This window comes from Hemiscyllium ocellatum, chromosome 28 (genome assembly GCF_020745735.1).
Source record: "Hemiscyllium ocellatum isolate sHemOce1 chromosome 28, sHemOce1.pat.X.cur, whole genome shotgun sequence".
NCBI lineage: Eukaryota > Metazoa > Chordata > Chondrichthyes > Orectolobiformes > Hemiscylliidae > Hemiscyllium > Hemiscyllium ocellatum.
In genome coordinates this window covers 7,239,377-7,483,169 of record NC_083428.1, presented here as the reverse complement: position 1 = coordinate 7,483,169, position 243,793 = coordinate 7,239,377, and the positions used below count along the sequence as shown (strand labels likewise).

The 243,793-nt window shown below is 44.6% G+C and overlaps 1 protein-coding gene across 3 annotated transcripts; it reads left to right on the top strand.

Annotated features, from left to right (window-relative positions):
• Positions 1 to 2,067: 2,067 nt before the first annotated feature.
• Positions 2,068 to 219,882, top strand: LOC132828793 (rho guanine nucleotide exchange factor 18-like). 3 transcript variants are annotated; one of them, XM_060845888.1, is made up of 32 exons: positions 2,068 to 2,087; positions 71,339 to 71,472; positions 75,739 to 76,208; positions 99,128 to 99,323; positions 108,155 to 108,245; positions 109,278 to 109,335; positions 112,450 to 112,491; positions 113,777 to 113,800; positions 116,581 to 116,661; positions 117,858 to 117,960; positions 127,006 to 127,156; positions 174,404 to 174,471; positions 183,143 to 183,197; positions 187,534 to 187,678; positions 188,305 to 188,420; positions 188,928 to 189,068; positions 190,480 to 190,733; positions 193,621 to 193,746; positions 193,921 to 194,038; positions 195,290 to 195,544; positions 197,977 to 198,053; positions 198,550 to 198,728; positions 199,813 to 199,892; positions 201,360 to 201,536; positions 202,925 to 203,065; positions 203,214 to 203,347; positions 203,679 to 203,735; positions 204,697 to 204,744; positions 205,293 to 205,763; positions 209,571 to 209,967; positions 212,060 to 212,164; positions 214,163 to 219,882. In XM_060845888.1, exons 2-32 carry the CDS (start codon positions 71,443 to 71,445, stop codon positions 214,327 to 214,329), a joined length of 4,557 nt encoding a protein of 1,518 aa, XP_060701871.1. In that variant the 5' UTR covers positions 2,068 to 2,087; positions 71,339 to 71,442; the 3' UTR covers positions 214,330 to 219,882. The 3 variants fall into 3 exon arrangements, with proteins under 3 accessions (XP_060701871.1, XP_060701872.1, XP_060701873.1); XM_060845889.1 differs by lacking the exon at positions 113,777 to 113,800; XM_060845890.1 differs by lacking the exons at positions 2,068 to 2,087; positions 71,339 to 71,472 and adding an exon at positions 75,477 to 75,550.
• The last annotated feature ends 23,911 nt before the right edge of the window (positions 219,883 to 243,793 follow it).

Here is a 243,793-nt window from a genome sequence, read left to right as displayed (position 1 = left end):
TAGAAACAGCTGAACCAACATAAAACATCGTGGAAATTTAAAAACGTGAGTGAGTCACAGACTAGAACTAAGTTTCTGTAATCTTTAATGCTAATTCAAGATCTGAGAATCCATATCAGCCCTGAAGTACATTAGTGCCAAGCTGTGACATTCAGAAATTCCTATCCTTTAAAGTTTTCTTTAAGTTTTTAAAAGATCTTAAAGGAATTGTACAGGTACCAGAGTGGACGGATTTAGAACCCCTTCCTCATGATTAAACGTAATTTACTGGAAACTGACCAGAGTGCAACAAGGAAACTGAGAAAAGTTTCAATATTGTTTTCTCAAGTAATTTTATTGATGGTTTTAAATTGGATTGCTCGCAGATTGGACACTTGTTAAAATGTTTACTTTTCAGGGTAGACCAATTTTAGTTCGTATTAAGGTTAGTTTGATTGGCTGACAGCTGGTGTATAGTTTAGATTAATGCCAACAGCGGGGGTTAGATTGCAGTCACTGGCTGAGGTAGACTGGGCACCTGCTTTCCAACTGTGCCCCTCAGAGTGACAGATACTGCCTTAAAACAGAGGTCTGGGAGTGAGCCCGGGCAGAGCCTCAGCAGGAGGACAAGGAGCCAGGCTGGGGGAGTGGGGGTCAGCGTTTGGACTAGGAACTTGTGAAGAAATAGGGATTGTCATAGCTAGAATCACAGAACCCCAGCAATGCTGACAGAGGCCATTTGGCCCATCCACACCAAGACAATTTTCTCGAATGGAAAACAATGTTTCAGTTTTGCTACACTGCCCGATGGACTGTTCTGTGGAAGGTTTGGTATTTACAGTGATACAATTATTTACAATTATACAAATGGGTTTTAGTGGGAATAGCAAGTGAGTTTGGGGCTCACTATTAGCCCACCCCTTGCCTCCATCCCATGTTTCCATTGATGCCAATGAACTTTGAAGTGACAATTTGGAATCCCCCCATCCCCCTCCCCTCCATCCCCACCTGGGAAATTATTCTCTCCCTACCATTGAAATTAACCCCCTCCCCACCCTTGTGGTCATTCACCTCTAACCCCCACCCTGTAGGCACTCACCCCCACCACATTCCCCAAACTCCATGGAAATTCAGCTCTCCCTCCTTTGGAAATAAGCCCTTAGTCCAACCCCATAGATATTCACCCGCCACATCCCTGTAGGGATTCATCCTCCTCTTGGATACTCTTCCACCCTCAGGGAATTCTTATCCCCAACCCCCAACTCCCCTCCTGTTCACCCACACCGTTGATGGAAGTCTAGTGCCTTGGCAGAACTCTGGTGCCACCTGTGTGCCACAGTCTCCCTCACTGTGTGTGGTGTGGACCCATTGCCTGAGCTCAGTGCCCCTCTGCTCCCACTGCCTGTTCTGGGAACTGGGTTGGGGGGAGGGCAATTTTGGGGGAAGCAATCAGTGCATCACATTGTGCATCACATCAAGTTGGACATTTTCCCCCCTTCCCCCTCCTTCATGTAGCTATGTCCCGGTGTAATTGTCCTGATCACTGACACAAAGACCCCGTCTTCAAACCCCTGGAGAGGGAAGGCATCCCCATCCAGGAGGAGTGCTGAACTCAGTGGGTGGTGCAGTAGGCCCGAAGAGGGGCTGAATGGCCTCCCCTGTTCCTATTCTGTGTTTCTATTGTGCAAGCCCATTTCTAAGTTGAAGGTGGTAAGGCAAGAAGCTAGACGGAGCTCAGGAAGTTGAGTAGGGGATTGGTCCTGGAGATCCCAGGCCAGGCTCTTGTTGCTGGTGACCAGCCTTAGGCCACTGATGGTCCTACAATGTTCACAGCTGTCAGCGTCCTGTCGGAAATACTAAAGGTGAGAGCTCTAGTGGAAACCCGCATTGCTTCTCTCTCAGTCACAGGCCTTGCCTCCTACTAGCTTCTGTGTGAGAGTCTGTTGTAAACTAAAAGGGAAAAAAAAATCGATGAACCACAAGTTTCCTCTAACTTCTGTTCAGCAAGTCACGTGAGGACGCTCAAGTCTTTCCTGTCGTTAATCAAAGCTCTCATTTATCAGTTGATGGTGCTGGAGAGAGGGACAGACTGCGCTCTAATATCGCAGGTATGTTCAGTCTGAATACTCAGCTCTCTCGTGGTTCGTATTTGAGACAAATGCTGCCCCCAGAACCTCTGTGTGTGTGTGTTTGTGTGTGTGAACATATGCAGCAGCCAGAAAGGTGGAGGGGATGCCTTCATCTCTGAGTTCTGGCCTTCAGTATCCCCTCAAAGTATCGTGAACTTTAACCCAATCCTTGAGTGATTTCCTGAATGTCTTCATCTATGTGTCTTTAAAGGTCATCAGAAACTGATGAAAAGTAATTGAATCATCAATATCGTCTGATGATATTTGGCATCGTCTGTGTTTAATTTCCCAGGAGACCATATTAATGTGGAGCATTTATCCTACGTCTTGATGAGACAGTTTCTCAGGGCGAAGTCCAGGAGGGAGGTCCTTGGGGTGGGGGGAGACTGGGTGTGTGTAACAGGGTGGGGTAGGGAGTATTGGGGTCTATGGGGTGAGCCCAGGTGACATCACAAAACTTAATGTTTTTGCTTCTTTGTTGAAGTGATGATTCATTTCTGGTCACTGCTGGGTTCCTGTGGTTATATCGACATTCCTCTCCCAACGGGCTGTCCAATCCCCTCTGTCCAAACAGCGGGATACTGAAACAGAATAAACTCAGAGAGCGTGACAGTATTTGGAATGCAAAGTCAGCTTTCTAGAGGCCCTTTTGAATCATACAGATAAGCAAAAAGAGTTGCGTGCTGAATGAGCGGCTGAGAATACTGGGTCTACTCAGGAGCTGAGGTGAGTGAGAGGTGATCTCAGTGAAATTCCAGACGAAGCTGGACAGGGTAGATGCTGGGCCAATGTTCCTGGCTGGTTAGGGGTCATAGTCTTACTGACATGAGAAATTAGTTCATTCAAAGGGATTGTGAAACAAATGCAGAAATTGCTGGAGAAACTCAGCAGGTCTGGCAGCTTTTGTGAGAGAGAGAGAGAGAGACACACAGTAAACGCTTCAAGTCCGGTATGACTGTTCTTTGAACCCTCAGAGATGTGGTGAAGAAAAGTCATACTGAACGCAGGATGTTGATTCTGTCTCTCTCCACAGATGCTGCCAGACCTGCTGAGTTTCTCCAGCATTCTCTGGGTTTATTTCAGATTTGCAGTATCTGCAATATTTTGCTTTTTTTAAATGCGCGTGAATCTTTGGAATTCTTTGTCCCAAGAATCTGTGAGTTTCTCCATCAGTGAATAGAAGTCCTGGTTACATGTAGTTTTAGTCTCTCAGGGAAATGAGGGAGTGAGCAGGAGAGTGGAGTTGAGGAGCAGCCATGAAAGTACTGAATAGTGGAGCAGGCTCGATGGGCTGAATGGCCAACTCCTGTTTCATGTGTTTTCCTTTCAGTCCTGTGAATCTAGTAGTTGGGTTTTGATGCATTCGTTTCAAAAATTGCTGGACAAAACCGTAAACAAATACCCAAAATGGTTCAGGTGATGAGACCTGTGCTCCAAGCTTAAGGCAGGAAATCTAAGACAAAAGCTTCCCTGGAGATATGAAAATGAAACAGATTTTAAAAAAAGGAGGCTTATGACAAATGCAAGTTTCTGAATTCAGTAGAAGACTGAGCTGTAAAAAGTGCGGAAGGAGATCTACAACCCAGAATAGAAGCAAGTCAACAGAAACGAGAACCCAAAAGTATTTTTGAAAAACTTAAATAGTAAAAGGTTGGTTAAAGGAAGGGTGGGGTCAGTGAGGCACTAAAATGGGGATCTTTCTACAGTGAAGGTACTAAATAAATACATTGCATCTGTTTTCACAAGAGGAAGCTGTGAATATGACAGTGAGGACAGAGGAGGTGGTAACATTGGGCAAGATCAAAATGGATATTGAAGGGGCCGGCACAACTGAAAGCAGAAATATGTTCTCGGGTGCTGAAGGAAGAGGGTGAACATTGCAAAGGTTCTGTCCACAGCTTTGCAAATTGCTCGAGATGTGTGCGGGTCACCGGAGGATATACATGTCACCTCCTGGTTTAGTAAAGAGAGGGATAAGGCAGCAAAGAGAGGCCAGGTAGCTTCACCCCAGTGGCAGGGAAATGGTCCATTGACAATCCGGTCAATATCACCAGTTACTTGGGAATGTCTGAGCTCCTTAATGAAAATCAGCATGAGGCTAATAACAGGAAAATCCTGTCTGACAATGTTGATGTGAGTTTTTCAATGAAGAAACAGAGAAAGGTTTAACAAGAGTAGAGAGGTTGTGGGTATTTTTGTTTATTCAGCAGTCACTGGCTGGGCTAGAATTAATTGCCTGGTCCCTCGTTGTCCCTTGAGAAGGTGGTCAAAAAAATGTGGTGCTGGAAAAGCACAGCTGGTCAGGCAGCACCTGAGGAGCTGGAGAGTTGACGTTTTGAGCATAAGTTCTTCATCATGATATTTCTGATGAAGAGCCTATGCCTGAAATATCGATTCTCTTGCTCCTTGGATGCTGCCTGACCTGGACTTTTCCAGCTCCACACTTTTTGATTCTGATCTCCAGCATCTGCAGTCCTCACCTTTTCCCTCGAAGGTGGGGGTGAGCTGCCTTCTTGAACCGCTGTAGTCCACCTGCTGTGGGTTGACCCACAATGCCTTAGGGAGGGAATTCCAGCATTTTGACCCAGCAACAGAGAAGGAACAGCAATATTATTTCCAAGTCCTTGTAGGCAGTGCATTCCGGACCCCAACACCCTCTGAGTGAATAAGCTTGGAGGGGAACTTGAAGGTGGTGGTGTTCCCATGTTACTGCTGTTCTTGTCCTTTTAAGATGGAAGTGGTCGTGGGTTTGGAAGATACTGTCTGGGGATCTTTGGTGAATTTCTGCAGTGCATCTTGTAGATAGTACACACTGCTGCTACTGAGCATTTGGTGGTGGCGAGAGTGAATGATTGTGGATGTGGGGCCAATCAAGTGGGGGCTGCTTTGTGTGTTGTTGGGGCTGCACCCATCCAGCAAGGCATCACATTCCTGACTTGTGCCTTGTAGGTGCTGGGCTGGCTCTAAGGAGTCAGGACGTCAGTTACTTGATGCAGTATTCTTAGCCTCTGACTTGCCCTTGCAGCCACTGTATACAGGGGGTTGGTTAGTTCCATTGGCTGCACAGCTGGTTTGCAATGCTAACAGCATGGGTTCAATTCCCACACCAGCTGAGGTTATTATGGAGATCCCTCCTTCACTGCCCCTCCCCTCACCTGAGATGGGGTGACCCTCAGGTTCAACCACCACCGGTTAACATCATCAGTTAAACCAGTTAAACTTAACAACACCAGCCATCTCTTTTTGATGAGAGAATTTCGTGGTGTTCCCTCGGCATCTTTAGCTACATAGTAATGATGTGGTTGTTAAAGTCTGTAGATGACATAAAATACCAAAAGATAATAAAAACAATTGGAAGCCAGAGCACAGAGCAAGTCCTTCAGATGAGGGGAAATTTCTTCAAATATAAGATTGTTAGCCTTTGGAATTCCCTTCCCCAGACACCTGTGGGTTCTCAGTCATTAAATATTTTCAACATTGAGTGAGTTTTTATAAAGAGGGGAGCTTGTAGGGGACAGGTGGGAAAGTGGGGTTAAGGCCACAGTTGGATCAGAGTTTACTGAGCAGAGGCTGAGCCTTTCTACTCCTTTCCCTGTTTCTGCTGTTCTTAAACAGAGTTCAGCATAGGCAGCCTGGCGAAATGGGCAGGCAAATGGAAGATACACTTAATACAGAGCTGTATGAAGTGAGTCACTAGTAGGAAATATGAGGAAAATGATATTAAATGGTACAATTTTAATTGGGGGCAGTTAAACACAGATGGGTTTAAAGTTAGAGGATGTGTTGAGAAGCCTGTTTTTTAAAAAAAATTAATGGGTCTAGAGGTTCAAAGCAAAGAGGTTATGTCGCATTTTTATAAAACACAGTCAGGCCCCAGCTACAGTCCTATGCTCAGTTTTAGTCATCATCCCTCAGGCTGGATGGCAAGGCTGCGGAGACAGAGAATCCCTGGTATGTTCCCGGGGATAGATGGAGAGTCTGGAGAAACTGAGCATGTTCTCCTTACAGCAGAGAAGCCAAAGATGGGATATGATAGAAATGTTCAAAGTCCTGAAGAATTTTGATCAATTAAATAATGAAAAATTGTTGTCAATGGTTCTTAACCTCTCCCCTACCTGAGACATTGTGATCTTCAGATTAAACCACCACCAGCCCTCCCTGGAATGAGACAGCTGTCCTCTGGTCCACTGGGACTATGAGACTTTATCTTTCCCAGGTAGTCTCTGTGGCTACTCTGTGGTGACCTTCCCTGTGGTGTATGAGTCTGTTATTTGTCAAATTATCATCATGTACTGGCTAGTTCTGCACATCAATCAGGTAATTATTTGTAATGAGGACCATTGTTTTCTTGACTTTATAAATAGGGGTGCTGGGGTCTGGTTGCCGAGACCATCATTTGCTGGTGCTGTTAGCATTTCACTTTCATCTCTGACTTCATGCAGATGCCGGCCAGTCTATTTGTGGCCGATTGTTTTGTGTGAACTTAAGAACTTTTCTCATTTGGAGAAATCGTCAGCCAGACTGGCATTCCAGTTCGTGAACGCTTGAAAATTTGTCATCGAGGGAATGGGGAAATGTTTGAGCCACATTGTGTCAGAGCTGCCCTCCCACTTCACCACTGAAGGCTGGGTTGGGGGTAGACTCTGAGCTCTTCAGTGTCCAGCCTCTGGCTGCAAGTAATTGTGTTTCAAGCATGAATTCTGATGCCTCGTCCTAACCACACGTTCCAGTAACCAGTCTCTGGTTAACCTTGGATTGACACATGCCACAAGTGACCAGTGCCTCTGGCGAGGGCCCAGTTTAATGCAGCGTTGTCTCAAAGGCTCATTTTGGATTTACCTGTCACCGGAGTGGATACCGGTCCATTCCCAAATTCCAAAATTTCCCATCTGGTGAAACTTGTGTTTCTCAAGTACACCAGGAACTGCCCCAAACCCCAAGGAAATTCCTGTTGTACAAGCTAATGGTTCAGAAGGGGTTAATGTTCGTGTCACTTGGCTCCACCCATTGTGCTGATGTCAAACACAGTCTATGGGTGGAGACCAGGAATTCTACAGGAGCTTTCAGAGGGAGCAGCTGGGGTTGGACCAGTTCCTTAAGCATCCAGTCACGACATCTGACCAAATGTACATACAATAAACCACCTGGTTATCTAAGAACAGAGCCTCATCTATGATGATGCATCCTCTACCACTAACTATGAGTTGGCCTCAAGTTAAGGCAAAGGGTGATTGGTGGCATGAACTATCTCAACAACTCTCACCCTGTAGCTCAACCTGGTGTCGGTGGTGAAGACCCCACAAGCAGAATAATGACTGTTCAGTAAGCTCTCACCTCATTGACCTTCTGAATGTTGATGTGAGTTTTATTTTGAGTATTAGAGGCTGTGGTGATGGGTTTCAGTCACAAAGACTCCTAGTGGTGATACACCTTTTTAAAGGTCATCTGTTGTCAGGAACCTGTGCTTTGTTCTTTAACAGAATAGAGCCTGCAGCCCTGAACTACTCTTTCCAACCCCCATCCCATCTCTCTCTTGAATTAGTGGGTGCTACAGAAATGTTGACCATCACCAATAGTTTGGGCAGAACTTGCCTATCGCACAGTTTGCGTCCCTCAGTGAGGTGGCTTGACATCTCCAGCCTGAACTCTACGTTGGTCTCCTCTTGAGATGTCTTTGCCAGCTCTGGAGTGATGACTGAATGTAGGAAAATGTCAGTAAGCTGAGAGCTGGGGTGATATATTATGAATGATTCAGTCATATGTAAGCGAAATACATCATTGGTGTTGTAAAATCTCATGACCACCACCAGATGGAGCAGTTTAGCGGTGAAGAGAGGCTGGACAGGCTCGGGTTGTTTTCTTTGGACGAGAGGAGATTGAGGGAGTGCAGATAGAGATGTATAAGATTATGAGGAGCATTGGCAGGGTGGAGAGGCAGCTGTTCCCCTTAGTTGAAGGGTCAGTAACTATGGGGCATAATTTTAAAGTGAAAGGCAGGAGGTTTAGAGGGGATTTGAGGAAAAACATGTTCACCCAGAGGCTGGTGAGAATCCAGAATGTGCTGACTGAGAGGCAGGAAATTTCCCAACCTTCAAAAAGTACATGGATGAGCGCTCGAAATGTCATACCATTCAGGGCTATGGGCCTAGTGTGGGTAAGTGGGACTAATGTAGATACTAGTGTGTATTTGGCAGCAGACTTGATGGGCTGAAGGGTCTCATCCATACTGTATGATTCAAATGACTGGGAGATGGTTCCATGAAGAAGCCTCATGTCATGTGTGGTCAAATCTAATCAGAAGCACCTTATTTTTACCTTCTCTGGAATCCTGCCAGTCCACTGCCCTTTTTCAAAAGACTACGTTGGCTCAGGTTGAAAGGTGGAAGTTAACAGGAAATTCGACGTTTCGGGCCAGAGCCCTTGAAACGTCGAATTTCCTATTCCTTGGATGCTGCCTAACCTGCTGTGCTTTAACCAGCAACACATTTTCAGCTCTGATCTCCAGCATCTGCAGACCTCACTTTTTACAGGTGGACGTTAACAGCCATTAGTAAAATATAAACAACTAACCAGCCCGACAGTGTCGCTGAACCACAGACTGACTCATTTCACTAATACAGTTGCCGTGTTGGGAAATGGGGTGAGACTGTGAGAGTCTGGGAACAGCTTTACTCACTTTGTTTGAAGGTTGAAAAGCAGCTCTCTGCTAAAATAGCAACCCATCCGCCAGCCCTAACCCGCCAGTGACCATCAACAAACAACAACATCTCAGGGTTTTAGGATCAACATTTCATCTGCCTCTTCCTTGTAAAAAGGAAAGACTTGCACCCATCACAATTTAGGATGTTCCAAAACACTTCACAGATAATTAATTAATTTTTAAAGTGTGGTGGCAGTTGCAGTGTAGGTGATGTAACAGATTCCATGTGCACAGCAAGTCATCGTAAATAGGTTGTTTCACTTTAGGTATCACTGCCCCTCCCCCAGCGTGGCACTCCTTCAGCACTGACCCTCCGACAGTGCGGCGCTCCCTCTGCACTGACCCTCCGACAGTGCGGCGCTCCCTCTGCACTGACCCTCCGACAGTGCGGCGCTCCCTCTGCACTGACCCTCCGACAGAGCGGCGCTCCCTCTGCACTGACCCTCCGACAGTGCGGCGCTCCCTCTGCACTGACCCTCCGACAGTGCGGCACTCCCTCTGCACTGACCCTCCAACAGAGCGGCGCTCCCTCTGCACTGACCCTCCGACAGTGCGGCGCTCCCTCTGCACTGACCCTCCGACAGTGCGGCGCTCCCTCTGCACTGACCCTCCGACAGTGCGGCACTCCCTCTGCACTGACCCTCCGACAGTGCGGCGCTCCCCCTGCACTGACCCTCTGACAGTACGGCACTCCTTCAGCACTGACCCTCCGACAGTGCGGTGCTCCCTCGGCACCGACCCTCCGACAGTGCGGCCCTCCCTCGGCGCCGACCCTCCGACAGTGCGGCGCTCCCTCTGCACTGACCCTCCGACAGTGCGGCACTCCCTCTGCACTGACCCTCCGACAGTGCGGCGCTCCCCCTGCACTGACCCTCTGACAGTACGGCACTCCTTCAGCACTGACCCTCCGACAGTGCGGTGCTCCCTCGGCACCGACCCTCCGACAGTGCGGCCCTCCCTCGGCGCCGACCCTCTGACAGTACGGCACTCCTTCAGCACTGACCCTCCGACAGTGCGGTGCTCCCTCGGCACCGACCCTCCGACAGTGCGGCCCTCCCTCGGCGCCGACCCTCCGACAGTGCGGCGCTCCCTCGGCGCCGACCCTCTGCACTTGCCCGTTCTCTCAATACTGACCCGCTGACAGTGTCCTCTCCCTCAGCGCTCAGCTGCTGACAGTGTCCACCCCCTCAGTGCTGACCCTCTGACAGTACTCACTCCCTCAGTGCCCACTCCCTCAGTGCTGACCCTCTGACAGTACCCACTACCTCAGGGCCCACTCCCTCAGTGCTGACCCTCTGACAGTATCCACTCCCTCAGTGCCCAGTCCCTCAGTGCTGACCCTCTGACAGTACCCACTCCCTCAGGGCCCACTCCCTCAGTGCTGACCCTCTGACAGTACCCACTCCCTCAGGGCCCACTCCCTCAGTGCTGACCCTCTGACAGTACCCACTCCCTCAGTGCCCAGTCCCTCAGTGCTGACCCTCTGGCAGTACCCACTCCCTCAGTGCCCACTCCCTCAGTGCTGACCCTCTGATAGTATGAGTTTTACAGGGATGTGTTAGTTTGATTGCATTCTCACATGTCTGGATTACGTCGAATTATAAGATTCTCCAAAGATGGATGACCAGCTGCTGGGTACCAGGCTGATGAGGGGTTTGATATATTCAATAATTGTGAATATTTAAGCTCTCATTAATCTCGGTGTGAAATGGGATCTGTGGCCTGCCACTTCAGTGAATCAAAGTTAATCATCGCTAAGTAACCAGAGTGGAGATAGGAATCACTTCAGAGTGATTTGTTGATAATTTGGGGTGTATTTTCTGTGCTGAATTAAGACTGTCCAGCCCTGAATGAGAGGATTAGCAGTGAGACCAATAATAGCTTTGTGAGCTAGTCTGAGGCACACCTCCATCCGCCATGACCAGGGCCTCCAAGCGCTCCGTTTTTCCTCTCCAGACGTCCCCAACAGTCCCCTTCCACCGACACACTCATTCGTTTGGCCGAACTGGTCCTCACGCTTAACAATTTCTCCTTTGAATCCTCCCACTTCCTCCAGACCAAAGGGGTAGCCATGGGAACACGTATGGGCCCCAGCTATGCCTGTCTCTTTGTTGGCTACGTAGAACAGTTGATCTTCCGTAATTACACCGGCACCACCCCCCACCTCTTCCTCCGCTGCATTGATGACTGCATTGGCGCCACCTCGTGCTCCCGCGAGGAGATTGAGCAATTCATCAACTTCACCAACACATTCCACCCTGACCTTAAATTTACCTGGACCATCTCTGACACCTCCCTCCCCTTCCTGGACCTTTCCATCTCCATTAATGACGACCGACTTGACACTGACATTTTTTACAAACCCACCGACTCCCACAGCTACCTGGATTACACCTCTTCCCACCCTACCTCTTGCAAAAATGCCATCCCGTATTCCCAATTCCTCTGCTTCCACCATATCTGCTCCCAGGAGGACCAGTTCCACCACAGAACACACCAGATGGTCTCCTTCTTTAGAGACCGCAATTTCCCTTCCCACGTGGTTAAAGATGCCCTCCAATGCATCTCGTCCACATCCCGCACCTCCGCCCTCAGACCCCACCCCTCCAACCGTAACAAGGACAGAACGCCCCTGGTGCTCACTTCCACCCTACCAACCTTCGCATAAACCAAATCATCCGCCGACATTTCCGCCATCTCCAAAAAGACCCCACCCCCAGGGATATATTTCCCTCCCCACCCCTTTCCGCCTTCCGCAAAGACCGTTCCCTCCATGACTACCTGGTCAGGTCCACGCCCCCCCTACAACCCACCCTCCCAGCCTGGCACCTTCCCCTGCCACCACAGGAACTGTAAAACCTGCGCTCACACCTCCTCCCTCACCTCCATCCAAGGCCCTAAAGGAGCCTTCCACATCCATCAAAGTTTTACCTGCACATCCACTAATGTCATTTATTGTATCCATTGCTCCCGATGCGGTCTCCTCTACATTGGGGAGACTGGGCGCCTCCTAGCAGAGCGCTTTAGGGAACATCTCCGGGACACCCGCACCAATCAACCACACCACCCCGTGGCCCAACATTTCAACTCCCCCTCCCACTCTGCCGAGGACATGAAGGTCCTGGGCCTCCTTCACTGCCGCTCCCTCACCACCAGATGCCTGGAGGAAGAACGCCTCATCTTCCGCCTCGGAACACTTCAACCCCAGGGCATCAATGTGGACTTCAACAGTTTCCTCATTTCCCCTTCCCCCACCTCATCCTAGCTCCAAACTTCCAGCTCAGCACTGCCCCCATGACTTGTCCGGACTTGTCCTACCTGCCTATCTCCTTTTCCACCTATCCACTCCACCCTCTCCTCCCTGACCTATCACCTTCATCTCCTCCCCCACTCCCCCATTGTACTCTATGCTACTCTCTCCCCACCCCCACCCTCCTCTAGCTTATCTCTCCACGCTTCAGGCTCACTGCCTTTATTCCTGATGAAGGGCTTTTGCCCGAAACGTCGATTTCGCTGCACTTTGGATGCTGCCTGAACTGCTGTGCTCTTCCAGCACCACTAATCCAGAATGAGGCAGTTCTACTCCAGGCTGGGATCATCACAAACCTGACCCTGGCCTGTACCCAGTTAGCTTACATCAGTGAGTCGTTAGGATGGGAGGTGTCCAATTTTCTGACAAAGACATGATTGTAAAGTGTGAATTGTAATTCCCCTTACATTCTATTTTGTTCCAAATCCATATAACATTTTATAAATTCCCACTTTGGAAATAGAACCAGCCTGACTCAAGATTGGGATACAGATAGACTCTAACCTCACACCGTTAATGCATTGTCAGAGCTAAGATGTCACTTCTACAAAAATAAAACCTTCAGTTATCTCAAGAATGTGATTTGAAAGAAGTTCTGGGTTTTACATATTAATGAACCGAAACCTGCAAACCATTCTAAAAGATGAAAGACTTAACAGTGATCTAGATTTGTTCAATATATCATATCAGTTACATGACACTGTGATCTTTTGCTATAAATTCTGTGTCTTATGATTCTGCTCCATAGCTACCTGATGAAGGAACAGCGCTCCAAAAGCTAGTGCTTCCAAATAAACCTGTTGGACTATAAGCTGGTGTTGTGTGATATTAGACAGTTCAAGCCCATTGTGTCTATAGTTTCAAACTCAGCACCAGGAGAATGCGAGGGATTCAGATGAGGTTTATTTGATCAGCTTCAGGGCTGAGGTTTTACACAGTGACAGGAGGAAACACATTGCCACAAACAGTGATTAGGATTGGAATACACTCCCTCCCTGATATTGTGACGGACACAGATTCAAATTTGGGGGTCACACTGAAGTTGGATAAATACTCGGAGATAAAATCGACAAACGGGTGGTGGGTGATGATGGGACTGACCGGATTTCTCTTGGAACGAACTGGTACAGACTCGACAGGCTGAATGGCCTCGTTCTGTTGCTGCACTGTGCTATTTGAAAGGACTCACATCACATTGTTAAAATGCTTGATAGAAGCTGTCAGGAGTTAAAACAAAATGGGAGTGGGACAAGGCATTTGTAACCAGAAGATGAGCCAATGTCCATGGTTCTCTCTTCAGTTTCTTCACATGTGGCCAAGTGCCTGACTGTGAGTGTGGCCGTGTCTCTATCTAATTCCTGGCTTTTTTTAGTCAGAGGAAGTACACTTGCTGATAATGCTCCACTAATAGCTTGTGGGTTAAAGTCACACCCCAGAACTTGACACCCCACATGAAGCATTAACAATCCACTTTAGGGATAGACCTGCTGTCTGTTGAACTTTCCCAGTGCTTTATCTTTTTAACTTTTGTTATTTTGTCAGCTATGGCTCCCTCACCTCCTGGTGCACCACCAAGCGAGCCAGAGGAATTGCCTTTTTCAATAAACTGATAGGATTTCGCAAAGTGAAAATCAGCAGTGGATCTTGAAGCATATATCCCTAAAGGTAGCAGGACAGGTAGATAAACTGGTTTGGAAGGTTTCGGCTATGCTTTTCTTTATTAACTAAGCCCTGTTTTACAAGTATGGGAAGCCAATGGCATTGTGGTAATGTCATTGGACTAGTATCTCAGTGGTCAAGGCTATTGGCCATGGGGACAAGGGTTCAAAATCAATCACGGCAATTGGTGGGAATCAAATTCAGGGAATAACATTTGGGACTGAAAGCTGGTCTCAGTGATAGGGACCACAAAACTATCACTGATGGTGTAAAAAGCCACCTTGGAAATCTGTCCTTACCTGCCCTGGCCCACATGTGACTCCATACCCAAAGCAATTTGGCTGACCTTTAATTACCGTAAAGAGACATTCAGCTCAAGGGCAATTAAGGATGGATACCAAATATTTGCCTTTGCCAGTAATGCCCATCTCCCATGAAAGAATAGAGAAATGAAAAGTGTTCTGCTGAAACGGTGTAAACCACTCGTTTGACTGTGTATTCTGTACAGCTCGAGCCAGGAGAGGGATAATCACATTCGAGAGGGTACAGAGGTGATTGCCAGGAATGACGTTTATTAATTATGAGAATGGATGGGATGGGGTGGGTTGTTTCCTTTGGGATTGGAAGACCCTCTTTTCCAGCAGTACAGAAGTCAGCCACCAGGGGCATAAAGTTAAATATCACACAACACAAGGTTATAGTCCAACACGATTATTTGGAAGCACTAGCTTTCAGAGCGCTGCTCCTTCATTGGGTGGTCCTTCATCACAACCATCTGATGAAGGAGCAGTGGTCCGAAAGCTAGTGCTTCCAAATAAACCTGTTGGACTATAACCTGGTGTTGTGTGATTTTTAACTTTGTACAACCCAGTCCAACACCGGCCTCTCCGAATCATCAGGGGCATAGATTTTAAAGTGGATCAAAGTTTTACAGAGAGTTGAGAAGAATGTTTGGTAATCCTAGTCTGAAAGGATGTTTGAAGCAGAAAGTGCATTAAAAACACATTTGGATGTACATTTGATGTGTCATAACCTACAGTTGGTTTAGCGCAGAGCTGAAAATTAGACTGACATGTCCATTTACAGCTGGGATAGGCATGATGAAACAACAGTCTCCTCCTATGAGAGATGTACCCTGCAACTGAGGGATCAGTTCCAATCAAATCTCACATGGGTCTTCCTGCTGTGTCATACTGAGGTCTATGTCGTAAGTAACCATTTTGCACAGTTTCACATGGAGTTCAAGATCTCCGAACAGCATCAAGAAACCAGCAGGGTTCTCTCTTGGGAGGTGTGTTGGGTCTGTCCCTCTGTAATCAGCATCAGCACAGGCCCTGGTTATTATTGGCCTAATTTCCATGATTCTGCTTTTCAAAGCCAGTCATGTTGTGATTTGACCCTGGACCTGGGGTCAATACGGAGCCGAGGAAATAAGGGAGAGCTCAGCACTTTGCATTCTTCGCTGGGTGTGACTCTACCCCCGTGTCCCCTTCCTACCCTCCCCCCGACCCAGTCTCCGTCACCCTTCCCCCAACCCCCCAACCCTGTCCCCGACCCAGTCTCCATCACCTCCCCCCACCCCCCCAACCCTGTCCCCGACCCAGTCTCCATCGCCCTCCCCCCACCCCCCAACCCTGTCCCAAACCCAGTTTCCGTCACCCTCCCACCACCCACCAACCCTCCTCCCGACCCAGTCTCCATCACCCTTCCCCCACCCCCCCAACCCTGTCCCCGACCCAGTCTCCATCACCCTTCCCCCCCCCCCCAACCCTGTCCCCGACCCAGTCTCCATCACCTCCCTCACCCAACCAACCCTGTCCCTGACCCAGTCTCCATCACCCTTCCCCCCCCCCCCCAACCCTGTCCCCGACCCAGTCTCCATCACCTCCCTCACCCAACCAACCCTGTCCCTGACCCAGTCTCCATCACCTCCCCCCACCCAACCAACCCTGTCCCCGCCCCAGTCTCCATCGCCCTCCCCCCACCCAACCAACCCTGTCCCCGACCCAGTCTCCATCACCTCCCTCACCCAACCAACCCTGTCCCAGACCCAGTCTCCATCGCCCTCCCCCCACCCCCCAACCCTGTCCACGGCCCAGTCTCCATCACCTCCCCCCCACCCAACCAACCCTGTCCCCGCCCCAGTCTCCATCACCTCCACCCCCCACACCCATGACCCCCAGTCCATGCTGATCTTCCAAGGTTTGGTTAGTCGAGATATTTTCTGACTTCAGTGTGTCTGGGCTCAGGAGTGAGAATTCTATCTCCTGGCCCCTATCCAGTGTATCTGTGTTGAGAGTTCTTGAAAAGATTTGTAGCTGGGATTGTGGATGAGCTCTTATAATGGTAAGGTCCTGGGGAGTGTTGCTAAACAGAGAGACCTTGGAGTGCAGGTTCATAGATCCTTGAAAGTGGAGTCGCAGGTAGATAGGATAGTGAAGAAGCCGTTTGGTATGCTTTCCTTTATTGATCAGAGTATTGAGTACAGGAGTTGGGAGGTCATGTTGCAGCTGTACAGGACATTGGTTAGGTCACTGTTGGAATATTGCGTGCAATTCTGGTCTCCTTCCTATCGGAAAGATGTTGTGAAACTTGAAAGAGTTCAGAAAAGACTTACAAGGATGTTGTCAGGGTTGGAGGATTTGAGCTACAGGGAGAGGCTGAACAGGCTGGGTCTGTTTTCCCTGGAGTGTCGGAGGCTGAGGTGTGACCTTATAGAGGTTTACAAAATTATGAGGGTAATTATGCAAAGTCTTTTCCCTGCGGTTGGGAAGTCCAGAACTAGAGGGCATAGGTTTAAGGCGAGAGGGGAAAGATATAAAAGAGACCCAAGGGCAACCTTTTCACACAGAGGGTGGTATGTGTATAGAATGAGCTGCCAGAGGATGTGGTGGAGGCTGGTACAATTGCAACATTTAAGAGGCATTTGGATGGGTATATGAATAGGAAGGGTTTGGAGGGATATGGGTCGGGCGCTGGCAGGTGGGACTAGATTGGGTTGGGATATCTGGTCGGCATGGATGGATTGGACTGTACATCTCTATGACTCTATGACTCAATGACATTGACCTAACCAAGAGTACCATTATTACATTGTTGGACAAAGCAGTTACTAGGTCACCTGACGACGGCAGCAGCATATTAAAATTATGGGTCCTATGCCTCATTACTCACTTTACATTCAATGGACAAATACACAGACAAATCAACAACACATTAATGGGGTCCCCGATATCAGATTGGTAGCAGAAGCAGTAATGCACTGCTTATAATGAACAGTTCTCCCCACCATCCAACCCAAACTCTGGAGCTGGTATGTAGGTGATACTTTTGTCATCATTTAATGTACACAACTGGAAGAAACCCATCAGCATATCAATAACACCCTCACTGGAATGAAGTTCACTAAAGAAGAGGAAAACAACACCCCTTCCTGGGTCTATCAGTAAAATGCACATCTACTGGGGAACACCTGACCAGTATGCATAGGAAGAATACCTACCAACCAGATCCTGAACTACAACAGCAACCCAGACATGGAGCCTCATTAGGCCATCACTCAAATGAACAAGGACATACTGCAGCAACTGAGAACTCCAGAGGGCAGAACCGGAACACCGATTCAAAGGATTTAAACAAAACGGGTACCCCAAGAGCACTATCCTCCGGTACTTAATTAACAAACCTAAAGTAGAAAACACGACAAGACCAGACACGATAGCGACCGTACTGTACATCAAGGACATATCAGAAATGACCATCCGATCACTCACCCCTTGGGAATTTTAATGGCCCAGAAACCAGCTCCTCCCAAAGTTTAAAGACCTATGTCCAGCAGGATGAATGTTACCTACAAGATACCCTGCAAGGACTGTGAAAAAAACGCTACATAGGACAAACAGGAAGAAAGCTGACCATATGAGTGCACAAACATCAGCTCACCACTGGCAGACACGACCAGTACTCTCTCATTTCCAACCAAACAGACAACAAAAGACACAAATTCAACTGGGACAATGTAACCATCCAAGCACAGGGAACACAGAGACACGCCAGAGAATTCCTTGAAGCCTGGTATTCCAACCGGAACTCAATCAATAGACACATTGAACTGGATCCCGTATTCCATCCACTCAGATACAGAACCGGAAATAGCAACAAACAGAGACATTTCAATACCAGGTAGGACAGATCACTAACACCGTATCAAAGATGCGCTGTCAATATTACCGAGCAAGGCAACAAAATGTTTGCAGAAAAACACACCAGCTTGGCAACTTCACTCTGTGTAAATTGTAAGACATTAGATGCAGGTGCAGAAGGAAGCTATTTGGCCCATCCACCCTACTCTCCCTGCAATAAGATCACAGCTGAGTTTTGACATGAGCCTTCACATTTCTGTACTATCCCCATATCCTTGTATTTTTGTCCTTAAAGTTCTGTCACACCTACTGCATCTCAGGGAAAGGTTTGAAACCAGCCTGGCCTTTCTGAGGGTCCCCAGAACTTTGGGAAGAGTGATTGGAATTTCCCTGTTTCCCAGTGTGAAGTGTGAGAGCACAAGCTGTTCAGTTGTCTTACAATGATTTGCTGTCATCCTTTAACTTCACGGGGTCATGAGTTAATATTGTCACTCTCTGGTCACCCGCTCAGCAATATTTCTTTATCTCCAGACTCACTGATCCCAATCCCTCCCTCCTCCCACTCCCTGTAGACTTGAGCTCATCTGAAACTCTACCAGCTGTATCCTATTCCTATCACAAACAAATCCCTGGTCACTCCCCTTCCCTGGTTTCACCCCGACCTATGTGGATCGTCAGTCTACACTGGCTCAATTTTAAAATTGCCACTGTTTATGACCTGAACACTCCTTCCCCCTGCCCTCTGTAATTTCCTGCAGCTCTCCAACCCTCAGGGAGCTCTGTGTTCCTTTAATTCTTGCCTCTGGTGAATCCCGACTCCCTTCAGCTGCCTAGGACTTGAATTGGCTCCTTACTGTCCTCCACCCTCCTCTCTCCCTTTCAGAAGCTCCCTCATACAACCTTGCTGATTGAAGTTTTGTTCACCTATCTTGATTTCTCCTTTTTTTGGCTCAGTGACAAATTTTGTTTGTGGAGAGACTTAGGAAATTCCTATGTTAAGGGGGCTACATAAATGCGGGTTGTTATTGGTGCAATGCCATCTGTGGACACTGGATGTCACTGCTGCTCTTACACAGCAGACTTGAGGACATCGATTTGAAACATAAGTCGTCCTGAGTGGTTTAGTCTGCTCCTGTCATGAAGCAGTGTCTCTGTCTCTCTGTCCCCCCACTGACTGCAGGGCCAGTATTGCTGTTTTACTGCTGTAATTAGATTTTTAATCATTTAATCAGCAATGGAGAGGGGAGTCAACCATGATTTAGTTAATCGGTGGAGCAGATTTGATGGGCTGAATGGCTCTTTGCAGGATCTTGTATAGAGAATAGATGCTGAATTTACCTTGCAACTAAAGTCACTTGCTGTCAAAACTACTTTGTACAAAGCAGTTTAAGCAGTTTCTGACAAATGAGGGTGGGCTGTATCCATGCCCCTGACCTGATGATGAAGACCTTTTGCCCGAAGCATTGATTTTCCTGCTCCTCGGATGATGCCTGACCTGCTGTGCTTTTCCAGCGTCACTCTAATCTTGACTCTAATCTCCAGCATCTGCATTACCCACTTCCCCCAAATCCATGACCCTCGTTGGATGGTGCAGCTAGGTGGATTGGCCGTGGGAAACGTAGGGTTATGTGGATGGGGTGCTCTTCAAAGGATCGGTGCGGTCTTGATGGGCCGAATGGCAGCCTTCTGCATGAAGGGATTCTATGATTGCTTTGCTGTCCCTCACTCTGAGACTCCCTTGACCAGTTGAACCATCTCACCAACTCTGTCACACTCACTGCTTCTTGGTGGAAACCAGTTTGCTTTTTCTGAGGAAGAGAACGTGGAACTTCCCCCGTTTCCCGGTCAACATTCCCCTGTTTCCCCAGGCTCAGGGGATCTTGAACACAGGGTTACACTTTCTGAATGAACAGTCAGTTGTGTAAGGCCCAGATAAAGGGAACTTTCTTCACTCAAACAGCAGTGAACCTTGGTATTGCACATCCCTGGAGAGCTGTGATGCTTAACTCCTGATTCTGCTCAAGGTAGAGATTGGTAGATCTTTTGGATACGTAGGAAATTTAAAGAATAACAGGATAGTACAGGAATGTGGAAGCTCAGGTAAACACTCAGCTCAGGGTGGCATGGTGGCTTAGTGGTTAGCACTGCTGTCTCACAACGCCGGGGACCTGGGTTCGATTCCAGCCTTGGGCGACTGTCTGTGTGAAGTTGGCACATTTCCTCTGGGTGCTCCGGTTTCCTCCCACAGTCACAAAGATGTGCAGGTTGTTAGCCTGGATTAGCCAGGCTAAAGTGCCCAAGGAAGCGCAGGCTAGTTGGGTTAACCATAGAAAATGTGGGTTTATGGGGGCCTGGGTTTGGTTGGGATGCTCTTTGAAAGGTCAGTGCAGTCTAGATGGGCCGAATGGCCTCTTTCCGCACTGTAGCAATTCTATGAACTTATTGCATGGCAGAGCAGGCTTAATGGGCTGAATAGCCTCCTTCAGCACCTGTATCTAATGTCAATGTGTACTCATCCCTCAAAACTATGCCTGTATCCTTTTGAGGTTTAGAAGAGGCAGCGTTGACTTGATTGAAAGGTACAACATCCTGAGGGGCCTTGACCAGATGGCTGTGGAAAGGATGTTTCCTCTTGTGGAATAATCTAGAACGAGGGGTCAGAGTTTAAAAATAAGGGCTCTCTTGTTTAAGACTGAGATGAGACAAAAAAAATTTCTCACCACGGGTTGTGAGGCTTTGGAATTCCCCTTCTGAAAAGCAATGGGTGCAGAATATTCAAATATTTTTAAGGCAGAAGTTGTAGATTCTTGATGACCAATGAGGGGGAATTTCTTCAGCCAGGGGCTGGGGAATCTGTGGAAATCATTGCGACAGAAGGCTGTGGAGGCCAGATTATTGAGTGTATTTAAGATAGAGATAGATTGTTCTTGATTAGTAAGGGGATCAAGGGTAATAGGGAGAGGGCAGGAGAATGGGGTTGAGAAGCATATCAGCCATGATTGAATGTCAGAGAAGATCTGATGGGCTGAATGGCCTAATCCTGCTCCTAAACCTTGTGGTCCAAGGGGATGAAAGGTTATCAGGAGTATGCAGGAATGTAGAGTTGAGGATAAAATCACAGTTGCCATGTTTGTATTGGATGGCAGAGCTGAAAATGCGTTGCTGGTTAAAGCACAGCAGGTTAGGCAGCATCCAAGGAATAGGAAATTCGACGTTTCGGGCCAGAGCCCTTCATCAGGAATCAATGGCAGAACCAACTTGAAGGGCCGATTGGCATAATCTAATTCGTTGTTCATCTGTTTATACCACGGGCTGGGTAACTGCCCCTGTAGCTGCTCATGGGGCCTGGCAAAAGGGTAAACTGTCACGCCCTTTTGATTCCATCAGAAAGTACTGTGGCCTTTTAATACCAGAAAGCAGTAACACAGCTGAGTACAACTTTGGGAGCTCACCATTTGCACTCGATGTTCCATTTGATCAAACAACTCATGCCCCCAGGGCAGGTTTGGGGATTCACAGAAATAAGGACCATGTTACAGCAAAGCCATGAGAAATATTGTTGAGGGATTGTAAAAAACCATATCTTTTCATTTTTCTGTATTTTTGATTGTAGACTGAAATGTGAAAAGGACTAATTAAAAAAAAATAGAGATTGTGGAAAGGATACTCATTGTGTGTATTGTTTACACTGCTGTTTGTTCAGGCATTTGGTTGGGATTATTGCAGACAGAGTCGAGAATGTGGTGCTGGAAAAGCACAGCATGTCTGGCAGCATCCGAAGAGCAGCAGAGTCAACATTTCGGGCATTAGCCCTTCATCAGGAATGAGGCTTATGGGGAGCCAAGAGATAAATGGGAAGGGGGTGGGGTTGGGGGAAGGTAGCTGAAAATGTGATAAGTAGATGAAGGTAGGGGAGAAGGTGATAGGTCTGAGAGTAGGGTGGAGCGGATAGATGGGAAAGACAAGGGACAGGTCAAGAGGGCAGTGCCAATTTGAGGATTAAGACTGGGATAAGGTGGGGGGAGGGGGAGCTCTGGAACAAGGGGATGTGAATGAAGGGATTCAGCTAGCAGCAAGTAACTATTTGGTGTGTGGACCAGTGACTGGTTGACAATGACAAAGGCTGCCTGCTCCTGAGTTGCTGAACAGCTTGTGGAGGTGATTGATATGGTCAGAAACCCTTAGTCCTCCTGAAGGGAAGGTGGTGTCTTTCTCTATATGTTTTTAAAAACAACCTAAAACCTGAAGAAAGCCGATTTATTTTCCGTCACCAGTTGTAAGTCACCACTGATAAGTCATAAATTTTACATGTTGTGAACCAATCGCTCCTACAAGCAAGTGAAAGTACCTGGAGAAGAGAAATCATGGAGCAGCAAATCCTACAAACCAAGAGGAACACCTGGTGTGAGCTGTAAAAGTGTTGCTGGAAAAGCACAGCAGGTCAGGCAGCATCCAAGGAACAGGAGATTCAATGTTTCGGGCATAAGCCCTTCTTCAGGAATCTTCCTGAAAGAAGGGCTTATGCCCGAAACGTCAAATCTCCTGTTCCTTGGATGCTGCCTGACCTGCTGCGCTTTTCCAGCAACACATTTTCAGCTCTGATCTCCAGCATCTTCAGACCTCACTTTCTCCTCGAACACCTGGTGTGAACCCTGATAACTGGGACCATTGAACTGTCTTCCCCGCCACCCATAACACCAATTTTTTTTTTGGAAAAAAAAACAAACATGCTGGAAAACAGAAATTGCTGGAAAATCTCAGCAGGTCTGGAAACATCTGTGGACAGAAAGCAGAGTTAATGTTTCAGGTAACTCTTGTTCAGAACAGATTTGGTTTTGTGTGTCTCTGCAAGAGAGAGTTTTATGAAGGGGTTAGAATTTTAACAAGTAGAGTTGTATGTCAGCATTTCATAATTATTTACCTGTGGCTAAAATTTGTTATAAAAAGTAATTCTTGGAAAGTACAGAAACCTGGCCTGTGCTTTGGGTCTAAAAGATAAATGAATTGGGGAATTTTATTTCTCTGATAAGTTCTGGGAAAACCAGAGTTTGTGTTCCAGCATGCTATCCCAATGAGGCACAGCAAGGCATTTTTTATTTTTTAAAATATATTTATTTATTAATTATAAAGGTATTGGTTGTGGTGTTAAAGGTTTATTGTTGGAAAGAGACATTTTTCACTGAAGCTTCTCATGAGCAATTGTCTAAAGCTTGGCATTCTTGCATTTGTCCTGAGGCATGCAAGACAAACAAAACTTCAACAATGTGCCTCAATTTTTTTCGAAATATTTAGGTTTTGAGTCACCAGGCAACTGACTAAAGGTCTGATGACCTGAAAGTGAAGAATTATTCTAATTGGGCAATGAGGATTTACTCACCTTCTAATTGGCTACAGGAAGGCAGGGTGGACATATCTGTTGACCAATGGCAAGAGTGAGTGAGAGAGGCAGCTGAGGGGTCATGTGATAATCTCCAGGACAACTAAAGTTGGCAACCAAATTAAAGCAAAATACTCTGGACTTTGGAAATCTGAAGCAAACACAGAAATTACTGGAGAAATTCAGCAGGTCTGGCCAGCATCTGCGGAGAGAGAAACAGAGTTAATGTTTCAAGTCCGGTCTGACTCTTTCTCAGAACGTGGTCTGTGCGGGACAACAACTTCTGAAACCAGGACCATTGGTTCTCAGATCTGGAAAATCAATTATTATCATTCTTTGGTAGAGGATTCCCTGATTTCAATGAAAAGAAGGATGGTTATTTATCAGACAACATCACCAGTATAGAGACCAGGCAATGTTTTAAGTCATCAGAAGCATCAGTTTGCAAAGAAATTTACAGACTGTCGCTGTGTTTTCTTGGATCTTACGATTAGTTTAGAATTTAATGTAAAGAACTGTTGCAATCTGGTTACTTGTGTCCTGACTGCAATGAATATCAGTGCAACAAACATAGGCACTTCAGTCACATTTAGTCAGGCAAAATCCTCTCACTATCTGGTCTCACAGACTGTAACAGTCTGGTGATTAGTGGCGTCATAAATGTAGCTAAAAGCAAAATACTGTGGATGCTGGTGATCTGAGATAAAACCTCAGCAGGTCTGGCAGCATCAACAGAGAGAGTAACCGAGTTGGGGTCTTGAGTCCAATGTGACAAGTCTTATCTCCTCAGAGCTGAAGAGAGGTGGAAATGTGATGGGTTGCTCTACGCTGTTGAGAAAGATGGGGTGGGTTAGATAGAACAAAGGAAGCAGGGGAGATGAAGGGAATGGAGAGATTAAGCATCAAAGGTATTGTGGAACATGTTTGATCAAGTCACCTGGGGCCTGTCACTCTCTCAGGTGCAGGATTTCTTTCATCAGAATTCGTGACTCTTTTTTTCCACAGAAGTGAAAGTTTTTGTCTGATTTATCCTCTCCCAGCTCTTTCTGTACTAACCAGAAGAGCAACCTATAGTAAGTAGAAGATGAATTTAATGTGGGCTTTGCCTCCAGATGAGAATGTGGCAATGTTTACGATATCCCTCACAGCATCCGAAACTGGGTGTGGAAATTGTGGTATTGAAGAATCCAACAGAGGTTCATTACAGCTAGCTATTATTTACAAATTATTAGGTTCACAAGCACATCAGTGTCTGGGCTAATATTCTGTTGCACAGTGCAGCATGCTCCTCTCCTAATAGACTGCCAGGCTTCAAGTGATCAGAGGTAAGAGGGGAGTCTGAGACCTTATGTCCTCTGGTCACATGCAATGATACAGTGATGTCATAAGAATGTCTCTCAAAGGCATAATGACATTGACATTGTGTGTCTCTTAAAGTTGTACTGACTGTCACAAACAACACCATAGAGTTGGACGCTACCTCTTCAGGTCCCCTGACCCCCTACTCACCCCAGTGCTACTCTTCACATACTAGTTAATGAAAAGGAAAGAATTGTATTTTCAATAGCACCTTAAGAAGTCCCAAAACACTTTACAGTCAATGATATGTTTCACTGATGTAAATATAGGAAACTGAGGAGCCAATGTATACACAGCATGATTGTACTAGCAGCAATTTGGGAATGAATATTGTCTGGGAGACCAGGAAGAACTCTGTTATTTTTCTTCAAAATAGTGCAATGGACATCTGGGACCTTAGTTCCATGTCTCACCCCAACATTTCTGACTGTTCAGTAGTGGGTATGTCAGCTCCAATTAGGTGTTTAAAACTCTCAAGTTGGGGGCATGAATGGGCGGCACAGACACTCAGATGACTGATTGAGTACCTGGATGTTTGGGCTTAGCAAGTAGCTCCCCGATTGGCTGAATGGGTGATGCCACCTCAGGTCTTGCTGTCTCAGATGTGAGAGCTCTTCCCAAGCAGGCAGCTGATGCAACAACACCTGAGATAGGACCAGGTCCAGCAGAGATCATGCCATCAGAAATCCCAGCACTTTCACAATAGGCAGCAACATCACATTCTTACAGCCCCACTTTGTATCTAACCCTGTGCAGAGAGATTTTGATGGAACAGTGCAGAGGACGTCTTACCCTGTAGCTCACCCTATGCTGTACCTCTCCTGGGAATGTTGGATGAGGACAGTGTAGAGGAAGCTTCACACTGTATCTAACCCTGTGCCTTCCCTGTCCTAGCAATATCAGGCTTGATGCTCAAAATGGAAAGTGTTGCGTTTCCATTGATATTTAACAACAATCACTCTCTACTCTTTCTGCCTGAATATCATTCACCCTCCCTGTTTCTCTTTACTCCCCACTCTCTGTCCCTCTCTCACACTCTCTCTCTCTAACCTTCACACTTAGTTACAGCTCTACCCACTTTCCCTATATAGTCTTCCACTTCCTTTTCTTTCTGCTTGCCCTTGAGTTTCCCCAATTTCTGCTCTCTCTCTCACTCACAATCTGTCTAAATCTCCAATTATCTTTCCTTCCCTTCCCCTCTCTCTGTTTGTCACCTACTTCCATTGTTCCTGCTGTGTCTCCCCTTCACTGCTTCCCCAATGGATCTCCTTTCAACCTCTGTTCCTGTGTATTCTTGCTCTCCCAATTTATCTCCTTATTATTTTTTCTCACTTCCTCTCTTTTTCTCTCCTTCCACTTTTCTCTCCATCTTTCTCTTTGCTCTATCCATTCATCTGCTCTGTCACCTTCTTTCAAACCTTTGTTTTCTCTTTATTCTCTCTCTTTTTTTCCATTTGCTTCTTCCTCTCTGTTTGCTCTCTCTGTTTCTCTTTATTACCCCCCATTCTCCTCCCCCTGTGTTTCCCCTACCTTCCTCCCGTTCTCTCCCCCCCCCCCCCCCCCCCACCTTCTCTGTTTGCTCTCTCTCCTCTTGCTCCAACCCCTGGCAGCTGTCTCTCTCTTTCTCTCTCTCTCTCTCTCTCTTTCTTTCTCTCTGTTTTTCCCTTGCAGCCAGCACTGACTCAAAGAGCACAGAGTGAAACCACAGCCTTTCTCCCTGCAGTCTCTGATGTTGGCACGCAGCTCGAATCTGACAGCAGACTGCTCCTTCCAGCTCCCCCCCCACCCCCCCCCCCCCCCCCCCCCGCCCCTCTCAGTACTGAGTCTGTCGACACTTTGGATATCGGGTCTGTTTTTAGTTCACTCTGCCTCTCTGTGCATGAGCCTTCACACTCCCATTATTCCTGGGGCTTGTTGGAAAATAAATTTCAACTTGCTAAATGGCTGACTCTCCGCTAAATAACTCCTGGCCCTCTTTCTCAAAGTTCTGGATGAAGCGATGGTCATTTAAGAAAGGTACTGCTTTAATATTTAAGCTCTCTGAAAATTGTGCCTTTTTTTGTTATTTCTCATACATTCTGTGTTCAGCGGTTTGGTTCCAACTGCATTGCCTCTTGTTGGTCTCAGCTCTGAGGGTGTGATTCTGACAGTAATTCCTGTCCTTCTGCTCTGGTTTCAGAGTTTGGGATGTTTATCTTCACTAATCCAGAAGGGAAAGAATCTGTTAAAAATATCAGCAATACTTGGAAATGAGCATATGGGTCATACCGGTCCTCTGTTTGGGCTGGACAAGACAGAATGTCTCTTTTACCAGTTTTGTTGGTCTTTGCTTCAGGATTGAGTATTTGTTCTGTGTGCTGGGACCTCAGTTTCCTCTTGAATGGGACATCTGACAGTCCTGTGGAGATTGAGACAAGTTTCCAATGGGTTTGTATCAGGAACTGAGTTTGCAGCCATTTCACAGAATCCGGGACAGAAGCTGACATGTTTTCTTTCCCAGTTTAGGGGACTTCTTGCTGTTTGTTTTGTGTGAGAGCCATCCTGGTACATAATATTGTGATCATTGATTTCTGTGTATGTGGCTGAGGGTTGTGGGTGTGTGCCTTTGTGCCTGTTTGTGTGTCTCTTTGTGAGCTTGTCTGTCTGTGTACCCTTGTGTACGTGGCCACATCAGTGCACACAGATTGTGTCTGATTTTTACAATTTTGTCTGGAGAGGTCCTGTGAGTACATAGGTCGCATTTCTGAGTGTGTGTTTGTGTAAAAATGTGTGCATAGAGTTTCTGAGCTTATGTAAAAGTCTGTGTACAGAGATTGAGTGTGTGTACAGAGTTTGAGTATATGTGTGTGTGTGTGTGTGTGTCACATATTTGACCACAACAGGATGCAAGTTCATTTCTGGAAAGATAAGTCCTAGTTCCAGCTCCTATCTGGGACAACATCCAACCGTTCTTACCACAATCAGGGTTTTATGATCTAACCATTAACCGGCCTGCTTGCCCTTCTTTTATCTTGCCTAATTCAGTGAAAGGGGGAGGTGTAGACAGGACTCTCTATCTCCTGTGCCATTTGAATCCTTGACCTTGACCTTGGGCTGTTGTCACAAAGTCATCAGGTCATCAGTCTGACCTCCAGGTTAGCAGGCTGTGACTCCAATGGGTTCTGTCCACACACCTATGCACATTATGTGGGTGCACACTGTGATGTGATATCGAGGGAGTGCTGCACTGTCGCTGGTGCCCCATTTTGGTTGAGATGTTTGCATGTCTGTGAGTCTGTCAGCTCCCTGTGTTGGACATGAGAGAGCTCACAGTCACTGTAGCAATAACATGCATTGAATTCTTCCTCCACCTTTTCCTTGGAGCTGTGTTTCTCACATGCTAACCATGTGACCGCACTATAGAAAACAAAATCTAATGGGACGTGGAAAGATTTTAATGAAAAATCCTGAGTGGTTAGGAGGTGAATGTCGTTTGTTTCTGAGTTATTGTAAATATTTATCCTGCAAGCGATATTATTTCCCTCATTGCTATTTGCAGGAACATACTGTGTGCTAATTGTTATGGCTCCTGTGGTAGAAGTGATTGTGCTTTGAAAGTCTTTTATTACATGTTCTGGGATGCTCTGAGCCTGTGAAATGTATCCCTCTGACTTCCATGTGCTCCCACAGTCCATGTTTCTTAGCAGAGAATTTTCTTGAGCGCAGCACTACCCTGAGTAATTCTCTGCATGAAAACCATGCTTTTTTAAAATTAATTTTAGGATTGAGGGCATCACTGGCATTTATTGCCCATCCCTAATCGCTCAGAGGGAATTCAGAATCAACCACATTGCTGTGGGACTGGAGCCACATGTAGGCCAGACCAGGTAAGGATGGCAGTTTCCATCCCTGAAGGACATTAGTTTTTCTGACAATCGACAATGGCTTCATGGTCATCAGTAAATCCTTAATTCCAGATTCAATATTGAATTCAAATCCCACTAACTGACAGGGTGAGATTTGAACCTGGATCTTGAGAACATTAGTTGAGTTTCTGGATTAATAATCCAATGATTAATGCCACTGGACCATTACCTCCCCAACAGTGGTGCTTTGTGTGAATGTAGGAGCAGGAATAGCTCATTCAGCCCCTCGGGTCAGCCCTAACCTTCTAGAAGATCACAGCTGGTTTGACTGTACCCTCCAATCCACCTTCCCACCAGCCCCCAATAACCTGACTACTCCCCCTCCCCTCTCACCCACCTTGCTTATCAAGAATTGTTCTACTCCTGCCTTAAAAATATCAAGGCCTCTGCTTCAGGAAGGGATTTCTGAAGATTCGCCACCTCTGCAGGAAATATTTCGCCTTGTTCTGTTTTAAATGCATGACCCTTGGTTTTTAAATCATTCTGCCCCCTGCGCCCCCGTTCTAAGTTCTCCCATAAGAGGAAATATCCTCTCCACCTCGCTCGTGTTTAGACAGAATTTTACATGATTCAATCAAATCACCTCTTATTCCCCTATAAAGAGTGCCTTTCACTGAGTGGATGGTCCTCCTGGTGCAGTTCCTTCTTATTTTGGTGTTTCTCCCATGGAATAAGTGGTAGAGCCCAGAGCCCTGGGTCACGGAGCTGCTTGGAGTGACCGTCACAATAATCACTCATTTCTCCAGATCTCCTCAGTAAAGGCACAGTCCATTAAGAGATGGACAACAGCTTCTTCCATATCACATCCTCCTTAAGAAACAGATGTGGACGGGATAAGACCCTGGGTGTAAAGGAAAGATCTGGTGGGGAGGCCCTTTCTCACCACCCGCCAAGGTCCTCCATGGTGCTGAGTTCTTGCCATGAGGCATTCCTCCATATTACTTTGGACGAGATCAATTGTTTCCCTTTCCCACAAGGTCTCCGAGATGTTACATGCTGACCATTGCTTGATGGGTGTGGTCAAAGATGCATTTCTGTGTCAATTTCTCCACAAGGGACATGGTCCAAGTAGCTGGATGTTCTAGGGCAATGGGACCAGACCCATCCCCAGAGCGAGGGAGACACTCAGCATGTGGTGACACCTGGTGGTTATCACACAGGTCTACACACAGCTACATGTAAAGGATAAGGCTGACTTTCAGTATGTTTCTCCTGCTATATGTATCAAGGTTTGTACACCATGTCCCTGTGACTATGGTCTACTAGTTACTCCCAGATACCTTTGAAGGTGGCCCAGGTGATTCCATGGCCCAGGGGAGTTAAGAATGGATCATGTACAGCAACACCAAGATAGCCTCATACTTGACATCAGTTTCTTAAAGTGTCAGCATTGCTAAGGGTGGCCATTTTCTCCTCCTTGCTTTTAACGTGCCTTGGGCCCTCCAAACCTTACCCCGGCACCTACTGGTAATCTGTCTTAACGGTGGAGGGAGTAAAGTACCAGTCGGCCCAGTTCTCAAGGATCGTGGCCTCACTCTTGCCTCGAATTATCTCAGCTCGCAAGGCCATTTTGAACTGGTCATAGATGTTCATGAGTCTGTGCACTGACAGTGGGTCCAAGGTGTAGATTGGCTGTGTACAGGGACGTTTTGATCCGGGTACCTCCACTGCAGGACCATCAGCACTCTCCCACTCGCATTCTTCCTGATGGACTCGGACAACTTTTCCATGTGACACATGGACAGGTGAAGGGGTCTCCTGATTGTGTGGGGAAGCCTTCTGATTCCTCCTCATTGGCTGACGTTGGGTTCCTGATGACTGTGTGGTGCAGTTGGATTCAATTGCGGATTCCAGCTGCATCCTCCAGTTTGGAGAGCATGGTCCTCATGTCAAAGACTTTCTCCTGGTGGGGGCTGATGAGGAAGGCATTCCTTCCCCTCCCCTACATCCAGAATGAGGGCAACAGCCTCCCTGAGTAGCTGGAGAGTGTTAAAAATGTTGCAGTTGGATACTGCACAGGTCAGGTCAGGATAAATTCAAAGCAGACGTGACCCACCTGACAATGACCTGGGCAGCTTTAGTAAAACAATACTACTCCTGAATTACATTTCTTCCTTTTGCCTTTGACCCAGAATCTAGGCGAGCTACCATCCTGCTTGTAGGAGTGAGGGAACTCAGAAAGGCTGGGGGCTCTCTGTCTCTGAGACCATCCTGAGTGTGGGACTGGGTCAAGGGATCAGGTTGAACCATCACCCACCGCAGGGGAGTCGAACAGCATTTTTAATCCCCTCCCCACCCCAATCCCATCGGATCCAAGTGCTGCCTGGAATTGATCTGTGACACAATGAAAAATTTACCAGGACCCACATTCCTCAGATTGCAATCTAATTCCTGAAAGATTTCACATATTTGAATGCAGCATGTAGTGGTGTGTGATCAATCAGCTCTATCTTCTCTATACTTCCTCTAGCCCACTCCATTCCCTCATGAAAAGTAACCAGATGCTCAGAACTGCTGTGTCCCAGACCCGAGCAAGACTCCAGTCAGGAGCATTGTCTCACATCATTCATCCTCATAACTCTGTGTCCCGCTACTTGCACATAGAATAATAACATCATAAAACATAATTCAGTGCCTCACAAAGCCTTGTAGCCAATGAAAGGTTTTAAAATGTAATCGCGGTAGTAATGTGGGAATTTGCATGCAGCAAGCTCCTACAGTAATGTGATTAGTTTAAAATGAGGTTGATCGGGGAATAAATATTGGTCCAGACACGAGAGAGAATTCCCATGCTGCTCTTCAAAAGAATAGCAGGTGGTGTTTCACATGCACCTGCAGCCAGTTTACTGTCACACCTGAAAGTTGGTCACTCCAACAGTGCAGCACTCCTTCAGTACAGGGCTAGGATGGGGGAGGGGGGGGAGTGGAGTTGAGGGGGGAGGTGGTCATCTGGATTGTGTGCTCAAATCTCCAACGTGGGACTTGAACTGAAAATCTCTTAATTCCAAGACAAGAGTGGACCCTCAGAGTCCATTAACTAGAAAATAAAACGCAGACAACTCTGTCTCACTCATTCACTCACTCACTCACTGTACTGTTAATCCAGAGACCCCATGTACATTTCTGGGACCTGGGTTCAAACCCTGCCATGGCAGATGGTGGTATTTGAATTCAATAAAAATCAGGAATTAAGGTGATGATGATGACCATGAATCGATTGTTTGAAAAACCCACCTAGTTCACTAGTGTCCTTTAGGAAACGAAATCTGCCATCCTTATTTGGTCTGACCTACATGTGACTCCAGACCCACAGCAATGTGGTTGACTCTGATCTATTCCCTGGGCAATTAGGGATGGGCAGTGATGCCCTCATCCTGTGAATGAATAAAGAAAAAGACCCAGATATGTGCATAAATGAACAAACACACATGCATGAACATGTGCACACACAAATGCACACACAAACACCTCCATATATGCACCTATGTACACAAACATGCACACATGCACACACACGCACACACGTTTCTGCATGCACACACGGACGCACATGCTAACACAAACACATTTGCACAGATACACGCACAAACTTTGTGTTGTTCCCATTAACAGAATCTGTGAAAATGTCTGCACTGGAGAAACAATTCATGAATCCTAGATCCTCAGAAAAGGACGAACATCGATTCATGACAGGATAAAACAACTTCAAATACATTTTTAGAACAATCTCACATGGTCCATTCCTCATCAATCTGTTCAGCACCAGATAAAGGGCAAACAAAATGATCTGAAATAATTAAACAAGGAGAGAGAAATCAGAAACATATTTAAAACATCAGAGCAGAGGACAGGTTAGGATGTGTGGTGCCAATAAACATTTTTTATATAATGCACAAGGAGTTGTTTAGTTCAGTTACCCAGTCAATCAGAGGGTGGAACAGAAAGTGGCTGAATCTAGCTGGGGATGAAGAGCTTATGCTCGAAACATTGATTCTCCTGCTCCTCAGATGCTGCCTGACTGGCTGTGCTTTTCCAGCACCACACCCTAAATATACCACATTGTAATGTCTAGAAGAAGAATTAGAAAAATGTTAGAGGAGGAGTCTTAAAGATTAAATAATTTTTCTTCTTTTAAGGATGTGGGTGTCAGTGGCGAGGTCAGCATTTGGTGCCGATCCCCTGTGGCCCTGGAACTGAACGGCTTATTCAGCCCTTTCAGTGGGTAGTTACTGGTAAACCATGTTGCTGTGGGTCTGCCAGACGGGGTAAAGGACAGCAGATTTCCTTCCTTGGATGGGATTAGTGAACCAGATGGGAATTTTAATAAACAGAAACAATACAGTGACTCATAGTTACCAAGACTAGCTTTCAATTTTTGATTTTATGCATTGAATTGAAATCCCACGAGCTGCCCCAGTGCGGTTTAAACCCATAGCCTTCAAGTGTTAGCCAAACCCTTAGGGATTACTAATAACATTGTCACGATGATGCTGTTTACCCATAGTGTTGTCGTAATTAGAGAGAGAAGCAGGCACTGAAGACTTTATGGTGGAAGAATATTGAGGAAAGGGGTTAAGACAGTTGTGGGAGTAGTGTGTAGACCCCCTTGGTATTAGCTTTGATGTGCTAGATTGATGTGAAAGGGAGACACAAATCCAATTTCCGCTGATGACACAATGATAAGCAGCTCTGTAAACAGCCCAGGTGAAAGCACAAAATATCAAAAAGATACTAAATGATTAAGAGAATGGATATAGTTGTAATAAATATGGATTCATCACTTTACACCTAAAAAGGACAGAACAGGAGACTTTGCAAATGGTAAAAAGCTGGAAACATTGGAGGTTGAAGGTGGACGAGGCTCGTGTTATGTAGATCATTAAAATGTCTCGAACAAATAGAGAATAATCAGAAGGTCTATTGGAATAGTGTTTTTTTTAAACCGAGAGGAAGGAGAGTTTATGGTGCGATGGGTTGCTTTTCATTTCTGAGTTAAAAGATCAGGCTGCAAGTCGTACTCCAGGATTTGCCGGCCAATGATGGGGAAGCCAAAGAGCTCAAGAATCACATTGTGAATCTTTCCAATCTAAGCCGATGGCAGATACTCGGAGCGGGAGAGGTACCTGGCCAGTTATCCCTGGTCAGGAAACAAAACTGGAGCCTCCTCCATCACTGGCCATAGCTCCTGGCCAAAACATGTATGTAATATACATATACATTGGCAACAGCAACTGCTTGAGGCTAGTTGACCAGATAGCTGTTGTGGTTGGGTGGGGTTAGTGCCATAAGTATGAAGTTTGATCCTTGTCTTGATCGTGGTGCCTCCACGCTGTACCTGCAGTGGAGATCATGGCACTGTGGGTAGGACGTGCTTTCGGAATGAGAAGTGAAAAAAAAGACGAGAGTACAAAGAAACTGGCGTTCTCCTACAGCTGGAGACTGCACCTGGAGATGTGTGCATCACCTTGAGAAGGAACATAGTGGCCTCTGGGTGGCATAGTCATCCAGCAATTAGCACTGCTGCCTCAAAGTATGGTGGACCTGAGTTCAATTCCACCCTTGGGCAACTGTCTGTGTGGAATTTGTACATTTTCTCCCTGTGTTGGTTTCCCCCACCATCCAAAGATGCACAGGTTAGGTAGATTAGGTGGATTATCCATGGGAAATGCAGGGATACATGGGTTGGGTGGGGGGGGGGTGGTGGAATGCTGTTTGGAGGGTTGATGTGGACTCAATGGGCAGAATGGCCTGCTTCCACACTGTAGAGATTCTGTGAGTACACCAGAGTGTTTTCAGAATGACGATGTCCCTTGGAGTCTAGAACCATGAGACACTGTCTCAGGATATAGGGTAGACCATTTAGGACAGAGATGAGGAAACCTTTAGTCACTCAGAGGACCGTGAACTTGTGGAATTCTCTCCCACAGAAAGTTGCAGAGGCCCAAGTCACTGAAAATATTCAATAAAGCGGTAGATAAACTTTTAGGTTTAAAAGGTAGCAAAGCATATGGAGGGGAAATGGGGACATGGCATTGAGATAGAGGATTGGTCATGACCAGAATGAATAGCAGATCAGGTCAAGGGCACGAATGGCCTATGTCTGCGCATGGTTTCTAGGTTTCTGTACCTGGACTCCAAGGATTAAGTAGTGAAGAAACATTATGCAATCTGGGTTTTTATTCCTGGAGTTTAGAATTTTTTTTTCCAAAACGTTAAGGGGACCAAATAGAATGGATCAAAAGAAACAATTTTCACTGGATTCAGGTCTAAAACTTAGAACCAGATATTTCAGGAATGAAATTAAGGCACTCATGTTCAGATAAAGGCTGGAGAAAGTTGGGGATTATCTTTCATAAAAGGCAATTGATGATAAATCAGTTATTCGTTTTCAAACTGAGTGGGAGAGATTGTTTATGAGCCAATGATATTAAAAAATGTGGGATAAAATGGGAGTTAGACCATAGATCAGGCCTGGTCTGAATGTGCAACAGCCTGCTTCTGCTTCTAGAAGCTTCTCACATCTCTGACACTACTACACAGTGTTCAAACGAATAATGAGTTTCCCATGTGTTATACAGGTATCAATCAACTTCACCAAATCTTTATTATGTAATGTCATGAAGTGATTTAACTAAAGTCTTGAGGAAGAGAATTGACAGAGTTGATCCCAGGATATGAATTTGAATAGAAAACAGTGCATAGCCATCTTAAACTGACAATTAACTTGGAGTTTAGGTGGAGCAAATAAAGAGAAACTATTTCCTATTGCTGGAAAATTTGAATTGCTGTAGATTTAAAAAACATGGTGGAAGACTGAGAGGCAATATAAAGGGGTGTGGAGGATCTGGGACATTGATTGTTTGTCTCCAAAACTGAACAGACACATTAACAGAAAACAGTCCAGAGAAATTAGAAAAGAATAAGGGATTGGGCTGAATTGCTCTTGGGAAAAGTCAGAAGTCACACAACACCAGGTTATAGTCCAACAGGTTTATTTGAAAACACAAGCTTTTGGAGCAGAGCCCCTTTGTCCTGATGAAGGAGCAGTGCTCCGAAAGCTTGTGATTTCAAATAAACCTGTTGGATTAGAACCCGGTGTTGTGTGACCTCTGACTTCTCCCAAGAATGAGGGTGAGGTTGTGTAGGATTGTTGTGAGGAGAAAGTGAGGACTGCAGATGCTGGAGATCAAAGCTGAAAATGTGTTGCTGGAAAAGCACAGCAGGTCAGGCAGCATCCAAGGAGCAGGAGAATCGACGTTTCAGGGATTCCTGAAGAAGGGCTTATGCCCGAAACGTCGATTCTCCTGTTCCTTGGATGCTGCCTGACCTGCTGTGCTTTTCCAGCAACACATTTTCAGCTAGGATTGTTGTGAGCATTCCAGACCGGGACCAGTGCACTCAGATTGCACAGCAGTAAATTCAGAAAGTTCTAACACAGCCTCACCAGACTCAAAACATTGACTCTGCTTCTTTCTCTGCACAGATGCTGCCAGACCTGCTGAGTTTCTCCAGCAATTTCTGTTTATTGTGTCAGAAGAACAGCTAATTAAGTGATTGTGGGGTGATCTATGAGTGGGTGAAGGTGGGTTCTGAAAGCAACCACATCATGATAGTGGGGGTAGGGGTGGGAGTGGACAGAGGGGTGGGTGGGTTGGTTGGTAATAGACATGGAAGGAGGTGTTCAGGATCAGATTTTTGCTGCTGTTAAGTTTCTCTGGTCTTGCAGAATAATTCTCTTATGCCCTGCATTGTATAACTAGTACCATGAGCCACTAAAAATCTCGAGCTTAATTGTGAACATGTCTGCACAGCATTCTTGTAAACCGGGCTAATGAGTTGTAAACATTTTGAATTGTAGAATCCCTACGGTGTGCAAACAAAGAACAAAGAAAATTTACAGCCCAGGAACAGGCCCTTCGGCCCTCCAAGCCTGAGCTGATCCAAATGTACTGTCTAAACCTGTCGGTCAATTCCTAAGCATCTGTATCCCTCTGCTCCTCACCTACTCCTGCATCTGTCCAGACGCATCTTAAATGAATCTACCATGCCTGCCTCAACCACCTCTGCTGGCAACGCGTTCCAGACACCCACCACCCTCTGTGTGAAGTACTTGCCTCGTGTATCCCCCTTAAACTTTCCACCTCTCACCTTGAAAGTGTGACCTCTCGTTATTGAATCCTTCACCCCGGGAAAAAGCTTGTCTCAATCCACCCTGCCTATACCCTTCATGATTTTATAAACCTCAATCACGTCCCCCTCAATCTCCTTTTTTCTAATGAAAACAAACCTAACCTACTCAACCTCTCTTCATAGCTAGCACCTTCCATACCAGGCAACATCCTCGTAAACCTTCTCTGCACCCTCTCCAAAGCGTCCACATCCTTTTGGTAATGTGGCGACCAGAACTGTACACAGTATTCTAAATGCAGCCGAACCAATGTCTTGTACAATGTTAACTTGACTTGCCAGCTCTTATACTCAGTACCCCTTCCAATGAAGGCAAGCATACTATATGCCTTCTTGACCACTCTATCCACCTGTGCAGCGACCTTCAGGGTACAATGGCCCGACACTCCCAGATCTCTCTGCTCATCAACTTTTCCCAAGGGTCTCCCATTCACTGTATAATTCACTCTAGAACTAGTCTAGAGTGTCTAGACTAAATGTGTCTAGACACTCTAGACACCTCGCATTTAGTCCGGATTGAAATCCATCTGCCACTTTTCTGCCCAACTCTCCAGTTTATCTATGTCCTCTTGTATTCTTTGACAGTCCCCTATACTTTCTGCTACTCCACCAACCTTCTTGTCATTTGCAAACTTGCTGATCATATTAACAGTGCCCCCTTCCAGATCATTTATATATATTGCAAACAATTGTGGCCCCAACACTGACCCCTGTGGAACACCACTGATCACCTTTCTCCATTTCGAGAAACTCCCTTCAACCACTACTCTCTGTCTCCTGTTGCTCAACCAGTTCTTTATCCACCTAGCTTGAACACCCTGCACATCATTTGACTTCACTTTCTCCATTAGTCTACCATGGAGAACCTTGTCAAATGCCTTACTAAACTGCATGTATATGACATCAACAGCCCTTCCTTCATCTATCAACTTGGTCACTTCCTTGAAGAACTCTATTAAGTTGGTAAGGCATGATCTCCCCCACACAAAACCATGTTTCCTATCACTGATAAGTCCATTATTTTCTAAATATAAATAGATCCTATCCCTCAGTAACTTCTCCAGCAACTTTCCCACCACCACCATCAGGCTCACTGGTCTGTAGTTACCCAGAATATCCCTACTACCCTTCTTGTACAGGGGACAACATGAGCAAACCTCCAGTCCTCCGGCACCTCACCTGTATTTAAGGATGCCACAAAGATATCTGTCAGGGCCCTAGCTATTTCCTCTCTTGCCTCCCTCAGCAACCTGGAATAGATCCCATCTGGTCCTGGGGATTTGTCCACCTTAATAACCTCTAGCCTACCCAACACATCTTCCCTACTTATGTCAACATGATCCAGTCTAATCAAACTTCTAGCTCTAATTTCAACATTCATTATGTTCCTCTCCTCAGTGAGTACTGATGCAAAGTAATCATTCAGAATCTCACTCATTCACTCAGGTTCAACACACAGCCTTCCTTCATCATCCTTTAGTGGACCAATCCTTTCTCTAGTTACCCACTTGCTTCTTATATAAGAATAAAATGCTTTGGGATTCTCCTTAATTCTCACTAAAGCTATTTCATGACCCCTTTTAGCCCGCTTGATTCCTTGTTTAAGACTTATCCTATCCTTCCAATATTCTACTATTCCAATAAACAGGTCCTTTGGCCCAACAAGTCCACACTAACCCTCCGTAAAGTAATCCACCCAGAACCTATTACTCTATATTTACCCCTATGAAACTATGAGAAATTTAGCGTGATCAATTAACCTAACTTGCACATCTTTGGATTATGGGAGGAAACCCGAGTACCTGGAGGAAACCCACTCAGACACAGGATGTGCAAACTCCACCCAGATAATTGCCCAATGCTGGGATTGAACCTGCATCCCTGGTGCTATCAGGTAGCAGTGCTAACCACTGACCCATTATGCTGCCCCACATTTTGAAATGTTTGATTAGCTTCTCTGATTGTCTATTAGTTACAGACCTGGAAATCCACCACAACTGATTCAAAGGGGTCGCCAGTAATTGGGTGAATTTTGCTGAATTATCTGATGGCAGCTGCTTTGAGTTTCACCTCAACCTGAGACATGGGGAGGGAAGATTCCATTAGGTGGTCAATATAGAGACATATGAACTCAGGACATTAAATGAAGATAATGTCCAGCTCCATTACTGATCCAGTCTGACAAGAATGGCTGTTACCTTCACTGAATGAATTTGGAAAAATACCAGCCTGCATGGGTTCAATGGGCCAGGTGCCATCCTACTGTGCAGGGTTGGCTGGTATCCAGAGAGGATTGCGATCTGACTCAGCCATGGTTTAAACTTCACTGGCCTGGAGGTCATTGACAGGTCGACAATGTCTCTGGACTTTTTTTTAAAGTTCTGATGAGGTGAAGAAATGGGGTATGTGCTTGCTCACTCCCTTAAACCCCTTTTGGGGTTTATTACAACTGGTGCATATTGGCATACAGCTGTCAGGGTCACCACATGGCAAAAACATGATCATCTCCATTTGTGTTTGAGAGGTATCAGTGAGTGCTTGATGGTGAACTGGACCTTGACTAGACATCCCAGGCCATTTAGCATCTTCTTTATCTTTCCACTCCTTCCCTGAGCCTCCCACTGACCTCCAGCAGTGCATGGGGTCAGGAGGGTAGCTTCCACCTCCCAGAGATGCTAGGCCCCTTTTCATAGGGCTCCAAACCCAAACTCATGTCCAGATAGTGCCTTTGCAATCGGACCTAATGAGCTGACACAGCTTAGGGTTGGGCTGGGGAACTGAAAGCCATCTGGGTGTTCGCTTCCTGACCCTGCACTGAAATCCCAGTTCCAGGACTTTGCAAGATCACAGACTGATTAGACAATTTAATAAGAGAAGGTAGAAAATTGAATGGGAAGAAAAGACAGGAAGAAAACATCTCTAACAAGCTGTCCAGTACAGATAGTTTGGATGTAGGAGTTTATAGGTGAGAAACAGAGGAGGCCGTGAGGCTGAATTTATGAAAGGATGACTGAATGGAAATGCCAGAAGCTGCCCTCTGATTAGACAGACAGGGAGAGAGAGAGAGAGAGAGAGAGAGAGGTGGGGGAGGGGTGGGGAGAGAGATAGAAAGGGAGAGAGAGAAATGGGGGCCTGGGTGTGGAGACGGAGAGAGGGAGAGAGAGAGAGAGACAGAGGGGGAGAAGAGAGAGAGAGAGAGAGAGCGAGAGAGAGGTGAGGGCTGGGTGGAGAGAGAGATAGAGAGGGAGAGAAAGAGATGACCAGCGATGGGGTTAACCTGAAGGTCACTGTGTCTCAGATAAGGTTGAGAAGGTAGCCTTCATAGTGACATCAGTTGGTACAGGAACAGAACTCAAAAGCAAGTTTGTTTCCTGTTGGGATGAGACCAGAGGCTCCCATAGGATCTGTGCTAGGCTGTTAATTATTCACATTATTTATTCACGACTTGGATAATGGGATAGAAACAAACTGAAAAATGTGTTGCTGGAAAAACGCAGCAGGTCAGGCAGCATCCAAGGAGCAGAAGAATCGATGTTTCGGGCAAAAGCCCTTCTTCGGGATTCCTGAAGAAGGGCTTATGCCCGAAACATTGATCCTCCTGCTCCTTGGATGCTGCCTGACCTGCTGCGCTTTTCCAGCAACACATTTTTCAGCTCTGATCTCCAGCATCTGCAGACCTCACTTACTCCTAATGGGATAGAAAGTCACGTATCCAAATTTTCTGATGACACAAAGTTAGATGATCGCATAAAATTGCAAAGGGCTATTGGATAGACTAAGTGAAAGGTCAAAACTGTGGCAGATGGAGTTCAATGTAAGTAAATGTGAGGTTAGCCATTTTGGACCAGGAAAGGATCGGTCAGGGTACTTTCTAGATAGTATCAAGTTAAACATAGTGGATGTCCAAAGAGACTCTGAGGTTTTGGTGCACAGATCTTTAAATTACCGTGAAGAGATACAGAAAATACTCAAGAAAGATAATGGAATGCTGGCCTCTTGACTAGAAGACAGCAGTACAAGGATACAGAAGTTATGCTGCAGTTATATAAAACCCTCATTACATCCTATTTGGAGCATTGTGTGCAGATCTTAGCACTTTGGAAGGATATTTTGGACCTGTAAGGATTTTAATGTAGGTTTACAAGAATGATAGCTGGACTTTAGGGGTTAAGTTAAGAGGAAAGATTATATAAATTAGATCTGTTTTCTCTGGACTTTAGAAGTTTTAAGGAGTGATCTGATTGAAATCTTCAAGATATTAACATGAAAAGACAGGGTAGATAAACTATTTGCAATGGTTGGGGATTCTAGATCTAGGGGCATAGTCTGAGAATGAGGGCTAGAACATTCAGGAGAGATGTTAGGAAGCACTTCTACACACAAAGAGTGGGAGATGTTTGGAACTCTCTTCCACAAATGGCAGTGGATTCTGGATCTGTTGTTAATTTTAAATTTGAGAGAATGTTTTTGTTCAGCAAAGGCAAAAAAGAGATATGGACCAAAGGCAGGTATATGGGGTCAGGCTACAGATCGGGCCATGATCCCATTGAATAGTGGAGCAGGCTTGAGGAGTTGAATAGTCTATTCCTTTCCTATGATCCTAAGAGATTGTTGGGTCAATGAGTTTTTGGTTGAGCACTAGATCTGAGTTTGACACCCCCTGGCCACTTTGCTCCTCTTTACTCTGGCCTGATAATCCAGCCATCCAGCTGATGGAGCGAAGCAATGCTTCCCAATGAATGTGCTGCCTGAGACTATGGTGAAAGTGGGTTGAGTTCAAGCATTTAAATGGGAATTAGAATGATGTGTGAAAGTGGGAGAATGCTGTTGAGGGAAATTGTTCATTTGGAGAGTCAGCACAGACATGTAGGCTGAATGGCTTCCTCCTGTGCCCTAACAATTATGAGATACTGTGAAATAATACCTAGCATGGTTTCAAACCAATGACATTCCCGCGAAGGAGATCTGCATGGCCCCAAAATAAGTAGGGTTCATTTTAAAGTGCAATTGTATATTCATCAGGAAAAGCAAGCCCACAGACACTGAAGAACTTATGAGAAAATTTTGACATCAGTGAAAATCCACCCTGTCTTATTGATTTGACCGATATTGAGTAACTTTGCATTAGCATTGTGCTGAAAAAGCCTTCAGTCAGGAAAACAACACCCCAGTATGAGTCAGTGCTTTGGGACGAGGAACAGAGAAAATTGGCTGTGATTATGGGAAGGTGGGGATCTTCGAAATATTAAAGCTAGGATGATTGGTGCACAACTATCTTAAACTTAGAAATATATTTCTTGGGAGCGTGATGAGGTTATAAACTTTACAGCTACTTCAGAAGCAGTTAAATGCTTTGAATGGGCAGCAAGAACTATTTTCATTTTGCTTTAGTGGGTGATTAGGAACTGGGAGTTGGTTAGCTCAGTTGGCTGGAAGGTTGGTCTGTAAGACAGTGTGGTGCCAACACTGTAGCTTCAATTGCTGCACTGGCTGAGGTCACCAGCCTTCTCGACCTCTCCCTTAACTGAGCTGCAGTGACCTTCCTGTTACACCATCACCACCAGCCATCTCTCTCTAATGATAAGACTATGGTGATATTATCCTAAATAGGAGAAAGTGAGGACCACAGATGCTGGAGATCGGAGTCGAAGAATGTGGTGCTGGAAAATCACAGCAGATCAGCTGTGTCCGAAGAGCAGGAAATTGGTGTTTCAGGCACAAGCCTTTCATCAGGAATGTGGGGAGAGCAAGGGGGCTGAGAGATAAATGGGAGGGGAATGGGGGGGTAAGGGTGGCTAGGAAGGTGATGAAGGTGGGGGGTGATGGTGATAGATGGGAAGGAAGATAGTTATGTATGACAGTTCAGGAGGGCGTTGCCGAGTTTGAGGGTTGGATCTGGGATAAAGTAGGAGGAGGAGAGATGAAGAAACTGGTGAAATCGACATTGATTCCGTGTGGTCTGAGGGTTCCAAGTTGTAAGATATTTACCTTAACTAGGGATTACTGAATGTTACAACACTGCATGAGATTATTCAAATCTTCATGCTGGTTCTGGCTCTTTGAAACGGCTATCAATTAGCTCCACTTCTTCGTTACCCAGTCTTTCAACATTATAGTGATTGTAACAAGATCAGCCAAGTGGACCTCTTTTGAATCTGAGTTCCCTGGTTGTGGCTGTTAATCTGGTCCAGTCAGGGAGCCCTGGCTGACAGATATAAACAGGGGTGTCAGAGGTTCTCCTCACTCTGAGAGCTGCCTCTGAGAAAGTCGGACCAGTGTCAAGGGCTCTCCCCATGCAAATAAAGTATGACGTGGTGACAGAATACTAGTGTTTGTGGAGTTATTTCAAACATACTCCTTCCAATTTCTTAACCAATTCCCTTTAGAGATTTGTGATTAAATTTGTTTTCAAAATGCTTTCCTGCAGTGAGCTCCAGTCATGGCAATGATAGTGTCAAACTCATCTCCCCATCTGGGTCTTTTGTCAATTACCTTAAATCTGTGTCCTTTGGTTACCAACCCCATCACTGAAAATAGTTTTCCCAATTTACACCATTGGAATTCCTCAGCACTTGAATGGTTTCTCTTCTGAGTCATTATTCCCATCCACTGGACTGATCCCACAGCAATAAAAGTATACATTACAAAACGTTGTAAAAGGTGTATTTTTCTTTTGCTCAGATGGCCATGAATCTGTGGAATTCTCTCCCCAGGACAGCAATAGAGGGTGGGTTACTGAACATGTTCAACACTGAGTTATACAGATCTTTCAGCAGCAAAGGGCTCAAATGTTATGAAGGGCAGACAGGAAAGTGGAGTTAAAGTCACAGTCAGGTCAATCAAGATCTTATTGATGGTGGAACAAACCCCAGAGGCCAAATCACCTCCTTCTGCTCTTATTTATTTTGTTCTTGTAATAAAACAAAGAATTAACAGCAGATTGTCAGTTGGGCTGGTAGTGCCTGTGGAGAGAGAAACAGAGTCAACATTTCAAGACCAGTATAACTCATCTCTGGTAGCTCTGTAGAAACTTCTAAGTTGCTTCAGCACATTCTATTTTTATTTCAGATCTCCGGCATCTGCATTGTTTTGCTTTTATTCCTGTGCTGTTGTATTTGGTGGCCATCTCGCCCACATGATGGGACACTAGTTGAGTTCTTATAAAATGCTGCTTGGTTTCTGCCCTAATAAAACTGAACCTGTCTGTTAAATGGCAAAAGGGTTTTGTTAACATCAAATGGATCACAATTCAACTTGATGTAATTTGTTCATCAGTTTGGACAACTTGATTGAAGAAAATGGCATGAGTTTGTATCTAACAGGATGTTTTACCTGATGCCCCAAAGCTTATGGTAGTTCCCATAACATTAGAAATTGGGCATGGAAACTGTGTTATTGGGGTGTCCAACAAACATTTACTACAATGAATGTTTATACACAAGCATGACATTCATCAGGACCGTAAGTTTCAGGCTGATAATAAGCTACAAGTTTACACTAGAGGAGATGCATCTAGTAGACTATCATGCTTCAAGTGATCCCAGGTAAGTTGGAGTATGTGATCTTTCTACCCTCAGGTCATGTGCTATGGTGCAGTGATGGTATAGTGAGTGTAGCTATTGAAGGTGTGCAGATATATTGACTGTGAGGAATAGTACAAGAGAAGGCATGATGAAGGTCAATGCCGCAAGAAAGTACCATAACATACCATAGTATATGACTATAATACAAACAGACAATCCTTCGTTTGATCCCTGGCCTCAGCTGAATTATTTCCCATGTGGGATGATTAAAATCTTGCTTATATTTAGTTAGTCAGCAGTCTGCAGTTCTCACTGATTCAAAAGATGATAAAACCATAGTTTCAAGTTAATAAACATGTAATCTTTGAGTATTTATGATTGAGGAATGTTAGGATAATGATAGAAAATGAAAAATCTTTTGCTATTGAAAGTACTGGGCACTTATTCCCTCCAACATCAAAGATTCAGAAGTGAACTGATTGAGATATTTAGCATTTAATAGGTTAATATTTAATACTTTATTTAAATTAAAATGTAGGGGATCATTATAGAATACATATACAAATATTCATGATTTGGAGGTGCTGGTGTTGGACTGGGGTGAACAAAGTCAAAAATCACACAACACCAGGTTATAGTCCAACAGGTTTAATTGGAAACACTAGCTTTAGAAGTGCTGCTTCTTCATCGGGTGGTTATCTAATGAAGGAGCAGCGCTCTGAAAGCTAGCGCTTCCAAATAAACTTGTTGGACTATTAACTGGTGTTGTATGATTTTTAACTTTGCACATCCTTCCTGTAATGCAGTGACCAGAAATCTCAATACTCCGAGAGATCTAATTAGTGTTTCATACAGATCTGGCATAACTTCTAAGATAAAACAATGACGGTGGTTGCTGGAAATCTGAAACTGAAACAGAAATTGCTGGAGAACTCAGCAGGTCTGGCAGCATCTGTGGAGAGTGAAACAGGGTTACTGTTTTGAGTTCAGTATGACTCTTCATCAGAACGGCATTCAGAAGAAGGATCACTGGACTCAAAGTGTTAACTCTGTTGCCTCTTCACAAATGCTGCCAGACCTACTGAGTTTCTCCAGCAATTTCTGTTTCATACCTAGCATTACATCCTTGACTTTACACTTTGGACATTGACTAATACAAGAAAGTATTTAGAATGTTGTCTCAATCACTTTATCTCCATGTCCTGTTAGGATCAGACATCTCTGGATATCCACTTTAAGTCCCTCTGAACCTCTGCATTTCTTGATAACCTAGAATTTATTATATCAATGTTGACTTGTCAACCAATCAGCATCCTTTTACCCTGCAGTATAAATTGTTATCATCTTTTGAAATTTGGCTTTCTTGCATTGGTTATGATGACTGGAGACAGATGGAAAACTGTGGCAACAAGAATTTCTGTTCAGTAAAAATAAATCCAATGTAGGCAAGAAAGAAATGGACGGAATGGTCTACTCTCTCATTCTATGAATCCACTCAATCTTTTGTTGTGTTTAGGATTATATTAAAGTATCTGGACTGGTTCCATCTTTGGTATGGATTGTGAACTTTTGATGATATATTTGCGAGTTGTAAATTATGAAAAGGGAAAAAAAAAATCAGCCCCTATCAAGGACAGGGTTGAGTTTCAGTAAATCTTTCCAAGACATTAAACATTGTTTGGGAGAAGTGCAGGAACACTTTGTAGGATATAATTGGAGGTTTGTCTTAGCACTGTTTAATGACTACATAAATAATTACATTTAAGGATTAACAGTGAGAGAGCGAGACTTGGCTGGCGGTTGTTTGGTTCATTAGGTCAGGAATGCTCCAAGAGCAATTTAGTGAAAGCAGTACATTGGAGTAACAAACGCTTGTGTTTATATAGCATCTTGCATGTAATGAGGCAATTCGTGGTGCTGTACAAGAATTATCCAACAGCATGTTATCCCAAGGCCATTTAAGGAGATGTTCGACCAAATGGACCAAAGCTTGGTCAAAGAAATAGGAGCTCCTTGGAGGTGGAGAGAGATGTAGAGAGGCAGAGGGGTTAAGGGAGGGGCAGGTAGGAACTGGAGCAAGAAAAGACCACTTGGCCCATTCAAGCAGATCATGGCTAATCACCTAACTTTATGCCATTTTTTCTCCACTATCCCTATATCTCTTGATGTCTTCAGTCTCCAGAAAGGTATCTATCTTTTCCTTGAAGCTGCTCATTGATGGAACTTTCGCAACACACTGGGGTGGAGAATTCCAAAAATTGAAGATGTTCCCAAAGTCTCAGTCTGAAATAGTTTAGGACCCAGGCAGCTAAAGGCACTACCGCTTGAGGTCATGATCAAATAGCACGGTCTCTTTCCAAACATTAACTACCAAAGGAAGGAGTGACACTCGGCCATTTGGCCTCTTCAGCGGACTCTTCAATAAGGTCATGGCTAATTTGCAACAAGGACTCCATTTACACACCTGAATCCCTTAGAAGGGGGTTTCACATAGTCTGGGTCGGGGCCCCCTATGGACTCGGGGCTGAAATGTTGGCTTCCTCAGCTCTGAGGCAGCGATGTCCACCCTGGGGCAATGATTGAGTTAGAACAACTATACTCCTGCTCGAACACCAGCTTCCCCACCCTTCTGAACATCATTATTGCTGCCGTCCCCCATTCCCACATATTCTAACAGGCCCCCACTCTCATTCCCCCGTCTCTCACACTCCCCCCATTCTCATATCCCCTTCCCTGCCCCTCCCCCACTCTTATGTCCTCCCACTCTCACACTGCCCCATTCTCATTGCCCCCCAACTCTCTCACTCCCCAACTCCCCTCTCCCATGCTCACAGCCCCCTACTCTCACACTCACCCCATTTCACATATCCCCATTCTCATTTCCCCCCTGTCTCACCCCCCCACTCTCACACACCCCTACTGTCACACCCTCTGCTCTCTCACCACCTCCTCCCTCACCACCCCTCCCACTCTCACATCCACCCACTCTCACTGCACCTCCCCGACTCTCGCATGCCCCTGCTCTCCCACCACCTCCTTCCAGACCACCCCTTCTGCTCTCACATCCCTCCCATTCTCACTGTCCCACTCTCACACCGCCCCCAATCCCCCACTCCCCCCCCCCACAATTCCCACTGGGAACTTGTGACAATTTCCAAGCCTCAGCTCAAGGGTCAGGGCAGGGAAAACGTTTGGAACCTGCTCCCTGTGAGTCCCAACGTTGACTGGTCCTGCCGTCCTGAACATACTCTGTGACAGAGTATTCACTGCTCTCTGGGCGAGAGAGCACCACAGCTTTATAACCTTCTGAGCAGAGAGATTGCTCCTCATCCCAGTTTGAAAAGGCCGATCTGCTAACCTAAGATGATGGCTGTAACTTCAAGCCTGTCCAGCCTCTTCGTATTCACCCTGTCCAGGCCTCCAAGATTACTCAATGAGATCATCCCTTGTTTTCCCAGTCTCTAGAGAATCGAGGCCCAGTCTTCTCGATTACATCACCAGTCCAGTCCTTGCATTTTCAATAAGGGTGGAACATGAATTTGATCATACATTTTTGATGATGTGGCATTTATTTCAGTCTTATAGCAACAACAGTTTTCTCTTCTGTTAAGCCTTTAACAGAAGGAAATGTTTATGGGGACTCATGCTATCCAATTGAGTTGAGCAGCAAACCACAGATGGAGATACTGGGGCAGGTGACCAAAGCATGGTCAAATCGTTAGGTTTAAAGGAGCATCTTAAAAGTTAGGAGAGGGCTACTGAATGGCCTGGACAGAGTGGATGTTGGGAAGATGTTACCATTGGTAGAAAAGACGCAGAACTGAGGCCACAGCCCTAGAGTAAAGGGAAGACCTTTTAGAATGGAGATAAGGAGAAACTCCTTCAGCCTGAGAGTGGGGAATCTTTGGAATTCATGGCCACAGAAGGCTGTGGAGACCAGGTCACTGAGTTAGTTTTATTCATTCACAGGATGATGGTGTCACTCTCTAGGTAGCATTTATTGCCCATCCCTAATTGCCCAGAGGGCAGTTGAGAGTCAACCACATTGCTGTGGGTCTGGAGTCACATGTAGGCCATACCAGCTAAGGATGGCAGATTCCTTTCCTCAAGGACATTAGTGAACCAGATGGGTTTTTACAGCAATTGATAATGATTATTAGGCTCTTAATTTTTTTTATTGAATTCAAATTCCATCATCTGCCGTGGCAGGATTTGAACCTGGGTCCCCAGAACATTATCTGGATTAACTGTCCAACGACAGTACCACAAGGCCATCGCCTCTCCCTGAGTATACTTAAGACTGAGATAGATAGGTTCTTGAGAATCAAGGGGAGAAACAGGAGAATGGGGTTGAGAAACTTATCAGCTATTTATGAATAGCGGAGCAGACTGAATGGGCTGAATGGCCTAATTACTGCTCCTACGTCTTATGGTCTTATTGGTGAAGAGGCAGAGATTTCACGATTGGAGCATCAGCTGCTGAAAGCAGAAAGGTGGAGAAATTACAAAGAGGCGTCTGCACAAGGCCAGAACTGGAGGAGCACAGGAGCCTGAAAGAGATAGGGAGGGGGTGAGATCATTTGAAAACAAAGATGAGAAGCTAAAATTGAGACCACACCAGTGTAGGTCAGTGACCACAGGAGAGATGGATGAACAGGACTTGGAGCAGGTTAGAATGAAGGATTTTGAATGATGCCAAGTTTTGAGGGGCTGGAAAGTGGATGGCTGACCAGGAGTGTGGGAATTGTCAAGTCTTGAGGTAGCAAAGGAAAGGATGAAGACTTCAGCAGTGAAGGAGCTGTGTTGGTGGTGAATTGGAACAATGTGAGGGAGCCTTTGGGATGGGGTGGGGAGGGGCTCATCTTCGAATCAGGTGTGAGAGCAGGGTGAGGAAGTATTTGTCTCCATGTGAGACATTGGCTAGTAGAAGAAATGCAGTTGTTGACAAGGATGGGAGATAATGTCGTGGAGTTTCCCAAAGAGGAGATTCCTGGTTTGGAAAGAACAATCCACAGAATGATGCCGGCTAGCTGAGCAGGAATTTGTGACTGCTTTCACGGTGGGGCCCAGAGGACACAGCCCCTTAATGACAGGGACAATAGTACTAGTCTTCAGAGGGGAGCAACTGAAATGACTTCATGTCTCAGGACTGCGAGACATGAGGACGGTTGAGATTGTTTACTTTGGAACGAGTTTGGTGAACGTTTTCAAGATTACAAGAACAATTAATAAGGGCTCTATAGCAGTGTGTACAAGTTAAAGATTAGTTCTGGCCCTGAAATGCACCATCTAAGCTGACCATGACCCTTTCTGTGCAAGGTTAGCTCTGTATACATTACTGCAGGAACAGCACTTTAAGAACTGTTTCATTGGTTGTGAAGAGTTGGGGAACATCTGGAGCTGCAGAAAGGTGCTACCTAAAGACTGATTCTTCCTTCCTTTTATCAGCTGATGGCAGTGGGAAGTTCAGAAGGAGAGGTGATGGTCTATTGGTATTATCGCTGGTCTGCTAATCCAGAGACCCAGGTAATGTCCTGGGGACCCAAGTTTGAATCCAGACATGGTAGAATTTGAATTCAATAAAAATCTGGAATTAAGAATTTAAGTGATGACCAAGAATCCTTTGTCAGGAAAAGCCCATCTTCTCACTAATGTCCTTTAGGGAAGGAAACAGCTGGTCTGTCCTGCATGTGAGTCCAGACTGCAGCAATGTGGTCAACTCCTAAATGCCCTCTGGGCAATTAAGGTTGGGCAATAAATGTTGGTCTAGCCAGTCATGTCCTCAGCTCATACATGAGTAAAAAGAAGATGGGGGATAAAGCAGCTCATGCTCCTGCTCACCGAGTCTGACTGAATGTGGGCTAGCATCAATGACAAAGGTCAGTGGCTCTGGAACTTTTTCATCTTTGAGCCACTTTGGTTGGGCTCACGACCCTGTGGACATGCACCAATGTGACCCCACCCACGTTCCCCTTCAAACACAAATGGGGTTCTGTGGTTAGCACTGCCAGGTTCAATTTCAGCCTCTGTGTGGAGTTTGCACATTCTCCATGTGGCTGTGCGGGTTTCCTCCAGGTGCTTCAGTTTACTCCCACAGTCCAAAAAGGTGCAGGTTAGGTAGATTGGCCTTGCTAAATTGCCCGTAGTGATCAGGGTTGTGTATGTTAGCCATGGGAAATGTCGGGATAGGGTAGGGCGACATCTGTGTTGAATGCTCTTTAGAGAGTTGGTGTGGACTTATTGGGCCACAATGTAGGGACTCTAAAAGCAAAATTCCCTCGGTGTTACTGGGTTGGACAGTTGTGCTTTCTGATAAGATGCCAATTATGTGACGTCTGGTTCCAAGTTGCAGAGTTACGGCCTCATGTTGGACCCCGCGTTCAGCTAGTTCCTCTTCTTTGCTTCCTGTCCCACAAGTGTTGACAATCTGACCTCAGGGTTGTGTGGTGTGACCGTGTAATAAATCTTGCTGATGAAACGACACCATCCTCGCTGCTGCTCGTGCAGACTCGGGTTTCACACGCGGGAGCCAGGCCGGTCATGTCATGTCATGTCAAGATGGCGATCTGTGTAACCGTTTGCCAACAACCCATCAACAGCAGGGTGGGGGGAGGTGGGGTGGCAAAGAAAAACCCTGAATGAACGATTCACGAAATGAGCCAGGAGACCAAAACTGGGAATGAACTTCCACAGTGGGGATGAAAGATTTACACACGTGTACACATCCACACACACTGATTACAGATAAACTCATCATAGTCCTAACAAAGTCAGAAGTCACACGACACCAGGTTATAGTCCAACAGGTTTATTCAAAATTGCAAGATTTTGGAGCACTGCTCCTTTGTCAGGTGTAGTGGAGCAGTGCTGTGAAAGCTTGTGATTTTGAATAAATCTGCTGGACGATAACCTGGTGTCATGTGACTTTGTCCACCCCAGTTCAACAAAAGCACCTCCATGTCACAGTCCTAACAGATCATAGAGCTGCTTGGTGGTGAGAGAGAGAGATGTAGGATAGTGCTGGTTTAACCTGAGGATCACCAAACGTCAGGAGAGGTGAGAGGTTGAGAAGGAGAGTCCTTCATGGGCACCTCAGCCAGTGCGGGAATTGAACCCACGTTGTTGATGTCTCTAACCAGCCATGCCCCATGCCCCATTCATATGCTCTTCGCTGTTTATGCAATGCAATTTTTCCCAAAATTTCATATGATCTTACTCATTCTGTTTCTGCAACCGTTATGCCCCTTTGGAACAGAGACGATTGGGGGAACTGGGGGTGTGGAGGACGAGACTGTTGAGGGCATGCAAATCCCACCCCCACATCGCTGCCAGCCCTGCTCAGGACGGGTGAGGGGGAGGGTGCTGGCCTGTTCTCTCGCCCTTATTCAGTGTTGTATATCTTTGGCCATTTACTGTGCCAACAAGATGAGGCTTTTGGACCACACCCTGAGCTCTGAAGGGGGTGATATCCAGGACTGAGTTAAATTTCCAGCCTGCTGAGGGGTTAAAGATCTTTCTGTTTCTGCAAGTACCCCAAATAATCCCGAGGTTACTCAGACTGCCAGCATACCGACCTACCTCCAAATATTGTGGGATCAAACCGAACCCCACAGATTCTTTACTCAGCGAGTCGTGAGTTCATGGAATGCCCTGCCAGTAACAGTGGTGGACGCTCCCTCTTTATGGGCATTTAAACGGGCATTGGATAGGCTTATGGAGGAAAGTGGGTTAGTGTAGGTTAGGTGGGCTTGGATTGGCGCAACATCGAGGGCCGAAGGGCCTGTACTGCGCTGTATTTTTCTATGTTCTATGTTAGATGGAAACTCGTTGACAACAGACCATCGTTAGGAAAGCATGCAACTATCCCTGATGCTGGCAAAGTCACAGTATTTGTGTACTTGGAAATTCTCCTTAGTGCCATGCCAATAAGGAGACAGAGTTGAATTAGTATAGCACCTGTCACACCAATGTACTTTGCAACCAATTGAGTGCCTTTTTTGAAGTGTAGACAGTGACATAAAGCAGAAAGCTTTTTGTTCCTACATGGGAAGTGGGCATTGCTGGCTAGGCCAGCAGTTATTGCCCAGAGGGCAGTGAACCGTGTCAACACATTACTGTGGGTCTGGAGTCACATGTAGGCCAGACCAGGTAAGGATGGCAGATGTCCTTCCCTAAAGGGCATTAGCAATGCTAGATGGGTTTTTCCCACAACCAGTGATGGTGAGATGATTGCCATTATGCTGCATATCTTATAAAGTTCCAGATTTGTTGAATGAATTCCAATTTCACCATGTGGCATGGTGCGATTCAATCCCATGTCCCAAGAACGTTAGCCTGAGGTTCTGGACCCGGAGACATTACGAGGGCACTACCATCTTCCCCTGAATGCAGTTCCCAGCATGTGCGCAGCAAGATGTAGATGGTTAATGAACCGATACTCTGTGCAGTGCTGTACTCCAGTATCAAAGATCAAACTACATTTCTGACTCTCTGCCCATTGCCTCACTGTTTCCAGCTGCTCCACTCAGTGTAGCAGCCTCTGACCCTTCACCCCACCCCACCCCATGGCTGATATAGTGGGAACTAAAGTGTGATTATTCTGATCCACAATGGAGAGAGTGAATGCACTGGTTCACTTTGTTTCATGCTCTGATTATTTTGTTCTCTCTCCGAGCTGCTCTCTCCTGTACGACAGGGATTAATCTTCAATCCCTAACCTTCAGGGCCAGCCTGGAGTGTTGACAACCATTAATCGTGACAGGTTCAAACGAAAAACTTCTTCACTTTGTAACTAATTACACAGCCGGCTCTCTCTGCAGTGCACATCTGAAATTGGCCATGCTGTGTGTGTGTGTGTTTGTTAACGTTTGAAACTTAAACTGTTCGGACGCTCTGCAGCTGGCTACACATGTGTCAGAGGGAGGTGTGGAATGGAAGAGGACTTTGCCAGCTGATTAGAGTGGGCGCTGTTTCAAATCAGTTCAATTCAGTGATATATGTTAGACTTCACTCCGCGCAGAGTCAGCTCATTGAGTCAGAAAGACGAAGGGAACCATAAAAGGCAATTAGACTGGTTATTATCGCAGTTGGGGCCTGTAGACACAAGCACATTCATTAGTGTAAGGCTGCTAAATAAACCGAAAACACTGGAATCTCTTCAGCAGGTCAACTTGCATTTTCCCCAGCAGAAGCTTCCTGACCTGCTGAGTATTTATAGCATATTCCATTTTTAATCTCCGATTGCTTGTTTATCTCATGCATAGGGGGTTCAGGTATATAATTCTTTGAAATTTGTGTGACGGGTAGACAGGGGGTGGTTAAGAAGGTGTTCAGCATGCTTGCCTTCATTGCTCAGACCACTGAGTATGGGAATTGGGATGTCATGTTGAAGTTGTACAGGATGTTGGTGAGGCCACAGAAATACACTGTGCAACTCTGGTCACCTTGTGATAGGAAGGATACTATTAAACTGGAGAGGATACAGAAAAGATTTACCAGGATGTTACAGGACTAGAGGGCTTGGGTTATAAGGATAGGGTCAGACTTTATTCACTGGAATGTCGGAGGCTGAGGGGTTACCTTATAGTGGTTTATAAAATCATGAAGGGCATAGATAAGATGAATAGCAAAGGTCTTTTCCCAGGGTGGGGGAGTATTTTTAAGGTGAGTGGAAAAATATTTAAAGGGCCCTGAGGGGCAACATTTTCTTGCAGAGGGTGGTTTGTATGTGGAATAATCTGCCAGAGATGCAGGTACAGTTACAACATCTAAATAACATTTAGACAGGTACATGAAGAGGAAAAATTTAGAGGAATTTGGGCCAAATGCAGGCAAATGGAACTAGTTTAGTTTGAGAAACCTGGTTGGTGCCAATGAGTTGGGTCTGTTTCTATGCTATATGACTCTGGTATGATTCCTGATGAAGGGCTTATGCCCGAAACGTCGAATTTCCTATTCCTTGGATGCTGCCTGACCTGCTGTGCTTTAACCAGCAACACATTTTCAACTGACTCTGGTATGACCCTCCTTCAGCCACTGGGCCTGAAAACGTTATCTGTGTTTGTCTCTCTGCAGATGCTGCCAGACCTGCTGAGTTTCTCCAGCAATTTCTGTTTTTGTTTCAGATCTCCAGCATCTGCAGGTCTTCATATTTTTTTCTCCATTCACAGACACTCAGTTAGGACCCAGATCCTAATTCCTTTCACAGGGAACCTTCTTCAGAGCATGTGTGGTGCCCTGTTGTGTGAGTGGAGAGTGTTCTCCTTCAGGTTTCAGCCCTGAGAGCGGGGAAAAAAAAGACAGCTTTTCGTTTTTTTTTAAACATGCTGGACACTGTTCAAAGATGCTACTTTGATAAATGGGCAGTTTGAGTAACAGGTCTCCTCAGTGGATCTAACTTTGGAAGCTGTTGAGAGAAGTTTGGGTCTTTGAAGTTGTTTTGCTGAAGCGTCTGAGGTGACGTCAGTCAAAAGCATTCTGTATATATTTGGATCTAGGGTTGAGAGTAATGATGGAGTGATGGAAACAGAGCAGAGGAGGAGATGGTGGGAGGAAGGAGGAGTGGATATTACTCTTTGGAGGGTTCCAAAGGTGCATGTTAGAGGGATTGACTGACAACCTCAGAGTTTAGCCCTGGCTAAATTTCTCCGTGAAACCCAAACCAAACTTTCAGCAGTGGACTGTTCTGAGCTCTGGCTGATCGAGGCTTGGAAATATGTTTTAAAATGTTGAGTCACTACTTGGCAAGTGATCTCTCTCTCCTTTTTTTTTGGAACTTAATTTAAATTAACTTTAATCTAACTTACACAGGGAGGAAGTGATTGAGGGTGGGAGTGGGGAGAGGAGATTTTCAGCTTGGAGCTTAAGCAGATGCAATGAATCCTAAAAAGGCATCAAATCGACCTGTGGTCCAGATAAGGAGCAGCTCAGAGATGGATTGGGATAGACAAGAACAGAAAAACGAGAACACATAAAAATGGATCAGAAATGTTGGAGTAATGGAGAAATCAAGCATTTATCCTCTGTCCAGGCCCTCAGAATTTGGTGAGAGAGCGAGTGAAACGTGGTCCCTGGCTCCCGTGGCTGAATAACAGAATTGTTGCATATTACATTGAGGTTGGTAGAGAGATGGGTAATCCAGTGTCTCTGAGAACATGCGTTCAGATGGCAACTGGTGAAGTTCAGAAGATGTGGATTTGAAAGTTAGTCTCAATAGTGATGGCCATGAAACTGTTGGTAATTGTTCAGGCCAACCTGAAGGAGGCCATTTAGCCCATTGAATCTGTGCCAGCCTCCTGAATGAGCAACACATCTTGTGCCATTCCCCTGCCTGTCTCCTGTAACCCTGCATGCTTTTTCGTTTCAGAAAGTAAGCCATGAATGTCTTAATTAAACCTGCCTCCACCACCCACTCAGGCTGTGAGCTCTGGACTAATCCCATCCACTTGTTGCCTGTGTCTCTATTGCTTTTTTTTAATGACCTTAGATCTGTTCCCTCTTGTCTTCAATGAGTCCATGAGTGGAGATAGATTTTTATCACCTATTCTGACCAGCAGCACATCATTCCAATTAATGATTTTATTCTTACATGAGATGTGGGTGTCACTGAAATTTGTTGCCCATCCCTAACTATTCTTGGACTGAGTGTCTTGCTGAGGCCATTGCAGAGGGCAGCTCAGGGTCAGCTCCATTGCTATTGATCTGGAGTCGCATGGAGGTCTGACCAGGTGAGGATGGCAGATTTCTTTCTCTTAAGGGCATCAGCGAACCAGATGAGTTTTTGCAACAATTGACAAGAGTTCATGGCCACCATTATTGACACTAGCTTTCAAATTCAGGTATACTGATTGTATATACATTCCATCCATTCCCATCCTCAGAGCCATTGGATTGGTCATCCTGAGACTTAACCACCATCTTTCTACCAATCTCGACTTGATTTATCATCCTGCCAATAGGTTCTGCATCTATTTATAGGGACTAAGATTGAGAGTCTCGTTTACCATGTGACAGGATGTGGAGAGGCTGTGAGACTTATGGTGAAAAATGTATTGACACATGTCGCCATATGCCAGGAAGCATCAGTAAAACAGGAACCTAACTGTCAGTCTGATTCTGGACTGTGTGGTTTTTCTCACTGAGATCTTGACAACTAAAGGATTTACAAAATCTCTAAGAAATGTCATTTTCTAGAACATTTTACAATGGACTTCAGATTTTGCTACTTAAAACACATTTCCGTGGCTAAAGGGAAAAGAATAATCTAATGCCTTTTTTATTTGAATAAACAATGAGGTGCAATATTCTTTAACTGGAGATTTTAATGTCAATTTAGCAAACGGTGTTTTTAATTTTTAATTCCAGATTTTAATTTAAGTGTTTTTTTTGTATAAAATTATAAGGCATAGGAAGAAAAATATCTGTCAAAAGTCCTGGGGAAATAAGATCAAAACCAATTACTGTTTTGGACAAAGCTGTATTTTCAGCAGGGATTCAAATGCAATAAAAGCAGAAATATCTGGAGAAATTCAGCAGATCTGGCAGCACCTGTGGAGAGAGAAACAGAGTTAATGTTTTGAGTCTAGTGACCCTTCTACAGCCACTGCTTTCTCTCTTCACAGATGCTGCCAGACCTGCTGAGTTTCTTCAACAATTTTTGTTTTTGATTCAGGTTTCCAGCATCTGCAGTTCTTTATTTTATTGAAATGCATGCCATTCAGTTAAGTGATAACTTACTGGGTATCATATGTATGGAACATCACTTAAACTTCATAATCATTCCACATTTTAATAAAATAAAATAATAAATTTAATGAAGTTTACATTTGAAACAATGAGACTATTTTTATAGGAGTGTTTTCAGTCCCTTACCTGTGGCTTTGATGAAAAAAGAAAGATTTGAATTTAAAGAGCACTGTTTTCATGTTCAAGACATTCCACTTTACCACCAACACACTGCAGTTTCGGTCACCGCTGTACTGTACGAAACATAAAAGACAATTCAAAACAGCAAGATCCCACAAATAGCACCGTGATAATGACATGAAAGCAGAAAATGCCAGAGAAATTCAGCAGTGTGTGGGAAGGACAAGTTAAGTTGATATTTCAATATTTTAATATTCTTGTATGACTGTTCCCCAGAGTCTCTCTAGCACTTCCTATCTTGATTTCAGATTCTTGCTTTCATTATTGTTGTGTGAGAATAGTCAGGTAATGGATTTCTGTAATGCTGGTCAGGGGATAAATATCGGCCTGGATACTGGAGGGAACTCCCCTACACTTCTTCGGAACAGCACAGTGTGACCTTAAGCGTAGGTCTAAGACAACAGACTGGACTGGGCTTCAGTTGAACATCTTATCCCTGAGCTGGCACCTCCAATTAGTGCAGTTGGTGGTTGGTGTGTTAATATCACTTTCCTGCTTGATCCTTTGTATCTCTCCATTCCTACACAATCGATGGATACATTTAGTGATGTTAGAAACATAAAATCCTCTTTCCACATACTGTGAGGAAAGAGGTCATTTGGCCCATTGAATCAGCACCAACCCAGACCCACTCACACCCTATCTTCATAACACCACACTTACCATGGCTAACCCACTTCGCCTGCATATCTCTGTACACAATGGGCAACATAGCATGACCAGCACATCTTTGGACTGTGGGAGGAAACTGGAGCACCTGAGAAAATCCATGCAGAGAACATGCGAAGTCACCCAAGTCTAGGATCGAACCCAGGTCCCTGGCACTGTGAAGACAGAAATGCTAACCACCATGCTGCCCATGTTCAACCATGTCCTAAAAGAAGACCACAGTAAGCTCATAGAGCTGTTTGACTTCTTCATCCTCCAATCTTGTATGTTCTTACATTGCAGTTTGTTGGGATCTTGTGGTGCAGGAGTGTTGTCCATACCTCTGGGCCAGAAGACCTTGGTTTAAGTTCTACTCCAGGACTTGATGGCCGCAGAGGTTACACCAAATAGATTGAAGGATTTACACACTGATACTCAATGGTGAGTGGGAAGAGTAGAGAGCAGCAGTTTCCACCACCGTCCCCCATGCTAAAATACTACACACACACACACACACACACACACACGTTCTTGACATACAAGCTTCACCTTCACTCTGAGGTACTAACACAGTAAACATTGACCAATAGGCCGGTGTTGTCTCCACACAAGCTCCATCTGGACGTAGTTGCTGCTCGAATCACAGAATTATAGAATCATTCAGTCCAGAAGAGGTCTTTCATCCCATTGAATCTACACCAATGAAAGCTACAGTAAATCTACACTACTCCCAATTCCCACACTAGGCCCATGGTCACGAATGTTAGGCCATTTCAAGCACTCATCCACATAATTTTTTAAGATTGTGAGGTTTCCTGCCTCAACTCCCATCCTGTATCACTTCAGTCCTTTTCCCTGGAAGACTCCCCTTGTATACCTGCTGGGTAGCTTGAAACGCAGTCCAGGTTTGGCCAGCTCTGTGTGTTTGCCATCAGATTTCCCTTCTGCTGCGAGTTTCTGATAGATCTGGAATCTGTAAAAGCATTTCCCTGGTTCCTACCGTCACAGCAACAGGAACGGACTGAGCTGAAAATGTTTCCATTTGAGGAATCATTTAGTGTTCAGGAAAAATATTGTCTGAACCTTCTGGTGCTGAGGGAGGCATTAGGCTCACGTCATGTGTCAAACTCTGTCTCATGTCAGGCGCCAAGCATAACACTGTGACTGGTTACACTGCCTGTAACGGGGAAAGACTGTCTCACTCTATTGCTCCGTTGCTGTGGTAATTTGAGATTGGCAGTGATTTAATTTTCCTGCTTGAAAGAAGGGTACTCTCTGCTGCTCACCAAAGTCTTTTTAGGTAACATTTACAGCACCACAATGTTTGGAAGCTGAAGAGATGGTTCTTCAATCTCCCTTTCCTTTCTCATTATGTTTTTCACTCATTCGCAGGATATGGGCACCACTGGCTGGGCCAGCATTTATTTCCCATCCCTAATTTCTCAGAGGCCAGTTGATCACATTGCTGTAGATCTGGAGTCACATATAGATCAGACTGGGTAAGAATGGCAGGTTTCCTTCCTTAAAAGGACATGAATGGGAGAGATGGGTGTTTACAACAATTACCAGGAGCTACACGGTCGCTGTGAGGCCAGCTTTGTATTCCATACTAAATGGAAGCATTTGCCATAGTGGGATTCGGACCCTAGTCCTCAGGACATTAACCTGGGGCTCTGGGTTATTGACCTCATTCACACAGAATTCAAGAATGTGGCAAATCACCAGCACCATCTCAGAAACAATTAAGAATGGGCAACAAATTTTACTCTAGTCAGCCATGCCCCTGCACCCCCCCCCCCCCCCCCCCCCCATCTTCACAAACTCTAGAGCGAACAAAACGCAAAAAGCCTGGCGATGAATCCCTGCAGTGTGGAAGCTGGCCATTCAGCCCACACCATCCCTCCAAAGAGCATTTCACCCAGGCCCACCCTTCCCTGTACCTCCCCATGACTAAACCACCTAGCCTGCATATCCCTGAAAACTATGGGGCAATTTAGCATGGCCAATCCACCGAACCTGCACATCCCTAGAATAGGGGAGGAAACCGGAACACCCAATGGAAACCCATACAGACACGGGGAGAATGTGCAAACTCCACACAGACAGTCACTCAAGGGTGGAATTGAACCCAGGTCTTCGTGAGGCAGCAGTGTTAACTACTAGGCCACCATGCCAACTTACTTACCCCGGGACATAAATTGTGGATCCAAATACCATGAAAAGTGAACGTAAAATCCAGCTGATACTCTCACTGAGGTTCTGTGGAGTGCCGCAATATCATAAGTGCCACCTTTCCACTTAGAGATTAAACTAGTGCCCCTCTCAGTTGGGTGTGTAAGACCCCCCCCCCCCCGGTGTGCTATTTCTAAGGAAAGCAGTTTTACTTAGTATCGGCAGCAGTGGTGGCAGTTCCCAGGTCGAGGACTCCTGGCTTTGGTAGGCCTGGAATTGTCTGGAGGTGAGGCCTGGTGCTGTCTGGAGGTGGGGCCTGGTGCGGTCTGGAGATGAGGAGACAGTGAGGTCTGCAGATGCTGGAGGTCAGAGTTGAGACTGTGTTGCTGGAAAAGCACAGCAGGTCAGGCAGCATCCGAGGAGCAGGAGAATCGATACTTTGGGCATTCCTGATGAAAGGCTCTGGCCCGAAACTTCAATTTTCCTGCTCCTCAGATGCTGCCTGACCTGCTGTGTTTTTCCAGCAACACACTCAACTATGGTCTGGAGGTGAGGCCTGGTGTGGTCTGTTTGAAGGACTGGGTACATGAACAGGATGGGTTTAGAGGGATATGGGCCATATGATGGCAAATGGAATTAGATTAATGTAGAATATCTGCTCGTCATGGATGAGTTAGACTGAAGGGTCTGTCTCCATGCTGTACATCTCTATGACTCTATGATTGTAATGCTGAACTTTTTATTTCTTTACATTTTCTAATTTGTTCCCAAGGTTCTGTACCTAGATACCTTGTACCAAAAATGATGTGAAGGACTGTAATGCTGAACTTTATTTTTTTTTCTAATTTAATCCTGAGATCCTGTACCCAGGTTCTTTTGTACCTAAGATGGTGCCATAAGTGGTGTCTTTGTAAACTTTTCACTGCCCTCATTGAGTACGTGACAATAACCCTGCATTAAAATAGATTACTTGGCCATATCACAGTTCTTCGAGGAGAAAGTGAGGTCTGCAGATTCTGGAGATCAGAGCTGAAAATGTGTTGCTGGAAAAGCGCAGCAGGTCAGGCAGCATCCAAGGAACAGGAAATTCGACATTTCGGGCATATGCCCGAAACGTCGATTCTCCTGCTCCTTGGATGCTGCCTGACCTGCTGTGCTTTTCCAGCAACACATTTTCAGCCCATATCACAGTTCTGCTTATGTGAGATTTCAGTGTACAAATTAATTGACAATTGTAAGAACAGGATTGTGTTCCTTCTTACAGGAGTTTCCTCCAAGTTGGTTTCTTCTGAACAAAGTTCTTGCTTGCGTTGACATCCATATTGCATTTCTTGAGAGTGGTTGGCAGTAATTGAAAGGCTTCTTTTGTTCTCCTTTCATTTGCGTGTCCTCCTTGAGCTGGGTGAAGATGATTTGCTTCGACAGTCAGAACTCTGGCATTCCGAGCATGAGGCCAGCTCTGCAGGGTTGGTTTCACAGTTTACCACGTGTTCCGTGTGCTGAAATATTGTTTGTTACACCTCCCCCCCCCCCCCCCCCCCCCCAACCTCCTTTGTGGGGGTGTTATTGAAAACCTTCTGAACCTTATTAGGGGTTTTGTAGTATCCTCAAAAAACAGAAGCAGACTTTTCTTTTCATAGATCCATGTTATTCCAATCAGATCATTATATTCTGGGTGTTCAGTTAACATATCCTTTATGATAGATTCTAACAACCTCCTACTGCTGATGTCAGGTTAGCAAGTCGGTAATCCCCCACTATCCATTTCTTCCCATCTCTCTTAAACAATGGAGCTATGTTTTCAATCTACAGGCACCATTCCACAATCAAAGTAATTTCAAATGACGATCTGCAACTTATTCACCATCTCTGTAGGCATCACTTACAACACTCTGGGATATGAACAGTTGGTTCCTGGGATTTGTCAACTTTCAGTCCCATTGACCTGACTCAATATTGTTTTTATCAATTTTTCATTCTCAATAGTTCCTTCGATCTCTATTGTTTCTGAGAGATTTCTTGTATCTTCTCGAAGACAGATACAAAATATTTATTTAGTTTCTCTGCTATTTCCCATGATAAATTCTCCTGTCCCTGTTTTTAATGTGCCCACTGTTGTCTTCTCTAGTCTTTTTTAAATCCAATAAATTTTTTCCTTTTTAGATATCTGCGAAGACTTTTGCAATGCATTTATTACATTTCTTGCTAATTTACATTAATATTCTATTCTCCCTTTCTGAATCAATTTTTGGTTTTCATTTGCTGAATTCTAAAATGCTCCCAATTCTCAGGCTTACTGCTTTTTTGGATAACTTTAAAAACCTTGACCTTTGATCTAATGCAATCCTTCATTAACCATGCTGACTCACTATTCAGGTTAGCTTTTGTCCCTTAAAAGAAATGTATGTTCATTGTAAGCTATGTATTAATTCTTCACAATACTAGCCATTTTCTGAATAGTATCATGCTAGATACTAATGTTAATGCTAGTGTTTTAATATATTTTCCCAGATCAACACAAGCCTTCATTGTTTCTTTTGTTTAAGATTCCCTGTGTCTGCGCGGGTTTCCTCTGGGTGCTCCGGTTTCCTCCCACAGTCCAAAGATGTGCAGCTCAGGTGAATTGGCCATTCTAAATTGCCCGTAGTGCTAGGTGCATTAGTCAGAGGGAAGTGAGTCTGGGTGGGTTACTCTTCGGAGGGTCGGTGTGGACTGGTTGGGCTGAAAGGCCTGTTTCCACACTGTAGGGAACCTAATCTAATTTATAACCCTAGTTTCAGATTGAATGACATCATTTTCAAACATAATGGAAGCCTTTTTCATATTATGGTCACTGTTGCCAAAAGATTCATTTGCAATAAGATTATTTATTAACCCTTTCTCATTGCATAATACTAGATATACAATATTCTGTTCCATCATGGATTTACCAACATACTGCTCTGGTACCACGTACACATTCCAGGATTTCATCCTACACAGTATTGGCGCTCATCAGATTTACCCAGTCTATACAGGGATTGAAACCCAATGTTTGCTGCATTGTTGCTTGTATCTCTAACTTCCTAATACACACATTTACAAATCAACCCGTTCAGAAATGGTATTACTCACCTCTAGAGCAGATAGGACTTGAACTAATTCTCCTGGCTTAGAGTGAGGATGCTACCAGGTGTGCCACAAGAGCTCTAACTTCCTGATAACTTCCTAACGACCTTGCCTTACGTTACAACTATTGTTTGGTAGCCCTATAAACAACAATACCTGATGTTTGAAACAAAAATAGAAATTGCTAGAAAAGCTCAGTAGGTTTGGCAGTATCTGTGGAGAAAAATCAGAGTTAACATCTTGTGTCGAGTGACCCTGAAGACCTGCTGAGCTTTTCCAGCAATTTCTACTTTTGTTTCTAATTCACAGCATCTGCAGTTTTTTTTTGCTACTCCCTGCAGTTTATAGGCCACCAAATAGATTTTAAATCTCTTTCTTCTAGCCTAAAGATTCTTTTTCACTGATGTACTGATCCCTGATCCCGTTCTTTATCGTCAGTACCACATCAACTTCTTTGCATCTTTTTCATTTCGTTCTTAGATGTTGATTATCCTTAAACATTCATTTCTCAGTCTTGGTTGCCTTGCAGGGATGTCTCCATAATGGGACTAGATCACAAGCAGCTTGTGTGATTTCTTATGTAAAATACTGCTGTTGTGTATATCATTGGCCGTACAGTACTTTGTGAAAGATGCAGTAAGTGAAGTCTATCAGACAGACTTTCACTGCAGAAAGTGGACTTTTAAAAATTAATTAATAGTTTAAAATTAATTGATGTCCAATTTAGAAATTTCTGGACACCTTGTCCAAAGAACGGACTGTTCTGTCCAATGCTTGATGGAAGTTGATCCAACCACTAACACTGCTATATGACCTATGCTCTGAGTTGGCTCTCTGTGGTTTTTCAGCTGCTGCCAACAGGCAGTTTGAAGCAGTTCCTTGTAAAGAGATTTCAATGCAGAGCAAAATGTATCAGCCTCAAAGCTAAAGCTTTGGCTCCAAACAGATTTAATCCCAGATCGTTTTTAACCATTTCAGTTGCATTTGGAAGAAAGTAGAACAACCTTCAGGAGTGATTGATTGCTGTCGCAGTATATAGTCTCACTCAGGTGGTGTTCCTTGAAACTAAACAGCTTGTGATGCCATTCAGCTCGTTGTTATCTGTGTCATCTCTGCCCAGAATAATCCCAAACCATGTTAATGGTCCCAATGTCTCCCATTAGACTTTCAGCCCTTGAAAATTATATCCTCTGTTCAAATCCCTTCATGGCTTCACACTTCCTGACCACCGCCATTCACAAACCCCTGTGACCTCCTCCATCACTCCACCATTGCCAGACCTGTCTTCCTCTGCCTGGAGGCTCTAGTCTCAGCAAATCCTGCGATATCTCTCTACATCTCTGCCTCCCTCTCAGATTATTAGAAACTCCTTAAAACCAATTATTTGAGCGATCATGTGGTCAGTGTCCTACTATACTTTTGAGGGCAAAACATTGAATGTTTTCAGGAAGGGGGTAGATGTAGTTCTTAGGGCTACGGGAACAGGGAACTGAGCTGCATGATAAGCCATGACCGTACTGAATGACAGAACAGGCTCCAAGGGCTGAATGGCCTATTCCTGCTCCTACATTTGATATTTTTCTTTGTTGAAGTAGCTCACTGATAAATTTTGTTTGATAATGCTCTTGTGGGACACCTTGCTATGTTAAAAGAGCTGGATAAGTCCACAATAAAATTGTTGCATTAAAGAACTTCATGCACCGACAACCTGAAAAATATTTTGTTTTCATCTCCCCACTCACCTTTAGTGACAATTTTAAATTTATGCCTCTTTGTTATTAATTCTCAAATCAAGTAATCTTTGCCAGTTCAATCTATCAAAATCCTTCATCGTTTTAAAAGTCTTCACCAAATCCCCACTTCACCTTCTAGGGAAAGAGTTCCAGAGTCTCAAGCCTATCACCATTATGGCATTTTCCTGTTCTGAAATCTCTATGTTTCCTGTTTATATAAATTATTGAGAACACATCTATAAGTAATTGAAGCTGAAACCTGGGATCAGATTATCTGTTATTTAGCAATAAGGATCACCAAACAGCTTTTGTTTATTCACTTGTGAGACATGAGTAATGCTGTCTGGTCAGCACTTTATTACCTGTCCTTTGTTGCCTTTAAGATGGTGGTGGTGAGCTGCCTTCTTGAACCGCTGCAGTCCATGTGTTGTAGATAGATCCACAATGACATTAGGGAGGGAATTCCAGGATTTTGACCCAGTGACAGTGATAGTTATATTTCCGAATCAGGATGGTGCGTGGCTTGGAGGGAAACTCACAGGTGGTGGTGTCCCCATGTACCTGCTGCCCTTGTCTTTCTCGATGGAAGTCATGGTGAGTTCAAAGGTGTTGTCTAAGCATCTTTGGTGAATTTCTGCAGTGCATCTTGTAGAGAGTACACACTGCTGCTATTGAGCGTTGGTGATGGAGGGAGCGGATGCTTCTGAATTTGATGCCAATCAAGTGGGCTGCATATGTTAATGACAAAAGCATTTCTTTTCATGGGTGAGAGTGACATGAACATCAAGGCTGCATTTGACAATTAAAGTAAATTAGTATTGTCACAGAAGACCATGGAGCTGTTCTGTCATTAGAGAGAGGTGATTGGTGTGAGTTTAATCTGAGGGTCACCAGGTCTCAGGTGAGGGAGAGGTTGAGAAGGAGAGATCTTCATGGCAACCTCAGCTGTTGTAGAATTGAACATGCGCTGTTAGCCTCATTCTGAATTGCAAACCAGACATCTAATTTGACTGAGTATGCTATTAAGGAAGCATCACAAAACTGGAATGAATAGAAATCAAAGTGAAAACTCTTTGCTGATTGGGGTCATAGGTGACACAAAGGAAGATGGTTGTTAGAGGATAGTTATCTCAGCTCCAAGACAACTCTGCAAGAGATTCACCCCACAGAAAAACAGAAATTGCTGAATTCACGGGATACACGTTTTTTTTTCAGTTTTTATCCAATATCTACTCCATGCGATGAATGATCTTTAACTTACCTAATACAATGATATCACTGCTGGAAGATGAAGTTTTGCCTCAGAGACCAATGAGTATGGTTCATTATGACAGGATTATTTTAAAAACTAAAATTGAGGTTAGAGTCCTTGTGGGGCAATGATCCTCCTCCTGTTGAATAAGTGAATAAACAAAAGCTGTTTGGTGATCCTTATTGCTAAATAACAGATAGTCTGATCCCAGGTTTCAGCTTCAATTACTCATAGATATGTTCTTGATAATTTCATTAAACGGAAACAATAGAGATTTCAGACCATTATGACGATAGGCTTTGGACACTGGAGAGAAGGAGGAAGAGAGGTGACCTGCTCGAGGTATACAAGATGATGAGAGGAATGGATAGAGTCAATAGCCAGAGACTTTTCCCCAGGACAGGATTGATCGGCACGAGGGGTCATACTTTTAAGATATTAGGAGAAAGGTATAGAGGGGACGTCAGAGGAAGATACCAAAGGGCCTGTTCTGTGCTGTACATTACTGTTCTATGTTCTGTGTTCTATGTTCTGTGTTCTATGTTCTGTGTTCTGTGTTCTGTGTGCTGTGTTCTATGTTTTATGTTCTGTGTTCTATGTTCTGTGTGGGTTTCCTCCAGTTGCTTTGGTTTCCTGCCACAGTACAAAGATGTGCAGGTTCGGTGGATTGGCCATGCTAAATTGCCCCATAGTGTCCAGGGAAGCGCAGATTAAGTGGGTTGGCCATGGGAAATGCAAGGTTTCAGGAATTTGGTGGGGGAGGGGTGTGGGGGTCTGGGTGGGATGCTCCTCGAAGAGTCAGTGTGGACTTGATGGGCTGAATGGCTTGCTTCCACACTGCAGGGATTCTGTGATTTTATGAGTAAACAAACATTCTCATGTGACACATATATACATGCACCCACACATCTACCACCATCTACCCCACCATACACACACACACACACACACACACACACACACACACACACACACTCGCACATAACCACAAACACGCACACACACGTGCGATCACATGGACCCAAAGCACAGCTGCAAACTACAAAGGCAAATGCTGTCACATGTACTGGTCCATGTTCCTCACACACAGTGACTGTGCTGTTTGCTGAAAATCTAAATTTGGAAAGATTAGGCTTTTCGAAGCTTTACAGGAGTTGTTTAATAAGAATTCTATAAACATTTTAAAACAAACACAGCACTGCGGTGAACTCAAGGCACATTGCACCACCTTGGATTCTCACACCAGAACCTCAACCCTGCGGAAGTGCCCATCCTGAGCCTGCTCCTCCTCTGACAGTTTTACACAATCAGGGCAGTAGTGTTTTTGCTCCAGAGGTGTCAGGAGAGGAGGCAAGAAAGAGAAATTGTACAGGAGTTGGCTGTAGGGAGATACCTGCACAACCCCCATACCCCCTCCACTGCCCCTTCCAGAGCTGGGTGAGATTGCCCATGGGTGAGTATCTTGCCCTGCCAGAAACTAAAGCCCTTAAGTGGGCAGTTATTGGAGGGATGGATTGGGTCAAAGGGTGTCTTGTCCCTGACACCCCTCACACCGCATGACCCCTGACATGTAAGAAGAAACAAAGGACTTACCTTCCCACCACTAGATCCCTCAAGGAGGATGTCTCCAACAGTGGTCTTTATAATCCTCTGACTTGCCGACTATGTCAGATTTTCTCTTGAGTCAGATTCCCTACAGTGTGGAAACAGACCCTTCGGCCCAACAAATCCACACCGACCCTCCGAAGAATAAACCACCCAGATCCATTTCCCTCTGACTAACGCACCTAACATCATGGGCAATTTAGCGCGGCCAATTCACCTGACCTGCAAATTTTTGGATTGTGGGAGGACCCAGAGGAAACCCACACAGACACAGGGAGAATATGCAAATTCCACACAGACAGTCACCCGATGCTGGAATTGAACCCAGGTCCCTAACACTGTGAGGCAGCAGTGCTAACCACTGTGCCACCTGGCAATCCAGTTCATGAGAGATGAGGCCTGTGATAGGACAAGATACCTACCTCAGTGCTTATCAGCTCTGATTGGAGGACGATCAGTTGAGTTATCTGGCAGTGGAATCGGTTAGTTAGTCACCACCTAAACCATGCACCATCCTCACTTTTAAAAAGAAAGGGCAATCCCTTCCAAGTAATAGGACTGCACAGACCACTCAGCCCCTCCAGCCTGCTCTATATTCAGTAAGATCATGGCTGCTTTCCGACCTCACGTTTATTTCCCAGACTTAAATCCACATCCCTTCATTGCTTTAAAATCCACATACCCCCAAACATTGAAAGCTCAAGACTTATAATAGCCAGCCCGAATCTGATTTAGGTTAGCTCCTCTACATTCTTCTGTACTCAGAAGTTGTGATCTTCACTTTACTATCTCAACAATAAAATAGAAGAAAACATAGAATATATAGAACATAGAACATTACAACACAGGCCGCTCAGCCCTCGATGTTGCACCGACCTGTGAAATCAGTCTGAAGCCCATCTAACCCACACTATTTCATCTTCACCCATATGTTTATCCAATGACCATTTAAATGCCCTTAAAGCTGTTGAGTGTACCACTGTTCAGGCAGGGCATTCCATGCCCCTACTACTTTCTGAGTAAAGAAACTACCTCCAACATCTGTCCTATACCTATCACCCCTCAATTTAAAGCCATAATGTTTCATTTGGCAGCATACATTTCAAATCACAGAACAGCTGGATAAACATCAGTACAGATACAGTCAGTAACACAGGGTGCTGTGGGGAAAGGGGTTACTGAGTGACAGTGTGAGAGAACTGGATTAACATCAGTAGATATACAGTCAGTTATAGAGGGTGCTGTGGGGAAAGGGGTTACTGAGTGACAGTGTGAGAGAACTGGATTAACATCAGTAGATATACAGTCAGTTATAGAGGGTGCTGTGGGGAAAGGGGTTACTGAGTGACAGTGTGAGAGAACTGGATTAACATCAGTAGAGATACAGTCAGTTATACAGGGTGCTGTGGGGAAAGGGGTTACTGAGTGACAGTGTGAGAGAACTGGATTAACATCAGTAGAGATACAGTCAGTTATACAGGGTGCTGTGGGGAAAGGGGTTACTGAGTGACAGTGTGAGAGAACTGGATTAACATCAGTTCTCCCCGAGGAATGGTCCTGGCTAATACAATGAACAGATTCTCTTGTTAGTAACAAATTCCTATTGTAGAGGCTAATGCTTTGGAGTTAGGGGTTCAAATCTCCTGAAAGCAGGCAGTAAAATCCGAATTCTGTAAAAGCCTGGAATTAAAAGCTAGCCTAATGATAACTGTTACACTGTTCTCGATTATTGTAAAAACCCATCTTTCACTTTGAGGAAGGAAATCTGTGATCTACATGTGATTCCAAACGGGGAAAAAGTGAGGTCTGCAGATGCCGGAGATCAGAGCTGAAAATGTGTTGCTGGAAAAGCGCAGCAGGTCAGGCAGCATCCAAGAAGCGGGAGATTCGACGTTTCGAGCATATGCCTCCAAACCCACAGCAATGTGCTTGATAATTCACTGCCCTTTGAAAAGGCCCTCGCTGTTCCCATCAGATCACTCAGGGTAATTGCCACCCAGATTGATAGTGCTGTTGAGAAGGCATACGGTGTGTTAGGTTTTCATGCTGCAACTATCCAAAACGCTGGTGTGTACAGTTCTGGTCCCCATATTTTGGGAAGGATGTGGAAGCATTGGAAAATGCTGGTCTGCAGAGAAGGTCTTATGAGGAAAGGCTGACAGACTTGGGTCTGTTCACATTGGCAAGAAGAAGGCTAAGAGAGAATTTGATGGGGACATACAAGGTGATCAGAGGATTAGATAGGGTAGGTAGTGAAAGTCTTTTTCCTAGGATGATGATGTCAGCTTATATGAGGGGGCATAGCTACACATTGAGGGGTGATAGATTTAAGGCAGATGTCAGAGGCAGGTTCTTTACTCAGAGAGTGGTAAGGGTGTGGAATGCCCTACCTGCCAATGTAGTCAACTCAGCCACATCAGGGAGATTTAAACAATCCTTGGATAAGCTCATGGATGATGATGGGATAGTGTTGAGGGATGAGCTGAGAATAGTTCACGGGTCGGCGCAACACTCAGGGCCAAAGGGCCTGTTCTGCGCTGTATTGTTCTATGTTCTATGTTCTAATTAGGGATGGCAATAAATGCAGGCCCAGCCAGTAATGCCCACGTCTCGAGAATAAATTAAAAAACAACATTAAGAGAAATCAGAGCTGAAGTGCTCCTTTGTGACGCAAGTCCTAATAATTGTAATGCTCCTGGAAGTTTCTTGCTGCTGGACACCAGCTCTCAATGTCCCGGACCCTCTCCTCGCTCTTACACATTTGAACTTTTTGAGATGCAGTGACCAAAAGTGATGGTTTAATATTTGTGTAAGTGTGTGATAAGGTTGGACACTGTCTTGGAAACGCATCCAGAGTGGGGCGAAGGCAGGAAGGCGAGATTAAAAGAGAAAGTACTGGAAATAAATGGCAGGTCCAGCATCATCCGTGGAAACAGGGTTTCTGGAAGGGGGCAGGAGAGAGGTTCAGCCTTCCTTGTTTTCTGGTGAACCACCATAACCAGGACTGTGGGCGCTATCAGGGTCACTGCCTAGGGCAGTGAGGTCTCTCCCCCTGCCAGACATCAGCAGCCACCAGGAGGTGCAGCACCTCCAACACTCCCTGTTTGCTCAAACACAGGATATGAGGGGACCATTCAGCCCGTTGGCTCTGTTCTGTTCCAGCAGTTAATGAATTTTCCTTTTGAAAGCTGCAAATGAATCTATGTCTCCAACCCTTTCAAGTCTTTCAACACTTCCTGTTTGTGTGGAGTTTGCACGTTCTGCCTGTGTCCGCGTGGGTTTCCTCCGGATGCTCCGGTTTCTTCCCACACTCCAAAGATGTGCAGGTTAGGATGGCCGTGCTAAATTGCTCTTAGTGTTCAAGAATTTGCAGTCTAGGTGGATTAGCCATAGGAAATGCAGGGTTACAAGGGTAGGGTAGAGGGGTTAAGTGTGGGTGGGATGCTCTTCAGATGGTCAGTGTGGACTTGATGGGCTGAATGGCCTATTTTTACATTGTAGGGATTCTAGGGACAGGCAATGCACTTCCAGGTCATAACAACCCTTTGTGTAGATAGAATTCTACCCATCGCTGTGAGCACATATTTTATTTGCTTCATCTGTATTTTTTAATTCACTTTCCGCAGAATGCAAGCAATGCTCACAGGAGTTTCCCCGAGGGCAGGAGCGATCTCTCCCGGCTTGCGTAAACATCGATAACCGGTCCAACTCACTGAGTGAGGTGGAGGAGATGTACTTCAACAGGATGGCTGAGGGCAAGGCAAGTGTTACCTGCAGCATTCATGGGCCTCCTTACACTGGCTCAGTTTACAAAAGCCATATGTACAAGATTGGTTCACAGCTGTAAATTGCATTTATACCCTGCCATTCATGAATTTATTTTTTGAGTATAATTACTGTGAGAAATTGAGGCAGCCATGTTTTACATGGAAAGCTGTAACGTAATCGTTATCAGCCAAACCTACTTTGATGGTGTTGATTGAGGGATGAATATTGACTGGGACGCTGGCTTTTCCTCTTTAGTGATATGGGATGGTTTCTAAACTTTTGCTAGAACACTGGTGGGTTTTTAAAGTTTAATTCAGATGACAAACACTGCTCTCCCTCTGTACTGGGTAGTCATTCTGGATTTTGTGCTTGTGTTTTTGGCGTAAGAGGATTATGAGTCGATGGGAGACTGCTACCCACTGCACAGTTGACATTTCCTATTTTGGTATGTCTGCTATTTGTGGTCTATCATGCACGGAGCTCAGAGACGATAAAGAATGAGGCCACTTCTACAAAACGTCTGGTTGAGGGGCACAGGATAATAGGGTCAGGATTTAGAAACAGAATTCAGTTCCCCGGGTTAAACCTGAGAATACGACAATAGAATCAGGAGTCAGCTATAAGCCTTCAAGCCTGCTTCTGCCATTGCACACAATTATGGCTGATCCATCACCTCACCTGCCTCTCTCAACTCCACCTCTATATCCCTTACCTCACTTCAAACCAAATCTCTATCCAGCCCATCCTGTCATATACATGCTCGATGACAGAGCGTCCACAGCCAGTTGGGTAGAGAATGTCAAAGATATTCACCCCATGATGAGTGAAGGACTCTCTCCTTACCTCAATCCTAAATGGCTGACTCCTTCTTCTGAGATTGTCGCCCCTGGTCCTAGAACTCTCCAGCTGGCAGAAACTGCCTTGTGGCTTCTACCCTATTTAACTCTCTGAGAGAAAGATATGTTTCATTCTACAAGATTCTAGGGAACATTGCTCATGTAAGAAATAGGTAGACTTCTAAAAACTATAAATAACAAGAGGAATGCGGAAAGACACAGAGAGAATGTGGCATGGACTAGTCTCTATTATGTTAAATGGTGGAGTGGTCTGAATGGGCTGAATGGCCTACTCCTGCTCCCATCATCTATGCTTCTTTACAATATCTCTTCAAAGTCATACATCGTGTCCTTGTGTTGGGATTGTAAGGAACCATAATCCACACAGGATCATAAGCATCTCTCTCCACTGGGGGGAGGTGGGGAAGTGGGGAGGTTGGGGGTGGGGGGGGTGGTGGGAGATAGAGGGAGATAGAGAGAGACACTAGTGGTTACGTATACTTTGGTGGGTAACATCCTAGAGGTCTGGGGAAAGCTGAGGTGGCCAGGCCTCCATGAACAACCACAGGGGAAATTGAACCCCAACTTTTGGCTTTATTCTGGACCACACTGCAGTCATCTGACCAACTGAGCCAACGACATCCCTCTTGGCATTGAAGTTACAAAACTTAGTGGCTAATTGGGAGGCAGAGAAACACAAATGCTGTGTCGTTAAGATGTTTGAAGAGTTGGACAAATGGTAATAAAGTGAAACCCCCCCGTGTCTGCTAGAGGTGCTGGGAGCCATCTTGAAATTTCAGCCAGGCCATTTTAGGGTGATGTTAGGCAGCATGATGGGTAAAGTGGAGTTTTAAGGTTAAGGCACACCATGGCTTCAATGAATAAAAACTGAAAGAACTGTGGATGCTGTAAATCAGAAACAAAAACAGGAATTGCTGGAAAAGCTCAGCAGTTCTGGCAGCATCTATGGCGAGAAATCAGAGTTAGTGTTTCAGGTCAAGTGTGATCTTCCCTCAGAACTTCAGTGAATGTTGGGACAGGCTTGAGGGGCTGACAGATCATCTCCTGTCTCTGTGACACAAGAGGTTTTCTTTTGGTATGGGGCTTGGGGAGGGGACCGGTCTATTGTAAACTCAGTTCCTCTGTCTGGGTTGCTGTACCTGGGCGGCTGTCCAAGGAACAATCCACATTTGCAAGCAGCAAATTGTTGTGGAAAGGAAAAAGTTTTGGGAGCTGGTGTCTCAGAAACACAGTCCCAACATTGTCCAGGATCTTGGCCAGACCTCGAAGAGAACTTGAAAGATTATTTTCTTTTGCATCTAAATTTATTTAAAAATGGCACTTTTCTACAACAGAAATGACGTGTATTTATACATATATATTTTTAACATAAATAACAGAAAGAAATAATGGAATACAGCATGTTTCTTACCCCAGGGCAATTCGACAGTCATGATGTTTCCTTTGAGATGGGACACAAGATTGATAAAAAATGAAATGCAGATGTTCGTTCCTCTTCTCTGAAACATTGTAAATGGTTGACATGTGTTTAAGGCAAGTGTAAGATTGTATAATATTCTAAGACTAAGGTCAAAATTCATGGTATTAGCTGCAGATTATTAATCCAGAGAACCAGGTAATGTTCCGTGGACCTGGGTTCAAATCCTGCCAGGGCAGATGGTGGAATTTGATTTCAATAAAAATCTGGAATTAAGTGTCTAATGCTGATGATTGATTGATTTATTGTTGTCATATGTACCGGGATGCAATGAAAAGTGTTGTTTCGCGTGCTATACAGGCAGCTCCTACCATACAAAGTGCATCAGGGCAGCAGAATAGAAAACAAAATATAGTTTTAGAGCCGCAGAGAAGGTGCAGAGAGAGAGATCAGAATTAACATTTCAGAGGTCTATTCAAATGTCTGATAAATGTCTTTTAGGGAAGGAAACTGCTGTTCTTACCTGGTGTGGCCTACTTGTGACTCCAGAACCATGGCAGTGTGGTTGACTCTTAACTGGCCTCTGGGTAATTAAGGGTGAATAATAAATGCCGGCCCAGCTGACAAGCACATCCTGCACTTAAATTAAAAGCAAGGACCAGGGCACTAGGAAGTTTTGCATCGACCGAAACAGGTATAGGGGCAGTTTGTCCATCACCTCTGCCGAGAGATAGCATGTCCCAGAATGCAGCAATTTTAGTTAGTGACTAGACAGACTGGGGTTTAGATTAGATTACTTACAATGTGGAAACAGGCCCTTTGGCCCAACAAGTCCACACCGACCCACCGAAGCACATCCCACCCACACTCCTACATTTACCCCTTACCTAACACTACGGGCAATTTAGCATAGCCAATTCACCTGACCTGCACATCTTTGGACTGTGGGAGGAAACCGGAGCACCCGGAGGAAACCCACGCAGACACGGGGAGAACGTGCAAACTCCACACAAACAGTTGTCTGAGGCCGGAATTGAACCCGGGTCTCTGGCGCTGTGAGGCAGCAGTGCTAACCACTGTGCCACCGTGCCGCCCTTGTTCTCCTGTGGAGCAGAAGACACTGAGAGGGGACATGATAGAGAACGTAATCCATGATCAGGGCCATAGACAGGGTTGATAGGAAGAGACGTTTCCCTTGATGGAAGGATCAATGACCCGTGGGGTCAGAGAGTTAAGGAAAGGGTTGGAATGTCTAGAGGAGATGTGAGGAAGATTTTGTTTCTCCCCACAGGGTGGTGGGAATCTGCCTGTAAAGGTGGGAGAGGCAGAAACTCTCAACATGTTTAAGAAATATTTAGATGTGCACTTGCAATGGCAAGGCAAAGGGGCAAGTGCTGGAAATTGGGATTAGAATGGTTAGGTGCTCACTTGTGACTGGCATAGACTTGATTAGGTGCTTTTCTTGTGTTTTAGGTCTCTATGATTCTCTTCAAAACCATACTGGAGTATCAGCCTTAATGTTTGTGCTAAACCCCTGCAACTGGTGTTGAACTAACAACCTTGTGTGTATTGAAGACAACTGAGTTGCCAGCTGCTTTCCCACTTAGAAGCTTTTCATTGTTAATTTGTTTTTGTTTGACTTCCGTACACCTCACAACTTTTCTGGTCAAAGTGCTGGACGGTGGCAAGGAGGGGCTTGTTCTCAGATGCTCCTTCAACCTTTGTAGAAAGAAGCACATCCTTCATCTGCAATACTCACCCACCAGCGCACACCCAGCTCCCAACCACACCACCAGGTAGTTGTCCACATTGCTCACCTGTAATTGCAACTGACTTTGTGAAGATTAAATCCCTCAGTATCTCATTGGAGTGTTGGCTGCAAACATGCTTAACTCCCTGCCTTCTGTCTCAGGGATAAATGATTTGACTATCACATTCTCTTAGTACAAATTCTAACTTGTTTCTTCCAATAATCTCTCTGCAGGATGACCCTTTCCTGGATTATGATGACTCTGCAACAGATGCCACCAGCAGTACAGAGGATATTCCCTCCTTGGGTTCATCAGTGCAATTAAGTTCAATGACCCTCAGGGATCGTAGACTTTCCCGGTGTCCAGTAACCAGTAGTTCGGAAGATGTTACCACTGTTTCAGGTTGCCCAGGACAACTCGGCAAAGTTGGAAAAAATAATGTTGTCACTCAGCTTACAGACTGCTGTCCTACACATGAAACCATGGAAAATAAGAATCCTTCCCTGCTTCTGAAAGCCAGTGGGTGTGGTTTGACGGAGGGAGATGGAGTGGATCAGAATAACAGTGCATCTGATCTTGAGAATCTATCAGATGGTGAAGATCAGGATTCGTTACCTTTGCTAATCAGGTCCATGTCCTGCTCCAGGAGGCACAGCTGGGAAGGCCCCTTATCCCCAACAGCACTTGGAGACGTGAGGAGAAGGTATATTCATGAAATAACGGAAAACTGGTTTTAATGATAGAGATATTTTAGTTATACAGATATCTGACCTAACCCCCTCTTGGATTCTGTACCAATGTTCCCTGTAAAGCTTTAGATAGCAAGTTAGCAATGTTCTCCGGATGGCCGATATCTGACAGTGTTGTGACAGGGTAAACTGGCAGGTCTGGGGGCACGCAGTTTTTCTACTGCTGGCTAGCTCAGTTGGCTGGACAGCTGAGTTGTAATGTAGAATGATGCCAACTCAATGGATTCAATTTCTACGCCAAGTTGAGGTATCATGCAAAACTCCCTAACTCAACCTCACCCCCACCTGAGGTGTGGTAACCCTCAGGTTAAGCCACAAGTCCTCTCTCTCTAACGTTGAGAGTAGCCTGGTCTGGTTCAGACAGTGGTGACTTTGCCTTTTTACAGCTGGGGCCAGAAACTACAGGTATGTGTTCCACCTCAGAATCTGATGGCCTGTGTATCATTAACATGAGGGCGGCACCTTGGCTCAGTGGTTAGCACTGCTGCCTCACAGCGCCAGGAACTGGGGTTCAATTCCAGTCTCAGGTGATTGTATGTATGGAGTTTGCACTTGCCCCATGAATGCCTGGGTTTCCTATGGGTGCTCTGGATTCCTCCCATAGTCGAAAGATGCACAAGTTAGGTGGATTGGCCATGCTAAATTGTCCAGGGAAGTGTAATCTGGGAGGGTACCCATGAGAAATGTAGGATTACAGGGATAAGGTCGTGGGATTGGGTCCGGATGGGAATCTCTTTGGAGGGTTACTGTGGACTCAATAGGCCAAATGGCCTGTTTCCATTCTGTAGGGATTCTAACACTGGTTGATTATAAATCTGTAAACCTCTCTGATACAGCAATGGCAGGCAGTAAAAAAGGGAGAGCTTCCTCAACAGCCACCCCCATGTTAATAGACTCTACACATCGGTTCTTGTCATGAGCCAGCCCTAGGCTTTTTCTGAGAGATTACCACAAATAGTTGATCCCATGTGAACAAACTCAGTCGGTGTAACTCTGAGTCTTGATGCAAGAGTTGAGATGCTATGTTGACTTTTTAAAGCTGAATAGAGTTATTCTTTCCCAATCAACCTTGGTAACACCCAACCCTAACTAACATAGACCTATGAATGTTGGAAGATATCCCAAGGTGCTTTGCAAGGAAGTGAGCACATGTAATTTTGCCTCAGGCCAAAAAGAAAGCATTTAAATCTACTCCCTTGAGCAGATGTTGAACTATTGTTAATGAGATTAGGTAAATAATCCATAAAACCATTTGCTATAAATAGAACTATAAATTAGTAGAATACGACAACAGAATTAGGTCATTCAGCCCATAATGTCTGCTCCACCATTCGATCATGGCTGATATATTTCTCAATTTCATTCTCTTGCCTTCTCCCCGTAGCCCTTGATTCCCTTACTCATCAAGAACCTATTTATCTCAGTCTTAAATACACTCATTGAATTGACCTCTACACCTTTCTGCAGCATTGAGTTCCACAGACTCACCACCCTTTGGCTGGAGAAATTCCTCCTCATCTCAGTTCTAAACGGTCACCCCTTCACTTTGAGGTTGTGCCCTCGGGTCCTAGTCTCTTCCGCTAGTAGCAACATCTTCTGCATGTCCACTCTATCCAGGTCTCTCAGTATTCTGTAAGTTTCCATCAGGTTTTTCCTTCATCCTTCTAAACTCCATTGAGTACAGACCCAGAGTCCTCAGTCATTCCTCACATGATAATCTTTTCATTCCCAGGATTATTCTTGTGAATCTCCTCTGGATGCCTTCGATGCCAACACATCCTTCTGTAATACTGGGCCCAAAACTGCTCACTGTGTTCCAAATGCGTTCTGACTAGAGCCTTATACAGCCGCAGCAGTACATCCATTCTCTTGTAGTCTAGCCTTCTCAAAATGAATGCTAACATTGCATTTGCCTTCCTAGTTGTCGCCTGAGCCTGCATGTTAACCTTAAAAAAAATCCTGAACTAGGACTCCCAAGTCCCTTTATGTTTCAGATTTCAGAAGTCTTTCCCCATTCCTGCCAAAGTGCCTAACTTCACACTCTCCCACATTCCATCTGTCACTTATTTGGCCACTCTCCTAGCCTCTCCAAGTCTTTCTGCAGCCTCCCTGCTTCCTCAACACTTCCAATCCCTCCCCCTATTTTTGTGTCATCTGCAATCTTAGCAACAATGCCCTCAGTTCCTTCATCCAGATCGTTAATGTATAACATGAATAGCTGTGGTCCCAACGCTGACCCCTGTGGACTCCTCCAGCCACCAGCTGCCATCCTGAAAAAGACCCATTTATCCCCACATTCTGTCTCCTGCCAATCAACCATCCTCTAGCCAGGCCAGTACCTTGCCTCTATCTTAAATAGCAGCCTCCTGGGCAGCATCTTGTCAAAGACGGTCAGGAAATCCAAATAGATCATATCCGCTGACTCTCCTTTGTCTAATTTGCTCCTTACCTTCTCAAGCTATTCTAACAGATTTGTCAGGCATGACCTCCCTCTGATGAAGCTGTGCTGACTCAGCCCTATTTTACTTTCAAGTACTCTGCAATATCATTCTTAAGAACGGACTCTAAAATCTCATCAATGACCGAAGTCAGACAAACCAGCCTATAATTTCTTGATTTCTGCCTCCATCCCTTCTTAAACAGGGATGTTACATTTGTTATTTTCCAGTCCTCTGGGACCGTCCCTGAATCCAATGATTCCTGAAAGATCACCACCAATACCTCTACAATCTCCTCAGCTATCTCCTTCAGAACTCTGGGGTGTAGTCCATCTGCTCCGGGTAATTTATTCACCTTGATCTTCCCCAACACCACCCACCTTAGTGATGGTCACTCCCCTCCCCTCTGTCCCTGACTCTCTTGAAGTTCTGATATGCTGTTGATGTCTTTCAGTGTGTAAACTGATGCAAAGTACCTATTCGGTACCTCCACCATTTCTTTGTTCCCCATTGTGGGCGGCACGGTGGCACAGTGGTTAGCCCTGCTGCCTCACAGCGCCTGAGACCCGGGTTCAATTCCCGACTCAGGCGACTGACTGTGTGGAGTTTGCACATTCTCCCCGTGTCTGCGTGGGTTTCCTCCGGGTGCTCCGGTTTCCTCCCACAGTCCAAAGATGTGCGGGTCAGGTGAATTGGCCATGCTAAATTGCCCGTAGTGTTAGGAAAGGGGTAAATGCAGGGGTATGGGTGGGTTGCGCTTCGGCGGGTCGGTGTGGACTTGTTGGGCCGAAGGGCCTGTTTCCACACTGTAAGTAATCTAATCTAATTACTACTTCCTCAGCCTCATTGTAGTCCAATGTCCACTCTTGCCCCTCTCCTACCTGTAATTTATCTAAAAAAAATTCTTGAAATCCTTTTTTATAATACCAGCTTATACTCCCATTTTATCTGTTGCCCCCTTTTTGATTTTTTAGTTTTCCTCTGCTGGTTTTTAAAGACTTCCCAATCCTCTGGGTTCACACTGATCTTCACCACATTGCATGCTTTTTCTTTTGCTTTAATGCTGTCCCTGACTTCCCTTGTCAGCCCTGATTGCCTCAGCCTCCCCTTAACATGTTGCTTCTTCTTTGGGATGAATTTCTGCTGTGCTCCTGAATTACCCCCAGAACCTCCTGCCATTGCCGCATCACTGTCTTCCCTGCTAGGCTTCCTCTTCCAATCAACTCTGGCCGGCTTCTCCCTTGTATCGTTGTAGTTACCCTTGACTCAATTGTGATACCGTTACATCAGCTTCCCTTTCTCTAACTGCACAGTGAAGTCTGTGTGAAGTGTAGCCTCTGTTGTAAGGGAGGGAAACATTACAGAAGGCGATACTAAAACCAAACACTCAATGAAAGAGAAGGGGATTTAAAGGAAGACAGAGGCAGAGATATTTAGGGGAAAAAATTCAGGCTTTAGGGTCTTAACAGCTTAATCCATGGCAGGGAAAGTTCTAGAAATGACACTGAGTAAGAAGGCAGAATTAGAGAAATACAAAATCCTTTGTCTTGAAGGATTTAAGATCTGTGGAGAGAGAAACGAGTTAACGTTTCGAGTCTGGTCTGACTCTTCCTCTGAACTCATGGTGGACTCAAAATGTGCACTCTGTTTCTCTCTCCACAGTTGCTGCCAGACCTGCTGAGATTCTCCAGCACCATCTGTATCTCATTGAGAATTTTATATGTTAAGTATTGGTTGACAAGAAGCTATTGTAGATCAATGAGAACAGGAGAATGAGAACCAAGCTTTAGTACATTTCAGGATATTCAACCAGGGTTTTGTAAGACCTAAAGTTTTTGAGAGGTGGAAAGCCAGGAGATAGACACCAGAATGGTCAATTCTGGAGGTAACAAACACTTGGATGAGATTCTTTTATGTACTGGAGCAGAGTGGAGGTAGGCAGGAGGTGGTCCTGGTGCTGAGGGGAGGGGAGAATATGAGTTCAGAAGTTCCATTTAGGGCCAAATAGGAAGCTAAGGTTGTAAACAGCCTGGATCAGCCTGAGACAGAGTTCCAAGAAGGGAAAGGAATTACTGATGATGGAACAGAGTTTGTGTTGGGACACACCATCCTCTCATGTCAGCTTTGTACAATAATGAGCAATTGTATTCACAGTAAGGATGGGGACATCTTGGGAGATCAGCATTTATTGCCCATTCCCAGATGCTCCAGAGAAGATGGTGGAAATGGTGTCTGCAAAAGGTTGTATAAAGTAGGGTCAACTATTACCACAATGTAGGAGTCCTGTCCTTGAGTCAGAGTGGAGCTGTGTACAATTGCCCAGCTTAACACCACCCTCACTGTCCCTGATTAATTATTACAGGGTGAAGAGCTCCTCCTAGTTTGTTATCCCAAAGTATCTGATCAGTAAAAAGCCAAAGTCCCATTGGAGAAATGTTAGCCTGCACATGTGGGTGGCAAAAGCTAAATCAATCTTCCGATTTTGCCAAGTGACGTACCTGATATCTCCCACTTGGTATCTTTCCCACAAGTGAAGCAATGGAGGGGAAAATGATTTTTCTTTTGTAACACAAGCCAGTCTAATTGTGAAATTCTAAGCAAAGGGGGCAAGTGCAGCGTGAGGTCCCAAGTCCCAAACAGCTGAGGTAAAAAAAAAGTGTCCGGATGAAAATTAGCAAGAGATCAAGCCAGAAGATGCAAGAGGAAATGTCTTTAACAGAGATTTGTATCTCTGGCAGATCCTGGAGTCACACAGGGACTGAACAGCCAAAGGCTGTGGTTTTCTCTTCAATGTTTTCGTTTTTCTGCAATGTGGAAAATCTCTTCAGAGCTATCAAGACAAACATCTAGGTTCATTTTCAGTTTTTGGTTAAAATGCAATTGGTTTTGGAAGGTGTGAGCACCCGTTTGTCGCTGAGCAGTGATTGGCCAATCTCAGGTTGGCCTTCAGTTGGAGCAACTCAGTGCCTCTGGGGTAGTGGTTCAAGGGAGGGGCTCGATGATTGTACATCTTGGGATGGTGGGAGTTGGTGGAGAAAGGGAGGCACCCCACTTGACCCTGAGAACTTCTGCTGGGAAGCAGACACATGTACAGATTGAGTGAGCAGAAGATTGACATATATGGTGATGCCTCTGCAGTCGATTGGCAAGAGGTGAGGGAGTTTAAAATTGTAAGGTCTGCTTCGGGTTTAGGTGAAACATTCAATTCTTCAGCTTTAAGGAGTGGATATTGTTATTTCTGAGCTAATCCTTACAACACAGCTTCCTAGCCAGCTCGTCCTGAATTTGCAGGATTAAAATGTCAGCTTAATATCAGTTGTGCAAGTCAGTTGTGATTATATTCACTGGAATCCAAAAGAATGAGGGATACACCTCACAAACACTTATAAATTTCTAACATGACTAGACAGGGTAGTAGCAGAAAGGATTTTGCTGGAGGCAGGGTACCAGGGATGTACAGAACCAAGGATCGTAGTCTAAAGATACAGGGTAGACCATTTAGGACAGTAGTGTCTTCACCCAGAGAGTGGTGAGCCTGTGGAATTCATTACCAGAGGAAGAAATTGAAGCCAAAACATTGAATGATTACAGGAAGGAGTCGGATAAATAGCACTTGAGGTTAAAGGGATAAACAGATATGGGGGAACAGCAGTAAAAGATGTTGAGATGGTTGATCAGCTATGGTCATATGAAAGGCAGAGCAAGCTGGAAGGGCCAAATGGCCTAGTCATGCTCCTATTTCCTATGTTTCTATGTTTATATCTACAGCCTACTATATACACAGAAGCTGTTATTCTCTACTGTATACAGTACATAAAAACTGCAGTCCCCTATAATATACACAGAGGTTGTTATTCTCTACTGTATCCAGTACATAAAGACTGCAGTCCCCTATAGTATACACAGAGGCTGTTATTCTCTACTGTATACAGTACACAATGACTGTAGTCCCCTATAATATACACAGAAGCTGTTATTCTCTACTGTGTACTGTACACAAAGACTGCAGTGCCCCATAATATACAGAGAAGCTGTTATTCTCTACTGTATACAGTACACAATGACTGCAGTCCCCTATAATATACATTGAGGCTATTATTCTCTACTGTACACAGTACACAAAGACAGCAGTCCCCTATAATATACACAGAAGCTGTTATTCTATACTGTATACAGTACATAAAGACTGCAGACCCCTATAATATACACAGAAGCTATTATTCTCTATTGTATACAGTACATAAAGACTGCAGACCCCTATAATATACACAGAGGCTGTTATCTTCTACTGTATACAGTACACAAAGACTGTAGTCCTCTATAATATACACAGAAGCTGTTATTCTCTACTATGTACAGTACACAAAGACCACAGTCCCCTATAATATACACAGAAACTGTTATTCTCTACTGTATACAGAACATAAAGACTGCAGTCCCCTATAATATACACAGAGGCTGCTATTCACTACTGTATACTGTACACAAAGACTGCAGTCCCCTATAATATACACAGAAACTGTTATTCTCTACTGTGTACAGTACACAAAGACTGCAATCCCCTATAATATACACAGAAGCTGTTATTCTCTACTGTATACAGTACACAAAGACTGCAGTCCCCTATAATAAACACCGAAGCTAATATTCTCTACTGTATACAGTACACAAAGACTGCAGTCCAGTATAATATACACAGAAGCTATTATTCTCTACTGTATACAGTACACAAAGACTGCAGTCCCCTATAATATACACAGAAGCTGTTATTCTCTACTGTATACTGTACACAAAGACTGCAGTCCCCTATAATATACACAGAAACTGTTATTCTCTACTGTGTACAGTACACAAAGACTGCAATCCCCTATAATATACACAGAAGCTGTTATTCTCTACTGTATACAGTACACAAAGACAGCAGTCCCCTATAATAAACACCGAAGCTAATATTCTCTACTGTATACAGTACACAAAGACTGCAGTCCAGTATAATATACACAGAAGCTATTATTCTCTACTGTATACAGTACACAAAGACTGCAGTCCCCTATAATATACACAGAAGCTGTTATTCTCTACTGTATACTGTACACAAAGACTGCAGTCCCCTATAATATGCACAGAAGCTGTTATTCTCTACTGTATACAGTACACAAAGACTGCAGTCCCCTATAATATACACAGAAGCTGTTATTCTCTACTGTATACAGTACACAAAGACTGCAGTCCCCTATAATATACACAGAAGCTGTTATTCTCTACCGTAAGGAGAAAGTGAGGACTGCAGATGCTGGAGTACCAGTGTTGAAAATGTGGTGCAGGAAAAACACAGCAGGCCAGGCTGCATCCGAGGAGCAGGAGAATCGACGTTTCGGGCATAAGCCCCTCTTCAGGAATGAGGCTGATGTGCCAAGCTGGCTTACTCAAAGACTGCAGTCCCCTCTAATACACACAGAAGCTGTTATTCTCTACTGTATACTGTACAAAAAGACTACAGTACCCGATAATATACACAGAGGCTTTTATTCTCTACTGTATACAGTACACAAAGACTGCAGCCCCCTATAATATACACAGAAGCTGTCCCCGAAAAGACAGGGAGGTCAGCAGAGGAGGTAGGGTTGCCTTGTTAGTTAAGAACAAAATTAAATCTATGGCACGGAATGGCATAGCGTCAGATGATGAGGAGTCTGTGTGGGTGGAATTGAGGAACCTCCAAGGCAAAAAAACCAAAATTGGAGTTGTGTATAGACCTCCCAACAGTGGTCAGAACCAGGGACGCAACATGTACCGGGAAATAGAGAAGGCATGTCAGAAAAGCAAGGTCACATTGATCATGGGAGACTTCAATATGCAGGTAGACTGGGTAAATAATGTTGCCAGTGGATCCAAAGAAAGGGAATTCATGGAATGCTTACAGGATGGCTTTTTGGAACAGCTTGTCATGGAGCCCACAAGGGAGCAGGCTATTCTGGACCTAGTGCTTTGCAATGAACCAGACTTTATAAAAGATCTTAAAGTAAGGGAACCCTGAGGAAGCAGCGATCATAATATGGTAGAGTTCAGTCTGCAGTTTGAAAGAGAGAAGGCAAAATCGGATGTAATGGTGTTACAATTAAATAAAGGTAATTATGAGGGCATGAGAGAGGAACTGACAAAAATAGACTGGCAGCAGAGGCTAGCGGGGAAGACAGTAGAGCAAAAATGGCAGGAGTTTGTGGGTATAATTGAGGACACTGTACAGAGGTTCATCCCCAAGAAAAGAAAGATCATCCGGGGAGGGATTAGACAGCCATGGCTGACAAAGGAAGTCAGGAAATGTATTAAAGAAAAAGAGAGATCCTATAAAGTGGCCAAGAGCAGTAGGAAATCAGAAGATTGGGAAGGCTACAAAAACAAACAGAGGATAACAAAGAGAGTAATAAGAAAGGAGAGGATCAAATATGAAGGTAGGCTAGCCAGTAATATTAGAAATGATAGCAAAAGTTTATTTCAATACATAAGAAACAAACGACAGGCAAAAGTAAACATTGGGCCACTTCAAACTGATGCTGGAAGCCTAGTGATGGGAGATAAGGAAATAGCAGGAGAACTTAACAAGTACTTTGCGTCAGTTTTCACAGTGGAAGACATAGTAATATCCCAACAATTAAAGAGAGTCAGGGGGCTGAGTTGAGTATGGTTGCCATTACAAAAGAGATAGTGCTAGAAAAGCTAAAAAGTCTTAAAATTGATAAATCTCCTGGCCCCGATGGGATACATCCTAGAGTTCTGAGAGAGGTGGCTGAGGAAATAGCGGAGGCATTGGTTGAGATCTTTCAAGAGTCACTGGAGTCAGGGAAAGTCCCAGATGATTGGAAGATCGCTGTTGTAACCCCCTTGTTCAAGAAAGGATCAAGACAAAAGATGGAAAATTATAGGCCAATTAGCCTAACCTCGGTTGTTGGTAAAATTCTAGAATCCATCATTAAGGATGAGGTTTCTAAATTCTTAGAAGAGCAGAGTCTGATTAGAACAAGTCAACATGGATTTAGTAAGGGGAAGTCATGCCTGACAAACCTGTTGGAATTCTTTGAAGAGGTGACAAGTAGGTTAGACCAGGGAAACCCAGTGGATGTGGTCTATCTAGATTTCCAAAAGGCCTTTGATAAGGTGCCACACGGGAGGCTGCTGAGCAACGTGAGGGCCCATGGTGTTTGAGGTGAGCTACTGGGATGGATTGAGGATTGGGTGTCTGACAGAAGGCAGAGAGTTGGGATAAAAGGTTCTTTATCGGAATGGCAGCCGGTGACGAGCGGCGTCCCACAGGGTTCAGTGTTGGGGCCACAGCTGTTCGCATTATATATTAATGATCTGGATGAAGGGACTGGGGGCATTCTAGTGAAGTTTGCAGATGATAAGAAGTTAGGTGGACAGGCAGGTAGTACTGAGGAAGTGGGGAGGCTACAGAAGGATCTAGACAGTTTGGGAGAGTGGTCCAGGAAATGGCTGATGGAATTCAACGTGAGCAAATGCGAGGTCTTGCACTTTGGCAAAACGAATAAAAGCATAGACTACTTTCTAAACGGTGAGAAAATTCATAAAGCCAAAGTACAAAGGGGTCTGGGAGTGCTGGTCGAGGATTCTCTAAAGGTAAACATGCAGGTTGAGTCCGTGATTAAGAAAGCGAATGCAATGTTGTCACTTATCTCAAGAGGGTTGGAATATAAAAGCACCATTGTGCTACTGAGACTTTATAAAGCTCTTGTTAGGCCCCATCTGGAGTACTGTGTCCAGTTTTGGTCCCCACACCTCAGGAAGGACATACTGGCACTGGAATGTGTCCAGCGGAGATTCACACGGATGATCCCTGGAATGGTTGGTCTAACATATGAGGAACGGCTGAGGATCCTGGGATTGTATTCATTGGAGTTTAGAAGATTAAGGGGAGACTTAATAGAGATGTACAAGATAATACATGGCTTGGAAAGGGTGGACGCTAGGAAATTGTTTCCGTTAGGCGAGGAGACTAGGACCCATGGACACAGCCTTAAAATTTGAGGGGGTCAATTCAGAACAGAAATGCGGAGACATTTCTTCAGCCAGAGAGTGGTGGGCCTGTGGAATTCATTGCTGCAGCGTGCAGTGGAGGCTGGGACGCTAAATGTCTTCATGGCAGAGATTGATAAATTCTTGTTGTCTCGAGGAATTAAGGGCTACGGGGAGAATGCGGGTAAGTGGAGTTGAAATGCCCATCAGCCATGATTGAATGGCAGAGAGGACTCGATGGGCCGAATGGCCTTACTTCCACTCCTATGTCTTATGGTCTTATGGTCTTATATGCACAGAGGCTGTTATTCTCTACAGTATTAAGTACACAATGACTGCAGTCTCCTATAATATACACAGAAGCTGTTATTCTCTACTCTATACAGTACACAAAGACTGCAGTCCCCTATAATATACACAGAAGCTGTTATTCTCTACTGTATACGGTACACAAATACTGCAGTTCCCTATAACATACACAGAAGCTATTATTCTCTACTGTATGCAGCACACAAAGACTGCAGTCCCCTTTAGTATGCATTGAGACTGCTATTCTCTACCGTATACAGTAACAAAGACAGACTGCAGTCCCCTATAATATACACAGAGGATGTTATTCTCTACTGTATACAGTACACAATGACAGCAGTCCCCTATAATATACACAGAAGCTGTTATTCTCTACTGTATACCGTACACAAAGACTGCAGTCCTCTATAATATGCACGGAGGCTGCTATTCTCTACTGTATACAGTAACAAAGATTGCAGTCCCCTATAATATACACAGAGATTGTTATTCTCTACTGTATACAGTAAGAAAGACTGCAGTCCCCTATAATATACACAGAGGATGTTATTCTCTACTGTATATATTACACAATGACTGCAGGCCCCTATAATATGCATGGAGGCTGTTATTCTCTACTGTATACAGTACACAAAGACTGCAGTTCCCTATAATATACACAGAAGCTGCTATTCTCTTCTGTATACAGTCCACAAAAACTGCAGTCCCCTATAATATACACAGAAGCTGCTATTCTCTACTGTATACAGTACATAAAGACTGCAGTCCCCTATAATATACACAGAAGCTATTATTCTCTATTGTATACAGTACATAAAGACTGCAAACCCCTATAATATACACAGAGGCTGTTATCCTCTACTGTATACAGTACACAAAGACTGTAGTCCTCTATAATATACACAGAAGCTGTTATTCTCTACTATGTACAGTACACAAAGACCACAGTCCCCTATAATATACACAGAAACTGTTATTCTCTACTGTGTACAGTACACAAAGACTGCAATCCCCTATAATATACACAGAAGCTGTTATTCTCTACTGTATACAGTACATAAAGACTGCAGTCCCCTATAATATACACAGAGGCTGTTATTCTCTACTGAATACAGTACAGAAAGACTGCTGTCCCCTATAATATACACAGAAGCTGTTATTCTCTACTGTATACAGTACACAATGACTGCAGTCCCCTATAATATACACAGAGACTGTTATTCTCTACTGTATACAGAACATAAAGACTGCAGTCCCCTATAATATACACAGAGGCTGCTATTCACTACTGTATACTGTACACAAAGACTGCAGTCCCCTATAATATACACAGAAACTGTTATTCTCTACTGTGTACAGTACACAAAGACTGCAATCCCCTATAATATACACAGAAGCTGTTATTCTCTACTGTATACAGTACACAAAGACTGCAGTCCCCTATAATAAACACCGAAGCTAATATTCTCTACTGTATACAGTACACAAAGACTGCAGTCCCCTATAATATACACAGAGGTTGTTATTCTCTACTGTATACTGTACACAAAGACAGCAGTCCCCTATAATAAACACCGAAGCTAATATTCTCTACTGTATACAGTACACAAAGACTGCAGTCCAGTATAATATACACAGAAGCTGTTATTCTCTACTGTATACTGTACACAAAGACTGCAGTCCCCTATAATATGCACAGAAGCTGTTATTCTCTACTGTATACAGTACACAAAGACTGCAGTCCCCTATAATATACACAGAAGCTGTTATTCTCTACTGTATACAGTACATAAAGACTGCAGTCCCCTATAATATACACAGAGACTGTTATTCTCTACTGTATACAGTACACAAAGACTGCAGTCCCCTATAATATACACAGAAGCTGTTATTCTCTACCGTAAGGAGAAAGTGAGGACTGCAGATGCTGGAGTACCAGTGTTGAAAATGTGGTGCAGGAAAAACACAGCAGGCCAGGCTGCATCCGAGGAGCAGGAGAATCGACGTTTCGGGCATAAGCCCCTCTTCAGGAATGAGGCTGATGTGCCAAGCTGGCTTACTCAAAGACTGCAGTCCCCTCTAATACACACAGAAGCTGTTATTCTCTACTGTATACTGTACAAAAAGACTACAGTACCCGATAATATACACAGAGGCTTTTATTCTCTACTGTATACAGTACACAAAGACTGCAGCCCCCTATAATATACACAGAAGCTGTCCCCGAAAAGACAGGGAGGTCAGCAGAGGAGGTAGGGTTGCCATGTTAGTTAAGAACAAAATTAAATCTATGGCACGGAATGGCATAGCGTCAGATGATGAGGAGTCTGTGTGGGTGGAATTGAGGAACCTCCAAGGCAAAAAAACCAAAATTGGAGTTGTGTATAGACCTCCCAACAGTGGTCAGAACCAGGGACGCAACATGTACCGGGAAATAGAGAAGGCATGTCAGAAAAGCAAGGTCACATTGATCATGGGAGACTTCAATATGCAGGTAGACTGGGTAAATAATGTTGCCAGTGGATCCAAAGAAAGGGAATTCATGGAATGCTTACAGGATGGCTTTTTGGAACAGCTTGTCATGGAGCCCACAAGGGAGCAGGCTATTCTGGACCTAGTGCTTTGCAATGAACCAGACTTTATAAAAGATCTTAAAGTAAGGGAACCCTGAGGAAGCAGCGATCATAATATGGTAGAGTTCAGTCTGCAGTTTGAAAGAGAGAAGGCAAAATCGGATGTAATGGTGTTACAATTAAATAAAGGTAATTATGAGGGCATGAGAGAGGAACTGACAAAAATAGACTGGCAGCAGAGGCTAGCGGGGAAGACAGTAGAGCAAAAATGGCAGGAGTTTGTGGGTATAATTGAGGACACTGTACAGAGGTTCATCCCCAAGAAAAGAAAGATCATCCGGGGAGGGATTAGACAGCCATGGCTGACAAAGGAAGTCAGGAAATGTATTAAAGAAAAAGAGAGATCCTATAAAGTGGCCAAGAGCAGTAGGAAATCAGAAGATTGGGAAGGCTACAAAAACAAACAGAGGATAACAAAGAGAGTAATAAGAAAGGAGAGGATCAAATATGAAGGTAGGCTAGCCAGTAATATTAGAAATGATAGCAAAAGTTTATTTCAATACATAAGAAACAAACGACAGGCAAAAGTAAACATTGGGCCACTTCAAACTGATGCTGGAAGCCTAGTGATGGGAGATAAGGAAATAGCAGGAGAACTTAACAAGTACTTTGCGTCAGTTTTCACAGTGGAAGACATAGTAATATCCCAACAATTAAAGAGAGTCAGGGGGCTGAGTTGAGTATGGTTGCCATTACAAAAGAGATAGTGCTAGAAAAGCTAAAAAGTCTTAAAATTGATAAATCTCCTGGCCCCGATGGGATACATCCTAGAGTTCTGAGAGAGGTGGCTGAGGAAATAGCGGAGGCATTGGTTGAGATCTTTCAAGAGTCACTGGAGTCAGGGAAAGTCCCAGATGATTGGAAGATCGCTGTTGTAACCCCCTTGTTCAAGAAAGGATCAAGACAAAAGATGGAAAATTATAGGCCAATTAGCCTAACCTCGGTTGTTGGTAAAATTCTAGAATCCATCATTAAGGATGAGGTTTCTAAATTCTTAGAAGAGCAGAGTCTGATTAGAACAAGTCAACATGGATTTAGTAAGGGGAAGTCATGCCTGACAAACCTGTTGGAATTCTTTGAAGAGGTGACAAGTAGGTTAGACCAGGGAAACCCAGTGGATGTGGTCTATCTAGATTTCCAAAAGGCCTTTGATAAGGTGCCACACGGGAGGCTGCTGAGCAACGTGAGGGCCCATGGTGTTTGAGGTGAGCTACTGGGATGGATTGAGGATTGGGTGTCTGACAGAAGGCAGAGAGTTGGGATAAAAGGTTCTTTATCGGAATGGCAGCCGGTGACGAGCGGCGTCCCACAGGGTTCAGTGTTGGGGCCACAGCTGTTCGCATTATATATTAATGATCTGGATGAAGGGACTGGGGGCATTCTAGTGAAGTTTGCAGATGATACGAAGTTAGGTGGACAGGCAGGTAGTACTGAGGAAGTGGGGAGGCTACAGAAGGATCTAGACAGTTTGGGAGAGTGGTCCAGGAAATGGCTGATGGAATTCAACGTGAGCAAATGCGAGGTCTTGCACTTTGGCAAAACGAATAAAAGCATAGACTACTTTCTAAACGGTGAGAAAATTCATAAAGCCAAAGTACAAAGGGGTCTGGGAGTGCTGGTCGAGGATTCTCTAAAGGTAAACATGCAGGTTGAGTCCGTGATTAAGAAAGCGAATGCAATGTTGTCACTTATCTCAAGAGGGTTGGAATATAAAAGCACCATTGTGCTACTGAGACTTTATAAAGCTCTGGTTAGGCCCCATCTGGAGTACTGTGTCCAGTTTTGGTCCCCACACCTCAGGAAGGACATACTGGCACTGGAATGTGTCCAGCGGAGATTCACACGGATGATCCCTGGAATGGTTGGTCTAACATATGAGGAACGGCTGAGGATCCTGGGATTGTATTCATTGGAGTTTAGAAGATTAAGGGGAGACTTAATAGAGATGTACAAGATAATACATGGCTTGGAAAGGGTGGACGCTAGGAAATTGTTTCCGTTAGGCGAGGAGACTAGGACCCATGGACACAGCCTTAAAATTTGAGGGGGTCAATTCAGAACAGAAATGCGGAGACATTTCTTCAGCCAGAGAGTGGTGGGCCTGTGGAATTCATTGCTGTAGCGTGCAGTGGAGGCTGGGACGCTAAATGTCTTCATGGCAGAGATTGATAAATTCTTGTTGTCTCGAGGAATTAAGGGCTACGGGGAGAATGCGGGTAAGTGGAGTTGAAATGCCCATCAGCCATGATTGAATGGCAGAGAGGACTCGATGGGCCGAATGGCCTTACTTCCACTCCTATGTCTTATGGTCTTATGGTCTTATATGCACAGAGGCTGCTATTCTCTACAGTATTAAGTACACAATGACTGCAGTCTCCTATAATATACACAGAAGCTGTTATTCTCTACTCTATACAGTACACAAAGACTGCAGTCCCCTATAATATACACAGAAGCTGTTATTCTCTACTCTATACAGTACACAAAGACTGCAGTCCCCTATAATATACACAGAAGCTGTTATTCTCTACTGTATACGGTACACAAATACTGCAGTTCCCTATAACATACACAGAAGCTATTATTCTCTACTGTATGCAGCACACAAAGACTGCAGTCCCCTTTAGTATGCATTGAGACTGCTATTCTCTACCGTATACAGTAACAAAGACAGACTGCAGTCCCCTATAATATACACAGAGGATGTTATTCTCTACTGTATACAGTACACAATGACAGCAGTCCCCTATAATATACACAGAAGCTGTTATTCTCTACTGTATACCGTACACAAAGACTGCAGTCCTCTATAATATGCACGGAGGCTGCTATTCTCTACTGTATACAGTAACAAAGATTGCAGACCCTATAATATACACAGAGATTGTTATTCTCTACTGTATACAGTAAGAAAGACTGCAGTCCCCTATAATATACACAGAGGATGTTATTCTCTACTGTATATATTACACAATGACTGCAGGCCCCTATAATATGCATGGAGGCTGTTATTCTCTACTGTATACAGTACACAAAGACTGCAGTTCCCTATAATATACACAGAAGCTGCTATTCTCTTCTGTATACAGTCCACAAAAACTGCAGTCCCCTATAATATACACAGAAGCTGCTATTCTCTACAGTATATGGTACACAAAGACTGCAGTCCCCTATAATATACACAGAAGCTGCTATTCTCTACAGTATATGGTACACAAAGACTGCAGTCCCCTATAATATACACAGAAGCTGCTATTCTCTACTGTATACAGTACACAATGACTGCAGTCCCCTATAATATGCATGGAGGCTGTTATTCTCTGCTGTATACAGTACACGACTGCAGTCCCCTATAATATACACAGAAGCTGCTATTCTCTACTGTATACAGTCCACAAAGACTGCAGTCCCCTATAATATACACAGAGGCTGTTATTCTCTACTTTATACAGTACACAAAGACTGCAGTCCCCTATAATATACACAGCTGCTATTCTCTACTGTATACAGTGCACAATGACTGCAGTCCCCTATAATATGCATGGAGGCTGTTATTCTCTGCTGTATACAGTACACGACTGCAGTCCCCTATAATATACACAGAAGCTGTTATTTTCTACTGTATACAGTACACAAAGACTGCAGTCCCATATAATATACACAGAGGCTGTTATTCTCTACTGCATACAGTACACAAAGACTACAGTCCCCTATAATATGCACGGAGGCTGCTACTCTCTGTAATGTACACAGAGGCTACTATTCCCTATTGTATGCACAGAGGCTGGTATTGTATATTATATACACAGAGTCTACTGCTCACTTTTATATACATTGAGGCTGCTATTCTCCACTGATATACTTATGAGCTGTCATCCCCTAAAGTCTACCGTTCACTGTGTCTCCTATTCTTGATAGGGTTTGCTTTTCCCTATTATGGATAGGAGCTGTTGTTCCCCATACTAAACACAGGAGTTGCTATTCCCCACACTGAACACAGGGGCTGCTGTTCCCTTATAATATTCAAGTGCACACTTTCCATACGATATAATTTCATTTCTGTTGGACAGGTTACTGTCTCTTGCACATTGGTTCAGTCACTGAATCATTTCTTGATGGGTCTTGTATTGAGCATATAGACTGACTCCTCACCGATATGGATCAGGACAGTTACAGGAACACAAATACATAGGCAGAGACTTCGGCCTGAACCTTAGCATTCTTCTTCTGCAGAAATTATTTGTGTGTCAATACTGTCCTATTCAAACTGGCAGATAAACATAGACAGCTATTATCGCTGGGAAAGAATTTGTGCTTGAATGTTGGATGAGAGATAAGAGTCCAGCAAATATGCAACTATCCATTTCTCCTTCCAAGCTTCAGCACATATCACTTTCTTGATGTCGCAGATATGAGACCAGTTAGATACAAATGTATGAATTAGAAAATAAGTAGGCCATTCAGCCCCTCGAAACTGCTCAGCCCTTCAATAAGATCATGTGTATATTATAGGGGACTGCACTCTTTGTGTACTGTATACAGTAGACAATAGAGAATCTGCTTGTATTTTGAATTCTACATTCTCATCTACCCTCCGATAACCTTTGATTCCCCTGCCTAACAAGAATCCATCTACCTCTGCCTTAAAAATATTTAATGACCTTACATCCATCACCTTTAGAACATGAAATTTCCAAAGCCATATAATCCATTAAGAGAAAAGAAATTCTCCTCATCTCTGTCCTGAAAGGGGAATCTATAATTTTACAATGGTGCTCCCTATTCCTGGAGTGACACACAAGGGGAAACATCCTTTCCATGTCTACCTTGTCAAGACCATTCAGGATCTTATACACTACAATCAAACCTCCACTCACCTTTCTAAACTCCAGTGGAACTAAGCCCCTCCTCTCCAGTATATCCTCAAAAGAAAACCTCCTCATTCCAGATACAATTTAGTAAAGTTCCTCTGAACCATCACCAGTGTATTTATATCCTTCCCTATATATGGACACCAAAAGTGCATGCAGTATTTGAGATGTGTCTCATCAATGACGTGTATAACTGAAGCATAGCATCCTGACTTTAATGTTCAATTCCTCCTGCAATAAAGAGTAGCATTCCATTAGCCTTCTTAATTACTTGCTGTACTTGCAGACTAACGTTTTGTGACTCATGTACTAGAATATCTAGATCACTCTGCACCTTGGAATTCTCTGTTCATGCTCCATATATGTAATACTTTGCTTTTTTCAAATTCTTCCTAGCAAAGTGAACAACTTCACATTTTCATCCATTACAAAAGGGATTAATCCATTCAGCCTTCAAGCCTCCTTGACCATTCACATAGAAGATCAGGGTATAGGAGTTCATCGGTGATTACATAATGTTCAATGTAAATTGCAGCTCAGCAGTTTATGCTAATAAGCAGCAAGACCTGGCCATCGTTCGGCCTTAGACTGATAATAGCAAGTAGCATTGATGCCATTACAAGTGTCAGACGATGAACGTTTCTAACAAGAGTGAATCTGACCATTCTGCCTTGATGGCCCATTACCATTACTGAAGCCCTACCGTCAGCATCCTAGGGTTAGTATTAACCAGAAATTGAACTGGACCAGCTACATAAATGCAGTGACTACAAGGGCAGGACAGAGGCTGAGATATTTTGCTGTGAGTCACTCATCTCCTGACTCCCCTAAAGCCAGTCTGCCATCTAGAAGACACAAATGATGAGTGTGACGTAATACTCTCCACTTGCTCGGATCAGTGCAACTCCATCAACACTCAAAAAGCAATGGCAGATATCACTTTGAAGATATACACACAGTAACTCAGTAAGTCACTTAGCCTCCTTCAACAGCACCTTTCAGGTCCATGACCTCACCTGGAAGGATAAGAGTAACAGACATATGGGGGCACCAAAGAGTCATACAGCATGGAAACAAACTCTTGGGTCCAACTCATCCATTCCATCCAGGTATCTTATACTGAACTCGTCCCATTTGCCTGCGTTTGGCCAATGACCCTCTACCATCCTGACATGAAATGATATTGCTTTTCCTTCATGGTCAGTGAGTCAACATCTGAGGAACCCTGTACCCCACCCCCTCCCCCACTGACAGTACTGAGCATCTCTGTACCTTAAGACTACTGCAGTTCAATAAAGTACTCACGACCACCTTTTCAACAGCCATTAGGAACTGACAACAAATACTAAAATTTTATAGATGAATAAAACTTTCATGATATCATGGCAGATCTGTAACTCAACTCCAATTTGATCGAGTAAGTTTTAAGTACTTTACTGAACCAAATTATCGATATCTCAATCCCGGTGTTTGGATTTTTAATTGCGAACCCTGTCCTCAACAGCTTTTCAGGAATGAGAGTGTTTGAAATTTCTATCATGTGGAGAACTGCTTCCCAACATTTGCCTGAGCAAACGCTGTCTAATTTAAGGTCCTGCTTTCTTGATCTGCACCCCTCCACAGAGAATACAATTTCTCCCTAAATACCATGTTAACTCCTTTAATCAGCTCAAATAAAACCCCAATTAAAGTCCTAAACAGTGATTTTCTCTTACTTTAAATATGAAATAATATATATTTAAAAGAAGTATATTGTCCTGGAGTAAAGACTAGTTGTGTGTCGGTCCAATGTGATATTTGACCTGATGATAGACACTGCTTGCCTGTTTCTCAGTGTCAACATATCTTACTGAAGACAGGACAAGTCGCCAAAACTGTCTGTGTAAATAAGTTACTAAATTCAGTTGTTAGCTAACTTTGAGGTCCTTGACTTGTCAGTTTTTGATTCCATTTGGCACTGATGACAGCTGAGAATATAAACACTGAATTGCATCAATTTCCATCTGTCATCTTCTGCTTCACTAGCCCACCCTTTTCCCACTTGTAAAACTCTGCAGCAATGAGGGAGTGTTGTATTGTTGGATGCGTCATCTTTCAGATGAGATGTCCCATTTACACTCAGATCCCAGACCAGGGATGTCTCCTCACTGTTCTGGTCAATAATTAGCCCTCAATCAACAACACAAAATCATCACAGTGTTGTTTGTGGGAGCTTGCTATGTGCGAATTGTCTGCTGTGTTTCCTATGTTACAGCAGTCACTACCCTTCAGAAAATTGTTTTGTTGTAAAGGTAAGAAGTGCAGTATGAGGTTGAGCTGCCCCTTTCATTCAGTGTATGTCGGTGCCTGTAAGTGACACAAGTGTTTAAAGGATAGGCTTCATGTTGACGCAATGTGAGATTTGGTGTTCCCCTAAGATAAGATTCCCTACAATGTGGAAACAGGCCCTTCGGCCCAACAAGTCCACACCGACCCTCCAAAGAGTAACCCACCCAGACCCATTTCCCTCTGACGAATGCAGCTAACACTACGGGCAATTTAGCATGGCCAATTCACCTGACCTGCACAACTTTGGACTGTGGGAGGAAACTGGAGCACCCGGAGGAAATCCACGCAGAATGTTCAAACTCCACACAGTCGCCCGAGGCTGGAATCGAATCTTGGACCCTGGTGCTGGGAGGCAGCAGTGCTAACCACTGTGCTACCCCTGGATGGGTGATCTCAGGCTTTCACTGTTTTAGCCATGTCCTGGATGAAGGAGTAAAGAGTTGTAAATTGTAATTTGCAGAAGTCGCTAAGTTGGGAGACTCTGGAATTGGAAGTTATGAAGGGACATTGACAGATTAAGTGAAAGGGCGACACAGAGGCAGGTTGAGTTTAATGAGAATAAAGTATGAGTTCTAAAAGGTAAATGAGGTTTATTAGACCAATTCCTGGGATGGCATGGATGAAGAGAGAATAGATCAGTTAGGACTGTATTCCCTGGAATTTAGAAGAATGAGGGATGAACTCATAGAAACTGATCAAATTCTAACCAGGTTAGACAGAGTAAGTGCAGGAAGGATGTTCCTGATGAATGGGGAGCTCAGAACCAAGGGTCATAGTCTAAGGATGCTGGGTAGTCTTTTTTAGGACTGAGATGTGAAGGAATTAGTTCACCCGGTGAACCTGTGGAATTCTCTGGCACTGAAAGCAGTTTAGGTCAAAGTGTTTTCAGTGTTGTAAGAAGTAGACATCGTTATTAAGGCTAACTGTATCAAAGAGTACAGGGAGAAAGCAGGAACAGGGGACTGAGTTGAATGGTAGAGTAGGTTCGAAAGGCCAAACAGCCTACCCCTGTCCTTATTTGCTATATTCCTACGGATCCAGGAAAGACAAATTTGAATATGTGGGCCCCGATCTGTGGATGGTAAGATATTGGATGCACACTGGAAGGTAGGCTTATGGGACTCTTCAGAAATCCCAATGCAACAAACTCCATGGTAATGGCCAAAAAAGATTAAAATTCTGATGGGCAATTCTTCTGTTCCATGGATCTATGAAAAAGTTTCCAACTCTCTGTTAAAGTGTATGCCAGTCACCTGTTTAATCAGGGAGGGTATCACAGTCCAATCTTCTCCCCTTCAATGTTCTTTCACTGGATAATTAGATTAGATTACTTACAGTGTGGAAACAGGCCCTTCGGCCCAACAAGTCCACACCGACCCGTCGAAGCGAAACCCGACCATACCCCTACATTTACCCCTTTTACCTAACACTACGGGCAATTTATCCTGGCCAATTCACCTAACCTGCACATCTTTGGACCATGGGAGGAAACCCACGCAGACACGGGGAGAATGTGTAAACTCCACACAGTCAGTCGCCTGAGTCGGGAATTGAACCTGGGTCTCTGGTGCTGTGAGGCAGCAATGCTAACCACTGCGCCACCATGCCGCCCACAATAGGATAACGTGCTGAGGGATAAGGAAGAGCTTGTTCCTTACTATCCGAGGAACACTGCCCAATCCTAATATTGACAATAAGGGAGAAGAAGAGATGCTTGCATTTAAATCGTAGCTTTCACACTCTCAAGATGTCCCAAAGCATTTGACAGCAGTGGAGAAATTAACAGGGAACTAAAGCCTTCCAAAGCTTTCAGGTAATTTGAAAATGGCACAAAGTTTGCAGATACTCCCTGTTTGCAGAGAACGGGACCATGCGTATGAATATATATGTTGCTTTGGGCAAGTATCTTTGATCCATGACAATCCTGAGTGTGTGACACTAATGACTGATTCCAGTGACTTTACTGTGGAAAAGCATCAGACAGTGAGGGTCACCTTGACAAACAATTAGTATCCTGTTCTCCTATGCCATATTGTTATGATCACTTAAAATTTGGCATTCTTGCATCTGTCCTGATGAGTGTAAGACACAAAGCTTCTGTAGCATGTCTCTGTTTTCATCAAGATTCAAGTTCTGAATGACTAAAGGACTCTCTGTATCCTAATAGACCAAAAAATCCGTACTCATCTTGCAGTTTTACCACATATATTAAATCTGTTGATGGATCTTATTTTCTACCTGCCCCAAACCCCTGTCTTCACAGGCTCAGCCTCGATGTGCTTGGGATTGACAGTGATGGAGAAGGTGAACGAGAGGATGAAGACCAGTTGGACCAGTCGGGCTACGAATTAACCGAACCACTCAACGCCAACCCTGTCAGCGGAGAAAGTGATAGGCAGGCACCTCGGGGTCAGGGGCAAGCCAACTCGAGCATGTCGGAGGATGAAATAACCGAGCAGGTAACTTGCTGGGTTTCCATGTGAGATTTAACAGAAGGAACGAGGGCACAAATTAAAAAGGGATTACCTATTATGGGACTGTAACTGATCACTGGCTTTCAAGGATTACTTGCAGCCCAGTAAGACCATAAGATCATAAGGCATGGGAGTAGGAGTAAGCCATTCAGCCCATCAAATCTGCTCCACCATTCAACAAGATCATTGTTGCTCCGATAATTCTCAAGTCCACTTTCCTGCCTTATCCCCATAACCCTCAAACCCCTTACTGTCCACTTCAACCTTGAATGTATTTAATGACCCAGTTTCTACAACCGTCTGTGGTAAAGAATTCCACAATTCTCAGGGAAGATATTTCTCCTCATCTCTGACTTAAATGTGCGACTCCTTACTCTGAGATTATGCTCTCTGGTCCTAAACTCTCTCACAACGTGAAACAACCTTTCCACATCTCTCCTGCTGAGTCCCCTAACAATCCTGTATGATTCAATAAGGTAGTCTTCAATTGTTCTAAATTCCAATGAGTACAAGCCCAATCTACTCAACATCTCCTCATAAGATAGCCATTCGTTACCTGGTATCAGCGAGTATATGGATGGTCTCATAGTGCTGCAGATAGTACCCCTTGCCTCTGAGTTGGAAGCTGTGGGAATGGATGGTCTAATGTGGCCAAACTGATGGATTATCAACCTGCCAATCTTTGCAATGCACCTTCAAGGGGCAGTGAGAACAGGTCAGCGATGCAGGGTGATGCCCCCAAGCCCCAAGCTGCAACCAGTTTTTCAGGAAAAGCCAAGTCTAGAAACAGATATAAACACATGCTCCATCTGCTGCACAAGAATTAAGAGGCTCTTAAGTTGCAGACAATGAGAGACAAAGAGGATCAAGAAGACATGGGCAACTGAAGGGACAGTGGAGGAGTGAAGGAAATTGTCAGCGTGTGAGAGGACAGTGTTGAAATAATATGGAGAGGTCAGGGAGTGATAGGGCTGAAGGATATTGTAGAGATAAAGAGGCATTGGGCTATGACCACATTTGATGAAACTCATGAGATTCAAGATTTGGAGGTGCCGGTGTTGAACTGGGGTGGACAAAGTTAAAAATCACACCAGGCTATAGTCCAACAGGTTTATTTGGAAGTGCTGCTTCTTCATCGGGTGGTTGTGGAGCAGAATCATACAATTCAAGGCGTTGTAATTCTCCAAGTTTAATTATCCTCTCAGTGGTGATTAAACTCAACATCTTCTTTGACAGCCACTCCAGTGGATTGGGCTGCTGGAGGATTCCATAGCAAACAAATCACTTCATTCATTGATGTTTTTCTTGTTCCTTGTGATTTGTTTCTTGCAGTGAAGGAAAAGGCTCTGTCCCTTATTATTTGCACTCTTCCCTCTAACTGTACCCACTGCAGTGGGGAGACGGTGGTCTAGTTGTATTATTGCTACACTATTCATTCAGAGATGGATGGTGGCTCAGTGGTTAGCCCTGCTGCCTCACAGTGCTAGGGACCCAGGTTTGATTCCAGCCTCAGGCAACTGTCTGTGTGGTGTTTGCACATCCTCCCCGTGTCTGTGTGGGTTTCCTCTGGGTGCTCTGGTTTTCTCCCACAGTCCAAAGATGGGCAAATTGGCCAGGCTAAATTGACCATCGTGTCCAGGAATGTGTAGATTTGGTGTATATCATGGATAGAGGAATGGATCTGGGTGGGTTACTCTTTGGAGGGTTGGTGTGGACTTGTTGGGCCGAAGGACCTGTTTTCACACTGTAGGGATTCGATGATATCCATTTTTTGATGAACCAGGTAATGTGCTGCGGACCTGGGTTTGAATTCCAGAAGTTGAATTAAATTTTTAAGAAAATTTGGAACGAGACATCGAAGGATGACCTTGAAATCACTGTTGATTGTCGGGAAAAATCCAACTCATTCACTAATATCCTTTAGTGTGGGAAACTGCCACCCTTACCTGGTGAGGCTTACATGTGACTCCAGACCCACAGCCATGTGGAGAGAAAGCAGAGTTAATCTTTTGAGTTTAGTGACCCTTCTTCAGAACAGTTCTGAAGAAAGATCACTGGATTCAAAACATTCTGCTTTCTCGTTCCACAGCTGCTGCTAGACCTGTTGAGTTTCTCCAGCAAATTCTGCTTTTGTTTCAGATTTCCAGAATCCACAGTTCCCTGTTTTAGTATATTACCACAGCAATACGGTTAACTCTTAACTGGCCTAACCAGCGACACTAACATCCCATGAATGAATAAAAAAATTCAGGGACCCCATTCTCTTATATTTTCACAAACGGTTGTAATGCTCATCACTGCAGTAGGATTGCCATTCAGTAGCATGTAACAACTGAACCTGCTTCAAAACTGTGATGTGTGTGTGGGTGAATAGCAAATCACTGTCAAGGTCCTAGCTCAGTGAGATCTTCCAGCTTTTATAGAATCATAGAATCCCTACAGTGTGGGAGCAGTCCATTTGGCCCATTGAATCCACACCGACTCTCTGAAGAGCATCTCACCCAGACCTATCCCCCAACCCATGCATTTCCAATGGCTAATCCATCCAACCTACACATCCCTGAACACAATGGGCAGCTTAGCACGACCAATCCACCCTAATCTGCACATCTTTGGACTGTGGGAGGAAACCCACGCAGACATGGGAGAATATGCAAACTCCACACAGACAGTCACCTGAGGGTGGAATCGAACCCGGGTCCCTGAGCTGTGAGGCAGCAATGCTAACCACTGAGGCATGGTGCTACCCAGGTTTTGGCCCCTTGAGCATCCCTGATTGTCATTGCCCCACCATCAGTAGCTGCACCTTTAGTTACCTGTTCCCAAATTCCTGATGAAGGGCTTATGCTCGAAACGTCGAATTCTCTATTCCTGAGATGCTGCCTAACCTGCTGTGCTTTGACCAGCAACACATTTGCAGCCCAAATCACTGTAACTCCGACTCCCCAACTCTCTTTGCCCCTTCCTGACCCCTGTCTAAGATGTTAATTAAAACTGAAATCATAGAGTAAGGTTTTGGTCACTTGCAGTTGTATCTGGTTTGTTGTCGTTTGTCTGATAAACTCTTCTTTGTGAGGGACCTGCTGTTATGTCACTGTGCCCAAGGTGAGAGGAGTTGGTGGGATATGGGCCAGGTGCCGGCGGGTGGGACTAGTTTAATGGGGGATGGACTGGTTGTACTGAAGGGTCTGTTTCCGTGCTGTATGACTCTATGAATGCAATCTGCTGCTGGTCCAAGTTGGTAATCGGTGATGGAAAGCATCAGGAAGACCTCCAAACCAGCAGAGGGGGGTGAAGCCTGTTTCAGGGCAGCGGTGACGGTGTCACCTCTTGGGGCCCAGACGTGCCTCACCTTGTGTGGAGAGCTGAGGACTGGGAGATGTTAAGAGACCGGCGGATCCTCTGCGTATGCTTAGACCTTCTTTTGTTTTAATTTGTTAAAAAGGAGGCCGCAGAGTGGTTCGTGTGACTTTGAGCAGGGAAAGGAAAAATCACAGAGGCGTTACGGCATGCAGAGAGGCCATTCAGCCCATTGTACCCGTGCTGGGACTCCCACATGAGCATCATGACCCCTGATTTTCCCCTGTACTCTGTTTCTGTTTTAATATCACCCGTTGCATCCCTCGGATCCTGCCTCCCCCACATTTCCAGGGCACAGGTTGACGGACACTCTCACCTCCACTCAATGGAAGATATGGAGAGGAGGAGGGTTAAAGGTGAAGCCTGACTCTCGCTGCTCCTGCCCCCACCCACCCATATCTCCACCTGCCTCAAATACCCTCCGACACACGACCTCCCGCTGAAAGCAGACCTCACCAGCTGCCAATGCCCCTCACCGCCTCCAAACCTACTGCCCAATACCCCTCCCAATGTCACTCTCAACCAGCCCCATGACCACCACTCAGCCCCTAGCCATCTGCAATGACCACCATCTGACACCTCCATTCCCCGCACACTTCATAACTCACCCTACCTCATGCCCAGTGTCGTTCGCCCAGTTCCTCTGCAGCCATTTGAAATAACTCTACACAGACTGATGTCCCATCACCGAGTCATCCTTTATTTAAGTGCGGAGAGTCCTTGACACTGGTCTGGCTTCCTCAGAGCCAGCTCTCAGAGTGAGCAGAACCTCTGACACTCCTGTTTATTTCCGTCAGCCAGGGCTCCATAATTGGACAAGGCTAACAGTCCCAATCAAGGAACTCATATTCTATAAGGTCCACCTGGCTGACCTCATTACGATCACTGCCCATCATCCAACGTTGACTGAGCAACATTTTGCTTTTGCAAAATTCTCATCCTTCGTTCCAAATTTTGTCATGGTTCTGGGCCACTGTTCCCTGTCCGAGGCAAACGATCCTCTGAGACATCTGCTCTCCTTCAATTCTGGCCTCTTCTCTGGTTTTCTTGCCTCCAATCTTTGTGTCTATAGGGTCCTGGACTTATGTATCTCTGGATTCCCTCCTGACACCCCTGTCTTTCTGTCCAAATTTAAAGTGCTCCTTTAAATCCCCTAGATCAAGCTTTTAATTGCCTGTCCTGATATCACTTTGTGTTCCTCAAAGTCAAATTCTGTTTGATAAAGATTCTGGTATAATCGTTGACTTTACATGAATCAAAATGTTGTCAGCATTATCAGGAGGGGGGAGGAACTGAGGAAACTAATCAGAAAGGATCAGCTCCGGCAGTAATCGGGTTTAATTCATTGCATCCATCTTTTATTCAAGATAATTTCACTCAGGTTAATATGGGCTGCTTACAATCTACATCTCGTTGCTACATCTGTTATCAATCTTGTGCCCAAATAGCACGGGGAACACTTTAACCTGTTCAAATCTCCAGGCCACTCGACTGAAAAATGACACAGAGCTTGTAACAATTGAAGCCAACTCTGTTTTACAATAACGCAACGACTAGGCTCCCAGACTGTATGAAAACTTCCTCAGTACGACAAGTGGATCTGCTTTCTTCCACTCCAGGTGGACCCATATCATAGAGTCACAGAGATGTACAGCACTGAAACAGTCCAACTCGTCCAAGCTGACCAGATATCCTAACCTAATCTAGTACCGGGTGGCACAGTGGTTAGCACTGCTGCCTCACAGCACCAGAGATCTGGGTTCAATTCCCGACTCAGGTGACTGACTGTGTGGAGTTTGCACATTCTCCCCGTTTCTGCGTGGGTTTTCTCCTGGTGCTCCGGTTTCCTCCCACAGTCCAAAGCTGTGCAGGTTAAGTGAATTGACCATGCTAAATTGCCCTAGTGTTAGATAAGGGGTAAATATAGGGGTGTGGGTGGGTTGCGCTTTGGCGGGTCAGTGTGGACTTGTTGGGCCGAAGGGCCTGTTTCCGCACTGTAAGTAATCTAATCTAATCTTTAAAAAAAATCCTGCACTTGGCCCATATCCCTCTTAAACCCTTCCTATTCATATACTCATCCAGATGCCTTTTAAATGCTGCAATTGTACCAGCCCCCACCACATCCTCTGGCAGATCATTCCATACGTGCACCACCCGCTGTGTGAAAAAGTTGCCCCTTAGGTCCCTTTTATGTCTTTCCCCCTCACCCTAAAGTTCTGCCCTCTATTTCTGGACTCCTCGAGCGCAGGGAAAAGGCTTTGTCTATTTATTCTATCCATGCCCCTCATGATTTTATAAATCTCAGTAGGGTCACCCCTCAGCCTCAGATGCTCCAGGGCAAACAGCCCCGGCGTATTCAGCCTCTCCCTATAGCTCAAACCCTGGCAACATCCTTGTAAATCTTTTCTGAACCCATTCAAGTTTCGCAACATCCTTCTAATAGGAAGGAGACCAGAATAGCACGCAATATTTCGTGTGCAGTGATGCTTGTGGTATCAGCCTGATTTCCACCTTGTGCTGCTGTCTGCTACCTCTGCCAGTGTGTAGTTCAGAATAAGAATTTCACTTCGCTGCTATTAACCCTCCTCTGTCTATACCTTGCTTGGGGGCCTGCCTAATGTCATTGGTAAAGGATAGATTACTGGAGGGTCTTTCCAGAAGAAACATTGTTACAAAAGAACAACGAACTATACTGCACAGGAACAGGCTCTTCGGCCCTCCAAACCTGCGCCAACAAGTTTTGCCCTTCCATACTATGACAATCTTCACTTACAGGATCATATTCCTCTATTCCCTTCCTAGTCACGTATTTGTCCAGGTGCTTCTTGAATGCTGCTATTGTGTCTGCTTCCACCACCTCCTCTGGCTGTCTGTTCCAGGTACTCACCAGCCTTTGTGTGATAAAATTGCCTCACACATCTCTTTTAAACTTCCCCCACCTCCACACCTTAAACAGGTGTCTCCTGGTAATTGACCCCTCCACCCTGATAAAAAGCCTCATACTTTCCACTCTATCCATGCCATTCACAATCTTATCAACTTTGATCGTCCCTTAACCTCCTGCATTCCAGTGAAAACACATCCAATCTATCCAACCTTTCTCCGTAGCTAAAATCTCCCATACTAGGCAACACCTTGGTAAACTTTTTCTGTACCTTCTCCAAAGCATCCACATCCTACTGGTAGTGTGATGACCAGAACTCTATGCAATATTCCAAGTGTGGCCTAACTAAAGTTTTATTAAACTGCAGCATAATTTGCTATTCTTGCTTAACTCAATTTTTTTTTGCAGGATAGCAAAAGTACAATAACATATTAATCAGACATAATTACTCAGACTCTCAGGAACTATACAGAATACATCTGCTCCCTCCAAAAGCTAGTGTAGAAGTCACTATCTGTGCTCACAGATTGTCTGCAACTTGAACAGCGCTCACTATAGCATGAATGTTAACTCCCTCAGAACTGTTAACCACATATGTCTACATTCTAGCCCAGCCCAGCCTGTCAGGCCTTTGGAGAGTTTTTGAAAGTTCCTCTGCACCTCCATTCTGGGCTAGTCTCCTCCTTCAGCCATCTGCCATCCCTCAAATCTCTGCTGCCTGTATGTGAACTCATACCAAATTCCATCCATCACCAGAGATCTGAAGAAGGTCACTGGATCCGAACTGTTAACTCTGTTTCTGCCTCCACAGATGCTGTCAGACCTGCTGACTTTTTCCAGCAATATCTCTATTATTTCCAGCATCTGTCGTTCTTTATCTTTTTTAACCATCCATCACTCATTCACCCCTGCTGTATGTTGGTTCCAAGCTCAGCAACACTGTTTGTTTGTTTTTGAACCCCGCTTTGGTCTTGCTGTAATCTTCTCCTGATGAAGAGCTTATGCTCAAAATGTGTTTTTCCAGCGCCACACTTTTTGACTCTGATCTCCAGCATCTGAAGTCCTCACTTTCTCCCTGTAATCTTCTCCAGCCCTACAACCCCTCCAATTCTGGCCCCCTTCTGTACATCCCCAATCTCCATTGCTTGATGGCTGTGTCTTCAGTCACCCAGGGTTTTAAGTTACGAATTTGTCTCTTTACACTTCTCCATCTCTTGAGCGCTCACTGTTCCTTTAAGAGTCTCTGTCAAACCTACCTCCTGATGAATCTTTCACTTACTCTATCACTGCTGACTGATGAGGGTGTTCCCAGATCCATGGAGGGGCAGTAAATGTGAGCTGTGTGGACAGTGCCCGGACCCAAGAGCAAATCCATATGAAAGTAGAGAATAAAAGGTGAAGCGTGGTGCAGTGGTAATGTCACTGGACTGATAAACCAGAAACAAGATCAGAATGGTGCTGGAAAAGCACAGCAAGTCAGGCAGCATCCGAGGAGCAGGATGCCTGACCTGCTGTGCTTTTCCAGCACCACTCTAATCTTGACTCTGATCTGCAGTCCTCACTTTTGCCTGATAACCAGAAACTCAAGCTAACGTTCTGGGGGCATGGGTTCACATCAGACTGTGACAGATGGTTAAAGTTGAATTCAAGAATAAGCAGGAATATAAAGCTAGCATGATAATGACCAGGTAACCATTGACATTTCTCATTTAAAAATCTCATCTGGGTCACTCATGCCCTGTGGGGAAGGGAACTGCCATCCTTATCTAGTCTGACTTTCATGTGACCTTCAGGCCCAGTGGTTGATTCTTAACCTCCCTGGGACAATTAGGGATAGGGAATAAGTGCTGGCCCAGCCAGCAACACCTACATCCTGTGAATGAATACAATAAACTCCGGGAAAGGAAGAAAATTGATTTGTGTTTCTACAGATCCTGCAACAACCCAAAGCCCATGAATAGCCATGAGACCACAACAGTCTGTGATGTTGAGAGAGGCATAAATATTGGCCAAGACACTAGGCTGACATGGTGGCTCAGTGGTTAGCACTGCTACCTCATAGCGTCAAGGACCTGGGTTCGATTCCAGCCTTGGGTGACAGTCTGTGTGGTGTTTGCACATTTCCCCCCCCCTCCATGGGTGCCCTGGTTTCCTCCCACAATCCAACAATGTGCAGGTTAAGTGAATTGGCCATGCTAAATTGCCCACAGTGTTCAGGGATGTGTAGGTTAGGTGCATAGGGTAATAGGGTTGGGGAATGGGTCTTCAGAGGGTCAGTATGGACTTGTTAGACGAAATGACCTGTTTCCACACTCTAGGGATTCTATGCTTGTATGAAACAGTGCCATAGGATCTTCTCTGTCTCGCTGAGAGAGGGACAACCTAATGTTAAACTTCCAACACCTTCAACTATCAGCACAGGATCCTCATCCTCTGGAGTGAATTGATCCAACAGTAATGAGGGATCATTGAGCTAGCTCCTGGGGTGATCGAGGTGGAGCGATGCAGGATTTTCACAGCAGGGATGACTGAGCGTGAATTGGATAGTAATGTTTCTGCTTGTTGCCTGCAGGTGAAAGAGGGTACGAAGATGCGACCACGATTAGAGACGTATCTGTCCAAGGGAGCTGAGGGCCGTTCTTCAGCCCAATGCAGAGAGTCCGGTGAGTCAAAGGGCTATCGCTGAGGCTTGAATTTCCAGCAAGATAGAGTGGGTCCCTGGCTGAGCCCCAATTTCAGGAGGACCATTCAGTAACAGGCATGATCACTGGGTGGGGTGGGGTCGAGTGAAGAGAAAGGAGTGTAGTTTGCACATCTCAAAGAGGCTACTGCAACTGCAGCCACCTTCAAACAGATACAAACTTTTACCAGCAATACCTACACCCTTGAAACATTTTGGTGCTCTGTCTACTTTGTAGTACCTCTGTATAATTTTTTTTTGAAGAGTATTTTCAAATTCATTGTAAAAGTATTTTGAAATTGAGAGATGAATTTTAGAATCCTCTCACCTCACCTCCTGCTGCGGGGGCTCAGTAGTTACAGTATGTCACCCTCATCTATCCTCACACACGGCCATGTCTGTAAATACTCAGTGACATCCTCCAGCCAACCAGACTGTGCTTGATCTTTCTTCCTGCCCAACAGCCATTCTCCCTTCTCAAAGAGATTTCCACTGCTTTTCATACAAAAATATGAATGAGAGACAAAATGAGGCCACTCAGCCCTTCGAGCCTGCTTCAATAAGATCGTGGCTGAACTGACTTTAATCTCAACTCCACATTCCTGCATATCCTGCGATAAACCTTCACCCCCTTGGTCATCAAGAATCTATCTCCCTCTGCCTTAAAAATATTTAAAGATTCTTCATCCCCTACTGTTCGAGGAAGGAGATTCCAAAGACACAGTCATCTGAGAAAGAAAAACTCACCTCTGTCTTAAATGGGCACCTCCTTATTTTTAATCCCTGAACGCCTGCTTCTAGATTCTCCCAGGGAGAGGAAGTATCCTTTCGCTATTGACCCAGTCAGCTCCCCCCAGGATCTTTTCAGTTCTGATCAATTGGCCTCTTACTTTTTTTTAGCTTTTGTAATTTCAAGCACCTCTTCATTTGCTTCATGGTCTGCAAGTGGACTTTTAAGTTGTTGCACCAGAATGTCTTTAATTATTATTAATTGCATTCTTCTCTTTCACCTCAGAACTTGAAACTTCTCTGGAGATTCATGAGGAGAAGGAAAATTTGGAGCCCAACCATTTGTAAGAAGCAGTCTGAGGAACCTGTTACTAGTTAATGCTTGTTTGGTTTCGTTGGGATCTGTTATTGATTGGGAGGGGTGGGGTTTGGAGACTGTTCTGTGGGTACTTCAGATCTTTGCTTTGTTAAGGGGTATGGGGAAAAGGTGGCTATATAAAGTCAGGTCACGGGTCAGCCTTTGAGAGGCTGTGATTGTTCTCATTGAGGCCAAGAAAATTGAAGGAATATTTGATAGGAACGAGCAGGATTATGACAAGTTTCTATCAGTTGGACAAATTAAAACTATTCCTGCGTAAGGATTTAGTTAACATTTTGAGCAAGATGTACAAGGGAATGTGAAGAAGAGCCTTTCTCATACAGCGAGTGGCCTGGGGGCCGGGAGGAGGGCAGGGATGTAATGATTTAAAACAATGCACACTTTGAGGGAAACAAGCTTGCAGTGCTCTGGGGACTGAGCAGGGCAATGGGATTAGATCTCCAGATGAACAGAGCATCTGTTATTATATAAAATATAAAAACTAGGAACAGCAGTAGGCCTTTCAGCCCTTTCAGATTGGCCTACCATTCAATCTGATCATTTCCAATCCTCTATCTCAATTGCATATTCCTGTTTCTCTACATACCCATCAATGCCTTTATTATTCTAAATCATTCTCAATCTCTGTCTTGAATATCCTCAGTCACCTGAGGATTGAAGTAACTCCAGACCGGCTGGATTCCTGTCACCAGGTCACCCTTTGTTTACATACAAACAGTTACCAGACACTCGCCCTTTTTTATATATCAGAGCTGAAAATGTGTTGCTGGAAAAGTGCAGCAGGTCAGGCAGCATCCAAGGTGCAGGAGAATCTTCAGGAATGAGCTGAAGAAGGGCTCATGCCCGAAACGTCGATTCTCTTGCTCCTTGGATGCTGCCTGACCTGCTGCGCTTTTCCAGCAACACATTTTCAGCTCTGATCTCCAGCATCTGCAGTCCTCACTTTCTCCTTTTTTATTTATCAGCCAGGGCTCCCTGATTGGATCAGATTAACAGCCGCAGTCAGGGAACTCCTATTCTATGAGATCCAGCTGGCTGACCTCATTACACTGACTACACTGACCTCCACTGCCTTCTGTGGTAAGGAATTCCACTGGTTAACCATCATCTGAGTGAAGAAATGTTGCTTCATCTCAGTCCTAAATTGTCTACCCCATATGGACAGCACAATGAATGGGTGACATGGTGGCTCGGTGGTTAGCACTGCAGCTTCACAGCGCCAGGGACCCAGGTTTGAATCCACCTTTGGGTGACTGTCTGCGTGGAGTTTGCACATTCTCCCTGTGTCTGCGTAGGTTTCCTTCGGGTGCTATGGTTGCCTCCTACAGTCCAAAAATGAGCAAGTCAGGTGAATTGGCTATGCTAGATTGCCCATAGTGTTCAGGGATGTGTAGGCTAGGTGGATTAGCCATGGGAAATGCACACTTGAGGGAAACAAACTTGCAGTGCTCTGGGGACTGAGCAGGACAATGGGATTGATCTCCAAATCAAGAGAAATGCAAGGTTACAGGGATAGGGTAGGGAATTGGGTTTGGGTGGGATGCTCTTTGGAGGGTTGGTGTGGACTTGATGGGTCAAATGGTCTGTTCCCACACTGTAGGGAGTCTATGATATCCTAAGGTAATGTTCCCTTGTCCTAGACTCCCCATCCAGGGGAAATATCCTCTCTGTATCTAGCCTGGAGTGTCTTAAAGGGTGTATAAGGTGCAGTGCCATGTGAAAGAGATATGATTAGAGTCTGAGGACTTCCTGTGAAAGTAATTCTTTACTTACATCACACTAACTATGAGCATTCAAACTAAACACAAAGGTCTAGATCATTGCTGCTTTCTTCAGAATGTCCCTGCCATCATGTGATGGTTACACTGTCCTAAATACCCCTTTCTTGTAAAGGTTACCTCAGATTCTAATCTATCACTTGAATTGGACATCCATTATTTAGGCTGAAAAACAACTTTGCAAAAGTGAGGACTGCAGATGCTGGAGTCAGGAGTGTGGTGCTGGAAAAGCACAGCAGTTCAGGCAGCATCCGAGGAGCAGGAAAATCGACGTTTCGGGCAAAAGCCCTTCATCAGGAATAGAGCCAGAGTGCCTGCAGGGTGGAGAGATAAATGAGAGGAGGGTGGGGGTGGGGAGAAAATAGCATAGAGTACAGTAGGTGAGTGGGGGAGAGGATGAAGGTGATAGGTCAGGGAGGAGGGTGAAGTGGATAGATGGAAAGGAAGATAGCCAGGTAGAACAAGTCATGGGGACAGTGCGGAGCTGGCAGTTTCAGCACTGTCCCCATGACTTGTCCTACCTGCCTATCTCCTTTTCCACCTATCCACTTCACCCTCCTCTCTGAGCTATCAGCCTCATCCCCTCCCCCATTCACCTATTGTACTCTATGCTACATTCTCCCCACCCTCCTCTCATTTATCTCTCCACCCTGCAGGCACTCTGGCTCTATTCCTGATGAAGAGCTTTTGCCCGAAACGTCGATTTTCCTGCTCCTCGGATGCTGCCTGACCTGCTGTGCTTTTCCAGCACCACTCTGATTTAGAATCTGGTTTCCAGCATCCGCAGTCATTGTTTTTACCTACCTGAAAACCAACTTTGCCAATTAAATGACAATACCGATAGTGGCTTTGTACTGACGATTCTCATTTCAACCTCCATCGGGAACCTGTGCAAGGTCCCTGACACCAGGCCCCACTAATAATGCCTTAAGTGAAAATCAGCCTTTACCAGGGTTTGGAGCTGCGGCCTTCCTGATCTGTAGGAGTCAGCCGAGGCTCCAGGTGGAGCTATAGCTGAAGAATTTGACAGCTGAATCAATATACCTGTAATCACTGTGCATGATGTGGAGATACCGATGTTGGACTGGGGTGGACAAAGTTAAAAATCACACAACACCAGGTTATAGTCCAACAAGTTCAATTGGAGGAACAAGCTTTTGAAGTGCTGCTTCTTAGTCACTGAAAGCTAGTGCCTCCAAATAAACCTGTTGAACTATAACCTGGTGATGTGTGAGTTTTCACATTGCTATGCATGTCAGTTGAATGGAGATGTTGATTTGTGTTTTTCTGTCTCCATCCAGGCTGGTTCAACAAGTCCTGCAAGAACTGAAGGCCTTTCATGGGTCAGTTGTACCTCATTTATTATTTTAACATCTCACTCCAGGAGGATTTAGCTAGTCTTGAATCGAGGATTGAATCCAAAGGGAAATGGGATTGCAGGGCAACGTGAAAAGAGCAAGTGGGATTAATGAGATAGTACTTTCAAAGAACCAGCACAGGCATGATGGGCCAAAGGGCCACCTTCTGTCCAGCATAATTCAAAAACATAAGGTGCACCCAATATGTGTGGGTGGACTTCCCCTGTCCTCCCAGGAACACAGATTTCTGTTTCCTGATTAACTGCTTGATATAGGCAGCTGCCCCAAGGAGTAGATCAACCTGCAAAATAATAACACATAGGTCATCATGACATCAGAGAGACTGGACAACCCATCTTCCTAACCCTGCACACTGTCACATGGAGATTCCCCCATTCTTATATGCATTGCTGTTACAAATGATTCCCCTTCCCAGTGCTGCCTCTTCCCACAGGACCATGAAGGAGTATCAAGAACAGATCGTCTCTTCAAATGGACGAGCGTCCACGTTCAGGTCTAGCACCCTCTCAGGAATGGCCTCTTCTCCAGATCTTTATTTCTCTACCACAAACAAAAACAGAAAATGCTGGAAAAGCTCAGCAGGTCTGTCAGCCTCTTTCTGATTTCTGAGGAAGGGTCACTGGACCAGAACGTTAAGTAGATTTCTCGCCACAGATGCAGCCAGATCTGCTGAGCTTTTTCAGTGATTTCTGCTTTTGTTTCTGACTTACAGCAACAGCAGTTCTTTTGGTCCCTACTTCTGTATCTCCTTCTTGAACATCTATTTAGCACTGCCTATTTTTGAGGTTTTGAACTGACTAGGTTAGGGAGCCCTAGGTTTTCAATGTTGGTCTTGCTGATGATGGAGAATCATTGAGAAAACTTAACAAACTCGATAATTAACAACAAATCCCACCCCCCAATCCTCTACCCCCAAGCTATGTGCTGGAGACACAAGATCAAGAGACGTGAGGTATGCTGAGAGAAATGGGATTCAGAAGAACTAGGGCCTTGGTCCTAATTGTCATTGAGATTTTCCCCATTTTATGTCCAGGGGTCTTGTAGAATAGTCAATAGTGATTGATCAGTGTAATGAGTCAACATCTTCAATACCAGATTGGGAGAAGCTAAACTATTAAAAGCTGGAATTTTTCTTTATCCAGGAGCTTCTACTTTGCTCCCAGAGAGGGAATATAGAGCTGTGTTAAATGGTTTTGTTGATCGCTAATTCTGTATCCAATCTTTCCCCTCCGCCACCCTCCCCGACCAGACACTGCAACGGTTCAGCAACCAGGTGAGCAGGTTCCAGTGTGCATCTCTGCGTCTCATTCCTCATGTTGCTAAGCAGCGCCATTCCCCACCAATGCTCTTGTTTCTTTTCTTGGCCATTCGGTTTCTCAGCTAGTGTTCTCCTTGTGTTCTCAGTTAAAGACTTCTTTGAAAGGTCATTGGTTTTATCTAATGGTTCACAGTAAATTTCAGCTTGTGGTATTGACTAACACTGACCCTGCCCGTCCTCACCCTCCCACTAAACCCCCTCAAAACATCTCCTTGTTTTGTCTGGGTTTGGTTCAATGCTGCTTCCTTGCCATTAACTCAATTGAAGATGGGGGTGAATGGAAGTCATTGAGGATTCTTGCCTCAGTTATTCCCCATTGACCCTCAGACGTGGATTGATGTACACATTGGACTTCACCCTGATCCTTCCCTAAGAAGGGGAAGACTTGCATTTAAATGGTGCCTTTCACAATTTCAGCTCATCAAATATTGCTATGTTGCAATGATTACTGTAGTGCAGGAAGCAGGCTAGCTAACATGTGCACTGAAAACTCTCAATAATAGCTATGAAACAATCACAAGATGATAGAATAAGTGTGCCCTGGTGGCTCAGTGGTTAACACTTGCCTCACAGTAGCAGGGACCCGGGTTTGATTCCAGCCCTGGATGACTGTGTGGAATTTATATATTCTCCCCGTGTCTGTGTGGGTTTCCTCCCATAGTCCAAGGATATGCAGGTTAGGTGGATTGACCATGCTAAATTGCCTATAGTATCCAGGGATGTGCAGGTTAGGTGGATTGGCCATGGAAAATGCAGGGTTATGGGGATAGTGTGGAGGGCTGGATCAGGGTGGGATTCTTTTCAGAGGGTCAGTGCAGACTTGCTGGGCTGAGTGGCCTTGTTTCACACTGTAGGGATTCGTTGATTAATCTTTTGATTGTTCCTTGGGGGAGCAATATTGGTCCAGTCACCAGGCAACACAATAGTGCTTTTCTTCAGAATTCTGCCCTGGGATCTTCCTTGTCCACACTGGAGGGTGGGAAGGGCTTCAGTTTGTCATCTTGTCTGGCAGTGCAGCAGTCCTGCAGCCCTGCACTGGACTGTCAGCATAGATGTTGTGCCCATATGTCGGGTGTGGGAGTTCCCTGATTATACTCTGAGAAGACTGCCCAGTAAGCCATGCCTGACATGTACATAGACTATTCTTCCATTACTCAGTGTGAAGGCTGACCACATAAAGAATGGCGACTTGGAGTCGTAGAGTCATTACAGCACTTGAATGGAGACGCCCATGCCAGGGGACGTCAGGGGATTAATTCTTCAGCATTAGTTAACGAGAGTCGAGAGTGTGGTGCTGGAAAAGCACAGCAGGTCAGGCAGCATCCGAGGAGCAGGAAAATCATCAGGCTTATGCCCTAAATGTCGATTCTCCTGCTCCTCTGATGCTGCCGACCTGCTGTGCTTTTCCAGCACCACACCCTCACCTCTAATCTCCAGCATCTGCAGTCCTCACTTTTGCCAATCAGTTAATGAGAACAGAGAGCGCTGGAGGAATTCAGCGAGTCTGGCAGCATCTGTAGGGACAGAGACTTGGAACATACATTGTCATTCCTTCAGTGCCATCGGGTCAAAATTCTGCAACTCCTTCCTTAAATCATTGTGAAGGGTCCCCGCACCAAACAAACTGCAGCAGCTCAGGAAGTCTGCCCGTATCCCAAGAGCAAATGAAAACAGTCAGCATTTTTTGAGTTGAATATGGCCCCAAGAACAGTCATACTCTGAAAAAGAGTCATGTAGATTCGAAGCATTTCTCTCCCCACAGACCTGTTGAGTTTCTCCAGCACTTTGTTTTAGTTTCAGATTTCCAGCATCCACATTGTTCTGCTTTTATTACTCTTCAGAAGTTAGTGTCTTCAGCAGGGAAGGGCAGAAATTAGAATGAGGAAAACTTCAATAAATCCACTTTACTAACCGTCAAGCCCATTGATGATAAAAGGCAACATTGAGAGGTGGTGTGGATTTGTCTCTATGAATAAACGATGTGCAATGAAATGATTGTTGCTCTCTGTGTATACATTAAGGACTAACTCTCTTGTATATGTGTCGACACCTGCCTGTGTAACTTCTCCCCTGAGTGTTATAGTCGATGGTTATTGTCTCCTTGCCTTGCCCCAAGCTGGATACTCTGTGGGAGCTGTCAAGCTATGTAATGTTTCTTTCTCTCTCTCACTCTCAAATAGAGAGAGATGTCTATGGCTCCCCCACCCTCCTCTCTGACCTATCACCTCCATCCCCACCCCCATTCACCTATTGTACTCTTTGCTACCTTCTCCCCAGCCCCCACCCCCATTTATCTCTCCACCCTGCAGGCACTCTGCCTCTATTCCTGATGAAGGGCTTTTGCCCGAAACATTGATTTTCCTGCTTCTCGGATGCTGCCTGACCAGCTGTGCTTTTCCAGCACCACTCTGATCTAAACTTTGCCTAATTATATCCAATACTTCATTGCATTTACTTGACTGTACGCACACAGGGAGCTCTGTAGAGTGGTGAGTATTCATTTTCCTGAGTTTTCACACTATATATAGCTTTCCCTGTAATTCGCTCCCGCCCTTTTGCTCAGATTTTACATTTGAATCCATGGAGAGTTTCCAAATCTTTCTCTGGGTCCAGCTTTGTTTTTGTGCATCTTTTTGCATTTGAACAGTCTTTGGAGACACTGCTTAAAGAAATCTATGTCGTGGGTGTACTGTGTTGTGTGTGTACTGTGTTCTGACTGATCATTTTCTTCACAGCGCAAGAACAGGATCAGGATCGGGTGCACTGTCTGGTTCAAACTCCCCCCATGATCTGACCTGGATGGAATTTCTCGCAGAGTAGGTTTCTAGAAAGTAATCCATGTGATTTGTATTGTATTGCATTGCATAGAACGTATGGTACAGCAGCAGGCCATTTGGCCCAGCTAGTCTGTGCTGGTGTTTATGTTCCACAAGAGCCTTCCTCCTATCCTACTTCATCTCACCCTAATGCAGATCCTGCAGCTCCCTCTCCCTTTTGTGGTTATTCAGCAGGGAGAGGGGGTTATTGTTATTTGAAGGGTGGTTGGATTGAAGGGTAAAAAGTGCATGCTCCTTACAAGAGCCTTAGACAGCACCTTCCAAACCCATGACCACGTCCATCAAGAAGGACAGGGGCAGCAGATACCTGGGAAAACTGCCCCCTGTGAGCGCCCCTCCAAACCACTCACTGATTCGAAATATATCGTTTTTCCTTCATTGTCATTGGGTCAAAATCCTGAAATTCCCTCCCTAATGATCTATATGAGCCTTGAATATACTAAATAACCCAGCCGCAGCAACAATTAATTCATTTTGCTCATTAGAGAAGAATTTCTTCCTCATCCCTGTCATAAATGGGTGAGCCCTTAAACTGAAATTATTCCCTCTAGTTCTAGACTCTCCCACAAGGGAAAACAACCTCTCTGCTTCTTCCCTGCCAAGGCAGAAGCTTGGATGCTTCCAATTGGCACAGACCCAATCTGCTCAGGACAGTCCATCCATACCGGATTCAGCTGTGTGGATCTCCTATGCACCATCTCCAATGCCAGCATAACTACTTGAAGGCAATTGATTAGCTAAGGCATCACACAGATTAATACCAAGTGGTTAAAAACAAAACTAGGTCTTCAAAAAACTAGAATATTTACATAAATTGGGCCTAGTTTGATGAGGGTCTTGATTAGAGTGGTGCTGGAAAAGCACAGCAGGTCAGGCAGCATCCAAGAAGCAGAAAAAAAAATCAATGTTTTGGGCAAAAAAATATTCCTGATGAAGGACTTTTGCCCAAAATGTCGATTTTCTTGCTCCTCAGATGCTGCCTGACCTGCTGTGCTTTTCCAGCAACGCTCTAATCTAGACTCTGGTTTCCAGCATCTGCAATCATTGTTTTTACATAGTCTGATGAGATACTTTTGCAGTTGCTTTAAAAGAACTTCCTTACTTCCAACACAACTGAACAAATTGTCTGTTGTGTCTGATTATAAATGTTTACAATATTCTTCTTTTCTTTAAAGAAAGGAGGGTGACGGCAAAAGTGAAAGACCCGAGAAAGAAACAAAAGTGAAAAGAACGTTAAGTTCCCTGAAGAACAGAGTGACCGGCTCCTTTAAGGACAAGGTAAAAATGGTTCATTATTTTGGTGTCAGGTAGGTGGTGGGTTGGGTGAGTGACAGGCAGAATAAAAGGGCATAAACTTAAGGCTGAGATAAGGAGGAATGTCTTCTCAGAGGTTTGAGTGTCTTTGGAACTTCTTGCCCCAGAGAGCTGTGCAGGCAGGGTCCCTGGGTATATTTAAGGCTGGGATAGGTTCTTGATCCATTGGGAATCAAGGGGTTAAAGGGAAAGAGCAGGAAAGTGGACATGAGGAATGTCAGATAAGCCATGATCCTATTGATTGGGAGAGTAAGCTTGAGGGCTGAAAGGCATCATCTTTATCCTGTTTCTTAAGGTCTTACTGTACAGATTCATTGGATTGTCTAAAAGTATTCGGTCATAGGATCGGGGTGTCACTTGCTAGGCCAGCGTTTATAGCCCAGCCCTGATGAGACTGACTCACAGTGCTATGGTTCTGGAGTCACATGTAGACCAGACAAGGCCAGGATGGCAGATTTCCTTCCCTAAACAGCGAGTGTGGACCAGATAGGGTTTTTTTTTTAAAATGACAATTGACAATACTTTCAAGGTCACCACCAGGCTAGTTTCTTATTTCAGCTTGTTTAAATTCAAATTTCAACATCTGCCACAATGGGATTCGAACCCATGTCCACAGATAAATCAGGAAGTGCTGGAGAAACTCAGCGGGTCTGGAAAGGCTATAGAGAGAAAGCAGAGTTAATGTTTCATGTTTGATGGGACTCTTGGTCAGAACAAATTCAGAAGTTCTGAATGAGAGTCATACCTGACCATAGCAAACTCTGCTTTCTCTCCACAGATGCTGCCTGACCTGCTCAGGTTTTTCCTGTACATTGTAGATACTGGTAGTAAGAAATAAAAACAGTATTGTGCTTTAATCCCCAGATCATTAACCTGGGATTCTGGTTTACACGTTTAGAGATATTATGACTAACCCACCAACTCAATCTTGTACTGAAAATGGGGTATGTTAGAGCATAAGAACTCAAAGCAGGAGGAGGCCATTAAGCCTATCCAACGTAAATAACTGTACAGAAGCTGGTAACCAGTCACCTGTCATTTACATGTGCACAGCACTGTGGTCACAGCCAGTTTTTCTTCTTTCGAGTTGTCCTGATGAGTGCAAGATGAAAAGCTTTAACGGATTGTCTTCACTTTCACCACTGTACAAGTTGTGTGTTTAACTCCTTAGTACTATATTATTTGCCATACTGCATCTTAAATAACTCCACACAGGCTGATATGCCATCACCAAGTCATCCTTTATTTACAGGTGCAAAGGACTTGATACTGGTCTGACTCCCTGAGCCAGCTCACAGTAGCCTACTCCACCTGGCATTCCCAGCTGGTCTCCCAGCCAAGTACTAAGCAGGCCTGAGGCTGCTTAGCTTGAGATCAGGCATTTTCAGATTAGTATAGCCGTAGGCTTTCCTTTTTTTTTTATATATATAGTCTTTAAACCTCCACACTACCACCTAATTGTGGTAGCGCTTATTTTTTCCCCAGCACTCATGTGGCATGTGAGAGACACAATGTGCACAAATCTTTACTCAATTTCCACCACCAGGAAGATAGGAAAACACCCGGGTGGCCAGTGACAAGCAGTGCCCTTCACATCAAAGGGCAGTGCTGTGTGATCAAACAGTGAAGGGGAGGGCAGGGACTAAATCAAAATAGAGTTGGAGGGGGAAATAATGCACCACTCCAGGGTGTTGGTGGACACCACGTGCTCCTTCTCCAAGGACACCCAGGCTCTAATGTAACCACGGAAGAGGGGCAGACAGTCGGCCTTAACGACCCCCTCCACAGCCTTGACCTGTTTATGGCCAGTTTGGCCAGGCCCAGGGCAGACCCACGAGGTCTTCAGACCTACCCTCCCTCCTTCGTACCAGGTGCCTGAAGATCAGGTGTGTGGGTGCAACTAAAAGCAGAGGAGGAGGAGGTTTTTTTTTAAAAAAGAGAAAAATCAAAAAAAAGGGAGTGCAAACGCCCACACCCAATATACACATGGTCCACGGACTCCACAGCACCACAGAACAAGTAGTTGGGCTGGGAGTCCATGAACCACCGCAATCTGCAGTTGCAGGGGACTGCTGCGTGCAGCACCCTCCACCCCGATCCCCGAGAGAAAAGGGGGAGGACTCCAGTGTAGAGAGCCCTCCACTGGGGATCCCCACCACCCGGGTGGCAAATGGGCACGCCAAGGCATGTCCAGATGGTGGATGATGGAGAAGAGGTGGACGGTATGCAGCAACAGTCGATACAGGGCACGCCTTTTTAACATCTCTTTTAAAAAAAAAGAGACAAAACTAAAATTCCAGAGGTGGCTCAAGTTGTGGGGCACAGGCTCCCGTGGGAAGTACGGGAGCTTGGGGCCAATGTGAAATCCTGTCCGGGTTGGGGAGAGAGCAGAAAGCTTTCCTGTTTCATAAAAAAAAAGTTACATTTACAGCTGCATACATAGACATCAAATTTTACAAAAAAAGAGAGGAGCAGCAAAGCCAGGCCCCAAACCCTGCCATTCAAACAGTTTACAAGGACAGGAGGACAAATCTCAAATCCCAGTTTCACAAATATAAAGAGACATCAACAATGACATTTGTACATTAGACAATACTGTTACATACAAAAGTGCAGACAATACAGACCCAGCAAGCCCCCACACCAAGGTGGCCTGCCCCTACCCACCTTCCAGATCTCAGTCCACCCTATGCCCCTTCCAGTTCTCGGTCTACCCTGACACCTTTTGCCCGCCACAGTACCCGCCCAGGGTGACAACTACCTACCTTCTGACTCACAGTCTGCCCCAACATACCATTGGGCTCTCACCCACCCCATTGCACCTCCAGTCAGTGGGTTATCTTGGCACACCTTTCGGCCACCTCTAGGACAGCCCATCCCCTTCCCTCAGACGACAGCGTGTAAGGTAGCCCACAAGCCTTCCAGATCTCAGCCCGCCCCTACACACCTTCTGGTGCTTGGCTGCTCTGACACCTTTCGACCACCTCTAGGACAGCCCGTCCAGATTACCTTTTATTGGGATGACAGCGGTCAGAACGGCCTACTCATCTGGCTCTCAGGGTGACTGGCATCAGGGTGGCCTACCCACCCTCTGGCTTTCAGGACAGCCTACCAACCTTCAGGTTCACAGGGTGGCCTACCCACCCTCCAGCTCTCGGGGTGACACATGAGCCTCCCAGCTCACAGCAAGGCCTGCCAGACCCAGGGACACAAGACAGTGCAGGTGAGAGACCAAGGAAACACCACAATACAGTTAGTTACCAAAAAAGTCCTTTCTAGTACACAGTCCAAATCTATACAGTCTTCAAAATATAGAATCCATTTCTAGGAAGTCTACTCCAGTAAATAATGTATATTGTCGGAAATAGAGTCCGCTCCAAACTGCAAAGTCCGTTGCTAGAAACAGAGTCCGCAACCAAGGGCAGAGTCCACTCCTGAAGGCAGCAAATGCACACCTCACAGCATACAGGTGTTCAGTCTCCATAGAGTCCTGGCCCAGCCTTGGAAAACCAGGCCCACTCAGGAACATAGTACAGGTGCAGTTAACTCAGGTTTGGTCCACTCCTGAAGGAAAAGGTCTGCTGCCAGACTCCAGGATACAGCAACTGCTCACCTCCCAGCACACACACAGGTGTTCAATCTTCAGAGGCCCAGTCCCAGGGCTAGGCCTCCCCACAGGAACAGCTCCTCTGGTAAAAATGTACGTCTTCCACAGGGCTCAGTCAAAACACCAATAAAAAAAGTGAAGACATACAAAAAAAAACAAAGAAAACTACAGTCCAAGGGCTAAGCCCTACCACAAAATTAACATTTCTCTTTTTAACTTTTGAGAAAAGGATAAAAAGAGTAACACAGGCTGTAACCAGCCAGTGAATCAACAACCCCCTAATGAGAATTGAGTTTCACCTGAAACACATTATGTGCATCAGGAGTTTAACAATCAGTCCTCCCTAAAGGAATACCAGTTAACAAACTGGTTAAATAATTCAGCCAGTTCAGGAATCAGGTTTTTCACCCTCCAGAAAAGAAGGGAAGCAGAAACTAACAGTAACATACTGACTATAACACTAGCCAGCATAGAGTCAGTCCCCTAAACTGAGGGGACTCCATCTCCCTGTTTTTTTTTAAATTTTATTAAACAAAATTACAAAACAGTTTACAAAAAACATTTGCAGCTGCACACGAGACATGAGCAGCAAAGCCAGGCCCCAAACCCTACTGTTCAACCAGTTTACAGTGAGAGGAGGACAAACCTCAAATCCCAGTTCCACATATGACAAGACAGTGACAATGACATTTGTACATTAGACAATACTGTTACACACAGAAGTGCAGACAATACAGACCCAGCAAGCCCCCGTCCCTCCCACCTTCCGACCTCCAAGGCAGCCCGCTCCTACTCACCTTCTGGTTCTCGGTCCACCCCGTGCCCCTTCCAGTTCTCGGTCTGCCCTGACACCTTTCGACCGCCGCTAGGACAGCCCGCCCCCAGTAACAGCGGTCAGGACGGCCTACCCACCTTCTGGCTTCACTAACCACCCTCAGCCTTTCGACCACCTCTAGGGCAGCCTGCCCTGGTGTGACAGCGCTGAGGATGGCTACTTGCCTTCTGACCCTTGGTCTGCCCCTACATACCATTAGGTTCTCACCCACCCCGCTGCGCCTCCGACCAGTGGGCTATCCTAGCACACCTTTCGACTACCTCTAGGGCAGCCCGTCCCCTTCCCTGGGACGACAGCGTGTAGGGTAGCCCACAAGCCTTCTGGATCTCAGCCGCCCCTACGTACCTTCTGGTGCTTGGCTGCTCTGACACCTTTCGACCACCTCTAGGACAGCCCGTCCCGATTACCCCTTATCGGGATGGCAGCGCACAGAACAGCCTACTCACCATCTGGCTCTCAGGGTGACTGGCATCAGGGTGGCCTATCCACCCTCTGGCTTTCAGGGCAGCCTACCAACCTTCAGGTTCACAGGATGGCCTACCCACCTTCCAGGTCTCAGGGTGACAGCTTTCAGGATGACGCATGAGCCTCCCAGCTCACAACAAGGCCTGCCAGACCCAGGGACACGCAAGACAGTGCAGGTGATAGATCCAGGAAACACCACAATACAGTTAGTTACCACAAAAAAGACAGTCCTTTCTGGTACACTCCAAATCTATACATAGAGTCTTCAAGATAGACTCCATTGCCAGGAAGAGTCCACTCCAGTATACGACGTACATGGTTGGAAATAGAGTCCGCAACCAAGGGCAGAGTCCACTCCTGAAGGCAGCAAATGCACACCCCGCATCACTGTTTAGTCTCCATGGAGTCCTAGCCCAGCCTTGGAAAACCAGCGAGGGAAAAAAGTGAGGTCTGCAGATGCTGGAGATCAGAGCTGAAAATGTGTTGCTGGAAAAGTGCAGCAGGTCAGGCAGCATCCAAGGAACAGGAAATTCGACGTTTCGGGCACAAGCCCTTCATCAGGAATGAAGACTGTGTCCAGCAGGCTAAGATAAAAGGTAGGAGGAGGGGCAATGGAGATGGGATTCCACCTATCACATCTCCATCACCCCTCCTCCCTGCCTTTTATCTTAGCCTGCTGGACACTTTCCTCATTCCTGATGAAGGGCTTATGCCCAAAACATCGAATTTCCTGTTCCTTGGATGCTGCCTGACCTGCTACGCTTTTCCATCAACATTTTCAGCTTGGAAAACCAGGCCCACTCACAGGAACAGTACATTGTACAGGTGCAGTTAACTCACAGCAGTTTGGTCCACTCTTGAGGGAAAGGTGTTCTCCCAAACTCCAGGATACAGCAACTGCTCACCTCCCAGCGCACACACAGGTGTTCAATCTTCAGAGGCCCAGTCCTAGGGCTAGGCCTCCCCACAGGAACAGCTCCTCTGGTAGAATGTGTGTCTTCCACAAAGGCTCAGTCCAATCACCAATAAAAAAAGTGAAGACACATACAAAAAGCAAAGAAAAGTAGAATCCAAGGCCTAAGCCCTACCATAAAATTAACATTGTCCTTTTCTCAAAAAAAAGAGAAACACACAGGCTGTAACCAGCCAGTGAAACAACAATCCCCTAATGAGAACTGAGTTACACCTGAAACACTTTTTTAAAATTTTATTAAACAAATTACAAAACAGTTTACAATAAACATTTACAGCTGTATAAGAGACAGCAATTTTACAAGGGAGAGGAGCAGCAAAGCTAGGCCCCAAACCCTACTGTTCAACCATTTTACAGGGAGATGAGGACAACCCTCAAATCCCAGTTCCACATTTAACAAGACAGTAACAATGACATTTGTACATTAAACAATACGGTTACATACAGAAGGGCAGACAATACAGACCCAGCAAGCCCCCACCCCTCCCACCTTCCAACCACTCTAAGGCAGCCCACCCCTACCCACCTTCCAGTTCTCAGTCCACCCAGTGCCCCTTCCAGTTCTCGGTCCGCCCTCACACCTTTCGACCACCTCTGGGGCAGCCCGCCCTGGTACCTGCCCGGGGTGACAGCGCTGAGGACGGCTACCTGCCTTCTGGCTCTTGGTCTGCCCCTACGTACCATTGGGCTCTCACCCACCCTGTTGCGCCTCCAACTAGTGGGCTATCCTAGCACACCTTTCGACCACCTCTAGGGCAGCCCATCCCGATTACCCCTTATCGGGACGACAGCGCACAGAACAGCCTACTCACCATCTGGCTCTCGGGGTGACTGGCATCAGGGTGGCCTACCCACCCTCTGGCTTTCAGGACAGTCTACCAACCTTCAGGTTCGCAGGATGGCCTACCCACCTTCCAGCTCTCAGGGTGACAGCTTTCAGGGCGACGCATGAGCCTCCTAACTCACGACAAGGCCTGCTAGACCCAGGGACACACAAGACAGTGCAGGTGATAGATACAGGAAACACCACAATAATAAAAAAAGAGTCCTTTCTGGTACACAGTCCAAATTCATAAGAGTCTTCAAGATATAAAATCCATTGCCAGAAAGAGTCCACTCCAGTATATGATGTGCATGGTCAGAAATAGAGTCCATTCCAACCTGCAGAGTCCATTACTGAAAACAGAGTCCACAACCAAGTGCAGAGTCCACTCCTGAAGGCAGCAAGTGCACACTCCACAGCACACAGGTGTTGAGTCTCCATAGAGTCCTAGCCTAGCCTTGTTAAACCAGGCCCACTCACAGAAACATAGTACATAATACAGGTGCCGTTAACTCACAGCAGTTTGGTCCACTCTTGAGGGAAAGGTGTTCTCCCAAACTCCAGGATACAGCAACTGCTCACCTCCCAGCGCGAGGAACAGCTCCTCTGGTAGAATGTGTGTCTTCCACAAAGGCTCAGTCCAATCACCAATAAAAAGTGAAGACACATACAAAAAGCAAAGAAAACTAGAGTCCAAGGCCTAAGCCCTACCATAAAATTAACATTGTCCTTTTCTCAAAAAAAAAGAGAAACACACAGGCTGTAACCAGCCAGTGAAACAACAATCCCCTAATGAGAACTGAGTTACACCTGAAACACATTCTATCTGTCAGCCAGGGCTCCCTGATTGGTCCAGGTTAACAATTCCAATCAAAGATCTCATAGCCAATGAGATCCACCTGGTTCCAATTACTACACCAACTCCTATATGGCGCCAGCTCCTCATAGCCCTCTCCTCCTCAATATTTCACAATTCTATCTATCTATCTCATCTGTTAATGTTTGCAGTGACCTAGCCTCCACAACTCTTTGAGGTAGAGAATTCCATAACATTCCCAGTTTTAAATTATTGTCACCTTATTCTATAACTCTCTCCCTGAGTTTGCGACTCCCTGTCTAGTGGAAACATCTTCTCAACATCGACCCTGTCAGGCCTCCTCTCAGAGTCTTGTATGTTTCAATAATAATAATGTTGGATGGCTCTTTACAGGGACATGGCAAGTACCAAATAGATGCTCAGCCTCAGAGTACATCCTCGATAAATACTTTTCCAGATGAAATTCGGATGGGTACCAACGAGGAGAATTCACCTGATACCTGAGCTTGCCAAAAAGACCCACTTGAATTCTGAACTTGGCCAACTGAGTCCAGCTGAGAAGCTTATTTTCCAGAAGGTCCTCATAAGATGCTGGCCTGTGCTTGTGGCACAGGGACAATGTCCCTGCCTCTGAGTCATGAGGCCTAGGTGCAATTCCCATCTCCTTCAGTGCCGTGTCATTATGTCCCTGAACCAGTTGATTTAAACATAGATAAGTACAACACAGGAATTGGCCCTTTGGCCATGATGTTGTGCCAAACATGACACCAAATTAAATTAACCCCTTCTGTCTGCCCTTGGTCCAAATAAAAACACAAGATAGGAGCAGGAGGAAGCCATCTGGCCCTCTGAGACTGCTCCACCATTCATCACGATAATGGCTGACCGTCCAACCCAGAGCCTAATCCTGCTTTCTCCTTCCATTCTAAAAGAATAAGATGCTTCAAAAGAATCCCTACAGTGCAGGGACAGGTCATTCGGCCCAACAAGTTCACACCGACCACCCCGAAAAGTATCCCACCCAGACCCATTCCCCTACCTTTTCCCCTGACTAATGCACCTAACCTACACATCCCTGAACACCATGGGCAATTTAGCATGGCCAGTTCACCTAACAGACAGGCACCCGAGGCTGGGATTAAACCCGGGTCCCTGGCGCTGTGAGGCAGCAGTGCTAACCACTGAGCCACCGTGGCACCCTTGTCAGTGGCTAGTGGCTTGTTCTTTAAAAATGTCAGGTAACACTTGGTCACACAAAGGACAGTGAAAATATGAACCTCCTTTTCCCCCCCTAAAACCCTGTTGAGGCTGTGGGGATGACTACAAAATGTTAACAATTGAGACTGGGGAGTAGGTGATCCGGAACCACAGCAATGATACAGATCTGCCATTGGATATTGGGACAGGCTCAGGAAGGGGGCCAAATAGCCTCCTGCTGTTCCTTTGAAGTGAACTGCTTCTCTTTATTGCGTCTCTTTCCTTTTCCCAGGCTAAGACCAAAGAGAAAGAAAAGGAGAGTCCCAAAGAAAAGAGGAAGTGTAACAATGGCCACTGCTTAGTGCCGGGATCCTTCTCCAGCTCCACCAGCTGTACCCTGTGCAGCAAACCACTGAGTGGTAAAACCAGTTATCAGTGTATGAGTGAGTATTGCCATCACGATGCTTTGCACACTTGCCTCCTCTCCCCCACCAGCTCACACTCTGGCTCTGCATGGAGTCAACCCAATCTATCCCTCCAGATAGAACTCACAGAGATAAAGCTCCTAACCTGCATGGTACTCTCCAAATGGAGCTGAAGGTTGTGAGACTTGGTGAGCTCTGGTAAATGTATTTAAGGAGAATCTGGATAGGCACAGGAGGGGAAAAAGGGTTAAAATGATATGTCAATGGAGTGGGAGGTGCGGTAAAATCACCTGTAGGGCTGCTCTCTCGTTAGAGGCAGATAATTTAACCTAAGGGCCGGCACACCTCAAGGCAAGGGAGGGTTTGAAAAGGAGGGTCATTCAAGGTAACCTCATCCATGAAGGGAATTGAACCCACACTGTTGGTGAGTTACTGCAACACAAACCAGCCATCCAGCCAACTGAGCTAAGGAGGAGGCTTGTGTCAAATAGAAAACAGCAAGGACCTGCTGTGCTGATTGGCCTATTTTGATTTTGTTAATGTTAGATAATGCTTAAATGGTGCAAAGCGGGAGAGATTTTGGTTCTGGGGAGGGACTGGGGAAGCTGAGGTTATTCTCTAACAAGCAGAGAATATTAAGAGGGTGGGGGGTTAATCAAAGTGCTCACATATTTAGTGGTTTTGCTGATTGACATCGAGGATTGAGTGGACAGGGAGATGGCCTGTCCAGGGGCAGGAGTCTTGGTAACTGGAGAACTTAAGGTCTTTGGTTAAAAAGTACCAGGCAGAGAGAGAAGGTGATCTCTTTGGGCACCATGCATAGTGATGCATCTTGAATGTATCATGGTGGAAGCAGATATGAATTTGCAGAAGGGAATAACAGGAATAGTTGAAAGATTAGAGAGCTGTGGGAAAATAACAGAGGGCTATGCCTAATTGTGTGGCTCTTTCAAAGTGCTAGCGTGGAATTGAAATGCTGAATGGGATCCTATGCTTCAATGAGATTAGCTGGGAAGAGAATCACATTAAGCATAAACAGCTGCATAGACCTGATGGGCCAAATGGCCTGTTTTTATCCTGTTAATTTTATTATTGTCACCTTCCTTCTCTCTTTGCGCTTTTAACTGGTCTCAAATGGGTGGACCTTGGAAGTTAAGTTGCAGTTAAGTCCAATATTTCTATGGCTAAGATGGAGCACTGAGAGAGGGGAAGAACCAGCCAGGGCTCCCGATCCTGACCAGAGTCTGGTATTTCCTGCAGTGTGGTGCTGCTTGTTGGGGGGTGCGGGGGAGTTGTGCATAATGGAAACAACATATTTGCTTCTGGTTGCCTCTGTGGTTGTATAACTAGCTATAATTTAAAGAATAGCTTCAGTACTGTTAGAGATGTGCTGCAAATGGTTTCATTGTCATGGTACTTGCTTAGAGGCCTTCAGGAGCTGGGAAGCAATTCCCCAGAATTTTTGCTGAAGTTATTATCTTTATTGTCTGGCTTGCCCCTCAGGAGATACTATCACTGGGGAATGGGGAGGGTCTGAACCAGTGTAAGGAAGGTGTCTGCCACCCTAACTGAATCTTTGGCTTGGCATAAATCGTTTTGAATTGCATAAATTAAAAAGATAGTGTCAATTAGTGCGATCTTTTGAAATCTATCATTCTTGCATATGTTCTGATTACTGTAAGATGAAATGTTTTAGCAATGTGTTGCTCTTTTCAGCAAATGTCAAGTTATGTGCGAACAAGCAACTTTTTATAATTTGGGCATCATTTTGTGACAACCTGTAACATTTTGCATTTCAACCTTAGATAGGTATTTTCATTTTTTGACTTCACATGACTGTCTTAAATCTCTGAGCTGCCTGTTGTTATGTCTCACGCTCAGTATGTTCATGTGCCTTTAAAAAGACATGCTCGTGATATAATCGTTGCATCATAGCATGTGATCTGTGGCGGTAAACATTTCAAACTCCATCTTACCTTGGGTGGGGGAGGGGATGTCAGTTGAAGCATGACACTCTGTTGGAAGCATGCTGTTGTTATATAATGTATGTGTGAAATAGTTAGCGGTAATGATCTCCTGCTGGGTGATTCAGTACCGCAATATACATGCATATTTTCTTATGTTACTAGAAATAACATGCACATCATGTACAATACCCCAACTGGAGGCAAAATTGCATTATTGCTACCCTATGTTGGCAGTGTTTGGGCTTTTGGATTAATGTGGTTTAGATTCTCTACAGTGTGGAAACAGGCCCTTTGGCCCAACCAGTCCACACCGACCCTCTGAAGAGTAACCACCTTCCTCTGCCCAATGCACCTAATGCTATGGACAATTTAGCACGGCCAATGCACCTGACCTGCACACCTTTGGATTGTGGGAGGAAACTGGAGCACCCAGAGGAAACCCACGTAGACACAGGGAGAATATACAAACTCCACACAGACAGTGGTCCATGGCTGGAATCGAACCCGGGTCCCTGGCACTGTGAGGCAGCAGTGCTAATCACTGAGCCACCGTGCTGCCCCAAATGAAAAGAAAAGCATAACTTTGCTTTCCAAAGACTAGTTTTCAGTTATGCTTTTATAATTATTGGGTTCTCTGGGTTTTGGGAAGTTCTTTATGACTTGCTGTGATTGAGCTCAACCTTCCCATGATCTGAGGATCATTACTGTGACGTAGCCTAGCCAGGTATGACAATGGTTTTACTTTCCTGTTTCTTCCCCTGTTAACCTCTCTACCTCTTAGTCTCAACCACAACCTCGTGTGGGTAATGTCCTTGCCTCTCAGTCAGAAGCTGGGGATTTCAAGTCTCAGAACCTAAACTTCAGACAGTGGGGTGAAGCATTGAGGGAGTGCTGCAGGATCAGAGATGCTGTCTTTTTGATCAGATGCTACTACCTGCTGTCTCAGTCGGCATGATAGATTCCAAGACAGAACTTGAAAAAGGGCTAGGAGTGCTCCCTAATGTCCAGACCAATATTTATCCCTAAACCAATAATCACCAAACAATCCTGGTTCCCTGGTCATTTTTACATTGCTGTTTTTTACTCAGCCTGCTGTGAGCAAATTTGCTACTGACTTCCCCTTACATTTCAACAGTTCTCACACCTTGGAGAGTACTTCATTGGTGGAAAAGTGCTTTGGGATTTTTGGTAGTTTTGAAGGGTGATATAGAGGCAAAAGTCCTTCCTTCTGTATCCTTTCTCCAGGAGATATGGGGCAGGGGTTGCTGCATACCCTGCTGGAGGTAAAATTATATCAATGCCATTGGCAGTGTTTGGGCTTTTAGATTAATGCAGTTCTTCACCGAAGACTATGTCAAATTCACTTGACAGTAGAGACGACTGGTTTAAGCTGGATTTTCTGCAAACATGAAAGTACAAATGGTCACAAAATGTCAAGATTACACCAAACAGCTTCCACTGCTGTTTTGTAAGCAGTTGCTTGGAAATATGTGAGAGTAACTTAGAATAACATTCTTCCCCTGTCCTCTGGGGACAGCAGTGAGGCAGGCTGCCCATGACTGGCTGATGGATCTAATTGGGCCCAGGAGTCACTAGTGGGACTTTGCAGATTGATTAATTGGATGTCTGCATATTGATCAGACAATATTGGAATGGTATCATTAATAAATCATTATTGTAATATGATTCTGAACAGGCATTGTGCTGGAGGATGTCAGTACCAGCAAACTTGGTTAAAATGTTACCGTTAGAGTTTTTAATTAAACAAACGGTAATAGGATTGGCAGAATGTGTTAAGGGCGATGGTGGGAGAATGGAAATGTCACTGTTGCCATTAAGCTAGGGGACTAATATCTTGGAGATAATAATTCAAGTGGGGAGATGATGGCCTAGTAATATTATAGCTAGACCATTAATCCAGAGACTTCACTAAAACCTCGGGACCTGGTTTTGAATCTTTCTATGGCAGTTGGTAGGGATGGGCACCAATGCTGGCCTAACCAGCAACGTTCACATCACATGAATCAATTTTCTTAAAAATACCAATTTTTAAGAATGAAATAAATAAATTAATACCCAATAAAATCAAGGGGACTGGGCTTATATCTTGAGTTTAGCCAACTGAGGAGACTTAATTGAATCAAGCAAAATTCTTACAGGGCTCAACAAGGGAGGCGCAGGAAAGATGCTAACCTCTGGCTTGGCCATTCTCGAATTATATTTTGTGTTAGAATTATTTATTTGATATTTTAGCACAATAGTCATGTCCTTACTCTGCACTCTGAACCAGTTCTGTCATTAATGTCCTCACCACAAGCTGTTTTAAGCTGGTTGGTAACTGTGTCCTCGCCCTATAATGCCATCCTTTAACTTAACCCTTTAGTGAAACCTTGGACGTTGACCCTCTATTTAAATACAAGATATTATCCTGCGCAGTAACAGCCCAACATTAACCCTACAGTATAATGCTGTCGAATACCCTGCAGTGCAATTTTGATTTTTAATTTTGCAATAAGAAGTAAACACGACTTGTATTTAGAAGCATCAAAACTAGGAGCAGGAATAGGCCATTCAGCCCTTCAAGATTAGAGTGGTGCTGGAAAAGCACAGCAGGTCAGGCAGCATCCGAAGAGCTGGAAAATTGACATTTTGGGCAGGAGCACTTCATCAGGAATGAAACATCGATTTTCCTACTCCTTGGATGCTGCCTGACCTGCTGTGCTTTTCCAGCATCACTTTAATCTTGACTCTGATCTCCAGCATCAGCAGTCCTCACTTTCGCATTCAGCCTTTCAAGCCTGCTCCATTATTCAATAGGGATCATGGCTGCTCCTCATTCCTGCTTTCTCTCCATTCTCCTTAGTGTCCTTAAAACTGAAAAACGTACCAATCTCTGTCATAAATAGATTCAGTGACCGTGCCTTCACAGCCCACTGTGGTAGGGAATTCCATGGGGCACTAGCCTTTGAGTGAAGAATGATTCCTCATCTACAAAGTCCTTTCATAAATCCTGCATGTCCAGAATTTTGTGGCTGACATTCCCTCAGATATTTCCTGCTGTTGCCTGACCCTCTGAGATACCTGCAGGGCTGTGACTTCCAGAATCGGAAATCAATGTGTCCACATTCCGAACTGCATGGTGATCAGGTGTAAGTTGTATTACCTAATGAGACATTGTTACTGAGACTATAGGTGGCACTTTGAGATTCAGAGGAATTCTGATTTCCCCTCTTGATTATGACATTACGAGATTGAGTGAAGCTTAGTGCATCTTCCAGCATTAACCCTTTCAGAACCATTTCTAAATACAAGAGAAACCAGGGAGCATTTATTTGCTGTTGTCTCAAATACCACCATATTTTACTTCCAACTGTTGGGTTGCAGTTTAATATTTTAGTCAAAAGCAGATACCTCTGAGTATTGAGTACAGGAGTTGTGAGGTCATGTTGCGGCTGTACAGGACATTGGGTTAGGCCACTGTTGGAATATTGCGTGCAATTCTGGTCTTCTTCCTATCAGAAAGATGTTGTGAAACTTGAAGGGGTTTGAAAAAGATTTACAAGGATGTTGCCAGGGTTGGAGGATTTGAGCTACAGGGAGAGGCTGAACAGGCTGGGGCTGTTATCCCTGGAGTGTCGGAGGCTGAGGGGTGACCTTATAGAGGTTTACAAAATGATGAGGGGGCATGGATAGGGTAAATAGGCAAAGTCTTTTCCCTGGGGTCAGGGAGTCCAGAACTAGAGAGCATAGGTTTAGGGTGAGAGGGGAAAGATATAAAAGAGACCTAAGGGGCAACTTTTTCACGCAGAGGGTGGTACGTGTATGGAATGAGCTACCAGAGGATGTGGTGGATGCTGGTATAATTGCAACATTTAACAGGCATTTGGATGGATATATGAATAGGTAGGATTTGGAGGGATATGGGCTGGGTGCTGGCAGGTGGGACTTGATTGGGTTGGGATATCTGGTTGGCATGGAGAGGTTGGACCGAAGGGTCTGTTTCCATGCTTTACATCTCTATGACTCTATGACTGCTATGACTCTGGTTGTGCAGCACTCCCACTGCATTGTATTGGAGTGCTATCCTAGAGTCTGTGCAAGGGTCTCAGGAATGGGACTGAACCTCCAAGTCGACAATGAGAGCGCTACAGCTAGAAACCAAATTCCTGCTATCGAGTAACCTTTTCCTCCAGCCATTTACTGTTCCCATTTTCCCCAGAATGGTTTACTCACATCTCAAATTTTTCAGTAGAAAATGGGTGAGAGACAAACTCCAGATGCGTCATCCATCACTGAGCAGACACAACCTTGTGCAAAACATTTACATCTCCATTAGTGGATGACATGCTGTTAAAAACAATTGCCTCTGATATATGGGTTCCCGTCCCTCCAATGAACCTGCTGACGTTTCAACAACATTAAACATTCAAATCCAGCCTGTCCTCTCAGGGCTGCTTTAAATTGTCCAGATTCAAGGGTTCGTTTGTCTGAGCTAATGAGTGGATTTTTAATGTGCATGTCTGTGTATGTGTGTATTGGGTGCGTGTGTGTATATGTGCCTTTCTCTAACTCTTGTCTTTCTCTAACTCTATCTCTTTCTTTGGAGAGGCCGGTGTTGGACTGGGGTGTACAAAGTTAAAAATCACACAACACCAGGTTATAATCCAACAGGTTTAATTGGAAGCACTAGCTTTCGGAATCACTGCTCCTTCATCAGGTGGTTGTGGAGGACATAATTGTAAGACACAGAATTTAAAGTAAAAGTTTACAGTGTGATGTAACTGAAATTATACATTGAAAAATACCTTGATTGTTTGTTAAGTCTCTCATCTGTTAGAATGACCATGTTAGTTTCACTTCTTTCATATGTAAATCACAAAACCTTTTTAAAAAGTTACATTCTCAGGTTAACTTTAACAATTGGTGTCAGCGCAGGTAATGTATTGAAGGTGTTGCCCCCCCAGTGTGGTGCTGTCTGTACCATAATGTTTAGATTGATTCTAATCTAAAAAAATGAGTTAACAGAGTCTTTCATGGATTCATGCAGTTTTCTCTATCTCTTTCTCTCTCTTAATCACTGTCATGTCACCATCTCACTTTCTCTTCCACACTCTGTCTGTCAATCTCTCTTTATGTCGAACAGTAATTTGATTTGATCAGCTTTTAATCTTCCCTCTGTCTCGCCACCTTTCACACCTCAGAACCCAGCTTTGTGTCTGTACATCTAGGAGGGTCAATAGCTGGAGGGGACAGGGAGTTGTTCTGGTCTGGAATGTGCTGGCTGAACCAAAGGAAGCAGATTTCATGACAACTTTCAAAAGGGAATTGGAAAAAGGAGAGATTTACGGAGGCTGGGCCTAATGAAGCAAACAGCTACCTACTCTGAATGAGTGTGGGCTTCTCCCATCAGTCACTTTGCAGATCTGTCCTCCCATCACTGCTCTGTATCTGGTTTTGCCTCGCTAGGGTATGTTTAAAGCTCTCTATAAATACGAGTTTTGTTTTTATCTTAAATCCTCCCACAATTTACAAAACTTCTATCTGACTATAAGATTAGCCAGGCACAGGTTCTCAGACAATACTTCTTGTTTGTCAGGCACAAGGGCTTCTGTAGGAGTGTACATGAGTGACCTGCCCCTCTTAATACTTGCTGCATTGTATCAGATAAGGCAGCACCCTCTGACTCCCCCAACCCCTCCCACTTCCCTGTCCCTTCTCCGTTCCCCCCTCACCAGTGGAGTAAATTGGCTGCAGCAGAAATTTTAAAAAACGATGGTAATTGTGGAAACTTAGCTGCGGGAGATCAAGGGTAGTTTCGGGCTTTGACAGCAGCAGCATCATGCTAACACAGATTGTATCTCCCTCTGCAGGGCAATGTTACTAAAGCTAGGATCACTGAAAACAGACTGCAGCTGGAAACCTTTATCCAAAACCTACTCAGGCCCCACTTCACTCTCCTTCCCTCCAACGTTGTTCTGATAGTTTATTATTTTTTTTCTCTCCTAATGGTTTTTCGGATTTGGCTGCAAGGTCTGGCAGAGGTTTCTTGCCACTTTTCAGCTTTCTAGTTTACAGGTTGTTAAGGCCAGTATTAAAATCATTAACTGTGAATGCCGCTGACTATTAAATCTATGTGCTTGTTCTTAGAGTCTTCACCCTTCATTTCTCCAGGAATAAATCTGAGCTCTTGAGTGGCTGCATAAGCTCTCACAGCCACTGTTTTGAAGAAGTACAGGGGGCTAGGGGGGTGAGAGGGGTGGGGGGTCTTTCTGGAGTTCTGTGTAATACTTAGCCTTCAACTGACCCCACTAAAACACACAATCTGGTCACTATCACATCGCTGCCTGTGGGATCTTACAGTGTACAAGTTGGTTGCCGGGTTTCTGACATTGTAGCAGTAACAGCACTTCAAGAGTACTTCATTATAAAACACTTGGGGAGTGTCCTGAGGCCGAGACAGACGCTACTGAAACGCAAGTTCTTGCTCTGTCTGTTGATCTCCTCCAGCTCTTTTCCATGAAGCAGAATCATCCAGATCTTCACCGACTTAATCCATTCACAGGAAGTGGGCAGCTCTGGCAAAGCTAGTGCCTACCTCCCCCACCCCCCACACTCCCCCCCCCCCCTCCATCCCAAACTGATTGGTTTGCCCCACCATTTCAGAGGATGGTGGGTGGTTTGGAGGGAAATGGAGGTGGTCTTCTCGTGTACACATATATGCACATGCTCACGTACATGTTCTCATGTACACATACATGTACATGTTCCCTGAACTGTATCGCTGTAGATTATGGAGTCACACACAAACCAGACAGGATAAGGGTGGCAGATTCCCTTCCTTAAAGGGCATTGGAGCACTAGATGATCACTGTTACTGAATCATGGCATTGTTACAGTACAGCAGGAGGCCATTCAGCCTGCCATGTCTTGGTGATGGCCTCATGGTATTATCGCTAGGCTATTAATCCAGGGACCCCAGGTAACGTCTGGGGAGCAGAACAGTCTTGACTATACTTAACAACCAGTCCTGATAGCCCTCTGTGGTAAAGAATTCCATAGATTCACGCCACACCAAGAGAAGAGACTCCTCCTTAAATCTAAGTTCTGAGGTCCTATCAGATCCTATTGTAAATAATGGAAGACAATTAAACCACTCATTGGAGGATATATCCCTCTCCCCAATGATGGGGAAACCCAGAAAACCAATGCAAAAATAAGGCTGAAAAACGTATACCCGAGCCTGTCCACCATCTACAAGGGAAATGTCAGCGGGGTGATTACATATTTCCCATTTAGCTGGATGGGTGCAGTTCCAACTACAGCTTGGCATCATTCAGGACGAAGTAGTCACATTGATCAGCCCCCTTTCACCTTGAATATTCACTCTCTTCACCACTGATGCACAGTGACAGTAGTATTCACCATCTATAAGATGCACTGCAGAAATTCACCAAAGGTCCTCAGACTGCACTTTCCAAATCCACAACCACTACTATCAAAGAGGACAAGGGCAGCAGATACATGAGATCACCACCCCCTGTAAGTTCCCCTCCAAGCCACCCGCCATCCTGACTTCGAAATGTATCGCCGTTCCCTCAGTGTCACTGGTTCAAGATCCTGACTTGCTATCGGGGTACCTACACTCTAAGGACAGTCAGGCAGCTTCTCAATGACAATGAGGATGGGCAATAAATGTTGGCCTAAATAGTGACTTCCACATACCATGAACAAATAAACAAAAGAACTGCACTGTGAGGTATTCTAGCCATTGGAGCGATTGTTCAAAAAGAAGGGCCCTGCCATCTTGGGTGGCACGATGGCTCAGTGGTTAGCACTACTGCCTCACAGCACCAGAGTCCCAGGTTCAATTCTAGCCTCGGGCGACAGTCGGTGTGGAGTTTGCACATTCTCTCTGTGTGGGTTTCCGCCCACAGCCCAAAGATGTGCTGGCCAGGTGAATTGGCCATGCTAAATTGTCTATAATGTTATGTGCATTAGTCAGAGGGAAATGGGTCTGGGTGGGTTACTCTTCGGAGGGTCAGTGTGGACTTGTTGGGCCAAAGGGCCTGTTTCCACACTGTTAGGAATCTAATCTTCTTAGAGCAACTAAAGGGCAAAATCGAATTTTACTCTCAATCCAGCTGCCAATCAACCCAGAGCTCATTCCACAACACAACCACATCTCAAGCGAATTTCCATTGAGTCCAATGAGAGGGAGGTGTTGCTGTATTGGTAATTTTGTTGAATTAACTATCCAGCAGTCCAGTCTAAAACTCTGGGTCATAGTTTCAAATCCCAGCCGGTAAAAGATGAAATTTGAATCCGATGCAATCTGGATTGAAACCATAGCTGAACAGTAACTGTTATTAGCTACCCATCTGATCCACTGACCTTCTTAAGAGAATGAAAGTTGCCACCCTTACCTGCTGAAGCCTACACGTGACTCCAGACCAACAGTGATATAGCAGACTCTTACCTGCATGGTGGCTTAGTGGTTAGCACTACTGCCTTGTAGCACCAGGGACCTGGGTTTGATTCCGCCCTCTGACAACAGTCAGTGTAGAGTTTGCCCATTCTTCCCACATCTGCGTGGGTTTCCTACAAGTGCTCCAGTTTCCTCCCACAGTCCAAAGATGTGCAGGTTAGGTGAATTGGCTGTGCCAAATTGTCCATAGTGTTAGTCAGGGGTAAATGTCGAGAAATGGGTCTGGGTGGGTTACCTTTCAGAGGGTCGCTGTGGATCTGTTGGGATAAATTGCCTGTTTCCACACTGTAGGGAATCTAACTGCCCGAGCAAGCCGAACAAATTAAGGGTAATTATGGCTGGGCAATAAATGCTGGCCCAGCCAGAGGCACCCACACCCCATGTATGAATTTAAAAGATACTGAGTTTTCTTCCTTCAAGTTTCTGGAGCTTTTGCTCTGTCTTACGTCTTTACCTGTGCCTTCAACACTAATGTTTTGGATCTTCAGCTATTGTGTTCCTCTCGTAAACCATTTGGTTCAAGGATAGTTAGGGATGTTGGCCTTTTCAGTGTTGCCCACATTTATCATAGAGGAAAGTAGATAGCAAGGGCAATGCCACTAGACTGACAGGATTGTGACATAGTCAGGGTGAGACGTTGTGAAGGGGTCAAAGGAGGATGGGGGCAGAGGGACCATCATTTGTGACATTGAACAGGATTGTCCATGTGGCTGTTAGGAATCTAATCTTCTCAGTACAACTAAAGGGCAAAATCGAATTTTACTCTCAATCCAGCTGCCAATCAACCCAGAGCTCATTCCACAACACAACCATGTCTCAAGCGAATTTCCATTGAGTCCAATGAGAGGGAGGTGTTGGTGTATTGGTAATTTTGTATATCAGGGAGGGAGATCATGATCGAAGAGGTATAAATGTAGGATGTGGGAGATGGTAGGCCTGGATTTGGGAGGCAAGCATGTAGAGGAATGGGTTTTGCCGTGAAGTTTGGAAAATCTGGCATCGCTGGCCCAGATTCTGGTCATCAATGTACTGAATGACTCAGTTTGGATCATTAAGAGGGTTAGGAATGAGGTGTGGTAATCCTTTCGGAATGCTGCCCATCCCTGCTCTTTGGTTTCAATTCAACACATTATCAGAACACATGAACAAACCACAGCGAGAGAAAGATCCAGATGGACCATTTAAACCATTTCTCAAACCAATAGAGGTATTTGATTTATTTGTCCATGGGGTGTGTGCCTGGTTGACAAGGCCTGCATCTACTACCAACCTGACTTGCCCTTGGGAAGCTGGTGGTGAGCTGCCTTCTTAAAAACAACTGAGTGGCTTCCTTTGCCACCTCAGGGGGCAGCGAAGTGCCTGGGTCTGGAGTCACTTGTTGGCCAGACCGAGTAAGGACGGCAGATTTCCCTCCGTCAAGAACTTAAGTGAAACAGGTGACTTTTTGAGACTTTTTTTGTGGTCCCTATTACCGACACTCGCTTTATATTCCAGGTTTGTTTAATTAACTGGAAATTAATTTTAATTTTAAGTACACTGAGTTTACATTACTTCGCTGTCGTAGGATTTGAATTTATGCCTCCAGATTATTATTCCAAAACTCTGGATTTTTTTCAATATAACCTATAACCCTGTCTTCAGAATACGCAAGAGTAATGAAGAGTCATATTCTACGTCAGAAGGTTTAGACCGTAACCTATAATATTAGACCATAAGATATAGGAACAGAATTAGGTCATTCAGCCCACTGAGTCTTCTCTGTCATTCAATCATGGCAAATAGGCAAAGACTTTTCCAGAACTAGAGAACATAGGTTTAGGGTGAGAGGGGAAAGATATAAAAGAGACCTAAGGGACAACTTTTTCATGCAGAGAGTGGTATGTGTATAGAATGAGCTGCCAGAGGAAGTGATGGAGGCTGGTACAATTGCAACATATAAGAGGCACTTGTATGGGTATATGAATAGGAAGTTGACGTTTCGGGCAAAAGCCCTTCATCAAGGGCTTTTGCCCGAAACGTCAATTTCGCTGCTCATTGGATGCTGCCTGAACTGCTGTGCTCTTCCAGCACCACTGATCCTGAATCTGGTTTCCAGCATCTGCAGTTTTTACCATATGAATAGGAAGTGTTTGGAGGGATATGGGCCAGGTGCTGGCATGTGGGACTAGATTGGGTTGGGATATCTGGTCAGCATGGACGGGTTGGACCGAAGGGTCTGTTTCCATGCTGTACATCTCTGACTCTATGATTCTGACTCTATGATTCTCAAACCCATTCTCCTGCTTTCTCCCTGTAACCCTTGATCACCTTACTAATCAAGAACCTATCTATCTCTGTCTTAAATACACTCAATGTCTTAGCCTCCTGTGGCAATGAGTTCCACAGATTCACCATTCTCTGGCTGAAGAAATGCCTCCTCATCTCGGTTCTTAAGGATCGTCCCTTCACCCTGAGGCTGTGCCCTGGTCCTAGTCTCTCCTACTAGAAGAAACATCTTCTCCAAATCCACTCTATACAGGCCAGTCAGTATTCTGTACGTTTCAATTAGATGCCCCTTCATCCTTCTAGGCTCTGTTGAATATAGATGAAGAGCCCTCAAATGCTCCTCACATGACAAGCCCTTCATCCCTGTGATTGTACTGATAAACTCCTTCGGACCCCCTCAAAGGCCAACACATCCTTCCTTAGATGTAGGGGCCAAAACTGCTCACAATATTCCAAACGCAGTCTAATGGGTGCATTATACAGCCTCAGCAGTACAGCTCTGCTCTTGTATTCTAGCCTTCTTGGAATTAATGCTAATATTATATTTGCCTTCTTAACTGCTAATTGAACCTGCTATATTAACCTTAAGAGAATCCTAAACTAGGTCTCCCAAGTTACTTTGCTCTTTAGATTTCTGAAGCCTTTCTCCATTTAAAAAGTAGTTTATGCCTCTATTTTTCCGACCTCACAGACTCCCACATTCCATCTGCCGCTTCTTTACCCACTCTCCTATCCTGTCCAAGTCCCTCTCCAGCCTCCCCACTTCCTCAACACTATCTGTCCCCCACCGATCTTTGTGTCATCTGCAAATTTAGCAACAATGCCCTCAGTTCCTTTGTCCAGATCGTTAATATATGGTGTGAATGAATAGTTGTGGTCTCAACACTGACCCCTGTGGAACTCTGCTAGTTACCGGCTGTCACCCTGAAAAAGATCCCTTCATCCCACTCTCTGCCTTCTGCCAGTCAGCCAATCCTCTATCAGATCTAGGTTTGACTGCGAACAATTTAAGGATTAAGTTATAAACTATTCGATGTGAAGCCGGATGGCTGGATTTCGAAGCAGAGTGACACCAAAAACTTGGGTTCAATTCCCGCACCGGCTCAGTGCCCATGAAGGACTCTCCTTCTCAACCTCTCGCCTCACCCGAGGTTTTAGACTTAGACTAACCCTAACCCTATCATAGGTGACCCAGGAGAATAAACCACCACCAGTCACCTCTCTCGAATGGGAGAGCAACCCTATGGTCCTCTGGGACAATGGCTACTTTACCTTTACATTTTATTTGATGTGACATACTTCCATTCCAAAAGATGTAAGATAAGATATTACCTAGGTTAAATTTCTGAGGATCTTTTCTCGCACCCACTACCACGTTGAATTTTCATTAGAATGATAGAGTGCTGAAGGAAGCCATCTGGCCCATCAAGGCTGATATAACTCAACTAACAATCCAAAAGACTGGGATCTCATGCAAGAGTTCAAATCTGATCAAGATTTTGAAGCAGAACTGTTTATGACCCAACATTCCTCAACAAGTCACTGGGAATTTGAGGACTCTCGCTCTATCCACTGTTTGGATATTTTCGAATCAACCTCTTATTACATGCCTTTGGAGCAGGTGGGACTTGCAGCTGTGCCTCCTGAATCAGAGGTAGGGACAGTATCACTGCACCACAAGACCTCTCCCATCATGTCTACACTATCTCTTTGTTTCATTCTCTCTGTCCCTTTTTCCGTAGTCCTACAACTTTTCCTCCTGCTAAAACTTGCCTTTGATTCTGCAGCAGCACATTCCAGTTCACAGGAATTCACTACATTAAGAACTTGTCTGCTCTCTGGCTCTTTTACTCATTATGTTAAATTAGAGTCTTCCCCTGCCGGCTCTTTTGCCACCAAAAACAATTTCTCCTCGTTCAGTCTTTCAAAATCCTGCCTGACTTTGAACATTTCCATCAAATCTCCCCTTGACCCTCTCTGCTCTCTGGAGAACAATCCTATTGTGGCACACACTGCCCACAACTGAAGCCTCTCATCCTCAACACATTCTGATAAGTCTCCTTTGAAGCCTCGGTCTTGACAATTAATTAAAAAGTCCCTTCTGTTTTAGCTGCCTCTTCTGCTCCCTCCCCCCTCCCCGCCCCACCCCACCCCACCCCACCCCACTGCCCCACCCCTGTCAATGAATGTAGAACACAGGATGGTACTGAGTCAGACTGATCAGGGAGATCCCACTGATCTTGGACATCATCAGCAATCTGCTCTGAGGGACCAGAGGTAGGGTGGCAATTTGCAGTGTTACAATGGTCACCAATCCATTGAGCTGGAGAAGAGGGAGAGCGCAAAATGACACTCAGGTGACCTCAGTGCAAAGTTTAAAGAAGTGGTCATTAGATGGAAGTGAATGAGGATTCTCACAACAGAACCGTCAGCCAGTGCTAACTCCCTCAATTCACATGAGAATAATTTGAGTAAGGTTTCACAAGACAGTTGCCTTAACTGGAATTGTAGCTTAATACAAATCAGGATTGAAGGTCTGAGAAACTAAACATACAGACTTTATTTTTAAGTTTAAACAGCGAAGATTCAAAATTCTGGAACAGTTGAACTAGACTCAGGAAATGTAATTTACTGCTAAAAGAGAGACCCGTTGTTGAAGTGTTTCATCCTGCACTCATCAGGATTTGAATACAAGAATACCTAACTTAGAAAGTGAACAACAACTTATACAGAACCAGAAGGGTGCTGATTGGTTGGAGCACGCTTGGCAGGAGATGCAACAGAAACTATCAACAGTCACATAAAAATAATAAATCAGAACAAATCTGTAAATATATCCAGGGAAAGGTCGTATATCTGGAAAGCATGTTTAGGAAAAGTTGTCAAACCTCTTTGTTAGTAAGGGAAGGTGCAGCTAGGGTCTTTTTTTTAAAAATTACTATGCTATCAGCAGTGATTACATTTTAAAAGTAGCTATGAAACCCTTTGGACTGTTCTGTGATCATAAAAGGTGCTATACAAATGTATGTGCAAATGGGGAGGGTGTGTTCCTTATTCTTTCATAGACATATGTAGCACAGTGGCACATCATTAGCACTGCTGCTTCACAGCACCAGGGACCCAGTTCAAAGTTTGTGGGAAGATTTGTAGCTCGGGTGCTCGTTGTTGTGGTTCTGTTCGCCGAGCTGGAAGTTTTTGTTGCAAACGTTTCGTCCCCTGGCTAGGCGACATCATCAGTGCTTTGGAGCCTCCTGCGAAGCGCTTCTTTGATGTTTCTTCTGGTATTTATAGTGGTCTGTCCTTGCCGCTTCCTGTTGTCAGTTTCAGCTGTCCGCTGTAGTGGTTGGTATATTAGGTCCAGGTCGATGTGTTTGTTGATTGAGCTTGTGGATGAATGCCATGCCTCTAGGAATTCCCTGGCTGTTCTCTGTCTGGCTTGCCCTATGATAATGGTGTTGTCCCAGTCGAATTCATGTTGCTTGTTGTCTGTGTGTGTGGCTACTAGGGATAGCTGGTCGTGTCGTTTCGTGGCTAGTTGATGTTCATGTATGCGGATTGTTAGCTGTCTTCCTGTTTGTCCTATATAGTGTTTTGTGCAGTCCTTGCATGGTATTTTGTACACTACATTAGTTTTGCTCATGTTGGGTATCGGGTCCTTCGTTCTAGTGAGTTGTTGTCTGAGAGTGGCTGTTGACTTGTGTGCTGTTATGAGTCCTAAGGGACGCAGTAGTCTGGCTGTCAGTTCAGAAACGCTCCTGATGTATGGTAGTGTGTCTAGTCCTTTGGGTTGTGGCATGTCCTCGTTCCGTGGTCTTTCTCTTAGGCATCTGTTGATGAAGTTGCGCGGGTATCCGTTTTTGGCGAATACCTTGTATAGGTGTTCCTCTTCCTCTTTTTGCAGTTCTGGTGTACTGCAGTGTGTTGTGGCTCTTTTGAATAGTGTCCTGATGCAGCTTCGTTTGTGTGTGTTGGGGTGGTTACTTTCATAGTTTAGGACTTGGTCTGTGTGTGTTGTTTTCCTGTGTACCCTTGTGGTGAATTCTCCGTTCGGTGTTCTCTGTACTATCACGTCTAGGAATGGGAGTTGGCTATCCTTTTCTACTTCTCTCGTGAACCGGATTCCTGAGAGTGTGGCGTTGATGATCCGGTGTGTTTTTTCTATTTCCGTGTTTTTGATGATTACAAACGTGTCATCGACATATCTGACCCAGAGTTTGTAATCATTAAAAACACGGAAATAGAAAAAACACACCGGATCATCAACGCCACACTCACAGGAATCCGATTCACGAGAGAAGTAGAAAAGGATAGCCAACTCCCATTCCTAGACATGATAGTACAGAGAACATCGAACGGAGAATTCACCACAAGGGTACACAGGAAAACAACACACACAGACCAAGTCCTAAACTATGAAAGTAACCACCCCAACACACACAAACGAAGCTGCATCAGGACACTATTCAAAAGGGCCACAACACACTGCAGTATACCAGAACTGCAAAAAGAGGAAGAGGAACACCATACAAGGTATTCGCCAAAAATGGATACCCGCGCAACTTTATCAACAGATGCCTAAGAGAAAGACTACGGAACGAGGACATGCCACAACCCAAAGGACTAGCCACACTACCATACATCAGGAGCGTTTCTGAACTGACAGCCAGACTACTGCGACCCTTAGGACTCATAACGGCACACAAACCAACAGCCACTCTCAGACAACAACTCACTAGAACGAAGGACCCGATACCCAACATGAGCAAAACTAATGTAGTGTACAAAATACCATGCAAGGACTGCACAAAACACTATATAGGACAAACAGGAAGACAGCTAACAATCCGCATACATGAACATCAACTAGCCACGAAACAACACGACCAGCTATCCCTAGTAGCCACACACACAGACAACAAGCAACATGAATTCGACTGGGACAACACCACTATCATAGGGCAAGCCAGACAGAGAACAGCCAAGGAATTCCTAGAGGCATGGCATTCATCCACAAACTCCATCAACAAACACATCGACCTGGACCCAATATACCAACCACTACAGCGGACAGCTGAAACTGACAACAGGAAGCGGCAAGGACAGACCACTATAAATACCAGAAGAAACATCAAAGAAGCGCTTCGCAGGAGGCTCCAAAGCACTGATGATGTCGCCTAGCCAGGGGACGAAACGTTTGCAACAAAAACTTCCAGCTCGGCGAACAGAACCACAACAACCAGGGACCCAGGTTCAATTCCAGCCTCTGGTGACTATCTGTATGGAGTTTGCACATTCTTCTCTGTGTTTGCTCTGGTTTCCTCCTACAGTCCAAAGATATGCAGGTTAAGTGGATTGTTCATGGGAAATGCAGAGCTCTGAGAATGGGGTGGGTCTGGGTAGGATGCCCATTTGAGGCTCGGTGCAGACTTGAGGGGCCAAATGGCCTCTATCAGTACTATATGATTCATTCTTTAGGGGCAGTATTTGTAGGTCATTTCAGTAGGCATCAAAAAGGAACTGGGTTATTGCTGCGACAAATTTTCAATCCCAGATGTTATAAATTGAATTACTGAAATGGTCAGATTTGAACCCCTGTCCCCAGAACATCAGCCTAGCCTTTGGATCACTAGTCCAATAGAATGACCGTGTGCCACCATCTCCCAGTTCATGTAAAACAAAAAAGTGTGGATGCTGGAAATCTGACACAGAAATTGCTGGTGAGCTCAGCAGGTCTGGTAATATCTGTGAAGAGAACGCAGAATTAACATTTCAGATCCAGAGATCTTTCTTCAGTGAACTTATGTTATGTTACATTTCTCTCTTCACAGATGCTACCGGATCTGCTGGGCTTTCCCAGCAATTTCTATTTTTGTCCCACTTTGTGTGTTTTTATCCTTATTCTTCAAGTTCTCTGCCTCAGGACATGTTTGACACACAGTTCTGTAATCTCCATCACAATAAGATCTTGAGTTCAGGAGAAAATGAGGACCGCAGATGCTAGAGATCAGAGTCGAGAGTGTGGTGCTGTAATAGCCTATTCCTGGTGAAGGACTCTTGCCCAAAACGTAAATTCTCCCATTCCTCGGATGTTGCCTGAACTGCAGATCTTGAGTTCACCCCAATCACAGGGAACAGGGATTGAATTCTGTCTGATCTGATCCACATCAGCTGTTCAGCCTAATGGGCCAAGCAGAGAACCTGGAGGGAGAAACCAGTCAAACCTGTAGAAGAGACAAGCTGGTCCAACTTGTCTTGCACACTTCAAAATTGAGGTCCCAGTACATTCATTTCAAAGTCTTACTGTTTCTTCCCTCTGGGAAGTTGCTGTGGCAACGCATGCATGTTGTAGCCTGGAACTGTGGTAGAGGCTCCAATTTATTAACTCTCAGTCTTACTACCTATCACTTGCATTGTGTCAGAAAGGTTTACAAGTTGACATACAATCTAATTGGCCATGTTTCATTGGCCACTGAATCCTGGAGTGAGCCTCAAATCTGGAACTAATGGCTCAGAGACCATAAGACATAGGAAGAGAAGTAGGCCATTCAGCCCATTGAGTCTGCTCAGCCATTCAATGACATCATGGCTGATCTGATAATTCTCCACCTTATTTTCCTGTCTTTTCCCCATATCCCTTTATTCCCTTAATGATTAAGAAATCTACCTATCCCAGCTTTAAACGTACCTAATGGCCCAGTCTAGACTCTAACAACATCTTAAAATCAGATGGATTAATAAATTGGAGACTCTACCATAGCTCAAGGCTACACCATGTATACCATTGTCACAGCAATTCAGACTTCTCAGAGAGAAAAACCAATAATACATTGAAATGAATGTACTGGGACTTCATTTTGAATAGTCAGATCAGTACGTCTCATACACCAGCTTTACTGCTCTTCTTGGGGTCCAGTTGATTCAAACCAAAACAGAAATTACTGGAGAAACTCAGTGGATCTTGCAGCATCTGTGGAGAAAGGAATAGCATTCTGAAGGGTCACTGGCAACGCTCTTTCTCTCTTCAAAGATGCTGCCAGAGCGATTGAGTTTCTGCCGCACTTTCTGTTTTTGTTTGTTTCAGATCTCTAGCATCCTCTTTATTGGTTCAATTGATCGAATAGCTGGTGTAGATCAGATTGCATAGGATTGATGGAACACATGATGACCTTCTCCCCTTGTGTGCATGTGTGAGTGTGTGAACATATAAAGTTAACCATGGGAGACCTTCGGAAGAAACTGACTTGAAGCAAGCTCCTGTTCAAAGAAAAACAATACCTTGAGAATACCTGTTGGCAAGAGAAAGTATGGAAAAGGAACCTGAGATAGTAGTATCAGCAAACCTCAATGCCCAAGATCAATTCTATCCCCAGAAATACATGCCAAATACATGTGTGTGTATGTGTGTTTCTGGGTTTTCTTCATTTGTTCATGAAATGTGAACATTGCAGGCCAGACCAGTATTTGAGCTGAAAATGTGTTGCTGGTTAAAGCACAGCAGGTTAGGCAGCATCCAAAGAATAGGAAATTCGACGTCGAATTTCCTATTCCTCGGATGCTGCCTAACCTGCTGTGCTTTAACCAGCAACACATTTTCAGCTGTGATCTCCAGCATCTGCAGACCTCATTTTTTTACCCACAGACCAGTATTTGAGGCAACCATGTTGTTGTGGGTCTGGAGCCAGACTGGGTAAGGACCTAAGCGGCATTATTGATCCAGATGTGACAATCAGCAAAGGTTTCATGGTCACCATTAGACTCTTAATTCCAGGCTTTTATTGGGGAGTTTGAAACTGGGTCTCTAGAACAGTACCTAAACTTCTGGATTAATAGATTATTGATAATTCCATTAGGCCATCGATTCCCCACCTCTGTGGGTGTTCGTGTTTATGTTTGTGAGTTGTGCGTGTGTATGTGTTTGTGGGGGAGGGGTGGGTAGTAGTGTGTGTCCCTTTAAATTCCCCGCAGCACTTCCGGGTGGACTGCCCCTTTAAGCGATGGTATGTTGTGATATGCAGATTTTATGCAAATAGGCGGCGGCTCCCAGAATCCCTTGCGGGTGGTTCCCGGGAGAGACGGAGACGGGGAGAGTGCGCGGCCGGATCCCGGATACCGGGCACAGAGACCCCGGACCCGGTACCGACACCACCCCGATAGCCGCTCCCGACAGGTAAGGGCAACCAAACCGGGCTTAGCGGCGGGGACGCTACCGGCAGCGGGGGTGTCCCCAGGGTCTAGGCCCCGGTCCCCCGTCTCCAGGAGAGAGGACCCCGCCACTTGGTTCCGCCTGGAGGGCGGGGGGTGCAACTGTGTTTGCAGTCCCCCTTCACGGTTAGGCGGGGCGGGGGGGGGATCTCTCAGTGTGGGCCGGGGAGTAGCCTTGTCACTGACCCCCTGGGCCCAAGATACTCCACCCCATCCCAACCCAACACCCGCTTCCCCTCAATCCCCACTAACCTCTCTGTGCAAGCTCTCTTACCTTGTGCCATTCCATCCACCTCCTCCTACTGCCCCTCTGTAACTCATCCTGCCCCACCCTGCGCCACCACCCCCCGGACCCACCTTGCCCCACCACTCCCTCCCCCCCCCCCCCCGGACCCACCTTGCCCCACCACTCCCTCCCCCCCCCTGGACCCACCTTGCCCCACCACCCCCCGGACCCACCTTGCCCCACCACTCCCTTTCCCCCCCCCCCCCCCCCCCCCCCGGACCCACCTTGCCCCACCACCCCCTGGACCCACCTTGCCCCACCACTCCCTCCCCCCCTGGACCCACCTTGCCCCACCACCCCCTGCACCCACCCTGCCCCACCATCCCCCCCCCCCCCGGACCCACCTTGCCCCACCATCCCCCTCCCCCCCCCAGACCCACCTTGCCCCACCACCCCCCTTTCCCCCCCCCCCGGACCCACCTTGCCCCACCACCCCCCTCCCCCCCGGACCCACCTTGCCCCACCACCCCCCGGACCCACCTTGCCCCTCTGGACCCCACCTCGCCCCCTATCCTCCCTGAATCCTATCTTCGAGGGCGGCACGGTGGCACAGTGGTTAGCACTGCTGCCTCACAGCGCCTGAGACCTGGGTTCAATTCCCGACTCAGGTGACTGACTGTGTGGAGTTTGCACGTTCTCCCTGTGTCTGCGTGGGTTTCCTCCGGGTGCTCCGGTTTCCTCCCGCAGTCCAAAGATGTGCGGGTCAGGTGAATTGGCCACTAAATTGCCCGTAGTGTTAGGTAAGGGGGAAATGTAAGGGTATAGGTGGGTTGCGCTTCGGCGGGTCGGTGTGGACTTGTTGGGTGGAAAGGCCTGTTTCCACTACTGTAAATAATCTAATCTAATCTAATCTAATTACTTTCTCCCACCCTAAACCCTATCTCGCTGCCTTTTCCCTGCTCCCTATTTTATTTGTAATCCCTTTCTCTAGCCATACTGCCTCGTCTCCACTTGCCCTCCAACTTCACCACTTCCTGCCACGTGTCCTTGCCTAATATTTGGCTCTTGAGCACCTTCACAAGCAGATTATCGACTGATTTATCACATTGCTGTTTATTGGCATGTGCTGTGTGCAGATTTTTTTTTCTCCTTATCATGTTGCAGAGAATGATATCAACACTGCACCACAGTCAGTTAATATTCCAGAGATTTCAGCTAATCTCTAAAAATCTATTGGGAGAATGAGTAGTCACTGGCTAGGCAATATTTATTGCTCACTCATCCTTTTTAAAGGTGATGGGGAGCTGTGCTGGGAACATGAGTTCAAATCCCACCATGGCATTTAGTGAATGAAATATAGAATTCAAAGCTGGTTTCAGAAGAAGGCACTCATTGTAAAACTCCACCTGGTTCACTAATGTCCTTTAGGGAAGGATCTGTGCCATTTTTATGCAGTGGCCTACACAGCAACATGGTTGACTCTTAACTGAAATAGCTTAGTAAGTTATGGAAGCTGTATATCAATACAGGCAATTTTCTTCTGAAATACTTAACAGCTAGTTGGTACCTCATGAAGTGTATTCATTGTTGTAACAACATCCAATTTGTGCAAAGCCTCTGACAAACAGCAAGGTCATGATGAAAGTGGAAGTTTCTGGAGAAACTCAGCAGATCTAGCAGCATCTATGCAGAGAAAACTGTTAACTTGTCAAGTCTAGTGACTTTATTTCAGTGCCTCTCTTCACTCAGCATCTGCAGTTCTTTGTTTTATTTAAGCAAGGTGATAGATAATGACTGGATAATCTGCGTTCATGGTGTTGGTTGAAGGTTAAATGTTGGCTCGGGCACTGGGGTGAGCTCTTCAGTACCGTGGGATTTTTATGTTGAGAAATTAACCTCACCTGAAAGCTAGCATTTCTGAGAGAGCAGTATTGCTCAGTTACTGTCTTGGGAGTGCCAGCCCAGAATTTTGTGCTGACATCTCCAGAGTGAGAGTTGAACCCTAACCTTGGTGCAGGTAGGAGCACCTACTGATCCCGAGCTGATGTTTCTATTTTGTTTCTGTGCCAAAAAGCAATAATGTTAGTACGTGTCAGCCAAATGCATTGCAAGAATTTTCTGTTCTGGATAGACTTGCATCTGCTGCAATTTGCTGTCTTCCTGCCTTCTCCTAATTTATTGATCTGTTTGCAGTTATACCCTACAAAGATCTGAAGGCATTGTTGGTGTTTACCATATACTTACTAAGGATCATGTTTCACTGTTACCTGAAATGCTCTGAATATTCCATGTTAAAATCACCATATGGAAACGAGTTGTTTAATGTACACTTAGCACACCTAATCTAGGAGTAACGTCTGTGAGCATGATTTGGAGATGCTGGTGTAGGACTGGGGTGTACAACGTTAAAAATCTCATAATGCCAGGTTATAGTCCAACAGGTTTAATTGGAAGCACACTAACTTTCAGAGCGAAGCTCCTTCAGGTAATAGTGCGTTGCTCCGAAAGCTAGTGTGCTTCCAATTAAACCTGTTGGGGTATAACCTGGTGTTGTGATTTTTATCTGTGAGCATAACGTGCTTTGTCTATATGTAGGTTGAAGTTGGGAGATTTGAGGTGAGACTTGATTGATACTTTCATGGCCAAATAGCAACAGCATTCCTGCCTAGTTGGTACATACTGAATAGTTACATGAAGCATCATAGAGTAGTTCTTCCCAGCAGCCTGTTATCATTTCCCTCTGGGGTTATAGAGGGCAGGGAATTTTCTTTTAGAAGGGCAATGAGCAGAAGGATCTTGGTGCAGTATAAAAACAGAGCTGAAAAATCTGTTGCTGGAAAAGCGCAGCAGGTCAGGCAGCATCAAAGGAGCAGGAGAATCGACGTTTCGGGCATAAGCCCTTCTTCACGAATGCCCGAAACGTCGATTCTCCTGCTCCTTTGATGCTGCCTGACCTGCTGTACTTTTCCAGCAACACATTTTTCAGCTCTGATCTCCAGCATCTGCAGTCCTCACTTTCTCCTGGCAGTATAAAACAGCTGAATGGGTATGAGAGGTGTTTTAAGAGACTCAGGAATGTTAGGTTACGAGCCAGCGTGGCTAAAAACAACAACATTGATCTAGATTTTTCATCCCCATCTTTTGGATCCATCCACCTACAAAGATGAAGTGCATGTAGCAAATCTGATCTGCTGAGGTCATGGCTGAAGAGATCAATGTGCGAGAGACTAATCTGACCCATAACAGAATCCTAAAACCAGTGATGAGATTGGGAAGCTGACGTAGACTGAGAGGCAGCTGCTTCTCCAGGCACCATGCTGCTAAGACCATAAATGTGGAACAAATTGTAAACCATTTGGCCCATCGAGTCTACTATGCCATCCATTTAGATCGTGCCTTATCTAATAACCTTCAACTTCACTTTCCTGTCTTTTTGATGAAGGGTTTTTGTCCGAAATGTCTACTCTCCTGCTCCTTGGATGTTGTCTGACCAGCTGAGCTTCTCAGGCACTACACTTTTTAACTCTGATCACCAGCATCTGCAGTCTTCATATTCACTTTTCCCTATAACCCTCAGTTGCTGATTTTTAAATCTGTTTATCTTAGCCTCGAATATACTTAACAACCCAGCCTTGACAGCCTTCTGTGGTAATGAATTTCACAGATTCATTGCTCTCTGAGAAAAATGTTTTCTCTGTCTTAAATAGGTATTTCTTTGTACTGAGATTATTATCTCTCGCTCTAATCTGTCCAATAATGGGGAGCGTCTCTACCCTGTCAAGTCCCCTATGAATCTTGTAGCTACGTGATACAACAATATTGGAGTTGGTTGATTGAGTTACCATAGATGTAGATGTGAGGCAAGAGAAGTTCTCTAATAGTTGGAGCACTTTGGGGGAGCTAAAGATATCTTTCCTCCTAAGGCTAACAGTTCTCACTATACATTATCACAGATTACTTGTATGCGAGACTGTAAATATTATTATTTCTAAATGAGTTGACTAGTTGATCTGTTGATGGTTGAGGGTAAATAGTCCTGAAGAAGTGCTTATGCCTGAAACGTCGATTCTCCTGCTCCTTTGATGCTGCCTGACCTCCTGTGCTTTTTCAGCAACACATTTTTAAGCTCTGATCTCCAGCATCTGCAGTCCTCACTTTCTCCTAGGTGAATAGTTGGCCAAGACATTATGAGGACTTTTTGCTTCTCTTCAGTAAGTGCTACAGAATTATTTGTGTCTATTCAAACCAAAGGAACAAAGAACAATACAGCACAGGAACAGGCCCTATGACCCACCAAGTTTGCACTGGCACATGTTATCTTTCTAAACTAAAACCTTTTAGCCTCTGTGGTCCATATCCCTTTATTCCCTGCTTACTCATGAATCTGTCAAGATGCCTCTTAAATGTTGCTATTCTATCTGCTTCTGTCACCTTCTCAGGCAGTGCATTCAGGCACTTATTGCCCTCTGTTTAAAAAAAACAACAAAAGACTATCTCTCACAACTTCTCCAAACTTTCCCCCATTTACCTTAAACCTATGATCCTAGTGAGGGCAAGTTCCAGAAGGTCTCCCCTTGTTGATTCGCTCCCCTCTTGGTGCAGGCGCATTCTGCCAGATGTGTCCTCAGCATTCATGCATTTGTAGTGCTAGTGAACTATCCTTGATGATTAGCATTGAAGTTCCCCAGAGTACATTCTGTGGTCTCGCTGTCCAGTGTTCCAAGAGGTGTTTAACATGAAGCAAGCATTGTTGAAAGAGGGGCAGTAACATAAAGCAGGTTTTTGGATTAAACCTGTGCGTTGCCTTGGTGCTAATGTTTCCACTAAGGTGCTGCACAGGCTATTCATGAGTCATGCTTTCCAAGGTGCCATGTCCCTGTGGCTGGGCAAAAACCGTTAAAGTTACAGCGTGCTGAAGTGAACAGGCCATGCACACACACACACATGGTAGGGACGTTGCACTGGAGTGCCTGCTGAGATTGTGCTTCCTTTGTAACATGAGGCCTGAACTTTCAGCCTTTTGACTCTGAGGTTAGAATATTGTGAACTGGACTGTTTGCAATAACCTCAATTCCAGCTGTGCTTTTACACTGTATGCTCATGAAGAGGAATGTCTGCGCTTCAGTAGAAAGGAAGGTTGTGTGTTTTGGAAATCTGCAATATAAACAAAATGCGGAAACACCGCGGTTTAATATTTGTGATGGGATCTGATGTATTCCCAGCACAGAAGCTGAAACACTGTTCTGTCCTTTCTGTCATTTCAAGATTTCCAGCACCTGTAACTTTTTTCTAAGCTGAAGGCTAGCAGGTTAACTTTGGAAAAAGTAGAACAAGAAAGATGTGGGGATAAAAATGCACAAACCGTGTAGATAGTCAATTCACACTCAAACTATTTACTAGAAAGTGGCGAGGTGGCTAAAATAATGCAGGTATGGGAAATCTGAACGTATGTACAAAATGATGGAAAAACTCAGTAGGTATGGCAGGGAGGGAGGCAACAGAGACGGTGTTAATGATTCGGGTTTTTGACCTTGTGTCAGGTGATGCAAATAGATAAATAATGGCCAAAGAAAAAAAGAAAGCAAATAGATGGTGGAAGAGAAGGTACAAGAAGTGTGTACGACTGAACAATGGGGGAAGTTAAGCTCCAGGTACCACAGACCAAGTTAAAACAGAAACTATAAGTGCAACACTTCAGTGGCAAGAGGCAGAGTGGGAGTGTGCCATGCTATCAACTCTGACAGCTGGTACTCTGCTCTGGAAGTTAACAATTGGTAATGCAGCAGGCATAGAGGTGGAGATAAGAAACAATAAGGTGACAGACAGATGGTGTCATATTGGGAACGTCAGGATGAACAGAGTGCCTGCAAAATATCCAGTACAAATGGCGCAGCCTCATTTTAATACGACTGCTGAGAATGCAGATTGAGCTTTTGGCATGTCCTAAGGTCGTATGGGGTAGAAGTTGGCAAATGTTGTTCAGTTGATGTTTTGATTAACTGACTGGTGCAGTGTGTCAGCAGCCTGCAGTGGAAACCAGTTTGACTACTTGATGGATGGATGGACCAATTTGGAAATTAAGAAAAAAAAAATCTGTTTCAATCAGACAATTTGAGGAGTGTCTGTGCAGCTCCTGCACACTGCATCCAGACAGAGGAGTCTTTGCCCAAGAATCTCCCTCTTAAAGAACATTTAGCCACTTTTGGAATATTGTGTGCAAACCGATGTTGTGAAACTCAAATATTTACAAGGATGTTGCCAGGGTTGGGGGATTTGAGCTACAGGGAGAGGCTGAATAGGCTGGGGTTATTTTTCCTGGAGTGTCACAACCTGAGGGGTGACCTTATAGAGGTTTATAAAATCAGGAGGGGCATGGATTGGAGAAATAGGCAAGGTCTTTCCCCCTCGAATGGGGGAGTCCAGAACTAGAGTGTGTAGGTTTAGGGTGAGAGGGGAAAGATATAAAAGGGTCCTAAGGGGAAACGTTTTCTCACAGGGTGGAACATGTATGGAATGAGCTGCCAACGGAAGTGGTGGTGGTACAAATGCAACATTTAAAAGGCATCTGGGTGGCTTTATGAATGGGAAAGGTTGGAGGAATATGGGCCAAGTGCTGGCAAATGGGACTAGATTAGGTTATGATATCTGGTCGGCATGGATGAGTTGGACCGTGCTGTGCATCTCTCTGACTCTTTTTGATGTGCAGAGTCTGCGACTGAGTAAGTGAAGAATGAGAAATTTCACTGAAACGTACTTGCCAAATGCACACTATTGCTTGAAGCCAGTCTTTCTTCACCTGCCTCTTGGGGGCTGGTCCTAACTGTTTATAATCCATATCAGTGATTACTTTCTTCATCCATAATGTATTGTTGTGAAATTTGACAATGGCACTGAGGATAGGTAGGAAAGTTCCATTCTCGAGTGGAAATGAAGAGCCTGAACTGGACCGATTAAACTGAGAAGTGTGGAAACTGGAGATTTGAAACACAAACAGAAATGACTGGAGAAACTCAACAGGCCTGGCTACAAGTGTGGAGAGAGAAACAGTTAATGCTTTGATTCCAGTGACTTCTGAGGAAGAGTCGCTAGAGTTAAGTATTAATTCTGTTTCTCTCTCCACACGTGCAACCGGTCTGAGTTTCTCCAGTCATTTCTGTTTTAGTGTCCTTAAAGGGATATTGGTAGGAGACAAACATTTAGCAGATGTTTAGAAAAAGGTGGACTTTTACACTTTGGCAGGAAGAGTGGAAAAAGTGATTGCAGACAGATTGTAGAACACGAGCACAGAGGAACCTGGATCCCAGAGCGCAAAATGTTACTGTTCAGGTACAGTAAATAATTCGGCAGGCAAATGGAATGTTAGCATTTATTGCAAGGGGATTGGAAAATAAAAAGTAAGGATGTTTTATTGGAGCTCAAAACTATGAGACCCCACCAGGAATTATTTGAGCTGCTTTAGTCTCCTTATTTGAGAAAAGATATAGTTGTTAGTAGCAGTTTAGATAAGACTCACATTTTGGGATGAGGGACTTGAGCAGAAACGTTGGACCGCTTGCGCCTATTTCCATTGGGTTTTGGAATCGTGAGTTGATTGTATTGAAATGTTAATAGAGTGGATACTGGGAGGATGCTTCCTTCGGCTGGGGGGTCAGGGGGGATTTGAATGAAGGAACTCACTTTTAAGAATAAGCAGTCTCCCTTATAAGACAGTGACAAATCACTTCCCCCCCCCCCCCCCCCCGAATGCAGAGGAAGCTGTGTCCTTGAATTTATTCAAGACTGAGTTAGGAGGCAAGCGAGTCGAGCTTGGGGGAGGGGCACTGTACAGCTAGTTGAGACCATCATCAGAACAGCCATGATCGTACTGTAATCCTGACTGGTGTTCTCCTGCTTTGGAGTCCCTTGTTCCTACGTCAGACTAGGCCTTTTAGCAACGGAAGAGACTTTCTCTCTGATATGGGAGACAACTCTGGAATGTAAATAGATGACTCAGGTGATATTTATTATGATCATGTTTGATGCCCTTATATTATTCCGGACACAGTAATGTTTTTGTTATAATGTTAGATGGAGTCTGATTAAAATTATTTATTTTCTTCACCCCTTTAAGTAAATGACATGTGACTTGATTTTCGTTCTTGGCACGACAAACTCCAGGGAGAACAGGACTCCACTGCAGCTAAATGTTGTTGACGTCTCCAGTCATACCAAGGCAGCAAGCTCCTTCAGTAACTGTCCCGGTTATAACTGTTGATATAAACACTTGGATGATCTTGTCTATGTAGCCATTCACTGCTGGCAAAACAGAATGTCTCCAAAATAAATCTCTTTACAGCAAAGTGAAGAAAATCGGCCTTTTTTGAAAGTGCTGATCTTGAATTAGTCTGAGGGACAACCGTTAGGCTGCTGCATGAAGGCTCAATCTCATTGGTTCAAAATCACTTCAATTGCATGACAAGCGAGGCTGGTGAAATCCTCTGGGGTTCATTGAGGCTGGTGATGGGATCTCGGACTCTGGGATTGAGAGTCACGAAAGTAACATTCCATGGAAAGTAGCTCAAAAATAATTTGGATGTTATTGAGAAGCAAAGCAGCTTGAATCAAAGGCTTCTCTGCTTCTAGCAAAGATATATCCATTCACCAATGGATGGGCTATTACATTAGGGGATGAGTACATAATTGTTGTTCTGCTGAATGGGCAGTGTTCTGAAAAGGTGTTGATATTTTGAGTGGTTTGTTTTCATTTTCACCAGTGTTAGATTTCCCTGCAGTCCGTCTCTCTGCAAGGCTGTTTCCTTGAAAGTAGGTTTTATAATTAGTGTGTCCCTGGTGTTCCCCTTTGCCATTAGCTTTCCATGCTTTCTCCTGTATGCTAGCGATTGCTTCTGTTTATGAATGGAAATATTCTTTCTGATACAGGCATTACTATATTTATTTGTGCTTGTATTTATTTAGCCACTTCAGCCCAGTGATGCAAGTGCACCATTGAGGTTAAGGAGGGCATTCTCACATTTAACCCAGCAGCTGTGAAGGAACAGTCGATACGTTTTCAAGTTGGGGTGGTATGTGATTTAGAGGGAAATTTGCATGCTGATTGGCTCCATACATCACTGCTCTCCTAGCTGGTGGAGGTCGGGGATTTGGAAGATGCTATTGAAGGAGGCTTGGCAAGTTGCTGCAGTGCATCTTGTTGACTGTACCCACTGCTGTCACTGTTCATAACTGAATGATTGAATGCTTAAGGTGGTGGATGGTATGACAGTGAAGTGGGCTGCTTTGCCCAAGGTGCTGGTAAGTATCTTAACTTGCAAACCCAATAGTTGAGTGTATTCCACCACAGTGTACCTTGTAGATGATGGAGAGGCTTTGGAAGGCGAATTACTTACTGCAGACCTCCCAACTTTACATCTGTTCTTTTGCCACAATATGTAAATGGCTGACCGAGTTCTGTTCCTGATCAGTGGTAACTTACAGCAAATTGTTATCAAGGATTCAATGATAAAGCTGTGGAGTGTTGAGAGGTTTCGATTCTCTTGTTGGAGATGGACGCTTGTGTGGTGCAAACATTCCTTGCCATTTATCAGCCCAAGCTTGAATGCTGTCTAGGTTTTGCTGCATTTAGATTCAGATTGCTACAGCCTCTGAGGAGTTACAAATGACAGTGAACCTGCACAATCAACTATAAATAATACACTTCTGATCTTAGAATGAAAGGAACAGCATTGATGAAGTAGCAGATGATGATTGGACCGAAGATCTACCCCAGTGATCTCCTGCAAAAATGACTTGAGGTGAAACTGAGCTGATTGATTCCAAAAACCACAACTGTGTTTTCTTTTACAAACTCCAGTTGGCAAATTAGTTAACTTGGTGAATTTCTATGATGCGTGTTGTTGATTGTACACTGCTGCTATTGGATAGTGGTGAATATAGTGTCAAGTAAGAGAGCTGCTATGCCCTAGATAGTGTCTAACTTCTGTGTTATTGGAGCTATAGACATTCAGGCAAGTGGAGAGTATTCCATCATACTCCTGACTGTCTGGCAGATGGTGGACAGGCTTTGGGGAATCAGGATGTTAGTTTATCGCTGAAAGATTCCTAGCCTTTGACCTATGCTTACGGCAAACTACACAAATGTATGGGTAGTCTGTTTCAGCTTAGAGTTAATGGTGACCCTTAGGATGTTAATAGTGGGGAATTCAATGATAGTACTGAATGCCAGGGGTTATGGTTACATTCTCTTGTCTGAGATGGTCCAATCATCATCTGCTACTTCATCAATGCTGTTCCTTTCATTCTAAGATCAGAAGTGTATTATTTATAGTTGATTGTGCAGGTTCACTGTCATTTGTAACTCCTCAGAGGCTGTAGCAATCTGAATCTAAATGCAGCAAAACCTAGACAGCATTCAAGCTTGGGCTGATAAATGGCAAGGAATGTTTGCACCACACAAGCGTCCATCTCCAACAAGAGAATCGAAACCTCTCAACACTCCACAGCTTTATCATTGAATCCTTGATAACAATTTGCTGTAAGTTACCACTGATCAGGAACAGAACTCGGTCAGCCATTTACATATTGTGGCAAAAGAACAGATGTAAAGCCTGGTACATTTGTGTGACATGATTGTTATTGGTCATTTATCAGCTCTAGTCTGGATGTTGTCTAGCTGAAAATGTGTTGCTGGTTAAAGCACAGCAGGTTAGGCAGCATCCAAGGAACAGGAAATTCGACGTTTCAGGCCAGAGCCCTTCATCAGGAATCATTCCTGATGAAGGGCTCTGGCCCGAAACGTCGAATTTCCTGTTCCTTGGATGCTGCCTGATCTGCTGTGCTTTAATCAGCAACACATTTTCAGCTCTGATCTCCAGCATCTGCAGACCTCACTTTTAACTGGATGTTGTCTAGGTCCTGCTGATTTGTATGTGGGCTGTTTCAGCATCTGAGGAGTTGCAAATGGTACTGAACACTTTGCACCTCTGGAATTTAACTGAAAGTTTGTTCATGTTGTGTCAAAGCTATAATGAGGTCAGGAACCAATTAGAACATGAACTGCAAACTGTTGTGCAGGTTATTACTAAGTGAGTGGGTCTTGAAAGCTCAGTCCACAACCTTGCTTAGTTGAGTTGAGAGTAGGCTGCTGCGACTGAGGGGAAACTAATTGATTGTATTCCCGTAAAATACCCATACAGTGTCTAAGAGCATCCCCGAAAATGTCTGATTGTACTCATGGAGCCCCGTGTTTATAGAGTCATAGAGATGTACAGCATGGAAACAGACCCTTTGGTTCAACCCATCCATGCCAACCAGATATCCCAACCCAATCTAGTCCCACCTGCCAGCACCCGACCCATATCCCTCCAAACCTTTCCTAGTCATATACCCATCCAAATGCCTCTTACGTGTTGTAGTTGCCTGGCAGCTCTTTCCATACGCGTACCACACTGTGGAAAAAGTTGCCCCTTAGGTCTCTGTTTTATCCTTCCCCTCTCATCCAAAATCTACACCCCCTAGTTCTGGACTCCCTGATCCCAAGGAGAAGACTTTGCCTATTTACCCTATCCATGCCCCTCATCATTTTGTAAACCTCTATAAGGTCACCCCTAAGCCTTTGACACTCCAGGGAATACAGCCCCAGCCTGTTCAGACTCTCTCTGTAGCTCAGATCCTCCAACGCTGGCAACATCCTTGTAAATCTTTTCTGAACCTTTTCAAGTTTCACAACATCTTTCCGATAGGAAGGAGACCAGAATTGCACGCAATATTCCAACAGCGGCCTAACCGATGTCCTGTACAGCCGCAACGTGACCTCCCAACTCCTGTACTCAATACTCTGACCAATAACGGAAAGCACACCAAATGCCACCTCCACTATCCTATCTACCTGTGACTCCACTTGCAAGGAGCTATGAACCTGCACTCCAAGGTCTCTTTGTTCAGCAACACTCCCTAGGACCTTACCATTAAGTGTATAAGTCCTGCTAAGATTTGCTTTCCCAAAATGCAGCACCTTGCATTTGTCTGAATTAAACTCCATCTGCCACTTCTCAGCCCATTGGCCCATCTGGTCCAGATCCTGTTGCAGTCTGAGTTATACCTCTTCATTGTCCACTACACCTCCAATTTTGGTGTCATCTGCAAACTTATTAACTGTACCTCTTATGCTCGCATCCAAATCATTTAAGTAAATGACAAAAAGTAGTGGACCCAGCACCGATTCTTTTGGCACTCCACTGGTCATAGGCCTCCATGCCGAAAAACAACCGTCCACCACCACCCTCTTGTCTTTTAGCTTTTTGAGCCAGTTCTGTATCCAAATGGCTAGTTCTCCCTGTATTCCGTGAGATCTAACCTCAGTCATCAGTCTCCCATGGGGAACCTAGTTGAACGCTTTACTGAAGTCCATATAGATCACATCCACCGCTCTGCCCTCATCAATCATCTTTGTTCCTACTTCAAAAAACTCAAATCAAGTTTGAAAGGCATCATTTCCCCCGCATGAGGCAGTGTCGACTGTCCCTAATCAGTGATTGCTTTGGTATATTTTGGGTGCAGAGATTCCTGGAGAAGTCAGTACGCAAACATTGTGTGCAGAGAGTATGCTGTAAGTTGCGTAATCCTGGAATAAAGTATTGGAGGCAATAAATAGGTGTGTTGCTGTGTGACACTGACAGGACGCGTTTGACTGGTTGAAGGAAGAATTGCAAATTAAGGTTGCTAGGGCAGAATGTTGCAGTGCATCAGTTTGTGTGATTTACTTTAACCCCAGTATGTTGTTAAGGCCAACACTAACAGAATCGTAGCAGTGTTGGCTGCTTATCTTCTGTGCATTGCACAAATCCTTAATGCAAGCTACACCATCCTGGAGACCTACATTTATTTCAGTATTGCAGCCCTGGAAGTATTGAGACCTTAGTAACTAGGGACAGATTTTGGCCTTGAGTATCCTTCCCACAGCTTTTAAATCCCTCGCAGCCTCTTCACACTGTTTACACTGCTTGTTTTGGTGTAGTTTGGTCACAATGCTTTTTTTGCATGTCAGTGGTTACCTCAGGGCAGTATGCTTATTAAGGAAAATATGAAACGTTATTGGGGTCACCTTAGTATTCCTTATAGCCATAAAGAGGCTTGCTCAGGAATACGTATTACTCCTGTTGAGGCTTAGTCTGGCAGGAGGTTATTTGTACATATCGTTCTTTCAGCTGAAGCCATTAAAGTGCTGTTACTCTTGTCAGATCTTGCTTGACATTTGTATACCTCTTGTTTGTTTATCTTCCGTCCTTGAAATACTGTCTCAGCATGAGTCATTCCCTTTGGGAAGGAGGTAAGTTGCTTTATTTTAAAGACATAATATTTCCTTTGAAGGTAAAATATTGCTGTTTTTCTCTTTGCGTGCTTCTGTTCCCTGTTAGGCTGTGAAGGTGTTGAATCTTGCCGAGATTCGGTCCAGTACCATGGGCGCGTGCCAACGGTCTGATTCTTTGGTACTGGCTTTCTTACAAAATATCAACTCAAATAGTCAGTCATTTGGGTTTCTGAGGCCACTGTGGCAACGAACCCAATTGTGCATCAGCCAGGCCCTCGACTTCAGCTCAGCTAAGAACGCCCCCCACCCAATTCAGGACTGCCCCTTTCTACTTGTGTAACATCACCACCTGACTCATCCCCTGCCTCATTTTGTGTGTCATTTGCTGCAACCTAAGTTTGTCATTCATGACCCTTAACACTAGATTTGATTATTCAAAAGCACACCTGGGCTTGTCTTCCATGTTCTACCCTTCGTAAACCTGAGGCTGGGCACACTTTCCTCATTCCTGATGAAGGGCTTATGCCCGAAACATCGAATTTCCTGTTCCTTGGATGCTGCCTGACCTGCTGCATTTTTCCAGCAACACATTTTCAGTGCTGACCAAAGCTTGACACCTCTACACCCACATCCACCCCCACCCCACCACCACCACCACACCTTCACCCATTGACATTGATCAGAGACAAAAAAAAATTGCAGATGCTGGAATCCAAGGTAGATAAGCAGGAAGCTAGAAGAACACGGTGAGCCAGGCAGCATCAGGCGGTGGAGAAGTCGACGTTTTGGGTGTAACCCTTCTTCAGGACTGGGAGTGGGTGTCGGGGGAGCATCAGATAAAGGGGGTGGTGGGGTCAGGGTGGTGAAGTGGAGATAGATAGAGGGCATGACTTGATTGGAGGAATGAATCCGGTTGGTGGCTAGAAGGAAGGTTTGATGAGAAGAATGGAAGGGGGAGGGGCTGGGAAGGGAATAGAGTGAGGGAAAGGGAGGTTATTTGAAATGGGAGAACTCCATGTTGAGTCCTTCAGGCCGTGGGCTGTCCACATGGAATATGAGGAGTTATTCCTCCAATGTGCTGTCTGATTTGTTATGGCAATGGAGGAGGCCAAAGATGGTCATGTTGCAAAGGGAGGAGGAAGGGGAATTAAAATGGATGGTGACTGGGAGGTCAGATCACCCCTGTGGGTCTGGCTGAGATGCTTGGTGAACTGTTCCCTTAGACTGGTATTGATTAGCAGCAAAATGTGGCATCTTTCAAAATTCTCCTCTTTGCTCTCAGTACCTTCCTTGGTCCATCTCACCATAACCTTAGGATCTTCTCTGGTTGTACAACCCTCTGATATTTCTGCCCCTTCCATGTTGCCTGCTTGACTTTTGCTGCTTGCCTTTTGATTGCTCTGCCTTCTGTCAAGACTCTCTTCCCAAAATCTATCTGCCCTGTACCCCTCTTCTGTATTAAGCCTCTCCTTTTGGCCATGGAATCAGAATAGAAGGAGACCATTTGGTTTGTTGTTTCTTTCTTTGCTGGCTTTCTGAAGGGGGTGGTTCATCTAGTGCCACTATCCTTTCAGTCACCTCACAGCCTTGCATGTTCTTCCTTTCCAGATAATGATCTAATTCGCTTTTGAAAGCCTCCGTTGAACCTTTGCGGTGTACTCTTGGGCAGTACGTTCCAGATCCTAATCACTTACTGCATGATAAAAGGTGTTACATCATATCACTTTTGCCAATTACTGGAAATTTTACTGCCTGGTTCTTGAGCCAATCATGGGAGCATTATCTTCCTGCTTACTCTATCCAGATCGCTCATGATTTTAAATACCTCTGTCAAACCTCCTCTCAACCCCTCTCCTCCAAGCAAAGTAATTCTGGCTTCTCCAGTTATTGAGTGACTCAGTGGCTTGCACTGCTGCCTCACAGCGCCAGGGACATTTCACCCTCAGGTTCTCCTCGTGTTGGCGTGGGTTTCCTCTGGGTGCTCCAGTTTCCTCCCACATTCCAAAGATGTGCAGGTTAGGTGGATTGGCCATGCTGATTTACCCACTAGTGTTCAGGGATGTCTAGGTTAGGTGCATTAATCAGGAAAAATGTAAAATATAGGGTAGGGGAATGGGTTTGGGGTGGGATGCTCTGAACTTGTTGGGCCAAATGGCCTGTTTCCACACTCTAGGGATTTGTGATTCTATGTAGCTGAAGCTTCTCATCCCTGAAACCATCTCCTGAATCTTTCCTGTATTTCCTAAAACTTTAATATCCTTCCTAGAGTGTGGTTGCCAGTATTGGATGCATCACTCTAGCTGAGGTTGAACCAGCGTTTAAGAACAAAGAACCTTACAGGACAGGAACAGGCTCTTCAGCTCTCCAAGCCTGCACTGATCCATATCCTCTATCTAAACCTGCTGCTTATTTTCTAAGGATCTGTGATCCTTTGCTCCCTGCCCATTCAGCTAACTGTTTAGGTACACCTTAAATGATGCTATCGTTCTTGCCCCTACCACCTCTGCTGGCAACACATTGCAGGCACCCACCACCCTCTGCATGAAGAACTTTCCATGTACATCTCCCCTAAACTTTGCCCCTCTCACTTTGAACTCATGACCCTGAGTAATGAGCCCCCCCCACTCTGGGGGGGCAAAAGCATATTGCTATCCACCCTGTCTACACCCCTCATGATTTTGTAGGCCTCAATTAGGTTTCCCCCCCCCCCCCCCCCCCCCCCCCCCCCCCAACTTTCCAATGAAAATAATCCTAATCTACTCAACCTCTCCTCATAGCTAGCACCCTCCGTACCAGGCAACATCATGGTGAACTCCTGTGTATCCCCTCCAAAGCATTCACATCTTTTTTGGTAATGTGGTGACCGGAACTGTATGCAGTGTTCCAAGTGTGGCTGAACCAAAGTCTTATACATGACCTGCCAACTCTTGTACTCAATACCTGCCCAATGAAGGGAAGCATGCTAGGAAGGGTCACTCGACCTGAAACATTAACTCTGATTTTTTTCTTCATAGATCTTGCCAACCTGAGCTTTTCCAGCAATTTGTTTTTGTTTCTGATTTACAGCATCAGTTCTTTCAGTTTTTATTTAAATGGTACTGTAGTCCAGTGTTATACCGAAGGGCTGATAACATTTATCTATAGGGCATCATCTTGTTGGATCACATTTTGTGCAGTGGCTCTGAGGGAGGAGCAGATAATGAAAAGCCATGTTAATAATAGGCAATCAGTAGGCATCTGGTTAATTGTTGCTTAATTTGAGGAAGATTGTTTTGGCATTTGAAATAGCAATTGTCTGGCAATTACTGTAGCAGGTCCCCAAGTGTTACTCCTGCACTCCATGCTTGGTTTGGGCAGAAATATGCTACATCCAAAAACAAATTTCGAAATTGCTTTGAATGCTCCTCTCCCCCAATGCAAGCTTATGGAGCCATTGTCAGCAAAAGGTTCTTGGCATCTTTTTCCATTACAGAGTGACAGTTCTAACGTGTGTTTTGAGAGTAACTGTTGCACAAGCAGGGGTAAGGATAGCAGGCAGAGCTACCATGTATTACCACACCCAGTTATGGGGACTGAACCCATGACACTGGCTTTATTTTGCACAACACTAGTTATCTACTCAACAGAACTAGACAGAAGTCCTCTCCGATCGAGAGACTGGAAGGTTTGGGTCATTTCTTTTTGTAAAGAAACACTTTTTTTTTGCGGGTAGCTGACATTACTCGTTAACAGGCTCTCTAATTTCCACAGTGGGTCCCTGTGAATGTTTAATTATCTACAGGAAGTTCCTGAGTATAAGGTGAGACAAGGGATCGTCTCCAAGAGATGCTTCCCTGTTGTTATCAGACTGCTGAATGGACCTCTCTAATTTCAAATCTAATGCTGACCTTGCTTTTGCGCACCCCCTGTAAATTTGTAACCTTGTATGCCTTGCTATGTCTAACCAGCTGTATGTCTTTGTTTGCTGTTATCTGCCAGTACTGCTCGCAAAGCAAGTACTTCGGTATATGTGACAACAATAAATCAAATCGACAGAATGTGTCATTATCTGAAGGCTTGTGTAAGATCTTGAGTATTTGTGCAATACCCTCGCGAAGATGTCTTTGGACTGTGGGAGGAAACCAGAGCAAACCGCACACACTGGGAGAATGTATAAACTCCACACACAGTTGCCCGAGAGTAGAATCAATCCCCTGTGCCCAGTGCTGTGCCACCCTGTTTCAGGAGACAAAATTTGCAACTGAACTGCTGTGTGTATTTCACTGTATGAGTGAGCATACGTGAGCATTTTACAAAACAGTTATATCTTAGTGGCATTCGAGTGACAAGTGTTGAATTTATGTAATCACTTGTCTCAAAGCTGTTTGTTGTAAAAGATAGTGTTACTCTTGCTTTAAATAGTTTTTATTTGTCTAGTATATTGAAGAATGGAACTTTATCGAGTAATGTTCATTTAAGCAAGAGCAAACTCCCTAGTACTTGGGAGGCTAAACAAAGTGTTTGGAATATATCACCCACTCATCCAGTATTTGTTGTAAGGAGAGTTTAACTGGACACTTTTTTTTTTAAGCAAGGGAGTCTTGGCTACTTGCTTGAAGTGCACTTCTTCGACAGTCGTGTGTGCCAGAGGTTCCCAACTGTGGTTAATTGTTTTACTGTTTCATTAGTATCTTCTGTCACTGAGGAGGAGAAAGTGAGAACTGTGAAGCTGGTGATCAGACTCAAATAGTGTGGCGCTGTAAAAGCACAGCAGGTCAGTCAGCATCTGAGGAGCAGGAGAGTTGATGTTTCGAGCATGATCACTTCATCAAGAATGTGGGCAAGGGCCCAAGGGGGCTGTGAGATAAATGGGAGGGTTGTGGGGCTAGGGGCAAGGCAACTGGGAATGCAATAGGTAGATGAAGGTGAAGGGTGATGGTGATAGGTCGGGGTGGAGTGGAGTGAATAGGTGGGAAGATAGATGGACAGTTGAAGACGGTGCAACCGAGTTGAAGGGTTGGATCTGGGATAAGGTGAGGGGAGATCTGGAAATTAGTGAAATCAACACTGATCCTGTGTGGTTAGAGGATCCCAAAGCAGAAGATGAAGTGTTCTTCCTCCAGGCCTCAGTCGGAATTTGGCAGTGGAGGCGGCCCAGGATTTGTATGCTCTTGTCGGAGTGGGAGGGGGAGTGGAAGTGGTCGGCCACATGGCAGTGGGGATGATTGGGGTGTGTGTGTGTCCTGGAGATATCAGAATGGTGTGTTGCTTCCCTGGTGCCAGGATCAAGGATGTCTCAGAAGGTGCAGAATGTTCTCATGGGGGAGAGGGGCCAGCAAGAGGTCATTGTCCACATTGGAGCCAACGACATAGGAAGGGAAAAGGTGGAGAGTCTGAAGGGAGATTAGAGAGTTAAGCAGAAATTTAAAAAGGAGGTCCTCGATAGTAATAATATCTGGATTACTTCAGGTGCTACGAGCTAGTGAGGGCAGGAATAGGAGGATAGAGCAGATGAATGCATAGCTGAGGAGCTGGTGTATGGGAGAAGGATTCACATTTTTGGATCATTGGAATCTCTATTGGGTTAGAAGTGACCTGTACAAGAAGGACGGATTGCACCTAAATTGGAAGGGGACTAATATACTGGCAGGGAAATTTGCTGAGCTGCTTGGGAGGATTTAAACTAGTAAGGTGGGGGGTGGGACCCAGGGCGATAGTGAGGAAAGAGTTTGTTGTATACACTGTGTACTAGAAAATTGTCTGATTCAATATGTGGATGTACCTGCTAGAGAAGGTGCAGAACTTGACCTACTGTTGGGAAATAAGGCAGGGCAGGTGGCTGAGGTGACAGTGGGAGAGCACTTTGGGGCCAGCAACCATAATTCTATTAGATTTAAAATAGTGTTGGAAAAGGATAGACCAGATCTAAAAGTTGAACTTCTAACTTGGGAGAGGGGCAAATTTTGACAGTATTTGGCAAGAACTTTCAAAAGCTGACTGGGGGCAGATGTTTGCAGGTAAAGGGATGGCTGGAAAATGGGAAGTCTTCAGAAATGAGATAGCAAGGATCCAGAGGCAGAATATTCCTGTGAGGGTGAAAGGGAATGCTGGATGACTAAAGAAATTGAGGATTTCGTTAAGAAAAAGAAGAAAGTGTATGTCAGGTATAGACAGGATAGATCGAGTGAATCCTTAGAGTATAAAGGAAGGAGGAGGATACTTGAGGGAAATCAGGAGGGCAAAACGGGGACATAGCTTTGGCAAATAGAATTAAGGAGAATCCAAACGGTTTTTACAAATGTGTTAAGGACAAAAGGGTAACTAGGGAGAGAATAGGGCCCCTCAAAGATCAGCAAGGCAGCCTTTGTGTGGAGCCATAGAAAATGGGGGTGATACTAAGCGAGTATTTTGCATCAGTATTTACTGTGGAAAATGATATGGAAGATTATAGACTGTAGGGAAATAGATAGTGACCTCTTGGAAAAATGTCTATATTACTGAGGAGGAAGTGCTGGATGTCTTGAAACGTATAAAGGTGGATAAATATATCAGGACCTGAAAGTGTACCCGAGAACTCTGTGGGAAGCTAGAGAAGTGATTACTGGGCCTCTTGTTGAGATATTTGTATCATTGATAGTCACACGTGAGATGCCGGAGGACTGGAGGCTGGCTAACGTGGTGCCACTGTTTAAGAAGGGTGGTAAGGACAGGCCAGGGAACTATAGACTGGTGAACCTGACCTCGGTGGGTAAGTTGATGGAGGGAATCCTGAGGGACAGGATGTACATGTATTTGGAAAGGCAAGCGCTGATTAGGGATAGTCAACATGGCTTTGTGCGTGGGAAATCGTGTCTCTCAAACTTGATTTGAGTTTTTTGAGAAAGTAACAGGATTGATGAGGGCAGAGGGGTAGATGTGATCTATATGGACTTCAGTAAGGCGATCGACAAGGTTCTCCATGGGAGACTGATTAGCAAGGTTAGATCCCACGGAATACAGGGAGAACTGGCCATTTGGATACAGAACTGGCTTATAGGTAGAATACAGAGGGTGGTGGTGGATGGTTGTTTTTTTAGACTAGAGGCCTGTGACCAGTGGAGTGCCACAAGAATCAGTGCTGGGCCCTCTACTTTTTGTCATTTACATATATGATTTGGATGCGAGCATAAGTGGTACAGTTAGTAAGTTTGCAGATGACACCAAAATTGGAGGTGTAGTGGACAGCAAAGAGGGTTACCTCAGATTACAACAGGATCTGGACCAGATGGGCCAAAGGTTTGAGAAGTGGCAGGTGGAGTTTAATTCAGACAAATGTGAGGTGCTGCATTTTGGGAAAGCAAATCTTAGCAGGACTTATACACTTTATGGTAAGGTCCTGGGGAGTGTTGCTGAACAAAGAGACCTTGGAGTGCAGGTTCATAGCTCCTTGCAAGTGGAGTCACAGGTAGATAGGATAGTGAAGGTGGCATTTGGTGTGCTTTCCGTTATTGGTCAGAGTATTGAGTACAGGAGTTGGGAGGTCATGTTGCGGCTGTACAGGACATTGGTTAGGTCACTGTTGGAAAATTGTGTGCAATTCTGATCTCCTTCCTATTGGAAAGATGTTGTGAAACTTGAAAAGGTTCAGAAAAGATTTACAAGGATGTTGCCAGGGTTGGAGGATTTGAGCTATAGGGAGAGGCTGAACAGGCTGGGCTGTTTTTCCTGGAGTGTCGGAGGCTGAGGGGTGACCTTACAGAGGTTTACAAAATTGAGGGGCATGGATAGGGTAAATAGGCAAAGTCTTTTCCCTGGGGTCGGGGAATCCAGAACTAGAGGGCATAGGTTTAGGGTGAGAGGGGAAAGATATAAAAGAGACCTAAGAGGCAACTTTTTCAGAGGGTGGTACATGTATGGAATGAGCTGCCAGAGGAAGTGGTGGAGGTTAGTACAATTGCAACATTTAAAAGGCATTTGGAAGGGTATATGAATAGGAAGGGTTTGGAGGGATATGGGCTGGGTGCTAGCAGGTGGGACTAGATTGGGTTGGGATATCTGGTCGGCATGGAAGGGTTGGACCAAAGGGTCTGTTTCCATGCTGTACATCTCTATGATTCTATGTTCCCTGAAATGTTCCACTAGTTGGCATCCTGTCTCCCCAGTGTAGAGGAGACCACATCAAGAGCAACGGACACAGTAGATGAGGAGTTTTGGGATGCAGGAAAATTTCTGCCAGATGTGGAAGGATCCTTTGGGGCCTCGGATGGAGGTGAGGGTGTTCCAAGATTAAATCCCCAGACTTGCTTTTGCTTTAAAAAAAATTTAAATCTTTTGCAATTTTTGTCAGACACCTTTTGTGATGGGTGTTGTGTTACTGTATATAGCATTTCTCAGTCTATATTCTACACAAGAATATTGCCTGCTATTATTCCCAGACTTGAGTTATGCCAAATCCTTGATTTCCATTTAAATTATCCACTTTTTAAAAAGATGAAAAGTTTTTTAAGCATTTTTCTCTTAAACCTGTAACATCTTATTTTACTATTACATTTCAAGTGAACATAATAGCATAAGAAGTAGGAGTTGGAGTAGGCCATTTCGTCTCCTTTATTTTGCCCTTCCATTCAGTATGATCGTGGTAAAATCTTTTACCTCAACTCCCTGGGAGACCAGCCTCAGGTGCAAATATACGCAATGATTTCTAGTGGCTGGGGTATTGAGAGTCGGTACCATTTGAGGACTCTTTTAGTGTCATGGTAGTCATAGTAGAGTTAATATAGCACGGATAAAGACCCTTCAGTCCGACGTATTCACACCGACCAGATATTCTAAACTGACCTAGTTCCATTTGCTAGCATTTGGCCCATATTCCCCCCTCAATTCCTCCTTTTCATATATCCATCCAAATGTCTTTTTAAATGTTGTAAATTTCCTCCACCTCTGGCAGCTTGTTCCATACATGCACCACCCTGTGCATGAAAATGTTGCCCCTTGGGTCCCTTTTAAATCTTTCCCTTTTCATCTTAAACCTGTGCCCTCTAGTTTTGGACTCCCCTACCCTGGGGAAAAAACATTGACTATTCACCCCATCCATGCCCATCGTGACTTTATAAACCTCTATACTGTCACCCTTCAGCCTCTCCTACTCCAGGAGAAAAAGCCCCAGCCCCTCCCTATAGCTCAGACCCTCCAACCTTGAAGCCAGGAGGCATGTGTTCATCACCCACCTTTAGTGTGTAATAACATTTGTAAGCAGGTTGAATAGAAAATATCAATAACTGTACCTTTAGCAATGTAGCACTGCTGTTGGTACTGTACTGTAGCACCACATTGAAATTGGAGCTCAAGGCGTAAGTTTGAATCTCCAGACTTCTTTCTTGTATATTGGGAGTGTTGCCTCCTGAGGTAAAATGAATACACTATATTGTGTGGAAGGAGAGTGTGGCTCCCCTGTCCTGTTTTGTGACGCCTGAAGCCTAACCAAGCCCTTCTGGTAGTGGGGGAGAGTTAGAAATACTCATATCTGTAAACAGGTAATAAATTCCAATACATTAGTGTAATGTTAAAGTCTGATTTGTCATATTACGATAATTTTTAACTTGTTTAAAACATTGAGCTGGAAAAAGCACAGCAGGTCAGGCAACATCAGAGGCGAAGGAGAGTCAAAGTTTCATGTCGAATCTTTAGTCGGGACTGAGGAAAGATCCCAAACTAAAACAACGACTCCCCTTCTCCTCTGCTACTTGACCTACTGTGCTTTTTCCAGATGCACACTTTGACTCTCCAGCATCTAGAGTGGATAAAGTCTGCCCCAGGCCTTTCAACATTGTTTACATGGCACCCCTATTTAAAAAGAAAGACATTCAGTACTACTGCAGTCACCTCCATGTGTAAATAGCCTGTGCTAGAAATTGAGACTTTTTTGATAAATATTTTTAATCAACCTGTTCAGATGTGTTATGACCCACCTCTAGAGCAGGTGGGACTTGAATTTGGGCCTTCTGCGATACCACTATGCCTCAGACGTTGAGGTATTTTGGAGTGGAAAATCCTTTCATGAAGCGACAACTGAAAGCAGCCAGTAATTTAAGTAAATATTTACCATATTAGCTTGGTTTGTCTTTTTGGTTTTGGTCACACTTGGTACTTTCAGTTCTAAAATCCGCTAAAGTTCCTGTGGAGTACAATCTAGCAATAAACTATTGAAATAAGTCATCACCGTTGAGTGGTTTTTTATAAGCTTAAAGTGCACTTTTGCTGTTTTATTTTGCTAAGATTGAATAAGCAGTTAATTAGGTTTATAAAGTCCTCCCTTAAGTAATGTGTCAATTAGTTCTGAAGGGTAAGTCAACATTTGTTAGACAAATCCAAAAGCTAATTTGCACACAGCATGGTGCAGAATTAGACATTTAATTTGTCTTTTGATATTGAGAGAGGAGTTTTGGCCAGGACACTGGAGTGTTTCCTTCTCTTTGAAGAATGTTTTAAATAAAATCCTTTTTATGCCCACCTGAACAGGTGATCTGGGTCAGAGGTTAAATTTTAGTCCAAAATCGTGGCAACTCTGATAGTGCAGTACTCTGAGATGCTGACCTAGTTGATTTGCTGAAATGGGACTTAAATCTACTTGCAATTGGCCTAAAGCAATGACTGTTGTCATTGCAAAAGTTACAATGATAATTTTATCTGTGGTCTTAGTCAAAGTCAGAAATCGCACCCTCACTGGGTTATAGTCTCAGGTTTATTTGAAATTGCAAGCTTTCCGAGCACCCACTCCTTCCTCGGGCAGCTTGATCTTAGTGACCGAGCTATAAAGTGTGTTTAACTCTGACAATACTGCTGGGGCTTTGCTGTGCCTCCTTATGCAGGAAAGCTCCAGTTTGACCATTATGTTCAGACCTAGGGGTTTTCCTGTTTGAAAGCTAGTGACATATTGTCAGCCAGCAAATTGTCCATTTTTTTTTAAACCTGTTTTTAGGTTTCTTTTTCTAACTAGCCTGTTCAGGCATGGGACTTAAATCTGTGCCTCAGTCCAAGGGTAAGACACTACCACTGAGTCACAAGAGGGCCCTCCAATAGTCCAGGTTTTGAAACAATGACCTGCATCAAAAGGATTAATCCCATTAAGAGCAAAGTGTGATGTGAACTGAACAGGACAAAGCAGTCAAACAAGTGAGATTTCTGACCATCTAATTATTTGGTTGTAATTGTGCTCGCTGAGCTGTAATGTTTGTTTTCAGACATTTTGTCACCATGCTAGGTAACATCATTTGTCTTGGTCTGTTAAGATGTTTATCAATGGAGCTTCGGTTTGAATGCCAGGCCTCTAGAAATTCCTGTGCGTGTCTGTTTAGCTTGTCCTATAATTGATGTGTTGTCCCAGTTGAAATAGTGTCCTCCTTCGCCTGTATGTACATATCTTACCAATCTCTAAGAAAAAGAACTGGAAATGATATCCCCTGCCTTAAGAGATCAAGACACACAAATAGAAAGCGGGACAGAACACCGCTTCACTGGAGGCTCACTGATGATGTTACCTAGCATGGTGACGAAACGTCTAAAAACAAACATTCCAGGTCAGTGAGCAAACTTGCAACCTAAACCTTAACCTGAACAATATATCTTCTCCAAAATCTCAAATATAATTAAATCTAATAAAGACCAGGAGAATGCAAGGACTGCAGGTGCTGGAGATTATAGTCAAGAGTGTGGTACTGGAACAGCACAGCAGGTCAAGCAGCATCCGAGGAGCAGGAGAATCGATGTTTCATGCTTAAGCCCTTCAAAAGGAATGAAGGGCACATGCCCGAAACGTTGATTCTCCTGCTCCTTGGATGCTGCCTGACCTGCTGTGCTTCTCCAGTACCACACTCTCGACTATAATAACCAGCCAGAGAAATGTTTCCACAGCTTCAGCGATCGCGTGTGATGTTCACTTAAATCATGCACCATGAACACTACTGAACATTTAATTCTGGGTACTTTTGTCTGATATGTAATTGCCAGCTATTGGGAGTTTATCAACAATTATTATTTGGGAGCTGAATCAAGCATAAGCTGCTCACTTGCTTTGAAAGGAGTCCTCCCTCTGATCTCTTCCCTGCTATAACTCCTGCTTGGGCATGTGTGGCAGTTCAGGTTGAAATTGCACGAGTAAGATGAATGGCCATTTGCTGTAAGAATCCAGCTGTGTGCAGATGTGTTAATAGAATGACAATAAAATTACAATGTGAATTTTTTGAATTTTCTGTCCTCTTTAAAATTCATCTTATTGGCTCAATGACTGATTAAATGTGCCATAGATAAGGGAAGGGTCACTCAAATAAAAACCATACAGGTTTGAGAAGGTTTGTCCCCTGTCTTAGCCAGGCAGGTCTGACAGTGTACTTGTCAACTCTGCTGCTTAGAGATGATGTCTAGAAAACTCAGCAGGTAACTGCCCATTATCCCTCCATCCAGGTGGATGATTCAGCATCTGCCTCCCCAGCCCTTCTTTCCAATGGCTTGCAAGCACTCACTGTCTAGACTTCACTGCAACATGTGAGGTTACTGCAGCAGTACCCTCTTCCCCTGAGTTACTTCGAGGGAGTGATGGCTCGCGGTGAGTGAACACTGCAGTTTTGTGCTGGATGGTTATAGTTTCTGTTCAGCGACAGTGGTGGTTTGACATGCCTGTCGAGGAGATCAGACCCAAAACCAGGCCTTCTGGCCAAGAGGAAGGGACCCTATCATTGTACCACAAAGGCCCATGGTAATGTTTTACTCATAACAACTTCAAGTGGTCTGTACAAACTAAGAGTTACTGGCTGATGTAAGGTGGGATGAGTTATGTAGATGGTTGTATGTTTCTTTGCAGATTGTGCAGTGAATGTACACAAGAATTGTCGGATGCTTCTAGCTGAATGTACAACTCCTAAGAGCAAGGTTAGTGTGTCTGATTTTCTTATTTTAGGTACTGTTTATTCTACTTATTACTACTGGTGCATTGTTTATTGTGTTAATAGTGATCTATCCTGGTTTCGTGAGAGGGGTGCAGGTAGTTTCTTTAGAGTCATGTTAACTCTGAAGAGATGAGCCTAGATCCAGCTCCATTCTCATTGCACAGTGAATGATCAGTTACTGAAATAGGCAGCTTTCCAGTTGCACGGAGTACCTCACTGGCTCAGTGCTGGAGCCTGGAGAAATTTACTTCTGTCTGAGGGCTGGGAAGATGCTTCTCATTTCAAGCCAATATTTTCCAGTAAAATGCCCCAAATTAGTCAAACAGCATGAAGTTTATCAATGCTCTGTGCAGGTAAGTGCATGATTTCGGTGAGGTTATTTCATTTAGCAGATTGTAGCCTTGCTGTTGAAATTGAGACACCTTCGTATTGTCTGACTGATTTTATCACAGTAACTTTTCATTTCCCTATTTGTGTTTTTGTCCAGTTGTCCAGACTTCTCAATCAGGCAGGCTTGCTGTCACCTTTTGAAAATTCAGATTTCCTGCTTTTGATTCATGTAAATGTTTTTCATTTCATACTGTGAATCTTAGTCTTTCTCTGATTTTCAAGTCAGGAATTACACCAGTGAAGTCTCATTGAAGCTGATGCATTTTTAATATTTTGAAGTACTCTCTTTGTTTTAGGACAACTAGAACTGCATCCTGGTTTTGCACCCTCTCAGACCCTGCATCTGAGAGATTTATATAGTTTTTCTTTTTACAGTGACAGACCCTGTGTGACCAGAACTATATCCTGCTTCTGTATACTGACAACCTTCTACTTACCATCTGAAAGATCGAAGGCGGAATGGCACTTTCTAAAACATTGGCACCAGTTAAAATATTCCAGCAACTTCACTGTAACTGGGTGGTAATAGTTTGGAAAATAAACTACACACTAAAGTAGGGTCTCCTTGTTTCATTCATGTCTCATTCATGGATTTCATATTGAGCTTGATGTACCAAAAGTTTCAAACATGCTACTCGTCTGTAAATTGGCTATTTGCTGTCTTTTTTTTTAAGTTCAGACTTAGGATGTGGGCATTGCTGGCTAGGCCCAGTAGTAATTGGCTGTCCCTAGATGACCTTGAGGATGTGGTAATGAGCTACTGCTTTAAATTGCTGCAGTCCACTTGTGGTTTTTTTGTTTAAACTTCCGACAATTATTGGAACTGATTGGCTTACTAGACCATTTCAGAGGGCTGTTGGGAGTCAAGCACATTGCTGTGGGTCTGGAGTCACATGTAGTCTAGATTAGAGTGGTGCTAGAAAAACACAGCAAGTCCAGCACCACTCTAATCTAGACTCTGGTTTCCAGCATCTGCAGTCCTCACTTTTGCCCTGGAGTCACATGAAGGTCAGACCAGGTGATGGTTGATTTCCTTCTCTCCAAGTGGAGTTTTCTGACAATTGGCCGTGGTTTCGTTGTCATCATTTAGATATTTTATTAAATTTAAATTCGGCCATCTACTGTGGCAGGATTCAAACCCAACTCCCAGAACGTTAGTTGACTTTCTGGATGAATAGTCTAATGGATAATACCATTAGATCATTGCCTCCCCTGTCAAATGCTTTATCTTTGATTGAAAAGTGAAATTTTAAACTTAATCCAATGCTGCTGAATATTGTTGCTTTAGACCTACCAGAATGGGAATGGTTGGAAATGGTGAGCGTGTAGCCTATGCATATTCAAGCTTCTGTTTGTTTAAAGGGATAGGCAAATTCAAAATTAGATACTGAGGCAGTTTAGGGTGACCTTTGGGTTTTCGGAGTGCTTATTAAATGTGCAGAAAGTCTAAACTTTGCTATTCGGAAGGTACTCATTGTATAAATTGTGACTAGAGTCTTCTGAAATGGTTTAAATGGAACCTGAATTTGTTCCAAACCTGAATTAGCTCCAAAAGCTAGTGCTTCCAAATAAACCTGTTGGACTATAACCTGGAGTTATCATTTTTATGTTTGTACACCCCAGTCCAACACTGGCATCTCCAAATCCTGAATTTGATTGTTTGTGAATTGTGACTTTGAATAACTGACTGCAGGTTCTTCCTGGGTTGGGTCGGAAAGGTACACTTGGCATTCGAGCAAAGATCCCCCTTGCCCTAAGGAATCACCGAATGGTTAGAGCACAAAATGGCCATTCAGTCAATCATTGTCTTCCTGGTCCACCTTGTGCCAATCCCTACCTTTCCCCTGTTCCCACTGATGGTTTTCTTTTCAGGATAATGTTTCACATGTAGACAGACAGGGTGGTTAAGAAGGCACTTAGCACGCTTTCCTTCACTCCTCAAACGTTTTGGAGTATAGGAGTTAGGATGTCATTTGAGGTTGTACAGAACATTGGTAAGGCCTCTTCTGGAATACTATGTCGATTCTCCTGCTCCTTGGATGCTGCCTGACCTGCGCTTTTCCAGCAACACACTTTCAGCTCTGATCACCAGCATCTGCAGTCCTCACTTTCTCCTCGAAGATTTTAACCCAGTTCTGGTCACCCTGTTACTGGAAGAATATTATTATTATACTGCACAAGTTTCAGAAAAGGTTTACCAGGTTGTTGCCAGGAATGGAGGATTTGAGTTATAAAAATAGGCTGGGACTTTACACTGAAGTATAGGAGATTGAGGGGTGACTTTGTAGAAGTTTATGAAAGCATGGGGCGTACATAAGGTGAATGGCAGTTGTTTATTTCCCTAGGGTGGGGAATTTCAAGACTAGGGGACATATTTTTTAATGTGAGGGGAGGAAGATTTAAAAACGACATGGGGGCAACCTTTTTACAGTGATTTGTGTGTGGACTGAACTACCAGAGGAAAGGTGGATGTGGGTACAGTTACAGCATTTAAAAACATTTGGATAAATTCACGAATGAGAAATGTTTGAAGGGATATGGGCCAAGGACAGGCAGGTGGAGTTAGTTTAGTTGGGGATTATGGTTGGCATGGACTAGTTGGACCAAACCGTCTGTTTCCATGCTGTATGGCTCTGACTGATGATTCAATTCATATTTGAAAGCCTCAGTTGGCCCTGCTTCTGCCACACTCTTGGGCACTATATTCCAGATCTGAAATATTTGTTGCATACCTCCTTATAGTAAACCTTGCTCTTGTTTTGCCAGCCAGCTTTAAATCTGTATCTGCTGGTTCTCAGACCTTTTGCTAATGAGATTAGTGTCTCCTTACTGACTTTGTATGGACACTTCATGGATTTGAAAACCTATATCAAATCTGCTCTCAACCTATAACACATTCCCAACTTTATTGATTTATTTACATAACTGGTTCTAGGGATGAGAACTCCACTCTCTTGAATCATCTTTAATAACATTTACATTTTTCTTCAAGTGTGATGTCCAGAACTTGACATGATATGGTCATTTAACCAAATTGGGATGATTATGCAGGTACAACAGAATACCTTGCTGCTGTATTTTATGGCACAATTCAGAAAACCCCAGAATGCTGTAGATATTTCCCTAACCAGCCTGTGCAGAGATGGTATGACATACCTCTGGAGCAGGTGGGACTTAACCCAGGCCACCTTGTCCAGGGGTTGTACCACTGCACTACAAGACTCCTTCCAGGGTGCTGTATGCTTTAGTAACTGTGCTCGTATTCTGGCCTGGCAATGATTAACAGATATATCAGGTCACACTGCTTCAACACCACCTGTTGAATTGTACCTTTTTGTTTCTGCACTTTATAGTGACTAAAATGAGTCACTTCATGCTTCTCTGCATTCAATTTCACCTGCCATTCTTGTTTGAACCACCTCATGATTCACAATGCTTACAGATTGCGTGCCATCTAAAAGTATTGAAATTGTGCCCTGGACACCAAGATTGAGGATGTTAATATAGATTGGGAAGAGAAGGGTTGCCTTAGCTGGCAAAGTAAACTGTATTGGCAGTTTGATTTTCTCCAGCTGTAATGTCTCATTTGGATTGCCAGGATTGGCACTGGCACCAGCAGCATCGAACATAGAACATTACAGCACAGTACAGGCCCTTTGGCCCTAGATATTGCACCAACCTGCGAAACCAATCTGAAGCCCATCTATCCTACACTATTTCACTTTCATCCATATGTCTATCCAATGACCATTTAAATGCCCTTAAAGTGGCGAGTTGTCCACCGTTCCAAAAAGAGGCTTCCATGCCCCTCCTACTCTGCCTAAAGAAACTATCTCCAACATCTGTCCTATATCTATCACCCCTCAATTTAAAGCGACGCCCCCTCGTGCTAGCCATCACCATCTGAGGAAAAAGGCTCTCCCTGTCCACCTTATCTAACCCTCTGATCATGTATGTCTCAATTAAGTCACCTCTCAACCTTCTCTCTAACAAAAACAGCCTCAAGTCCCTCAGCCTTTCCTTGTAAGATCTTCCATACCAGGCAACATCCTGGTAAATCTCCTCTGAACCCCTTCCAATGCTTCCACGTCCTTCCTATAATGTAGCGACCAGAACTGTACGCAATACTCCTAAGTGCAGGCACACCAGAGTTTTGTACAGCTGCAACATGACTTCATGGTTCTGAAATGCAATCTCTCTACAATTAAGGCTAATACACCATATGCCTCTTTAACAACCTTTATCAATTTGGTGGCAACTTTCAGGGATCTATGTACATTGACACAGAGATCTCTCTGCTCATCTACACTACCAAGAATCTTACCATTAGCCCAGTATTCTTTAATTCTGTAACTCCTTCCAAAGTGAATCACCTCACACCTCTCCATTTACCACCGCTCAGTCCAGCTCTGCAGCTTATCTATGTCTCTCTGTAACCTGCAACATCCTTCAGCACTATCCACACCCCCCCCGACCTTAGTGTCATCTACAAATTTACTAATCCTTCCTTCTACACCCTCATCCAGGTCATTTATAAAAATGGAAAACAGCAGTGGCCCCAAAACAGATTCTTGCAGTACACCACTATAACTGAACTCCCAGGTGAACATTTCCCATCAACCGCCACCCTCTGTCTTCTTTCAGCTAACCAATTTCTGAACCAAACTGCAGAATCACCCTCAATCCCATGCCTCCATGTTTTGTGCAATGGTCTACTATGGGGCACCTTATCAAACTCCTTACTAAAGTTCATATACACCACATCAACCGCTTAACCATTATCCACCTGTGTTTGGTCACCATCTCAAAGGACTTAATGTGGTATGTGAGGCATGACCTACCCTTCTCGAAAGTGTTGACTATCCGTAATCAAATTATTCCTTTCTAAATGATTATAAATCCTATCTCTTATCCTTTCCAACATTTTACCCATAACAGAAATAAGGCTCACTGCTCTATAATTACCAGGGTTGTCTCTACTCCCCTCCTTGAACATTTGCCATCCTCCAGTCTTCTGGCACCATTCCTGTAGACAATGACGACATAAAGATCAACGCCAAAAGTTCCAATCTCCTCCCTGACTTCCCAGAGAATCCTTGGATAAATCCCATCCCGCCCTGGGTGCTTAGCTATTTTCACACTGTCCAGAATTGCTAACACCACCTCCTTGTGAACCTCAATCCCGTCTAGTCTGTTAGCCTGTATCTCAGTATTCTCCTTGACAAGATTGTCTTTTTCCAGAGTGAATACTTCCCCTATCTCCTCGGACTCTCTCACAACTTCCCATCTTTGGCCCTAATCTTTTTTCTAGTCATTTGTTTATTGCTGATACACCTGCTTTATGATTTTCCTTGATCCTACCTGCCAATGACAATCACAACAACGTTGATATAAATGTAGCATGAACTCAGGGTGTGCCTGTGGGTCTCTGTCACCATTGGCACTGCCAGAGCTTTGACCCTTCCTGAAAGGTCCAGTTAATTAGGAGTGTCAAAGTGTTAATGATATGTTCACTTCAAGGTAAACAGTGATTAACATAAGCCTCCACAATACGTATTAGCCAACTGCAGTGAAGATATCTTAAATGCTACAAGGCTGACTCTAGAGCTGCAGGAGTGAATTGAAACACAGTCCATTTATTTACATGCACACTCGGGTTATAATCATTACCTGATTTTTTTTCTTCTCCGTCCCCCACCCCCCACCCCATCCCACCCCCAAGTGCAGTCAGTCATTCATTGTGCTTAAATACACAGGTAAACCTACGCGCCCAGCTGGTGTTTTAGATTAAGTCAGTTGACGTTCAAAGGTCTAAGTATTTGGCCTGCTGCTGAGATATTGCAAGTGATTTTCACAGTCTTGTGAAGGTCACTCGTAACTCTCATCCATTTCAACTTGATCGATTCCACTGAGTAGCAACAGATGCCAATCATTCCCAGCTGAGGATCCTTTTATGGGCTCAAAGTAGAGTAACGCTTCCATCATCATGCTATATCTGTAATCTCCAGCAGAACAGATCTTACTTTTTCAACATAATGGCATTCTTTTCTTGTACCAGCTTTTCTCTGAATCTGCTAACTCTGTGCTGTATTCCAAGGAGGCTTGTGCATGGGCTGAAGCCTGTGGAAGTCGCAGGGAGATGAGTCTTGCAGGAAGTTGCACAGGATGATAGTTAGCGTTCGGAACAATTTACTACTGAAAGCTGTAAGGACAGAGGGAAAGTTGCTTTAGATATCCTCAGGTCAAAATGGGCAAATATTTTGAAGCAAGACACATTTTAATTTACAACTGCTTAATGAACGGGAATGTTTCACATGTACTTTATTTCAAACATACCTTCTGTCCTAAGGCTAATGCAAGCTGGGTTCAAGTTTTAGCAACATTGACAGAGAGGAAATGACTTGTGCATTTTGTCAAACGATTCAATCTGCATTCATCCAATTTGTCATATGAAAGTCTGGGCTGTTCCACAGCTGTGCATCACAAGCACGATCATCATTTCTTAGCCGGCCTGTCACCTTGCAATTGCAAGATTGATTTTTATTTTCTCCATCTGCAATCTGTAACTAGAACCAGAGGCATCAAAGTCATTTGTCTGTCTTTCTCACTGTTTTGTCCCCAAATTGAGCATTAGTGAGCAAGTTATTTGAGATCAAATGCCCCTGATAAAACTGTTAAAGACCCCTTCTGTCATTATGTTGATGATTCAATTGTTAACAGTTTGGCTGGAGTTGACTGGTTTGGATTTGTCCTGCCTTTTGTGGACAGGACAGACCTGAGCAATTTTCCATGTTGCCGTGGTAATCAGCAGGAGGTTTCCTTGCACATGTTTACCCTGAAGCCAAGAAACTTAATATCATCTGGAGTAATTATAGAGAACTTTCAAGGCAGTTCCCTATCAACCGTGTACTAATATGCTGTCACATCTCGTGAGTCTGTTCACTGTGACCGAGAATGCCAAGGCACCGTGTTAGTGGTTTTTCAGCTCTTGTCTTTATGATTTCATGAGTGACTGTCAGCTGCTGCTTGACTGGTCTGTAGAAGAGCTCTCCGGTTTTGGCTCACGTCTCCAGAATTTAATAAGAAGGACTTTACGCCAGGGCTGTAGTCATTTCAAGTGCCTCATTTGATAATGAGGAGTCCATCTGACTTTTTTTTTCTTTCTTTAGACTGTGCAGTAACTTGATACAACTGAGTGGCTTGCTAGGCCATCGCAGAGGGCAGTTAGGAGTGGACCACATCACCATACTGTGGGTCTGTTATCTCACATAGGTCAGATCATCTTCCCAAAAGGACATGAGTAAATCAAATGGGTTTTTAATGACAGTGGTCTTGTGGTCTCCAATAGATTAGCTTTTAATCACCAACAAACATAATGGGGTTAGTATCTATTTCCTGAAAGCATTAGTCTGTGCCTTTTGGATTACTAGTCCAGTGACGATAGCAGTATGGCTTCCCCCAGTTATTTGCTGCTCTTCTCCCTGGCTGCAATATTCTGTGAGCACACAACTGTATGTATTGCAAACTGCAGTCTTTTGGAATATGTTGTAGTTGGGTGATTTACCTGCTATTAAAAAAACCTCCTAATTTTACTCTTCAGTGCCCTAATGATATGCAGATGCTTGGAAATCAGAAATGTCATCACTGAGCAGAATATTTCACTGTTCCCAGGACGCGGTTCTACTATTGTTCTGACTGGCACATCCTGTTTGTTATTCAGCCATAGGAGTTTACACAACAGGAGGAGTCCACTTGGCCCATCGTGTCTGCCTCAGTCATTATCTCAGTAAAACATTCTGTACTCCAACATCTCATTTCAGAGCTGTTTCTTCTAAATGTTCACCTTGCTTCTGATTTTTAAATTGATCCATTAATGCTAAATCTCCAGCAACAATGTATTTTCATTATTCATTCTAGTAAGTTTCTTTGTAACTTCAAAAGCCGCTTGACTGTTTTCAAACTTTCATATGAGAGACCTTAAATAGCTTTTTTTAAAACTGACTATTGACACCTCTCTGGAGATCCCAAGTACATGTTACATAGTTTGCTCAGTAACCTTTAACACACACACTCTCTTTCTTGGCCCCACATTTTAATTTTCAAAAGACAATACCAGAAACTCTGCTATTGTTATGAAAGCATTCAGTCGACTTTGGTGACAGTGATAATAAGCTAGAAAGTGAATACTGAGATCTCAGTTGTGTGGTGTTGGAATCCAGTAAATTGATGCCTTCTGGTCAAAACTCTCTTCTTTGTTTCAACAGCAAAAGGATTCCCAGCAAAAATATTCTGGAAGTCCACAGAACACTGCCCAGTCTGGTGAGTTTTGTTAACAATTTATGTTTATCTAATGCAGGAGACAGTTGGATTTGATCTCCTTACTGTTTCTCTGTTTTTTTTTCCCTCCCTCCCCAACACCCTGTAAGCAAGGACAGTGAAGACCAGCTTGTCCCTCAAGCTTTTCCTGTGCCAGCATGGGGTAATGAAAATCAGATTTAAACAAGAGGTCAGAGTTATAGTAGCACAAATATGTTGGTGATTGTTTTAGACTGGCAGAGGTTACAGTGACTATGAAAGCTGTTGCAACTACATGTCAGTGAACATGGGTGGTGAGTCAGTGATAATGGGTACAAGTTAGGATAATGGAGTTGTGGATGATTAGTTTAGTGGGTAAATGTTGCAATGTAGCATAGTTTGGTGCCTGCCCACATCCCAAACCAGGGCAGGAGTGCCACTTTGAACATTTATAACCTCACAGTAAGATCAATGCTGGTGATTTGCTGACATGCAAAGGCTTTATTTTGTGAAAACATCTTCCATACTTATGTTTCTGCACTTTGTCTCATTGTACACTGGTTTATAGAAATGGTTTAAAATCTGACATGTGACATAAAGCTAAGGACAGAAGTTCAAATTCCATCACAGACTTTTGCGGAATTTAAATTCCGTTAATAAACCGGGAACATGAAACTTGTCACAGAAATAGTAGCCCTGAAACTAACATTGATTGTTACATTTTTAAAAAAAGCACCTGATTCATTAATGTTCTTTATTGGGAAGGAATTCTATCATCCTTGCCTGGTCTGGCCTATGTGTGACTCTAGACCCACAACAATGTGGTTGACTCTTAACTGCTCTCTGAGATGGCTGAGCCTTGGTTCAAGGGTAACTCGGGATGCGCTGCAAACTCTGTCCTTGTCCACATCCTATGAAATAATTAAAAAAAGAAACAACTCCTTATTTGGGGATCATGATTCAATGTTGCTCATGTCTACAGCAGTCTTCTACTTAGTTGTACCTTTAGGAACTCAGCTGCTTTGAACTGCAAATCACTTAGCTGTGTACCAGCAGGAATGACTCATGGACTCGGGAGGTAGATCACTTCATCCTGTCTCTGTGGCCAATGTTGTGGAAGAGCTATCGTTAAAGCTATAACATTCGTATTTATACAGCACCTTTTCTGTCTAAATATTTCATTACTCCTATCAAGGTTAAACTGCATGCTTTTTAAAAATAAGATTGTACAGGAAAGAAGGCTAATGCAAGAGTTTTGAGCAATCCTGTGGTTTGTACTAAATTGAGAGCGCTGGCTGATTTGAGCTTGAGTTTCTGAAATTGCCAAATGTACATCACTCATTCTCCTCAGAGGCAGATTGTACCACTTGGGTCACTCTGTTCCAAGTCTTCTCAGAGGCTGCAGTGTTAATGAATGTGGCGTTGTAGCCTATGAGCTGTCAGCCAGCACTGATTTTTAAAAGAACACATTATATCTCCAAGCAGCCTCAGGTTGTGTTGCCCTGTGCGAATAATGGATTGCACAGTGAAAAACTTTTTTTTTGGCCTGTAGAGGTGATGTATTACTCACTTTCATATTGAGGCAGCAAGCAGCATTGCACAGTTGCAGATAGATACCAACCTGGGGTTTTATACATTTGAAGCTGTCTCTTCATTCTGTCTGTGTCTTAGCCCCTATTGTAAATGGTTACTTCCTTACCTTAGCAATGTTGTATTTCCACAATCTATCTTGGAACCTCTGAGTCAAATTGCCACCTTGTCCCAACTATAAGTGTAGTTTGGAAACATAGCTGCCAGGAACTGAGCCAAGAGGGCAGCTAGACCTTTTTTTTTTAAAAAAAAAATTCATTCATTGGATGTGGGTGCCATTATTTATTACCCATCCCAAATTTCCCTCCAGATGATGGTGGTGAGCTACCTTCTTGATTAGCTGCACTCCTTGAGTGTTGGTATACCCACATGCAGTCAGAAAAGGGGTTGACCCAGTAACAGTGAAGGCATGGCAACTTGTTCCAATTCAAGTTGATGCGAGTCATGCAGCATGGAAGTAGACCCTTCAATCCAACTCGTCCATGCTGACCAGGTTTCCAAACCAAACTAGTCCCAGTTGCTTGTATTTGACCCATATGCCTCTAAACACTGGAGACAAGGAGGAAGAGAGGTGATTTGATAGAGGTGTACAAGATAATGAGAAGTGTAGATAGACAGAGACTTTTCCCCAGGGCAGAGGGATCATGATTTTAAGGTCATTGGAGGAAGGTATAGGGGAGATGTCAGAGGTAGGTTCTTTACTTAGAGTGGTGGGTGTGTGGAATGCACTGCCAGCGGTGATGTAGAGTCAGAGACATTAGGGACACTTAAGCAACTGCGGGGCAAGCATATGGATGGCAGTAAATTGACAGGTGTGTGTTAGGCACTTGGCCCTGGCTTGAAGGGTCTGTACTGTGCTGTACTGTTCTGTTCCATGTAAACCTTTCCTGTTCATGTACCTGTTGAAATGTCTCTCAAATGTTGTAACTGTGCCTGCATCTATCAGTCCCTTTGGTAGCTCATTCCATAGACACACTGCCCTCTGTGGAAAAAGTTAGGTCTCTTTTTAAGATGGTGATTGTACCACCCGTCTGCCTTTGTTCATCTACGTGTTAGACATCATGGGTTTAGTTGCTGTCAGAGAAGCCTTGGTAACTTACTGTAGTGCACTATTGTAGATAATATGCACTTGTTGCCTCCGTGAGTGAAGAGAATTGATGTGGAAAGGGGTTGAATGTGGTGCAAGTCTGAGGCTGCTGGGTCCTGGATGATGTCAAGCTTGTTGAATGTTGTTAAAGGAATGCTCATCCAGGCAAGTGAGGATATTCCATCAAACTGAGAGTCATAGAGATATACAGCACAGAAACAGATCCTTCAGTCCTACTCGTCCATGTTGACCAGATATCCCAACCCAATCTAGTCCCTCCTGCCAGTACCTGGCCCATATCCCTCCAAACCCTTCCTATTCATATACCCATCCAGATGCCTTTTCAAGTGTTGCAATTGTACCAGCCTCCACCACATCCTCTGGCAGCTCATTCCATACACGCACCATCCTCTGAATGAAAAAATTTCCTCTTGGGTCTCTTTTATATCTTTCCCCTCTCACTCTGAATCTATGCCCTCTAGTTCTGGACTCCCTGACCCCAGGGAAAAAACCATGTCTAGTTACCCTATCCATGCCCCTCATGATTTTATAAACCTCTATAAGGTCACCACTCAGCCTCTACTCCAGGGAAAACAGCCCCAGCCTGTTCAGCCTCTCCCGATAGCTCAAACTCTCCAACCCTGGCAACATCCTTGTAAATCTTTTCTGAACCCTTTCTAGTTTCACAACATCTTTCCGATAGGAAGGAGACCAGAATTGCATGCAGTATTCCAACAGTAACCTAACCAATGTCCTGTACAGCTGCAACATGACCTCCCAACGTCTGTATTCAAGATTCTGATCAATAAAGGAAAGCATACCAAATACCACCTTCACTATCCTATCTACCTGTGACTCCACTTTCAAGGAGCTATGAACCTGCACTCCAAGGTTTCTTTGTTCAGCAACACTCCCTAGGACCTTACCATTAAGTATAGAAGTCCTGCGAAGATTTGCTTTCCCAAAATGACTTTGTCTTGTAAATGATGGACTTGTTGTGGGGAAGTCAGGAGGTTGGTTGCCCACCACAGAATTATCAGCCTCTGACCTGCTCTTGGAGCCGTATTATTTAAATGGTTGGCCCAGCTCAGTTTATGACCACTGTTCATAGGATGTTGATAGTGAGAGATGCAGCAGTAGTAGTGCCATTGAACAGCAAGAATTTGATTGGCTGTTGAAGATGGTCATTGCCTTGAATTTGTGTGGCACAAATGTTGTTTTGACATGTATCAACCCAAGCTTGGATGTCATCCAGGTCTTACTGCATATCAGCTTGTGCTACTTCTGTGTCTGAGGAGTCACGGCTCGTTCTGAGCAATCTGCAGTCATCCATGAAGATACCACTCTGCACGTTTGATGGAGGGAAGTCATTGATGAAGCAGCTGAAGCCAGAAGACCTGGGTTCAATTCTCACCTGCTCCAGAGGTGTGGAATAACATCTGAGCTGGTGGATTAGAAAATATGCCCTGGTCTTTTTGTAGCCAGGTGATCTTTACAAGATTGTCGGGGGCAAAGTGTGGGGAACAGAATAGTGAGAGGGGTGTAGAATTTGGAGAAATGGAGGTGGGGTGTAGGATGTTTAGGGCTGAAGGAGCTGAGACAGAGCAGGAATAGCAGATTAGGACAATCTGAGGGGCAGAAAGGGTTAAATTTGCTTTCTGACACCTAACATTCCCTTTGCAGCGCCTTTAGTGAAGGAACAACCTCGGTGCTTACTGCTGGCCACTGATGGCACGTCTGGAGCTGTGCGGAGTATCGGCATGACCGTTCCACCAAGGAGACCTTCCCAACCATCTTCAACCAGTGTTACTAGCTACACCAATCACGGGTTAGCACAACTTACTACGTTGTTAGGAAATACTCACATTGATAAACAGATGAAGCCCCAGTTAGTTGGGAATGATTGTATCTTGTTTTAAAAAATGCCCCTGTTGTTCTGAGGACTATAACCTCACACAATTAAACTATTGGGAAGCAGTTTGGAGTGCCATGATTGTGACACCATCTCTATTATTTTCACTGACCTGCGTTAGCGATACCAGAACCACATAGCAATTCCAACTAAATCCCTCAAATCTACCACACCGAGAACATTGGATCCTAGGAGACAGTAGCAAGCTGGAAGCTAATCGTGACATCTATGATGGATTAAATGTTGAGTAAAAAGCCATTTGCAGAATGGGATCTAGTCAGATCCATTTAGTTTTGGCTATAGAAATAGGCAGTGACGTTAATCAAACGACAAGGTTTTAGCCATAAAATCCATACCAAAAATAAAGTTAGTACAAATAAATAAATAGGGGTATTGTGGATTGGCACTAACGAAAAAATGTCACTCGGTTTCTCTAAGTTGGGAGATATTTAGGTCTGATCTGATTGGAGAGGTGAGTGGAATTGTACTTATGCCTAATGTCGCACCTATTTTTAATACATGCTTTTGCATTTTATTATTAGAATAACTGCAGGGGAGATGGAGCAGGAAGTGGAGAATGGAATCCCTAAAACCAAGACTTCTGCTGAGGAAGCCCAGAGTCTAATTTCGTCATCCATTGAGTCACTTGTGGCAGAAGGTAATTGTGACGTGTGCAGATGAGGGAGGGTATCATGCATTCAATTCAATTCAATCCAATCCAGGGACAGCTGCAAAATGCTGCCACCAGCAGCATAATAGTGTGCACAGTGCTTGAGTTAAGCTATAACCTCCTATCAGCTGTGATCCCACTTGAAGTTCCATAAAAAAGAGAACCTCCAGAAATAAAACCTTGATTGCTTCAATCACTTAAACAAAGCAGTTTAAAAAAAAGGTAAAATGCACGAGCTGGGAAATGGGACAGGAGGAGATTAGATTGAAGAACTGAATGATCTGATGTGGACAAGTGTCATGAATTGTATCCAGTACATTGGAGGAGGAGAACCCCAGTCTCCACAGCTCTGTAATGGGAGTTTTGTTTGTTCTTGTGCTGGTTGCACAGCACCAGGTGAGACCCGGAAATGCTTTGTAAACTTTTTTGAGGCAAAGGGAAGATGGTGCCCTGACTGACTAACTTTTTAATTTTCAATTTCCTGTCATGTTTCAGACACCATTTATGCCTCTCTAAAGGCAGAGTTGGAGGCAGATGGCCAAGATTTCGAGGCTGAATCGTGGAGTCTTGCAGTGGATCAGGCATACGCAAAGAAACAGAGCAAAGAAGTCATCAAAAGACAGGATGTCATTTATGGTAAGACTGCAGTATTCATCAGCACTCCATTGTCTGTGCACTGTGTTCAGCTGACCTTGTTATTCAACATGTGCTTGAGTGTTTGCTCAGCTTCCAGTGAAAAAGCCAGTGGGCTTCATTTTGTTGCCCTGTGGTGACTCAGTGAGTTAGTATCAAACCTGATGTGGGACTATTCCTTTGAAAGCAGGTTAAACTTAATAACCGCTCACTTCCATGCTACGTTTCCTACCTAACCTTGTAGTTGGACTTAGCAAACCATCAGGAATGTACATGCAATAAAGTACGATAATTGCACTGGGCTATACAGAACAATCTCAATTATCCGAAGGAGATGGGTGCGGAGTATTTTTTTTTGGATAAGTGCTAACATTTTTAAGGGACCTTTTGATCTTGTTCAGATAATCCGAAGTTTGGATAATTGAGGTTCGGATAACTAAGGTTGCTCTGTACTTGGGACTCAATGTGATTTCCTTCTCTAGCCACTGAGACTTAGTGAGAGTTTTTACAAATTCACACATGTATGGAGAGTCTTCGGTTGATGGTTGTGGTTTTTGCATGTGGTTTCTCCCCACTGGTGTAGTTTTTGTTACAGTCAAGATGTACAAACAACAAGCACGCTACCTTCAGGTACCTCACCAGTATTCATTTGATTTCTTGAATGATTTTTAACAGTTACTTCTATGATCAAAGTATGACCGAGTTTAGTCCTAACCCCTCAATTTCTATGCCCATGCCTATTCTATCAATCATTGGACAAGGCTGAGGAGTTGAAATTTTGGCTGTGATCCAAGCATATTTGGGTATGTTTCTCCCCTGCCCTGATATATGCATTGTTTAGTTCCACACTGGCTATAATATGCCTTAATAAGCCGTCACTGGAGCCAGTGCTGTGAAGTTGAAGTATTGTGGATGTGTTCTATCTTAATACCCAGTACTTCCACTCAACAGTACAACATGTCCCTACAAATTCAACGTGTGGTCTTGTTTTCCACTGCAGAAATTGCCCTGCAAACTCATGCTTGGAGTGGTGTGGTTAGCACTGCTGCTTCACCGCGCCAAGGGGACCCGGGTTTGGTACTACCCTTAGGTGACTGTGCAAAATCCACTCAGGCAATCTCCCTGTGTCTGTGTACATTTCCTGCAATTTCTTCCCACAGTCCAAAGATGTGTGGGTTAGTTGGGATTGACCATGCTAAACTGTCCATAGTGTCCAAGGTTGTGTAGGCTAGGTGGGTTAGCCATGGGAAATGTGCGATTATGAGAATAGAATAGAGGATGGGTCTGGGTGGTATTGTGTAACTTGCTGTATTTTTGCCATTCTGTTCTATAACTACCCTGTAAAGGTTTGGACTAAGTCACTTTCCTATCTTCTGACATAACTCTGTTTCTAAAACAAACCCGCCTCCTTCAGAACTAATGCAGACAGAGATGCACCATCTCCGAACTCTGAAAATCATGCTGCACGTATACAATCGGGGAATGAAGGAGGAGCTCCAGCCCAGTGACAGACACCTTGTTGGCAAAATCTTTCCCTGTTTACACCAGCTGCTGGAAATCCACGGAGTTTTCTTTTCCAGGCTGAAGGAGCGGCGGAAAGATTCCTTGGAGGAAGGGAGTGACCGGAATTACCTCATCCAGAAAATTGGTGATGTTCTCTCTCAACAGGTAGGGAGCAAAGGTAGGATGTTGACATCTGCACTGAGTGGGCTGAGGAAGGCTGAAAGGACTTGTTGCAGTTACCTTTAGTACCCCCAAGGATGGAGAAATCAACTGATTTTTGCCATATACCTGTGATTTCTCCCAGAAATTCCCTACTTGATAATTCCCATGATTAAATAGCCTGCAAACGGTCACCATCTCGATCCACCGTGAGCAATGCTGGAGAGGGCAGGTTCTTTGCAATGATTGAAGGATCTTAATCTCTCTCGCAGATTCCAATTGCTTTGTACAGAGAATAGTGTGACCTGGGAATGATTTGAAGGCAGTTATTTGGCGGTGATGCTGTGAATCGCAACTAAACGAGAGCAGTTCAGAGATGTCCATGTCCCATTAATAAAAATTTTATGCCCTGCCATTATCTCTCTCCCTTGCTGTTATCACAGTGAATGTATTGAGTTGTTGATAAATTATTTTCCCAAAAACTGTATTCTGGCATTGAGTGCACACATCACATTCTATTAAGTTATGCGGTTCTGGAAATGGGGTAGATCTTCGGACTCTTTCGGCTTCTGGTTAGTTTCTGGTTGTGGGTGTAGAGACAGAGGTGGAAAACTCTTTATCACGTGATAAGCAGCTGCTGTTTGGGTGCCTTCCAAGGTACATTTCGCAAATTAAAGCTTGAAAGTAATTTGTCCACTGATTTGATGGTGGGATGTTACAGTCAGCCCTTGAAATTAAGAGAATGACTGTATTTGGTTGACTAAAGTATTTGTGGTGCCTTGATGCTTTGCAAAGCATTGTTTATTACCTTTTGGTATCTTGGAGTTGCAGAGAGCGTGTGTCAACAAGACATTATTGTCACTACTGATTCATCCCTTCTGCTATCTGCACTGGATCCTAATCATGCTGAGCTCCTGATAGTTGAAGCTGATAATCACTCAGCAAGATCACAGCACCAGAGATGCAAATGTGTTGCTGGTCAAAGCACAGCAGGTTAGGCAGCATCTCAGGAATAGAGAATTCGACGTTTCGAGCATAAGCCCTTCATCAGGAATAAGAGAGAGAGAGCCAAGCCGGCTGAGATAAATGGTTGGGAGGAGGGACTAGGGGGAGGGGCGATGGAGGTGGGATAGGTGGAAGGAGGTCAAGGTGAGGGTGATAGGCCGGAGTGGGGTGGGGGCGGAGAGGTCAGGAAGAGGATTGCAGGTTAGGAGGGCGGTGCTGAGTTGAGGGAACCGACTGAGACAAGGTGGGGGGAGGGGAAATGAGGAAGCTGGAGAAATCTGAATTCATACCTTGTGGTTGGAGGGTTCCCAGGCGGAAGATGAGGCGCTCCTCCTCCAGCCGTCGTGTAGTTGTGTTCTGCCGGTGGAGGAGTCCAAGGACCTGCATGTCCTCGGTGGAGTGGGAGGGGGAGTTAAAGTGTTGAGCCACGGGGTGATTGGGTTGGTTGGTTCGGGCGGCCCAGAGGTGTTCTCTGAAGCGTTTACTACACAGCACCAGAGAACCAATAGTCCCTGTGGAACTGTAACCTCATTTGATAGTCTCTTCAATTGAGGAGAAAAGTGGGATGGCTCAAAAATGTGTTCATAAAACGGGACAAAAGTATCATTAACTCAATAATATCTCTCATTGAGTCAGTGTTTGAAAGTTTGTTGGCTAACTTTGAGTTATACATGGAAGCTTTTGTGTAGACTTCCGACTCAGAGCTTTATGCTACTACAGTAAAACTGTAGCAAAGTCAAACTTTCTAAGTATTTCCTAATTTGTTTAAAAAAAATAAAAGGAACTGGAATTGTGGACTGAGAATGTTGTAATGCTATGGGATTCTGGGAGAGCTGAGGTGATAATCAATTAACTTGACCCTGATCGTAGACGGACATGTGCGTGTACCCTTCAGACTAATGCAGACACTGTTGAAGCATGAAACTGAAGGTTTAGAATCTTCAGATTTGCATGCGGTTAGTCTATGAAAGATGCCATTTGTGCAAAAGCACATATGACTTCTGCGAGTAAACCCACAACCAAGGTCTGAAAGATCAAATGATGAAAAAAAACTTTTACACCATCACTGTTGATGTTTTGGTTTTGTGCCTCTTGTTAGTTTGTTCAAAAATGTAAAGTAAGATCTTGCAGAGAACAAGTTTTGGACAGTATCTTTTTAATTTGACATGAGATAGACCAGAGTACAAAAGTGGCCTTTGTTGCACTGAATCACCATTCTTATGCTAGGAAGGCCCCTTGATTGCAGGAAATGGGTAAGGGCCACCCTGCTGAAGGAGGAAGAGAAAAACTTGTAACTCAATCATATTTTGAGCTAGTGTAGAGAGAACGTTTCTAATAGATCTGTGCTATATCTGCCCCGTGAATGTTTGGGGCATTCTGTACCTGACCTATGCTGAATCCCTGGAAGGGAGAAATGTCCAATTCTCCATTAGTCAGTTTTTTTTAAAATACAGTCCCCAAAGTGTGGAAATGGGCCATCTGACCCATCAAGTCAACACCGACCTGCGAAGAGCATATCACCCACACCCATTCCCCCTACCTTATTCGTGTAAACTTGCATTTCTCATGGCTGACGCATCTGGCCTACACACCTCTGAACGTTATGGGTAATTTAGCATGGCCAATCCAACTAACCTGCACACCTTTCGACTGGGTGCTCCAGTTTCCTCCCACAGAGGAAATCCATGCAGGCACAGGGAGAATGAGCAAACCTCACACCCAGTTGCCCGAGGCTGGAATTGAACCTGGGTTTTTGGTGCTGAGAGACAGTAGTGCTAACCACTGAGCCACCTTTATTCTTCTGAAAAATAAAAATTTCAACAAAGCTTTTCACAACATAATCTTCTGAAATAATTTTTGCAGTGTTTACAAATGTATTTTGCCTCAGTTTTCAGGCGAATGTGGAGAGGAAATGAAGGTGCAGTATGGGAATTTCTGCGGTCAGCACAACGAGGCAGTGAATTATTACAAAGAGATGTACCAGCAGAACAAGAAGTTCCAAAATCTAATCAAGGTGTGTACTCTTTTGCAGGAAGACACATACTGAGCATCTAATGCATTGCATATCCCAGTTTCCTATAGTGGAAAATCGTACCTTTTTTTTTTAAAATAAAAAAGCCTCGCTGTTTATTACCACAATAGATGTAGGCCATTCAGCCCACCAATTTCACATTTCTTCTTTTTCCAGAAATTAAGTAATTACGCTGTGGTGAGGCGGCTTGGAGTGCAGGAGTGCATTTTACTGGTTACCCAACGTATAACTAAGTACCCTGTCCTGGTGGAAAGGATTATTCAGAATACTGAAGGTATGTCGGTTCAACTACTTTATAATTGAAGTTGCATTGTTTCATTGTGCATTTCCATACAGTTCTATAGGAAGGATGATATGAAATTGGAAAGGTTGCAAAGAAAGATGTACAAGGATGATAACAAGACTGGATAGTGTGTGTTTTAAGAACGCTGGATATGCTTGGACAACTTTCCCTGCAGCTTAGGGGTGACCTAATAGAGGTTATAAAATCATGAAGTGTAGATAAGATGTTCAGTGAAGATATTTTCCCCATGATAGGGGGGAAAACTAGAGGCCATAGGTTTAAGGTGAGAGGAGAAAGCTTTAAAAGGGACCTGAGGGACAACAGTTTCAGAGGGTGGTTCATATGTGGAATGAACTGCCAGAGAAAGTGGGAGATGCAGGGACAGTTACGACATGTAGGATGATAGGTCAGGTACTTGGTTAGGAAAGGTTTAGAGGGATGCGGGCCAAACTCCGGCAGATAGGACTAATTTAGTTTAGGAAACTTTGTCAGCTTGGACAAAGGGTCTGTTTCTGGTCTGTGTGACTCTGACTATTTCAAAAAGCAAGGGAGATGAAGCAATGTTTATTGTGTATCTGGGATATTGCAAGGTTTAATTTTTGCACAATGCAGCTCAAAAAATGCAAACTTTTTTTCTCTTTCAAGCTCCGTTAAGTTCCTACCATGCTGAAGTTACCTCTGTTATTCCTTATTGGCTTCACATTCCTCATACTTTGGCTGTTGTGCCTCTGTGTTGTTAAAGTCAAGATTCATGGTATTCCTACTCTGAACTCATTCTTTTCTAGCATCTTATTGCCCCAAGTGTCTCTCGGTCTTTAAGTTCAGCAGGCTGAACTGTCCAAGTTGTTGTCTCAACGAGATTGCAGTGTTCGTCCTGTCCCTTTCATTGGTCCACAACGAGTGGCGTTAGGATGTGGCTTTATATACCTTGTATGACAAAGAATCATTAAAACAAGCTACTGAATAGTACTAAGTGTTTCATCTTCACTCTTGCAGTGGGGAAAATGTTGAGGTTCCACTTAAAGGGTGCCTGTCCTCTAATTAAAATAACTGGGTGAATTGCAGGCAGAGGCCACATTGTCTCACTGTTGTATGCCATTCCTGAGAGGAATGGGGAGACTGGTCAGCTTTGGCTATTGAGCAATGCGAGAAGTAAATAAAATGGGGAACTGTATCCCACAAATAGTGATTTCAGTTGGTCTGCATTCTTGATTCTGACAAGTGCTCCTGTGTTTTTCAAAGTTGGTTCAGAGGATCATGACGAATTGACCAAGGCCTTGCTCCTGATAAAGGACACAATATCTGATGTGGATGAGAAGGTAAGCGTATGTGAGAAAGCTCGGCGTCTGAAGGAGATTGCAAATCGAATGGAACCCAAGTCAATAGCCAAGCTCAAGAATGGTGATGCCTTCCGCAAGGTAGACATGCTGAGATCGAAGAGGAGACTTCTGTATGAAGGAGTGGTCTGTTGGAAGGCTGCATCTGGACGGCTAAAAGGTAGAAATCCCTTTGTCGTTGCGATTTTTATTTCACAGCTGCAGTGAGGACAAGTAGTCTGTTTGACAGCGACGAGAGTGAAAGCATAGGGCGACTGAATTAGAGCAGAAAACTGCTGCCTTTGATTAATCCAGGGGGAAAAAAACCTGAGAAATGACAAGTCCCACATTGATGGTTAGCACTATATTGTGTAGTTTTTTGTTGTTTATTTGACATTATTTCAACATCAGGGCTGACCATCTATTTTCTTATCAACATGACTTGTGGTTTCTTTGCAAACTAAAATTAATAGGTAGCAAAGATGTTAGAGACAGTAATTAGGTCATTAACAGGAAAAAGCAGAGCGCAATCTTCTAAGGTGTAAATATAGAATAGAATTCTATTTGGAGACCTTACTGCGAATGTGAATGATGTGGAATTGCACACACTGCCATATAGGGGGACAAAAAAGCAACATTATTTTTATATATTGGCTTTCCCATCTTCTGTTCACTCAAAGACCTGATGCTTAGGCAGACATGGTGGCCATGATGTGTACTACATTACCTGATGGTACAAGGACTGGTGGTCTTGCACTTTGGCAAAATGAATAAAAGCATAGACTACTTTCTAAATGGTGAGAAAATTCGTAAAGCCAAAGTACAAAGGGATCTGGGAGTGCTAGTCGAGGATTCTCTGAAGGTAAACATGCAGGTTGAGTCTGTGATTAAGAAAGCGAATGCAATGTTGTCACTTATCTCAAGAGGGTTGGAATATAAAAGCACCGTTGTGCTACTGAGACTTTATAAAGCTCTGGTTAGGCCTCATTTGGAGTACTGTGTCCAGTTATACTGGCACTGGAACGTGTCCAGCGGCGATTCACACAGATGATCCCTGGAATGGTAGGTCTAACATATGAGGAACGGCTGAGGATCCTGGAATTGTATTCATTGGAGTTTAGAAGATTAAGGGGAGACTTAATAGAGACGTACAAGATAATACATGGCTTGGAAAGGGTGGACGCTAGGAAATTGTTTCCATTGGGCGAGGAGACTAGGAACCGTGGACACAGCCTTAGAATTAGAGGGGGTAAATTCAGAACAGAAATGCGGAGACAGTTCTTCAGCCAGAGAGTGGTGGGTCTATGGATATCATTGCCGCAGGGTGAAGTGGAGGCCGGGACGCTAAATGTCTTCAAGTCAGAGATTGATAGATTCTTGTTGCCTCGAGGAATTAAGGGCTACGGGGAAAACGCTGGTAAGTGGAGTTGAAATGCCAGTCAGCCATGATTGAATGGCGGAGTGGACTCGATGGGCCGAATGGCCTTACTTCCACTCCTATGTCTTATGGTCACAGCTTTATGGTATAGATAAGAGGTGCAGGAGGGACATGAACCTTCCTTCTAATGCTGAGAGTGGTATTGGAACTCGCTTCTTGTGAGAGCGGAGTAAGCTGAGGCAGTCAGTGATTTCACACAGACATTGGATAAGCACTCAAGGGAAATTTGTAATCGATGTGGATAGAGCAGGAGAATGGGTATGACTGGACTGCTCTACAAAGCTGGCATGGCCTTGATGGCTGAATGGACACCTTTTGTGTGTTTGGTCATTTGGAATAAATATTTGCTGCTAGAGCACTTATGTTCACCTGAACATGAAAAGGGCAGTCTGCTGTTAATTTCCAGGGTTAACACTGCTGACGGCGCACTCCCTCAAAATTGGCTCCAGCATTCATTATAAATTCATAAAACAATTTCAACCCATGATGTGTTTCTTCACACTGTGGGCTGACACTTGGCAGATAACAATAAATAGAGGAATCTGTGGACTAAAGGAAAAGGTCTTCATACACTTATACCTGGGTGGATTAGTGGCAAATTCATTGTGACACTAATAAATATACTGAGTGGAATTAAAAATGAGACTTGTACAAAAGCAAATGCTGCAGATGAAGGCAATTTGAAATATAGATCTGAAAATGCTGAAAGTACTCAGCTCATCAGGCATCATCTGTGGAGAGGGGAGCAGAGTTCACGTTTCATATTCATCAGAACTGGTGCACCATGATGGATTACAATTTTCCCAAGGAAACCTCATTGAGATTCTCAGGAACCCAGTTTGGGAGGGCCTGAAATCCTTGAAAGAATTTGTCTTTATCAGTTTGAAATTGGGAAGCAAAGATATTACATTTTTCTTGGTGTGTGTGATACATCGGTTAGCTCAGTTGGTTGTATAGTTGGTTTGTGATATGGAATAACGCAAACGATGTGGGTTCAATTTTTGCACTGACCATAGATACAATGAAGGACACTCATTCTCCGCCTTTCCCCTCTCCTGAGGTGTGGTGATCCTGAGATTAAACCACCACTCGTTGTATCTGAGTGTGCAGCGCTGTGGTCCCATAGGATTATGGCGACTGTACCTTTATTAACATGTTTGTGCTCCATTTCATAGATATTCTGGCCCTCGTTTTGACAGACGTGATTCTGTTACTTCAGGAAAAGGATCAGAAGTACTCATTTGCTACAGTGGTAAGTACAGACTGAAACGTCCACCCTCCTCTTAGGACATATTTGCCCATTTACTTATGAGCTAAGGACATAAGACTTGGGCGGTGCAAGTCATCAGCACTGCTTTGTACATCCTGACCTCTTGAAGGAACTGGGTCAGTCCCACCTGAAATGTGGCTTTTTGGATATTGATAGCCCTCCAACACCTGCTGTTTGATCAGCCCAGTCAGTATAGGGGCAGTATTAACTCTCTCCACTTAGTGGAAGCCAGCTGGATGGTCAGTTAAAATGGTCACACTCCGAGGTGAGTCACAGAGGGTGAGCCAAGTATTGTGCTTGTGTGTGGCATAGGAGGCGAAGCTGCCAGTTCGTTACTCTCTGAAATAGGATTTGACTTGAGATTGAAGGGGTGAAAGATGAAAAGAAAGAAATATAAAGAAAATGGTTCTGGTAAAGGTCTGTTTTGAATCATTTTACACTTGCTGTAACTTGGTATCTGTATCTCCTGACTTCTCAGGACCAGAAGCCAGCTGGCATTTCATTGCAAAAGCTCATCGTCAGGGAAGTAGCCAATGAAGAAAAAGGAATGTTCCTCATCAGTGCTTCTGATGAAGGTCCTGAGATGTACGAGATTCACACCAGCTCCAAGGAGGAGCGTAATACTTGGATGGCAGTTATCAGGGATGCGATAAACAGGTAGCATTGCAGTACCAAGTCTGCTCCCTGTCACTAAATTCTAGTATTGTGTGTATTATGGTGACTCCATTTGATGAAGGGTAGTACCAACCTGTAGGAGTCTCTTTACTCATTTCCGATCTACCCTGCTAATCTCTTGCCCTTCTAATACATAATGACAAATTTAAAACCATTACTTTTACCTTAAACTGCTAGTATTGCTGTTTTGAACAGTTCTCCCTCCCCTTATTCTCTCTCAGAGCCTGTGCCCAGTAACATACTCAAGCCCCCTATTCTCTTTTATTCACCTATGTATCTGTAATATATTCCTGATATCACTCTCTCATTATCTGGTTGTTATCACATTGCTGTTTCTGGAAAGTTGCTGAGTGCAAATTAGTTGCTCTTTTTCTGACATTGTAATGGAAGGAATTTTGATTAGATCCCCTATAGTGTGGAAGCAGGCTCTTCAGCCCAACCAGTCCACACTGACCCTCTGAAGAATAACCCACCCAGACCCACTTCCCTCTGACTAATGCACCTATCGCTATGGGCAATTTAGCATTGCCTGTTCACCTGACCTGCACACCTTTTGGACTGTGGGAGGAAACCGGGGCACCCAGAGGAAACCCACGCAGACACGGGGAGAATGTGCAAACTCCACACAGACATTTGCCCGTGGCTGGAATCGAACCTGGGACCTTGATGCCGTGAGGCAGCAGTACTAACCACTGAGCCACCATGTGGCACGAATGCATGGACTTGAACATCAGAACCTCAGGCAAATGTTCTGGAGACACCAGGTAAAGACCCACCTGGCTTAATGTCCTTGTTCAGGACCTGCTGATCTGGCCAGCATGTGACTCCAAGTGCACCATGGTAAATAACAGCCTTGCCAGCAATGTGCACATTCTGCGACCAAACAATAGAAGTGGTGACGACATTTTGTTGCCTGTGAAATGCTTTGAGTAGGTGCCCCAGATCATTAAAGGCTCAATAGAAACTTGTGTTAAAATGTCTTTGTAGAAACTGGGAAGAAACTCTCTTGTTAGATAAGGTTAGCTGATTTTATGTCAGTGGTAAAATGGATTTTCCTTTCCCTCAGATTCCCGATAGAGGAGGCAGCCCTGAACGAAGATCAGCAGCAGGATGAGAAAAAAGCAGCTCAAATCAAAGAGCTCCAACGTAAGATAGTATCAGAGAACCTGCTGCTAGGACTCTGATACTGAACCATTCTTTTTAATATGTTATTTTTTTTAAGTCACTCTATCAAAGTTTGTTTGGGCATTTGGAATATTGTGTGTTTTGGAGACCCAGAAGTGTAGGTCCATGCCTGAGTTGTGATGGTTCAAGCCTGCTGTGATTCTTTACCTGTGAGCCTGAAGATTGAGTGTTGGCCAGTTATTTCACTATACTGGGCAACACAGCTAAATACAGTGCACCCTCACACAATGCACTGGTATTTAGTTCAGGGGTCATTGGACACTATTGTACAATGGCAAACTTCTTCTCTCTTTGTTTCTGTCTCTCTCTTCTCGCTTGCTCTTGCTAGTCCACAGGCAATGATGAAATCATAACATGCAGAAAGCTGAAACACAAATAGAATTGAGCTTGAAATATAGACAGCTAGTCCACAGGTGTAGCAGATAATCCAAGTCTAATTCAAAGGGAATGGAGTATAAGAATAGTGAAGTCTTCCTGAAACTGTACAAGGTGCTGGTGAGCCCACATCTGGAGTACAGTCCCCTGATACAAGGAAAGATATTATTTGATAGTTTACTAGAATGATCCTGGTATGGAGACATTGTTATATGAGCAAAGCTAAAAAGGTTGGGATTCTACTCGCTGCCACTAGCACCATGTTCTTGCGAGTGGAAATGAAAGAATTGAGAAAACGTTACTTCATTCCCTTGTTTCTTTTTCTTCATATGAGTTTCTTTTTATTGCATTTTTTTCTACCCATTCTAACGTTGTCATGTTTGTCCCTGTTTGTTTATTAGAATGTGTATGCTAGTGTGTTTAAGAGTACTTAGTTTAATTTGAATATAATTACAAACGCATTTGGGGCGTGGGGGGGGTGGAGGATCCTTAAGTTGGATATCTATTCAATTAAATCTAGGTCATTCAGTCTGCAGAATCGTTGAATGTTGTCTTTTACTTAGCGTGAGGAAGACAGACACTTGCAAAACCTGAAGAGTTTTTTTTCCTGGAAGAGGCAAAGTGACTTGTCTCTGCTTTAGACATCCTGGAGGTGACTCTTCAACGGCATCCGTTCCCATTCTGTAGCAAAACACCAAACTAACAGTCCAAAAATTATTGCAAAGCAACCTGTAGCCTAATGTTCCTCTGCCACCCTGGCCAGCAAAAACAACACATCTATTTTATCTCTTTCTAAACATCTCCTTTTTTGACTTTTGTAAACAGTAAATAAAGCACAAGACCTTTCTGTTTTTGGCTTTTGAATCTGAAGTCACATTGTAAACTCTGCACCCCAAGGATTGGGAAAAATGTTTTTCCCAGTTTTCATTCTGAAATGTGGTTAATGTACTGCCAAGTCTTGCATTGTTGAAGTGCCCCACATTTTTCAGCTTGATGCGGTGATCAGCAGCTTTGTGTCATAGCTCACCAAGTTCTTGTCTGTCCTATTCCTAGAACGTCTGAGTGGAAAGGACGAGGAACTGAAGCGCACCCTGAGTGAGAAGCTGGAAATTTTTGGTGAAATAGCTGAAATCCATGGGTATACGGACGCAGGAAGACCACGTCTGCTGCTTCGAGCTGATGCCCTGGAGTCTCAGCGAGATTCCACGCTCAATAACGCACTGAAAGAAGGTGAGTTAGAGCTGTGTATCTGGAATGAGCAAAGAGTCTGGATTCAGTGTGGTTTTAAGAATGCAGGCATTCCACAAAATTCTATCCAATAGAGAACTGACTCACCTCATGCCAGCCCTTTGCTCCTTGTTTATTCCTTTCTTGGTTTTTCAACTTGCTGCACTCCTGCCATAAAGAACATCCATTTTCTGGCAGCTCAAGTGAATGGCTGTTCTTCATGGCTTCAGCTAAAACATTGCCAGCTGTTTGACTGTGACTCTTCATTCAAGTTGGCAATGACACAGGGCAACTCTTCACAAGATCTCTGCAGCAGATCGTATTCTTCCATTTCTTACAACAATTCCACACTTTCAAATCTCAAATACCCTGCACCTCCGGTGTAACCTGTATACTCGCTCTGTCTAAGTACACGATGATCTGAATGACCTTATTTGCTATGATTTGCCTGTACTGCTTGCAAACCAAAACTTCCGCTGTACTTGTGGCAACAATAAATAAATGAAATCCTAATCTGATTGAAGCCTCATGTCTGGTTTTCCCCATTGCAATGTATGGCCCAGTGCACTGAGATTAATTGTTGCCTTCCCCTCTTGCCACTGTGACTACGTTCAGCTAATTCACTGTGCAAGCTTACTGTTCATCTTCCTGATCTGCATCTAACCAAGTGCTGGCAATGGATTTGTTTGTGCTGCTTGGTCTTAAACTCTGAACATTGAAAATGGGTAAAGTTCCTGATAAATGTAATGGAACAAGTGTGCTGTGCTGTTAATTCCCTGTGTAGTTCTCAACAACTTGTTTTAAATAGTCATAATTAGGAATTTTATATAAAATCTTTAAAAGGAAATCCTTGTACTGGCTATTTGTGTGTCTCATCTCTAGGATGTGACTTTAGATCAATATAATTTCAAATGACCCAAACACATGCTGTGTTTCTGACATCTGATGTGTGGTATGGTTTTGAAACCCATTCACGTCAACCACTGTCTAATTAAACGGTGGAGAAGGAGCTGAATCGACTACTTTTTGCTTGTAACCTCAAGGGTTTAAAGAAAAATGTGCTTTCCTTGGAATGGCCACTTGCATTTCTTCAGCATAGAAGTTACAGCTGCCTTTCCGAAAATGTAATTAAAGATGCTCAGCCCAGTCAGTGATGTCCCCGTGGACCTGTCTTCGTTTGATGTAATGCTGCAGTCCAGCTCTCCTCCCAAACAATGTTAATTTCAAGGCCAAATGAGCATAAGCGAGACAGATCCCAGCAGCTTTCTCTTCAGATGTACAAAGAGACAGTATATTTAGAAAGGGAGAGTGGCCAATGAGAGTGTGGATAGTGCCTGAGGTTTTGCTGATTAAGTCTTGTATAAACAGCATGACCTTGTATTGTGTTTCAGTCGAAAACCTTCAGAATTTGATTGCTGCTCAGCCCATCAATGTCAGCTGGCAATTGGATGACAGCTTAGGCTCCTCAGCATTGCCACGGCGAGCAGAGACTTTCGGAGGCTATGACAGCAGTTCTGCCAATCCCAGTAAAGGTGAGTTGGAGTGTGCAACTCTGTGAACGTTTACAGTCGTTTCTTGTCAGCTTCGCAGTTTTACATTTATTGACTCTGTGAACATTTACAGTTGTTTCTTGTCAGCTTCGCAGTTTTACATTTAGCTCCTGACTTCTCATCTTTTTAGATGGTTCCATCAAAAGAAAGTCAAATACACTCTCTTCCAGCAACGAGTTGAAGGTGAAGGAGAAAGCTGGATCTCGGGCAAGTTCTGAACCACAGCTGCAGGACGTGTGCAGTGACAATGAAAGTGGACGGGCGGTAATTCTGAAGAGCCTTTAACATTAAAATAGGGCAATGTTTTCCTTAATTCATGTGTATAAAGTGGAGAAATGTGGTTAATCTGGCATTCGTGAACAGAAGAGAATGCACTCATTCATGCAGAAATTTAGTGCTTTAAATATTGAGCATTTGGTGGTAGGTTTGCTTCAGGATTCTGTGTGGAGTTTGCACATTCTCCCAGAGTCTGTGGATTCCTCCCACAGTCCAAAGATAGCCATGGTGTCCAGGGACGTGGTTGAGCAGTTGTTACTTCTCATTTAGCCATCCATTGCAGTGTCCACCTAAATGTTTCCATTCCCTTTTGTTTCAGAGTGACCTACCCAGGTGGTACACCATTAGTACCAGCAGTTTTCTGCAAGATGCAGAGGTAAGTGTCTGTATTCTTACTACTGTATTTTAAAATTTTTTTGATAAAGCAAGGCCATGCTATCTGATAAAATCAAAATAAAAAGAAAGATATTTGTAATTATTCAGAACAGGTATTTCTGAACCCTGAAGCATTCACTCTTTTGATCGTTGCTACTCCACTGTTACAGTGAACACACTGCAATTACTCACCAAAACTGCCTCAGCACCACTATTCACATCTGCAGCCTCTTCAAGGGAAAGCAGCTGGGGTTTAGGATCACTAAGTTTCCATTAACCTGTCTTGGGCATATATTGGCTATTCCTTCATTGTTAGGTGTGATTCCTGGTATTCCCTACTGCCAATAGTATCCCTTCCCCATTTGGCTGCAGAATTTCATTGCCACCATCTCCAGTTCAGTTAGGGATGAGAATCGAACCTTCTGGTGGTACCTGTGTCCAAAGGATAAATTTTCAGAAAGTACCGAAGCAAACCTGAAAAGTGTAGGAGGACAGATGAGGTAGCTTAAGCACTAATGATGACTGACACTGTGCTAAACCTTGTGGTTGGAACATGGAAGCAAGGGGAGGTTTCAAGTCAGGGTTGGGATATCTGGTCAGCATGGATGGGTTGGACCGAAGGGTCTGTTTCTGTGCTGTACATCTGACTTTTTGACTATGACCATTTGAAGAGACAAAAACTAGTGTAAAATGTGATTGCGTATACTGCTTTTATATCTCTCAATACCTTTGGCTAACAAAAGTGATATTTTGGTTGTTAGAGGAAGGGGAAGCTCAGGAAATGAAGGGAGTGGAGAGTGCATTTCTGGATGTACATTTAAAGATACAAGTATAAAGTGAATGTCGAAAGATGGAGTAATACAGCAAGCACATTTTGGCAGATTCTCATCATAGCCCAAAGATTCTTGCTATCGGAAGTTTGCATAATATCTCTAACCACTGTCTGGTTTTTCTGTCTCTAGTTTGTACAGAGTGTGCAGACGCTGACATCACAGCTGTACAAATTGAAGGTGAGTGCCTTGAAAAAGAATTCTAAAAGTACAAAGTCGCAAGATGGTCAAAGATGAGGTAGAGAACTTGACACACTTAATGAAAACTTTTAACCCTCAATCAAGCTGTCATCTAGGATTAACTAAATTCATTAATGGTCCTGTTTCCCATATTATTATATCCCAGAATGGAAAGTGGGCGGTGCTCTCATTACGAAAGAAAGCTATCGGAGAGTGTGTTGCTGGAAAAGCACAGCTGGTCAGGCAGCATCTGAGGAGCAGGAGAATCCACGTTTTGAGCATGAGCTCTTCATCAGGAATGCTCAGTGTCAACTCTCCTGCTCCTCGGATCCTGCCTGACCTTTTTCAGCACCACATTCTTCGATTCTGATCTCCAGCATCTGCAGCCCTCCCCCTCTCCTCGCATTAGAAAGCTGTTCGTTTCTTGGAAAATGAGTCTCAGCGCGGGATAGAAGCGCAGAAGGATTGAGGGTTTGGGTGAAGTAAAAACAAAGTATGCATTTGTTGCCTCTGGTTGTTCATGACCTGTACCTTTGTGTATACTTTAGGTTCTGATTGCCCAGTATGACAGCTACATCGAGACGCAGCGGTACGCAGGTGCAAGTGGAGAGCGGGATAGGCAATCCCGTCTTCTGGCCTCACGTGGGAGCTTACTTCTGGAGCAGGAGAAGCAGCGGAACGTTGAGAAGCAGCGTGAGGAATGGGCCAACGTCCAGAAGCTGCAGAACCAGGTGCGGCAGGAGCAGCAGAAATGGGAGCGCGATCGGGAGCGCCAGAAGCGTGAGCTGGATATTCAGGAGGCTCAGCTCCAGGACCGTGAGAAGTCCCTGCAGCAGCTGATGGAACGGTTAGCTCAGGATAAGGAAGAGTTGGAACGACACCGGCAGGAATACCAGCAGGACCTGGAACGTCTCCGAGAGTCCCAGCGGACGGTGGAAAAGGACAGGGAGCGTCTGGAGCAGCGTCAGCGGAAGCAATTGAAGCACAACACAGTCCTGTTTCCGACAGAAGCTGGACAGGTAACTCGCTGGGATGCGTTTTCACTGGGATGCTGGCTGTGAGAGAGAGAGTCAGAACATCACAGCTACAGTAGTTGGTTGTAGACAGTAGAGCTAGAACAGCGTGGTAATGAGTGAGAGCAGCACTGTTTGAGGTCCTATCTTCAGATGAGATGTCAACCCAAGCCCCTCTTTCTCTCTCCTCTTTCTCCACGCCCCCCCCCCGCCCAACCAAACCTCTTATGTTGAACCCACAAGTTCCAAATGGCACTGCCTTGAAGGAAAACAAGGAATTTTTCCCCAGAATATCCTGCTCCACATTTATTCTGCCATTACTATCACCAAAAATGGATTTTCTGGTTATAATTGTATTGATGTTTGCGTGGGAGTTCACGGTGTGAAAATTAGCTGCCTTGTTTCCTTCATTACAACAGTGACTACATGACACAGTACTTGGATACTTTGAGATCATGAAAGGTGCTATATAAATGTAAGTCTTACTTCTTTTGTCTTAATTCTCTGTTCTCGTCTGCTAAAGATGTTGATGCCTACTGGGTACCAGTAAGTTGATCAACTGCAGGAATCCTGATAAAGGGCTTATGCCCGAAACGTCGAATTTCCTGTTCCTTCGATGCTGCCTGACCTGCTGCGCTTTTCCACCAACTCTCTTTCAGCTCTGATACTCCAGCATCTGCAGACCTCACTTTCCCCTCCATCTGCAGGAATCTCCTTGCATACAAATTAACCTTGAACTCATCAGCTCTCCTGAGCCTTCTCGCCCTACAGCTGCAATTCTGATGCTCCTTGGACTGTACACAATCTGAATAAAAAGTTATCTAGGACTGAATTTTAAAAAAAAAAGTTTACAAACCCTTTTTGTGGTGTCTTTCGATGTTAGACAATGCTTCACAACTAATGAAGCAAGTTTGAAATGCAGCCATTATTGCAGGAAGTGCAGCAGCTAACTCCCCAGAGAGCAGTGGAGCATCTGTGGTGAGACAAGAAAGGTTAACGTTTTTGAATTCGGTACAATTCTTCACTGAATAATTTTAAGACTAAGGGAGGGAGATTCTTGGTTGTCCTCTCTTAATTGAATGTTACAATTGAGGCCCCAAACACATTAGTGTTTTTGTATAGTTACTGGCTGAATATGCTGGCCAGTGAGGTACAGAGCTACATGGAGCAGAGTGCTTCCAGCATACTGTTAACTGACCAAGGCTGCTTCAATAGCACCTTCCAAATCCATAACATTGACCATTAAAATGACAAGGGCAGCAGATACATGGGAGCACCACCTTCTGCACGTTCCCCTCCAAGTTGCTCACCATCCTGACTTTATATATCACTGCTCTTCTGATACCACTGGGTTGAAATCCTGGCACTTCCTTTCTGCACTCCCTTTAACTCTCAAAGACTCACCACTGGCTTTCTCCAGAGCCAGAAGTTGCATGACACCAGGTTATGGTCCGAGCAGGTTTATTTTAAACCGCAAACTTTTGGAGCTCTGCTCCTTAGTTAGATGAAGTCACCTGATGAAGCAGTGCTCTGAAAGTTTCTGATTTCAAATAACCTGCTTGAACCATAAACTTGGTGCTGTGTGACTTGTGACTTTGTCCACCCAGTCCAACACTGGCACCTCCACCAGATCATGGCTGTCTTCTCCAGTGCAATTAGGGATGGATTGGCCTACATCCCATGAGTCATAGTTATAGAGATGTACAGCATGGAAACAGACCCTTCGGTCCAACCCGTCCATGCCGACCAGACATCCCAACCCAATCTCGTCCCACCTGCCAGCATCCGGCCCATATCCCTCCAAACCCTTTCTATTCATATACCCATCCAGATGCCTCTTAAATGTTGCAATTGTACCAGCCTCCACCACTTCCTCCGGCAGCTCATTCCCTCTGTGTGAAAAAGTTGCCCTGTAGGTCTCTTTTTATATCTTCCCCTTTTCACCCTAAACCTATGCCCTCTAGTTCTGGATTCCCTGACCCCAGCGAAAAGACTTTGCCTATTTAGCCTGTCTATGCCCCTCATAATTTTGTAAACCTCTGTAAGATCACCCTTCAGTCTCAGACGCTCCAAGAAAAACAGCCCCAGCCTGTTCAGCTTCTCCCTACAGCTCAAATCCTCCAACCCTGGCAACATCCTTCTAAATCTTTTCTGAACCCTTTCAAGTTGTGAATAATAAATAAAACTATTGTCTGATCTGCAGTAAGTTCATTGACCCGAGTTAAGAAGCAGTATAGCTGCTAAACCTCACCACACATGTATCAAAGATGGGGGGAAAAGAACTTGCATTTATTTGGCATTTTTCATGACTGCCAGGCTTCCTAAAGAGTTTTACACACAAGGGGAGGCACAGCTGAAGTGTAATTGCAGTCATAATGTAGGAAGCAAGGCAAGCAATTTGTGTACAGCAAGCTCCCACATTCAGCAAGCTATTTGACCAGATAATCTTTGTGGTGGTGGTTTGTGGTATTGTGTGTCTACTTGAGCAGAAGATGTGAAGCCTCAGTTTAACATCTCACCTGGAAGTTGGCCCTTCTGTCAGTGCATCATTGAGGGAGTGCCACATCAGAATATCAGCGTTGAAGTTCTGCACTCCTGCTTTGGATTGGTGCTTGAACCTAGAACCTTATGACTCAGGACAGAAAAAGGAGAGAAATAATTGGAATTACTGCTGCAAAATGTCATCAGGTGATCTGCCAGGCAGGCCTTTATATACCAATTGGAAAATTGGTTTGTTGCAGATAGAGGTGAAGTCCCACCAGGGGGCAGTAATGGCTGTTTAATCAGAGTGCTGTCGTGGGAAGACTTTGTTCTATGTTTATTCAGCTCCCCATGGCATGTCAGTGCGGAATGGTTAATTGGTCTAAGTGATAATTGTCCCGGAATTTAGCTGCTAACCAGTAATCAAAGCATGTTTGTCCTTACAAACAATGCAGTAACTGAAGTTGCATCTTAGTATATCTTTGTACATTTCATACAGAGTGACTCTTCCCTTCCCTTCTGTTTGTAAATGGTGAACCCCCACATTTTTATACACAGTATCTCCAATCCATTTGTAATTTATCTGAAAGGACCAGAACTTGCGTTGGAATAGTGTGGGCGGTTTAGTGCTCCTCAGCTAAAGAAAGATGTACTGGCATTGGAGATGTCCAGAGAAGGTTCATTGAAAGCAGGTACAGAGAAATACAGAAGTGGAATAGGCTAGGCCTGTACTCACTGGAGTTTCAAAGAATGAGAAGTGAAATATACAAGATTCTTAAAGTGTTTAAAAGAATAGGTGTGGGAATATTGTTTCCCCCTTGTGGGGCAGCCTAGGACCAGAGATCTAATCTCAGAATAAAGAGTTGCACATTTAAAACAGATGAGGAACTTCTGTGAGGGTAGTGAATCTGTGGGATGTTTTGCTTCATTGCAGAGGATTGCTGAGGCTGGGTTGTTAAGTATATTCAAGGCTCAAATTGACAGATTTCGTATCTTCAAGAATTAAGGGTTACAGGGAAATGTCAGGAAAGTGAAGTAGAGGATGATCAAATCATCCGTGATCTCATTGAGTGGTGGAGCAGACTCAATGGGTTGAATGGTCTGTTTCTGTGTCTTATGAACTTGAAAGTGTATTTGGAAGCAGAGCCACCGGTGAGTATCCTGTTCATCAGTTGTTCCTGCTCTGGGTCATTTGCTTAGTTAGTCAAGACCAGTTTCTCAATGAGACCTTTACGCCAAGAAACATGAGGTTTACTCAGTCTTCAGCTGAGAATAGTACAAATGGACGATTGCTGATTGGGGTGCCTTGGACTCATGCAGTATGTCTGTTAGACCCCAGGCTTTCCTCACATGGATGGTGACCGGATGGAAGTGAACCCCATGCTGTTAAATGAAGGAGGAATGGCTCAACAAAGCCTGAAGTACCAGGGCCAGCAGAGTATGGTGGTGGAACTTGGTGAGCGGCCTGCTGACACTCAGCTCCAAAGGGAAAACAGCACTGCCTCGATGTTAGCGCGAACTGAGAATAGATCTTCCCTTATCCCAAAGACAGAGGTACCCATCCACCTTGTGAGCGCCACCAATCAGATTCTGAAACACACTGGCGTGCAGCAGAAAATTCCCACCAAACTTGCCACCTTGAAAGGGGGCAAGGAGAAGAGTGGGAAAGGAAAGGATCGACAGTCCTCTGTTTCAGGCACGGCCTCTTTCTCAACTCCACATGGCACAGGTAATGCTCAATGTCTCCTCTTTCTGCCTACAGTCATAACAGCACAGAAATGGATCCTTTGGTCTAACTAGTCCATGCTGACCAGGTTTCCCAAACTAAACCATTCCCATTTGGCTGATTATCCTTCTAAATCTTTCCTATTTGTGTATTTGTCCAAATGTTTTTTAAATGTCGTAACTACCTGCATCTACCCCTTCCTCTGGTAGTTCATTTCATACATGCACCATTTCCTGTATGAAAAGTTGCCCCTCGGGTCCTTATTTGAATCCCCTCCCCTAGATTTGAACTCCCCTACCCTAGGGAAAAGACCTTTGCCATACACTTTATCAATGCCCCTCATGATTTTATAAATCTCTATAACGTCGCCCTTCATGCTGTTATGCTCCAGGGGGAAAGTCCTGGCTTATCCAACCTCTCCTTATAACTCAAAACCTTCAGTCCCAGCAATGTTCTTGTAAATCTATTCCAATTTAATGATCTTGCTAATCCAATTTTGTGTTTTGTTTACCAGTTTTAGTAAAAAAGTGTGGGCTCCTTGCTGAGATTTAGTTCAAGTCCGGCTGTCACTCCCTGAAACTTCACCCCTGTGGCAGCTCTCTTCTTTCTTTGCAAATCAATGCACATGCACTTTCAAACGACGGCTGAAGAATGTTCACGGATTACAAATTGTCTGTCAGAGTTATACCACCAGTCTCTCCTGCTTGAAGTCCAGCCTTCTGTTATTCTAACTGTCAGTAAAGCCCCTCATTCCCGTACCCTAATCATCCTTAAAATCCATCCCATTCCAAAGACAAAAGTCTCAAAAAAAACCTGTCCATATGGGAGGGAACCTAACATTCCCAAGGATCACCATCTGCTAGTGCTGCACCTTGCTCTGCAGAATACATTTCAAATTCTGTCAGCATTAATGGTTTTGGAAAGCAGTTCCTTTACTCCTTATACAATTTCAGTATTTCTAGTGTTCTGGCACAACCTTGTTTGTTCTGCACCAGTTAATATTTTATATAGTTGAGTGATGTTGTCCTGCAGTTACTATCCTTACAGTCTGAACTGTAGGACCTAGTCAGAATCATTGCGCCCCTGTCTCCCAACCAACCTCCCCACCCCCTGCCCAAATAAATGCGATCACAGTCTTTTACCCCATCCTGTCCTCAAATTAACATCTTCAAAACCCTCCACTCTCATAAAGGTCAATGCCATCTAATTAGCAAAGTTGCTATCAATCCCCAATACTAACCCATTTCTCCAACACCCACACCCTCCAATCCTGGCACCATGTGCTTCTGTCCTAAAAGATCTACTTCATACATTGATGCCCCTTGAGCCAGTGACCCCTATAGAACACAGTGCCATTCACTGACTCTGACAGGAATCCCCTTCAGTCTTCCCCATCAGAGTGAATGCTGCCTCAGTTTTTTTTTTAAAAAAAACATTTTTTGCACTGACCACATGTTCAGCTCTTGACTTGCTTGGCATTTAGGTTCATTTTAAGTCTTTCATAGGGAACCTTGCCAGAAATATGAAACAATATCATAGGGAGTGCTATCTTCTGCTTTAACCACAATATCCTCAGGGTGTCTAAGGTTTGTAAATCATTGAATAGAAATCAGGAGCAGGAGCCCTGCCTGATCTTTATCCTCCCTAGCCCAGAGCACTGTGAGCGATCACAGTGGCCCATTGTTGCCTTGACTGTGAGATCCAGTAACTCAAAGTCCAGTGCATCAAATCCCCTGTCGTCCTGCCCAGACTAACATTATTACAGTGCAGGCAACATTTTGTCAGGCTACTCAATTAACCTGTAATTATTTAAATATGGTGGGTGAGCAACCACCCACCAGCTGTGCTGAGGAAGGGAAGTTGGGGGCTAGGTACCTGTCCCCTCCTAAATGCTGTGACCTGCACTTGGTGATTCCTAGTGTGGCAGGGGATTATAAAATCCCACCCATTGTGTTCCTGGATGGTCCGATTTCAGTTCCAAACTGAACCTGCCTCTGATTCTTTTTATCTATTCCTTCTGACCCTTGTTCCTTTTTCTTCTTTTATCCCTTGATTCTCTTTAATCCATGAATTAAATAAGTGCTCTCCTTTTTAGGGTCAAACACTCCAGTGAAGTTTCTCACCAAGGATGACGGGACACTGAGAGGCAGGCGGTCATCGAGCCCAGTGATACCAAGCAGCCAAAGTTTCTCCCAGCAAGGTGAAGCTCCAATGTTCACACACTGTTTGCACTCAGCCAGATGAATACCTACGTGTAATTAGAGAAAGCAGCCTTTTGAGCATTCCCAGTCCATGTTGGTGTAACCCAATGTCATATGCCTGCTCTGTTTTCAGATCTTTAACTCCTTCAACTGTTTATCTAACCAATTGTTAGGAACACAGACCACTTTAGTGTTCACCACTTCTGAGCCTGTTCCAAGTGGTCCAGTCTGGTGTTGATCCTCCATACAAGTCTGTCCTAGTCCAATATACCTAATGTTTCAATGTTCTTTTCCTCCTCTGTTTGGAGGCCTAGCTGACCTATTCTTAAAACTCTGTCCTGATCTTTCTTTCACTTATCGACTCTGGAAAATGCAGACCAAAGACTTAAATTCCACCTTTTTTTTTAAACAAAGAATAGGCTTTTGACCCCCTCAGTCCTAAAGCTCCCATGTTTAATGTTGTAGTCCCTTGCCAATGCTGCTCTATTACTGCCAATGCCCCAACTTTTCATGATTTTCAATAACACTATTAAAATAACTTGGTAGTCTCCTCTATCCCAACGAGAACAGCCCTGCTTTTTCCACGTCTTTCTTTGCAGTTATGCATCTTTGACCAATACCTTCATATGCCCTACCCTCCATAATCTCCCTCACCACCATTCTTATAATCAGCACTTTGCCTTGAATCTTTTGTGACATTCCTCCATGCCTTACTTCAACCCTGATGTGAAGTTTACTTCAAAATTTGGCGCCTCTCTCAGCTGCAGACCATTGTACTTTGTATTGCTTGCATTGAAGTACAGTCACTATGCTGCTGTTTGCTCATTGAGTGTGCACAAGTAATGATATGCCTAAAGACCTCCATTGGACAATCCATGCGGCGTCCTGTAGCCACTAACTAGTCTCTGTTTTTGCAGTTCCATCACCAACCCCTTAGAAAAGTCCTTGTTATTTTGTTTGAAAGTCTCCTTGGGACCTGTCCCTCTTGACTCAGCTTTGGTCACTACTTCTAAATTCTCTGCTTAGCCACTGCAAAGCCGTTTGAAAGAGTTGCTTTATAAATGTGATTTGATTTGATCTTAGACTCTTAAAATATTCAAGGTAATCATAACGTTCAGAAACCGGAGTTCTGCTTTCCGCTGACCCAGCCTCGATTAAACCTGTTACTGTTCCCAATTAGGTGCAAAATGATCGCCAAGTTTTCTCTTACAACATCAACTATAGCCCAGAAATAGCTCACTGAAATGTCTCCAGTTGCTACACACACTGCATCAGTGTTCTGTAGTCTTTTAAAAGCAAAAATAATTTCCTCAGACACAGGGGCTATGTAAATGCTGTCATTGGACTGATAAACTGGTGTTTTATCACAAGTCCATTTTGCATTTTCTCTTATTTTCTTTGTCCTCTTGCCCCTGAATCTCATGTCTCATATGGACACTAGACAGTTAACCTTGCTCAGCTCCTTCCTGAAGTGGATCGCTCGGATTCTGGGTCGGTTTGATTCAGCATGTTGCTGGTGTTGGGGGTGGCCTTTGGCCAATTTTATATATTAGAGGAAAAAGAAATCACTTGCATCTTAAGATGTAGGTGTCACTGGTAAGGACACTAATCATTGCCTCTTCCTAATAATTATCCTTGAACTGTGAGTGGCTTACTGTGCTGTTTTAGAGAGCAGGTGTCACCCAAGTTGTGGCCTGGAGTCATGTGTAGGCCAGACCAGGTAAGCTTGGTAGATTTCTTTCCAAAAGGACATTAATGAATCTTATTAGCTTTAATGACCAAAAAAAAAGGTGCTTGGCATAATCGCCACCACTGACTAGTTTTTCAGTTCCAGATTTATTCATTGAATTTTGAGTTCACATCCTCAGTATAAGCTGAGGGACCTGAATTACTAATTCAGTGACACTACCACGATACTACCCTTTCCCCACAAGGGACAGGTTATGGGAAACACTCTGAGCAATTTACTTAACCAAAGCTTCCCTTTGCCGTCCTAGAATCCTCAGTCCCTGTGGATATTCAGCACGAGCCGCAGCAAGCGTTAAGCACGTCGTTGACAAGTGGAAATCCTCAGCCCCAGAGTGCACCAGTCGTGACAGTGACTCAACAGCCAGCACCACAGAGAGTGCAGGACGAATCTGGCACGGAGATCATTTTCTTCTGAAACAGACTGACGGCAGAAGAAAATCCAGTGTAGTCATTGGCAGACTCAGCAAGCCCAGAAAATCCCACAGTAACAAATGGGGAGGGAGGGAGAGGGAGCTGGTTGGCACTGGTGATGGAAACAGGGACTGTTTGAAACATTGCCAGTAATCTCCCAGGCAAGCGTACTTGAACTATGCTTGAAACTGAGGGGGCCCAGTGTCTGACCAGAAGCTGATCATCTGGCACATCCTTACCAGCAACAACTTGTCTTTACCTCTGTTATTTCTGGGAGGGAGGGTCTTTTTTTAAAGAAAACCATCATGCCTATGTTGCAAATGTCTTTTGACCCGTTATCAGGAGATTCGGTCTGGAGGCTATTGCCACTCATGTTTGAAAGTGTGCGCAGTAATTGAAGGCGTTTTTGCCAGTGCGAATCATGATTGGACACTGAGCGAGATGTGGAGGGAGCTGTGGGTGATGAATATCTGGTGTAGTAACTGTGGACTGCTCACACTTCCCTTCCCCTCCCCTCCCCTTCACCGAAATAGCCAATGCAATCGATGCAACTTTTCCAGCAGTAGGAACTGCCGAACAGAAACCCCTTTACGTGTGTCAGGAATTGGGAACATCTTTAGGGCAGTGATGCTTGTTTTTAAATAATTCCGTGACTTTTTTTTTTAAAAAATGTGTTTTTAATTCATCCAGTAGGGGAATGTGTTACACAGCAGTGATATGCAGTGCATCTTGGCTGGAAAACAGTCTCCAGACCAAACTTATGTACTATCTCCTGAATTTTTGATGGATGATTAAGGTGCAAAGAGGGTTGAGGCAGAAGACAGCAAGAAGTTTTGGATTTGGACAAAAACTTAACTGGGCATTTTGAAATGCTCTCACAGTTCTATTAAAATCTCTGGTCTTTTCTGTAATGATACACTCGCTTTTATTGGTTAATGGTATTTGTGGGGGGGGGCCGGGGAGTGCAGTTATATTGAGCAATTATTTCATAATCTGACCTTTGTAGCCTGAACAAAGCTAGATGATGAGATTCTTCAAATTGGCCAAGTTTTTGCCATGGATCAAAGACAATATTGTGGAGATTTATTTGGTGGTTTTATTCCAGTGTAGGGAGTGGAAAGGTTGACTCTATTCTGGATCACAATTCTATAGACTGACTTAGGTGGAGTATATTTTAAGTTCTTATTTCATTATGTTAAAGCTTTGTCAAACCACCAACAATGTCCAAACCCCAGAAATGATTGATTTTCTTTTTCTTTTATTATTGTTTGGATTTCTCTCACTTCATTTTGAGGTTGCAATGTTGACATGAGTCACTCATTGGCTTTTGTGATAGAGATCAGAAGCTGTGACAGAAACAACAGGTCCTGTTCAGCCCTTGGGTGTGAAGGTTTTGACATGAGATAATGGCGAAGTGTATCAGCAACAGGAAATGCTTTTGCCTTTATTGCTGGGGTCTGAAGCCAAAAGGTTTATGAAGCATGGGAACATGAGGTGGTCACCATGGTGACTCTCCAGATCAGGCTCTGAACAAGTCATTAACAGTTGACTGTTTTCCACCAGGACAATGAGATTTGTAAAGTGAGCAGTGATTTTGGTTTGAGTTTGCAGCTTCTCACTTGCCAAAATTATCCTTCCCCCAGAAGCAGGAAGTCTCTTTTTGACTGTCATAATGGAAAAGAAGTCAAGGGGCAAAGAAAGAATGATCGGAGGTATTGCAGAAATGAAAAGTAAGCAGCACAGATAGTAAAAACAATGGCTCAGGAACCCAAACCAATTCAGTCCTCTTGTTCAGTTTTCATGTGCAGTGTTGTTATGTGGGAATAGCATAGTTAAACATTTTTGGGTAAAGGTCATTTAGCCCACTAAACTTTATCTTTCAGAACTGTGCGCATTCTGGGCTGTCTGTGTAGTTTACAGATTCCTTTTTGTTCTGTCGCTGGTCCTTCCTGTCCTGAATCCCTTCTCTCTTCCTGTGGTTATGGTATCACCAGCACCTCCAGTAAAGTAGCCATTCTCCATGTGAAGCCCAAATTGAGTGTGGCAGGAGACTTGTCGTGCTATAGATCCTGTCTTCAGTCCTCGTACTGTCCAACAGAGGTCACTAGAGGAGGAAAACTTTCTTTAATCCTTTTAAAATTAAGGAACACCAAGGTAACTTTGTAATGCCCTCTTTTCCTGACTGGCTCAGTCTCCATACAAACCTGACAATTACATCTTGCTTTCGCTGAACAGTCTAGCTTACACAATAGGACCTCTTTAGCAGAGTCTATTCAGCAGAGGATACAAAAGGGTTTTGTTTAATGGTGTCAAATGCCAATGAATGCAAATTAAAGGGCACAAACCAAATTTACTGAAGTTAACTTCTTGTTTGTACATGTATTTTTAATAGATGTACCTTGTACAAATGTACACCTTCCTTTTAACACAAGTAGAACAGCCTGTTCACACTCACCCCAAGATATGGGGAGTGTATTAGGAACAATGCACTTTACCAGTTTATTCCTGTGAGATTTAAGGGACTTTTGTTGGTTGTATTGATATTAACCAGTGAAGGACTATTGAAGTCAGCAAGCCAAGGCTATTTTAAGGTTGTTTCCTCTGTGAGAAAATTATGCAAAAGGAAGTACTGAGTATTTCTCAAATCAGTGCTGAATTGTTGATTAAGGTTTGCGGGTGCTTTAGAAGGAAATAACTTCTACTTCCATGTATTTAATGCAACAAACCAAACAAGCCTGCATTGATCCTGAAGGGTCTAGATTGCAACATAGTTGTTATCAGGACAGGTTCAAACCCTTGAGCTGGAGCTTCAGAGTGGGTGATGTAAACTACTAAATCTACTTTAAAGTTCTTGTGCAGAATGTATGCTTGAGGTGTTCATACTGACAGCAGGAAAGCACCTTCCAGCTTCTGCTAAAAGGAGCATGAAGATGTTGAAATTTGCTGGCAAAGTGAGCCTGACGGAGTGACAGGATCCAATGGGTATATGTTGGATTTAATTTGATGTCTCCCTCCCCGTATCCCCACTCCTTGGTGTCTCCTCCTCTCTTACCCACCCTACCCCTTGATCCCTCGATCTTAAAACTCAACTCACGGTCATATCAATGAGCTAAAACTTTTAATTTGGGGAGAGTTTGAGACCACATAACCGCTTATTCTCAAATTGGTTTGGGTTATTCCTGATCTAGTCTGATCTCAAAGTTATTGTAGACAGGTCAAACCACTTTTCAAGATATTGAGAAGAGAGTTAACCACTATAAATACCTTTAAACTTTTCACTTTTGAGTGGGGTCTTCCGATTTGCACTGGAACATAATTTCTTTGTCCAATTTGTTGAAAGCTGGTTATTCTGTACGAAACATGTAGTAGTTAACTATTTTTAAGGTCATGGAGCACTTTAATGCACTCTGTCTAAATTGTTATATACTTGGTGACTGAGGATTAAGAAATGGAAATCATGAAAAAGGCACCTCAAACATTCCGCTAATGGATGCAGTCATGTGACTATCATCCGTTCACTGGAACACCTCTGTATTAATGGATCTTTGCAATACTTATTATTACCTGCAAGGCTGAGGGTTCAATCTTGTTTAGTGTTTCATGTCTTGTCTCTAGGGAATCGAGTCTCCATTCTAAGACACAAAAATTGGTGCCAATTGAACCTTGCAAAAGATTTAGTGACTGTGCTTCTCACTGAAATTGAGGGAAAAGATGCATTAGGTGGATTGGGAGGGACGGTGGTGGGATGGATAGCATCCTGTAGCAGGAGTATGTAGGGAAAGGGAGTGAGATTGCAGGTTGAGTTTCAATGAAATTTGTCTCTGTTCTGAAATCCTTTTGAGCACCCTTACTGCTACATGCCATGAGATCTTGGAGTGAATCACACTTAGGGTTTAACTAACATCTAGATGCAGTGGTTAAACTGGGAGGCTGGTTTACTCACCTGAGAAAGCACGCTATTTCCAGTCGATTCCCTCGATCAGATTGCTCTGTCAGTACCTCATTTTCCAGGGAGAAGTTCAAGTAGGAATGTTACACAGTCCGAATGAATTCGAACATGGCTTTCCTTGTAAACGTAACAGTATTTTTTTTCTCTTTCAAAGAAATGTAAATTTGTCAAAAGATATATTCATTTGTTTTTATCCCTCTCGACTGCACATCTTTTAAATCAAAATCTGCTTTTGTGGCAGAAGATCTAATTCTTTAGAGTTGCCAGCATAAAATTCAATTGTCTCGGTCCTCAAACCAATGAGCCCCATATTCCGAGCCACTCAGATAAGATTCTATGTCCGTGTCTTGCCTGGTCAGCTGTGCAATGTATAAGTTGCTTCAGCTATGCCGGGGGTGGGTGATGTGGTGGGAACTAGAGTTGTCACCCCTGACCACCTGAGTGACTTCCATTGAAAACCAGAGGCAGCTTGGGGCCTAATGCCCAGGCAACCGTCACTCTTTAATCTGCTCCTCAAGTATTGTTCCAGAATGTTAATGGAATCCTATCCTCCTAGGAGCCAGGGCAGGCAGTGAGGGGAAAAACACAACCTTTCATATGTAAATGGCAGAGTAGAATCTGGGATATCTCTAAAAGGACCATGCAGAAAGTATGAGACACCTTGATATCCTTGCAGTGCTTCAAATAGAGAAATATTTCCAGCCTTCCAACCGAACCAACCAGCAAACTGACAGTAACTGGTCATCTGGTCAGCCCATCTGTACTGTGCTCTGTGTTAATGCTAAAGCTGAGGATGGCAAATAGTTGTGTTATCAGAGTTGAGTCAGTGTGACTTTAAGCCCTCTGTGCTTCCTGATCACAATGTGCAAGACAGGGATTTTCCTGTTGTCTCTTGGTTTCTGGGGCTAGGGGGCATGTGGAAGAAGGGCTCCTGCTGGTATTGACCAGAAACGCCTGTTGAAAATGTGTGCTATTGAACAGTGCCCTTCAGTGACTGACCAGCCTGCTGGAGCGGTCTTATCTTGAGCTTATGCATGGAGAAAGCTCACTTGGGAGAGACGTGACTAGGGTCTAGCTGGGTATCCAGCTGTGAGACCACACATTAGCGTCTTCAAAATGTTGAGAGAAAACTGACCGTGTGCGAGCTATCTTTTGTAATGTCCACAATGTTCCTCCTCATCCTGTGTAGCTGCCCCTACCACCACCCTTAATACAGTTAAAGACTCAGGTCCTGGACTGCTGTTTATAGTGTAAAATCATCAGATTCTGTTTAGACTACAGCATTTAATGAAAAGTTTAGGGGGGAGGGGTTGGGGGGTTGAAGTATTATTGATTTTGATTAATCATGTTAGACTGTATAGATTGTACATAGTTTCACATCTATCCTGTCACTGACTGCCAGTAACTGTTGACAGGACCGTGTAGTTAATTTTGTTACATGTTGTAAAATTTAAATGGGGAAAGAAATTGTTGATATTCTCAGAATTGTGCACCTCTAATGTCTTATAAAGAATTGTAAACAAGATTGTAGCATGTCGAACAATTTGTTTTTATGATGGATTATTATTCTTGGCAAAATTAAAGAGCTGCCTAGAATGGACCTGATACCAGCAATAAAGAAAAGTCCTTGTTTATATTTGCTGCTGGGTGTGTGTCATCATTGTGATTGGGTTGGAGCTAATAGTGTCTGCTCATGGCTGTTTCATTAGTCAAACATTTTGAGAACGTAAGAAATGGAACCAGGGTGGCCATTCAGCCCTTCATTTCTGCTTTGTCATTCAGTAAGGTCATGGATGAACTCTCATCTGGACTCCTTTCCTTTTTGATGACTGAATGTCCAAAGGTAATTCACCTCCTCCTTGAATATACTTAGTGTGTGCATCCACATGTCCCTGGTTGAGAATTCCCAGAGTCTGAGCCTTCTGAGTCTGGAGATTTCTTCTTATTTTAGTCCCCCCGTGGCTGTTTCCTTGAGTCGTTGGCTGCTTCCTGCCTAGATTTCTTCCCGCTCCTCCCCCTGTCCCACTGTCCAGCCAGGAAGGGTGTGAGCTACCTTTTAGCATCTTCTTGATCAAGCCTTCATACTTTAGTCAGTTTGAATCACAATGTCAGATATCACACAAGCAGGAAGATTAAATGGGTGTGTTCTGAAGAAGGGTCACTGGACTTGGAAAGTTAATATCGTAGAATAGAATCATGGAATCCTTACAGTGTGATGTTATGGACTAGGCCAGACCACTCAAAACCTCCTGAAGCAGGCAGCCCCAGACCATCACTGCAATTTGTTTTGGTAAGTGTACAGTTTAAAATTACCCAGAGTAAGATAGCTAGGTTGACTACTAGATATTAAAACCAACAAAAATTCATTCACAAAATTACACAATGAACACTCACAACAGAATGAAGACCCCTACAGAACTCCGCCTATTCGACTAGACTTAATTATGCTGTTCCGAAGGTACACAATAGTCCCCATAAATAAACTCCCTTTAAAAACCAGTATAAATTGTTCATGTGCTTACAAGTTGAGGTTGAAGAGCAGAAAATAGAGGGAGGGAGGGAGTGAGTTTCCAGACAGCTTCCTGTTGAACTCTCAACCAATTCTGGATTGAACTAAACTGCTCAACTCAGCTCAGCTCGAGAGCTGACCACTCCCCTTTCATTATACAAGTCACTTCTAAAACATGACCACTTTGGCCTGAAGTCTCTGCTGATTATACATAAATAAAAGGCCTCTCAAAATCCTTTTCATTTCTGTACCAAACCAGACTGATTGGAGACCAACTTGATTTATTACCCGTCTGAAAACCATCCAGGCAGTGTCTCCTTGAGCCAAGGAACATCTTTTAGAAAAAAGGGACTAGCTTTGTGACAATGGAAATAGGCCATTTTGGCCCAACAAGTCCACACCAACCCTCTGAAGAATAACACATGCAGACCCATTACCTTACCTATTATTTTACATTTCCCCTGACTAATTCACCTAGCCTGCACATTCCTGAACACAACAGGGCAATTTAGCATGGCCAATCCACCTGACCTGCACATCTTTGGACTCTGGGATAAAACCAGAGCATCTGAAGGAAACCCATGCAGACACGGGGAGAATGTGCAAACTCCACACAGACAGTCACCCACGGCTGGAATCAAACCTGGCTCCCTGGCGCTGTGTGGCCACAGTGTTGCCCCTTTTGCTTTCTTTCCACAAGTGCTGCCAGACCTCCTGAGTTTCTGCAGCAATTCCTGTTTTTGTTTCAAGTCTTCAGCATCTGCAGTTCTTTGTTTTATGTTAAACTGAAATAGCTGTATGGGGGGGATTAAAAATTGAGCTTTTGCAGTCAGGAGTGTGCAGAAGGATGCTGCAGGATTTCAACGGAGGGTGTAATGTGATGAACAGCAGATCGAGCAGCAAACCCATACACATCTTGGCTCCCAGTGTCTAACATTCCACTTACCAGATGCCTGAAGGCAAAACCACTGAAAGAAATTGAATGTAATGATACCAACGGTTAGTCTATTAAAACCTTCAGAACCTGCTGAATATGTAACAAAATTCCTGCAACCTTTTCTGGGCCACTGAGAGCGATTGTCGTTTTTGACAAAATGGAGAAGAGGTACTGTCTCAGTCTTAATACCAACATCAACAAAGATCTGGTGAGCAATCGGATTATACAGCCATCAGCGTTCTGACCTCTTAAAGTAAGTCAGCATTTCATTTTTTTTATTGTAAATGTACTTTTGAGTAAAGTGTCTTCATGTATAATCACAGGTACATGAAGAGATCCTGTACAGTCTTTACATATCAAGTTAAAAACAAACATTGGTACTTGACGCTCCCTGCAGTTGCAAATACCAATGACATTTTCTACTTATGCAGGGCACTATTTGCATTGTTGATAAAATGAGGTGATTAACTGAACAGACCCCATTTAACTTTGGTAGATTGTACTTCAGTCCCACACTCCTGATCTCTGGGCACCTGATACGGGGTGGGGAGGGCAGATCAGAGGATCTGCTCCTGGGTCTGGCCAAACTGGCCATAAACAGGTCCAGGCAGTAGACCATGGAGGGGGTCTTTAGGGCCGACTGCCTGCCCCTCTTCCGTGGTTTTGTCAGAGCCCGGGTGTCTCTGGAGAAGGAGCATGTGGTGTCCACCAACAACCTTGAGTTGTTCAGAGAGAGGTGGGCCCTGCAGGGAATGGAGTGTTTTATTTGCCCCCTCCAACTCTATTTTGATTTAATCCTTAGCCTCCACTTTTTTTAATTGCACAGCATTGCCCTTTGATGAGGAGGGCATTGCCTGTCACTGGCCATTTAGATGTTTCCTTTCTCCCTGGTGGTGGAATATAAATAAAGATTTAAACACCTGTTGTTCTTCACTGTGTCCTCCACCTGCACACACACCACATTTGGGGGGGTTGGAAATTAACTTCAGCAGAAAGACCTTAGACTGTGGTCATTCCCCCCTGTATTCTTGATGGCGGCTGCCTCAAGGTTTAGTGGGTCCCTTGGCACATAGTCCTGGACCTTGGAATGTGCCAGCCTGCAACGCTTGGTCAGGATCAACTCCTTGCTCCGCAAGACCACCAAGTTTTGGGCTGCCTTAGTGTAGGCTTGGAATCCTTAGTAATCCTGGAGGATTCTGTTTGCTGTGAAGGCTCAGTTGATTGGTGTTGCTTTCTCCCACCTTCTTCACAGTCACGCAGAGCTCTGGTTGGCTGGACGCTGAAATGGTGTTAGGCCAATGCCTGCAGAAAGATCCAAAATAGCAACTCATCTCAAGGGATGATCCTCTGACATCCAATCACAGTCCAGCGATGATCTCCATTTCTGAGGACTCAACTCAAAGTTTACATTTGCGAGTTAGAAGACAGAGAAAGGAGTAGGTGTGATCCACACTCTCCATGTCTCCACCACAAATGGAATTTGAAAGACATGCTCGTGTGGTCACCGGGATCGCACTGTTCCCTGTTTGTTTCCAGCGTGGTGCCTACAGAGATTTGTCAGTTCCCAGGCAATCCTTCTAGCGCACTGTGCTGCTAACTCGACAATCTGATGGAGACTCCTTGTAGAACTGCATTATGACACATACAAGAAAAGCTGGGCAAACTGACCAGCTCTGTTCCCAAATGGATCCTGAGATTGTAATTGGGTCAATCCTCTGGAGAAGGCTGGCAAACCCCGATTGTGCTGTTTATAGTATTGGCTAGGGAGGTTAAAGGGTCCTGTTGGGCTCACGCTCATTTAGAATCTAGCAGACAGGAGACTGCTCCAGTTGGGTTCATTGGAAAGGAAGGAAATTTGGAAACCTTTTCATCCGGGTAACAGGTTGGCAATTTCTATGCCTACTTATTGAATCTAGTTGCGTTTTGTAAAAACAAAATTCATTCATGGGGTGTCGGTGTCATAGGCAGGACCAGCAATTGTTGCCCACCGCTGGTTGCCTTGGAGACTGTGCAGGGCTGCCTTTTGGAATCACCACGATCCCTTTTACCGGAACGTTCACCATACTGTTAGGGGGGAATCTTCTCGCATTTTGACCCAATGATGTGAAGGTGGATATATTTCCAAGTCAGGATGGCGAGTTGCTTGGAGGGGAATTTGCAGCAGTGATGGCGTCCCTGTGTACCTGCTGCCCTTATCCTTCTAGAGGGTAGTGATTGTGGGTTTGGAAGGTGCTGTCTGAGGAGCCTTGGTGAATTTTGTGGCATGGATCTTATAGATGGTACACACTGCTGCTACTGTGCGCTGGTGGTGGAGGAAGTGAGTGTTGCTGGATGTGGTGTCAATCAAGCGGGCTGCTTTGTCCTGGATGGTGTCAAGTTTCTTGAGTGTTCACTGGAGCAGCACTCTTCCAGGCAAGTGTTGAGTATTCTGCCACATTCCTGACTTGTGCCTTGTCGATAGTGGACAGGATCTGAGGATTCTGGATCAGTGGTGCTGGAAGAGCACAGCAGTTCAGGCAGCATCCAACGAGCAGCGAAATCGACGTTTCGGGCAAAAGCCCTTCATCAGGAATAAGGGCAGTGAGCCTGAAAGTGTAGAGAGATAAGCTAGAGGAGGGTGGGGGGTGGGGAGAAAGTAGCATAGAGTACAATGGGTGAGTGGGGGAGGAGATGAAGGTGATAGGACAGGAAGGAGAGGGTGGAGTGGATAGGTGGAAAAGGAGCAAGGCAGGTCGGACAAGTCTGGACAAGCCATGGGGACAGTAGTCAGGAGATGGGTTACTTGCCAGGATATTTCCAACTTCCAAACTGCTGTTGTAACCACAATAGTTATATGGCTGGTTCCAGTTCACTTTCTGGTCAACGGTAACCCCTGGGATGTTCATGGTGGAGGATTCAGTTTTGCACCCACAGCAAGGCCAGATTATACCTTCAGCAACATTCACCCAGTGCTATTGCTAGCATTGAGGTTTTGTCATTTTCATTTTGAAGCCCCCGAGGGGAAGGTGTGTCCTAAATTCTCCATTACTTAAAGATTATTTTTATAAAACTATTAGAATTTCCGTGTGAATTGCCCTGGGGTATTTTGCTAGTGTATCAGTGCTGCATCAATCCAAATTGCTGTTCAGTGGCGTTTCAACTTCTGACTATGAGGTGTGGCTGACAGCTGCTTCGGGAATGCTTCCTGTTTCTGGGCCACTGTCTGAGAATTGGACAGAGAGAGAGAGAGCCCTTTGCAGTGTCCTGCCTCTAGATCCAACCATCATGGGTGGTAAAGAGAGCACCTTATCGAACACCTTCCAAAACAACCCAGAAAGGAATTGATAACATCACATGCTTGGTACTAGCTGCACCCTCTGCAATGGTCACCTGGTCATGGATCGTTGCTGTCTCTGGGAGTTTGCTGTGCACAGATATTAGATTAGATTAGACTTACAGTGTGGAAATAGGCCCTTCGGCCCAACAAGTCCACACCGACCCGCCACCCACCCATACCCCTACATTTACCCCTTACCTAACACTACGGGCAATTTAGCATGGCCAATTCACCTGACCCGCACATCTTTGGATTGTGGGAGGAAACCGGAGCATCCGGAGGAAACCCACGCAGACACGGGGAGAACGTGCAAACTCCACACAGTCAGTCGCCTGAGTCGGGAATTGAACCCGGGTCTCAGGTGCTGTGAGGCAGCAGTGCTAACCACTGTGCCACCGTGCCGCCCAAAATTAGCTGCTGATTTCTGCAATGCAGATGTGGCTACGTTTTCTGAAGAAAATATGTGACATTACAATAAAACCATGCCACGTGCAAACTTGTTCACCCACATGAAGCCTCTCATGAGCTGTTGTCACTGTGTGTCTGTGTTCACTGATCATTAGTTTTTAACCAAAACTGAAAATTGGTCGAAAATGTGAAAAAAATTAGCAAAACTTTTAAAAAGGAAAGAAATTTCGAACCCCACACAAGTCTGACATAATGAAATGATTTGGAGATGCCAGTGTTGGACTGGGGTGTACAAAGTTAAAAATCACACAACACCAGGTTATAGTCCAACAGGTTTAATTGGAAGCACACTAGCTTTCGGAGCCACGCTCCTTCATCAGGTGATAGAGGAGGGCACCTGGGTTACGATCGAGCCCTCCACAATCACCTGATGAAGGGGCTGTGCTCCGAAAGCTAGTGCTTCCAATTAAACCTGTTGGACTATAACCTGGTGTTGTGTGATTTTTAACTTTGACATTATGAAACTATTCCTGAGACTGGAAAATACAGTTGGCACCTCTTGCAATTGTCATGTTGTGCATGGATCCACAACATTACTCAGTGCTGTTGTTTTCTGTTTTCAGCTTTCTCTACATCTAGAAGGACCAAGACACACAACCAAATAGTGTGATTCCACCCCCAACCATCCAAAGTGTATACTTAGAACCATTTTGGGTGATTAGTGATGAAAACACTGTACAGTCGTGTGTCATAGTATTTCTGGATGTAGAGAAATAAGGATCAGTTTGACAAATGTTTTATATTTATTTCACTCTTCTGCCAGGTTTCATTGACTGTTTTTCTTGCATCTTTGTAATTATCAAACCTTGGGTTGGAACCTTGTAAAACAAGTCTGTTGTTCACAATTTTGCTGTTTGCAATGGTCTCCATCAATTAATCTTCACAAACTGCAGGAATTTATTGCAAATCAATTTTGGACACCTTAAGTAAAACTGTGTTAATGCTGACTGGTCTTGAATTCAATTTGGTCTCCTCTTCAATCATGGATGTAGGTATCAATGGCGAAGCCATCATTTAATCGCTCAAGCTTTCAGAGTTGGCTGGGACAGTGTGAGACCCTCTTAGGATCCTGTTCGATGTGTCTCCCAGAAGTCAGATTCGGCAAGTGACAGAAATGGAGGTTGCACTTAACTATAGCGTCATACAGCTCAGAAACAGACCCTTCGGTCCAACCAGTCCATGCTGACTATAATCCCAAACTAAACGTCTCACCTGCCAATGCTTGGACCATAACCCTCCAAACATTTCTTATTCACGAATTTATATAGATGTCTTTTGAACATTGTAACTGTACCTGCATCCATCACTTCCTGTGACAGTTTATTCCACACAAGCCATAAAAAAATTGCCCCATGTCTATTTTTAAATCCTTTTTCTTGCATCTTAAAAAAATGCCCTAGCCTTGAAATCCCCCATCCAAGGGAGAAGACACCTGTCATTCACCTTATGTATACCCCTCATTATTCTATGAGGTCACCCATCAACCTCCTACACACCAATGAAAAAACTCCCAGCCTAACCTTAGAACTCAAACCCTCCATTCCCGGCACCATCCTGGTAAATCCTTTCCAGCTTAATAATATTCTCTATAACAGGGGTCCAGGACAGGACACATTACTTCAGAAGAGGTCTCACCAATGTCCTGTACAACCTCAACATGACATCCCAACTCCTATACCCGAAGGACTGAGCAATGAAGGCAAATGTACCTTCTTGACCACCCTGTCTAGATGTGAAGTAAACTTCCAAGATTCCCCAGGTCTCTCTGTTCTACACTACCTAAGCACTTGGCAGCACAGTTCCATGGCTGAATGAATACCCTCCTTGTTCTTCAGGTGGGACATCCTCCTCGTGCTCGTAACTCCTCTTGTGACTTAGTGTGAAAACACAGGGAGAGACACACAGTTACAGAAGAGGCCTCTTAATAAGGTAAATGCAACAATTGGTCAAATATTGTGTTCGGTCAGAGTTGCTCATCCTCCAGACAGCTCACCTGCAAACAAGGAGTAAAAGACAGTGTGATGTGATGAGTTATGTCTTGAGCTTTAACCCAGTTTCAGCCCAACCCTGACTCTCTGCTTACACTGGGGATCTGATTATGGTCAGCCCTACCCTTTAAAGGACATGGGTGGAGAATTGATCCTAATTTGGTGATAAATTGGTGATGACATTTAGTTCAAAGTGGTTTTGCAATAGCAAAACGACTTAGTTTTGAGTGAGATGGGACAATTGGAGGAATTTTTCTTTGCATCTGACCCTACTAAACCTGACCTTGGGTGACATAGATAGGAGCAGGAGGAGGCCATTTGGCCCTTCAAACCTGCTCTGTCATTCGTCACGATCATGGCTGACTGTCTAGCCTGATAGCCCAATCCTGCTTTCTCCTCACAACCTTTGACCCCATTCATCCCAAGTGCTATATCTAGCTTCCTCTTGAATATATTTAATGTTTTGGCATCAACTATTTCCTGAAATATGTTCCAAAATGGGACTGGGCCTCATCACTCAGCAATCACCTCATTGCTTTGTTCCATCCACTGACACTGGTTTGGGTGGTAGGACAGTAATCCCTCTGTTCCTAAAGATTAGACTGAAGCTGTGATTTGTTTGGAAGGGCAGGCTGCATGTACCATCTCATTCTCCATCATTTAGTGAAAGAGTTTTACAGAGAGAGAGAGAGAGAGAGAGACAATATAATAGAACGGCTAATGTGTCAGGTGTTTCATGCTCCAGGCTAAAAGAAAATTTGTATTAAACTCTCGATCAACCAGTTCCACCTCTTACCTGATGCAATTAAGCCCCAGCTGAGTGATACCAGTTCAGATAATGAGAAGCAGGACCGTGGGAGCAGAAGGTAATGCTGATTATGTCATACATTGGTTCCCAGGAATTAAACAGAGCTTTCCTTTTGTAAAGGGGAACTGGCCATGCAGTCAATCAGAACTGTTTATGCAATTTCCCCAAAACATCCCTCATCTCTTGCAGATTAAATCTGAACCATCAGAAGCAGAGTTTCCTTTGAATGGTTTCATTATTGACGTTTGCTTACCTCAGAGGCTGGTGTTCGGCTGTGAATACAATCACAAGCGACGCCTGCTCGGGAGATCTCCCTGACTATTGCTTCAGGAAGTGTGCAGTGACTCCACAGCATCTCAACATCCACGCTTGACCCCCTACCTCTATGAAAAAGGGTGGCTGGGAAGATCAGGCACTTTTCATCCTCCATTGTCTTTGGGAAAGACAGACTTGCATTTACGTAGCAACTTGCATGGTTTTGCGCTTTCCAAGAGCCACTCTTGAAGTGGAGGTAACTGAGCAGCCAATTTGCACATGGCAAGTCAGTGAGGGGAGGGAGAGCAGAACCATGCTCTTCAGCAAACTGAGTCTGTACCAGTGCAAATCAGCCACCCTGTGTTTAACTATTTCCACAAGCTCCCACAAAGAGCAATGTGACATTGACCAGATCACCTGTATTCACGGTCATTAGGGCTATTGGCCAGGAGTCTGGATGGAGGGGACAATGGCAAACACCCCTTTCCACTTCAAAATATTGCCATCTGAGCAGGCATCAGTGGTTCAGTGTTTAACACTGCTTCCTCACAGCGCCAGGAACCTGGGTTCAATTCCAACCTTGGAGTGGAGTTTGCACATTCTCCCGGTGTCTGTGCGGGTTTGTCTCCGGGTGCTCTGGTTTCTCCATCAGTCCAAAGATGTGCAGGTTAGGGTGGATTGGCCATGCTAAATTGCCCCCAGTATCTCCAGATATGCAGAGTAGATTGGAAATTCAGAATTATGGGTAGGCAGGGTGGATCTATGTGGGATGCTCTTTGGACTATCAGTCTGGACCCGATGGGCTGAATGGCCTGCTTCCACCTTGTAGGGATTCTGTTCTGTCCTAATGATGGTGAGTGAGGGATGCATATTGGTAAAAACAATGACTGCAGATGCTGGAAACCAGATTCTGGATCAGTGGTGCTGGAAGAGCACAGCAGTTCAGGCAGCATCCAACGAGCAGCGAAATCGACGTTTCGGGCAAAAGCCCTTCATCAGGAATAAAGGCAGTGAGCCTGAAGCGTGGAGAGATAAGCTAGAGGAGGGTGAGGGTGGGGAGAAAGTAGCATAGAGTACAATGGGTGAGTGGGGGAGGGGATGAAGGTGGTAAGTCAGGGAGGAGAGGTTGGAGTGGATAGGTGGAAAAGGAGCTAGGCAGGTCGGACAAGTCCGGACAAGTCATGGGGACAGTGCTGAGCTGGAAGTTTGGAACTAGGGCGAGGTGGGGGAAGGGGAAATGAGGAAACTGTTGAAATCCACATTGATGCTTCTTTTGTGCAGGTAAAACTTTGATGGCACCTCTATCCAAGGTCCTAAAGGAGCCTTCCACATCCATCAAGGTTTTACCTGCACATCCACTAATATCATTTATTGTATCCGTTGCTCCCGATGCGGTCTCCTCTACATTGGGGAGACTGGGCGCCTCCTAGCAGAGCGCTTTAGGGAACATCTCTGGGACACCCGCACCAATCAACCACACCGCCCTGTGGCCCAACATTTTAACTCCCCCTCACACTTTGCCGAGGGCATGGAGGTCCTGGGCCTCCTTCACCACCGCTCCCTCACCACCAGATGCCTAGAGGAAGAACGCCTCATCTTCCGCCTCGGAACACTCCAACCCCAGGGCATCAATGTGGACTTCAACAGTTTCCTCATTTCCCCTTCCCCCACCTCGCCCTAGTTCCAAACTTCCAGCTCAGCACTGTCCCCATGACTTGTCTGGACTTGTCCGACCTGCCTATCTCCTTTCCACCTATCCACTCCACCCTCTCCTCCCTGACCCATCACCTTCATCCCCTCCCCCACTCACCTATTGTACTCTATGCTACTTTCTCCCCACCCCCCACCCTCCTCTAGCTTATCTCTCCACGCTTCAGGCTCTCTGCCTTTATTCGTGATGAAGGGCTTTTGCCCGAAACGTCGATTTCACTGCTCCTTGGATGCTGCCTGAACTGCTGTGCTCTTTCAGCACCACTAATCCAGGGATGCATATTGGCCTAGGTCACTGGAAGAACTTTAGAAACTGCCAGAATATAGACACAATCAAAGTTAGCGAACGCAGTGCCACCCCAGGGAGAGAGAGTGAGAGATAGCACAAAGCAGCTTTCTTTGAAATAGGGAAATGGGATCTTTTATGTCGACATCGGATTTGCAATGAGGGTGGTCTGTCTATCAGCTGACCACAATGTTTCAGAAGGCAGATCACCATCACCTTCTCAAGGCGAAAGTGAATACTGGAGATCAGAGTCTGGATTAGAATGGTGCTGGAAAAGCACAGCAGGTCAGGCAGCATCCGAGGAGCAGGAAAATCGACGTTTCGGGCAAAAGTCCTTCATCACCTTCTCAAGGGCAACTAGGGATGGGTAATAAAATGACACCAATGTTCCATGTGTGGAAACAAAAGGGGAATTCTGTAATTTGAATGAGATGGTATTGCCCCTATTGTCTCTCATTGTGCAAGACATTATAAACCAGGAGAGCCTGTGGGTGCGTTTAGTTAATGTCATTGAACATCTCGAATGACGGTGTTGAGTTGCCAAATATAACCTGAGAAGGTGGGTATTCCAGGTATTTAATCAGCTGTGCAGCTCTGGCTGACATCAAAGAAACACCCAATCTTCTGTTTCTTTAAAGGTGACTGTTTTGGTATAAATATTTGGTTTTGTTTCCATTTATCTCAAGTTGATCATCAACACTCCCTCAAATACAGATTGAATCAACTGAGATCCGGCTGCTATGGAGACGTGATCAATTCCCAATTTGTCATGTGATTTGATTGCCATCGAGACTGGAGTGTGCTGGGAGCTGAAAGGCGATTGAAGTTACTTGTTCCATTCGTTTGTATCGTTTCTGATCAAATCTACTGCATCCAAACAGCAGATCAAAAGCAAAATGTGTCTCTAAACCAGAGCCGGCGGGTTCAGTATCGGAGTAAATATTTATTCCTCAGCCAACAGAGAAATTCAGATTTTGATGTCTGGAACTCGTTACCACAAACAGCAATGGACACAGGATCAGTTCTGAAGGAGAAATACTAATATTGCTTTCTCTGCACAGTTGCTGCCAGCTCTCCAGAGATTTTCCAGCAATTTCTGATTTCAGCTGTTAGTTTTAAATCTGAGCTATGATAATTTTTTTTTGTCAAGCAAAAGGTATTGAGGGACAGGGGCCAAGGGCAGGTATGTGGGGTTAGGCCACAGATCAGACAAGATCTCACTGAATGGTGGAACCGACTCGAGGGGCTGAATGGCCCGCTCCTGTTCCCATGTTCATGTAGAATATTGAGTCGTCAATGGTCTCTTTAGAAAGGTAGCTGATTGAAACTAAAGACGTTTGCCACCATTTCCATTATCCTGCATTCCACATTTCACTCCACTGAGACACAGGGTGGATGGAGACCCCATCAGAGCTAAGAAACCCTTGTCGAGGTGCAATCAATCTCTTTGTTCCTTTATCCAAATGGAGAATTACACAGCCCTCAGCCAGAGAAGAACAGACACTCTGGATTTAATTGTTCTGTTGAAAGATCTTGACCGTCTTCAAGTGCCTGTGTGTGTGTGTGTGTGTGGGTGTGTGTGTGTGTGGGTGTATGGGTGTGTGTGTGTGTGTATGTGTGTTAATCAAAGCTGCCCTCTACAATACACAGTGGGCTTCTGCAAGTCTGACGGCTGTCAACAAGAAACTGGGAGACCGTAGGGATTGCAGGTGCTGGAAATCAGGGTCAATGGATATGGAGCTTGAGAAGACCAGGAGGTCAGACAGCATCCGGGGAACAGGAAAGTCAGCGTTTCAGGCCGAAACCCTTCACAACTATTGATGACGTGGAGATGCCAGTGATGGACTGGGGTGGACAAAGTTAACGATCACCCAACACCAGGTTATATTCCAACAGGTTTATTTGGAAGCACTAGCTCTCGGAGCGCTGCTCCTCCACCAACTTTGCGTACCTATTCAGGATGTCAAAGAAAACTGTGACAACTAAAGAAATGTCGAGTGACCACCCAAGTTTTGGGACGTTGATCAAGGCAAGGTTTTAGTGAAACTGCAACTGAGAGAGGAAGCTGATTTGCACTTTCTCCTGCGTTAAAACTACCCCATGACAACAGCGAGTGACTGCACTCCAAATGCCTTTAAAGCCTTGGCTGTCAGCTGCTTTGGGATAGTAGACAGTTCCACCCGAAAGGTCAACGTCCCCACCTCCTGATGCTGCCTGGCTTGCTGCGTTCTTCCAGCCTCCTGCCTGTCTGTCTTGGATTCTAGCAGCTGTAGTTTGTTTGTCTCTTTGGGACGTTAGATCTTTCTCAATTCCCAGTTTAGCCGGCTGAACCCCCTGTGAACGAACCCCCTTTCGTTCACTGGTCAGAGGTGTTTCAGCCAAGTCTGCGCTGGTCCAAATCGCCCACCTAACTATTCCCATTCTGTTTTCACTCAGTGAGAATGTCTTCAGTCATTCTGCATGCTGTGCCTGTGTATTAGCTGCTGGGGATTAAATTACACTTTTACACAGTATCTGTTACAACCAGTACACATGATACTAGCCTGCCCACACTGACTCACTCTCATCAGCCAGCTCTTGTTACAATGAAGGTTTTCTGGTGTTGTCATGCAGATTTGACACAGGTTGGGCGTGCTCAGTCTCCAGGAGTTCCTCTGGACGGGGGTATTTATTGATGGCTATGTCAGCCAACCCAGCATTGAGCCTGTGACCAAGACTGGTAATAAGATCTGTAACTCCAACCCCTCATTGTCCAGGTTAATGCTGATGGATCAATATGAACAGAAACCACCCATGAGCCAGCTCTGACTAGTGGAACGATGACGCATGAAGATAATGAGTGAGATCAGACCATTTGGCCCTTTGAGAAGATCATAGCTCATCTTCAACCTCACCCTCACCTTCCTGCATTATCCCTGTCAATTATATAGCTGGGGCCGGGGAGAGGTTCAACAAGATTTACAAGGATGTTGCCAGGGGTTGAGCTATAGGCAGAGGCTGAATAGACTGGGGCTGTTTTCTCTGGAGCATTAGAGGCTGAGGGGTGATCTTAAAGAGGTTTATAAAATCATGAGGAGCATGGATAGGGTGAATAGACAAAATCTTTTCCCTGGGCTGGGGTAGTCCAGAACTAGAGGGCATAGGTTTAGGGTGAGAGGGGAAACGTTTAAAGGGACCTAAGGGACAACCTTTTCACTCAGAGGGTGGTGTGTGTATGGAATGAGCTGCCAGAGGAAGTGGTGGAAGCTGGTACGATTACAATATTTCATAGAATCATCGAATCCCGACAGTGTGGAAACATTTGGCCCAAAAAGCCTACACCAACCTTCGGAAGAGTATCCCACCCCGACCCATTCCCCTACCCTATTACGTTACATTTAGCCCTGTCTAATGCACCTAGCCTACACATCCCTGAACACAATTTAGTATGGGAGGAGAAAGTGAGGTCTGCAGATGCTGGAGATCAGAGCTGAAAATGTGTTGCTGGAAAAGCGCAGCAGGTCAGGCAGCATCCAAGGAACAGGAAATTCGACGTTTCGGGCATAAGCCCTGATGAAGGGCTTATGCCCGAAACGTCGAATTTCCTGTTCCTTGGATGCTGCCTGACCTGCTGTGCTTTTCCAGCAACACATTTTCAACCACAATTTAGTATGGCCAATTCACTTAAGCACATCTTTAGATTGTGGGAGGAATCCGGAGCACCCAGAGGCATCTGGATGGGTATATGAATAGGAAGGGTTTAGAGGGATGTGGGTCAAGTGCTGGCAAATGGACTAGATTAGTTTAGGATATCTGGTCGCCATAGAAGACATGATCAAAGTTTGAGAGAAGATTTGTAGCTTCGGTGCTCGTTGTTGTGGTTCTGTTCACCGAGCTGGGAATTTGTGTTGCAGGCGTTTCGTCCCCTGTCTCGGTGACATCCTCAGTGCTTGGGAGCCTCCTGTGAAGCGTTTCTGTGATGTTTCCTCTGGCATTTATTGTGGTTTATCTCTGCTGCTTCCGGTTCAGTTCCAGCTGCCCGCTGCAGTGGCCGGTATATTGGGTCCAGGTCGATGTGTTTGTTGATAGATTGTTTGCCAATATACCGACCACTGCAGCGGACAGCTGGAACTGACAACCGGAAGCGGCAGAGACAAACCACTATAAACGCCGGAGGAAACATCACAGAAGTGCTTCACAGGAGGCTCCCAAGCACTGAGGATGTCACCTAGACAGGGCACGAAACGTCTGCAACACAAATTCCCAGCTCGGCGAACAGAATCACAACAATAGAAGAGATGAGCTGAAGGGTCTGTTTCCGTGCTGTGCATCTCTATGACTGGATGACCTGCTCGGATTATGCCACTTGGTTGAAATCTAAACAATAGTCTAGTTACTATTTAGTGTTTCTGGAGCTGCTTTTACAAATTTGCTGAAATCTGGGATATTTGACTGGGCAAGACAATGGTTTCTCTCAGAATCAACGTCATGAGCAGCTTTGAAAAGCTGTCTTCTGGTACCACACAAGGGACTAGAATGGTGAGGTGACTATTTCTGACTGGCATGGACATGATGGTCCAAAGGGCCTTCATCTGTGTTGCTGATGGTTCGGAGGAACCCAGCTTTCCTTGTAGGCATTCCGAGTGCCATCCCGGACTAGGTTATGGTTAGTTTGCTCTTGTGGGGTCACATGGACTCAGGAATGGGCAGAAGATAGGGAAACCCATTTCAAACCAGACTCTTCCAACCAGTTGGCACAGTGGCAGAGCCACTTCAAACATCAGGAGGTGGTTGGCACTGTCTTTTTGTCTCCAGTGCAGGTAAGGGCCCTGAATTCAGGCCACAGTAGACAGCGGAGCCAGTGGTGACTCCATGGTAACAGATGGACAACTGGGCCTTGAGGGAAAATGGCTGCTTCCAGGTGGACAATCCTTTGGGAACAGGAGTTGTGCCTCAATCTTGAGGAAGGGAAAATGAAACCACCTTGTGGATTCTTATTGCCACGTCATCTTGTTCGCTGTAGTTGAAAGTGGTAAGGTCACCCAAGCAACTGAGGAGGGACACACAAGAGAGCCAAATGTGGAGAAATGACTGTGCTCTTGCCCGGTCTCCAAGACTGTTAATGGAGTGAAGAACAAATTCGATAGGACAATGGATAGGAGGTGGACGGGGTCATGAGAGGTCAGAGGTCGATGGACAATCCCTATAACCCCCAGAAAAGGTAAGACTGCAGAGGTGGTTCACTGGAACTGAGTTGGAATAAGGCACTTCAGGTTCTGTAGAAGCTGAGATTGATGGACTTTGAGCAGAGAATGGGAAGGTGTTCATTGTGAGTAAGTCAGCAGCAAGTGTCTCCAGTGACAGAGGCTCTGTGTGGAGGGAGGCGTGGATTACCTGTCCCTTTTGTGTGCTATTTCTAGGAAAGCGTGTGGGCGACTGATGCTCTGAGTCTCAGTTGAGTGATCTCAGGGTAAGACTGTGAGTTGACCATGACACATAATAGCAGAAGTAGTCCATTCAGTCCATCGTGTCTGCCCCACCATTCAATAAGCTCATGGCTGATTGGATAATCCTCAGCTCCACTTTCCTGTCCCTTCCCCATCACCCTTCACTCCCTCACTGATTTAACACCATGTTGGATGTGAATATACTAAACACCCAGAGTTTGTCAGTGACGAGATGATAATGGCATGACTCTACAAGGGATTTGTAAATTTTAGTCATTTCAAAAACACATCAGCCAGGGACATCCTGCTGCTAACCCCCTTCCCACTACCCCCCTCCTCCCTCCCCCCAACACTCAACTCACATACTCACCAACACTCTCTTCCTGTTCACATAGTCACCTCCAATCTGCCCCCAGCTCCCTACTCTTCTGTTCCACAATTGAAGTGTTTCTTATTTGGGTTTATGAGAGATGATTACCAATGGCTGAGTAAACTGGTGACACGGATGTAAGATAATTGGTAACGGAGCAATATAAAGATAAGTTATGGTTTTACAGCGAGGTGTTGTGATATAGAACTGCCAACCTGAAAGGGCAGTCACAGCAAATTCATTGATCACTTTGAAGGGAATTGGAGCAACACTGAGAAAGGTTTCCATGGCAGTAGACAAACAGTAAATAGGAAGCAGGGCAAATCAAACAGCTCTTTTGAAGAATAAGGGCACGATGGGCTGAATGGCCTGCTCCTGTGCTATTTCTGTGTTCACTGTTGGTTCCCAGGCTGGGTGGTCACAAATTGTGGGCTCAGAAAACATCCTGATGATTTTAACCTTATCTGGTGTTGTGGTTCTGCTCGCCGAGCTGGAAGTTTTCGCTGCAAACGTTTCGTTCCCTGGCTAGGGAACATCATCAGTGCTGTTGGAGCCTCGTGTGAAGCGCTGCTTTGATGTTTCTTCCGGTATTTATATTGGTTTATTCTTGCCGCTTCCGGGTGTCAGTTTCAGCTGCAGTGATTTGTATGTGGGGTCCAGGTCGATGTGTCTGTTGATGGATGTTCTTGCCGTTTCCGGGTGTCAGTTTCAGCTGTAGTGGTTTGTATATGGTGTCCAGGTCAATGTGTCTGTTGATGGAGTTTGGGGATGAATGTCATGCTTCTAGGAATTCTCTGGCTGTTCTCTGTCTGGCTTGTCCTATGATAGTGGTGTTTTCCCAGTCAAATTCATGTTGCTGGTTGTCTGAGTGTATGGCTACTAGAGATAGCTGGTCGTGTCGTTTTGTGGCTAGCTGATGTTCATGGATGCGGATTGTTAGCTGTCTTCCTGTTTGTCCTATATAGTGTTTTGTGCAGTCCTTGCATGGTATTTTGTAAACTACGTTAGTTTGGCTCATGCTGGGTATTGGGTCCTTTGTTCTAGTGAGTTGTTGTCTGAGCGTGGATGTTGGCTTGTGTGCTGTTATGAGTCCTAAGGGTCGCAGTAGTCTGGCTGTCAGTTCTGAGACGCTCCTGACGTATGGTAGAGTGGCTAGTCCTTTTGGTTGTGGCATGTCCTCGTTCCTGCGGCAAGAACAAACCAATATAAATACCGGAAGAAACATCAAAGCAGCACTTCACACGAGGCTCCAACAGCACTGATGATGTTCCCTAGCCAGGGAACGAAACGTTTGCAGCAAAAACTTCCAGCTCGGCGAGCAGAACCACAACAACGGATACCCGAGCTACAAATCTTCAATCAGATTTTAAACCTTATCTGGGTCTGTAGATGACTCCAAGCCCACATTGAGGTGAGTCCTAGGAGTATTCTGAAGTGGTCTCCAGCCAGGAGCAACTTGGTCATTGTTAGGTCAAGTGTCAGTTTTAAATCTGAGATAGTTAATTTTTTGTTAAGCGAAGGTATTAAGGGACATGGCCAGAGGCAGGTACACAGAGTTAGGCCAAAGGTCAGCTATGATCTTATTGAATGTTGGAACAGGTTTAAGGGGCTGAATGGCCTCCTCCTGTTTCTATGTTCCAACGTAGTGTTAAGCTTAGGGCAATTAATGCTGACCAACCCAACAAGCCCACATCACGAGACTGAAAGGTGGGGGGGGGAGTGAACCAGTCTGCCCCTCACCTCACAGGTTCCATCACTCGCTTGTCTATGATGACTTCTATTGAACTTGAACTATTTCCTTCCCCTCTGACAGTGCAGCACAATCTTTCTGAGATCATAATCTGTTCACACGCAGGAGATCCTTTCATCAGAAAATATTACAGTGACTAATGTGTGGAGGTTAAATTCGTTGTTTCGTATTTCTGCTTAGACTAACCTTTGGTTCAATCTTGCCTTTGTTTCTTGCTGGTTTTGATTGCTGATTTATTACTGTACAAACAGTGATCACTGTGGGAGAACAGCTGTGGAGATGTTCCACTGAAGCCCACAGCGATATCAGGAGACTCTCTGGATTAATGATTGATGGTGGAACAGCACCAACAGCTTTGTCATTGTGCAGCGACCATGTGTTATCAGAGAGGCTGCTGACTTAGCAGCTAAACACGGGTGGACTTGGACAAGGGTTTCAAAGTAGGGTTGCTTTCTCCCACCAGGAAAAATTGCCCCATATAGAAACAGGAGGAGGCCATTCAGCCCGTCCAGCCTGTTCTGCCGTTCCATGACTGGTCAGTTGGTCCAACCCCTTTGGCCCATATCCTTTAACCACTTTGTTTAACAAAAGATTACCTGCTTCAGAATTAAAATTAACAATTTAAAACAGAGTTGAGGAGAAACGGCTTCTACCTTCTTCTTGGAAACACATAAAGTTTTGGTCTCAGCCATTTTGTGGGGCAGAGAATTCCACAGGCTCACCACTCTCTGATTGAAGAAATTTCTCTCTATCTCAGTCTGAAATGGCCAACCCTGTATCTTCCAGGGGATTGTGAATCTGTGAATTGGCTACTCCAAAACGCGGTGAATGTTGGGACAGTGAGTAAGTTTAAGGAGGAGTTAGACAGATGTTTGATTGGTAATGGGTTGAAGGGAAATGAGGAGATGGCAGGAAAGTGGGGGTGAGGAGCAAACCAGCCAAGATCGAATGGCAGAGCAGATGGACCAAATGACCTAATGCTGCTCCTATATCTTATGAATTTATGAACAGATCCAGCATCCACTGCCATTGTGGGACAGCGTTCCGAATTTCTCCCACTTTTTGTGTGTAAAAGTGCTTCCTAACATCTCTCCTGAACAGTCTGGCCCTCATTCACAGACTTTATCTTTGATGCCACTATTTTACCAAATCCATCGTTGTCCAGCCACGGACTGCCTTAGCTCTGACCAGTGCTCCTGAACGACGTGGTGGCATCTCCTTCCTCTTCGCCTGCTGCTGATGACTCTCTGAGCCACAGGAAATCTTAAGTGGGAAACCAAAGTCTGACCCACTCTCTGATTTTGGGCTTTGAAGATCTCCAAATGACAGGTGTTAACTGTACACAGGATAATCCAGCACAGAAACAGGCCGTTAAGCCTAACCACTCCAACTGAGCCTTTTGTCATCAGAGAGTGGTGGGGGCATGGAATGCGCTGCCCGTGGCAGTGGTAGAGTCAGAATCATTGACGACCTTTAAGCGGCAATTGGATAGGTACATGGATGGGTGCTTAATCTAGGATAGATGTTCGGCACAACATCGTGGGCCGAAGGGCCTGTTCTGTGCTGTATTGTTCTATGTTCTATGTTCTTATTGAAATCGACCCTTGTAACCCTCTCTTCCCTCTCCACAAACAGTTGTCTGGTTTCCCCTTAAATGCATCCACATTACTCGCTTTAACCCCTCTCCCTGTGATAGTGAGTCCCACATTCTCATCTTGTCTTTGTCTAAATATGTCTTGGAATTCTCAGTTGGATTTCTTGGTGGTTAGCTTAGCCTCTGGGAACGCTGAATCCACATGAGGAGATGTTCCCTCTTGTATCCACTCAGTCAAAACCTTTCACCATTTGGGAGAACGCTACTGGATCACTCACCAATCAGGAGATCCAGTCCTTTGATCTTTTTCTGATGTGCAGACCAGTCTGCCACATATTATCCTTGTCACTCCTCTGTGCACCCTCTCCAGTTTATTGTGAAATGGAGACCAGATCTGCACACCGTCTGATATACTTTATTTAGTTTATTTCAAGAGATGGGAAGGAGAGATGTCCTGGCTTTTATTTATCTCCTGATAAACATCAATAAAGCAGACTGCAGTAGGTCTGACAGGATCGGTGCAGACTGAAGGAGAGTTTATGTTGTGGATCCAATGTGACTCTTCCTCAGAAGAAACAGACATTGCCTGGCCTCTTGAGTTTCTCTACCACTTTCTGCTTTTTATTTCTGATCTAAAGCATCCATAGTATTTTTACAAAAGCAGACTCAGTCTCCTCTCAGTGATTCAGGGATCTTGCTCGGACAGTGACCTCACCTGAGTAAATCTTCATTGCCTGTGAAGCACATTGGGAGGTCTGTGGGCTGTGAAAGGTGTTCTATAAATATGAGAGAAAGTAGAAATGTAGAAACAAAGGAGTAGGCTATTCAGCCCTTCGAGCCTGCTCCGCCATTCTGTACTATCATGGCTGGTTGTCCAACTCAGTCCCCTGTACCCAATTCCTCCCCCAATCCCTTTGGCCATAAGAGACATTGATTACTTACAGTGTGGAAACAGGCCCTTCGGCCCAACAAGTCCACGCCAACCCGCCGAAGCGCAACCCACCCATACCCTTACATTTGCCCCTTACCTAACACTACAGGCAATTTAGCATGGCCAATTCACCTGACCCGCACATCTTTGTGACTGTGGGAGGAAACTGGAGCACCCGCACGCAGACACGGGGAGAACGTGCAAACTCCACACAGTCAGTCGCCTGAGGCAGGAATTGAACCTGGGTCTCTGGCGCTGTGAGGCAGCAGTGCTAACCACTATGCCACCGTGCCGCCCACTTATATCTACCTTCTTCTTGAATACACATAATGTTTTGGTCCCAGCCACTTTCTGTGGCCGAGAGTTCCACAGGCTCACTGGTTGAAGAAATTTCTCCCTATCTCAGTCTAAAATGGCCTACTCTGTGTGTTTAAATTGTGAGCCCTGGTTCTGGACTCCATTGTCTTCAGAAACACCCTTCCTGTCTCGTCCTGTTAAAATTTTATATATTTCCATGAGATTCCCCCTTCATTCTGCTAAACTCTAGGGAATAATGTCCTAACTGATCCATTGCCCCTTTGTCCAGTACAGGGTAGGAGACTCAAAAACCCCATCGTTCTGCTGTGAACACAAAGTGGGAACACAGGCGGGCCAGTGTGGACTTCACTCACTGAGCTAAATCCTGATACATCTCCGAGGCCAACACTGGCACTGACCAGCAGGCATTGTATACTGAGCAATCAGGAACAGGAATTGACCATCTCCCCTGAACCAGCTGAGGTTGGGTGCACCACCAACTTTGGATGCCCAGCTGTGATTGGCTAGCTCAGCATCGATCGGGATCACATCCAGGATCTGCACGAGAAATTGAAGCAGCCACTGTGAACACGTGTCTCTCCTTTGATGTTTCTCACTGCCCTGGAATTAACAAAGGAGTCATAGAGTGTGGTAGAGGCCTTTTGTCCCATCGAGTCTGGGCCCACTTTCCAGCACTAGGCCCATAGCCTTGAATGTTATGTCACTGCAAGTGCTCAACCAAGTACTTTTTAAAGGTTGTGAGGTTTCCTGCCTCAACTCGCCTCCCAGGTGAGGCATGCCAGACCCCCACCGACCTGTGAGTGAAAAAGGTTTCCTCAAATTCCCTGTAAACCTCCTGACTTGCACCTTGAAATGATGCCCCCCTCCCCACCTTGTTACTGACCCTGAAATAAGGGGAACTGCTGCTTTCCATTACCCTGTCCTTGTCCCTTATAATCTTATCCACCTCCACCAGGTACCCCCTCAACCTGCTCTGCTCCAAAGAAAACAACCCACGTTCATCCTGCCTCCCTTCAGCGCTGAATGGCTCCATCCCAGGCAGCATCCTGGTGAAAGTCCTCTGCACCCCCTTCGGTGCAGTCACACCCTTCGTATAGTACTCCAGCTGTGTCCTCACCAAAGTTCTGTGCAACTCCCTGCTCTTAGAAACTACACCATGACTGGTAACGGTAAGTGTCCCTTGCTTTTATGTAATCTTTGCAGAAGGGGAAATCTCTCAAAATTTTTGAAAGTTAGTGAAGTTGTTATTGCAATGTTGGAAATGAGGCAGCAAATTCGTGTACAGCAAGATCCCAGCAACCTGCTTTTTTTGCGATAAAGTTTGAACAACACCCAGAATACTTCCCATTCCTCTCTTTCTCTCTCCCTTGAAATAGTGTTCGTGGGACTTTTTAATGAGAGTGTTGGGGCATCTACTTAACAAGGAGAAAGTGAGCACTGCAGATGCTGGAGATCAGAGTTGAGAGTGTGGTGCTGGAAAAGCGCAGCAGGTCAGGCAACATCTGAGGAGCAGGAGAATCAACATTTCAGGCATAAGCCTGAAGGGTTGTAATTTGGTACGGGACATTAAACAGCCTTGAAGAGCTTATGCTCGAAACATTGATTCTCCTGCTCCTCGGATGCTGCCTGACCTGCTGTGCTTTTCCAGCACGATATTCTCACAGCTGTTTAATATCCCATACAAACTTACAGCAAAACTGACAATGCAGCCCTGCCTCAGCTCAGCGCTGGGAGTGTCAACCTGTATTATTCACTCTGAGGGGTGGCGATGATTCACTCATGGGTCTCTGAGGGGAGGCGATGGCCTAGTGGTCTTATCAATAGACTGTTAATCTAGAGACCCCCATACAAAGTCCTGGAGACCAGGGTTTGAATCCCACTATGGCAAATGGTAGTATTTGGATTAAGAAGTCTAATAATGACCATGAATGGATAGGAAAAGTTTAGAAGGAGATGGGCCAAGTGCAGGGAAATGGAGTTAGTATGGATGGGCATTTTGGTCGGCATGGACCAGTTTGGGCCGCAGGGCCTGTCTCTATGCTGTCGGACTCTATGACTCCATGGGCAAAACCCATCTGGTTCACTAAGGTCATCCTTGCCTGGTCTGGCCTATATGTAACTCCAGCAATGGGGTTGACTCTTAACTGCCCTCTGGGCAATTAGGGATGGGAAATAAATGCTGACCTGGCCAGTAAAACCCTCATCCCATGAATTAATTTTAAAAAAGGGACTTAAACCCCCAATGGTTAACTTGGGGGGGGGGGGGGGGCGGGATTTGGGGGCTGAGCTGTGGGAATGTGCCCACACCCCTCCTGTCTGCGTTTAATAAAAACACCTGACAGAGGAACCTTTAACCAAAGGCCTTTAACCTTGGTCTTTCAAGTGACAGGAGGGGGATCGATTAGCAAACATTAAACACAAACCTTAGCAACATCGGCAATCACTTTTATTCTTTGTTGTTTATTGCGCGGAAAGATGAAAGATGCCAGCTTTGCTACAAGACACTGCCAATGTCTTTGCTCCCAGGCGCCTGTGTGTCTGGATTCTAAAGTCCAGTGAGCAGCAATTGGACCAGAGGGGCCCCAGTTGTAGGCATAAATATCAACAAGGCGAATGGCAGGAATAAACAGTTGTTTAAAACAGCAAGTCATTGCCAGTCAGCTGTAAAGCTGCAATGATTACTGGGTGTTACCAGGTATCAGCCACTTCAAAGGAAACTGTCAAGAAGAACTGAGGCAATTTGAATTTAAAGCAACAGATTACAGTTTGCAAGAAATCATTAACTCCACATCTGTTCATAATCTGATCTCAGGGCAGAAACAAAAACAGAAAATACTGAAGAAACAGGCCTGG

Coding starts and splice junctions, on each gene's coding strand:
- LOC132828793 (XM_060845888.1), top strand. CDS start 71,443: ATGTACTTCAACAGGATGGCTGAGGGCAAG. Junction 116,662..117,857: donor TGGATGGAATTTCTCGCAGA/GTAGGTTTCTAG, acceptor TTTTCTTTAAAG/AAAGGAGGGTGACGGCAAAA. Junction 212,165..214,162: donor CCAAAGTTTCTCCCAGCAAG/GTGAAGCTCCAA, acceptor TTGCCGTCCTAG/AATCCTCAGTCCCTGTGGAT.